The 288358-nt window shown below is 46.7% G+C and overlaps 2 protein-coding genes, 1 long non-coding RNA gene and 1 pseudogene across 4 annotated transcripts; 3 read left to right on the top strand and 1 right to left on the bottom strand.

The window, feature by feature from the left end:
* Positions 1–56752: 56752 nt before the first annotated feature.
* On the top strand, positions 56753–220628 carry LOC119440204 (three-prime repair exonuclease 1-like). The gene is made up of 5 exons (XM_049661037.1): positions 56753–56852; positions 59164–59321; positions 72266–72372; positions 85215–85354; positions 220293–220628. The coding sequence occupies exons 1-5, from the start codon at positions 56784–56786 to the stop codon at positions 220626–220628; spliced, it is 810 nt and encodes a 269-aa protein (XP_049516994.1). The 5' UTR covers positions 56753–56783.
* Positions 220629–222473: 1845 nt separating this feature from the next.
* Positions 222474–224167, top strand: LOC119440194 (uncharacterized; annotated as a pseudogene).
* Positions 224168–239370: 15203 nt separating this feature from the next.
* On the bottom strand, positions 239371–243295 carry LOC119437147 (uncharacterized). The gene is made up of 3 exons (XR_005189245.2): positions 243154–243295; positions 241875–241993; positions 239371–239483 (listed from the first exon to the last, which is right to left on the bottom strand). It is a non-coding gene; the product is annotated as an uncharacterized LOC119437147 (long non-coding RNA).
* Positions 243296–244021: 726 nt separating this feature from the next.
* Positions 244022–287925, top strand: LOC119437146 (three-prime repair exonuclease 1). 2 transcript variants are annotated; one of them, XM_037704217.2, is made up of 6 exons: positions 244022–244151; positions 248152–248330; positions 251102–251256; positions 262420–262526; positions 265903–266042; positions 284638–287925. In XM_037704217.2, the coding sequence occupies exons 1-6, from the start codon at positions 244136–244138 to the stop codon at positions 284971–284973; spliced, it is 933 nt and encodes a 310-aa protein (XP_037560145.1). In that variant the 5' UTR covers positions 244022–244135; the 3' UTR covers positions 284974–287925. The 2 variants fall into 2 exon arrangements, with proteins under 2 accessions (XP_037560145.1, XP_037560144.1); XM_037704216.2 differs by having other exon boundaries at positions 244023–244151; positions 251099–251256.
* The last annotated feature ends 433 nt before the right edge of the window (positions 287926–288358 follow it).

Below are 288358 nucleotides of genomic sequence, written 5' to 3'. Positions count from 1 at the left end.
CACTACCGACCCGGGCCGCATTGCATGTGTAGCGTGCGTTGGAAAATGTGGCCCGACTATTACTGATTGAACAAGCGTGGTGTGAGCGCGCACAAACAAACATGAATAGATCACACTGAATGACTGCAGACAGCGACTGTCAAAACGCTGGCAGCAAGCGCATACGCCGCAGCAGCGGGCGAAGGTACGTGCGGTCTATCGCTTCAACGGAAACTGAGCGGCGAATGCACGGCGCATAAAGGTCAGAGCCGTGTGGAGATAAGCGACGGTGCGAGCGAGCGACGAGCGCGGTTGTTGGCAGAGTAGAAGTGCGCCCCCCCCCGCTCCCTCCGGCGCGGGCTTCCCGCTTCCTTGCTTAATTGCGCGTGGGAAATTGAGTGCGTTCGCTCTCCGTGATAGCGCGCGTCCCCGCACGCTTCCGCTCGGGCATACGGCGCGCGGCGAAGATTTTATCTATATAGGGAACCTCACGGCGACGCCGACGGCAGAAATCCGGTTGAAGTGTCCATATAATTGCTATCGCAATAAAATGACTGTTCGCCGCCGATCCACTCTCCAGATATTCGCCGCCCAGCGAACCGCCGCCGCCGGAAGTCGTCGCGCGCGGCGGAGAGCGTGAACCAATCGGACCACAGCGCAGTTGTTGTTGTTGACGCTTGGCTATTTCCTACCTTCGTTTCAAACGCTTGTATTCCAGCGCTGTTTCACCTCTTTGTTGGTTGTTCTGCCTCAATGTTCTAGTGAATAATATGTGGTCACGGCTTGTTTTTTGTATTATTGCGATAGCAATTATATGGACACTTCAACCGGATTTCTGTCGTCGCCGTCGCCGTGAGGTTCCGTATAGATAAAATCTTCGCCGCGCGCCGTATGCCCCAGCGGAAGCGTGCGGGGACGCGCGCTATCACGGAGAGCGAACGCACTCAATCTCCCACGCGCAAGCAAGGAAGCGGAAAGCCAGCGCCGGAGGGAGCAGGGGGGGGGGGGGAGGCACTTCTCTGCCAACAACCGCGCTCGTCGCTCGTCCGCACAGTCTCTTATCTCTCCCACGCGCAAGCAGGGAAGCGGGAAGCCAGCGCCGGAGGGAGCGGGGGGGGGGGGGGCGCACTTCTACTCTGCCAACAACCGCGCTCGTCGCTCGACCGCACCGTCTCTTATATCCACACGGCTCTGACCTTTATGCACTGTGCATTGGCCGCTCAGTTTCTGTTGAAGCGATAGACCGCACGTACCTTCGCCCGCTGCAGCGTATGCAGGGGCGGATCCAGGTTTTTTCTGAGGGGGGGGGGGGTCAGCTTCTGTCAATGATGATGATGATGATGATAGTAGCCTTTCTTATTTACCGAAATTTACCGTTTTTGCTCAAGATAAACCCGCGTTTTATACGGCTAGAGCAACACCTGTAGCCATCCGTGGTGGCTCAGTCAGCTCTGGCGTTGAGCACGCGATCGCGGGATCAAATCCCGGCCGCGGCGGCCGCATTTCGATGGAGGCGAAATGCAAAAACGCCCGTGTTCTTGCGTTGTAGTGCAGGTTAAAGAACTGCAGGTGGTCAAAATTAATCCGGAGCCTTCCACTACGGCGTGCCTCATAATCAGAATTGGTTTGGGCACGTAAAACTCCAGAAAGAGGAAGAAGACCTGTAGCGAAGTCAGGTATCGGTTTCTCCGAGCTTATAGGAAAAGGACGTTACCCAATACCACCATGTGCTTGGCGGCTGCGCCTTATAATACAAGGTGTTCAAAACTAAGCTTTATGGTTTTCTTAAAATTAGGCACTGGGAGGCACGCGAAGACCACTGTGCAAATAAGTTATGTGGCTAAGGGGGCACAAAGTGAGATGATAATTATCGCTGTGAGCAGCCCAATTAACTAAAATTGAACAATTATTTTTGGTTGACTGCAGTAAGTGGGTATGTTTGTATTGAAAACTTAGAGACAGTCGTGTTTCTAAACAGTATCAGTCGGAAGAATTATTCTAGTGTGTCCGTGCTCCGAGATATCCGACTCCAAATTTCAATTGTACTGCGCAGAATAATCGAGTCGACGCGAGAGCGGTTTATGCTTTTCGTTGCTGTGGAAGGGAGGAATTTTGGACATTTTTAGGGCATTGACATCTTGATGGGTGAAATGTTGTCATGAGATTTGTGCATGACAACACCAAGCTTAAAGCGGCAGTATGAAATATTCGTTAGCATAGCTAAAAAGGTTTCTGCTGTTGATGGTGCAGTTGTTGCTCTTGATTTCAATAGAACTTACAATACTTGGAAATCAGCAGTCACTTTATTTGCGTAGCACAGACAAGGACCATGCCCGGTCGTCTAGTCACCATTACACGCACGCGTACTGCCCTCCGGCTTCTCCGCTCGCGCCATTTTCTCGGCATGGCAGCTGCCGCCATCTTTACAAGCTGCGCGGTCGCGTGTTACGACAGCGGTTACGGTTTCTTAGATTTTTTTTTTTTTTTCATTTCGGCAGCCGTGAGGGGAAGGTGAACAGTTATCATCTTTGCCAATGCCTTCGCCCCGTTGTCAGACTAAACGCCGCACCTCTTGCATGCGTAATCCTCACTCTCTTGCATGCGTAATCATGCGAACGACAATTAAAATTTGGAGTTGGATATCTCGGAGTACAGACACGCTAGAAGAATTCTTCCAAGTGAAACTGTGTAGAAACACGACTGCCTCTAACTTTTGAATACAAACAGACACACTTACTGCAGTCAATAAAAAAGTTAATTATTGAATTTTGGTTAATTGAGCTGCTGACAGCGATAATGATCATCTCACTTTGTGTCCGCCTGGCTACATAACTGATTTGCGCAGGTGGTCTGCATGTGCCTCCCAGTGCATAATTTTAAGAAAGCCATAAAGCTTAATTTTGAACACCCGGTATATCTAGCCTGCATTGTTTCTTAAAATAAATTTTGGAATGATATTTTGCAGGTTCGTTATAAATGCGTAAGCACGGGTCCGTCTTTGGAGTTCTGTTGGGACACCCTGATTTCCTTAAGGAGATTCTTTGTGTTCGGCTGAGACACCTTCGTTTGCTTTGGAGGACTAACTCCCGTATTCTCAAACAGCCCTGGACTCGAAGCTCTTACTCCACTCTACCTTGTTGAGCACAGCACCGCTTCTCGACTGATAAAGACGCGACAATTCTCAAGAATTCCCGTGAATGATCATGAAGCTCAGTGACCACTTCTGTGGAGGGATGGCGGTGCCATCTTCTCTCTTGAGTCGTGGTGGTGTGTTGACTAGAGGAACGTTCTTGAATACGGGCGTAACGCACCGCTCCAACGCAGCAACCTATACTCTGGTTGTTTACGATATGCGAATCACCGCGTATGAAGACTCACGACGCCACCTACAAGAATAACGATGTGGCGTAGTAGCCGAGAGCGCGAGCCAGCGTCTTCATGTTTTGTTTCCCACACGACGTCATCCTTTTACACAAGGCGCGCATCTGCTCCCGTTTCTCTAACCACGCGACGCCATCCTAGGCCCGCGCACTGGCGTTGGCCGCTGACGTCACGCTCCCCCACTTCGCAGCCGCGGCTCGAGGCTTCGCCCCGCTCCGCGAGAACGCCCACTCAGATAAACGGATCCGGCGGGCTTGAGCCTCCTATGCTTAATGTAGGACAACATAACTGCGAAGTTACAATGAAAAACTTGTAGCGTACGAACGGCACTGTGCTCGTACTGGATATTGTTAACGTGTAACTGTGATCACAATGAGTGCTACAGTTAAAGAAAAGTTGCCTATGCGTAGTTCTTAGATTAGCTGTTAGTTGTTATTATTTATATATGAACACTTCAGCGAGAGATCTCTTTCATTAAGCGGGTTGGTCGCGGAACCGATGAGAGCCAATGAGGCAACCGTTGACACCCCAAGGGGAAACTAATTTAATCAGGCGCGAAGGCGCTCGAGCGGACCTTGGCGTGCTTGGCAAAAGGGACGTCCCCTTGTTCATTCGACGCCACCGACGGGACGAGTAAGGCACGGCAGGCGCCAGGAGGTCCAAGGTGTTCATGGGAAAAAATAACTACGGCAACTTCGCGACACCACACTCCTACGGAATACAACTAAGCCTGTGAGCGAGCTAGCTTTACTTCTACATGGCTGATACCACTGGTACTCGCGAAAAATACTTTTGAAGAACGCTGGTGGCCATATTTTTTTTGCGACAGGGCCATATCCCTGTCAGCGAGGGGGCGATGCAGAAATCTGAGGGGGGGTCAGGACATCCGGACATCCCCCCTGGATCCGCGCCTGAGCGTATGGGCTTGCTGCCAGCGTTTTGACAGTCGTTGTCTGCAGTCATTCAGTGTGATATCTATTCATGTTTCTTTGTGCGTGCTCACACCACGCTTGTTCATTCAGTTAGTAATAGTCGGGCCACATTTTCCAACGCACGCTACACATGTAATGCTGCCCGGATCGGCAGTGCAGCGCTACAGGTGTGTCCCTTCGCACGCGCTGCCCACGGGAAGCGCTTCTCATCAACACCACCGTTTCACACGCGCCTTCTCGTGGTCATCGAGTCTCTCTTCATGTCGGTCTACTTACGCCGCAGCACACCTGCTTACTTAATCAGCTCATGTTTACTACAATTTATATTGCTACCAAAGCCGCTCACCTTACATCGTATGACATTGCTGTGTTGCTATCGCATTCATTGCTTCGCCCTTAGGGAGAAACTGTGACATTTTTCTATGTAGTTAGAGGCTTCGCTTCTCGATGATGCTCTGCCCATGCATACCCGCAAAATGATGCCTTGCGTACCGCCGTGTTTTGGAAAGACGTTTGATTGAAGTTTGCAGGTGTACTTCAGTGGTATATCCGAGAAAAACGCGAGCTGAAGCATCGCGTAGGTGCGGCATATAATCGGCTTGCTACTTTAAGAGACAAAAGAGCCTTCTCGCAAGCCACGTACGTAAAACATGGCGGCGGTCCCCGCTGCCCGCTTCGAATGGAATTTGGCGTGGCTTTTGTAGAATGCGCTTCGTTCGTAGCAAATGACTGCGTAAACGGCTTTCGCTTAGTCTCTGGCCGCTTCGACGACAGTGTATTATGGATACCGTGGAGTTTTCGAGATCCCTTCTCGTTTCAAATGACACGAAGCCTAACGATGGAAACCGATGGATGGATGGATGGATGGATGGATGGATGGATGGATGGATGGATGGATGGATGGATGGATGGATGGATGGATGAGGCTGAACCCTTTAAACCGGGCGGTGGCATACGCCACCTAGCCATGACTATTAACCTATTTTGTACTTTGTGGTGGGTGAAATTTCACCCCTGCCTTGATTTTATCCACCAATCAGATAACCTCTGTTTGGTTATTTCTACCCGCTTAAAGTCTATTTTGCCTTCACTGTCCCTAAACCCCAATGCTTTGAAAAAATCAGCCCCGTTGCCTTGCATTGTAGGGTTAAGCCCTTTACAGAAAAGTATGAGGTGTTCAGCCGTTTCCTCTTCTTCTCCACACGCACAGCACAACGTGTCTATACCTTGGTACTTGACTCGGTACATCTTAGTCCGCAATACTCCCGTCCTGGCTTCAAACAACAAAGAGCTTCCCCTAGAATTATCGTAGATATTTTCTTTGGCAATTTCTTGCTTGAAAGTTCTGTGTGTTCCCAGTGCTGATTTCGTCTGCATCCCCGTTTTCCACAGACGCCTCTCTGTTTCCTTAACCTTTTTCTTAACCGCTGTTTCCTGGTTTGCACCCCTCCTGCAGTCCAAATATTTGATTGACAGTTTTCTGGTCAGCTTCCTCCATTTTGTATCAACATTCCTCATGTACAAATAACTGAAAACTCTCCTTGCCCACCGCTTTTCTGCCATTTCTCTCAATCGCTCCTCAAATTCTATCTTGCTGCTGGCTTCCCTGCCCTCGAATGACGTCCATCCCATGTCACCCTGTACCCCCTGATTTGGTGTATTTCCGTGTGCTCCCAGAGTCAGTCTACCTACCCCTCGCTGCTTAACTTCCAACCTTGCTCGAACCTCCAGTCTCACGCAGAGGACCGCATTGCCGAAAGTCAAACTAGGGACCATCACCCCTTTCCAAATCCCTCTCACCACTTCGTACCTATTGTAATTCCCCAGTGCCCTATTTTTCATCACAGCTGCATTTCTGCTACCTTTAGCCGTCACATATTTTTCATGTTCCGTTAGGTACTCAGCCCCATTGTTTATTCACACTCCAAGATATTTGTACTTATCCACCACCTCCAGCGTAACCTCCTGTATCCTATGCTCGCTGCCCTGATTACCATTAAAGGTCATGACTGCCAATTTTTCTTTACTAAACTTCAAACCTAAGCTATCTCCCTCTTTACCACAGATGTCCATTAATCTCTGCAAGTCTTCCTTGCTGTCAGCCATAAGTACAATGTCATCCGCATACATCAGTCCTGGTAATGACTGTTTAATCCATTCTCCTTGCTTGAAATAGGAAAGGTTGAAGCCAAGTCCGCTCCTCTCTAATTTTTTCTCTAATCCTTGTAAATACAGCATGAACAACAGAGGTGACAGAGGGCACCCCTGCCTAAGCCCCTGCTGTATCTCTATAGGCCCAGATACCTTGTTTTCCCATTTTATAAGCACCTTGTTACTTTTATAGATATCTTTTAAAAGATTTCTTACTCCATCTTCCACATCTAGAGTACCCAGTATGTCCCACAAATCCTTTTGGAGTACACTGTCATAGGCTCCCTTGATATCCAGAAATGCAAGCCATAGGGGCCTGTGTTCCTTTTCTGCTATTTCAATACACTGCGTCAATGAGAACAGATTATCTTCTAACCTTCTTTGTGTTCGGAACCCATTTTGTAGTTCCCCCAGCACCTCCTCGCTCTCCACCCATGCCTGCAGTCTGTCCTTTATAATCTGCATCACCACCCTGTAAACCACTGACGTCACTGTTATGGGACGGTAGTTGTTTATGTCGGCTTTGTCCCCCTTTCCCGTATATATCATGCTCATCCTGCTCAGTCTCCACCCGTCGGGGGCTTTACCATCCATTATCATTTTGCTCACTGCATCTCTTAATGCTTTCTTAGATTTTGGGCCCAATGTCTTTATCAACATAATTGGGATGCCATCAGGATTGTCGACGTGCTACTAGGAACCCTCTTCTCTGCCCTTTCCCACTCGCTTTGTGCCAGTGGAGCCACTGCACTGACTAGTCCATCCTCACCTGATTGAGCGCATGCTATGTTTCGTTCTTTAAATTTTTCTGTCATCATTGTTCTTATATGTTCCATTGCCTCATCTCCTTCTAGTCGAACACCTTGAGCTGTAACTATAAACCTCTGCTCTAGGCTAGTCTTATTACTCAAGGAGTTGAGATGTTCCCAAAATTTCTTCGCTGCTTTTCCATCCTTTTTGTTTACTTAATCTGACAACCATTGGCTCCCCTTTCTTCTGATCTTCTCACTGATCAAATGGGATGCTTCCCTTCTACAGTTTAAAAAGTTATTCCATTTTCTGCCTGCATAAGCTTCTGGTTCACCCCACTGCTTTGAATACCTGTGTTCCCTGGATGCTTCCTGACGTTTCTCTATGGCCTTCTTAACCTCCTCATCCCACCAGCTCTTGGGTTTACGTCTTCTGTTCCCTTTTGTCCTGACTCGTACCTTAGTAAGCTCTAGCTCAAATAGTCCTGTTAAATTTACATATGTCCATTCTGTTTTTGTATCCTCTGAAATTACTTCCTCTATTTGCTGGGTTGCTATTTCAAGCTGCTTTTCCGAGTAAAATATCCCACCTGGTTGTTCATCTTGCCTCCTACCTACTTTCATTTCCCTTCTAAAACTCACCTTAATACGTTTGTGATCACTACCTAGACTTCTGGAGCCATATTCATCTATGCTCATTACATTTAGCCTATCGTGCATCCTATGTGACATTAGTGCATAATCTATCGTCGACTGCAGGCTCCCTACCTCCCATAAAGGTATGTTAGCGCCACCTATCGATGAAGTCGAGAGATAGGCGTGACGATGGCATATGGCCTCTGAGATCGAAATATCTCGCAGGCCAACTAAAACTGTAATAAACGTGCGCTGTCTAGCGTATGCTTTACTATAGCGTATAGCGTACGCTATTAGTCGCGTACGCTATACTAAAACTGTCTAATAGCTTTCCGTGTTTCCTCGATGGCAGGGCAGGCTCGAAGGCGGAAGCTGACGGGAGAAAAACTGAGCTGCGCGCGAGCGGATAGAACCGTAAACAAACACCGGGTGATAGACGAGGGATAAGTATCGGCGAAATACCGACGTGCCGCGTATTCACACACACACAAAAAAAGTTGCAGTCTAAATAGATTTCGGCTAACAACGAAAGCTTATTGCACGCACTTTTTCAGGTCAGGTGCCTTATTTTACAGGTAAAAGCATTGATTTAGGCGGTATTTTGCCTTCTGCTTTCATTCGCCCAACGTCGCTTTCGTAGCCTGTCTCGTCTGGCCACAGTGACTCCTCGCGGGCTGCGTTAGCTGCGTCGACCGCATGGTCGGCGGCGTTTGCCGGCTCTTGGTTGCATGGAGTGTGGTGCGACGAATTCGCGACGGCACTTCGCGCTGGATTTTTCGTCACGTGAAATTCGTCGCGAAAGTTCGCTGCATGGAGGTTGGCCTTTATACGATGCTACGACGCCATCGGTAAGCCGTAAGAATCGAGTAAATACGGTAAGCGTTTCTTTTTCGAATTTTCGTGCTGAACCTGCATATAATGAAATCCTCTTTATAACGAAGTTTTTCGGGAATTTGTTAATTACGCTATATCCAGGTTTAACTGTATATCAAAAAGAACGAGCGCGTTTGCATAAGCGACCCTTCCATTCTTATCACAGAGAAAGAGTGGCGGTTTTTATCGGGGTAGTTTGAATTTTTTAATGTGGTTCATTGGCTTCCTTCTTCTGCACGTGCACTTGCGCAGGAAAAGCGGTGTATAAAAGTACGTGGATGCTTCAAATAAATCAGTTGTAAGTCCGGCGACTGTGTGTGTCTTTGCCTCCTTCTAGTCCTGTGTCTTGGTTTTCGCAGTTTTTTTTTTTTCGCTTTATATAACATGAATCAACTATCCCAGCAATCCACGCTTGTAATAAGAAAAACAAAACTCATTTTTCACTCTGCAAGACTAACCGGTACTCAAGAACGTTGCACGGCTTATGAGGCTGTGGCTACCGAATACAAAAAAAGCTCTTAAGCACGCCAAGGATTCATTTTTCAATACTACATTATCATCTCTTTTAATTAGTAACCATAGGCAATTTTGGAGCGTAGTCAACAAAAGAGATAATTCAGCTATCACCCTTAAAGACTCAAGCGATCAACTAATCCTACCTGATCAGTGTGCAAATGTTCTGAATTCTGTATTTGTTTCTGCTTTTTCCAAAAATGTGTGTTCTGTAACCCCTACCTATCCCGGTACTGATTTTTTACCAATGTACCCTATCGTCTTTGATATTGCTGGCATAGAAAAACTAATAGATAAACTAAACGTTTCTTCATCATGTGGAGTTGATAATATAAATTCCAAGTTTTTAATCACGACCAAAGTATACAGTGCTATAATACTTTCTAATCTATTCCAGCAATCTCTTCAGACATCCTGCATTCCGGAAGACTGGAAGGTCGGGAGGGTAATTACTTTGCACAAGTCTGGGGATAGCCATTCGCCACTTAATTATCGACCCAATTCGCTTACGTGCATTCTGTGTAAAATTATGGAACATGACATTTAATCTCACCTTGCATCATTCCTACAGTCAAACGCCTTTTTTTACAGATCACCAGCATGCAATTCGCAAGAAATTTTCCCGTAAAACGCAACTTATATCTTTTACACATGACCTAAATTCTATCCTTGACAGGGGTTTCATTGTTGAGTGTATATTCCTAGACTCTTCAAAAGCGTTTGACAAGGTTTCTCATCCAGTGCTTTTTTTTTTTTTGAAATTAAGTAAACTTAACCTTGATCCTAACGTTTTTCAATGGCTGCGCTCTTTCCTCACCGATCGTTCACAATTTGTCACAGCTAATAACACTTCCTCCTTCACTTCTGCAGTTGAATCGGGCGTGCCACAAGGCTCTGTGCTGGGACCATTGGTTTTTCTCATCTATATCAACGAATTGCCTGATAGATTAAGTTCATCAATTAACATTTTTACTGACGACTGCGCCATATACCGCGAAATTAACAGTGACTCTGATGTAGGTCTTCTTCAGTCCGATATCAACCATGCTCTTGACTGGGCTAACATGTGGAACATGGAACTGAACACTAACAAATGCAAGTACATGCATGTTTCCCGTCGTAATACCACATTGCCCTTATATCTTCTCAATACTAGTAAGCTTGAATCTGTGTCCTGTTCCAAATATCTAGGCGTATTTATTTCTTCTAATCTTTCTTGGAAGATGCATGTAGACCATATAACCAACAACGCTAATCGTATGCTGGGCTACATACTGACGCTGCTCTAGGCAGACCACAATGATGATGGCGGGCATGAACGGACTCCGGCAAGTGGGATTTTTCCGACGTCGAAGAAGACGTGTCTCTGATCTGTTTTGCTTGATTATGTTTAGGTCTGCCTAAATTCGTTGCTAATAACGTGTTATACCAGGAAGCGCGATTGCCTTCTCTTCACACGATATTCCGCATGCTTATGGCTCAATCCTACTTAAGGACTTATGAATCTCCTCTTAGACGTACAGACTATTAGTGAACCAAATTCATTTTTGAGATCACGTGGCCTCGGTTACATACCCCACAGCTTGTATTTGTGCAGGCACAATTAGCACCTTCAAATGTTCGCATTAGGGAAATCATTCCGTTTGATAGGTCCACATTGTCCTTTAAAATAGAATTTGCTGACATTTTCCCCAATAACGCAAAACTGCTACCACCAGCATATTTGAATGCCCTTTTGCAAGATTATTTGGACCATTTCCCAATAAATGTAATAGCGACTGATGCTTCCTCGTGTGAAGAGAAGGCAGGCGTGGGAATTTACTCACCATCTTTCGATTGGTCTTTTTCACTTTGCCTGCCAGATTACACATCAGTTTCTCAGGCCGAACTTCTGGCAATAGTTCTTGCATTGCGAAAGTTACTGCTAAATGTCACAAAAGTTGTTATCGTCACAGATTCCCTTTCTGTATGCAGCGCGCTTAACGCGTCTACAAATTCGGCAGCTTTGAACACGTTTTACACATTAGCTCCACCCCATTTAAAGTTAGTTCATTTAGTATGGGTACCAGGCCACCGAGACATCCAACTTAATGAAATAGCTGATTCTTTAGCGCGAGCTTCTTTAAAGGGTCCGGCGATATCTGTGCTTCCGGCAACTGCGCATATCACTGCAACCAGATATAGGAAGTTTTCTTTTACTGAAGACAAGAAAAGCCTCGCATTAGCAAAATCTGCAGATTTTATACATCTCAATTATTCTTGGAACCGGCAATGGTGTCCAAACCGGCAATTCGAAGTAACATTTACAAGGCTGCATTGCCGTATCCCACAACTAAATTTTTACTTGCACAGATGTGGTCTGGCGGCATCCCTATTATGCTACCTCTGCAATGAACCAGAATCCATCGATCACTTTTTATTATCGTGTCGGCGGTTTTCTAATCATCGACAATGATGTTTGGAAATCCCACTTCACAATCTAGGAGTGTCATTATAGGCAGTTCAATTATACTCTCACTGGGAGCCACGGTGTTAGGATATAGCCACGGGAATGTTTGCCGAGCCATTTATAATTTTCTTTGGGACACAAAAAGATTGCCTTATTAATATTTTCCCATTTTCCATGATTGATTTATTTATCCTTGAATAAATTATAGATGTAGCAAATTCAAAAAGTAATGTCACAAAGCACAATTATATTGTGACGGAAGTGAGATGGAGGCGAAGGATATATTTAGAAAATATATACAGAGGAGGCTAGGGCAAGAGATGTCCGATCCGGCCCAATTGCCAGCGTCTTCATCGTCGTCTTTGTCGCTCTGCCAAGCATCGCGTTGATCCATGTATGGATCGCTCCGTAACATCACTCTCCGGCGGCTGAAGCGCCGTCCTGGCGCTTGCAATGAAGGCGAGGAGCTAGAAGAGCATCAGCCGGGAAACGTGAACAACTTCAGTTGGCCGCAATGCGGTCGAAGAAGCAGGATCCAGGAGTATAATTTCGTAATTTACGTCACTGAGTTGACTAAGAACCTTGTAGGGCCCGGTGTAACGTGAGAGGAGCTTCTCTGATAGGCCAATGCGGCGGCATGGCGACCATAGGAGGACCAGAGAGCCAGGCGTGAAGTGCACGCTTCTGTGTCGGCTGTCGTTACGGGACTTCTGGGCTGCTTGCGAAGCAGAGAGTCGATCGTGGGCAAGTTCACGAGCTGCACGGGCTCGAGCTGCGACGTCACTGGCGTATTCAGTAGGCGAGTGAGGAGCCGAAGGAAGGAGAGTCTCGAAGGGCAATGCAGGATGTCGGCCGAAGAGCAGATAAAACGGTGAATATCCAGCGGTGTCATGCCGCGAGGAATTGTACGCAAAGGTAACAAATGGTAACGTGCAGTACCAGTCACGGTGATCTGGTGAAACATACATGGCCAGCATCTCGGTTAGTGTTCGGCTCAGTCGCTTGGTCAATCCATTTGTCTGCGGATGATAAGCGGTGGTGAGCTTATGTTCAGTGGAGCAGGCACGAAGGATGTCATCTACCACTCTTGATAGGAAGTACCTCCCGTGATCGGTGAGGAGCTGCCGAGGGGCGCCATGATGTAGAATTACGTACGTCGTGTAGGAGAAAGTCAGCGACGTCTGTAGAACAGCTTGTCGGCAAAGCCCTGGTGATTGCGAAGCGCGTGGCGTAGTCTGTCGCGACCGCAACCCATTTGTTTCCCGAGATGGACCTAGGGAAAGGGCCTAGAAGGTCAAGGCCAACGCGGAAGAATGGCTCTGCAGGGATATCAATAGGTTGTAGCTGGCCTGCAGGCAGCGCTGAAGGGCGCTTGCGGCGTTGGCAGCGTTCACAAGCAGCGACGTAGCGGAGCACAGAACGGTACATGCCATCCCAGAAAAACCGGCGTCGGATGCGAGCGTAAGTACGCGAGACACCTAGGTGACCGGCAGTTGGTACGTCGTGAAGCTGGTGAAGAACACTGGAGCGAAGATGGCGAGGTAGGACAAAAAAGTAGAAGCTCTGGGCCATCTGAGCTGAGATTACGACGATACAGAACGTTGTCGTGTAGGTCAAACAGGTGAACAGAATGGTCTGGTGATGGAGAGGTAAGACGGTCGATGATGAGCTGTAAGGACGCGTCTCGTCGCTGTTCGGTGGGGATATCATCCAAAGCAAGGATGGACAGTACGCAGGCGTCGGAGTCAAGGTCAATGAGGTCGGGAGCATCGACAGGGTGACGTGAGAAGCAATCAGCGTCCTGGTGCAATCGTCCAGTCTTGTAGTGCACAGCAAACGAGTATTCTTGAAGCCGTAATGCCCAGCGGCCGAGACGTCCAGACGGATCCTTCAGCGACGAAAGCCAGCATAGAGCATGATGGTCTGTAATTACAGAAAAAGTTCGGCCAAACAAGTAAGGTCTGAATTTGGTGACAGCCCACACTATCTGATGAGGGTGGTGCAGGCTGGCTGCCGTGCCCCGCCGAACTTGTTGGATACGCGGCTACGCGCTTTATAGTGTGCAAGAGCCTGGGCCGTTGCTTTTTGAGCTCAGTCGTCCAAAATTGTCCCGTATTGCAACTGTCGATGGGAATCCCAAGAATTTTAACGTGACCGTGGGTGGCCCTGAGTTCATGCTGACCCAATGTCAATACTATTGCCTGTTGTGGCAGGAGGACGCTTCGTCTGTCATTGACACATAGAAGTTGCGTTTTCTCAGGTGCTAAAGTGAGTCCCAGTTTAGGAAGGGTGTCTTCGAGTGCAATAAGGGCAGCTTGAAGTTCGGTGGTCATGTGCTTAATGTTCCCGCCATAGTCTTGTGCTTCTGTCCAAATGGTTATGTCATCCGCATATATGGTATAGCGGGCGCTAGTGCTTGTCTCTAGTTCGCGGGCCACAGTAAGCATGGCCACATTAAAAAGCAGTGGTCCCAAAATCGAACCCTGAGGGACTCCTCGATCAAGATAGTAAGTGGCTGGAACGGCATTGACGCTGCTGCGAAGTCGAATGGGTCTGGCTTCAAGAAATCTTGCGATCCAGTCTATTGTTCGTTGGCTGGGATATATTCTTGCTAGATTTGAGAGAACTTGATCTTGCTTGACATTGTCAAATGCTTTCCGAATGTCGATAGCTAGGATGTAGTCCGGCGGCCCACTCTGTGAATTTCTATTTAGGACCCTCCGAAGCAGCCAGAGGTTATTGTGGGTTCCCATGTTGGGTCTAAATCCGGCTTGGGACGGATGTAAGCCTGGTTTGCGATATTCGATGTAGTGGGTTATCCTGGCATGTATCATCCGCTCAGTGAGCTTACATATGGTTGGTGTAAGCGATATTGGGCGGAGATTGGCGATTTTTGTAGAGTCTTTCCCCGGTTTTGGTATCGGATTGATTATTGACAGGCGCATGTGATCCGTAACAATTCCTTGGGACCACTGCTTGTTTATGACTTCTAGGAGAGCCATTTCCGTTTCTTCTGACAAGTTTCGCAACATTTTCCAGGTAATACCATCGTGACCTGGTGAAGAATCGCTTCTACCCTGTTTAATGGCGGCATGAAGTTCTCCCCGCGTAAACGGGGTATCTAGGTCAGGGTTCGTAGAGTCTAGCTTTGGCGTTACGAGGGGCGTGGGCGGCGTAGTGCTTGCGTGAGAGAAGAATGTTTTTATGATTTCCTCTTCGTGCTTGTCGGTGCCGTGTCGAAGTGTAAGGGTTTCTAGTGGGGATTGTCCTCTGCCTTTGCCAACCATTTTGCGAAGGATCCCCCAGAGCTGTTTCATGCCGTTGGTCTTGCCTAGTCGCTCGCAGGTAGAGACCCATTGCGCTCGACTGAGGTCTTCGCCATGCTGCCTGATAAGCTCAAAGATGCCTCTGATGCGACGGAGAGTCTGATACCTTCTACCATTGGTCTTGTACTTCTGTGTGAGCTTGTTAGTTTTCTTCCAGAGAGCAATCATCCTGGAGTCGATTACTCCCTCGTCTTCTTCCCCAAGTGTTTCTTCGGTGGCAGAACTGAGGTTGTAGCGCATAAGCTGAGCGAATTCTTCCATGGATTCGAATTTATCTCCGACGCCCTCTCGGAAGTGGGACCAGTTGATAGTGCGAATAAGTTCGCGTTGTTTGCGAATCTTCTTATTGATGGTGAAAATAATGGGGTAGTGATCACTGCCCCATGTGGTAGGATGAGTTTCCCAGCGTTTTACTACTTTCGGGGTGGCAATGGTTAAATTGGGCGTGGTATCGGCTTGCTGCGCATGAAGCCCTGCTCGGGTATGCACCCCTATGGTGTTGCAAATATGAAGCGGTAATGACTCTAATTCATCAGCCAGGATGCGTCCTCTTGAATCGGCGGTGGCATATCCCCAGATACCATGTTTGGCATTGAAATCGCCTCCTATGATGGTCTGAGTGCCGTTGGCCTCGTGCAACAGCTTCAGAATCCATGTGTATTCGTTCGGCGATGTGGTGCCACTACGTGGTCGGTAGTAGACCGAGGCCACCACCAACGAGTGCTGTTTGCCTTTGCCGGGTAAAGCAAGCTTGACTGCCACGATCTCCCTGTAATGATTGCTAGCCTGCGTTGTATCCATGAGTATTGCAGTACATGACTTGTGAACTAATACTGCTGCCTGCCCTTTCTGCAACGGCACAAGGTCTGTGCCCCTTCCGGAAACGTGAGTGATTGTTGGGTGCGTGAAGGTCTGATAATTATGTATTGAAACTGGGCCCCTAGTTTCCTGAAGCAGAATGATGAGGGGTTTGTATTGATCAACTTGATACCTTAACGCTTGGACATCCTGAGAGATGCTCCTGCAGTTCCACTGGATACATATATTGTTGGGAGTTTTCATGATTAATCCGGCCCTGCTGCGGTTGCGGGCTCGCCGCCAGTTCCTGTTGTATTCGTCTAAAGTAGCCTTATGCTGGGCAAGCTCCCGCTCGTTGACCTCTTTGTGCTGCATGATAACCTGTTCTTGTTGTTCGATGGCTCGCTCAATTGCCTCCATACGGGAGTTCAATTTCTCGAGAAGTTGCATGATGGTGTCCATTGCCCGGTCCGCTGTAACGGGAGATTTCCTTTCGAGAGAAGCAGGGGAGTTTTGGGACGCACACTGCGTTTCGGTGTTTGGCAGCGACGTAGCTTTAGATTGCAAGGTGTGCTCTGGTGGAATTAGAGACGGTTTCTTAGGGGGTGCTGGAGCAAGTGGCTTTGTAGCTTTTCCGAGTTGTGGTGGGTTGATTGCTGCTTGTGCGTGTTGTCCTTGGGAGGCTTGTATCCAAGATGTGATCTGCTTTTGCATAGCATCTAATTTCTGCTGTATTAAGCTTTCCATTTGTTGTTGGAACTTGCTCCAGGCGCCTGCCGAGACTGCTTGGACTTGCTCGAAGCATTCGGTCTTATGCTCACCCTTGCCGTTACTTTTCACTCTGTTCGAAGTCATTACCTGCGACCATGTCTTGAGAGGAGTGCCTGTACTATTAACTAGCGGTGCTTCCTGCTCTCCACGTTCTGTTTCAGAAGCAGGAGATTTCTTGGGAGGTGGCGAGCTTGCGGCTTTACACGCTCTAGTGGGGCAGTTGGGGGCCAAGAAATATGCCCCGCTGCCTGGCAGGCAACGCAGAATGGTGTCTCTTCACATTGGCTATAGAGAGACGGTTTCAGTGTTTACAAACAAACCTCGCTTGCCGCTGATTGGTTGCCCCATCGGAACTTCCGGCAGGAGAGCTAGAAGCACTTCCGGCTATGTTGTTTGAAGGCATGCGTGACGGGAGGCCGGCGTGTCGATGTTTGCACTGCTTGGTGGAATCTGTGATGAGCTGATTCTACATCGTGAATATTGTTGAGATGACGAGCGACTACTTTAAGGCGCTTAGCACCGAACCAAAAGATCGGCATCGCCAATTAGCTGACGTTTAGAGGCGGAGAGCTGCCCGATCCGCTGGACGATGATGTCGTGCGATTTTTGTTTCCGTGGGGCTCCAAACACCTTCCCTCAGTTACAAACCCGGAGCAACAAGCGGAGCATATTAGTGAGGACATGCAATGAACGCAGACTGTTGTCTTCAAGGCAGGTAATGGGACTGCCGAAAACTAGAAAAGAATGGCACTTTTAAATGCGAAGCATTTCTTGCCGGCGGCTCTGTCTGTTGTCCCGCGTCCCACAATCCCACAGCGCATGCGCGTCCCCTCCCCCTCTCTCTCCTCTCCTACGCTCCCCCCTTTATCTCCTCTAGGAATCCTGTACGGAGCGGCGCCCGCTTCCCACACCCCCACAGCGCATGCGCGTCCCCTCCCCCTCTCTCTTCTCTCCTACGCTCCCCCTCCTTTCTCTCCTCTAAGAATCCCGAGCGGCGCGCTCGACAGGTGGTGCGACAGCTGCATACTCCGCTGTGGGCGCCACGGTAGTTCCGCGGTATGAAAATGACGGAGCGCGCGCGCCTCATTCTCTCTCCTGTGCAGCGCCGCGATGAGCTTCGGGCCGCTGCCGCGAAACCATCTCCCGCTCAAGCTAACCATCTCCCCGCTGCTTCGCATCCACACATGGTTCCCTTTAGCAGGAGCTGGAGTAATTTTTTTTCTTCTGATTTTTTTTCTTCTTTCTGGAGTTTTACGTGCCAAAACCAGTTCTGATTAGAGAGGCTCGCCGTAGTGGAGGATTCCGGATTAATTTTGGCCACCTGGTGTTCTTTAACGTGCCCTACAACACAAGCACACGGGCGTTTTTGCATTTCGTAATGACACTTTTATTGCTGCAAGATGGAGGATGAAGTGGTAAGCTGTGCATGTGTACATGCACATGTTTCCTGCGTCATATGCCTTGTTTCTGCTTTTCAATATGCATTCACAAATAACTGTACATTCTCAAAAGCCATTTAGTGCAAGAAGCCTAGGTCGACTGAAATGGGACTAACTTAAATGCTCACGAATTTACCACACTTCTAACAAAATGAAACCTGTAGTGTTGGGCACGAGATTGCAATCCATAATTGGCCTCCGTTAATTCGTAAATGCTTTTAGAATGTGGCCGAAACTTCCTTCATGCATGCACGGAAATCGCAAACTTTTCTGCGATTCTCCTCTGCGATATCGATACGAATGCTCACATGCCGCCGCGATGGTTCGGTGGTTACGGTGCCCGGTTGCTGACCCGAAAGACGCCGTTTGGGCCGTGGCCATCGCCTTTCGATCGAGGCGAAATGCTAGAGGTCCGCGTACTGTGCGATGTCAGTGCACGTTAAAAAACCACAGGTGGGCGAAATTATCCGGAGCCCTGCACTGCGGCGTCCGTCATAGCCTGAGTCGCTTTGGGACGTTAAACATGATAAACCAATGCGTACATGTACCTAGGTAGTAAAGCTGCAGAAGTGCACTTGTGCCCCAGATACAAAAAAACAAACAAAAAAAAATTAAAATAAAATGGCGGCAGCATGGCACCCGCTAAACAATAATTTAAACTCATTTACGTAGCATGGCGATCCACGCCGAGGCAAGAAACTGGACGAGCGGGCAAGCTCGGGGCGAGAGTTGAACTGCTCTCGCGTGAGTTACACGACATACGGCCAGAACAATCGCGTAGTAGCACTTTTATTATTCAGCATTACAGCAGTCCGGCTACTCCACGCAGTAACGTACCTTGGATGGAGGGAGCAGAGCAAATCTGGGAGCTCTTGGTAGCAGGACGTAGCCACAAGTTTTTTTCGAGGGGGGGGGGGGGGGGCGTCACCGGCCCGACCGGGGGGGGGGGGGGGGCAAGCGTCTGCTTTCCTCTACGTGACGTGATCGATAATAGATATGGGTAGTTTAAGCAGACTCTATACATGTATATCAAAGACATGGGAACCCCCCCCCCCCCCCCCCCCCTCGCGTGTGCGTGCATGTGCTTGTGAAGAAATTAAGTCATAAGTAAAGTAAGCTCAGTAAAATACAGTAAGTACGACAGGTACAGTGGGCGTTTGGAGCAACGGTCTCTCAACGCGCCACTGAATGAACCAGTCTTCGAAAACGCATGATTGAGACGACCCGTGCGATCGGAGAAGACATCATTAATTGTTCATTTCCGTTAAGCGTAGATGGCCTCGTCCTCGTCGGGGCGAAGTGCGTTTCACAAGTCAAGGACGGCTATACGCGTGAAAATGCACGTGTGACCAGGCTATACCTACTCCCATAGCAATAGCTTGTTCGCTGCGTCTTTGCACTAGAAAACTGAAATGTATACGGGCAAAAACGCGCAATGCTTTTTTTTTTTTTTCGAAGCTTTCGTCGCCCTGCTCTCTCATACGAGAGGGTTGCATTTCCTGCGGCAAGTGCATGAGCCGCTGTGTCTTCCACTGTGTGCGAGAGTGCAGCCGTCATTTGCCTTTGCGTCAACAGATTCAGAATTGTACGGAATATTTCACCGCACAGCATAGATATGGCATGTGTACGCATTTTAAGTGGTGCGTGCAACTAATTTCTGCTTCACTTACGCCGGTGCAAACAGGAAGCGGCCTTGTACCTCACAGAATTTCGACTGATTGGTGTGCTAGTGATGCAGGAATGAACTCTGGTCTTGTTCAGTGCATAATGCACTTAATCAATTTCTCAGGACGCGTGAACTCCGACGAGAACTGTCAGCACCTGCAACAAGAGTTTACTTACGCTGTACTGCGCACAGCAGTAATCCATGCTTGACGGCTGTTTGTTTCATGCATTCTGCTGCGAGTCGGTGGAATTTCACTGCTGGCATCAACCCCTTCGTGTGTACATTGCTGGTTTGGGATTCCACAACACAACAGCAACTACCAGCCTTCCGTAATTGCTGGTTTGGGATTCAACAACACAACAGTATACCAGCCTTCCGTAGGGGCGCAATCGCAAACAAGAGACGTTTCGCGAGCGCGGCCTAACCGGCACCTGAAGGGAAGCGGCGGAAATGTATACCGGAAATTTCGACCACCTGGGGTCTTTAACGTGCACCCAAATCTAAGTAAGCGGGCCTCGAGCATTTTCGCCTTCATCTAAAATGCGGATGCCGCATTTGTTGCTTCATTTGTTGCGCATTTGTTGCTTCAGAATGCGGCCGCCACATTCTCGCCCAAAACCTCAGAGTGTCAAGGTCTTGACAAACACCGTGACAGTTTTTTCCATATGCAGACATGATTCGCTGTAAATTACGAACCCAAACGGAAGCGCCCAGGAATGAAATTGTGATAGTAGCACCGGTTTCTTGAATTATGTCAGCGCGAAGCGACGAGAACAAAGGATGGGTAAGTGGGGGGCTTGCGCAAAAAATTTCAGGGGGGGGGGGGAGTTTGAACCCCCCCCCCCCCCCTGGCTACGCCCCTGCTTGGTAGGCTCCCAGATTTGACAAACACTGTTGAGGAGTAAACGTAATGAAAACAGTCGATGCTCCAAGAGCTACTCGCCATCACGCAACACACTGAATGCCACAAGTCGCACTTATACATAATTTGCTCGCGCGTCACTTCCGCACCGATCTGCGAGCCTGTCCGCCATCTTTAGGCACCTGCGCGCCTGCGGAAGCGTGCTGGAGCAGGCTGCGTGCGCTGACGCGTTGTTGATCCGAAGTTCCTTCTCGCGTCGTGATCATGCCAATCTGCGCGTTTTTCGGTTGCCGCACAAGAAGTACCACTGCCGCGAAGCCTGCTACGTAGACCCGGGCGTAGGTCTGCACCAAAAGTAATAACATGGCAGTGCGAACGCATAAGAATGCTGTCGGAGAAACGTCGGTGCCTGTGGCTTTCCCGGATAAATCGGAAGGACCTGAACAACGTGCGTGTCGTCACTTTGTTTCGGGCGAGTATATGACACGCCAAAACACTGCACATCACGCATGATCGTAAAAGGACGGCACCGAAAAGCCGCCATACTGGTTGTATAACCGCCTGCTCGCACATGGATGGTCGCTTTTACCGCGCTGAAAAACGCCCGTGTACTTGTGTTGTAGTGCACGTTAAAGAACTCCGGGCGGTCAAAATTATCCCGAAACCCTCCACTGCCGCGTGTTTCATAATTAGATCGTAATTTTAGCACGGAAAACCCCAATTTTTTTTTTTAACGGCCTGCAAACTGCTTCGCATCGTCACTTCTTGGTATGTGTGCTTCGATTAGCGATATGCTAAGCAGTATTTGAATGTCTGCATGCTTTCAATATAATGGGCTACTTATATTTAACGCAACAAAATTCACATGCACGGACATGCACCGAACTGTAAACCAAAACTCGCAGAAAGAAGCGAACACACGTTTTCAAGCTTGGGGGAAAAAGTGCATATAGGTGAAACTTTGTGGCAAGAAAGCTGTCCCTGAATACTGAGATATTTTTCTCTGCCGCAGGCCAAGGAACATAAGCTTTCATTGTTTCACCTCGCCGAGGACGATGGTAAGACCGACGACAGGCGCTTCGCTGCAACCTTCCTCACCCAACCGCTCGTGAAGTAATTGTGCGCCTTCAGCCATTTGTAAGCCTTTATTTCGTTCAGCGTGACGTAGCTCGTGGGCGAGACAAGATAATGAATAATATCCGCGTACGTCGTGGCCGGGAGCACCTCGGGGTCTGAACTGGTATCCACGCCAACGTGCAGTTAGTATCAACGCCGTCGCACATTCCGACCTTTTCTTTGTAGCGAGCCCGCGTCGGCCCTAAAAGCTCGTCCATGTAGGAAGGGCAAAATTCAGGGCTCCTGACTATTGCCATCGCAAAGCTTTCACGACAGCAAACATGCGGCGCTGACACGTAGAAGCGAACGCCGAACACAAACGCAGCGGGCCAGCAGCTAGTAGCGAGGTGCCTAGCGATGGCGGACGGTCAGGGCAGGCGGCGGATATGACGTCACGTGCAAACTATGTATATCGATATACCCGAAAAATAACACAGAATATGCGCAGGACGAGCGCGCGAGCGAACAAATAACAGCAAAAACAAGCAAAAGGAACGGCTACCGGATGTTTTCTAAGGGCGCCGGATGCCGGCGCACAGCTTTGCCAGAGCGCGGTAGGCGCTGGATGAAACCGTCTATAAAGCTGCGGAGTGCCTTAAGAGTAGTGGGCATCGGAAACTCTGCGACCACGCGAAGCTTGGCTGGGTCAGGAAGTACACCATCTTTCGAAACAACGTGTCCCAATATTGTTAACTTCCGGGCAGCAAAACGGCACTTTTTGATGTTGAGTTGGAGGCCGGCAGAGGTGAGGCACGTCAGGCTCTCACGCAAGCGAACGAGGTGCGTCGGGAAATCGGGCGAAAACACGACAATGTCATCAAGGTAGCACAGACATGTTTTCCACTTTTAGTTACGAAGGATGGTGTCCATCATACGCTCGAAAGTAGCGGGCGCGTTGCAGAGCCCGAACGGCATTACGGTAAATTCATACAAGCCGTCGGGTGTGACGAAAGCGGTCTTCTCACAGTCGTCTTCAGCCATCGGCACTTGCCAATAGCCGGAGCGAAGATCCAAAGATGGGAAGTACTCCGCGCCTTGTAGGAAGTCGAAGGCGTCATCTATCCCGGGCAGCGGATAGACATCTTTACGAGTTATCTTATTGAGCCGACGGTAATCCACACAGAAGCGTATTCAGCCGTCCTTCTTGCGTACTAATATTACAGGAGACGCCCAAGGACTGTGGGAAGGCCGAATAACGCCACGATGCAGCATATCGTCGACTTGCTCGGTAATTATCTGTCGCTCGGCTGCCGACACGCGGTATGGTCGCTGGCGTAATGGTGGATGGGAACCAGTGTGGATGCTGTGAGTAACGGTCGCCGTACCTCCCAGGGATGGTTGGTCGCTATCAAATGACGAGCGAAAATTCTGAAGAAGCGCGATGACTTGCTGGCGGTACGGAGGTGGCAGATCGGCGTCTAAGGCAGATTCAAGAACGTCTGACGACGACGACGGCGACACTGATGATGATGCGCACAGCAATGGAGAAGCGAGATGTCGAGCTCATAACAGGCCGTGTCGTCATAAGTATTGAGAATGTGAAGCGGGTCAAGGGGCTGAACACGACTAAGTGATTCTCCATGCAGTAAGGTCACAGGGGATTGAAACGGGTTACACACAAGCATAGTGGATAATCCAGATACAGTGTTGAGGACAGCAAACGGGAGAGGTAGAGCCTTGCGACGTAGAAAAATAGGCGACGGTGTGAAAATGTCGCAGTTTCGCCCGAAAGGTGAAGCATCGATTGCGATAGCAAATTAGTAGAGAGCTATTCGGAGTAGGGATAGTAGTTTTATCGGCTGCATAAACTTGGACACATTGTCTTACTAAATGAATTAACAATCGTGGTGTCAGCGCGCACAAGCAAACATGAATAGATCACACTGAATGACCGCAGCCAACGACTGTCAAAACGCTGGCAGCAAGCGCAGGTTCGCGCGGTCTATCGCTTCAACGGAAACTGAGCGGCAAATGCACAGCGCATACAAAGGTCAGAGCCGTGTGGAGATAAGAGACGGTGCGGACGACCGGCACCGCCGGGCAAAGTGCAGAGAAGAAGTTGTTGGCAGAGGAGAAGCTGCCCCACCCCTCCCCCCTCTTCCCGTTTCTTGCTTTCGCGTGGGAGATTGAGTGGCAAGATACGCCTTTGGTGCCGGAGCACAGCACCGCCCATACCCCCACCATCTTTCGCGCGACGGTCGCGTTTGCTTTCCGCCGTGCGTTCGCTCTCCGTGATAGCGCGCGTCCCCCGCGCGCTTTCGCTCGCCCATACAGCGCGCGGCGGCGATTTTATCACCCTTGGAATCTATACGGAACCTCACGGCAACGACGACGACGGCGACGACGACGGCAGAAATCAGGTTGAAGTGTCCATATAATTGCTATCGCAATAAAAGCACTGCATCGCCTGGCGCGGCGGAGCAAGATACGGGCACAAGAACCGACATTTCGGGTGGTATGTTCGTATCGGAGACAACAGTGAGCTTGGCGGCTTTACTTGTAGAAGGGTCAGGCAGCGGGGTTTCGGAAAGCGCGAAAAGCGCTACTTCGGCCCGAGCACAGTCGATGATGGCACGATGATGAGACAAGAAGTCTCAACCGAGAATGATGTCATGTGAACATGAAGGAAGCACGAAAAATTCAACAACATAAACAACGCCGGCAATGAGCACTCTTGCGGTACATTGAGCAAGCGGTGCTATATGCTGAGCACTCGCGGTACGTAGTAGCAAACCAGACAACGGCGTGGTGACCTTGCGGAGCTTACGACAAAGCTTTTCGTCCATAACAAACTGCAGCCCCAGTATCAATAAGCGCAATTGTGGCGGTTCCTTCGACCAAAACGTCCAGTAAATTGCGTGACGACTGTGCAGGCCTTGTAGAAGTCGCGAATCTGGCAGTTCGTGCCTGCAGAACTGCAGGAACTAGTTTCCCTCGCTAGGTGACTGGCGACGACGTAAGGGGGAAAGCGAGCGACGACGCGGTGACGGAGAACGATGGTTGGCGAAAGGGCGTCGAGGAGACGGCGGATACTCTGGGTCGGGATGCATGGAATGGCCGGTAGCATCGTGGGAATATCCATAACCAGACGTTGCGACAGCAGGGTTGGCAGGTTGCATGCAACGATGGCAGAAGCGCGCGACATGGCCAGCGAAACCGCAAGCGAAACATATGGGTCGGTTGTCGTGTGTGCGCCAAGGGTTCTGAACTTGGCTTCGAGGCGGAATAGGAGGCGACGCGGTAGTTGGCACTGCTTGAGGTCGCACTGTCGCAGGAAACGCGAATGTCGGCGGCGCAGGTCGCGCTGCGACTGCGGCATAGGTCAGAGGTGCCGCCACGGGAGGACAGGGTTGAGCCAAAGGTAGCGAGTCGGTAAGTTCCTCGCGAATGGCTCTCCTAATAGGAGCAACCAGAGATGTGTCAGGCTGTAGGGGTCGATCGCTGAGAGGCAGCATGGACAGTTGGCGCGCTACCTCCTCACGAATAAAATCCTTAATCTGAACGGAGAGTGAGGATTCTGGCGAGGAGTTGGAGGGAAGCGTGAGGCCCGAGAGAGAGTGGCCGGGTGCAACAGCGCTGCGCGCAAGGACCCTTTGTCGACGCAGCTCATCGAAGCTCTGGCAAAGAGGGACGACAGCTGCGACACATGCATAGGCGTATCTACCGGGGGGGGGGGGGGGGGCAAGGGGGCACTTGCCCCCCCCCCACTCTCAAAAGTGGGGGGGGGGGCAAAGTATGCCATTTGCCCCCCCCCCCCACTTTTGAAAGCGGGCACTTTTGGCTGCACGCTGGAGAGTCCAAGAAAACCACAGCAGAAGCAAAATTTCCTTTCTAAATAGAGTGGCCATGCATGTAATGCTTTTATTTACTGCGTATCCCCTGCTTGATGACTGTCTTTTGTGCCTCCTCAGGGCACGCTGTAGCGGACGACGCGCGGGATTCGCCATATACGCTCGCGTTGCGGAGGCCTGGCGCTGGGCAGTTCCCGCCCTAAGAAATGTCAGCTTGCGCTACTTGCATCATGCCTAGCTTTTGGGGCTGATAAATTCGTATTTGAAAACACAATAAGCTTGCCATATTTACCATGCTGGCGAGGGGTAGATCCGTATAAACTGTTTTAATAAGCCGCGCCCAACGACTGATGTGCCCTGCACGAAATCGTTGAGTTATCAAATGCTTGAACTATTTATTCTCTGTCCAGAAATAGCCTGCCCATCGTTGGAGTCTCAGTATCTTATCACCATCAAAAATATAATCAAACCTCTTACAGGTATAACTGTTGAATTTCACTGTGTGATCACGACTTATGTAGACATGTTCGTGAAAATGACTTTGGTCGAAGGTCATTTCAATACCAATAGAACACTGACTTTAATTTTTTCTAAAGGCTTGTGTCACTTCTCACCTTGTCGATTTCATTTTCAGCCTGTTTCCAAATAAGAGCTGCACTATTACTTGTTTTCCGACAGCAGCAAAACAACAGATGTTTCATATTGTGAAAAAATCAGGGCCACTTTTTGGTGGCGTGTATCGAAATTTTGCACTGTGTAGGTTGCTTATGTGCTCCCGAAAACAGTTACTGGATAGTCTGTCCCAATTTTTATGCGTTATACATGGCATTTAGTTGTTTCCCCCGGTATTCTAGGTAAACTTTACGGAGTACTATGCGGAGTTATTTATTCGAAGTACAGAGAAATGTTCTGAGTGACGAGCGATAAATGTTTATTCTGTGTAGGTTCATTAAAGCCTTTGTAGAAAGTTACTTATTGAAGCGTTCCAGGGTGTAATGCCGTTGCCAATTGAAATGTTTCCCAGACTCCTAAAGCAAGAGCACAAGAAACGGTCGAAATTCCGTCAAAATAGAGAAAATTTTAAGTGCAGTGCGTTGCGCAACTTTCACTTTCCTGCTTTAAAGCAAGTTATGCAGATAATTACTAAACCCTCGTTTTTCCACGTGTTTTCGTGCATTATACGAGATTCGTAGTTTGTTTATCCGGTGTCCTCTCTGAGCTAAACAAGGCATTTTGTTTACATCTGGGGATTATTAGGGTCATGGTATGGGTAATATGTAGGCAATGTTCCAAACGTGTGGGTTAAATGTGGATTTTCCAGTAGAAAGCGTAGGCAAGTGGTCAATTGCGTTATTAGTCTGTTTTACAAGTGGTATAAAACTTAGACGGCTGTGCTGGCATAATGACAACTACAACTGATGTCAAATTTTGCGAATATAAATGGAACAAAACACCAAGTTTATGTGCGATGGTAAATGCTTGTTGATCAAATACAGGTTTAAAAAAATTGTAACCAAGTGTTCGAAAGTATCGTGCTGCTGCTAGGTTTCCCAATATCCCAAAAGAACTCTGCGTTTCACATATTTTATACATTGAATAGACAGGTTTTAAGTGGAATGCGTTGTGTATTTTAATGTTTCTGGCTTATTTAGAAATCTTACCTTGTATCCTCATATTTTATTTCTTTTTACATTGTCTGGCTTGATATACTAGGTTCACCTGGTGTCCTCACCGAACTGAAGGCGGCAGCTTCATTATGTTTGGTGACTGTAAGGACAAGTTAATAGGTGATGTTTAGGTGCAGTTCAGAGTAGATGGGTAATTGGGGCTTTCACAATAAATTACGTATGCAAGCACTCTAGAGTGTTATGAGCGTGTCTAACGAGCGGGGAAGAATTGAGCCGGCTGCCCTTGCAGAACTATAAAAGCCATCAAGACCAAATTTAGTGAAGATTGGTGGTATGCTATGGAAACTCTCTGTTCGAAGTTAAATACGGTTGGATCAAACACAGCCTTTGTAAAACATTTCTTATTCAACTGTTAGAGCGTGTGATATGACAGCTATCAGCTATGCTTCCCACTGTCCCGACATAGCTGTAGGTTACAACAAGTACGTCTATATTTTCTGGAAAGGGGAGGGGGCATGGCAACTGCAAGGTGCGACAAAATTTTTACATTCCTGGTCCAGTTAGAAGCGTTGGAAATAATTATTGAGCCGTCTTTTTTCTGTCCCTATTTTCAGGCGTAATAATGCGTTCAGACTTGGTTTCAGCGATGTCCTCGGTGAACTAAAAACAAGACATTTTGTTTATACTTAGCGAAAATAAAGGACGCGTACGTTATTGACAAACGTAGGTAAACAACAAAGACAGGGTTCTAAGTATGACATTTGCAGTAAATTAAGCATGCAAGCGATCCGGAGCTTTATGAAGGTGTTCTGGCCAACAAAGAATTTATCCCGTTGCTCTGGAAGAACTGTGAACTGAACCGATATCAAATCTAACGGAAATTGAGCAAGGAGGACGGGGGGAGGGAGGACACCATGGTAAATGTTATGGCGAGGTAACATGTGTGTTGATGAATTACTGGCTTTTTAAAAAAAATTCCCAACAAGAAGTGCTCCAAAGCATTACACGGGGACGAAAGGTTTCAAACGGAACAGTCATATACGGGCAACTTTTTAATGTATGTCATGTAATTACAAGAAATTGAAAGTTTTATCGCAACTGTTTGAAAGAAACAGCTTCACTGGAAACCGGGTTATAATTCTCGAAGGTCGCACACATCTGCTGTCTTTTTTTTTTTCTAGTGAATATTGCAAGTAGTATATGTTGATTGTACTTCATTGCGTAGACCCTCGACAATACTATTACCTAAACTATAAATACACTTATGATTTAGATTTCAAAACCAAGTACAATTATTTGATTAATTAGTAAAATTGTCTGCAACAGATGTGCATTTTTTATGTGCGCTGTACTGCTGCTATATATACATGGCGGAATCCGAGACCGCTGTGAGACACTCATTGCCTTTTGTCCCTGCATCATCTTGAAATTTTATATAGGTGCAAGAAATAAATGCAAATGCAAATAATTTGTCAGGCAGCCATGGTTCACAATGTGTGATCGATGAATTGGTCGATGGCTGTTAAATATAAAAATAGCTGATAGACGCATTTCCAGGCGTCTATCAGCTATTCCCCCCCCCCCCCCCACCCCACACACACACACACACACACTCGAAATATGGTTGGTACGCCACTGGACACATGAAGGGTTTCGCGCGAGAAGCATTTGAAATGCGTCGTCCTCGATGCCCTTGAGGATGTGCTTCACCTTGTCCTCTTCACTCATGGTAGAATCGACGCGGGCGCAAATATCCACGACATCCTCTATGTAGCTGGTGTACGTCTCGCCGGGCTGTTGAGCTCGCTGGAGTAGGCGCTGTTCAGCACGGAGCTTTCGTAAGGCTGGGCGGCCGAAGACTTCCGTGAATGCAGTCTTGAAAGCGGACCAGGTTTGGAGTTCCCGCTCATGATTGTGGAACCAGAGGTTCGCAACGTCAGCAAGATAGAAGATGACGGAACGTAACTTCGTCGGGTCATCCCACTTGTTGTGATCACTGACGCGCTCATAGGTGGAGAGCCGATCTTCCACGTCAGTCTCACCGGCTCCGCTAAAGACAGGGGGGTCCCGCTGCCGCTGGACGGCGTCGCAAATGATGGGAGCGTAAAACCCCTATATAAGAAAAGTACCGCCATCCTTTGATAAACGCCGCTTCTCTCTCTCCTGTATCTCCGATTGGACGATGATAGCGCGCGCTTTTCACTTCTTTATATTTTCTTTTTTTCCGCCTCAGAGCCATGTTGAAAGTCCTCTGCGCAGCCGCAGTCGCCGGCGGCGGCGGCGGCGCGCGCCCGGCCTGAAAGCTTCAACGTGGACTTTCTAGGTGCGCCACCGTCGACTTGGCTTTCGCAAGCAAAAACTAAAGAAAAAAGCCAGCGCTTTAGGAGAGGAGGCGGCGGAGGAAAGAGTAGATGGCGGTACTTTTCTTATATAGGGATTTTATGGAAGCGGCGGAAGCTGCAGGCGGATTGTCGGTAGGCTCGAGCATGGTAGCGGCTGAAGCAGTCGGCAACGTTCGGCTGCCAAGTTCCAGGGTGAGGTCGGGGATTGCAGCACCTTCCACCAAATGTGATATGACGATTTATTAGACAATGACGTCTCACGCAATCGAGGCAGTCCACGAACGCTGATGGCGCGCACAGCGACATACGCGAGAGCACTTCTTCCTCTTCTTCACTACATAACTTATTTCGGTTCTGTTGAGGCACACTGGCCACACAGCGCGCTGTGACGCAGTTAGTGAGAACCAACTCAGCCGTGGTGCGTAGTCTAGGGCATCTTGCTAGGAGAAGTTCATGCCGCTTTCTCTGACGCCAGACATTACTGAAAAGTAATTTCGTTACTTTTTGGGGTACTAGCTTTTGAGGCACGCTGGCCGCGCACAGCGCGCTGTGGCGCAGTTAGCGATAAGCAGCTCGGCCGTGGTGACAAAGTTAGTTTGGCGTGCAATGAATCTTAGTGGGACAAGTTTGCGACGTTTTTTGTGGCCCCGCAACAACATATACCTTCTTTCGGTACTCACGCCTGTCGAAAACGCGATGGGCGATTGCCAAGAGTGATAACATATGAGTGTTGCTGGCGCCGGCAGAACGCGCGAAAGATAACGCCGAGAAACATATCGGAAATTCCGTCTTCTAAAAGACTGAAAACAGGCTTTGCACCCACGCATTTTCTTGAGTGCGAGTAGAAGGCATTCTGCGAGCGTCTAGCTCGGTCCGGCTGGGAGCCTCTCTTGCGTCCGTCTCTGTGTATGTAGCGTACAGTCGCGTCGCCCGAGGCCGAGTTTTAGAAACGCGAAGTCGCCCGTGTATTTGTGCTGCTAAAGTGCAGGAAATAATGCCCGAAAATGGGTGGGTGGGTGGGGTAAACTTTATTGATTCACGAGAGAATCATGTGAGGGGGGGGGGGGGGGGGGGGAGAAAAGAGAGCAGGACGACGGTGGGCTCTCGGGCCGCTCTAGATGGCCGGGCACATTTGTGCTTCGGCGACCCCTCTGGCCCAGCCCACTGTCCGAAGCTGTAACTCCGGTTGCGAGCTGCGCAGAGCAGCCTCCCATCGCTCCTGGTGTTCTGACCCTCGCCACGGGGGCTTGGGCTTGTTCGGGCAATTTATAAAGATGTGGTCAAAGTCGGCTCTGGTGCTAGGACACAAGTGGCAGTGAAGAGAGGTTTCCCCGTGTGTAATAATGGATAGAAGGAAAGGGGTCGTAACTGTGGCCGTTTGAAGTCTGCGCCACAAAGCCTGGCCACTTCTGGAAAGAGATTTATGCGGCGGGGGTAGATTAGGCGGGAATTTCTGTAAAACAGGGTGAGGTCATGGTAGCTGAGGAGTCGATCTCTTGCACTGCGAGACGAAGGCGGGTCGCTCTCAGCCCGGTTGACGAGTGCTCGGGCCTGGGTGTGAGCGGCCATGTTGCCTGGGTGTTCACTGTGTGCAGGAACCCAAAAGAGGGTGATAAGGCGATTATTACTTTTATTATTTCTGGAGTTTTACGTGCCAAAAGCAGTTTTGATTATGAGGCACGCCGTAGTGGAGGGCTCCGGATTAATTTTGACCACCTGGGGTTCTTTAACGTGCACTTCAACGCAAGCACAGATAAGGCGATTGGGAGGGCGATTTGATTCAAGTATATTAGCCCTAGAAGCGGAAGAGGCAGCAATTGCCTTAGCAATTGCTCACTCCTACGCTAAGTATATTTTCTCAGATTCAAAAACCGCAATCAGTAATTATGCCAATCGCAAAATCCACTCCCCGGCTGATAAGACGATTAGGAGGGGGATTTGATTCGAGTATTTTAGCAGCCGGGGAGTGGATTTTGCGATTGGCATAATTACTGATTGCGGTTTTTGAATCTGAGAAAATATACTTAGCGGAGGAGTGAGCAATTGCTAAGGCAATTGCTGCCTCTTCGCTTCTAGGGATTTTGTCAAATTTGGAATCGACGCACAGACAATGGGGTTTTGGAATCCGTCTACAACGGCTAATGCGAAAGCTGGCCGGTCTGAATATTCAGCCGCGTCTACATAGACTGCCTGTGAATGAGGAGGGTAGCTCTTCTGCAGAGCCTTGGCTCTAGCTTCCCGTCTTGCTCGATTATGTTCCGGGTGGGTGTTTTTGGGAAGTGGCATAATGCAGAGGTTATTGCTAACAGCAGTGGGAGGAGAGCGCGTGGCCGTGGTATGGCCAGGTAGGTTGATTCCGAGTCGGTGCAGAAGTATTTCACCAGTTTGTGTATGTGATAACCTTTGATATTGCTACACGCGTGTGGTATTTGGTTGTTTGAACGAGGCGCGCGGGCATCATCACTCGAGAAAAGAAGAGGAAGAAGGAGCTGGGCTCGCGCTGTAAATCTAACCGGTCAGCGCTGCAACCACTGTTGTAAATACAACCTGTAAATAGTTGGTAGTCTTACTGACTCGTCCTTCGCGTAACATTCTGGTGGAGATGGAACGTTCCCCGTCCTCGCCACGGAGCTCCGAAGCGGCCTCACCGTCGTCTTCTCAGCCATGGCTTCCGATGGAAACACCTCGTCGCCACCTACACCTGCGGCGCCAACCACAACGTACGTTACGGTTCCTAGTCTCCGTGATCCTGGGACATTCTCCGCCCAAAATGGCGTTGACGTCGACGACTGGCTCAGCATGTATGAGCTTGTTAGCCGAAGCCACCACTGGGACCCTACCATCATGCTTGCCAATGTGATCTTTTATCTGGACGGGACACCGCTTGTCTGGTTTCGCACCCATGAGGTTGAGATATCCAGCTGGGACACTTTCAAAGAGAGGCTTCGCGACCTATTTGGCAACCCGTCAGGTCGCCAACAGGCTGCGCGAAAAGAGCTTGCTTCCAGTGTCCAGTCGTCGACAGAGTCGTATGTCTCCTACATACAAGAAGTGCTCGCGCTTTGCCGGAAAGTCGACGAGCACATGACCGAGGTTGACAAGGTGGGCCATATCCTAAAAGGCATCGCGGACGACGCCTTCAATTTGCTCGTCTATAACGACGTTTCTACTGTCGAAGCCATCGTCAAAGAATGCCGCCGCTTCGAGGTAGCCAAAAGCCGCCGCGTCGTTCCACAGTTCTCCCGGCTCCCAAGCACCCCTGCTACGTCCTCTTGCTCCGCTCTTCCTGCCACACGACCATTTCAAGAGAACGTCACGCGTATCGTTCGCCGTGAGATTGAAGCGGCGAGTCCGGCCCCCCTTCATCATCGACCCCTCGACGGTACCTTTGACCCAGCGGCCCCTACTATTTCCGTTATACAAGCGGTTGTGTGGCATGAAATGGCAAACCTTGGCATCCCTACCGCCTGCTCTGTCTCCCGACCTGATTCGGCACCCATTCCTATGTCCACAACCTTTAATGACCAGTATTTCGCTCCCAGACCACGCAATCCTGCTGAATGGCGAACACCTGACGACAAACCGATCTGCTTCCGCTGCCACCGAGTTGGTCACGTATCCCGCCACTGCCGCACCACCTGGATGCCGCTGTACTGGAGCTCATTCCCTGCTCCTCGCCCATACGCCGACGCTCGCCGTACTCCCCTCGCCGTCCGTACACTACTTCTGATGCCCCTGACAGCCGCTCCTCCGGGCGATCGCCGTCGCCTCAACGCCGTCGCTCCCCGTCGCCCCAACCTCGCCGCTTTTCCTCGCCAAACCGCCGGACGGAAAACTAGGCCATGCAGCTCTTGGAGGTAGTGCTGCATCACGTTCGTCCTGTCCAAATCTTCCGGTGACGCTCCTCACGACCACGAAACTAATTGAAGTAGACGTAGATGGTGTCCCGTTGACGGCACTGATTGATACTGGAGCCCAAGTGTACATAATGAGCGCTAACCTATGTCGTCGTCTCAAAAAAGTTCTTACGCCTGCCGTCACTCGAGCCGTACGCGTCGCCAATGGCGCCACTGTTGCCGTCTGTGGTATGTGCACTGCTCGCGTAGGAATTGCTGGCCGCCAAGTTCCAGTCCTGTTCTACGTGCTGACCAGTTGCCCTCATGACCTAATCTTCGGGTTCGACTTTCTGACAACGCATTCTGCCCTCATCGATTGTTCCACCGGTACGCTGTGTCTCGAGCTTCCTCTTCTTTCCGACGTTCGCCCCGAACAACCGAACACCCTATGCACTACAGCGTTTGTTCGTTTACCTCCAAAAGCCCTAACCTTCGTCGAATTGGCCTCAACGGCAACCGTGCATGATGGCGACTATGTCGTCGCCCCTATTCGTGATGTCCTCCTGGCGCGCGATATCTCTGTGCCACACTCCGTCGTTACCCTTGCCGCTAATCGGATGTGTCTCCCCGTTGCCAATTTTGGCTTGACGAAGCAAGTGTTACCTGAAGGCATAGCGGTGGCCACGCTCCGGTCAGTGACAGACGACCACGTCACTGCTTTTGCAGCCGACGCGTCTACGGATCCTCCTGATTACCCGCACGATGCCTTGAACCTCGACGGCCCATTACGACCCATGGTCGCTCCGGACCTCGCCCCTGGCCAAGCAGCCGCCCTATATCGCCTTTTGCTTTCCTACCGCGACATATTTGACACTGACAATCGCCCACTTGGTCAGACGTCCCTTGTTAAGCATCGGATAAACACTGGTGATGCTGCTCCCATTCATCGCCGACCGTATCGCGTGTCCACGGCAGAGCGGCAAGTTATTCAGCAGGAAGTCAACAAGATGCTCGTCAAAGGCATTGTTGAGCCCTCGTCGAGCCCTTGGGCGTCGCCGGTCGTGCTCGTCAAAAAGAAAGATGGCACGTGGCGTTTCTGCGTTGATTACCGCCACCTAAACCGAATCACCAAAAAAAGACGTTTACCCGTTACCACGAATTGACGACGCTCTTGATTGTCTTCACGGTGCCAAATACTTTTCGTCCATTGACCTTCGATCTGGTTATTGGCAGATTTCCGTCGATGAGCAAGACCAAGACCGCTTTCGTCACTCCAGATGGCCTCTACCAATTTAAGGTTATGCCGTTTGGTTTATGCAATGCCCTCGCCACGTTCGAACGGATGATGGACTCTCTGCTTCAAGGTTTCAAATGGTCAACTTGCCTTTGTTACCTCGACGACGTCCTTGTGTTTTCTCCTACGTTTGAAACGCACCTTGAGCGCGTCGCAGCTATCCTTGACGTCTTCCGCAAGGCTGGGCTCCAATTAAACTCATCGAAGTGCCACTTCGGGCGCCGACAGATTACAGTGCTCGGCCATCTCGTCGATGCTTCCGGAGTACAACCCGACCCGGAGAACGTTCGAGCAGTAACAGCTTTTCCTGTACCGCAGTCTGTCAAAGACGTCCGGAGTTTTGTGGGGCTCTGCTCTTATTTCAGACGGTTTGTGAAAGATTTCGCAGCAATCGCTCGACCACTCACTGAACTTCTGAAGAAAGACGTGCCTTTTACGTGGGGTTCCCCTCAGGCTGCCGCATTTTCACGCCTTATCACGATTCTGACCAATCCACCGATCTTGGCCAACTTGGACCCGTCCGCACCTACAGAGGTCCGAACCGATGCCAGTGGTTATGGGATCGGCGCAGTCTTAGCGCAACGGCAGCACGGACACGACCGCGTTATAGCCTACGCTAGCCGGCTCCTGACAACTGTAGAGCGCAACTATTCGATTACCGAGCGCGAATGTCTTGCTCTCGTCTGGGCTGTTTCAAAGTTCCGCCCATATTTATATGGCAAGCCCTTCTCAGTAATCACAGACCATGCGCTGTGTTGGCTTTCGTCGCTCAAGGATCCTACTGGCAGGCTCGGTCGTTGGGCTCTCCGACTACAAGAATATCCCTACACAGTGACGTACAAGTCGGGACGCCAACACCAGGACGCAGATTGCCTCTCTCGCTACCCAGTCCAAGACCCGACCTCTACGTCTGAACCTGACACCGACGCCTGCGTTCTCTCTGTTTTTCCACTGGTCCATGTCGCCGACGAGCAGCGCCGTGACCCGTCCTTGCGCATCATCATTGACCGCCTGTAATCGTCACTTGCCGACAGCTCCCTTCGCTTATTCACACTTCAAGATGGCGTACTCCACCGCCACAACGTTCACCCCGGCGGCCCAGCATTACTCCTTGTGATCCCTAAACACCTTCGCTCGGCTGTTCTCCACGAACTTCACGACCTCCCCACTGCCGGTCACCTCGGTGTGTCACGTACCTACGACTGGATCCGCCGACGCTTCTTTTGGCCAGGGCTTGCTCGCTCCGTTCGAAGATACGTAGCTGGGTGTGAGAAATGCCAGCGACGCAAGACACCGTCGACGCTCCCTGCTGGGTACCTTCAACCAATTGACATTCCCGCGGAACCATTCTTTCTGGTTGGTTTAGATTTACTTGGTCCTTTTCCTCTTTTTGCCTCCGGGAACAGGTGGATCGCTGTGGCCACAGATTACGCCACGCGCTACGCCATCACCCGAGCGCTCCCTACAAGCTGCGCCACAGATGTTGCCGATTTTCTTCTACGCGACGTGATTTTATTACATGGAGCTCCGCGACAACTTCTCACAGACAGTGGCCGGACATTCCTGTCAAAAGTTATCGCGGACATCCTGCAGTCCTGTGCCACGAGGCACAAGCTATCCACGTCATACCATCCGCAAACAAATGGCCTCACGGAGCGTCTTAATCGCAGCACTCTCACAGACATGCTCGCAAAGTATGTGTCTTCCGACCACACTGACTGGGACCTCGCTCTACCGTTTGTCACCTTTGCGTATAATTCCTCGCGCCACGACACAGCCGGTTATTCGCCATTTTTCTTTGTGTTCGGCCGAGAACCAGCACTGCCCCTCGACACAACCCTCCCTGTTCACGCAGCACCCACCAGTGAATATGCACTTGATGCCGTCGCCCGCGCTACCCACGCAAGGTATATTGCCCGTGACCGCCTTCTGAACTCCCAAGAGAGTCAAAGGCGTTTGTACGACCAGCGACACCGCGACGTGCACTTCCCGCCTGGTTCTTTGGTGCTTCTATGGTCTCCGTCGCGTCAGGTCTGCCTGTCCGAAAAACTGCTGTCTCGTTACACAGGCCCCTACCGAGTGCTTCGTGCCGTGACTCCCGTCACCTACGAGATCGCCCCTGACGCCCCATCTACTTCCCAGTCCAGTGATATCGTGCACGTTACACGACTGAAGCAGTATCACCCTCCCAGTGATGACATTTAGACGCTCCGGGACGTCGCTTCTGCCGCCGGGGGATTATGCTACACGCGTGTGGTATTTGGTTGTATGAACGAGGCGCGCGGGCGCCATCACTCGGGAAGAGGAAGAAGGAGCTGGGCTCGCGCTGTGAATCTAACCGGTCAGCGCTGCAACCACTGTTGTAAATACAACCTGTAAATAGTTGGTAGTCTTACTGACTCGTCCTTCGCGTAACAATATTGACCTAAGACGTGCGCTTCTACGAGCTCTCCCAGGGTGTTGTGCACCCCCAATTGAAGGGAATTTCTCTGTGGGCGTTGATTTAGGGAGATGAGCAGTTTTATAGGCAGTGCGGATGAGTCTGTTGAGTTGCTCGGTCTCCGTGGGTGTGAGGTAGAGGTAAGGGATGGAGTAGGTGATTCTGCAAAGGCAAAAGGCCTGAACGAGGCGACGTGTGTCTGCTTCTCGCATGCCGCGATGACGATTGGAGATGCGCTTAATTTGTGAAGCTGTATTGAGAATCGCAGTGCGGATTAATTTTATGGTTTCAGCGTTGGAGCCATTGTCTGAAATATTGAGACCCAATATTTTGATTTTATTAACCCTGCGGATGGGAGTGTCATCTAGTGTGACTTGAATGTTAGAGATATTCTGTTTTTTTAGGTCAATCACTAGGAGTTCTGATTTAGCCGCCGAGCAGCTTAGACCGATGCAATTGGCGTGCTTAACAACAGTGTCAACGGCCAACTGTAGTTTTGATTCGATTTCGCCATGGTTGCCAGAATTGACCCAGATGGTGATGTCATCCGCGTACAAGGAGTGATTGACAGAAGGAATTTTGGCAAGTTCTCGCGCTAACGGGATAATAGTAATGTTGAAAAGAAACGGGGACAGAACTGCTCCCTGGGGCGTTCCTTTGCTTCCTAGCGTGAAAGAGTTGGTTTTGAATGTGCCTAATTGTAGGCAGACGGACCTGTTGCTCAGAAAGGCAGCAACATACCGGTGCGTGCGAGAGCCCACGTTAAGGTCACTCAGAGATTGTAAAATGGCGAAGTGAGCAACATTATCAAACGCTTTGGTCAGGTCCAATGCAAGGATGGCTCTGGTAATGTGTGGGAAAACAGGATTGAGCACGTCCTCCTTAAGCTGTAACATGACATCTTGAGTTGAGAGTCCCGCTCGGAAGCCAAGCATGGTGGCGGGAAAGAGTTGTTCTTTCTCCATGTAGCGGTTAAGGCGACTTAGGATCACATGCTCCATCAGTTTTCCGGTGCATGAGGTAAGAGAGATTGGTCGCATATTCTTAAGGTCTAAAGACTTGTTATTTTTGGTGATGAAAGTCACCTTAGCTGATTTCCATTCCTGGGGTAGCGTGCCCTGCTCCCATTGCTGATTCATGTAAGTGGTGAGAGCGGCCAATGATTTGTTGTCTAAATTTTGGAGTGCTTTATGTTAGTGATTCCATCTAGTCCTGGTGCGGATGTGGTGCGAAGTTTGCTTAGTGCGGCCCATACCTCCGCCTCTGTGATGGCGGTGTCCAAGTCTGAATTGTGGGCTCCTGTATAGGTCGGTGTTGATTCCTGCTTTAGATCGGGGAAGTATGTGGCTTTAAGAGCAGCTTCAAGGTCTAGCCCTTGTTTCGCTACCTCAAATAGGAGTTCGGTGATTTGCTTATTATTTTCCGAGCGCGAGGAGCACGGGTCTAACATATGGCGAAGGAGGGACCACGAGTTCTTCCTACATAGAGTGCCGTCAATTCGGTTGCATATCTGAGTCCATTGCTGCAATTCGAAAGCTCGGCCGCGTGTTCGGTGACGAGCTGTAGCGTTTGCGCCATTTTCCGTTTTAATTTGCGATTATGCTTTTGCCTGAGCCATCGTTTCTCCATATTCTGATAGGCCTCCCATAGATGGAGTAGCCTACTGTCTACTGGATCGCGGATATGTTCTGCCGGGGCCACTTTTTCGCTAAGAGCTACGTCCCGTTGGAGCTTAGAAGCCCATTCTTTGTAAGTCTGTATTTCTTCTGCCGGTTTTTGGAGTCGAATTTCGCGGAACTAGTCCCAGTCGACAATAGGTTTGAGGTGGAACTTTGGGCGTTAACTGGCACACGGTAACGTAATAGTTAGAATATAATGATCGCTGCCGAGGTTGACTCCTGCATGCGTCCAGTTAGCTTGTCGAACGTTTTTAGTAAAAGTAAGGTCTGGGGTGGTATTTCTGCTCACTGTTGCCAATGCGTGTGACTAACGTGCAATCAGTGACTAGGGTGCACCTATTTCGCTGAATGTATTGATAGAGGCTGGTACGTGCCCTTGCGAGTGTTTCTCCTGTATCCCCAGTCTACGTGCGGTGCATTAAAATCACCCGTTACCACTATAGGAGCGGAACTCGCTATTTGGATGGCCCTATCAATTGCTTCGAATACGGCAGTGAGGTCATCTCTAGGATGAGAATAGATATTTAAAATAAAATATGTGGCTTGTCCTGTACGACGCGGGAGGAGCTCGAGAAGAATGCAATCGGAGTAAAGGTCAGAGAGGTCGTGAGCTATAAAAGAGATATTCCTCTGGATATATGTGGTGGCCCACGGGGAACTAGGATGGGAGTGCACAGCCTGATAGCCGAGAAGTTTGCATGGTTTTAAAGGCTCCTGTACGGAGATGACATCAGGGGTGGGTGTAGACTGCTGCATGTAAAGTGAGAGATTGTCTCTCTTCTTTTTTAATCCGCGGCAGTTCCATTGCCATATGCAGAGTGAAGAGGGGGAGGATGCGGCAAGGGTGCAGGAGGGGGTTATGGTTGCGAAGGCGCTTGAGAGGGGGGGGGGGGGGATTGTGGCAGAGCTTCCAAGGGGGGGGGAGCCGAACAACTAGCATATCGAGAATGTTCTCAATCTTATTAAAGCGTTCTGCTATTTGAGTGAAGCCTAGGTCAACCTTTTGTTTCAGTTCCCTGTGTTCTTTACGGATTTTTTACTCGTGCATTTGGGGTCCTCATCCGAGGATTCGGGCCGTTGCGTTCTTTTCTTTTTTGCGGGTTGGGGAGTGGAATCTGTGGGATCTGTCTCTGATTGGGCTGCCATATCAGACTCCGAGGTGGAGGTGGAGATAGGTAGGGACGGAGAGGGCGTTGTGGGGGGAGCTGTGAGTGTACTTAAACGTTCCAGCACCAGAGCCAACTGTTGCTTTAACTCCTGATTCTCTCTAGTTAGACGTTCGATAGTCTCCTGAGTTTTAGAATTTTCTCTAGATTCGGAGTGTGCTCTATTGGAGCGGAAGGCTTGCTCTGCCCAGCTCACCTTTCCGGATTGGCTTCCGGGGTCCCGGCTCCGGGATTAACTTTGTCCAGGACTTTTGCTTCCGCTGCTACGGGTTCTGTCTTCGATTCTTGGGAAGGACTCCTTCTCGAGCTGAAACTCGTGCTGCTGCTGCTGCTGCTGCTGCTGCTGCTGCTGCTGCTGTGTCTGTCGTGGACGAGAGGGACGACTGTTACCACGTTGGAAGTGTTTCTTACATGCCCTGTCGCCTGTAATGTGGGCGTCCCCACAGACGACGCACTCCGGAGTACTGTGCAGGGGTGGTCCGCCGGGTGCTTCTGACCACATCCTGGGCAGGTGAGGCGATTCGGCAGAGGACATATATCGCGTCTGTGGCCGACTTGTCTGCAGTTTACGCAGGCCTCCACTTTCGGGCGGAAGTTGAAGACGACGTAAAGGATGCCAAACATTTTCACCGAGGGTGGAAGCTCCTCGGCCATGAAGTGAATGAGCACGGAGCAGGAGGTACGCCCCATGTCCCTGGCCTGCACAATTGGTAGCAGGGGATTCGCCCTACGTAATTCTCGGAGCAAGTCCTGCAGCGACTCGGCGCTCCAGGCACGGTAGATGATTCCTGGTCGTGCCCCGTCCGGCAGAGCTATGTATGCATGGAATGCCAGTTTGTTGCCGCGTAGCGTGAGGTCTCTGATTTTGGCGTAGTTGGCAACTCGGTCTGCGCAGGAAGTAGATACCGTGAAGATATTCTTGGGCAGGTTTGTGCACATGAAGTCCTCCTCGGCAACCGCAGAGTGCAGTCCGCTATTGGCGAGTACAGCCACCCGTAACTCTCCGTCGTTGTATTGGGCCAGGTTGACGCCCGCAGTTGGACGAAAGACGATCTTGAAGTCATCGACTGGCAACCGTGGCAGTGGTCTTATGCGAAGACGCGCCGCAGCAGTCCTATCGACTTCTGAGGGAACGCTTGGAGCTGACGCCGTTTTAGTTGCTTGCGTTCCGTCAGCGGACGCCGCTTTGCTTGACTGCGTTCGTTCGGTTTCCTTGGATTGCTGCCTAGGTGAACGTGTTCGGGCGTAGAGGACTTCACTCCATTCCTCCGGGTTGAATTCGGCGGCGGGCAGATCCATGCCGCTCACCTGATATGCCATGTCGTTGCCGAAGAGACTCGTACGTGCGCGAGCCTAAAGACCCTCCATAAGGCTGTTTCAAATGGCGCGATTGGGGCGAAAAAAATCGTTCTGTCGCGCACGTCGCAGAGCGATTTTCGCTGGCAGCTTTCACATGCGTCTTTGACCGCGCGATTTCCGTCGCAGCGACGCCCAAGGTTGCTCCCTGCTCACAAAGTATCCATGCCTGCATCGTTAAATAAAAACAACAGGGAAACTAATCAAATATTACAATTTCATATTATTTTTTGGAAAATAGAATAGTACACAATTTTTCAGCCCTTAAACGCGTTGAGACTTTGCGATCGCTTAGTCCGCAGCTGCGGCGAGTGAAAATGCTGCACAAACCCCATAAGCGTGCGGCGTGGTGGGGTGGTCTTGTTTTGTACACTCTAGTTGTGTTGTTGCGGTACGATGGAAGCCACAACTCTTCTCTTGGAGGAGTATTTGCTTCTCCAAAAGAAGCTACTATTAAGTGTGCAAGTGCCTGGCACAATTTGTAGCAATGAAGACGTTGACAACGGCGACGATCATGAGGGTACGTGCCGTATGTTGAAGGCGGCGTCAGCTCCCGACTAGATAGCATGCAGCTTCTCCTTTTAAATGATTTGTGCGAGCTGGAGAAAACAAAAATTGTTGACGAAGCACCTGAGCCACAGGCGCTGGTGGGTACGTACGCTCTGTTAAAACATTGAAACTGATGCGCGACATTGCTCCGCTGAGATTCCAACACGCGGTAAAACAGGAAAGTGCCTATTTCGACGGCGCTTGCTGTTACGTCACGTTGCTCCGCCCACATCGCGCCGATCGCTGCGACTCAGCGACGGAAATTCCAACACGTTGGCATCCCGTCGCGGAGAGCCCGCGACGTCGCAGCGGTCGCTGAGCGACGGAATTCGCTGTGTCGCTGTGTGAAAATCACGCCATGTGAAACGGCCTATACGCGTTTTCGCCGGCCAGGTTAAGTACTGCCAACCTACCCTCCTCCTCCACGCTCCTCCCTCGCTCATCCCCTCAGTTTTCGGCGTCAAGCGGAACTTACGTAGTCCCAGCTTCCGTTTTTAACGAAAGCGACGTCACTGCTGCGTAGGGGTGCGAGCGTGAAACAAGCAAAAATTCAGGAACCGAAAATCCCTGAAGTAGAAAAACCGGGAACGGAAACCCCGGAAGCGGAAACTGCGGAAGCGGAACTGGTTTGAGCGACGAATCAGGGTACAGCGGCACTAGAGTGTACTAGAATACGGTCGAGTGGGACGAGCGGCTGGGGCGGCGCATGCTTTGCAGTGAGGCGCCCGACGTGGAAAAATACTGTGGCGGCGCTGCGATCGAACTGGATTGGGCCGCATCAAGGTCGCGCCGTTGGAAACTGCTGGCGATACAGCTCGGCAGGGTCATTCTCACTACTTCACGCGCTGGTATTTGCGTTCAGATCGCTCAAATGGTGTTCATAATTGCATATGACATGCATTTATGCCTTAAGAATAAATTCCTTTCTTTCTATTTTTTATTTTATATTATTTTCAATGCCGCTCGGTAATTGCGCTTGCATTGCGGCCGCAGTGTCGGCTTTCATTCTACTATGTTATTGTACGGTTCCGTTTGGAGAACAAATGTTTTTCGCGTTCTTCAAGCAGCTTGTATCTCTCGTGCGTACTGTTGCGCAAATAGTTTTCCATCAGTAGGTCTTGCGAAAAGCAGATGAAGAAACATATGTAACCTTCTTGATTGCCGCTTCAAACAAGTAAAGCATATCTGCCCCGTCCGGCGCCTGTACTCAGATTTACGGGAAGCATTGTTATAGATTTTAAAAAGAAGAAAGAGTAAACTGCAGCGCAACATCCCATTCAAGTTTCCGCGGTCATTTATTGCAGTCGGACCGCGATCGAGGGCCGAAAATGGTTTTAGTTAGTCATGCTAATATTTCGCCGTAAGCCGTACGTGGAATTTTTTTGCCAGTCAATACTTCAAAAAAGAGAAAAGAAAAGAAGAGAAAGAAAACCTGCGCGGTAGCCTAATTAGTGGCTATATAGTGGATACGGCGTTGCGCTGCTAAACTGGAGCTCGCGGGTTCAATACAGGTCGCGGAATTCGATGGGAACGAAATGGAAAAAGACTCGTGCACTTTTATTTAGGTGCACGTTAAAGAACCCAGGTGGTGAAAACTAAACCGGGTGCCTCATAATGATATCGCAGTTTTGTCACGTAAAACCAAAGAATTTGTTTAAATAAAAAAAAGACAGAAAGGTAGGTGGCTGCGTTCTTCGGCTTTTTTCTAGGGGTAAAATAAATCATTCTCCAGTCTGATTTCCGAGAAAAAGAAGTTACGCGCTTATCGTATATTTCATACATAAATGTAATGCCGTTCCCAAATGTATGACCGCTCAACTCAGCAGCTTGTACATTATAAACGGCTGCTTTCAGTTATTCGGTGCACTATCATAACGATCATAATTAAACAATTAAAGGAAACGCGTACCTCACATACACGTAGAGATGTGCAGATCTGTTGCGTTCGTTGAAGAAGATAAGTGTGGTACCACATGGGGAACCCAGTTTTAATGGGTTGCAAACATGATGAGACTCAAAAAAAAAGTTTTCCTTGCCTGAATCAAGTTAGCAGATTTACAGGCTGCCCCAAAACGGGGCGTTTATATTGAATGACAGCTAGGAACTTGTTAAGCAGGACTTATTAACACCCATGCGTTAATTCTCTCAGGAACTGCGCCTCTATGCAACATATATATATATATATATATATATATATATATATATATATATATATATATATATATATATACATATTCTGATGAAGGCCGGACCTCGGCCGAAACGTCAATAAACCGCTTCATACGCGCGTCTACTTCACTGTGAATATTTACCCGGACCCAGAATCGCTTTTTTCTGGTATATATATATATATATATATATATATATATAAAAGATGTTTTGCCTGCTATCAATATTATTTCTGCGAGTGAGAGTTTTATGTGCAGTATTCCCTAATAAGTGTGTTACTGCATACACGTGCGCTTATTCCGTAATGTGCGCTTATTCCGTACATTATTCCGTAATGTACTGCACAGACGTTCTCCGAGAAAAACTGGGCGTCCGCCAGCGTCCGCGTAGCGAACGCGCGCTCGCTAGCAGACGACGCGCTTGACAACGACAGCAAAATTGAAGACATCGCGTTGTATAATCCATGTCTCAAATATATATGTTTGGCAAAATCGTGTGAAGATAAATTTGCAGTTGAAATACAGCACTATTTTAAGAGCTACTATGCGCAATTGGCCTCGGCGCCCGCAACGAAAGTACGTTGAATATGCCGCAGAGCACGTCTCCGCCCCAATCCAGCTCGCTCGCAGCGCCCTCGCACTATTTTTCCACACGCGGCGCCTCAGCCGGAGAGCGCCGTTCGGCCCACTCACTCTAAGCGGCACACATGAAAGGTTGGCGCACGGTGGAAGAAGATAGGTGATCCGACGGCGGCGCGAAGCGCGGCCACTTAGTGTGACTACAGTGTACTAGAAGGGGGCAGTGGGCTTACTCTCCGGCGGAGGCTACGCGATGCGGCGGCTCCACGAATGTCGCAAACATGAGCTTCCCCGATAGCCCGAGCGGCGGCGCTGGCGTCGGTTTCAATGGAACGTGGGTGTGACGGCGCAGCTGCCCAGTGCCCGCCCAGTGACCGATCATATTAGTTGGAGTTGCTGAGCTGCGTTGTTTTTTCTGTGGACGTCGTCGCCTGGGTTTTTTCTTTTTTTCTTTTTTTCTTTTTCCTTCAGTGTTTTTTTTTCCCGCATATAGCCTGCAAGAGATTAGTATGCCTCGCAGTAACTGAGCCATGCCGCGGCATCGACAAAACCACTGTTACGCGCCTGGGTGCCAAACAGGCTATGTTTATGTGAAGGATGGGCCGAAGTTGTCCTTGTTTGGCGTCCCGAAGGATAAAAAAGTTGTCGCAGTTTCACCTGAAAGGTGAAGCATCAATTGCGATAGCAAATTTGTAGAGAGATATACGGAGTAATGATATTAGCTTTATCAGCTGTATAAACTTGGACATGCAGCAGCACCGGCAACGCGCCGAACTGTTGTCGACGCCGTCGGCATTTTGCCCGCGTTCGCTCAAAATGCGTGCGGCGTTGGTGACTGTTGCCGGAGCCTCTGATATAAATAGGCACTTGGTGCCGCAGCTAAACGTCGCCTCCCTTCCCTCCCCCTTCCCCCCCTCCCCCACGGCCTCTCGCGCATCGGAAGAAGGCGCGTTTGCTCTACATATATGGTGATTGTAAAGGAGGAAAGAGACGCCTACTTCTGCAGCCCTTAAGGAAGCACGGCGCAGAACGCGCGTTTGTTCTCCGCCGTGCGTTCACTCCCCGTGAAAGAGCGCGTCCCTCGCGCCCTTTCACTCGCACATACAGCGTTCGGCGGCGCGCGGCCACGATTTCATCTCCATTGACGTCATACGGAACCTCACGGCGACGGCGACGGCGACGGCGACGGCAGAAATCTGCTTTTGAGTGTCCATATAATTGCTATCGCAATAAAATAGGCGGAAAGAGTGGGAAAAGAACCTCCATAGAACCTCCCCTGGACGACACGAGCGCAGTATGCGAGCTCCATTTCGAGCCACGTTTTGTGCTCAACTCGAACGCAGTTCCTGATCACTGTAAATTGTTTTTTCTTTTTATGGTCTAGTTAGGTCAGTTAGCGAAGGAAACTGCGAGGAAGGTACACTCGCCTCCTTACTGGAAGTTGACTCTCTCGAAGCATCAGGTGACAGAAATGAGTGCAGTCAAACTGCTGCTAGCGCTACTGCCACAGAAGCCACACAAACGTGGTACCCCAGCATTGCACGGGCCTGCGGGTTTGAAACGACCATAGCCAGCACGTGGCCAGAAGCGACTCGAGGCTCACTTACCACATTGCGGGCTATGTTGCGCGGGTGTGTATCGTCAATTCCAGCACAAAATGCCAAGAATGCATAAAGCTGCTCACTATGACGCCACCAGGCGAAAGTTTTCAACTTGCCCTGCTAACAAACTTCTGTGACCGAGGAGGCCTCCTTTATCCCTCCAGTCAGCTGTACGGCTTTGTGAAAATTCTAGAGGATCTTTTCACAAAATGCTTCTCTCAGAGTGAGCTACACTCTGGCAGCGTTATGGATACGCTGGAAGTTGTTAAGAGTAAGCTTTAATTCCCTCGAAGTTGGCTGCAATGTGCACGCTCTTAGCCTCACAGCTAAAATAATTAGCTTCTACATTGTCACACGTCTGCATTTTTATGTAAAAGGAATTAACTGTGACAAGACAGGAAAGCGGCAGAGGGCCAATCAGCTGAAATTGAGCCGTTGTACTTGTACAATGGCTCGCTGTACTTCTTGCAAATAAAAGCTTTGTGTCAGCAACAGCCCTGTTAACTTCATTTTGCTTACCCTTATATAACTGTACATAAGCATAGGCCGGAGCCTTTGTCAAGTGAACTAGTTTTTACTTTTTGTTCAGGCCTCCCTCCATTTCTTTATGGAAAAAACAAACCTGATTTGATTTAACAAATGTGTGCCGGCGTAATGATGGTTAATAACAAACGCAGAAGGCTACTGTGAAGCATGGAACAACAAAAGTGGAACAATGAAATATTTAAGTCATATATACATATTCATTTTGGCTAAGCAAAGACATGCACAAACCTGGTCAGCATGCCTGATTTTTTTTTCTTTTTTTTTTGAGCCCAGCTGGGAAGTATGCACGCGCTGTTTTCTGTCTGACAAAATTTTACATTAGGTCGACACGGCATGAAACCGTTTTCAATTTTTTTTTACGATTGCCCGATAATGCGGAAAATTTGAAGGCCCCTTCCGCATAAGCAACATCCGTCAGCGACGACCTCTTTGCACAAAAGGTCTGGAGTTAGGATAGGCAGCAAATTTACCAAGAGTTGCCGTCTTGCTTTTCTACAAAGTACTATTATGGCAAATATCATGTGGCCTAAACAAATATAGTGCTTGCTAAAGATATGTAAAGACTGTCAAGTATGCCAAAATTAAAAACAAATAAGAGTGTGAACTGCTTCGAACTGAAACCGACAGAAACGCAAGGAAAAGCAAAGCTTCTGCAAGCAAAGCTTCCATTGAAGTTGCCAGTGGCGCCACCTCTTGGATGCGACGCTGACTGCGTCAGAGGAGCGGCTGAGTAAGCCCACTGCCCCCTTCTAGTACACTGTAGTGTGACGCTACGCACGCCGCTGCCGCAAGGGGCAGCACCTGTTCTGGGGGCCACTTTTTCGCTCGCTTTGCTGGCGCTTTTATGGGCACGCGCGGCACAGGTGCTTTATTTCGATGCATATATGTCGTTCGCCTGCTTAAAACGACTCTATTTGGTCGGAGGAACGTCCCTTTACATATCTGCCGACATTCCGATTGACTCCAATGTGGCGAGCAGCGGTAAGCGCAGCGCGCCGTCTGCTCGAGCAGACGACGCGTTTCTCTCGTGTTGGAAATGACGGTATTTTGACAGTAAGTGGCATGAAACCTTCTACCTGCTCAGGATTTGGCGTCTGAATAACAAAAATTTGCACATGTTTAGGTATGGGTGTTTAAATGCTGACGGAGGTCGTAAATTATCTACTCTTGTGCCGCTGCTGCAAGGCCTCCTGAACACGTGCTGCCTCTAGCGGCGGCGCTCACTTCCGGTCACACGAAGTGGCCGCTCTCTCGCCCCAGCGCGGGCGCGCCGTCGGAGCACCTATATTCTTCCACCGTGGGTTGGCGCTACTTAGCAGAAGCGGCGGTGGCGCGTGGATGGAGGGGCTTTACGCGAGCCCTACGCCGGTGCCGGTGGCGTTAGGGCTAGCGAAGCGGCGTTCCGCCGCTCACCCGGAGTCGAAGTTTATACAGTTCCACAAGAAAGATGAGGTTTGAGGCACTCACCGGCAGCTTCGGCGAGATGTTAGCTTTCAATAGAGACCACTTTTGGCACCAGAAAAGCAGTCTTGATTCTGGAAAAGCTTTGTCGAATGCGGAGCCCATGCGAGGCACGTCAGCCCTGCTCGGCCCCCTAGCGGTCTTCTCCGGAAATGGGTGAATGCTTGGAAACCAGATGTTTTCATATTTTATGGTATTGTTTGGGATGAGTCGGGTACAGTGGCCTACCAACTATTTCTCGAGTGGGGGGGCAAACCGCAAGAAAATCTGACCTCTTTCTCTCTCTCTCTCTCTCTCTATATATATATATATATATATATATATATATATATATTGCGAATTACATTTACACTAGGTGAAGGAGCCTGAAAATGCGTCTGTCAGATATCTTTATATGTAACAGACATAGACCTACTTCTCAATCACACATAGGGCACCATCGCGGCCTGAAAAATTGTTTGAATTTGCATTTACTAATTGCAACTATATAAAATTTCAAGATGCAGGAACAAAATGCAATGCGTGTCTCACAGAGGTCTCGGATCTCGCCCAGTGGCAGCAATAGACCGCACATAAAAAATGTACATTTGCTACAAACAATATTAATAATAAAACGTACTTGGTATTTATGGTTACAACCTAAATGTATCACTAGTTTAGTAATAGTATTGTCGAAGTTCTACGCAACAAAATACAATAAACGTAAATTACTTGCAATATTCACTAGAAAAAAAAATGACAGCAGATGTGTGCGACAACCCGATTTCCAGCAAAGCTGTTTCTTTCGAACAATTGCAATAAAACTTTCAATTTAGTGTAATTATATTGCATATATTAAAAAGCTGCTCGCATATGACTATACAAATTGAAGCCTTGCCCGCACGTAATCCCTTGGAGCACTTCTTGTCGGGAATTTTTAAAAAAGCCAGTAATTCATCAACACACATGTTTCTTCGCTATAACACTTACCATGGTGCCCTCTCTCTCTCCCTCCCTGCATCTCCCCTCACCCCCCCCCTACTCAATTTCCGCTAGATTTGATAGTGGTTGAGTTCGCAGTTTTTCCAAAGGTACGAGATAAATTCTTTGTTTGCAAAGCACATTCATAAAGCTCCGGATCACTCGCATGCATAATTTGCTGCAAATGTCTTAATTAGTCCCCTGTCTTTTAAAGTTTACCTACATATTGTCCATAACGCACTATTTACTTTGGCCAAATATAAACAAAATGTCTTTCACCGAGGACATCGCTGAAACCAAGTCTGAACGTGTTATGTCGCCTGAAAATAGGGACAAAAAAAAGATGGTTCAATAATTATTCACAACGCCTCTCGCTGGATCAGGAACGTAAAAATTCTGTCCCACATTGGCAGTTACCATGTCCCCCCTCCCCTTTCCACAAAATATAGACCTGTTGTAACCTGTAGCTATGTCGAGATACTGAGAAGCATAGCATATGACACGCTTTAGCACTTGAATAAGAAATTTCGTACAAAGGCTGTGTATGATCCGCATTTAACTTCGCACAGATAGTTTCTATAGCATACCATCAATTTTGGCTAAATTTGGTCTTGGTGGCTGTTATAGTTCTGTCAGGGCAGCGGGCTCAATTCTTCCCCGCTCGTTAGACACGCTTATAACATTCTAGAGTGCTTGAATGCGTAATTTATTGCGAAAGCCCCAATTACTCATCTACTCTGAACTTCACCTACACATCACCAATTAACTTGTCCTTGCAGTCACCAAATAAAACGAAGCTGCCTCCTTTAGTTCAGTGAGGACGCCCAGCGAACCGTTCTATTATATTATGCATGAAAAAGTAAAAATAAATAAAACATGAGGATTCAATAATTATTGGTAACCCTTCTAGATAAGCCAGAAACGTTAAAACTACGCGAGAAATTGCACTTAAAATCCGCCTATTTCTTCAAAATAGAGAATATCTGAAACTCAGAGTTCTTTCGAGACATTGGGAAACCTAGCAGCAGCGTGATATTTCCGAACAATTTGTGACATTTTTTTAAAAACAACTTGTTTTATCAACACGCATTTACCATAGCACATAAACTTGCCGTATTGTTCCCCTTATATTCGCAAAATTTGACCTCAGTTGCAGTTGTAATTATGCCAGCGCATCCATCCAAGGTTTACACCGCTCGCAAAAAAACTAATAATGCAATGGACTACTTGCATTAGTCTTCCACTGGGGAATGCACATTTAACCCACCCATTTCGAACATTGCCTACAGCTTGCCCATACCATGCCTCGTTTAGCTCACATTGGACACCGGAGAAGCAAACTACGAATCTCGCATGATGCATGAAAACACATCGAAAAACGAGGGTTTAGTAATTATCGGCAACACTTGCATTAAAAGCAGGAAAGTGAATGTTTCGCAACGCATTGCGCCTAAAATTATCTCTATTTTCACGGAATTTCAACCGTCTCTCGTGTTGTTGCTTTAGGAGTCTGGGAAACATTTCGATTAGCAGCAGTATGACTCCCTGGAATGCTCCAAATAAATAACTTTCTAAAAAGACTGTAATAAACCTACAAAGAATAAAAATTTATCGCTCGTCACTCGGAACATTTCTTCGTACTTCGAATAAATAAAAACACCATGCCCCGCAGAGTTTGCCGTGGTACTGGGGGAAAACAACTAAATGTCGTGTATAACGCATAAAAATTTGGAAAAAGAGACTATTCAGTAACTGTTTTCGGAGCACATAAGCAACCTACACAGTGCAAATTTTCGATACGCGCCACCAAAAAGTGGCCCTAATTTATTCTAAATATAATACATCTGCTGTTTTTGCTCCAGCCCGGACACAAGTAATAGTGTAACTCTTATTTAGAAACAGCCTGAAAATGAAATCGACAAGGTCAAAAGTGACACAAGCCATTAGAAAAAATTCAAGTCCGTGTTCTATTGGTATTTAAATGGCTCTGCACATTCGACCAAGATCACTTTCACGAACATATCTACAATAAGTCGCGATTACACAGTGAAACTCTGCAGCTATACCTGTAAAAGGTTTGATTAGACTTTTTGATGGTGATTAAATACTCAGACTGCAACGCTATGTCGGCCGTCTCTGGACAGAGATTAAATAGTTTCAGCATTTGAAAATCCAACGACTCTATGCCGTAAACCACACCAGTCGTTCGGCGCGGCTGATTGTAATACGTTATCCTGACCTCCCCCTCACCCCCAGGTTAAATAAGCTGATTGTGTTTTCAAATATGGATATAGTGGTCTCAAAACACTGGGCATGATGCAACTAGCGCAAGCGGACATTTGTTAGGGCGGGAACTGCCCAGCGCCAGGCCTTCTCCGCAGAGTGAGGATGTATGGAGAATCTCGCATGTCGTCCGCTACAGCGCGTCCCGAGGAGGCAAGAAAGACAATTCTCACTCTCCAATCAGGGGATGCGTAGTAAAGAAAAGCATTACTCGCATGGCCACTCTATTAAGAAGGAAAATTTAGCTTCAGCTGTTGTTTTGTTGGACTTTCCACCATGCAGCCGTCAGGAACGTGCCCGCTTTCAAAAGTGGGGGGGGGGGGGGGGGCAAGTGCCCCCCTTGCCCCCCCCCCCCCCCGGTAAATACGCCTATGGCAGTAGTTCCCGTATGAAACTCCACCGGACGGCATCAGCTGAAAAAAAAAGCAAATTACAAGCATGAAACAGCATGTTACAATCATGTGTCATTTGGTATTTAGATATAGGAATATTGCGTGTAGAGGCGAAACGTGCGAAAGCGGTGAATGGGCGGCATTACAAACAAAAGCAATTCGCTTTTACATACATGGCGTAGAAAATACCCGAGTCTACTGCTTACCTGGGGTCACAACGTTGGATGAACGCAGAAAAAGCGCGGAACGAGCTTTTATATAGAGCAGAATAATTATTTCCTCATTTCACAAGGAGTCTTGCGTCTACGTTGTGAAACACGTGGCACAGATTCGATGGAACTTGAAAAAGATCGTTCGCAATCATTTTACATTTTTACCAAATAATAAACCGACTCAACACACCGACCGTGCGCGGTCGGGCAAAAAAAAAAAAGCGCAGTAGCGCTCAAAATGCGCGCGCCCAAACCCGAAAACGGAAGTGATTGATGCCGACCGCTTGGCGCGCTGCCGTCAATTCGGCCGCTGACTGAAGTGCAAATTTCACCACCACCACAAAGTACAAAATATGTTAATAGTCATGGCTAGGTGGCGTATGCTACCGCCCGATTTAAAGGGTTCAGCTTATCCATCCATCCATCCATCCATCCGCTGGGCTCTATGGGAGTGTCCGCTGTTGTTGAATTCCTTTCTCTATGGTGAAGTGGTCTGGCAACTACGTTGCGCGCCACTTTTTCGCGGAAACGCCGTGTCTTTGGCGGGGGTCAGTGGTAGCCAAGTAACGGTGGTGGTAGTGGTGGTAGCCACCATAGCCGCGCTGCACTTGACGTGCTCAAAGCTTCTGTGTTCAGGGGTGCTAGGGTGACGCCCGATACGTCGAGATGGAACTCGACATGGGTATGTATTCTCGCCAGCCAAGTTTCCTGTGATATCTCACAATCGCAGCAACCTTGGCCATAACACAGTGATTCTATTCCAGTTCCTTTCTTTTCACTCTTCGTCAGTGGTCGGAGTTGGGCGTCTCTGTTATCACCATCGGCGGATCGTAAGTGGTAGATAATAAAAAAGGCGAAGCATCAATTACGATAGCAAATTAGTAGAGAGCTATACAGAGTAAGGATAGTAGTTTTATCAGCTGTATAAACTTCGACATGCAGCAGCACCAGCAACGCGCAGAACTGTTGTCGACACTGTCGGCGGTTTGCCCGCGTTCGCACCCAACGTGCGCGGTGTTGGCGACTGTTGCCGGTGCCTCTGGAGGCGGCCGGCTCGGAGGTTTTCGACGAGATCAGAATGGGACACTCGTCGAGCAGCGTCGGAAATCTTACCGACCTTCACGCCTCGCAACGTTTTTATATAAATACGCATTTGGTGCTGCAGTAAACGTCGCCTTCCCTCCCGTCCCCCTACGGCCTTTCGCACGACGGAAATCGCGTTTGCTCTCAATATATGGTGATTGTAAAGGAGGACAGAGACGCTTAATTCTGCAGCCCTTCAGGGAGCACGACGCTGAACGCGCGTTTGCTTTCCGCCGTGCGTTCGCTCCCCGTGAAAGCGCGGGTCCCTCGCGGGCTTTCTCTCGCACATACAGCATACGGCAGTTCAAGCCCGTTTCACATGGTGCGAATTTGCAGTGCGTTTTTCGCAGCTGCGATTTCTGCAGATGCGAAATTCGCAATCCCGTTTCACATGGATCTACGGCAGTTGCGTTTTTCGCATACTCGTTAAGCATTCTGACTGGCGATGACATGTGAGCGAGCTGTCTCCTATTGGTCGTCTGTTTCCACCGCAACAGTGGCTACCACCGCATCTGCGTTTTTCGCAGAGAAGTTCAGCACGCCGAACATCGAAAAAACGCACGCACGAAGGGTCCAGCGGCCTATTTTCCGCAGCTGCGAATTCGCAGACAAAATCGCACCATGTGAAACGGGCTTCACAGCAGCCAGCAGTTCTCCGTGTACAAGTTAGTTTCACAGACTCTGGCCAGCAAGTTGGCGTTGTTGATTCCCTGCTGAGGCGGGTCCATTGCTTGCCCATTGGTGATCAACGGGAGAAAACTTATTTGCCATGTTACACTTTTCAATGCACAACGAAATATTAGCATAAACAGCTGTTGCAAGATGCTGGGAATTAGGGTTCTTGTTTACTCAGAACCAGTCTCACTTCAGTAGTAACTTCTATAGTTTTCTGCCCAAGATGCACAAACAGTTGGCAGCTAATAGTCCTTATTACATACAAATTATAGCTATAATAGCAAAACTAGAAGCATAACGTATGTTTGCATATCAGCTGTCTTGCACTTCCTTGAAACACCACATTCACTGGGCCTCTTTGATTTGTCGTCCCGGACTGTCTAGGACTGCCCGAGACACTGCATACGTAACGCTTGTTTGCTGAAAGCATGGCCTTGGGCAGTCTGGGGCAGTCAGGGACCGATAATCAAAGAGGCCTACCTTGTTGATGTTGCAGCAGCAAAAGCTAACTGGCAGTTTTGAAACCGCATAGGAGGTGAGCTGTATATAGGTCTCGCTAGTTGCTACCACAGCAGGCGGGTTGTCAGTACAACGTTGCAGTCTTCATTACTTGAAAAGCTGCTTACGCATGCCACTAGACAATGCCAAACTACAGCGCAACACATTCCCTATGTGGAACGATAAGGTAGAAAATATATGCAAGTTCATTTCTCGATGGAACGGTCGTCAGCATATATTATCCGACCTTGTGGCGCAGGTGGCGACTTGGCCATCTAAGCACACCAAGGTTGCCTTTTCATTCTGCTGCAGCTCGAAGCTTGTCCTACTGTTCGTAGTATGACCGCCAAATCGGGATGGCCTGTCCGTGTTAATTTATGCTTAGAGCATCTGACATGCTACCCGGGAGTAGTAGGCGGCAAAGTGCTTCCAGCTAGATAGAAGAGCATTGGCAAAGCATTCTTCGGGATAAAGTCAGTTTAAGGCACATTATGCCGCCACAGACTGCTGGCAAAATGAACATGAAGGAAGAATTTGGAACACTTCCCAGGCAAGTTATGACACCACTATTCATGCAACCAGTCAGGCGATTCGGCTAAGGAACACAAACAGTGGAACTTTATGAACTGTTAGTAAGTTGACTCGACTGGCTGCCAGCAAGGTAACTTCTTAGGCAGATTATGCCAGCATTAATTACGTGACTGTGGCCAGCCATTGAAGATGAAACACAAGCAAAGTTTAAGGCAATTCTGCCAGTTGCAGCGGAATACCTACTTTCTTTTTGTTGATATGTCATCGGGTTACCAAAGCAACGTTGCAGTGGCGTCGTTTCTCTGCAGCATTTCTAGGTCCTGCAAGTCTCATCAGTCTTAACTTTATGCTTAGTGATCCGATAACCTCAGGTAATTTTGCATGCTACATATTAATCAAATGTTACTGCTGATTGCAATTGTAGATTAATTCCTTTTCTATAGCCAGCTTAACCTGTGCATTCAGAGAAAACTTAATGCATGTAGATGGCTGCCATCTTGCACATATTGTTGATTGACGTCAAGTGGAGTACTTACACTTTTTGACTGCAGTGCAAAGGCCATGCTATTTTGACTAGCCATTGTAGAACTGTCAGGAGTGGTTGCTTTCATTACGTTTGACCTGTGCTGCTTATGATAATTTCAAGCAATACGGTATAAACTGCATGCACGCGACAAGCGACGCAACAGACATAGCTGTCGCACCGCACGCGAGCGACAACTTTGAGCGACATCTCCCCGGTGTTGCTGGTATGAGGGCTGCAAATAGGTGCCAAACCTGGCGTGATGCGTGCTTTATTATTTTAAGTTGATGTGTTTTACTGTAAAGAACAGCATAAATATTTCTTAAGGTCTTGCACTAGGTTCTTATCCTTGCACGTATCAAAAGTTAGTTGTTCGCTCGTTCCGTGCGACACTCAGTAGTTCTTGACTGATCTACATCCTGTTCCGGCTTCACGCTATTGGCTAATAGCTCATAGCACTTTTGGGCGACCGAGCGACAAATTCTAGATTTCCAGAAACGAGCGATTGAGCGAAAAGCTCGAACGAGTGATCAGTTCGCGCGACGGCTTGTTTCGTCGCTCATTGCCGTCGCGCACAAAATTGCTCTCTTGTGGTTTTGGCTTATGTTCTGTGTGTGATGACTGGTATTCACAACCCAGAGTAAGGAGGTCTGTCCACAACCTGAACGGCAGGTGAGAAGCTTTTTATCCTTCCTAGTAGATGTCGTGGTGAAGAAAAGGCCATGGTCCACACGGTGTACTGAGCTCCAACTTTGCTGCAGTGAACACTAGCATTATTCTTGTGTTGTACTTTAGATATTCTGCACTTTGGCCCAGAGATACATGGGCATGCATGTTTGTGTACTTTTTGTTGTCTTCCTGCATGCTGCTGATGAAATAATGACCTTTTCATCTTGTTCTTTTGCAACCAGCTGAAGTGCAGGACCTGGTCAACCGCTTCACTCAACAGACTGTCCAGGTAAATAAACCAGACAAGCCCATGCAGTCACCTCAAGTGCAGGCCACAACAGTGGTGCCATCCAATGAAGGAACCATGCCTGTGTGGATGTCCAGCATCAATCCACTGGCATACTTTCAGATACAGTCACCAGACAAGCCCATGCAGTTACCTCAAGTGCAGGCCACAACAGTGGTGTCATCCAATGAAGGAACCATGCCTGTGAGGATGCCCAGCATAAATCCACTGGCACACTTTCAGATACGGTCACCAGACAAGCCCATGCAGTCACCTCAAGTGCAGGCCACAACAGTGGTGTCATCCAACGAAGGAGCCATGCCTGTGGATTTGTCCAGCATGAATCGACTGGCACACTTTCAGAGACAGTCACCAGACACGCCCATGCAGTCACCGACACGCCCCTTGGAAACGCATGCCCTGGGCAACCACTTCACTCAACAGACTGTCCAGGTAAATAAACGAGACAAGCCCATGCAGTCACCTCAAGTGAAGGCCACAACAGTGGAGTCATCCAATGAAGGAACCATGCCTGTGGATTTGTCCAGAATCAGTCAACTGGCACACTTTCAGATACAGTCACCAGACAAGCCCATGCAGTCACCAACACGGCCCTTGCAAACGCATGCCCTGGTCAACCACTTCACTCAACAGACTGTCCAGGTAAATAAACAGGACTGCCTTGGTCAAACTTAAATGTCGAGAAAGACCATTACAGTGGCTCTGCATGTAGCAAAATGAGCTTGCATAGTGAATTCAACTGTTTCTGGTAATCTATAGAGATTGTTCAACTCAAGTGTTCAGCAACATCTGGCTGAAGAAAGCCCTGGAGGCCCCGCAGGGGCGTCTGTGTAAGTAGGCGTTTGGTGTGTTGCGACACCACGTACCCGAGCACATGAGGGTTGGACCCTCCCGCGTCTAACCGTGCGCCGCTTAACGATATCCGGGGAAAACGGGATCCTTGGGGTTGACCCGATGCCGGGTGTTTGGACCTTTATGGCCCCCCGGTAGAGGCAACGCACCTCTTTGGCCTCTGCTTCACGTAGACGGCACCCCCAGGCTGACCTACCCGGGGAAAATCGGTTGTTGCCTTTTCCTGTCTCTCTCTCCAATCTTCGACTTTCCCTCTCACTTTCCATCTTTTCTGTCATCTCTTCACTTCTTTTTACTTTAGGTATTCTTGGCAGCGAGTGTTAACCTTGTGTGGTACAACCAACCTTTGCTGTACATTTTTTGGTTATAGCAGAAACGTACAGGAGGCGTCCGCTGGGCTTGTTCTTTATAAGACCTGCGGCGTCCCCTTGTTGGGCTCCACAGTGGGCAGCGGGCGTTGCTACATAAAACTGATGATTTTCTACGAAGAATTCCTTTCCAAAACTCCCTGATCACCCTCATAAGTGAGGACTCACTGAAGTATTTCAGTTTTATGGCCTCCAACGTGAAAACTTTCCAAGGTATCATGTGATACATTCTTAAAAACCAGAAAAGAGCAAGAGAGTCGTCTCACCTTTCCTTGTAGCAAAATGTCTGTCTGATTCTATAGGCCCCGGTTACAAAGCTACGAAGCTAGCTAGTGGTGACCTCCTTTTGGAAGTTAATGATAAGCCACATGAAAAGCTACAGAACGTTGTCTCTTTTGGGAAAATTTAGTGACCTTGACCACACACTGAACTATGAACACCATTCGCGGCATTATTTCCGATGGAAATATGATGGAGTTAACGGAGGCTGAACTTTTAGAAGGATGGAAAGAGCAAAATGTGATCAATTTGAAACGGATTAAGATGAGGCGCGACGGGAAAGAAATTCAAACGAAGCACCCTATTTTCACCTTCGGCTAAGTGTGCTCCCCAAGACAATCGATGCAGAATATGTCAAGATCCGGGTCAGACCGTGCGTAATGAACCCTCTGCAACTGCCAGCGATTCGGCCATAGTTCACAGAACTGCTGAGGCCACCAAACGTGTGCGAAATGCAGTGCTAATGAACACCTCACTGAATCATGTGATAACACCCTCCACTGTTTGAACTGTTATGGGGAGCACGCCGCGCACTCGCGGTCATGCCCATCATAGAAAAAAAAAAGAAATCGTAACTATCAAAGTGAAAAAGAATATTTAATTTAAATACGCACGCAGGCGGGTATCCTACCTACCAAAGAACAGCTTTGCCGAAGTGGCGCATCGGGGGGCAGCGCCACTTAAGCTTAAAAAAAGCTTAAAAGCTACAATATGAAAACAAAATTTTTATTCTGTGCGGCAAATCCCCCTGAATAAAAAAAAAAAGATTGAATGTTATGCTTGCCATGTTTCTATACTCGGGTAGCAATGAATTGAATATTCACATTGCTTAAAAAAACACAGCAATATCCGACTTTCTGAGTATTTGTGGAATATTTAATGAAAATTTAATGCTATGTATTGCTGGGGACTTGGCTTTCCAGCATCTGCACAACATATCCATGGTTGTTTTAGGCAGCAAACAAAACCTCTGAACAGCTCCCTATAAAACATCAACTTTGCACAATGGAGCCTTGGCCCAACAAAGTCTAGCATTGCTTTATACGGGAAATATTTAGACTACCTGCAAACATAGAAAATGAGGCTGTTAAAATATGCCCAGCCTAATGTTAAAATGTCAGCACACCCTGCTCTTATTGAAGTTTCTGTATTTCATCCTCTTAAAATGACTGGTGAGTGAGCGATGAAATGTCTTTATTAAAAACTAAATGAATAAAATAATTTACAAAAGTTAAGCATTAGAAAATAAATTCACGTATGGCTTCAGGGCATAGGCATTAAATTAATTCATTATGCTGGTTGCTTCTTATAAAATCAAAGAGGCTCATATAGATGGGCTGGGTGTGTTACGTTGACTATTATATAAAGACCTGATTGTGTGCACCACGTCGACACTCATCTTGAGATCGGTTCTGCTGGAATTTTTCTCAAATGCCTTGCTCATTTTTTTGCAGCAGCAGACGCCTGCTGCGTCAGTGGCCCGGCCACGCTTGTCACCTGTGCTTCCAGAGCCAGTCAAGACGCTGGTCTTCTTTGACCTCGAAACAACAGGCCTGCCCTCCAAGGACCTGCCAGTAAACATAACCGAAATTGCCATGGTGGCTGTGGACAGGTGAAGGTCACTAAGTGCAGCGGATGTCTAAGCACAATGATTTTTGAAACTGAGGGAATTAGTGTGAGGGGGGGGGGGCAGAAGTGCTCATGCACTTAGATTTAGGTGCGCATTACACCCACTGGAGCACCTCTGTTAGCCCCAGTGAAGTTTTGAGACAAAACACCGTCAGTTATGACCATATATGCTTATTTGAGAATCACAGTGCCAAGTTGAGGGAAGTACTTAAGAAAGAGCTTTTTTGAAGTTGTCCAAAAAGCAGTCACTTATGTCATAGACTCCGCACTAATGATGGGAAGTAAACAGATTAGTTCATTGAAGTATTTACAAGGGAATTGAATGTAAAACTTATTCGGTATTGTCCAAAGCAAAGTCTAACAAATATCTTTTGATAACGTTGGGACTACAACAGAATTGAATTGGGGAGTTTTACGTACCCAAAATCACGATTTGATTATGAGGCACGCCATAGTGGTGGACTCCGGTTTAATTTGGACCACCAGGGGATCTTTAACATGCCCCCAATGCATGGGACACTGTCGTTTTTGCATTTCGCGCCCCCATCGAAATGCGACCGCTGCGGCCGGGATTTGGTCCTGCGACCTGGTGCTTAGCAGTGCGACACCATAGTTGCTAAGCCACCGCGGTGGTTGGGGCTACAATAGGCATTATTGGTGTAACGAATATTTGTTTCCTTGAGTTGTTTAGTTCTTCTCTGTGATGCTGTTGTCATTTTCTTTGTGCATTCCACAGTGTGGGACTTATTTTACATTATTTTGAAAGTGTATGCATGCTTTTCATGTTTCACTAATTGTGAAGCTTCTGCTGCGTGTTTTAAACCAAAATTATGCATTGTATTGCTGATAGGAAGTCCCCCATGCAGTTTCAAGCTTTGGCTGCTCCTCCTGTATGTAAATGTCACAGGTTAGAAAGCGGCACCAAGCTGCGCGAAAACTAAAATTCCCTGAAATAGTGCATGGCCAGTATTTTGTAGCAATTCTTTTTCCAATGCAAATGCCTTTTGACAGGGCGGAGCGTCAAACGCAGCCACTTATGAATGCACAAGTGTCGCTTGACCACTCACGAACGTGGAAAGCGCTGAAAGGCATTAACATTGGGAAAGGGCATTGCTAAAAAATCGCGGCCCAGCTGTCCCAAAATGCGGAACATGGCGACAGCAGGTATGTATTTAAGCAAGGTTTAGTGGAAAATGACAGCAATGTAATATGTAAACTAACATGGGTTTTGTTACATTGTATATTCAGGATGTGAGGAGGCTTCAGTGTTCCCTACTCTTGCTTGTGTAATGTCCAGCTTAGCTTAGTCTCGGCAGCGTGGTTTCATTTTCACATACTAAATTGTTTCTGGACTACGTGCAAGAAAAATTAGTGAAGAAATGGACATCCCACTACATGAAAATACTCTGATGGCCCCAGCAAGGCCAGTGCCACCGTGGCAGTGGCAACTCATAGAGTGTGATACTTCGTTTGTAGAGGTCACAAAAGATGCTCCAGAAGCACATATCCAGATGCATTTTCTAGAAATCCAGTTCAAGTACTCGTCCTGCTCTCAGTTTTATACTGATGCTTCCAAGTCACATGCAGGGGTATCTTATGCAGTAGTCGGCCCATCGTTCTCCGAGCCCGATGTACTGCACCCGGAAACAAGTATTTTTACGGCTGAGGTCTATGCACTTTTATCGGCTGTGAAGAGTATAGGCAAATCAAACCTCAAAAGATCAATAATATTTACAGACTCCCTAAGCGTCGTAAAAGCCGTCATGACTCTACATAGACACAAAAACCCTGTACTTATTGAACTGTATTCTGCTCTGTGCAAGGCATACCTGTCTAACCAGCATATTATTATATGCTGGGTGCCTGGCCATAGAGGCATCGAGGGCAATGTTCTAGCTGATGAAATGGCCACATCAACTACATCGCGAGCGCTTAACCCTATCGCTTCAATCCCTGCCAGAGATCTCAAGCCCTGCTTGAGAAAGAAACTTCGAAGTCACTGGCAGCGCTTGTGGGATGCCGAAACGAACAATAAGTTCCACTTAGTTAAGCCACAGATAGGTCCCTGGCATCTTGTTACGAAAGTACGAAGAACTAATGTCCTATTCTCTCGTCTGAGAATAGGACATACATACGGCACCCACAATTTTCTCTTAACGGGAAATGACCCGCCAACCTGTGGTAGATGTGGAGAGAGGCTTACCGTGCTCCACGTCCTCGTGGAGTGCAGGGAAGCCGAAAGAGAGAAAAAGGCACTTTCCTCTAGCATACCGGTACCGTCTCCCTCTCCATCCAGCTACGTTTCTTGGCGACGAACCTCTCTGACAATAAGGCTGTCCTGGATTTTCTGAGCGATGTAGTATTGCATGTTATTTGCCCAATAATTTCGTTGCACATCCTCTCTCCAGAGGATGTCGCCGCGATAGTAATTTTGCATAGCACGCGCCTCCAGGCCCTTGCGTTTCAAAGGGTCTGTCAAGGCAGCAGTGCTTTTTGAAAAGTTTTATTTGCGATATATTTTCGTTTATCTTCATTACCTTGCAATTTCTTCTTTCATGTTCATAGTGCACCTCATTAGCCATTGCCATAATTTTATTACATATATATTTTACGCATTTTACAGCAATTGTTTTTAGGCCCTTTTACAGCCACGATACGTCTACCTTTTGCACTTCATTGCTCCATTGTCAACTCATGAACACTGGCCTGGCGCTCTTTGGCCATACCTGGCCCTTGCGCCATTAAACACCATACATCATCATTAAATTGTTTCTGGGCCTGACCCTCACTGGCAGCTCCTCCGTGTTAGCATCAAGCCCCTAGATTGGCCACCGAACTTCATGATGTAGCTACAATCCTAGCTGATCCTATCTATAGCTCTATTTTGGCGTGTGTTTGGCTTTATCATGTGCGAAAATTCACGAGCCTTTGCTGTACTGTGGTCCTGATCCTGTACATCAACCTGTGATTATGTGATTATCTTTTGTCAAGGACCTATTAATTGCATCTTTTTGTACTTATCCTTTTAGGTGCCTACACGCATGTACGCAAGTTCTTGTACTATAACAGAGGGCCAGTTAGTGGGGCTAGCAGACCAAATGAGCTTTGTTGGCTTAAGCGCCTTGAGTTGAGAAATGGCTTGGTTCCTTTAAAGGGTCACTAAGGAAAGAAAAAAGTTAAAGGGACCCTGAAACAATTTTGACGATTGTGTACAAATGTACTGAGTTGTTAGAGTAGGTCCTTCTGATCATTAATTGACGCATCTAAGTGCTCCATGTAAAGCTGTAATTTATTTTAAGCTTTTAAAAATGTACATCGCTACCGATTGCAGCACGCCAAGCGGCTGATTTTTTTGCCCAGATGACGTGTTTTGCCCAGAATACGTCACTAGGCCAGCTATCCGATTGGCTGCCCAGGGCGCATCATCGATAATTTTTCCAACATTATGGTGAACAAATGTTATTCGTAATAGTTTAGATGTTAGTTAATTTGTTTCTATAAAAAGAAAGTAACAGAAAGAGAATGCACAAGGACATGTATCACTTCACAAAAAGCACTTGCGGCCCACAACAAATGTCGTGTGCTTGTGTTACAACGTGCTCCGTGTTGACGAGAGCTGCACGGTCAGTGTTGGTCTTGTTCTTTCTTTTCGCAAGCACCATGGTTCGCCCTTGCGTTGTGGGCTGCAAACGTAGCGATCGGCGACATGTTAAGCTGCGACATCTTGCCCCACTGCAAGGCAGCAGACGAGCGCAGTGGCTGCAGCACATCGGACTGACGGTATCCAAACGGCGCCAGCATCTACGCGTTTGCGGCCGTCACATCACGTCGAAGGATTGCCACAATAGAATTTAGCTTGTCCGGTATTCAGGTGAACGCAAGCGTAAGTGTACTGGCTGTTTTACCATGTTTTATGTGATGAACGGAGGGGCAAACGTGAACTGCTTGCACGGTGCAGCCACCTGGTGGCACAAAGCTCAACCAAACACACAGCTAATATAGCAGTAACCAAGTTTTTTCTACTTTGCTGCTGGCTCAAATTTTTGGCAGGAGCGTAATCTTGAACACGTTGTCTTTTTATGTTTCAAATGTTTTACACTTGGTTACAGGAATATTAGATCTGTATTTGGCTGTTGGAGCTCTGCGCTACCAGATGGCTGGACCGTGCATGCCGATCAGGCTGCTCACGTACGTCTACGAAGCTCCTTCATCACAGCGGTATGGAGGGGCTTTAGTTTACGCATCTGGATATCCGTAAAAACACCCAGCCCGCCTGTGGTTACCGGAATACCGGACACGCTCAGTGCTGCGACAGAACGCTCGCCACGCATGCTGCTTGATCGCTCTCGCTGGCGATCGACGGCCGGGCGGCTATCAAAGAGGTTGGCGAGCCTTCGCGCGCTGGCTCCAAGACAACCGGAAATAGACGACAACGTACGTAACAACATGACGTAGAGCCAGCACAGGCGGAGCTTATCCCCGATCACTCGGCGAGCGAGCTCAGGAGGAAATGCATTGCTAGGGAGGAGGCTAACATGCAATTGTCCATAGCTCTCTTAATACGAGACGCTTCACTTAAATTGTGACCCGAATGTTTTACTGTAGCTGCACCCTACGCGTCTACAAAATTTGTCCGAACCGCTTCAGGGACCCTTTAAACTGCAGGTAAATTATGCTACTAGAATAATAATAAAAAAAAAATAACGAAGCTTGGTAAGGCCCGAAAAGGTGCAAAAATGAAAGATGGGTGGGGATGCCTCTAAGTTACCATACTAGCCTGCTGTGTCTTGAATTTTGACGTCTATTTGAGCCTAGTTTGTTTTTTATTGGTAAAAACGGACGTCATTGTATTCTATAGATGCAAAGGCCGAACCTAACAAGTTTTGAGAATTTCTACTGCACTACAACGGCTCAGATACGAGAATAGCAGGGCAGCTGTAAATGTTAATTTATGTTATTCAGCATGCTGAATTAATTCTTGCTTGACTGTTTTTCTCATGGCGTCGAAATGTGTGGCACAGCTTAAGTCTTTTTCGAGCATGTCACTAAACAGAGACAAAGAAGTCGCTAAACTTTCGCTAAATTCTGCTGTTATGTCCCTAAAATTGTCGCGGAAACTGTCGAGTGACTTTAAATGATGTAATTGATTTGGAACACTATAAAATTAGCTAATATGTTTTGGCATAACACATCTACCAAAACATACATTCGTCTAGTCAGTGCAGGTGAGGAATTGACAGTAAATTTACCGGCAGGGTGCGGAAGGCTTTAAATTTATTACTATGCTTAGAAAACAACAGATGAAAGGTGAAATTTTGTGCTTATCTTCAGACTGCAATGTTACAGATCCAGCACAGTTCAAAATAACACGGGTAACTTGATTTTTTAATGGGAAAATGCACTTGATCCAGCGTACGCCCTGACATTTGTTATCACAGCGATGACAATTATGTGACCTTTATACAGGCAAATGCCATGTCTTTCTCAACTGGGAAGCTCAGTATAGTATTGATTTCTCTGATAGTCGTGAAAAACGGAAGCTGTGCATTCCGATTCACATAAACAAGCGCAGCCGTCGTCCAGTCGAACAAATTTAGTGAAACTGCAGGTTCGAGACCTGTGTGAATGGGTGTTCTTAAAAACAAAAACAAAAAGCATTTTGTGAGCACAATGGGAAGCCTGTTTCTTTAAGTGCAATTACATAGCGTATGGCCTCCATGATTGCAGAGTGCGAATGCTTCGGCATGACACAGTTTCCACGTGCTGTACAGCCAGTCTCGGCAGTCTATACTTGCAGCTCTTGAGTAATGAAGTATAATCTAGAAAGCCGTTTCTGAAGCAACTTTCTTAACTTGAAGGCTGCTAAAATGTCGCCAAATTGTTCAGGCTCTTGTTAATAAAGTCACTGGTTGCAAAACAGAAAAATTTGTCGCTATACAAAGAGTTCCTAAGTCTAGTGAAAAATTAGTTAAAATGGCAACAAGGGCTGCAGGATTCTCGTACACATTTTCGGTGAGCATATGCAAGCTTCAAGTGGGCTGTGTTGCTTTCAACAAATGTGGCATTACATCAACTATTATTTGAGTCTGATAACCTGCTGTTCGAAGTCATCTGAAATGCCTTTGTTGTAAGAATGTTAGTACATTTGTTGAATGATACTCGCATTCTCTTTGCCTGAACCTAGCATTGAGGTTGTTTTGTGCTACATATATCTGGTAAGCACTTTCTAAAAAGGAGAAAGCGAACAGTTTGCAAACCAGTTTGTAGGAAACCAGCAAACCGGCTTCCTCTCCGGGAAAGAACCGCCACTCACTTACCGAACCACGAATCACTCGCTCTTTTTTGAGCGGCTCAAAAGATTCGGCTCGCTCTTGAGCGGAACTAGAGATGGGTCGCTCATGAGCGAGCCGGATCTTTTGAGCCACTCAAAAAAGAGCAAGTGATCTGTGGTTCGGTAAGTGGGCGACGGTTCTTTCGGAGAGAGGAAGCCAGTTCTCTCTCATTCAGTGAGCCGTGCCAAACGTTCCGTCTGAGCCGGGTCTTCTGCTGGGTTTAGAAGTTTCGTATTCTGACAGACGAGTGGTGGCTGCTGGCGTGGGCAGACTCTCGCTACTCTTACTCGCTCGTAGTGTGTGGTGTGCGCAGCAGTCCCTTTGGTTTTTTGTGCGTCCCAATGCCACCGAAGGGAGAAGTAAAGAAGCCTTAATTGACAAAGGATGGTAGCGTTCGTTGCCTGCTGCTGTTTGAACGATGTCTCACGACTCTCACCGATCGCACATCGTGCGCTGGTGCAACAACACTTCGAAGATGGTCTTCCGTGTCTTTAAAGGGCCCCTAAAACACCTCAGATATTTTTTGAACATTGCAAGTAAACAGGCGCATTGAGTTCAGAATGCCGTCACGATCAACGATGCCAAACGCTGCAGCGCTACGCGCCGCGCCACAAAACCAAAAAATCAATGCCGTCCTCCTCCCCTCACCGGTAACCTCAGCGGTCGTCATGATGTCAGCAGGGGGAATCTGGTGATGTCAACGGCGGAAACGATGTCCATTGGTCAAACAAGAACCTATGACTTCCGGTTTGTCTGCTAGCAGGTACGCGCACTGCCTGCTCGTCCTCGCGGTGTTGCTCGCTTGTGCGCGCTTGCGCATAGGTAATTACAGCCCGCAGCGCAAGTGCCAAATAGCTCGTGTTCCAACACAGTCATGCTTAGCGGCATCATCAGCTGCGCGAACAGAGTGCGACAGTGTTGGCCTTTCCAGACGTGCGTGCAACACAGGGTCTATAGCGGCACGCTTCGCATAGCACGTGCCGGCACCGCAGCAACAGCGGGTAGCCGAGAAGTGCCGAGTTCACGTTACCGGCACGCTAACTCGCCGCACGCCGTTTGGCATTCGCGGGCCGCTGTTCGACAGCAGTTTTGCTCGCGAGCGATGAGATTTCCTTGCCGTACGTAGAGAGGATGAGACCGGGACTCATTTGTGCGGCAGCCTCACCGCCGCTGATCGCTCGACGGTGCCATTATCGTCGCTAGGCCTTTTCCGGTTCCCTTCAAAGCTAAAGCGGACGGCGCTTTGAAATGAATTACCGACGCTCACAAGCTGCAATATTTTATTATCGTTGTTATTGCGCTTCGCAAAGAAGAAAAATACGCTGATATTAGCGGCACCGTTGGCTACGATGCGAGCACAACCGAGCCGGTCGTCTCCCGTCGGTAGCCGTGCACTCAGCTGCAGCCGATGTTTTCATTGCCGGTGGCAGAGGCGCGCAGCTTCGCAGTCGTCGATTGGCCCGTTAATCGTGCAGCGGGCGGGGCGCCGGCCGAACTGTTTACTTTGGACACCTCTCGCGCGGCAGACTGGAGGCTGTATTGTCGTGCACATATGTGCCGCTAGCATGGCTTGCGTGGACGTGGCTTAACCGGAAGTAGGCAGTGTTTTGAGAAGCGCGTTGGTGATGACATATGTCACGTGACATTTGGAACAGCAATCGGCGAGGAGGAGAGACCAGCCGTTGCAAAGGAAAGATCGAAACGAGCGAGGGCCGTTTTTTTTATTATCAAACGCGTGTAACTCCGCTATTACGGCACCATTTCGAAAAATTCTCGCGGCTACGTGTTCGTTGTCGACTCATGCACAACTGCAACACCACAACTAAATTTCGACCTCTGGGTGGTTTAGGGGCCCTTTAAAGACAGGTGAACGTGCAGTTTATGTTCTGGTCTTCATTTGTGCTAATTAGTGTAGTCATGAAAATGTCGCCCATGGCATCCACTTTGCATTTTCTGAGCGTGTATCTTAGTGCGTCAATAAAACGAGGCCAATGATCTGTTGTGTTGTAATAGAACTTGATTTCGTTTTTTCTTCTTTTTTTGTCTTGGCGCATGATGGCATGATCGCCAGTATCGCGCGTGCACTCAAGAGAAAAAAAAAATGAAAGGTACGTGCGGCAGTTTTGTGGATCTTTAGTATTTTTTTTTGTACTTCAAGAAATTATTTTGACATTCATTTTGCATGGCTGTACTGCGCACTCATATTATAGTGAGCGTGCGTATGTGAATAATTGAATAAAGTTGAAAGGTAATGTACTATAATTTTGTGTTTTTATTTTGACCAAAGTTGATTTTAAAGTACCACAAAAACAGAAAAGCTCCTGTAATCACGAAGATACATTTTTTTTTCTGAAAAAAGTACGCCGCATTCAGCCTGTTACAGTATTGAAAGCATTTTATCCTCAATATCAGAAAAGAAAGTTTCACTACAACTAAAAAATCACGCTTTTAAAATACGTAAAAATATTTTCTAAACACAGCGAAAATACCAATAACACGGTTATTCAAATATGCATATATCGTTCTTTTTACAAAGCCAAATAACTATAGAATATGCGTAAGACAGGTGACACATTTAAGTGAACCGATAAGCCGTTCAAATGAACCGGTTCATTTCAGTGAGCTGAGCCGTTCCGAGCCGCTCACTGAAGTGAGCCGTTTTGCCCATCTCTACTTTACTGGGCCCTAAATCTAGGTGTTTGTATCATATTTGTTTGCAGGAATTTTACATATCAGCGGCGAGCTTTTTGCAATGCCTTGCGGCGCATTACCACACTGGCCACTGGCGAATTTTTGTCCCTGCCACACTGCCTGGGCCAGTAGTCCGAATCTCGCAGATATATTCGCAGCAGCCATGCGATAGCACTTGGAAAGCGGACAAGCTGCCTTGCCAATGAAAATGAGTGTACAGGATAGCAGCAAAGTGGGTCACGCCCCCCATCTTTGAAACACCGTATCACAGCCTTTCGTTCCCGACGCTGTTCATCTCTTTTTGTATCTTCAAACAACCTCTCACAAGACTAGCTTTGGATTTACACGGCGGGTGCAGAAGTGTCCTGTGACTAATGAGCGTACCTTCCAGCTGCATGCATTTGTACAGACGGCGCATCGATGTTAAGAGGGGGGTGGGAGGGTGGTATGCATCGTGTGAACTTGCAATGATCATCGCGATTTCAGAATCTGTGAAAGGTGGCAAATTATTTGGAAGCCTACAGTGAAGAGACGTCTGCTCTTGACTGTCAGCGCCGACTATGGTCGATCTGCGCAGCACCAGTGATGGCTGCACGCGAAGCGATGGTGCTTGGTGTGTGTTTTCGTTTGTTGCACAGATTCGCCTAACCCACCTGCTGTCAAGATGAGAAAACCCTCCTTCATTTTAGAGGACCACTGGAAAGCTTTCTGTGCAATAAAAGATTGGCATATAACACATTGGTATCCATTACATGTACCTCATTGGTATCCAGTGCACTACTACTTCAGCTTCAAAGGAAAAAAAAGCACTTGATTCTATTGAACTGACATTCTATTTATACAAAAAAAATATTTTCCAAATCATCATACTATACTAGAACTGAGCTGTAATCTGTGCTCGCGTACTGATTTGGTGTTTTCTTTGGAAGGGGGAAGGAAGTCCGTTGCTTCATCCCCGCTACACCTTTAATAGGCGCAGACCATAATGTATATCTTGGAATTCTAGGTACTGAAGCGGGTTGCTTCATCGAAGGGTTCTTCTGTAGCCCCTCGGGAGCAGGTGAAGGTGATGCACAGAACAAAATAATGTGTAACAATTGAAGTGAACTAACGAACAGAGTAAAACATGGGAAGTGCTGCTCAAACATATGAACGAAATGCCATACCGTTGGGGCACGCTCAAGCTAACCCTGGCCCTTGCAGGGCACATGCCGGACACGCGCGCTCTTCCAACAGTGCTCCACAGCAGTTACCCCTGAACTGTTCCACGGGTTGCCTATGAATATCAAGCACCGCACTATTGTTGTAGCGTCCATGACGTCGCATGAGTGTTCGTTCGAGGAGCCTGCCACTGGTGAATGGCACATGCTAGCAGGCATATCGCCAAGCGGTGATGTTGGCGATCCTGACAGTATCTACGTTACAGATAGCTTCTCACATTCTTGTTATGCAATGCTAGGAGACTACCGAGCATGTGCAGCACTGTTTTTTTGCACAAAATTTGTTAGCATTAAATATTGTGATACATTTTGTGATATTTGATACACGATTCAATACTCGGCTTTTTTTCATTTAGTTTTGTATTTGATTCGAAGCCGGTATTCGGTATTTAAACACCCCTACATGAAACCCATGAAGGAGCTGCCGCCAATGAATTTGATTGTTTTCTTGCGTTCAGACGCATTGGGGATTTAAAGAAGGTGAATTGTGTTCTATAGTGGTAGCTGAACTTTAATTCAAACTGTTTCTTCTTGAACAATGCAAGAAATCTAAGATCTCGTTTGGGCTGTGCATATTTTAGATTACTGCATTGTTCATAGTGGTAACAACTATATGGGGCATAATCAGATGCCCATAACTAGGCACAACTGTATGTGTCTAACCTGTTGAGTGAGTATTTGAAATTGATGGTGCTGCAGTGATGTACATTTATTGCACTATGTGCTTTAATGGGAGTAAACTTCACAGAGCATTGAAGCTGATTATCTGGCTGGCTTGTTCAAGTTAGTGGTGCCTTGAATGAACTGCTTTGCTTCCTGAATTCAAGCTTGCGCTGTTCAACCACGCTGTGAGGTTCTTGCTTTAGGTGTACTCCCTTTGTTGTTGGCAACATCCTGCTTTGTTTCCTGAGCTTTCATTTCCCCTTTTCAGAAGCCTGAACAGAGCACCCAAATGACTCGTATTAGAGTAGTTAGCATTCTAGAAAATTGAAGTGAGAAAATTGTTCAGCTCGTGTGCACAATCCCGTTGCTTTGACATCAGCCCCAAGTGTTGTGACATGAAAGGCTGATATAGTTTGTGAAAGCTCATTTTAGTAAACAAACATTGAACAGACACCACGCACAAGTTCTATCCTCCCTGTGTGTTATCTTTTACACTGTTTCTTGGCTCAAGCGGTAATGCTACCGCTACACCATTTGCACCTAACTGCGACGAGAGGCAAATCTGCTACATCCTGCTACATTTCAGCAAAATATGAGAAATCTGTGTCCACTCTGCGCTGAAAGGCTTGCTCGGGCTTTTAAAAATGGAGCCAAGTCCTCAAGCAACATTTTACCGTACCATAAAAAGTGCAGTGGGGTAGACCAGCAGCCGCATTAGCTCCGCAGTGGACCGAGTCAAGCCTCTCCAATTAAGCCTAGATCGTACTGCTGTTTCTTCCGTGGGCTATTGTCTATATTCAATATGGTACCTTCCACTTCGATGTGGGCGGGTTGCTTAGACAACGGGACAGCCTCGCTTTTCAGGCTATCGTGCAGCTGCCGAACCAGACTCTGCGCTCCTCTCCTGTGTGATCAATGTAAAACGGTGACCCTTCAAAGTTTTGGATGCTTTATGGTGTCTCAATCGATCTTTCGAAAATAACGCGCACAATAGCTCAGACATAGCGGCTGTGAACAATTTTTCCGCTATTCAGTTTGTTGCCTATCCCCCACTTTTGTTGCTGTGGCGATTTCAAGGCGCCAGAATGGTGTATGTAATTAAGATTTTGGTCGACTCTGCACCAAACAGCGACTTGGGCCGCTGGATAATGCTGATGCGCCGCTGGTTAGGTCTTGCTGTATCATATGGCCGTGGCAGCAGGTTGTCGTGGCAAGGTGGCCCTCCAATACATTCAGACGAGTGAACCGCTTCGGCGATTGGGTGCGAGATCACGGGAAAGAATGGTGGCCGAAAGCCGAGATTGGGTCCGGGGGTGACATGCCAGTAACTACCCAGAAGGCTTTGCGAATTTTTTTTTCTGCTTGCTGGACGGAATGGGGAGGGGGTCACTTTTAGTGTTTGTACCTTGGATTGAGTTTATGAACCAGTAACAACTTACTGCTTTCACATGGCCTGCCCACTGTAAAAGCCCCATGTAATATTGTTTGCAACCGATTTCATAAACCTGCTCTGAAAGTCCATTTTACTGCTTCAAAATGCCTTTTTGGCTAGTCCAAAAGCTGCTCCCAAATGACAAGGGCCAGTAGCATAACTGCTAAAGCTGCCCTAAGCAGTATACGAATTTTATTCAACTTCATAACACTTCTGAAAAAAAAGGGGGGGGGTGGGGGGGGGGGGAAAGCAGTGAACTTTTTTTTTTGGTTGTGTTATCATTGTCTAGCTAGGCATAATATATGCCAATTTTTTCGTTCTGCCGACACGAGGGGATACATAGTCTGTGCATCACACACATTGTTTTCCCTCTGTATGCAGAATGCACTTGGCACATGGGATGTAAGCCCTGTTGCAATGAAATAAAAACCAGCCAAATAGGCTTTTACTTCATTGTGTGCATGACAGGGAATACAAATAAATCTCGCCTGACTATCACTTTGCATAAGGCTTTCTTGGGAATTATTATGCAAGGAGCCTTTTATTCATTACAGTTGTAGCTTACATCATTTCTTGCTCCCCAATATAGGGCCCACTTTGAGACGCGAGATAAGGCTGAATTTCGGGTGACCAACAAGCTGACACTGTGCCTAAAGCCTAAGACTGCCATGCACCCGATTGCTGCCACGAAATCTGGTGAGTCGCCTCCTCCCTCAAATAATACCTTAATAAAGGTCATTGAAGGCATGCATTTAGTCCTGCTGGAGTTCAAAGGCTAGACTCTTGGAAGGCTCTTAAATCTAATCTTTCTCCATTGTCAAGGGGGGACATAGCTGCAAAGATTTGATGATCTAAGCAACTCCTAGTGGCCTAAATCAAATGCTGCGACAGCAGAATTTGTTGACATGTAATAGCAACAAGCACAAGTGGGATGTGGGTCTAAGTGTCTGTCAATAGAATGCATGTGTTGAGCAGTCCAGAAGAGACTGAGCTAGATGAGATGCATTCCAGCACGTGGCAGAGGTGTGAATCGAAGTGCGCCTTGATGAACATCCTTGGCTGCTGCAGCCAAGGATGGTTGTGCCACAGCCAAGGACACACTCGCAAGCAGTTAAGCAGATGCTTGCAACGAATCATGTTGTACTGCACTCGATTTGTCTAACTGTGTCTCAGAGTTGGGGAGATGGAGCAATCACCCCGATGTCGCAAGACTTGGCAATGCAGCACATGTGCCGCTAACCTTCATAGTTGATGTGGATCCACTACGGGAGTATTGTTGTGGCCTGGCTGTGTTACGTATGTCATAATTTCAGGCCTGTTTCTTAGCTTATTACTGCTGTCGGAGCAACGACTCAAATTGTTTTCTTATTGGAAAGCCTTGTTTTGTGCAGATCTACTTTTTCACTGTATCAGTTGGTAGGATTGTTTACACATGCAATATGTTCAAATTCTAAAGGCACCCGGCGGCTTTTGTAAGGTGCCAGCAGCACGAATGGCAGCAGTAATAGCACTGGCATTTGATGGATACGCCGAGGTGAAGGCGCACACTGCACGTCCAGTTATTTACCACTGTGGTTTTTAAGGCCTGATGAACCGGAAAACAGATTTTTGTGCGTTTGCTCTTGAGAAAGGTTGCCACTTGTATGAGGCAGGTCACATTCATTATTGCATCAGATAGTATATAAAACGGGAAACAAGTGCAGATTGCAATGCAGATGCACCCCACAAACAGAGGTCACCGCGGCAAGCTACGGCGTGAAACTCCAGCAGTTATTTTCTAGATGGTATTGTGCTGTGCATGTACATTGTTGCGTATTTAATCATGTAGATTCATGAAGCATGACAAAAATTACAAAGCCCCGCAGGGGCGTTTGCGTCAGCAGACGTTTGGTGGTTTGCGACACCACGGACCTGAGCACATCAGGCTTGGACGCTCCCGTTTGTAGCCGTGCACGGCTTAGCCATGTCTGGGGAAAGGGGGATCCTGGGGGTTGAGCCGATGCGGGGTGTTCGGACCTTTAAGGCCCCCTGGCGGAGGCAACACACCTCTTTGGCCTCTGCTTCACATAGACGGCACCTCTAGACTGACCCACCTGGAGGAAATCGGGAGTCACCTTTTCCTGTCCTAATATCCCTGCTCTTTTTCTTTATACCTCTCTTTCATTACTGTCCTGTCTTCTCTTATCTTCTATTTACTTCCTATCTTTTTCGGTGGCAAGGGTTAACCTTGTGTGCCTAACCTGTCGTGGTTATGTCGTATTTGATTATAGCTGCGGTGTACAGCTGGCGTCGGCAGGACTTACCTTACAGGAGTTCCTGTCACGTCCCCTTGTTGGGCTCGGTGGTGGGCGGCTGGCATCGCGGCCGAAATTAAGTAAGAATTTATGGCATTAGCTGCATTCCCCAAACTACCTGATCGTCCTCTTTTGAAAAGAGGATGCACCGAGGAAACAATGAAATTTTTTGTCCAAAGTAAAGAAATCTTTCCCTGCTACCATGTAATACATAGCGAAAACCTCGAAAAGACTGTCCGAACCGTTTCCCCATTTGTCGTTGCTAAGTGTCTCACTGACTCACTGGGCCCCGGCTACAAAGTCACAAAAATGGCTAGCGGTGACCTCTTGCTTGAGATTCGCAACAAGCTGCAGTACAGAAATACCTCAAAGCTCGTGACATCTGGTGACATCCCAGTCACAGTGACAGCACATCGATCAATGAATACAGTGTAGACCGCTTATAACGTATGTCGCTGGAGTCGCGAATATCCACACTATAAGCAGTACTGCACTATAACCAAAGCAACAATTTTCAAGGCCTACACATATACAAAACATGTGCACCGAGCTGCCACGTGCATGCGACAGTCGAGGAATGCGGCTGGAATGTTTGCATTCAATTTACAGTCGAATCTCGTTAATTCGAACGAAATCATGCGGCGGCGCCTCCGACCGGCATTGCTCCGGCACTGCCATAGAGTAAAAGCTTAGGAGAGACCCCTCAATGTCGCGTGCGAACAAAACAAAAAGGAAGAAAAAAAAATGCGGCGGAAATTTCACCCTCTCTCAAATGGCAAGGTCGCCGATTCTGCGTTGCGCCGGAACATGCGTGTACGCGCCGATGTCTCAGCCACGCTACTGTAGCCACGCGTAGAAAATAGCAGTGAACCTTCCTTTCTCCTTTATGTTTCCTCTACTTTCTAGTCACTTCTTGACCTTGCACGCTGCGGCTACGGCGCAGAGGGAAGCAGCGGCGCTGTCCCAGGCCGGCCAACGAAGCTGCCCACGCCGGCAAACGCCCGCTTCCCGATAACGGCAGAAAACGAAACTTTGAGGAGCTGGCGCCGGGCCAGCTGGAGTGGCGGCACGCTCATGGCGGCGGGCGCGCACGGTGACAGTCGAAAGGGAGGGAGCCACCGAAGCGGCGGAGTTGCCGATGCGAAGTCCGCTTCCCTGCCGCCCTCCTCCCTCACATTCCACGGTCTCCGCGTGCGCCCTTCGCCGTGCCGTGCCAGTGTCGCCCGCTCCCTGAAGTTTCGTTGGCTGGCGTTGGCAGTTTCGTGGCCCTCGCTCGCTATGCGCGCCGTGAAATTTCACAACTCCCACTCAAGATTCTCGTTTCAGCCTCACTGGCTGTTCGTTCGCACCACGTGCCCTTCTCCTCCACTTCGTCTCTCTTTCTTCCTCGAGCACTCCTTGGGGTGCCCATTTGAGGGGAGCATTCGCCGTCTCCGCTGACTTCCGTACTCCCAGGAAGCTGCACTGTAACCGGTATTTCGTTTCCCGCAACTGCACTATAAGCGATACGTGTATACATGGAGTGCTATGGGAAAATTAACGGGAGTCTGACTCCCGTTAATTATTAACTATATCCGGTCCTGCACTGTAAGTGGTCTATTCTCTACATCCAGAGGAGTCGTTTCAGACGAAGATCTCTTAAGCTTGAGTGAAGAACAGCTTCTAGATGGCTGGAAGGACCAGAATGTAATCAAAGTGCAGCGAATAGTCATCAAGCGTGAAAACAAAGAAATCCCAACAAAGCACTTGATACTCACCTGTGCAACAAGTGTACTGCCAGATTGTCTTGAAACTGGCTACACTAAGACACGAGTAAGGGCATACATAGTCAACCCACGTAGATGCGTCAAGTGCCAACGATTCGGCCACGGCTCACAAAACTGCCGAGGCCTACTGACCTGTGCGAAATGTGGACACAATGAACATAACTCGGACAACTGTACTGGTACACTCCACTGTCCTAACTGCGATGGTGAACATGCAGCATACTCACGAGCATGTCCCACGTGGAAAAAGGAAAAGGAAATAATAACTATCAAGATAAAGAAGAACATTTCTTTCCAGGAAGCATGGAAGCGTGTTTCATTCCTTCATACCTCAGGGTATGCTGATGCGGCGCGTAAGGGGGCAACGCCGCAGCAGACTTCGGCATTTGCCCGGCCCACAAAGAGTGTGGCCACGGTCGTGCCACCAGCCTCCTTGGTGACAGCAGCCAGCGCTGCTTCGCCTTCCTTTAAGCAGGGCCCGTCGACCTCTGGGTTGGCAGGCTCCAAGGCCCCGTCTCATGAGGCGAGGCCTTCACGATGTACACACCGCTCACAAGAGCAGATGTCCAGCGCCTCGCAAGAGGTAATGGACGTTAGCCCTCGCCAGCCGGCGCAGCTAGCGCCGAAGGACCGCCGCGAGTCTCAGGACCGCGGCAAGAAAGACAAACCCCGCATTACGGGGCCTGGAAAGGGCCCTGTAAGCTAATGTACATTAATCTTCTTGTCTTAGCCACACATCACATATTCCTTTTAACATGAATACTGCAATTATACACTGGAACGTCAGAGGTCTTTTTCGGAACCTTGATGACATTGAAGGTCTTTTACACAAGTTTAATCCAAAGGTGCTGTGTGTGCAAGAGACACACCTTAAATCTACACACACAAACTTTCTCTGTCAATACGCCGTTTTCCCAAGAGACCAAGATGACGCGATGGCATCGTCCGGTGGTGTAGCTATTATAGTTGACAGAGGGGTGGCCTGTCGGCAACTACTCTTCCGAACGCCCCTTGAGGCAGTTGCTATCCAAACAGGGCTGTTTGATAAAGTGGTGACCATTACCTCTGTATACATCCCCCCGAATTACCAGCTCTCTAGGGCAACATTTCAGAGCTTTATAGATGAGCTTCCCCATCCTTACGTAGTCGTCGAAGACCTAAACGCGCATAGTACACTGTGGGGTGACTCTCGTTGTGATGCGAGAGGACGGTTAATAGCAAATTTCCTATTCTCCTCAAGTGCCTGCTTGTCAAACAAGAAGGAACCAACATACTACAGCACTACACACAAAACATTTTCCTCCATAGATCTTAGTATAGCGTCCGGCACACTTGTGCTGTATCTGGAGTGGGAAGTCATTAATAACCCGTATGGAAGTGACCACTTTCCTATCACTTTAAACCTTACAAAGCAGGCTGAATGCCGTACATACGTCCCTCGATGGAAAGTCTATTCAGCTGACTGGACGCAGTTTAGTCAAATAACACATTTGCCCTGGGACGATATCCATGCACTTGGCATTGACGATGCAATAACATACTTTACAGCATTTGTAATTGATGCTGCATCAATATACATTCCCCAAACAAACGGGTAACCTTCGAAATGACGTATACCATGGTTTAATGAGGAGTGTAATGAAGCGCGGAAGAAGCAGAAAAAGGCTTGGAATCTCCTACATAACTCCCCCCCACCACAGAAAACCTAATTAATTTCAAGCGGATTAACTCACAAGGAAGAAGAACATGCCGCCGTGCAAAATGGGAAAGTTGGCAAAAATACATTGGTAACATCAATTCTTATACAGACGAAAGAAAAGCATGGAACAGAGTAAACAAATTAAAAGGCTGACAAACTCATCCTCTGCTGCTAGTAAATATCTAGGGAGGTAAATATCCACAAATCAAGCTGATTTTCTAGGTGCACACTTCGAACATGTTTCCAGTTCATCCCACTATTCCGACACATTCTTAAGATATCAACTAAAAGCAGAGCGACTGCCCTTAGATCGCAAAAGCACGCGAAACGAACCTTACAATCCCCATTTAGCATGGCTGAATTTCAGGCTGCACTGAAATGTTGCAACAAGTAAGCACCAGAAATCGATGGAATAGTATATGACATATAGAAACACTTAAACCCTGAAACTCAAAAAACACTACTGTCGCTTTTCAATGCCATGTGGTCTAGACGTCACAATCCGTCCGCTTGGAAAGAAGCTATCGTAATCCCAATTCTCAAAGGGAACAAGGACCCTTCTTTAGCCGTCAGCTACAGACCCATAGCGTTGACAAGCTGTTTGTGCAAACTCTTTGAGAAAATGGTAAACCGATGCTTGATTCATTATCTAGAAAATAACAAAATACTCGATCCTCTGCAATGTGGATTCAGAGAAGGTAGATCTACTATAGACCACCTTGTCCGTATGGAGGTGAACATTCGGGATAAGCCTCATACACAAGCAATTCTTCCTATCAGTATTTCTTGACATGGAGAAGGCCTACGATACTATGTGGTGCTTTGGAATTCTCCGAGATTTGTCTGGAATGGGTATCCGCGGTAACTTGCTGAGCTTTATCGAAAATTATCTTTATAATAGAACATTTTGTGTGAGAGTTGGCAACGTCCTATCACGGGGTCATTCACTCAGGAGACAGGTGTACCTCAAGGTGGGGTACTCAGCTGTACTCTCTTCATCGTCAAAATGAATTCTTTGCATACCGTTATACCGCCCACAATGTTTTATTCGGTATATGTGGACGATGTGCAGATTGGATTCAAATCATGTAATCTGGCAATCTGCGAGCGACAAGTACAGATTTGCCTAAACAAACTGTGTAAGTGGGCGGATGAGAATGTGTTTAGTCTAAACCCACAGAAAAGTACCTGCATGCTTTTCTCAAACAAGAGAGGAATATTACCAGATCCCGATATTTCTCTGAATGGAGAACGTCTATCTGTAAGCTCTCAGCATAAATTTTTAGGTATAATCTTTGATTCTAAACTCACTTTTATACCTCACCTGAAACATATTAAAGAGAAATGTCTCAAAACAATGAATCTACTGAAGCTTCTGTCACGCACATCCTGGGGAAGGGACAGGCGATGCCTCTTGAGCTTGTATAAGAGTCTGATACGATCGCGCCTTGACTACGGTGCAGTAGTTTATCACTATGCTGTGCCTAGTGCTTTAAAGATTCTCGATCCTGTTCACCATCTGGGTATCCGCCTGGCTACAGGTGCCTTCAGGACTAGTCCTGTAAAAAGCCTGTATGTTGAGTCCAATGAATGGTCCCTAGATATCTAAAGGACATATTTAGCTTTCTCGTACTTCAAACCTGAAGGTAGAATCAAATGTTGAACACCCATGTCACACACTTGCGACGAATCCACTGCCAGGCTTTCTCGTAACCGCCCAGCTTTGAGGACTCCTCTGTTCCTGCGTTTGGAAGCAATGGCAGAGGAAACGGGTGTCCCATTTAGAGAAAGCTTCTAATGGCTCCCACTTGCTTTCCACCACCCTGGGAATGGCAGACCATCCAGTGTGACATCTCTTTTGTACAAGTATCAAAACATGCACCTGAAGCGCATCTACGTTCTCACTTCCTTGAACTTCAAGCCAAGTACTGCTGCGAAAAATTTTACACAGATGCTTTAAAGTCTCCATCTGGTTTGGTTTATGCAGCTCTGGGAGCATAGTTTTTAAAATCGGGTGCATTAAATCCACACACCAGTATATTCACTGCAGAAGCATTTGCCATACTCACGGCCGTAAAACATATAAAGGAGACACATACCACTAAAGCTATTGTGTTCACAGATTCATTGAGCATCGTTAGAGGTTTAATGAGCTTACAAAAACATCAGAACCCTGTTTTTAATAAACTGTACTTATTGCTATGTACAGCGTATATGTGCAACCAAGTCATTGTTCTTTGCTGGGTACCGGGCCACAGAGGCATAGTAGACAATGCACCTGCCGACGAAAATGCTATGTCAATAGCCTATAGTGATACTGATATAAATATGCCCATAGGAGTCACAGACCTCAAACCCTTCATACGACATCACTTGAGGAAGTATTGGCAAATCCAGTGGGATACCGAAGTATTAAATAAGCTGCACATCATAAACCCAGAAAAAGTACTTTGGTTTCGCATATCGTCACCACTTACCTTTACACCCAGCATTTTTTCTGAGCAATGAGCCGCTTTTTGATTTTAAAACAATATTAAAATTTTTAGCCGAAACCGACATCTTAAAAGTCATTTGGCCCGGATACTTGTAGCACGACCTCCTCTTGGAGGCTGCAGCTGCAATACAGGCATATTTGTAAGCACGTGCCTACCAGCCCTTGCCCCCAAGGGCTCTTTGAGGTACTAGTGCTGCTGTCACCTCCACGTCATGCTAAGTATTCTTCATCGCACGTATTTTATTATCATAGCGCACATCACAAATCATTACGGTTATTTTAGTATATTTATATCCTCTGTATTTTACAGCGATTAATTTTAGGCCCCTTTACAGCCACATTTATCCACCATTCTTAACTCATTTCATCATTTATTAACAGACCATTCATTACTCATCACTACATGCATGGTGCTCTTTGGCCATATCTGGCCCTTGTGCCAATAAAAACTACACATCAATCAATCATCAAAAATTACAAAAGGAGACATCTCCCTTTTTTGTATTTTGATCAGCTTTGCTGCCAAAAACATACAGACACATGTGCGAACGTACAGACACATGTATGATCAGCTTTGCTGATCGCACATGTGTCTGTACGTTCCTGTTCTTTGTCCGTTGTCTTTCTTTTTTTGTTTGCAATGCTTTGCAGATCTTAATGCCGTAGAAACTAGCCCAATCCCAAGTCTTGGTTTATTTCACACATCTGGGGTGCGACGAGAGCAGTCGGTGGTGGCTGGTGCTCGTGTAAGGCCAGCGGCGAGTATGAAGACGCCGCTGCTTCTACGTTCGCCATCGATGCACAGCAAACAGTCATGTACCAGACGCAGCCAGAGCTGGGAAGCGTGAAGAAGGAAGAATTATGGTAGAAAAATATACTCAGCCACTGGGAGGACGGCAAAATGGCGACTACAAATCTGCATGTTCGCCTTCGGTGCCAAAGCTGCGAAGCCGTCACACCTGCAAAGGCGAAAACACAATTTACATGGAGCATGAAGCTCTTGCATATGAACAGCTCCTTTATTAATATTAAAACAACTAGACAAAAGCAAAGGAGTGTCGGAAGTGTACGTATCATAGCCTACAGACCCTGCATATCTAGGGTTTCTTCCGTTCCATCTTGTGAGGCTGCAATGAAAACCGATGGAACTGCCTCACCAGCTTCAGTAATGTTTAAGTAACTGTTCGTGCACCCAAAAATGCAACATGTTTGTTTGGATTTGGTTCCACATGGTATTTTGGCCACAAAAAACAAGAAAGGCAAGACATAATCAGCCAACGTAGCTGGCAGCTGCGCCTGCGGCACCTGGCTGGCCTGGCCTTCATATATGCCATAACATTTGCAGTGCCACTGCATTAAGGTGCCAGTGGTCCAAGCTCATCTCGCACCCGGTGTCTATAAATGAAGGTTTGCACTGTTTTCATTCCTTGTTGGTTTGTGTTGTGAGGTCCACGACATAGAAAGGCATTTCTTGGTGCTGGGTTCTTTTCTAGTTTTTTGTGTCGGTAGGGAGTTCCTTGCTGCTTGTAGTGAACAAAACATGCTGCAAAAAGTGCAAAGTGTGCCTTGAAGTAAGGAACATGTCTTGCCGCTTGGCAGGGGTTAGACAGGTTGGTAATGAGTTAGCTTGCAGATTAAGTTGGAATGTTCTCATTCATATCTTAAATGATGAGCACAATATACCAGGTTGTACTCTGAAAAGTATTTGTAAGTTGCACTCTAAATACTACTGAGTCACCAAGTATTTTAATGATACCAAGTTACTTTGGAACGTGTAATACAGTAACTTAAGGAACGTATAACACAGTAACTTAAGGTATTTAAAGGGCCCCTTATTAGGTTTGGTTATTGAAAATGCACTACCAAGGTGTTTATTACATTTCCAAGTGTACACAGCTGTGCACTTTGCAGGCCAGCTCGCTGTATGGAATCTTGAACGATTCCTCTCTGAGTGTCACGGCTTGTCACGCGATCGCCATCGGCGCTAAGCCGTCGACGGGGTATACAAGCCGGTTGTTCATTCCGTACTCCAGCGAACACAGTGAAAGGGTCATAGTAGGGAATAAACAAAAAAAAAGATATTTATTGACTGACAATAATAAAATAAGAAAAAACACAAGAAAACACACCTGAATTTGATATAGCTCAATGATGGCGACAAAGAAAAGTGACGAGCAATTAACAGTGGATATAAAAATGAAACTGGGTGTGGATCAAATATACAAGAATACACTTAACAGCAGTTCACTAAAACAAAGTTCAAAAGAAAAACGATGTCATACATGTGGCCGGGCAGTCGCAGCGAGTCCTTAAACTGTGAGGTCAGTGTGCAGAGATTTCCCGAAGAATGCTGGCAAGCCAATCTTGTTGAGGTGGATGTGATTGCTGGGCTGGGTTTCCTGGGAGTCTAGATCTGACGACTTCTCTCAAGCAGATCTCAATCTGCTTGAGCTAACTTGAGGCAACTACTGTGAGCTTCGTTGCAGACGTTGGTTTATCGTCTCGTATGTCAAATACAGTTAAACCTGCTTATAACGAACCTCCATATAACGAATTCCTGGATATAACGAAGTTTTTCTATTCCCCGCCGTTACTCCATAGAAGCACATGTATTTTAGACCTCTACGTAACGAAGTGGCAGCGGGAGACCCCCTCGATATAATGAATTTTCTCCTCCGACAACCTAAATATTTCGCCCCAAATTTCGTCATTTTTGTGTGAGCAGCAACCGGACGCACCTCCGCCACGACTGAATGCGAAGTGAGCGCACGTGTGCAAGGCAGGCCTGCATCCCTCGACCTGGTGATCTTGCCGCCACGGGCGTGACCTTTCCCCCTCCCTTCATTCAAACCTGATCCTGCCGCTTCCTGCAGCTGGCCTAGCCCGCCAAGCCGGCACTCTCTCCTTTTCCAGTTGATGTTGCCGACACGCTGGTACACGCTGTCACACATCACACTCAATGAGCGTGGACACGCACTGTCAAACGCTGGCGGCGTGTGGAAACGCTGCTGGAGAAGCGAGCGAAGTGACCTTCGTGCTGGTGTCCATCGCTTCAACGCAAACTGAGCGCCAAGAACACACAGCACGCACAAAGCTACGAGCCGCCGACGCACCTACACTGCTAGACTCTGCCCCAGCGCAGATCGCCTTCAAGATACGGCCCCCGCGACCGCGCGCCGCCGCGCAGTATGCAGTTGATGCCAGAGTGCAGTACAACGCCGATCCGCTACCCTCCCCCCTCGCTCCCTCGCCGGTGCCTCGAGCACAACGGAAGAAGGCCGCTTCCTCCCTGCTTTTCTTGAGCGCGCGAGATTTAGACGTGGTCGTCGGCTCCCCTCGCACGTTCTCACTCGCACATACAGCATACGGCGCGCGGCGACTGCGTTGTCGCCCTTGGACTTTATACGGAATATTTATGAGCCAAAACCAATTTTAGGGCTACAACGCGTCATAGACACCATCTTTAAATAGCAAATACAGATCTCAAGGGCCATACTTTTGCTGGCGGAAACCGAAAATACATCATAGTTGTTGCCCCCGGCACTTTGGGCGGCCAATGCCATCGTCAAGCCACCAAGCCAAGCGACATGAAAAGTCAAAATGGCCGCTTGGGCCGGCACGGGGTGGCAGTTCGCAACGTATGATGCGGGAACGGTCCCACAGTTGTGACGCAACAGCAGGGTTACCAATGCATTGGGTTCTATGGGAGCTATGCTGGGACCGGCTGAAAACGATGTAACAGCCGGGAAAATGCAGCCCCCGGGAACGTAACAGCGGGGTTCTACTGTAACTATATACGACGCTACGACGCCATCGTGACGCATGCTCTTCGTTTCCGATGCCTCGCGCATGTGCGAAATGACACACGTCCACGCATCCACGCATCCGCTACCTGGTGTGACATTCCAAGGATGAGTGCTTCGACGAAAACGGAAAACGGGTGTGCGTTACAATTGAGGGCGCGTTAGAATCGAGTAAATACGGTAAGCGGTTTCTGTTTCGAATTTTCGTGCCGAACCTGCATATAACAAAATCTTCTTTATAACGAAGTTTTTCGGGAATTTGTCAATTTCGTTATATCCAGGTTTAACTGTAGTTCATTGGAGCTCCGACGTTGCTAGGCGGCCCATGTGATACTGGATGGCACTAGCTGCTTGACTTCTGCTCTGCAGATTGCAGGCTCAGCTTCTAGACTGATTAGCGGAAACTAAAACCTGCGCTTAAATAGCATCTCCTTTCCCCAGGTTGGGGAACGGCAGGTATGGTTGACAGTTCACCTAATTATTTCATTGCTCCTCCGAAAGGTCTTGGCCGCGCCTTTTAATCAGGGGCGAGAGAACGGGTGATTCTCCCCCACTGTCAGAGGTTGCGCTCCTGCACTGCACCACACAGACATACACGCACACCCTTAGGTTCGTTCACAAGCACAGAAGCAACCGCGGCAGCCGGCCACACGGTGCCATATTCTCGGACAATACATAGGCTGCTAGCAATTTGTGGACACGGTACAGCGACATCACATATTTCAGGGTTTCTGGAAAGCACTAGACCCCTCCAGTCTTCAGCAGCCCAATCAAGGCACGCACAGGCCAGAGAAGACGCAGGTGTTCTTACAAAGGACTCTCGGGGCATGCATCAAGGTCGTGCCAACAAAAAAAAACAAATCTCCCTTTTTTCGGCTGCTTGCCCGAGTGACTGGCAATACCCGTCTTGCTTGGCCGTTCCTACACCCACAACATTTTGGTGCCCGTTAATCTACACGTCGATGACTCGAAACTATGCCGCACCATGAGCCCACGACGTTTTGGTGCCCGTTAATCGGCGCGTCGCTGACTCGAAACTATGCTACACTATGACACTGAGAATGCACTGGTAGGTAAAGGGCTGTCTCTGACTTGCCAACTGGGGGGTATTGGCGGCCACAGTGTCTGCTGCGTCAAGACAGATGTTTAACCACACATGTAAAGTGGGAAGAAGCAAGTGGTAGTGCAGGCTTCCAATTGTGCCACTCGCTGGGGACTGAAGAGAGTTGACCAAGGTATGCGGGTTTCTGCGTTCGACTTCCTGTGCTTCACCTCTGTGAGAAACTGTTGTCTTGATCATTCTCCAAACTGCTGGTACAGCTGGCTTGCCTGGTCTAGGGCATCACCAAGTTTGGCGAATGGCCACCTTATGGCACTAGGGTTCTTGTATTTGCAAATACCTCTGCCCGATTTCGGCCCAGCGATTGTGCAAGAAGTGAGTGCATTGACAGGTGCCTTTAGCCTGTGCCTTGTATGTTGCAGGTCTGGACGCCATTCTCCTGAAGGACCAGGGCCTGTTTCGTAAGGCTCAGCCTGCGATTCGTGCCTTTCTTTCTGTCCTGGCTCCACCAATCTGCCTTCTGGCCCACAATGGCGACCCTGCTGACTTTCCCATATTCATAGTAGGTACAAACTTCTTTATATAGATTGGCAATAGCCTTTCTTTGCCTCTCACTGCAACATTGTAACATTGCAACAAGTACTAGTAGTGAGCAGCAGCTTTATTTTACAGCGATTGTTTTCCTTTTTCGACGCTTATCATTTTGGTTGTGTTGAGTTGCTGACCCCTTTGATAGTGTTTGTGCAGCAGCATGCAACACAGTAGGTAGCGGCAGATGAAATGAATTAAGGAACCTGAGCCCAGCACAATTTATCTTGTGCACAAGTCAAGGGTGAGATTCCCTTGGAGATAACAAAACTAAATGGCAGAGAACTATGCCTCAAGGTGTGGCAAAACAGCAGTGCGCACCGCGTTGCCATGAAGCCACACCTCCAAGTAAAATTTGCATATAACCCACACCCCAACTTCATTGTAAACTTCTTAAAATTTTTGGTCCGAGTTATACGCGTGAAAATACGTTAAAATTTGCATCCCCGCAGAGGCGTCTGCGTAAGCAGGCGTTTGGTGTGTTGCGACACCACAGGCCCCAGCACATGAGGGTTGGACCCTCCCGCGTGTAGCCGTGCTAGCCGTGTCTGGGGAAAGGGGGATCCTGGGGGTTGAACCAATGCTGGGTGTTCGGACCTTTAAGGCACACCTCTTCGGCCTCTACTTCACATAGACAGCACCCCCGGACTGACCCACCCGAGGGGAAATCAGCAGTCGCCTTTTCCTGCCTCTCTTTCCAATCTTCGTCTTTTTCTCCTGCTTTTTCTTCTTTCCTGTCTTCTTTTGTCTTCTTCTTACTTCCGAATTTCCGGCCGGCAAGGGTTATCTGTGTGTAATGTATCCACTCTTGGGTATGTACATTAGGTTATAGTGGCGGTGCATAGCTGGCACCTGCAGGTTTCTCGTAACGTGTAGCGTCCCCTTGTTGGGCTTGGCAGTGGGTGGCTACCAACGCAGCCGAATTTTGAAACCATATTATGGCAGAAGCGTTCCCCCGACTTTCAGATCGGCCTCTGAAAAGAGGTCGCACCGATCCAATCTTCCAATTTACCCTCCGAACTGACCTAGACACCTTCCCAAAATATCATGTCCTTCATAGTGAAGGCAACACAAGCGTAAGAAAACTCTCACCCTTCCTTGTATCGAAATCCCTCGTAAACATGATTGGACCTGACTACAAAGCCACAAATATGGCTAGCGGAGACCTTCTCCTTGAACTGAAAAAAAAAAGACCAAGTTGAAAAGCTCGCCCAACTCACCAGTATCGGTGACATTAATGTAACAATCTCTCCACATTGCTCCCTAAATACAAGCAGAGGAGTAATATCAGAAGATTTCCTGAATCTCAGCGATGAGGAGCTGCTTGAAGGTTTCCAAGAGCAAAATGTAATTAAAGTACAATGAATTACACTTCGGCGAAATGACCAACAGATCCACACGAAACACGTAATACTAACATTTGGAACCAGTACTGTGCCCACTTCACTGGATGCACGATACTTGAAAATCAACGTCCGACCATACATACCGAACCCGAGGCGGTGCTTCAAGTGCCAGAGGTTCGTTCGGTCATGCATCATAATCATGCAGAGGCAAAGAAGCATGTGCAAACTGTAGTGCCAACGACCATCCTTCTGACAATTGCAATGCTCCAGCACTTTGTGTCAATTGCAAGGGAGACCATCCAGCTTGCCCACGGAGCTGCCCTTGCTGGAAAAAAGAAAAAGAAATCATCGCAATCACCGTAAAAGAAAAAATCTGATTTTACAAAGTGAGGAAAAGGCTAGGGGCACTTACCTCAAGTTAGCTATGCCAGTGCGGCGCGGCAGGGGGCAGCACCACACTGGTTTCAGGAGTCTACAGGGTCCATGCACAGTGTACCCGTAGAAACTCCATCTGCCCCCTTGATGGCTGCAGCCAGTGCTGCGCCATCATCATCGAAGACGGGCCGACAGACCACAGTGTCGCAGGGCCCAAAGTTGAACCGAACTTCACGGCGCGAGGAACGCGTTTCGGTGCCTGGCTCTCGATCGTCCAGCACCTTGGAGAAGGCAATGGAGGTCGACCCGAAAACCTCGGCGTCATTGATGCCAAAAGATCCGCGCTCTCTGGAGCGTGCCAAGAAGGAAAAACTGCTTGTAACTGCTCCGAGAAAGGGACCGGTAACCTGAATGGTTACCGTTCTCGTAAATAGCACATCCCTTTTAACACGTCACCTACAACTTTTGAATCCATATACGTCAGTTAATATTCTCAATACCATCACTATGACGTTTATTATACATTGAAATTGTGGAGGCCTGATCAACAATTTAGGTGACATTAAAGACTTGCTAAACAACCTCTCACCTGTAGCATTCTGCTTACAGGAAACAAATCTAGGCCCTAAATATACACATTTCCTTAAAGGTTTTACTGTCATACGAAAGGACCGCAAACACTTTAGCCGTCTATCTGGGGGAGTCGCTATTGTTGTGCAAAGCGGCATCCCTACACGAAACGTTTTATTAAATACCTCGTACGAGGCTGTAGCTGTCACCGTTTTATCTTATAAAACTGTCACCATCTGTTCTCTGTACATTCCACCACATTCCCATTTCACAACTCGAGACCTGGAAAATTTAACAGAGCAGTTGCCGGAGCCTTTTGTTTTAGTAGGCGATTTTAATGCACACTGTACCCTTTGGGGCAGCGATAAAACTGACCAAAGAGGGCAAGTTATTGACGATTTCATTTTATCGACTAACGTTGTCTTTTAAACTCAGGTGCACCAACGTATTTCTCGCCTACCTCACGGAACTTTAGTTGTCTCGATTTAGCCTTCTGCTCACCATGTGTTTTTAGTGATTTTAAGTGGGAAGTCCTGGACACTTCATATGGAAGTGATCCTTTGCCGGCAGTCATCAAACTATCACCCACATTACCCATCATAAACTCTAAGCCACGTCGCTGGAAGTTACAGCATGCGGACTGGCCTTTATTTATGGAGAATGCAAAACTAGAAGAAGTCCTTTCACCAGAACTTAACATAGATGAAATTAATGAAAAACTCGCAGCACTCCTAATAGCAGCGGCAGAAAAAGCAATACCCTATTCATCAAACATTGTGCGAAAGAAGCTAAACCCCTGGTGACACCAGAGTGCACACAAGCAAAGAAATAGCAAAATAAGGCTTGGGGTATCCTGAGAAGGTACCCCACTTATAGTAACCTTGTAAACTTCAGACAGGCTAAGGCGAAAGTGCAATATGTCCGGAGGTAAGTGGAAAAGTCATCAGGGCAATTATATGTCACTGCAATTAACAGTTCAATCACATACAAAAAGTTGTGGGATCAGCTCAGGAAATTCAGGGGAGACTATTTGTCATATACAGTACCTTTACTCACAACTCCAGGCATGCAGACAGCACTACACGAACAAGCTGACATACTAGGTGAACACTTTTATAATGTTTCGAGCTCAGCGAACTACTCCGATACATTTCTAAAATACAAACAGTCTGCAGAGAAACAGAGATTGCCTATTACATGAACATCAAATGAACCCTACAATGATCCCCTAACACTTCAAGAATTAAATAGGGTACTTTCTGCTGGCAAAAAAATGGCAGTTGGCCATGACCGCATTCATTACTCAATGCTTTCCCACCTTTCACTTGCATCCTAAAAGCTCTACTAGTATTTTTCAACAAAATATGGGATACAGGCATAATACCAAAATCCTGGAAAAACGCAATCACAGTACCTTTTTTGAAAGCCAGAAAATCACCTATATCTCCCAGCAGCTACCGACCCATTGCTCTCACAAGCTGCTTAGCAAAATCCTATGAAAGCATCGTAAATGCAAGGCTGACATTCATTCTTGAAACACAAAATATACTAGACATTCACCAGTGCGGTTATAAAAAGAACTGCTCAACAACCGATCACCTTGTCCGACTAGAACAAGAAATACGGAATGCTTTTCTGCATAAACAGCATTGCCTTACAGTTTTCTTTGACCTGGAATAGGCTTACTACACCACTTGGAGATTTGGCATACTAAGAGATCTAGCGGATCTAGTGATCCGTGGGAAATGCTCCAGTGTCTAGCCGACTTTCTGTCTGACTGAACATTTCAAGTCCGTCTAGGAACAGCATTGTTACGCATATTCGTCCAGGAAAATGGTGTGCCACAGGGATGTATACTAAGCACAACTCTGTTCGTGGTGAAAATGAACTCCATAAATAGAATAATTCCATCTTCTCTCATGCATTCATTATACGTCGATGATCTTCAAATTGCGTGACGAGGATCAAACATGGTAACTTGCGAACGACAAGTTCAAATCACATTAAATAAACTAACACAATAAGCAACCGAGAACAGGCTTCCATTTCTTCACAGAAAAAACTGTCACTGTGGTCTTTTCCCAAAAAAGGGGCTTATATCCAGACCCTGTCCTGAAGATGCACCAATCTGTTCTACCAGTTGAAAAAGAACACAAGTTTCTAGGCGTTATGTTTGATAAGAAGCTAAACTTTATAGCACACATAAACAGTTTGAAAATTAAAGCGAATAATGCACTGAACGTACTTAAAGTCTTATCACGGAAACACTGGGGCTCTGACTGGAAATGTCTTCTGCATATATACCGATCTTTGGTACGCAGCAAAGTAGACTACGGTTGTGTAGTCTGTGGGTCAGCCAGACCGTCTTACCTTAGGGGACTAGATCCAATACATGATCTAGGCATAGCCTCCTATATACTTTCTGTGCCCGCGCAATCACTCCAGGAGCGCCGTTCAACCTCCTTGCCTGACCTCCTCGCAGGTCATCCGCTAGGGGCGTTGCTACCCCAGAATAGTTTGCTAGCCGCCGTGCATGGTTAAAGGAGGGAAAAATTGCGTGTGCACGTCTCCATTAGTGTCATATCGAGACAATATTAATTTGCCTCGCCTGCCGACGGTTTGCTGGTTTGCTGAGAGATCACCTTTCAAACGTGGGAATGATTATCGATTATTCAAACATTCCCACAGCACCACCACTGTCTCTTCTGAACCAATGTGTAGAAGCAGTCAAAAGTTTGGATGCCAGTAGGGGCCTTGCTTAATTATTTAGATATGATCTGGGTGCGCAGTGCTGAAAATATGATGGGGGAAACAAGGTTGGTCCCTTTCAGGTTTTTGTCCGTACTCTCATTTTCAAAGGCGAGGCAGTTTCTCAACATTTTTGAGAGCCGTACGGCTGCTGTGTATAGATCTGTGTCAGCTTGGCACCAAACTGTAACTCAATCGTTGACAACCTCCGAAGGAGTGTTAGGTCTAGCTGCGAAGGCAACATAGTTGTGGTGAAAATTCACTGCTAGCCGTTCTGGTAGCAGGCGGTAAACTGTCATAAGAAGTTTGCCGCTACGCTAGTGCATTCTTGTCGGTGATTGGGCTTGAGACACGGATGAGACTGAGGGCCGTAGAAGTGGCATTTGGGCCCGTGGGTAACCATTTGACAACTGCAGCAATGGTTCCTACCAAATGTCTATGCACTTACTGGACAGAATGGTTTAAGCTTGCATGTTGGCAGAAAGGACCAAGATAAATTTGTGTGATGCAGCCTAAACTGCTGGTGTCACGCAGTCAGTCTCATGTTACATGTATGCCTTTCAGTATTGTGATGCCCATCACGCTGCGCAATGGGCTGATACGAAATTGGACCTCAAATGTCTTGAAATTTGAAGTACCGTATTTTCCAGTGTATGAGACATGTTTTTTTTTTTCTAAATTTTTCGTCGGAGCATCGTATGGAACGGTGCGACTTATGTGCATTTTTTTCCCGGATTCAGTGAATTCAAATCAAAAATTCAAACCGCCCCCCCCCCCCCTCCCTCCCGTGCTGCCTTCCCGCGAAACCCTTGTGTGCGATTCGATTCACCGTCGCATGCTTTCACTTGCATATACAGCATACGGCAAGCGGGGACGATGTTATCTCCCTTGGACTTTATACGGAACATCGTGGCAACCACCATGGCAGAAATGCGCCTGGAGTGTCCGTGTCATTGCTATCGCAATTATATAGAAAATATATGGCACCCATACACTTGCGCGTGACTCGCGTTCAGTGAGTGAAACGTCACTGTAATTTTTTTTAATCACTTACTGAAGAAACAAGTGCATGTTATACACCGGTGCAACTTATATATACATTTTTTTTCAGACTTATAGACCGGAAAATACGGTACACTAAAGCACACCGCCATGCAAAAGTCTGTAAACAAAATTTCTCTGCTGCTGGCATTGTAAAAGCGAACAAAATTTACTTCTTACTGCACATTAATTTCCTATAGAATATTTTTGTGGCCCCACCATGTCCGAAAAATCAGGTCAGCGATTAGACAGCCATCACGGGATGGCTGGACACAGAATACCACAGAGAATGCTAAAAACAAGGAAACCAGACACGGAACAGTTGGTGCCACTAAGATAGACTACAAATAGGCATGGTTTTTTGACGCGCTAATAGAATCCAAAAAGACAAAAGAAAGCTAGCATGTGATCTTGTACAGCTGCAATAAATTCGACTGTTAGTTGCCCGTAAAAAATTTCAGTCATGATAAAACACTTGTGATGAACAATGCGATGTCCTCGAGTTGTCATTGATCATGATTGCGATCGAGCACATTGTGGGAACATCACATTCAACATTTGAGGTTGGGTGAACAAGCCAAAATACAAGGTCTGTCCCAAAAGGTTATGCAGTGAGTCAGCAAAAATGTGGGTGATGGTGCAGCAGTGCTGCTCTTTCTCCATTCAAAAGGATTTGTCTGCCTGGAGTACAAGCCGGAGTGCTGTATGGCACGGCAGAATTTGTGTGCACTTTTTGTGCAACCCACTTCTTAGTCTGTCGAAATGACGATCGAAGAATGGACGGAACGAAGGGCAAAAATGGTGCGGAAAGTCATCAAATGTTGTAAAAGGCCTATGGAAAGGTTGCTCTGAAGGACAGAACTGTGTTGAAGAGTGTCCAGAGAAGGCCGTGAAGACTCCAAGGATGATGCAAGATCAGGACACCCCACTGCCTCGTGCGAAGTAGAAAATATTGATGTTGTGCGTTCTCTTGATCTCAGTGAGCACCTAATAGCTGTTGGAATGATATTACAGTCTAACTTCGTTAATACGTACCCGCTTAATGTGTAATTGAGGTTTAAGCGTAGTCACGAAGATTCTCCCACCCAGCCCCCATTGAACCCCATGTATTGGCTGACCGCCGTAGTCGCCCATTTGCCACCAAATGGTTAGTGCGTCCTATTTTCTGTCTAGTTCTACCCACACAGGCACAAAACCGGCAAAATCTCATGTGCATGGACGTTAGATTCTCGAGCTGCGGCACCCGGACGACAGTCGCCAGCGATAGTGACCTTAAAACATGGCCACCATGACGTATTTCCTGCTCATACAGCTGTTGCCGAATGCAGCGCACAATAGCATGGCCTTTGAGATTGGCTCCAGTAACATGAAGATGCTGCCGGTAGGGGGTGAAAATTCGCGAATCCAATTCAAGTAGTAACCGCACAGAAGCACATTTTATTACGATAGCAATCTTATGGACACTCCAAGTGCATTTCTGCCGTCACTGTGGTCATTGCTTTGAGGTTCCATATAAAGCCAAAACACATTAACATCGTCGCTGCGCGTCGTACGCTGTATGTGCAAGCGAAAGCTTGCGAGGGTCAGCTAAATCTCACGCGCACGAGGCTGCGAGGTACAGTGGGGGAGGTAAAGTGTTCTAAAAAATGGGTAGTGGGCTGACAGAGGGCCGCGCACTGACGCAGTTTGTGTCTCACTCGTGAGATGGCGCCACCATCATCTTCCATGTAAGCGACCGGGCTGCCGCCCTCCGCGCGAACGTTAATTAGCCACCACTTCAAGCACAAACTGATGAGCAATTCATCGGCATTTTCTTTCCATTTTTGCATGAGTGAATTCTTGCTTTGGCCATTGTTCTGGCATCTGTGATCAGCGGGAGCAGAGTGCAAGGCATGCTGTAAACCGCCAGTTTTGTGTTGCGGTAGTGAGCTGTCACTTCGAATAAAATACAGATCTCGCGGTTGTACTGCCTTTAGAGCAAACAGATTGGGTATCTCCATGTTCACTGATTTAATAATAAGCAATAGGGTCGCATGATAACGGCGCATGTTTCTCCATGAATATGCTAGCATTTATATCCAATAGCAGCTTATGCGAGGTCATGCTCTTATTAAATAAAACAGTATTATAACAAACTTGAGTACTCATCTTACGTCCTCTCGACTGTGATATTGTCCTAAATACTGCAAATTTCAGACTCGGACAGCACACCTTACGGAGAGAAAAAGATGAATAGGGGTACATTGCAGGAAAGGCTGTCATATGGTGTCAAAAGCTTGCCCAAGAAATTTGAGAACGAAGATATTATAGTGAGACTAGGCGCTTCATATGCAATCCGATTTTACCACAGTAAACTTGACACCTTACATGCTGTGAATTATATTTATGACGGAAATTGCGCGCAAAACACCGCTATCTGCTGCACGCAAAATTCAGTTAGCTATTATGCTGACACTAATATATCCTAAATGTTAATTTGCATTCCTTTCTACAGAACTATTTGTGTGCACTCGCTTTTATTTGGGAAAAGGAATGTGCAGTGAAGATGTGGAAAGAGGAAAACATCGAGCGTTCATGAAAAATATTGAAAACTTTATTTGGTGAAGCACTGCAATGCTCTTAATTCCAGAAAAGGCATGCTCCCCATTAATCAATCACTTTCATTTCCATCTCAAAGCGAAAAGAGGAGACGGCAAAAAGCTGACAGAGTTTGAAAAGGGTCTTGCCCCCTTTTACAGTGAACAGCACGTGTGGTGTATGGTATCTTTCCTAAAACAGGCTAATTAAACCTTGTAGAACACTTTCGCCTAATAGACATTTCAAAAATATTCACAAATAATAAAAAAATTTTAAAAAAGGCGCAAAAAGTATCAATAGCACATTGGCATAGCATAATTCAAGAATGGGTTTATAAAAACACATATGAATGCTGAACACATTATTCATACAATAAATAAAGACACTGAATAAGTAGAAATACTAACAAAAGTTATCGATAAGCGGCACATACATTGGGTTTGCATATTAGACACACATTGACATTCAGACAAAACATGCATTTTTATTCAGATACACTGATGCTCTGGCAGGTCATCTTAATTGCAGTGTTTGTGCTACATAAAGGCTTAAAGTCATCTTTGATGAGTACATTAAGCAGAGAGGGCACTTATAGTCAACAATTTCTTGCTTTAGTATGTACAGGGAGTGGGAAAATGCCATTTTGTTTTTTCTTGTTTCCCAAATACTGGGATTTTCTTGTATTTGGGCCAGTCAACTAGCAACAGAATGTTTACAGTTCAGAAAGGATATATAGCTAAATTTTAACCTATACTTGTGCAATGCAAACACAGGAACAACATTAAATTTTAAAAAGAGATGCTTTGTTGGCCAGAAAAAAAATTAAGAGCAGCGGCTTATCTTCAAGTGCTTTGTCTTTTGACGTTCGCCTGCTTTGTCTACATTTAGCCCCTTAATGTAAAAATGAAGTTGTGTAATAACATAGAAGTGTATTATTTTTTTAGAGAGAGTCGAGGCATGGCTTGAGCAACCAACCTCTTGCCAAAGCCTGGCTTTCACAACTGTCAGCACATCTAAAATGCTGTCTGCGTGGAGCTCTTCACAGGAGAAGCAGCCCGTGAACAAGTCTTCAAGCTTCTTTATAAAGCCATACAAGCGACTACTTGGGTAGAGGAGCCCCCCATTGTCACGGAACAATGTCAACCTTGCAAGCTGAAAACTTTCATTGGGGGCAGGCATAGTAAGGAGCGTCAAACAATCTTTACAATCCGTTTTCAAAATGCACTTGCGTGCGACGGAGCCAGCAATGTAAAATATAATCCTCGAGTCACTCCTAGCGACATGCTGGCTGTGGTCCTGGGAAGGTAAAACTGACATATGTGCATTCACTGAAGAACTCTGTGTCAAATGCATTCCTGTTGCACTTTGTGCAGTGTCTTGTATGCAATCAACTTCCAAAACGGAACTTAGTGTGCTCTGATCACAGTTTCCTTCACTGACACTTTTCACTAAACCATAGAATGACAAGCAATTCACAGTAATCAAAAATTGAGTCGGTATCGGATGATCATTACTGCCAGAAGACTGTCTGATAATACCGAAAAGGTTTTCAAGAGGATCCTGGCTAGTTTTTGAAGTCGTGAGGTATTTGAACCCAACTTTTTGAGTCAGGTAGTCGAGCAAACCTAGCGTGCTTGAAATGGTCACATGTAGACCAACTGCAGTGGAATCACTCAGGAAGCCTCCTCCGTCTTTTGCATGGTTTTCCCATGCGTCGAGATAGGACAGAAAGTCCTGCAGCACAGCTGTTCCTGATGAACATGGTCGGAGAGCTTCAGCAGGGAACCGCGATGTCATCACAGAAATCAGCCGGTGGATTTTGCTGAAATACATAAAACAGCGGTTCTTCGCAATTTTGTTGCTTATGTTGCATGATGTATTCTAGCTAAGATATAACTTTCATTTACAAGCTGAGTATATCAGATCAATTTACCTAATTTTAACCATCATATGGCTAAACAGACCCCTCACCTGAAGTCTTGCGTTGCACCCATCCTTCCAAGGTTTGTTTCTGACTTGTCCTTATATAGGTGGAAAGCTTGGAGGACTTTTGTTCCAAAAAGCTGGAAAGCCCCGTAACTGACCTTCATTTTTTCAAACCCATTAGGCTCAAGGTGACACTTATTCCTGGCATCACTTTAAGGGTCACGTTGCAGGAGTCAATTTTGTAGGCTTCTTTACATGTTGCATATCAACCTACAAAAAAGTTAGGTGGACCATGTTAAAATGCACCTTGTTAAATTTGGAGAAAAATTAAGCCTATAATGAAATGTTATGTGCGATATATGAAAAAAAAAACTTACATGTCCTGCGGGGGTGTTGAACCCAGACTTCAGCAGCGAGTTGCGTAAACATTTGATGAGATGTGGAAAGTCAGATATACCAATTATTTTCCACATTCTTCTATTCCAACTTGCACCATCGGCTGTAATAAAATCCACAAAGAGTCCACTCTTTTCGGCTAATATGGTTGCTTCAATGACAACCTTTGCGAGTGTATCACCTTCCATGTTTCCATGAATAGCAAAATAACCAATACTTGGCTCCATTTACCTTGAAATGGTACGAAAAGAATAACCATACCATGGTCGCATGGTACACCTTTGTCCTTGGAAGTTGTAAACGGGCCTAAATCCACAAAACCCTCAATCACACAAGACTTTTTCAGTGAAAAATGCTCTGACAGCTTCAGCTCATCGATGACCAATCCACCGTGTTTCTTCCAAACATCAAGCTGTGCTGATTTTTCCTTCAACTGCTTTAGTACTTTTTCACTAAAGCCAAACACAGTGCGGTATGCATGTACATAGCGCTTGAGGGTTGATTTGCATGGAAGGCATAGGATGTTATTGTGGCGAAGATGCTCGTACAGGCGAGGGCTCTTCATCTTCATTATTAGACAGTCTAAAACCCAGCTTTTTGTATAACGCAAGCCATTGGGTTTTACTTTTGAAGCTGCAAAGCACTGTTGAACAGCTTCCTGCTGTCTGGGTGGAAGCTTTGTGATCTGCGCTTCCAAAAATTCTGCTTTTATGGCAGCATTTCTGCTTCGCATCTTGGCAAGCTGCTCTTTTGCATCTCCCAAGCAAGCAAACAACCTCGTGTTTCTTCTGGCCACAGCTCGCAACTTCAGCGCTACATGTCAGCAGCTCCTTGTGACTGTTCGCTTCATTCGGGCTCGTCGGACCTGCAGTGCTCGTTTCAAATAGCGGCAAGACACACACTGTGTACCTGAAAGAAAGGTGCAGTGAATTAGATTTCCACAGCTGGTAAGACATCTTTTTTAGCGACAATAATTGTAGCTGTCAGACTAGCAAAAATGAACATTATAAATACCTTTTTTGTCAACCACGCCGAGGCATTTGATGCTGAAGTACATTTCGTCGTGTGTAACCACGTGGTCTTTTAGCTTCTTCATAAAAAATCGTTCTTTGTAATCTTTATGCGCCATTGCCTCAACACAAATACACATATAATCAGTTGTTTTCAGCACTTCTTCAGCCTCCGCCTTTGTTTTCCCGGTGCCTTCTTTCAACAGGATACCTCTGGCAAACACTTTGCAGTGGCTCCCAACGGGCGACTCGAAAAATATGACCACTTTTTCTGAGCGCACTTCATTTCTTGATGTCAACACGGATGTGCAGTACACAATACCATTGTGACCTGGAAAGCTGTGCTTGGTCCAGTGCAGTGATGGTACCTCAAGGCAGCTAAATAGTGATGTGGATTTGCGGTCATACTCCCGATATTCCGGTGCAGGGACCTCTATATCGGTGCCAAGCTGTGTGTCTTCTTGCCTCGATACTGCAGCGCCTGGCTCCGGAGTATTTCTTACAGCGCTTGTGTGCAGCACCGTCGAGTTACCACTAAGGCACGGTCTGCGCGTCACTGGCGACGCATGACTCAGACTTCCTTTTTCGAGGCGGCCTTTCTTTCACTGCCTTATTTGTCAGATACGTCGGCAAATTTGGGAGGATGGTAGGAACTGTGTCACTGCTCAGCATAGGCTTCTCGCATGGTATTCGCACTTCTTTGCCATCAATGGTGTGTACATAATCGCGAATTATGTACCGAGGCTCGAAATGCAGTTCGCACACCGTGCTTGTGTCTTCAAGCGGCTTGTCCGCACGGTGTAAATTCTTTTCCCACAGTCTTCTGAGTGTTTCATCCTTGGGCACGCCGAACAGTGATGGTTTTGGGGCACCTTTCACATGAACATAGCCCGTCTGGCATCCGGGCGCATAGCAGTGGTTCCGACGGTGTAATGTCATTTCAAGCAAAGTACCGATGACCACGAGGCACTTACGACAAATCTGCGAAATCATTTACAACCATGAGAACTGAGAAATGAAACGTATCGATGAAACAACGCTCAGCCGAAAGCCTGCAGTGACGATGAAACGGCAGCAGCACAGTGAGGGCTTCCATTGATAATGACGGCAGCGCCGCCATGCGGGCCCTTGGGGAAACGGAAGCTCATTGACATTTCTGGTGACGCGGTAACGTATGCCCTCTCCAGGAGAGTGAGCCCACTACCCCTTTCTAGAACACTTTAGGGGAGGCAAGAAAGTGGGGGGGGGGGGGTTTACATCGCGAGGGCCGCACAGGTGCCTTATCTTAAAAGTGATCTGCGACGTGGAAAAAGTGTGCGTCTGCACGGGCGTTGTCTTCAAAGCGATCTGCGATGTGAACAAAGTGCAACTAGTGCTGGTAGCTTCGTGTGCGCTGTGCTTTCGACGGTTCGTTTGCGTTGAAGCTAGAGACGACACGAAGGTCAAGTTGCTCACTGCTCTTGCCGCGCCTGCCTCATCACTCCAGCATTTTCAGATTGAGTTTCTGTGGTCATTGAGCGAGATGTGTTCATGTTTACCTGTGTGCAACATGACACCGTGCTTGTTAATTTACTTAGTAAGCGAATGTTTACAAGTTTACACGTCATACAAGTTCGTTTCTGGCCAGTAAGTAGCCGCTAAACTGGCATTGGCAGTTAATTCCTACATCATGTAGTGCGTACCTAAACATTGTTCCCGGCCGACTACGTATTAACGAGGTTTGACTGTAAAACACTTTGCTTGGAAAGCTGTCCGTTCACAGGATTTCAACAGAATATTTGTTCACAGAATTTCAACAGAATAGGAAAAGGGTTTGCACCTGTTGGTGCTAAAACTGCTGACTCCTGAGCAAAAGCTGTGATAAAAAGAATGTTGCATTGATTGGAATACTTGCACTCTTGCAAAGCGTCATCACATATTCTATTCAAGATGCACTCTTGTAAAGAGTTGGCACTGGCGCCGCAACCTTGATTTAATGAATACGGCGTCAAGCTGATGTCGTAGAGCAAGAAATGGAAAAGGAAAGATGAGCCAAGGCCAAAAGAAAGTGTGAAAGTACAAAGCCAAAATCAGTCATGTTGATCATGCTTTTTGATTGCCAGAAAATTACGCACCATGTATTTGTACCTGAAGGTCAAATTCAGCTTTCTACGTGGAGGTCCTGAAGCATCTTAGAGGTCATGTGCGTCGCATGCAACCAAATTTGTCGAAAGAGGGGCACTGGATTCTGCGCCCTGATAAGGGTGCAGCCTCAAAAAAGCTGTCAGAACCGTCCAGTGGCACGACTGGTAGTGGTGCCGTATGAGCACGTGTCCCACTGGCTAAAGAAACTGGTGGGAACATGCGGTGTCCTGGTTTTATTCTCAGCTCCAGACAAACTGGCACACATGTGCCTGCTCGTCAATGGTGCGGCCACATAAGTTTCCTGTACTAAGAAGCACGCTGCACGTTTTGTTCCATGTAAGACTGAAGTGGTTTACAAGATTTCACTCTCGTGTGGCAAATGCTGTATTGATCAGATTGGAAAGTACCTAAACGATAGGTTGAGAGAACACCGGGCCAGTGGCGTAGCCAGAAATTTTGTTCGGGGGGGGGGGGGGGGCTCAGGTTGCAGCACGGCCTCCTCCTTATAGAATTTCTCGAGGGATCAAATGCATGAATAATAACTGCATTGCCAATTTCATTGTATATTAGATGCTGCAAACGAATTATTGAACGCTATGCACTGTCCATTAAAATATGTATGTTTTCATAACAGAATATATTCGTATGCCCCAAAAATTGTGGCAGAAATAACTGATATCAATGCTTCCATGTTTTTTTTGTCTAATTAATAAGTAAAGAAAACATCTCAATTGACCCTTTTCGCGGAGCAGTTTGTTTTAGAGAAACGAGATGGCGCTCACGGCGGCGCGTCATACCTCTCCTCAGCGACCGCGCACGAATACGAAACCATTACCGATTCTACCTTGCTTCTGTGCGATCAGCTGTAGGAAATGCAACTGAGTTTTCGCTAACACACTGTGCTCCAATTATGCTAGATTGAATAATGTGGATTGAAGACGCGTGCAGTAGTTGGCTGCAAAAATAGTGACTGTTATGTTAAGGAATAGAATGAATCTGTGTGGCGAAGTTCACGGACCGCTGCTGCAACTGTCCGAACGTGTTACCGACACTTCGTGATGTACGGCTTTCCTCGAGGATACAGAAATTTGCTCATCCACCAGCCTTGTATCACTAACCTTTAAAGAAAGGGCTTCATCCCCAGAACGTCGGCAACAGTGAGTACCACTCGTTAAACAATGACAAAGGGAGTAGCGCCGCTTCCTGTCATAGTAAGTTTCGCGCACGTTATCTATACACATCTGTCCAAATGGCAGGAAAACTTACGCCCACTCTATCACCGACGTATCAAGAATACCGTATTTATTCGAATATAAGGCGGTCACGATTATAAGGCGAGGGGGGAGTTGAAGGACCGCAAAAAAGGAAAAAAGTTTGCACACTAATATAAGGCGAGAGATCCCGCCAGAAACTTGATTTAAATTTCCACCTTTGAAGTTCGCGAAATTCAGCCGTGATACCACATAATCACGAGCTGTCATCATCTGAAGCATCACTGCTTTCCTTGTTGCTGGTGCACTCCCAAACTTCGCTGTCGTCAGTGCCGTCCAGCGAGTTGGAAATACAGCACTTCTTGAAAGAAGCTGCCACCATAGCGTCGGGTATAGCTGCCCAAGCGTCGGCTATCCAGCGAGCCACTACCGACGGAGATGCCCGCTTCAAACGGCCCGACGGTGTCAAGGCCGTTTCGTCGGAAGCCATCCATTCGTCGTAGAGGCGTCTTACATGGTCCTTAAAAGGCTTGTTAAGACACACGTCCAGTGGCTGCAGCTGGCTCGTCATGCCACCGGGTATGACAACTAGATCGGTGGCTTCTTCCTGTAGCTTTTTCTTGACCCCCTCGCTCAGATGTCCCCGAAAAGCGTCAAGGACGAGCATCGATTGGCGAGCCAACAGTGCCCCGGGGCGCCGGCACCACACAGTTTTAATCCAGTCCATGACGAGTGCCTCAGTCATCCAGCCTTTTTCTTGGCAGTGGATGTGCACACCCTTAGGAAAATTTTCATTTTTAGGCATCGTTTTCCTCTTCAGCACCACGTAAGGCGGCAGCTTGTGCCCGTCGGCGGTGCACGCTAGCATAACGGTGATCCGCGCTTTTTCGCACCCTGCGGTACGTATGTGCACTTGGCGATCACCTTTCGTGTGTACCGTTTGCGCCGACGGCATGTCAAAAAAAATCGGGGTCTCGTCCGCGTTCCTGATCTGGCTGAGGAGGAAGTTGCGCTCTCTTCGCAGTCCTATGACATAACGTTGAAACGACAGCAGCTTTTCTTCGTAGTCACGGGGAAGCTTTTGCGTAATGGAAGTCCGTCTTCTAAGTGAGAACCCGGCTCTCTTCATGTATTTCTGCACCCAGCCTCGGCTGGTCTTGAACTGCGACCCGGAGATGCCGCGATCTTTTGCGAACTCTCGGGCCTTCAGCTGTAGCATTTCCGTTGTCACAGTCAAGGCGCGGCTCCTGGTTTGTCTGACGAATTCAGTCAGACTTGCCTCCACTTCGGGAAACACACCCTTGCGCGGTCCCCGGAAAGCTTTCCGCGTCGCAGCACAGGCAAAGAGGGCCTCCTTCTCTTTTCTCCAACGACGCACATTGTTTTCTGGGACGCCGTGCTTTCGACCTGCAGCGCAGTTGCCCAAAGCTTCGGCATCGGTTATCACGTTTCTCTTGAATGCCGCATCGTAATGACAACGACGACTTGCCATGATCACTAGTCGCAACGGAAAGGTTCCCGTAGGTAATCCAGTCAAATGCCACGCCGAACGAAGGTAGCGTACACTCTTAACAAAGGTCACGGGAGGCTGCCGCTCCACCAGCGAGGGAACACAAAAGACAAGCACGTGCAAACGCACATGGAAAAGTGGCCGAATAGCTGGCTGCGGTTTTGAACTCGGCTTGTGGATTAAAACATACTGGATTTTCGCTGGCTGTTTTTGACTTTTTATGACTTCCCGCGACGCGCCGTTGCTGATCTCGGAGCCCGCGACATTCTCGGCCGTTGCCTTTGCGAAGGCAACTGCCGTCAGATCCTTTTCTTTTTTTCCCCCGTTCTCACTGACGATGACCCATTTGATTGCAGCACAAACATGTAAAAGCGTTATAATGTTAAATATTCAGAATTATTTACATTTTCATGCAAAGAAAATATTAGTGTGCCTTTCCCGACTGTGAAGCAATGATTGATGTTTACCTCGAATATAAGGCGGGGGTAGACTTTGAGGCCGCGGTTTTCGGAAAAAAACCTCGCCTTATATTCGAATAAATACGGTAAGTGAATGGACGCACACTTGAATATATGCGCACTGTATACACACAATAAATGACGGACTACACCTATGGCGCACCAATGGTCGAAGCTGAATGTTTCGTGACGGTCCACAAGAGTAAGCAAGTTACTAGCTGTAATATATATTTTCTACAAGGTATTACAATGTACAAAATAGCTCCGTTTCAAGCCTTGTGCGCAGCAAGAACAAATCTATCGGATTCGGAACTGAGCACACCCGCGAGCGATTAGGCAGAAAATAATCAGATAGTGTCCGCACCGAGGAACTTCACTGAGTCAGAAACTGACAAGCCACTGCTTCAAAATATTTGCCGAATAAAGAACAAAGAGCAAAACACACTAACCCTGACTGAATTCATAATCGCAAAGCTTGGAATGCATATTTAGCCCCGCTTTTAGAAGAAGCACCATATAAACTGCCTGCGCCGTTTGGACATAGCTCAATCAGCTCCGAAAGAGCTTTTCCATGTTCTCTCAAGCTGTGATCAAAGCTTTGTGTCGTTCACCTAGTCACCGTCTACGATATATCCGAAAACAGGTTTTCTAAGCCGCGCCGGCGTCATACACTTCCATTGTAAACAAGGAGGCAACGGAGGCAGTTGAGGCAAGCAATGGACGCGTCACCACGTGATAAAATATGGCAGCGCCCACGGGATCGCCGCGAAAAGGGTCAATATCAGTTCGAAACCAGCCAAGCAGTGCATGCAGCTTATATGAAAAACGTAAAGGCCATGAAATGAATAAGTTGAGGACAAATATTTTGATGAATCTTTGTCATTCAAGAACCTTGTTTACATTTTTCTACATATGCAACGGCCAGGAAGAAACCTCAATGACGCTATCCCTCGTTGCAATCGATTGCGCAGGAGCAGCTGTAATTCGTCATGTATTGTAATTACACCGAGATAATACTCGCAGCAGTGAGTACAAATAAAAAGTGGGAGTTCTGCAAAGTATATATTAGAAATGCGAAGATAGAATGCAATATACAAATGCAAAGATACAACTCGCTAAAGGGCAAAAAAAGAGTCGCTGGAAACAAAGTTCACTGCTTGTATACACAAAACCTCGCAGAAAGATATTTAAAAATACATACGAGTCTCCAATAAATCTACGTATTTAAGCAAACGTCAGTGTATATAATGCGTCAAATACGACAAATAAACATGTTGCACAGTCACAGATGGTAAACCTTGAGCACAAAAAGACAGATGATCCTGGCAAAAACATAACTATGACCGCAGAAATCGTGATATGTACTTGGGCCATGCAGCGGTCGGGACAGTGCCATGTGGGTAGAATAATAGAGGAATAATGCATAAATCAGTACGAAAATGTGTAATTTAACTGCGTGCACAACGCCAGCAATTATTCTGCACCCAAAATTAAAGGAGGGTATTCCTTCGTTTCAAAAAAGAAATAAAAGCAGGTAGCTGAAAAGGAAAGAAAAGGACAAACGAAGGCCACAGATGATGCGGTAAGTTGAACTACCCAATATCCAAGTGTTTTTGGCGAACGTCGCGTGGGCCGGGCTTTCAATGAGCAAGGTCGGTCAAAATTGGTTATTGGTATCCTCGTAATTTTTGTGTTCGCGTGATAATTGTGATCATGATGCTAACTGCTAGAATAAACGACGAAAATTGCTGCGGTTTTAAAAGTTAAGAACTTATTGACCTGAAGGAACAGTGCTTTTTACTTGCATTGATTTTTGCTGCTTCGCTATCTAAAGGACAAACTTCTCTCGGCGGGGAAGTTGAGCGAAGCGGTCAATGACTTTGGACACGTTGATGCCGACGTCTCTGTGGGTGTATAGAAGCGCCAGCCTAACCATGCGTTCCACAGACATTGTAGAGCTTAAGTAGTTTTTTAGTAAACTCTTGTTAAAAAAATATTCTCTCTGCGCTGGCAGTGGTCACTGGAAGGGTGACTAGAAGCTGCAGCAGTATTTACACTTTTACATAGAACCTGCTGTCGCAGTGAGAGATGGGCATCTATTCCGGTGCTAAAACCTAAAACACTCCCTTGATGTCGTTGGCATACTTGTTTAGGTACCTTGCAGGAACAGTAGGCTGTTCGATTCCAGCGATGTCCGTCGTTTCGTCAGGAAGTATGGAGAAGCAGCCTGCTTTTGAATCTAAGCTTTCTTTGATAATGTCACCACAAATTTCTATAATTTGGTTTTGTGCGTCTGGGCTTAAATACGAGGCAATACTGGGGCAACTTTCCAAATGGTTCTTCAGATATGTATCTCCACAATCAGCTCGCATGCGAAGAAGCACTCTGAAAATGCCTGTATTTTCAGCAGGGGCATTGCTTAAATCCATAGGGCCCCTGTCCCTGTGGCCCCGGAGAGCCAGACCTTGTCGCTCGCAAAAAAAAAATCCTCAATAATAGGCTGTTCACTTTCTTCTGTTTTCTCATATTTTACTTTGTCTGCCCTGGTCCAGCTGATCAATCACATTGGGCATGCTTCCTGAAAATGTTTGGAGAAAATTATCAGCTGCTAGCTGACAGTCACGGTGATATTTAGTATTTTCGTTTGTGTGGGAGATTGCGAGCGCGCGCTTCCATTTATGGAATGGCTTGGACACGAGCGTTCCAGTGCGCGCATGTTGGCCCAAGTTTATAAGAACATTAACCCCATAAAGTTCTAGAATTGAAAATCTTTTAAAGCATGCCTTTGGAAATGTCAGCGCACCTTTCGCGTCAAAAGTTTATGAGAACTTTATACCCATAAAGTTTCGTAATTGAAATCCATGCGCTCAGTATATTCCGCGGCCGCTGCGAGATGCCGCAACGCGCCCGCTCGCTATCGAAAAGCCGTTGAAAGTTTGTGCTCAGATGGGGCTCCTTGCGTTACGTGACTCCAGGTGCAAGGGCGTTGTCACGAAATCCAGCCCGAGTTCGCAATGTTCGTGCCGAAATGTCTTTTCGAGCGTGAAAAGGACATTGTAGACAAAATCCAGAATGATTGCCGGCGTCGGTGGTAGTTTTGGTCGGCGGTGCATGCCAGCACGAAAAAATTTCGGGGGGGCTGAAGCCCCATCAGCCCCCCCCTGGCTACGTGCCTGCATCGGGCATATGTAAGAAGTAACAGCAGGGCCAGGAGATAACTGCCGAAGATGTCGGCATAATCCGCTTTTTGATTGCACATATGTCTTACGTAGGTTTAAAACGAGTGATTCAACTCCTGCGCCAACTGCGCCAAAGTGTGCCATCCTGATACAATCAAGGAAAATTGCGCCTAACTGCGCCAAACAGTCTCGGATTTGACGCCGTCTATCGCCGACAATTGCACCACCGGGGAATTAAAACGTGCAATGTCGAGCCTTAGTTGCAACCATAGTTGCAAACAGGATACGAAGCAGCACTAGCATGTGCGTTTCGATTAAGCCACAGCGCCGACGCGGCGTCTGCCTTGCAAGGCAGCTCGACGGCATAGTGCGGCTCGTGGCTTCAAGGTCAATTAGGATTCATCGGCGGACGTTATGTACTCTGGAAAAGTAGCTAGTGCAGTAGAACCCCGCAGATGCGTTTTTCATGGGACCGTAAAAAACAAAAACAAAAATGCAAGAGCCGAGAAACAGAGAAGAGTTGAGAAATGAGATTAGTGTTGAACTGCACACAATATTATTTTAATTCTTATGTGTGAAAAAACAAGTCGTAGTTTTGCCTGAAAGCCGAAACATCGATTGCGATTGCAAATTAGTAGACAGCTATACAAATTAAGGATAGCAGTTTAATCGTCCATATAAACATGTAAACATTCTTTTATTAACTATATTAACAAGCATGGTGTCAGCCTGCAGAGGCAAACATGAACACACCACGCTCGATGAGCGCGGATACGTGCTGTCAAACGCTGGCGTGAGGAAGCGCCGCAGCAGCAGCGAGTGAAGTGACCTTCATGCTGCTGTCTATCGCTTCAGCACAAACTGAGCACTGAGAACACACAGTACGCACAAAGCTACGAGCCACCGACGCACCTACACTGCCTAGACTCTGCCCCCAACGCAGATCGCTTTTAAAATACGGCCTGCGCGACTGCGCGCCGCCGCGCAGTACTCAGTTGATGCCCGAGTACAACACCGCCCGCTATCCCTCCCTCGCCGGTGCCTCGAGCGTGACGGAAGGCGCGCTTCCTCTTTCTATAAACTCCCTCCACTTCCTCCCCGCATTTCTCTGTAGCGCGCGCGAGATTTTGCCACGGTTGTCGGCTCCCCTCGCATGCTTTCACTCGCACATACAGCATACGGCGTGCAGCGATGGCGTTATCGCCCTTGGACTGTATACGGAACATCCATGTGCCATATCCAATCTTAGGGCCCCAACACCACATTGACACCATCTTTAGATAGCAAATATGGACCTCAAAGGCCATGCTTTTGCTCGCGTAAACCGAAAATAGGTCATAGGTGTCGCCCGTGGCACTTTGGGCGGCAAATCCCATCGTCAAGCGACATGAAAAGTCAAAATGGCCACTCGGGCAGGTGCGGGGTGGCAGTTCACAACGCATGATGTGGGAATGGTCCCACAGTTACGACGCAACAGCGGGGTTACCAATGCATTGGGTCCTATGGGAGCTTTGCCGGGACCGGCCAAAAATGACTCAACAGCCGGGAAAATGCAGCACCCGGGAACGTAACAGCGCGGTTCTACTGTAGCTTGTTTGAAGTGCAGCATGACATGTGATTATAATTATGACAAAGCTACTCGTGAATTGCTGGAGCAGCTGGTGGAAGGTCAGAATACATTAAGTTCTGAAATAAAAGCACTTAGGGAGCAACAGACGAGTGTCGAAAGGACAATAAAGGATTTGTGCTCTAGATTTTCGGAATTGGAAAAACAAATTACGCGAATAGACACCCTTGAGCAGACAGTTAGTTCCTTTCAGAATAAGATTACTGACTTAGAAGATAGAAGTAGGCGATCAAATCTGCTTGTGTTCGGAATAGAAGAGGAACCTGATGAAAATGAGGATATTCTTTAAAAAAAGTTCTTGACGATATTTTCTCCAAAAAACTTGGTGTTCCCTGCTCCTCTGTAGGACAAATTCACAGGCTTGGCAAACCAGGAAGAACAAGACCAGTCATTATCTTTTTCCAGGATTATAATGAAAAACAGAAAGTCTTGAAGAATGCTTATATAAACTTAAAGGCAAAGACATATCCCTTCAAAGTGACTACTCGCCCAACACACTTAGAAAACGCAAGCTATTGTGGGAAAGTGCTACGAAAGAAAAAAAGGAAGGCAAGAAAGTAATTTTATTGAACAATAAACTGCTTGTGAATGGAACACTATATGCATGGGATGATGTCAAGAATAGACGAGTGAAGCTACCAAGCCGCCAGAGTGGTTCTCAAGCACCTTGACTTGCGACTCCGAATGACCAAACCCTTAAGTTATTAAACATCAATGCACGTAGTGTCCTAAACAAAACTGAAAAACTAGAGGCTATATTGCTTGAATATGATCCTCACATAGTTGTAATTACAGAGACTTGGCTACGTGAAGAGGTTGATGACGCAGATGTCTTTCCTCCCAACTATCAGGTATTTTGCTGTGACCAATGTTCTCGAGGGGGAGGGGTTGCGGTCCTTGTAAAACATGGCTGTGATGCTACCGGCATGCAAGCAATCGCCGGACAAGAAGCTATTTCTTTAAAAGCATCATGTTTTAGTTATTCCTTCCTAATTTTCGCAGCTTACAGGCCTCCAGATTCACCAATAATATTCCTAAATGATCTTGCTGATCATATGTCTACATTTAGGAGTGAAAAAATTATTCTGGCGGGCGACTTCAACTTGCCAGGAATTGACTGGGAACGCCCATCTCCAGTTTCCGGCCTTGGCTTGCATGCTGATAAATTATGCGATATAATGCTCTGTCACGACCTTCAACAAGTTGTCTGTAAACCAACACGTGTGCAAGGTGATTCTTATTCAGTGCTTGACCTTGTGTTCTTGAGTCGTTCCATTGAAAATTTATCAGTATCAGTTGAACGTGGTTTGTCAGATCACAGCATGGTCTACGTTTTGTTTCCTATGCATGAAATGAACAAAGAGCCCACCACTAAAACAGTTTCATTCAAAGACTTTTCACATGCAAATGGTGAAAGTGTATTAGATTACTTGCAGTACTGCCTTGACAGTTTTGATGGTTCTGACGTTGTTGAACTATGGGAAAAATTCAAGAACATTTGCTTCCATTGCATAGAAAACTTCGTCCCGACAAAAATAAAGAGAACATGTAAAAAAATCCTTGGATTAATCGAGAAATCATACATCTCACTAGAAAAATTAAACGGATGAAACGTCGTAGAACCGATCGATGCATAATTCAAACCCACAAATTGAATCTTACTGAAACAATAAAAACTGCGAAAAGGTATTACTTTGAGCACACACTGCCAGAGTTTATTGAAAACTCCCCCCCAAAATTTTGGAATTATTTAGCGGAAGAGAAAAAGCCTATTAACCGAGTTATGCACGAAGGCGCATTACTTGTGGACAAGACTACCATTGCTGAACAGTTTAATATACATTTTCATAGTGTTTTTACGGTTCCGAATCCATGCAGATTTCGCATTGATGCATTTCGTTTTCCTGACCCAGGGATTGTGTCCCTGCCCGGATTAACTTCAATGTTGTTAAATCTTAAAACGAAATCGTCTCCTGGTCCAGATGGAATTCCAAACATCTTTTTGCGCCGTTATGCAGAAATAATATCAAAATTTCGCTTTATAATTTTTTGCACCTCATTTGCCACAGGAAAAGCTGCCTTCTGATTGGAGGACAGCTTGCGTTGTGCCTGTGCCTAAAAAGGGTAATGACGTTTGTTTCTAATTATCGTCCCATCTCACTCACTAGCTCTTGTAAGTTGGCAGAGCATATTTTAGCCTCCTATATAACTAAATTTCTTAATGACAAAGGTCTACTCTCACCTGTTCACCCGCCGCGGTGGCTTAGTCAGCTAAGGCGTTGCGCTGCTGAGCACGAGATCGTGGGATCGAATCCCGGCCGCGGCGGTCGCATTTCGATGGAGGCGAAATCCAAAAACGCCCGTGTGCTTGCGTTGTAGTGCACGTTAAAGAACCCCAGGTGGTCAAAATTAATCCGGAGCCCTCCACTACGGCGTGCCTCATAATCAGAACTGGTTTTGGCACGTAAAACCCCACAATCAATCAACTCTCACCTGTTCAACACTGTGACCCAACTTCTGTTATACACAACTTTGCATCAGTGCTTAACCACTCAGGGCAGGTCGATGCCATTTTCTTAGACTTCCGAAAAGCGTTCGATGTTGTATCCCATGCAAAACTAATATACAAACTTGAACTAATTGGACTTCCTAAATTTGTAGTCACGTGGGTTTCGTCATATCTCACCAGCCACACTCAGTTCGTTAAGATTGATGGTCATCATTCAAATGATTTACCAGTTTCTTCAGGTGTCCCTCAAGGAAGTGTACTGGGCCCATTGTTATTCCTGATATATATAAATCATATTGTCAGTATTATAACCGAACCGGTTCAGATGAAACTGTTTGCTAATGATTGCATACTGTTCAACGAAATTAACTGTCCTCATGACCAAGTTCTGCTTAACTCTAGCCTCCAGAAAATTGACACGTGGTGCAGTAATTGGGATATGCAACTTAGCGTTGTAAAAACTGTTTTTATGAAAATTACTAATAAAAAAACTTGTGCATTCCTTTGCGTACACCCTTCCATCACATCCCCTAATAGAGGTTAATGAATATAAATACCTTGGTGTTACCATAACAAATAGCTTAAGCTGGAACAATCATATTGCGAATGTCTGCTCGTCCTCCTACCGAAAACTTGGGCTTCTCCGCCAAAACTAAGAAACACTCTTTCCAGGGTAAAACATTTAGCATACTATAGTCTCATCAGACCAAAACTAGAGTATGCTTGTTCAGTTTGGGACCCCTACACTAAACAGAATATTGAGGCACTGGAATCAATCCAACGGAAAGCCGTACGCTTCATTTTTTCCAAATACCGTACTACCGACTCTCCCTCCGCTTTAATGAAAGAACATGCCATTCCACCACTTCAAGCACGAAGGAAAATCCAAAGACTAAAATTTCTATTTTGACTAAAGAACAATAAACTTTCTATGAGTCCTTATCCGTATCTTATGCCCCTCACTACCCGTCATACAAGGTATCATCATGATCAGTCCCTAACTCCATACCACGCCAGAATAAACGCCTTTAAGTATTCTTTCTATCCACACACAATTGAAGAATGGAACAGGCTGCCTTCTGATGCGATTATGTCCATCGACTCTATTGACAAATTGATTGTTTCTTATCCATAGTCATGTTTTGCATTTGTATAAGTTTTCTCCTGTTACTGCTCTAACATGCCCCACTGTAAATAAGTGCTCATGTTTTTTGTTTTTGTTTTTTGCTGTCATTGCGATGCAATTCTCATTGTGCAGTATTGTATTCTTATGCCCCTCCTGCTTGGGCCCACTAAAGGGCCTGCAGTATTTGGTAAATAAAGTAAATAAATAAATAATAACTGCATGCTGCCAATGTGTCATCATTTCTGTTTCTGTATATACCGAATGACATCTAGACATTTTAGTTTTTAGCAATATATATGAAACGATATCAATTTGTGTGTGTGTGTGTGTCGCATGCACAGAAGAGCATTCTTTTCTCCACGAGATCTGCAATGGATGGAAATGTTTACCAAGCTACTCGTAAGAATGTATGATTTATTCAGGTCTTTGAATGTTGAATGTAAATTGCAACTCGTGTTTTCGAAATACTTCAGGATGTGAAAAATCAGCTGCTTCCAAAAGCCAAATTGCCTGCTCCAAAGTGCTCCAAAATGAAATTTCTGATGCTCCAAAAAATGCTCCAAATCAGAAATTCGCAGTAGCATCACTGTAAATCAGAACCTAACAAATTGGTCTTTGAGGCTTTTGCATAAAAAATAAATGTGATAACTGCATTAGCACCGCTTCCGTTGGTATCACACAGAATGAAATGAAGTATCTCAGTCAAAAGTTGAGTGGCATGCATGCACGGTAAAAATCCTGTACATTATTCTATGGTTCTTTCTTGTGTAGCCTTGTAGTCAGTAAGTTTCACTTGTATAGTAAAAGCTTGTTAATTCACACCTCATTAATTTGACATTTTGAATAATTCAAACTAACTGGCACAGTCCGGCCGAGCTCCATGGTATTCCATATATTAAATAGCTTGTTAATTCACACATAAATTGAGTCCGCTGCGGATAACTTGAACTGTGCGCTGCCATGGCCAGTTCCTGGCTCATGCTGGTGGTCACTTTCCCAGCTAAACGACAGGTAGTGCGACGTGCGTATCACCATTGATCCACGCCCCAGCGACGGATCTCAAAAGGCTATGCTTTTGCGGACTGTATGCACCGGAAAAGATTAAAGGAGCCGGAATCTCGTTGTGGCTGCCATGTTATTGCATTTATTTTTGCAAGTGCTTAGTTGCTTCAACATCAACAGTGGAACTTGCAGCCAACGTAGCCCGTTGAGCAATTCGCCTGTTACAAAGATCGAGCAAGCAAGATAAGCTGCACCTTTTTTATCATGTTTGTTGTCAGTGCCCCGTTATGTTTGTTGTATGACGTTTCTGTCGTGGTGATCAGACTGCGTGTGCCACTATGTCTTTGTCGCGTGGCAGATGCCAGAGGCTAGTGCACCTGAGGATAATGATCGCCTCTCTGCTCAAGGACAGACCTCAGATCTGATAAGAACAATGCGCGAGTGCGTGGCTGGAGGTACCTTCGATGCTTTCACTGGCAAACTCACGTTGTCAGCGAGATTGCGCAAAGCACGCTTATTCAAATGCACTCTGAGCAGTGGTGCATAGCCTGTAATCTCACTGGTAACACCTGTGTGCCAGTGGATGGCGTGGTTGGTATCTCCAGCCACACGCTTGCACATTGTTGTTGGCAAATCTGAAGTATGTACATGAAGTGTTAGGCAACATGGACTTCGCAAACTACATATGTGTTGATAGCTGTGCCATGGTCTGCACTGCCGTCACAGACAATGACATCATCGTCCAAGTAGTCAACAATGACCACGCAGTGGAAGATGATGATGCGGATGAGAAAGAGGAAGTACTGGTGTGGCCTTTGTTATTGTAGGTAATTGAAAGACTGACTCGCACACGGTTCTTAAATTGTGAATAGGATGAGGATGGTGCTTTCAGACAGGTTTGAGCTCTTGAAGATTAGCTTACAGCAATTGCTTTCAGTGAAAAAGAAAAAAAAAGCATAAAACAATCACGAATTTTTTTCGTAAATAAAAGGTGATGATTCCAGAGGCGCCTTCCACTCCTTTTATCATTAAATATAGCCTTCTGTTTGTCACTTCCATTAGGTTGAATTTCGTTTAATTTGAATTCATGTGTGTCCCCATGAAATTTGAATTAATGTATTACTGTAGTCCGGTGTTTGGGGTGTCTGCATCTCCTCTTCATGTCCGGTTTCTTCGCGCTGGTAACATAAATTAAGAATCTCGCCATCAAATAGGCCATTTAACAGCACTAATTATAGCAGTACCAAGATGCTTTTTGCTTGACTTGTCTTTTAAAGTAATCTACCCCTGCATTAAAAAAACTTGCCGTGGTTGAACGCAGTTAAACGAAGTTTGTTGAGTGATAGCACGGTTTTGTTTCCTTTGGGAAAGGACACAGACACTGCTCAGCACAGCAGCAGCAGCGAGCGAATTGACCTTCATGCTGCATTTCACTTCAACGCGAACTAAGCGTCGAAAGAAGAGCGCATAGTAAGCTTCCAGCACTCGGCACACTTTGTACACATCACAGATTGCTTTGACGATGAGGACCACACACTTTGTCCACATCGCAGATCGCTTCCAAGACATGGGTGACCACGCGGCGTACGCAGCAGCCGCTGGTATAGTGGTAGGCTAAGTCCAGGGGTGGGACTCCTGCGCCAATTTCGCCATTTTGATACACACACAGATTACTGCGCCAAAGACAAAAAATTGACCGAAATTGCGCTATGCTGTGCCAGAACGGCTTCGGCATGTGTGCTCCGGCAGTGGCCGCAGACAGCGAGTGGATTCGTGCGGAGTGGCAGGCTAAGTCCCAGTTTGACCTTAGCTGAGCTTAAAGGTCAGATTTATGGAACTAGGCATTTTCTGGGTTTGTACCTGGAGTAGTAGAGCTATCGCTCTAAACACCCTCTTCCTCGACTGTGCCATACACAGCGCTACCTATAGATTATAGTGGCTGCTTCCGTGTGGCTCTGTGGCAATTCCTATGGCGAACAGTCCCTTGGGAAACATGCAGACGTAGCTTAATAAGTGCACTAATCAAAGTTGGTCTTATTTTGTGTAGATTTTTGTGCACGGGCAATAAAATACCAGTAAACATTTGACTTGCATTAACTCGACCCTGATGGTACCAACAAAATTGGACGAATTATCTGACGGGTTGAATTGAACAAGAGGCAGGAAAAAAAATGCCGCAGCACACTGGTGATTCATTTTTCAGTACAGTCAGCGTCTGATTTTTGGACTCACTTGGGACAGCCAAAACGTCTGAAAAATCGAGCAGTACAAAAAAATGAATGCATGCTTTTTACTGGCGTCATGGGCTGAAATTGCCACAGCCATGTCTGAAATAGCTCTGAAGGCCTGCCAGTATAATACTCATCAGACGTCTTGGTGATCGTACTGTGACAGGAGATGGCGGATGCGCACGTGTTCAGTTAAACAACATATGCTGTGTTTTCTGACAGTGGCCCCAATCCACATTCCACTATTGGTATGCTTCATTGCAATACATTGCGTATGCTTGACCGCATAACACCGCTTTATTGCGGCAAAGCTGTCTTTTGGGAACCGGCATTATGCAATGCTTCTTAGACCCTTGCCATGGTTTCTGCACTTTGATGCCATCGAGGAGCTCACTAAGGTGGAGTTAGTGCCATTTCTGACAGCGGCGAATCCTTTTAATAAAACGCATGGCACTGAACAGCAGGAAGCTTGGTATCAAATGTCAAAGCATCTAGGCATAACATTGCAGAGCGCACGACAGTACCCCACAGCAAGAAGCTTGGTAGCGAATGTTGAAGCAGCTAGGCCTAGCGTTGCAGAACGCACGGCAACACAAAATGACCACATTACCACGCACCAAACACCATGTGGTGTAACACAAATGGCTGCAGTGGCTTCGACTGCCAGCGGATTGTTGTGCAAGAGTGCTGGTTCAAGGCTGCGAGATAATCAAAATGGTGGCCGTGGTGGCTTTCATTAATGCCGTTTCCAACTGGCGGTCATGGCAAAAAGTCCGAAAAATCGGATGGTGAAGGGTTTCAGCTTGGTAAATTTCAGATGTCCTTATACATTGGCTCTATGGGGTACGTGGCGGTGCCATGAAGACATCTGAATTATCAGACATGTCTGAAAAATCGGTCATTTTCTTTTGCACACACCCTCGAAACGAATGCCTACTTGTTCAAAGTAGAAAACTAACGTAGAAAAGACATTAGAGCTCCTAAACAAAATAGAAATCAAATGCACACACAATTTTTTAGCAAGGAAAACGTAGCATGCCTCCAATTCTGGCAATAAGAAAAAATACTAAGCCGGTGAACTTTACTGCCACAGCATGGAAATTCATTTAGTTAATGCCCATTGTCATCACTTGATGACAGCATGTTATCGCTGTCAAAGAATTACATGCCCTTTGTACAGTCCATAGCACATTTGATATTCTGCATTTATGAAATAACTTCACAACAATTGCAAGCGGAAGGGTGGCAAACGCCTAGACTAACCACATTGCTAGTTCGCCCTGCGACGCATATGCAACTCTCCGTAATGCGAAGAGCATGTGATGCGCCTAGTTTCCTCTATCCTAACATGTAAAATAACTTATCGTTGAATGTGCTTTCGTAATTAAACGCGCATCGCCATCGCCATGCTTTGCAAGAACTAGTTCTGTCGTCATCTTGTACTGTGCCGATGTCACTGGCTAAGCTTGTTCTGAGGGTAGGCGGTTGCTAACGTGGTTTTGGTTTCGTATAGGCTCGCGATAGGCTTGCTATAGAATCAGATAAATACTGTAATAATTCTTTGTAATAACCTTTTTGCTTTAATGTCTTCCTGAGGCAGGCCTAAAATGGGTGTTTTTGACGGGAGGCGACGTGTTTGAAGTATTCACTGTCCCTTTAGCGTCGCCAAGACGGACGCTGCCGTTATTGGAGTCACCACCTCCCGTCAGAGAAAGATAATTTCAGGATCGGAATAACGAAACTTTGGTCCCATAGAAATGTATGAGCGGCAGCTGGGGCCTTCGTTAGGGATCGAAATAAATGAAAACTCGAATTAAGTGGAGTCAAATTGAAGTAATTTAATGAAATATTTGAGTGCCTGTGCCAATATTCTGCAACTGTCAATCGCTAATTTGAATTTTTCTTTTAAATGCAGTTAATTTTATTGCAATTGGGTTTCAGTTGCCTGATGAGAATGTCAATCAATCAATCAATCTTTATTTCGCATTCATTTACAAAAAATGAACGCTCGGACAAGAACTGGTGTTTCTGTATTGAACTTGTATGTATACTTGAGTGGGGAAATAAGGGTTGGCCCTGTGCTCAAGCTTCATCAAGATAATGTGGTTTGTAGAATGACTTCATCCCCAGGATTGTGTGACATATACTCCTAAAAATGAAGATACCTTAACAGCAGTAGCATGTAAAAAGCCAGTACAAAAGAAAACCTGAATATTTCATTTCCATCCTCTTCAAGGCTATGAAAGCAGAAGACTGATCAATGTACTTTTCATATGATTCTAAAATTCAGGCGTGTTATCTGGGAATAAAGTGTCTTCAAGAATATACTTGCTTGCCCCTTTTTAGGATGAGCTGGTGTTTGCCACAGGCAGTGATGATGTGGACAACATTCTGGGTGTACCAGGACTGGCATGCTGCGACACACTCAAAGCTGTGCGCCACCTCTGGTCTATGCTGCCTCCAGCACCCAAGAAGGGACGTCGATCATTGGCTCCCAGCAGCAAGCACAACCCCTATGCACTTGACTATCTCTACAGGCGCTTCTGTGGACACCGTTCCAATAAGGCATATCACGCTGAGCAGGACTGCATTGACCTCATGAAGGTGTGCCACGTAGAGAAAGCAGCTTTCGTTGCCTATGTTGATGCGAACGCGGCACGTCTAGCTGATGCCCGTCGTACCTGGTGATTGCAACAGCAGCCCTCATGTGTCTTGCACAATGTCCTTGTCTGCATCTCTTCAATATTCTTGTAAATTTGGTTGAGCAAAGTGTGCCATCCCCCTGGAGCTTCTTCTGCAAGCCTCTTATGGACTTGTGATTTTCACATGGGTGATCATCATCACTGGTGCAAGGTTAAATGAGCCTTGTTTTCTAATCTAAGGTTTTGGTGCCTACCTACCACGTAGGTACCTGGATGTCATTGCAGGGAATCTGTGGGGAAATACTTTCATTTGTTTTTGCACCTAGCTTTGTGTAGCTTGGTACTGCTGCAAACACTTAGTCCACCTGCCTCTATGTCTCATTTGACCTTCTCTTCTAAGAGTGCTTTCTTTTTTTTCCCACCTTTTGGTGACCCTTAGTGACTTCATGAAGTGCAACGGCCATTTCTCTTCTTTTTTTAAGGTCAGCTGCCAATTTGCTGCCGCTCTGTGTGAGGCAGTGCTAGTCTTGAATTGTTGGAACTCTACTTTCAATTTTGTTGCACCAAGTTTTGTGTAGCTTGGTACTGATGCAAACATTTTGGGATTGTTGAGGTGTATTGCCACTGTGTGCTGCACAAGTATACATGGGTAAGCCATGTTTGGTTAGTCCCCCAACTAAGCAGAGGCAGTAATTCATAATTGAGTTTGTTCCTGGTTGAGCAAGTGCAAGGAGGCTTAACAGGCACTTAATTCCACCAAATGTGGCACTCCAATCTGATGTCAAACGAATGCTTGTTTTGCATTGGTCATGGCTAGAGAAATCCTTGTCTTGATTTGTTACTCGTGTCTCGCAGTGTTCAATTAGGAAATACTGTCATTCTGGGTATTAACATGTTAGCGTGTATTGTCTTTGCATCATGTATGTCTGCTAAACTGAGTTGGTTTTAGGGAGCCTGTGATACCGTTTTATTTATTAGTGACCATAGAAATCAATTGTTTGCAAAGCAAGCAGTCATGTTGCATGTCCTCATAAGCATTGAACTTCTCTGAATAGTACAAAACTTTTTTTTTTGCTGCATCTGGAATGCCCCCCCTTGGTATCGCACTAGGCAATGAGCAGTTTCATAATCTGAAGTTGTTAATTTACAATGTGTGTCACTTTTTATTCATTACATCCATGTCTTCAAGGTAATTTTAAGCATTACGCTAAAGACTTGTAATCAATACTTTGGCCATGTAGCCTAATCAATTTCTCAATTTCCTCATCATTTACTCCTATGTCAGTACATGGCTCATCAAACATCGAAAACGTGTTTGTGGCATGGCTACTGTCAGTTCTCGTCTGTTGCTCTTTTTCTCTGGTGGCACCCTCTCAGTCCTCTCCTCCCAATTCTCTTCATTGCACGCCAATAGACCATTTTTGGAGGTGCTTCTCCCTTTATCGGTCTGAGCTGCAGGTGTTCGTGTTGCATTTAGTGGGTGGAATAATTAGACTGTATAGAGAGCCAGGGTTTGGCATGGTGGGACAATTTTCTGTCCTTGAAATGAGATGGTGCCCCTCTGCAAGGTTTTGTCTGCCAAAGAGAGTACAACTTGCAAACAGCGGAAGGCTGTTGTTTAGTGTGAGTGGGGGGCTCAAATGTCTCTTACTGAATGCCATGCCATAACTAAACAGGCACGTTATGCTGCCACCACAATGGCTGAAGGTCGAGCTTATTGTCCGCTGCTGTCCACGAGCAGTGCCCAGCAGCAGTAGCAAGTGCGTTGGGAAAGCCTGGGTGGGCCAAGTTTCCACGTCAAGTGAACAATGCGATCAGCAGCGGAAAGGGAACATAGATGAGCCATTTAGTACTGTTGAAATCGCTGTCTTCACATGCGATTGCACATGCAGTCGGTGTATGTGCACTAATGTTTTTTTTTTAATCCTACTCCCTCCCATTGCGGTAGAGATTTTTTAACATTTTATGGTGACTCCTTACTGGCACTCGTTAAATTGTATTGAACACAGTGTAAAATGTGTCTTTGTCTGCTGCCTTCTTATCCCCCTCACATTTGCTGTGAATGGTTGACGAAAGGTTATTACTTAGCAGGTCTGAAGATAAGTGCAAACAATTATTTGAACAAAATGTGCTCTCCTATCATAGACTTAGCTGCATAATAACTAGCAAAGTCTAGCTAACGGCATTTTCAGTGGTCACTAGTGTGCTCAGACTGCATGCTCGCTTTGCACGGCACTGTCCTATTACGATCTGTACTTTTGCTAGTGTTAGATTTATAAATGCCAGCATTAGGGGGACAACAAATGCCACATATTTAATGTATTTTCGTTGTGTTAGCCCAGCGGCTATGGTGTTGCGCTGCAAAGTTGAAGTCACCGATTCGACCCTAGCAGCATTTCAATGGCGGTGAAATGCACGTTAAAAAAACCAGGCGGTCAAAATTATTCTGCAGTCCACTACAGCACAGCGTGTAATCATATCATGGTTTGGGCACATAAAATCCGAGAATAAAATTTTTTTTAATGTAAAGAAATTTCCTTTCATATAACCACAGCCCTCGCGGGGAAGAAATGTCATAAAACTCGCGACTCAGTCAAAAAACATCGCACCAAGCGAATAAATGAGTCTATGCACATTTGGAAATGAAGCACGATCACAGGGCTCATTCTTAAATTTTCACGTAGACTAAGCGGCATTGTAGTTGAATACAAATGTTAGATTTTCCACATAATTCTAGTCACTAGGTGTTGCATATACCAAACATTTTCTGACAAGAAAAATATAATTTTACTGACAAGCGATTCATGTCAAACATTCGTTGCCCCGCAGTCTATCATGTTTCGCTATCGTCAAGCATGCTTTACACTATTTTCTTGCAAATAAATCTCATTACAACTTTATATTGCAAAAAGTTTTTAGGTTAGCATAAGCCCATTTCTGTGACCTGGAACCTGAAAGCCTGTGAACATTTAACCTTTGTGTGTATGTTTAATGTGTGTTATGTAGTGTGCGTTTAGCGCTCCAGCTAGTTGTTTTGGTAAAGTACGAGCAAACCTAAGCTTCTCAATTTTCTTATTTTACTTCTAAATACATGTGAAGCATTTACAGAACAAAACAGTTTGAAAACGGTGTCTAAGCAAAGGTTTCAGCTTTTTTTTTATGCGATAGCACTACTCGTCGATGGACGAACCTTGCCTATGCAATGTGCTTGCAACGCATGGCAGGAGCAAAGGGTTACCCGAGCTACCTAACATGCAGGGGCGAGCTGTGTCACGGTGAAAGTAATCAAGTTTAAATAAAATTTTCTTGTGAAAGTCAGCACTGCAGCACAAGAGTACATAACTTTGTTTTGCCCACTAATTTTGTCTGCCTTGTATCAGACGTTCCAGAAGGCAAACAATAGCACATGACTTTCAGTTACGTTGAGAACTATATGTCTAGTTGGAAACTAATCGCATATTTAAAATGATAGAAAAAAAATGTGCCACATCCACTTCATTGTACTATTGTGGCATGGGCGACTTTTCAAATGAAAGATACACGGGATGTTGGCTGCAACTTTGCATTTTGTGTGTGGTATAATGCCAAAGTTGCAGCACGCATCATTTATTGTGCTATCGCTAACCCTTCTCAGCAGCAAGCTCTTCAAAATAACCGTATTCAAGCATGGTGTGACTAGTGGCTCACGACACTTTAGCCCACTAAATGGAAATCAGTATCTTTTTCACGTCGTCGTAACCCCTTGTCGTTTTCTTATGCTGTCGGTAACGTTAATGTTGAGAGTGTCGCAACGTATAAGTATTTAGGAGTAACATTGTCATATCATCTAACGTGGTGCGCTCATATCACTAACATAGTATCGTCTGCTAATAAAACACTCGGCTTTCAGAAATGTCATTTACGTCACGCTGCTGCACATTTAAAGTTGCTGACTTACAAATCCATCGTCAGACCAAAACTTGAGTATGTTGCTACCATCTGGAGCCCGCATCAGGTGTACCTTATAAATACACCTGAAGCAGTGCAGAATCAAGCAGCACAATTTATCCATTCATCCTATTCGTATCACACCAGTGTATCATCCTTAAAAGCAGAATCATCTCTGTTGCGTCTTGCGGTCCGCCACCGCATCGCATCTCTAGCTCTGTTCCATGTTTTATTACAGCACCTGTGACCGTCCAAGCTTTATCATCCCCCCAGCCCGCATATCTCATCGTACTGCCTATGCCCTTCAAGTCGCCCGGCCACGCAGCCACACTGCTGCATTCTCCGCCTCGTTTTTTCCACGTGCAGCATCCGATAGGATTGACCTTTCCCACAGCATTGCCGCTATCACCTGCCCGACACTGTAACATGTAACAGACTACCTGTCGCGGAATTAACATGTGGTTACCTTTGTCAACAAGTTTTTTCCTTTGTATATCCACCCCTTATGTAACACCCCCAGAGGGGTCCTTAAGGTAATAAAATGAAATGAAATGTGCATTGAAGTGGATCATTGTCTCGTGCGCTCGTTTCTTGAGCTGGGCATTATCAGGCACAAATTTCTAGGCTTGCTGTATGGTATGCCACCGAAAATTACAATGCGGCGCCCGTTCCTGCGTCGGCGTCGTACCTCGCAACCGAGGGAACGAGCACAGCGAAAAATGAGAGGGAACGCGGAGAGCAGTGGATGATGAAAGACGGCGAGAACGAGGAGGAAAGCGGAGGAGGAGGGTATCGCGAATGCGTGAGAAGAAAAGTGTAGTGCCGCGCAAGACGGGCTTTGGCGATGATGGCTACGAGATGGCGCCAGAGTAGCGCGCGTCGTTAGGGTGCGTTGATGCGCTCGCTCGCCTTCGCTCTGTGCGCGGTGACGCGCGCATCGATGCACTCTAAGGCACTCTACGCCAACATTGAACTTGCTTCGGCGCGAACGCGCTCGTGCCACTGTTGAGCGTCGTCGTCTTCCATAGCTGGCTCGTTGAGTGCGTCGTGTATAATCCTATATAATTTTAGACTCCCGCCGGCAGGCGCACTCGCACAGAGCCGCGCCTCTACAAGGTGTTTTTTTCCCTCTGTACATCTGTCGCATTGATTTACTAACACATTTTCGGAGTCATACACATCGCAACATTTCAAGGCGTTTCGTGGCCGGGCCACTTCAGTTGTGTTAACTGACGGATCCAGGGAAGCTAAGAGCCGGGTGTATCATAACCGGAGGAATTATTACAGACGAAACATTTCAATACTGGTGTCTTTATTTGTGAAGTTAGCGACGTGGCACCAGGGGCGGATCCAGGTTTTTTCTGAGGGGGGGGGGTCAGCTTCTGTCAATGATGATGATGATGATGGTAGTAGTCTTTATCATTTACCGAAATTCACCGTTTCTGCTCACGATGAACCCTCGTTTTATACGGCTAGAGCAACAGCTGTAGCCCACCGTGGTGGCTCAGTCAGTTCAGGCATATTGCGCTGCTGAGCACGAGATCGCGCGATCGCATCCCGGCCGCGGCGGCCGCATTTCGATGTAGGCGAAATGCAAAAACGCCCGTGTGTTTGCGTTGTAGTGCACGTTAAAGAACCCCAGGTGGTCAAAGTTAATCCGAAGCCTTCCACTACGGCGTGTCTCATAATCAGAACTGGTTTTGGCACGTAAAACCCCAGAAAGAGGAAGAAGCCCTATAGCGAAGCCAGTTATCGGTTTCTCCGAGCTTATAGGAAAAGGACGTTACCCAATACAGCCATGTGCTTGGCGGCTGTGCCTGATAATGCAGGTTGTTCAAAACTAAGCTTTATGGTTTTCTTAAAATTAGGCACTGGGATGCACGCGAAGACCACCTGTGCAAATAAGTTATGTGGCCAGGGGGCACAAAGTGAGATGATAATTATCGCTGTGAGCAGCCCAATTAACTAAAATTGAACAATTATTTTTGTCGACTGAAGTAAGTGGGTATGTTTGTATTGAAAACTTAGAGGCAGTCGTGTTTCTACACAGTATCAGTCGGAAGAATTATTCTAGCGTGTTCGTGCTCCGAGATATCCGACTCCATATTTCAATTGCACTGCGCAGAGTTATCGACTCGACGCGAGAGTGGTTTATGCTTTGCGTTGCTGTGGAAGGGAGGCATTTTGAACATTGTTAGGGCATTGACGTCTTGATGGGTGAAGTGTTGTCATGAGATTTGTGCATGACAACACCAAAGTTAAAGCGGCAGTATGAAATATTCGTTAGCATAGCTAAAAAGGTTTCTGCTGTTGATGGTGCAGTTGTTGCTTTGATTTCAATAAGACTTACAATACTTGGAAATCAGCAGTCACTTTATTTGCGTAGCCCAAACAAGGACCACGCCCGGTCGTCTAGTCACCATTACGCACGCGCACTGCCCTCCGGCTTCTCCGCTCGCGCCATTATCTCGGCATGGCAGCTGCCGCCATCTTTACAGGCTGCGCGGTCGCATGTTACGACAGCGGTTACGGGTTCTTCGATTTTTTTTTATTTCGCCAGCCGTGAGGGGAATGGGGGTCGTTATTATCTTTGCCAATGCCTCCGCCGCGTTGTCAGACTAAACGCTGCACCCAACAGCCGCGTCACATCAGGGAGGAGCTTTGCGCTGATCCTCACTCTCTTGCATGCGTAATCATGCGAACGACAATTAAATTTTGTAGTTGGATATATCGGAGCATAGCCATGCTAGAAGAATTCTTCCAAGTGAAACTGTGCAGAAACACGACTGCCTCTAACTTTTGAATGCAAACGTACACACATACTGCAGTCAATAAAAAGTTAATTATTCAATTTTAGTTAATTCGGTTGCTGACAGCGATAATTATCTCACTTTGTGTCCCCCTGGCCACAAAACTTATTTGCGCAGGTGGTCTTCACGTGCCTCCCAGTGCCTAATTTTAAGAAACCATAAAGCTTAATTTTGAACACCCGGTATATCAGCCTGTATTGTTTCTTGAAATAATATTTGGGATGGTCTGTCGCAGGTTCGTTATAAATGCGTAAGCACGGGTCCGTCTTTGGAGTTCTGTTGGGACACCTTGATTTCCTTAAGAAGATTCTTTGTGTTCGGCTGAGACACCTTCGTTTCAACGCGGCAACCACTACTCTGGTTGTTTACGATATGCGAATCACCACGTATGAAGACTCACGACGCCACCTACAAGAAGAACGATGTGGCGTAGTAGCCGAGAGCGCGAACCAGCGTCTTCATGTTTTGTTTCCCACGCGAAGTCATCCTTTTACACAAGGCGCGCATCTGCTCCCGTTTCTCTAACCACGCGACGCCATCCTAGGCCCGCGCGCTGGCGTTGGCCGCTGACGTCACGCTCCCCCATTTCGCAGCCCCTGCTCGTGGCTTCGCCCCGCTCCGCGAGGACGCCCACTCAGATAAACGGATCCGGTGGGCCTGGGCCTCCTATGCTTAATGTACGACAATAAAACTGCGAAGTTACAATGAAAAACTTGTAGCGTACGAACGGTACTGTGCTCGTACTGGATATTGTCAACGTGTAACTGTGATCACAATGAGTGCTACAGTTAAAAAAAAGTTGCCTATGCGTAGTTCTTAGTTTAGCTGTTAGTTGTTATTATTTATATACGGTGCTGGGTAATACGAACCCAACGACGGAAGCTCTACTCCCTGGTCTTCGCCGCAGCCGCCGCCTTGCCGGACTTCCGCCTTCGCCGATCGAGATGATGTCCCAACTCCCGACCTCTGATGCATCGGGGGCAACTCCTACAGCTCCTACGGGTCCCTGGCCGTACTACCGAGTGCCGCCAAACTTTGGCGGGACCTCAGGGGAGGACGTTGACGAGTGGCTCAAGAACTATAAGCGGGTGAGCAGAAGCAACGGCTGGGACTCGGCAGCGCAGCTTAGCTATGTTGTATTTTCACTGACAAACACTGCTCTCATGTGGTATGAAAACCACGAGGACATGTTCATCACTTGGGATCGTTTTGTTGAGGAAGTACAGAAGTGCTTCGGCGATTCTAACGCGAACAAGAAGCGAGCGGAGCAGACATTGGCTCAGAGGGCACAGCCTCCAGGGGAGAGATGTACCACATATATCGAAGAAATTTTGAAGCTGTGCAAGATAGTGAACCCTAGGATGACTGAAGAGGACAAGGTTGGACACGTTCTGAAGGGGATAGCCGAAGACGTATATAATTTCTTGATTGGCAAAGAAAACCTGAACTCCGTGTCTGACGTGATGCAGCACTGTCGCACATTTGAAACGCTGAAGATGCGACGGATAGCTCCGAAATTTGGCCGTCTGTCAAACGTGCCAACAGTGGCTAGTGTCGACAGTATGTCACCTAATGACCTCTCGTCGACAATACGTCAGATTGTACGAGAAGAATTGCTTCGATGTCAGCAAGTCTCTCATTGCCCCAGCGGCTTTTGCCCCAGCGGCGTTCAGGACGGCTATGCAAGAGAGACCGCACGCGCGCGAACGCCAGCCGCTCCGGCCCCATGGCAGCCATCAGTGAATGTAGCAGACGTCGATGAATGTCAAGGTACACTGCGGTCACTTGAGTACTCCGATCGGACACCCTCCAATTACGAACGGCGTTTTCTCCTCCCTCGCTTCCCTCACTTTTCACTGGCAGTGACACGGCGTAACAATATGAACACTTCAGCGAGAGATCCCTTTCATTAAGCAGGTTGATCACGGAACCGATGACAGCAAATGAGGCAACCGATGACACCCCAATGGGGAACTAAGTTGATCAGGCGCGAAGGCGCTCGCGCGGACATCGGCGTACTTGGCAAAAGGGACGTCCCCTCGTTCATTCGACGCCACCGACGGGACGAGTAAGGCACGGCCGGCGCCAGGAGGTAAAAGGTGTTCATGAGAAAAATTAACTACGGCAACTTCGCGACACCACACCCCTACGGAGTACAACTAAGCTTGTGAGCGAGCTACCTTTACTTATACATGGCTGATACCACTGGTACTCACGAAAAATAATTTTGAAGAATGCTGGTGGCCATATTTTTTTGACAGGGCCATCCCCCTATCAGCGAGGGGGCGATACAGAAATCCGAGGGGGGGGTCAGGACATCCGGACATCCCCCCTGGATCCGCGCCTGCGTGGCACGCAACTCTTCCGCACGCACCTGGTGCACCGTGTACCCACCGATCGTGTCTCCCGCCTTATATTGCAGGGCTTGTTAGACCGCTGCTGTGTGACTCCATCGGTGAACATTTGTTCTGAAACAGTTATTTAAAACTAGAGCTGTGAGCACGCGATTTTAACCTGGGCAAGGATGTCCCACCGAACTACCATATAAAAACACAATTCGAGGCCCCTTACCGCGCCTGTAGCATTTTAAAACTTGGACACGTACAGGCGTTTGAACATTTCTGAATCTTACGTAAATACTTGTTCCACCATTACTCGAGGAGTTGCCGCTGAGCCGATTTGCTTTAACGAGTGGCGCGTTCATCCATCAACGGAAAAACCATGTACGAATGTGCAAAGGTAGGGTGGCTAGAATACGCAGCGACAAGAAAGACACCAAAATGTGCGCGCGACGTGCTCGGCTAGATCTTTATTTGACGCGAAAGGAAAACTAAGCACTCAGCAATAATAACTATGCGGGCCAACACGATGAACACCTGTCTGGTTTATTGAACTATATTGTCTAGAAAAATCACTTCTAGCTCATTGTCTTAACCTAATGCATTCCTTTTTTTTTATTCGTATCCGTTTCTTTCATCGTGTTTAACCCGCATAGTTATTATTTTTGAGTGCTTTAATTGTTTTCCTTTCTCGTCAAATAAAGACAGCACGTTGCGCGCACATTTGAGCGTCTTTACGGTCCGCTCCGCTCCGAGTTGCCCCGTGAGCGGCGGGCGATTTTCACGTTTTAGTGAGCCGAGCGGGCTGGATGGATGGATGGATGAGGCTGAACTCTTTAAATCGGGCGGTGGCATACGCCACCTAGCCATGACTATTAACATAATTTGTACTTTGTGGTGGGTGAAATTTCACCCCTGCCTTAATTTTATCCACCAATCAGATAACCTCTGTTTGGTTATTTCTACCCGCTTAAAGTCTATTTTGCCTTCATTGTCCCTAAACCCCAATGCATTTTGTAGTTGCAGCGCCCTCTGGCCAAATTCAGCGCAGTGAAACAAAATAAAAAAAAACCGTTTTGTCACCTTTACAAAGTAAAACGAATATAGATAACTTATGTGTTCATGAATTATCTAGACGGGTGCTTGTAATGCGTAACCGGTCCATTTTATCGAGTGGAAAATGAAGCGTCGACTTGGTGAACGACACGTGATAGCCAGCGAGGTTGCGTTTCGAATCCAATCCCATCTTTTGTGACGCCAATGCGCAGGCGACGTTTTTGTTAGCTGTGCTGTTCACTTTATTTCCTTAAAGAGGCACCAGCGCCGCCCACTCCCCTGGCGGAAAGATGGAAGTGTCGAAGGTCGCCGCCGGGCCAGCGCACGCCCGTGTTCTCTACGGCGCGAGCGACCGCGTGCGTTGTTTTTGTGACGGCGAGCGTGACCTCATCAACCAGGAAAGGTGGCACGCAATACTGCTGTGTTGTTGATTGCCACAAAAGCCTCGAAAAGTCGAAAGCCGCCCGTGAAGTTCTACAGAATTCCGGAGAGGTGGTACGAGAAGGACAGACGACAAGCGTGGATAACTGCGGTGCGCCGAGTCAAGTAAGTCACGTACTTTCGCATTCGGGTGCAATATCACGGCAGCTCGATAAAAACGCAATAGTAATGTGCCTGTATTTAGCGCATGGCCGTTTGTTTAGACGTGTCGCGTAGTTGAATCGTACAGTGAAATCCGCCGTGTTAGCTTAGCGGTAAATGCATACGTGTAGCGCCGCCAAGCTCGACGACGCGAGCTCGATTCCCGGCCACGGCGGCCGCATTTCGATGGGGGCGAAATGCAAGAATACAGTTCTTGCCATGTACTTTGATTTTTGTGCACGTTAAAGAACCCCCTGTGGTCAAATTTATTCCATTACAGCGTGCCTCATAATGATATTGTGCTTTTGGCTCGTAAAACCTACGAATTTAATTGATTGTACTGTTCGTTCACTCGCGATCGGCAAAGACTGGCTCAAGATAATTAGATCCTTTTTTCCAAACGCTACAACTTAAATTCTTAGTTGTACAGGCAACAAATAGGGCCGCACGTTAATTGCATGTCTTTTGTGTGGTGGCAATCCGTGTTTAACGCAAGCTGCGGTCATCGCATGCGTCGGTATAAGCGGCAGATCGCAAAGCAGCTGCCCGAGACGCGCGCGTTATGTTTGTTGCTTGGCCATGCTTTCTGAGTTCACAATATCCAAGCATATGTTTTAAAGTAATTGCCACCTTGCACATTCTTCCTGCTTCACTCTTCCCGCCAAGAATCTTCGTTTCGTGTAGTAGCCGGCCATCGGTGTGAGCTTACTTTTGTTGCGGCGGGGCATTCGCCCGACGAGAAACTAGTTTGCTTTGGTGAGGCATGTATCGCTAATTCTTGCGCTCGTGCTGCTGGTCCCAAGGTAATCGCTGGTTACCGTGACCTGGGTTCATTTCGTGGAGCAGTTTGTACGAGTGATTTCCCATGACCAGTGAAAAGATACCTTGCTCAATAATGCAATGAGTTGTCATGACTCTCGCTTTGAATAAGGCATGATATACATTAAATATTTATACAGCACGATATAAGGCATTATGCACATATGCAGTACTTACATCGTTAATTAATTTTATTGGCTTATTGGTGCCTAATGCATGTGTTCTTTCTGTTCCGACAGTGCTGATGCCACTCCCTGGGAGGCGAATTGAGAGCAGCCGTGTGTGCGCGCCCAGCGACCAACGAAACCAACCGCAATCGTCACCGTCTCTGCACATTTCTGCAAGCATGCATGACCGCTTTGTGACTGCACCATAAAGAAATAAAAGTGACTAAATGACTGAACTCAGTGTGTACCTCTAACGCGATGTCGTATACACACATCCGACACGCACTTGGCTTTCACTGTCACATCAACGCCCACTATTTTTCAACACCACACACGTGTGGAAGCAGACGCTCCCCTTTCTTGAGGTTGCCGCCACGAAAAAAACTGTTGGCGTCGGCAACCGTCTTGAAATGGCACTGCAGTCTTTGCATCGCTGTTCAGCAAGCAGGCGAACTGCCGCCGTCGAAAACGGAGCGCCGTGAGCACGAGCAGCGAAGTAAAGCGCGGGCGAAACAATGTAAACAAAGCGGAGACTGCACCGCGGAGCGACCACGCTGCTTGAAATTTCCACATTGGGGGCGCTGTCAGGAGGCGCAGCAGCGCCTTCAGGCGATCGTTTCTCGTCTATTACACAAGTTATTCGCGCTCGCACGACTGGTGCCTCGATGCAAGGTGCTTCGATGCACGTGCGAGAGATGGCGCTTGCATCGCCCACCCTCGCTAGCGAAAGACGGCAGCAACGCTCCCCACTCCGCTTAGGCAGCTTGTAAGCGGACCGTGATTCTCGCTCCGCTAGCCCGCTTGCGGCTAAGCGGAGAGCGCATTCGTACTTCCGCTCCGCTCAGCAGCTAAGCGGAGCGTAAAAACGCTAAACTAATAGCGTCCTCGATCACCTTGCCCCGGGGTTGCCCCGAAACCAGAATGGTGCGCTGTTGCACCGCGGTGGTGGCGCACTGCGGAGGGTCAACATCGAGGACAAAACTGCACCCCGTGCAGATGCTTGCATGAAGTGCCACTTTGCCCCTGGCGCGCAAAACGTGCGCAAAACGCGCACGCGCACGTTTTATTGTTTGCAGGAGCAGAGGATACGCGGCAAGCACTCGAACCTTGTCAAACTGCGTGCTCCGACATACCTGGTTACAAGTACACACCAATGGATTTTATAGTTAATGGCAAGAGACATAATGTGGCGATGTCGGTGGATGAAATGAACGATTTTATGGCGAGTAAGTATTCGTTTTTAGCAACGCACGCGCGGGGAGTCGAGCGTATTGTCAGTAACACCGCGCGGTGCGCTTCTGCGGCCCGCTTCCAGCAAGTTCTAGTAGCACAAAGATGGGGAGCCAAATAATCTCCCTACTCCGGTGTCGTCGAGGCGCCTGACGACCCGTTCAACGAAGCTGTCCACTTTCGGCGGCTTTTCACCACATTGTTTTTGGACGAGGTCGATCAGCATGTCGTCTTTGCTGTCAGACGAAATTGAAGAAAGCTCATCGATTCCGGCAACTACCAGCGCTTCCTTTCTCATTGCCGACATCTCGACTACTTAACTCCGTCAACTCCGTGCAACCGCAGCTATCGGGCCAGAGCGTGCGCGGTTCCGCAGTCGGCGGTGCGCGTGCGTCCCGCAGTGCTTGCTGGGATTGCACCTCGGCACACCGCCGATTTTCTCGGTGCGAGACGGGGCAACGGAAAACCGCCCCAATCGGGTGCGCTTCCGGTGATCGAGTATGGTCGGTGCGCACCGGTGCGGTTGATCGAGGATGAAAGTGCGCACCAAGGCGCCCCGGTGCGCACCGGTGCGGGTGATCGAGGACGCTATAAAACTGTCTGTCTCTTCCTTGTCGCTGCGTATTACGGTAGCACACACTGAAGAAATATACGTGCATGCACTCAGTACCCCGGCCTTCCGAAAGAACAAATAACGAAGCCTGCTGTCAAAAGAAGTTTGTAGAACCCCATTGTCGCCAATGAAGGCTCAGAGGTTGTAGTCGCACAAGGTTTAATTAAGAATATTGGCTCAATTCCTGCAGTAACGATGCAATCGGTGCACTGCCCTTGACAGTAGCACGCTTGCCGACCATGCGGCTAGCGCGCGCCGCCGTAGCAGTCGACGCGGTTCAAGATAACGCGCCTCGACGGTCTGCGCCTGCGCGAGCTGATGCCGGCACCCGATTCCAGCGCTCGCCGCATCGCGATGCAATGCGCTCCGAGATTTCCCCTAACAAACTGTACATAGGCGTTTGAACATTTCTGAATCTTACGTAAATACTTGTTCCACCATTACTCGAGGAGTTGCCGACGAGACGATTTGCTTTAACGAGCCGCGTGCTCATCCATCAACGAAGAAACCATGTACGAATGTGCAAAGGCTTGATCTGGCAGAATTATTGGATAGAGGCACGACTGCCCACCTAATCCGAACTAATCCAGATTGTGCATCTCGTAGGAAAAACGATTACGGATTGCATCACGGCAACAGCGGCGTAATGATACTCGGGGGAAGAAAGAAAAGACAAGTATATTAAAGTTGCTTGAAGCGCTTAGCTTTCCCCGAAGCGTTGCAAGTTTGCATTTACAACAATCCTGCATGGCCTCCGAGAGGGCGGCGTGCCGTTATCTCGCAACTCTCGGTATTTGTGGAGAAAATGTTGCTTTTAGGTTCGAAACGTAGTTCCGAATATAACGCGTGGTGTCTCCTCAAGGTGGTAACGCTAAAAAATTCCCTTTAAGTTGTACGAATACGGTAATGCGAGCAAAATTGTTATATTATATGCATGGTTATGCCATTCGGTTAGGGCATCACCGTTTTTTAGTGCGCAAGAACTGTCCTTATTTCCAGCGCTTGCAGCAAAAAAAAAAAAAAAAAATGAAAAACTTCACAGTGGAACAAGACGCCATCAAAGTTTCTGTTAACAGGCGTGTGTTTCATGCATTTGCATACAGGAAAACTGAACGTGCTCTGTTTTTTGCGATAATTCATTCAATTAATATTTAAAAAACAACATCGCTAACTTGACCTACGTTGTAGGTCAAATGAAGCCTACTAGAGTAGGCATAGTCAGTTGGTCTTTATTCTATGGCATAGTATTATACTTGACACCATTATTGTCTCCGCGTAACATTCGGTTAGGCAATTCGACGTAAAATTTGGCACTAAATCCTACCAGGGGGGTGAATCTTCCTACACCTCCCATTGGTTTTCCAATAGCAGACGCTCAATCGACGCTAGCGCCAAGGCGCACTTCAGTTAGGCCCTAGCGGATGGATGACGGTACTACGGTGGCGAAAAAAAGAAAGAAAAGGGCGCGAATATTTTACCCTCCACCTTTCGCTATAGCCTATAGCACTTTTTTTCTTCCTTTTCTTATGATAACGTTGTTCCGCTCGTTTCTCCTTTCCCTCTTGACTTTCCTATCCCTCTCCCAAGCCTCGCCTCACCCTTCCCTCATGCCTCGCGCAATGTTTTTTTTTTCTTTAGCTGTCCGTGGCGCGTTTTTTTTTTTTTTTTTTTGGTCGCGGGCGTTATCAGACGCGCCGCCGGACCGAAGCGCGCGCTCCGCGCTCCTGTCCTGTTCGGCCGTGCCATTCGTGCATTAATTCGTGCTACGTGCTTGTGCGCAGTGGATTCCTTTTGCATTTTCATGCACGCAGTCGCATTCATTATTACAGTCAAGCAAGCATGTGCCCAAATTGTATTAAAAATAATTCCACTTACAACACAATGTTCTTTGGAATCACTTTATTGTGTCCGTTTGCGAAACCCACAATTGGAGCAGACAGTGAATGAAACAAAACGCGGGTGGTGTTTCATGTACGCACATGTAAAAAAAAAAATTGTCCGCCAATCCACCCTGTGAAGGTGGTTGGAAAGCGAAGCTTTTTACGCCACCCTCACGGTGACTGCGGCGCACTTGATATTTCACACACTACAATGTAACTTTAACCACGGCCTTTATTATTATTTACTTCACAACAATGTTCACTACTGCTTTATGATCGGTGTGATATACACTCAAATTTTCAGTTTTCACTGTAGTTACATTCTTTGCCAAGGTTAAATCAATGCACGTTCCGCGAATGGTGGTTGGTTGTTTTGCATTGGTGAAGCACACGAGTGCTAACTCTTTCCGTGGTCTACCCATGGTGGGGTAGTCTAGAAAATGAACCGAAGCAGTTTCTAGGCTGGAAGGGTTTCGAATGACGTCAAGCCTCTTTCAAGCAGCTGCATAAGCTTTGCAACAGCTGCAATCTATAATCTTACGGACCGCGCCGAGCTTGTTTCCGTTGTTTGTCCGCAGCCCTTATCATCCATCATGTTGGCTCATCACTTTGAAGCTTGTTTTTGTGGTTTTTCTTGCAAAAACGAGTGCTTAGTTGTACGCTGAATGCCTGAATTCAAGTAAGCTATACTGCTGTACCTGCAATTGTTAGCGGTTTGTCGGGATCGTTTTTTGATTGCAACGACGGACACGACAAAACCCTTGGCTGGTAGAGGTACAAAGCTTCGCTTTAAAACATTTATTGTAATTGCTCTAATGGCCAATGCGCAGAATTGCTTCTCATGGCCTACTTCTCGCTCGGTCCATAAAATCCACCTCCGTGAAGTGCGCCGAGCATATTCTGCGGTTGTTAACCTTGTCTCTGGGCAAAACCATTAGGTCCATCCTTCCAGCGTAGGTTAAAAACGCTGGAAGCATGGACCTGGATGGAAAAAGAACAGTGAAGATCATAAATTATAACATCGCAGTTGGAACATACAAAACTGAGCTCGTTTCGCGTCCCGGCGGAGTACTAGTTGCAATATATCAACCTTAATTCTCAGAAACGCATTTTTAAACGGAGGCGACCAATTAGCTAGAAATAAGTGCAAAGCGCACACCTACACACGTGTTGCTTGCGATACGCACAAGTGTTACTATATTTATAAGGAGCTTTATGTTCGCTGCTTGTTGACATAACGATTTACTGCATCGTTGTGGTGTTTTCAAATCAGCTAGCTGCTGCCTCACCACCGGACAGCCATGTACGACTGCGCACAATTACTATCACAAATAAAAACCGGGAAGTAAGCTGCACAGTGCTCACCTGTTGACTTTAAGGGTGCGGTAGAATTTCACGTCGCATGGCTCACTTCGTCTTGATGTGTTCGCACAGCACTGAACCACACACGAACAGCGACAAACGTGCAATGGTAGGGTACCACACGGACCACACCAGGCCCCGGAAACTCCGCTGTTTTTTTGTCCACGCGAATTGCAGCGCCATCCATGAGATGGATGCGGAACCAAAATCGCTTTTCCTTTTTTTTCTTGTCAGCCCTCTCTCAACTTTGTCGTTTCTCTCTCGCCTTCAACTATCGGCGGCGCGGCCCGCGCTTGTCGTCGGCCGTGCTGATAACGGCCAAAACGGCAGAATTATTTTTCTGGCATTATACGGTCAGTTTTTTGCCTTCCGCGCTAGCAGTGTGGTCCGTGTGGTAACCTACCGTTGCACGTTTGTCGGATTTTTTCCCGCCATGTCTCGCAGCTGTCGCTGTTCGTGTGTGGTTCAGTGGTGTACGAACACATCAAGACGAAATCAGCCATGCGACGTGAAATTCTACCGCATCCCTAAAGACAACAGGTGAGCGCAGTGCTGTTTATTTCCCGGTTTTTATTTGTGATAGTAATTATGGGCAGTCGTACATGGCTGTCCGGTGGTGAGGCAGCAGTTGGCTGATTTGAAAACACCACAACGATGCAGTAAATCGTTATGCCAACGAGCAGCGAACATAAAGCTCCTGATAAATATAGTACCAACTGTGCGTATCGCAAGCAACACGTGTGTAGGTGTGCACTTTGCCCTCATTTCCAGCTAATTGGTCGCCATCGTTTAAAAATGCGTTTCTGAGAATTAAGGTTGACATATCACAACTAGTACTCTGCCGCGACGCGAAACGAGCTCAGTTTTGTATGTTCCAACTGCGATGTTATAATTTATGATTTTCACTGTTCTTCAGGATGGAAGCGTTTTTAACCTACGCTGGAAGGATGGACCTTATCGGTTTGCGCAGAGACAAGGTCAACAACCGCAGAATATGCTCGGCGCACTTCACGGAGGTGGATTTTATGGACCGAGCGAGAAGCAGGCCATGAGAAGCTTTTCTGTGCATTGGCCACTAGATCAATTACAACATATGTTTTTTACATGTGCGTACAGTCAACCACAAAAGTTTGCGGACCACGCGAGCGCGTGGCCAAGAGCCTCTTCGCGACACTTCCGCTACGTCACCAGCGATCGACAGCAGCGCTACGTTGAAGACGCATCCCTCCTTAAATCTATGGCCTGTCTATTTTCGCACTGTGCGCAAATATTTTCTACCTATCTCTTTCAACGTGACGCGCTCTTTGTTAGCCAGGGCTACTTGCTTATATTTTGAGAGCAGAATATCAGTACAAGTAATCAGACAGCGTATTCTTCGGCTGTTATCAGTTCTATTTTCGCGTAGCCACGCTGTTTTTTTTTTCGTGAGTGCGTGAGTGAGCGGTGAGGCAGCCATGGGACACAGATGCTTAGTCAGTAGGCAGAATTTTTCCGTTCCTCCCCCATCGCTAAGTGACAGTAGCGGCCGGGATTTGATCACCTGCGCCCAGGTTTTGCTGCGCAAAGGCCGAACCACCGCGCTGCTATAGTGGTTACATTTAGAAAAATAAGAAATAATCGGGTGCGATGACTCTTTTTATAACCGTTTGCGACACGGCGTCCTCGTTTGGGGACTCGAACTTCGGAGGCGCGTCCCACGCCACGTGTTTCTTCAAATGACCTAAAACTCAGTGTGCACATTCGTGTCCGCTTCCTGATGGGACAACTAGCGGTCAGTTAACTTCATTGTCCTGCGTATTGCTGCAGATGATCACTTTGCTGGAGACACTACCATGTTAGACAATCGTTCGACGTGCCGCGTTCCAAGACCAACGTCAAGAGTATTTTTTTTCTCCGGTCGACACGAATACAACCGAAAAAGCAAGTGTGCATGCGTTTCGGGCCTAATAGTTGATTCTTTTTATGCAAGCATTGAAGCTGACGGATTTCAGAATAATTAGATGATGAGTTATACGCTAATTAATTTTTTTTACTGAAACTCGCACAAAACAGCGCATTGCTTCGTCTTCTTTCTTGGAATGTAATAGTGAGCGTCTTGAAATGATGCCATGCGCATTTGACGCATTTGCAGACAGTGCATCATAATTCGTGTCTGAAGGGGATGAATTTATTCACAAGACATTTACAGAAGTGTCATGAAACATAGGTCTCTCAATGATCTAGTAGGAAGTGAAATGTCCGCCGTTTTCTAGCACCTTATTGATGCGTGTGGGCATCGACTCGTACAAAGATTCAGTAATCTCCGGTCAACCGCGCAGGCTTTCCCATTCTTGTGCGATCGCTTGCCACAGGGTATCGGCCGTGCGGCCGCGGTTGGCTCGTGTGGACAGCCGTTTCTTCAACATGCCCCAGACATTTTCTATGGGATTCAAGTCGGCGCCACATGGAGGCCACTCTAGCTGGCAAACAGCACGTTCTTCTAGCAATGACTGGACGATACGTGCTTTATGGATCGGGCTGCGGTCGTGTTGAAAAAAATAGCAGCCGTCGCTGAAGGGACCGTCCAGCGCATACGGAACGAGGTGTCTAGTGATGACGTCGCAGTACCGTGACGCAGTGAAGGGCCCTTCCAGACGCACAAGGGGACCAAGGCCATCTTTGCTGATTGCTCCCCACACGCTCACGGAACACCGTCCACTGGATAGAACACTCTGTGTGTAATTAGGCAGATATCTGCAAGAAATAGCATACAATTGGGTTCCAGCGGCGCGTCTAAAAATGTTGTGATTCCTCTTGCGTATGAACTTTATAATGATGTTATAGAGTTGCAATAGAAAACGTGCAAACATCATTAGATAGTACTGAAAGACCCACTGGCAGCTTTTAATTAGCTTCAGAGTAAGTAGTACTATGAAACAATCGTTAATGTTTTCAACATAACACCACTACAGAAAAATCTCGTAATGTCCAAAAGCTCATTTTACGTGAAACATGTTGTGATGCAGAATTAGCTTCGTGAATTAACTGTCAATACACTGTAAACACACCTGCAGTTTAGTGGACGCCAAACCCGCTTCCGTTGGTCCCAGCGCGTGGAAAAAGTTGACTCGTCGCTAAAGATGACATCGCCCCATTTCTCTGTTGTCCAATCTTTCATTGCTGTAGCGAACATGAGTCGTTCTTGTAGCTGGCTGTCTGAGAGGGAGGGCTTCTGTGCTGCTACGAAAGACTGCAGGCCAAGCTCACTCAGCCTTCTTCTTACAGTCTCAGACGATACCGTGAGCGAGAGCGCTTCTCAGATATCCTCTGCACTTTGAAAAGGATCAGCCACGATGGCGGCCGTAATCAGGCGGTCCTCTTCCTCAGTCGTGGCCCTTGGACGCCCACTGCGCTCCATATCTGTGAATCTGCCATCGTCGCGGAAAGCTTGAATAATCCTATTCACGGCAGTCCGGCTCCTGTTGGTTCGGCGGCAGATTTCGCGCTGAGGTATTCCCTCTATAAATAAACGCACAATGTGCCTTCTTTCGTCAAGTGGAACACGCAGCGGCATCTTTCCAAATAGGCAATCACCACGTGGCCTGAAGCAAGTCTACTACGTTTTCAGCGACTGATGCGAAGATGCGCCTATGTGTGAAAGAAAATTTTCTATGCATCCGCTTTTTCTTTATTTTTGATGACAGTGAAACACCTCCCTACCCTTTCTCTCAAGACGCAGAAGCAGCAACACTCATTGGACCAAGATGCTGCCAACCAAAGTGCGCCAGTAAACGTCGCGTAAAAAAATCGTCGCAGCGCTTCGTGAAACTTATCTACCCACTGGCACACCAGTCGACAAATGTTGCAGTGATTGCTCCGATACTGCTATCAAGCCAGATATGTGGCGGTCTTATCGCAGACAGCGCTCTGCGTCAACACAACGAACTAACAATGTCATGCACGGGAATAAAAAATTAACAGGCAGGCGAGTACCAAGAGGGCTCATATCCGGGAGAGCGCCCCTGTGGCCGCTAGGTGGCGTACCGCTAGGTGGCGCGGATAGGCAGTCTGGCACGCGCTCGCGTGGTCCGCAAACTTTTGTGGTTGACTGTACGTACATGAAACACCATCCGCGTTTTGTTCCATTCCAATTCTGGTTTTCGCAAACGAACACAATAAAGTGAGTCCAAATAACTGTTGTGTTGTAAGTGGAATTATTTTTAAATATATTTTGTGCACTTGCTTGCTTGATTGTAATAATGAACGGGACTGCGTGCATGAAAACGCAAAAAGAATCCACTGCGCACAAGCACGAATGCACGAATGGCACGGCCGTACAGGAGAGGAGCGCGCGCTCGGTTCGGCGGTGCGTCTGACAACGCCCGCGAAAAAAATAAAAAGCGCGCCGCGGACAGCTAAAGAAATAAAAAAAGAGCATTGCGCGTGGCATGAGGGGAGGGTGAGGCGAGGCTTGCGAGGAGAAATAGGAAAGTCAAGAGGGAAAAGAGAAAAGAGCGGAACAACGTTATCATAAAAAAAGAAAGAAAAAAAGTGCTATAGCGAAAGGAGGAGGGTAAAAAACATTGCGCCGCTTTTCTTTCTTTTTTTTCACCACCGTAGTACCATCATCCATCCGCTAGGGCCTAACTGAAGTGCGCCTTGGCGCTAGCGTCGACTGAGCGTCTGCTATAAAAGAACCAATGGGAGGTATAGGAAAATTCACCCCCCTGACCACACTGCTAGCGCGGAAGGCGAAAACCGCAAGACTGACCGCATAATGCTAGAAAAAAAAATTGCTGCCGTTTTGGCCGTTATCAGCACGGCCGACGACGAGCGCGGGCCGCACCAACCGCGCCGTCGATACTTGACGGCGAGAGAGAAACGTAAAAGTTGAAAGAGGGTTGACAAGAAAAAAATGAAAAGCGATTTTGGTTTCGCATCCATATCATGGATGGCGCTGCAATTCGCGTGGGCAAAAAACCAGCGAGGCCTGATCCTACTGGAACATTGAAAAGGAGGGTTCATCCAGGGGGGGGGGGGGGGTGAATCTTCCTATACCTCCCATTGGTTCTGTGTAGCAGACGCTCAGTCGACGCTAGCGCCAAGGCGCACTTCAGTTAGCCCTAGCGGACGGATGACGGATCTACGGCGGTGAAAAAAAAGAAAAGCGTTACGATTTTTTTACTCCTTTCGCTATAGCACTTTTTTTTCTTCCTTTTTGTGATAACGTTGCTCGGTTCGCTTCTCCTTTCCCTCATGACTTTCCTATCCCTCCTCGCATGTCTCGCTTCCCCTCCCCTCATTTTGCGCGCAGTGCTTGTTTTTTTATTTCTTTAGCTTGCCGCGGCGCGATCTTTTTTTTTTTTTTTGTCGCAGGCGTTATCAGACGCACCGCCGGACTGAAGCGCACGCTCCTCTCCTGTCTGGCCGTGCCAGGCGTTACACCGTGCATTGGTGCTTGTGCGCAGTGGGTTCGTTTTGTGTTTTCATGCACGCAATCCCAATAATTACTATGATCAAGCAAGCATGTGCCCAAATTATATCTAAAAATAATTCCACTTACAACAGAACAGTTCTTTGGACACACTTTATTGTGTTCGTTTGCGAAAACCAGAATTGGAGGAGACAGTGCAAAACACTATACATAGAATGCAACAAAACGCGGATGGTGTTTCATGTACGCACATGTAAAAAACATTTATTGTAATTGCTCTAATGGCCAATGCGCAGAATAGCGTCTCCCGGCCTGCTTGTCGCTCGGTCCATGAAATCCACCTCCGTGAAGTGCGCCGAGCATATCCTGCGGTTGTTGACCTTATCTCCGGGTAAACCCATTAGGTCCGCCCTTCCAGCGTAGTTTAAGAACGCTTCCATCCTGAAGAACAGTGAAGATCATAAATTATAACATCGCAGTTGGAACATACAAAACTGAGCTCGTTTCGCGTCGCGGCAGAGTACTAGTTGCAATATATCAACCTTAATTCTCATAAACGCATTTTTAAACGATGGCGACCAATTAGCTAGAAATAAGTGCAAAGCGCACACCTACACACGTGTTTCTTGCGATACGCACAAGTGTTACTATATTTATAAGGAGCTTTATGTTCGCTGCTTGTGGCGTAACGATTTACTGCATCGTTGTGGTGTTTTCAAATCAGCTAGCTGCTGCCTCACCACCGGACAGCAATGTACAGATAGAATCACACTTGTCTAGAGCAGTCGAGCGGCCGGCTGCGGACTGCAGAAGCGCCGCTTACCGGCTGTCGCTGGGTTCGAGATATGTTGGATGCAAGCGCCAAGAACCTGCATGCGGCATGGCCTCTCGCGGCCATTTATGTTATCGGCCTGTAGATTTTTTCACGAACGTGGGTGGGCGGGATCTGCGCTTATTCGCTGCCTGCTTCGTCGCGTGCAGCCGGCGCCGCAGCTGATAACATAGCAAAAAATGCGTTTTACTTCGCGTCAGTCGTCGTTTGCGTCTATCACTTCATGTGCCAATTGGCGTTGACGTCACCATTCACCGAGACGCCAATGAATCATTGCCATTTTTTATCTTGAATCATGTGTAGTTCTCAGAGCCAGTGCATGCAGTCCGTTGCACATACACGCTTATCACGGACAGCGGTCTTTCCACAAGCGACAGCAAGCAAAAAACAAAACATGAGAAGAAAAAGAAAGTAAGATAACTGACTATCTCTTATGATCAAATTTACAGGCTGACATCGCAGATAGGCCGCAAGTGCACATGCCGCGTGCATGCTTTTGGCGCTTGCATCCAACATATCTCGAACCAGCGACTGCCGGTACGCGGCGCTGTTGCAGCCCGCAGCCGGCCGCTCGACTGCTCTAGACAAGTGTGATTCTATCTGTACTACTGCGCACAATTACTATCACAAATAAAAACCGGGAAGTAAACTGCACAGTGCTCACATGTTGTCTTTAGGGATGCGGTAGAATTTCACGTCGCATGGCTCACTTCGTCTTGATGTGTTCGCACACCACTGAACCACACACGAACAGCGACAGCTGCGAGACATTGCGGAAAAAAAGCCCACAAACATGCAACGGTAGGGTACCACATGAACCGCACTGCTAGCGAGGAAGGCGAAAACCGCAAAACTGACCGCATAATACCAGAAAAAAATTGCTGCTGTTTTGGCCGTTATCAGCACGGCCGACGGCGAGCGCGGGCCTACGCGGGCTGCGCCAGCCGCGCGGCCGATAGTTGAACGCGAGAGAGAAACGACAAAGTTGAGAGAGGGTTGACAAGAAAAAAAAAAGGAAAAGCGATTTTGGTTTCGCATCCATTTCATGGATGGCGCTGCAATTCGCGTGGACAGAAAACCAGCGGAGTTTCCGAGGCCTGGTTCAGCTGGTTTCGCAATTGTTTTTCTCCGTGGCTTGAATTTAAAACTACTACGCTATGAACGGGGCAATGCAGGTCACACTTTAAGCATTGATTTAGATAATGGCATCTGATTAATTAACGTTTATGCCCCTTGTAAGCGCGGTCAAAGAGAATTTTTTCAATCATTAGAGCATTATCTTGTAGGACCAGCTAAGGTCATTCTCTTGAGCGATTTTAACTGTCTTAGAAATGAACGATAGGTGCTCTAAACGCGGTACGCCCAGGCGTATGGGGCGTGATTACAACGGTGCGCAAGCACTGCGCTCTTTGGTAGACGAAATAGGACTTAATTGTAGACACGTGGCAATCCTTACAGCCCAGGCAATCTGGAATGACGTGGACAAGTCGTGGCCTCCAAAGCCGCATCGATTGTTTATATATTTCAAACGCCCTGGTACCTTCGCTTGAGTCCGCGTGGGTATTTTACACTGCGTTAAGCGATCACTCCTTTTATTGCGATAGCAATTATATGGACACTTCAACCGGATTTCTGCCGTCGGCGTCGTTGTCGCCGTGAGGTTCCGTATAGATTCCAAGGGCGATAAAATCGTCGCCGCGCGCCGTATGCGCGAGCGAAAGCGCGCGGGGGACGCGCGCTATCACGGAGGGCGAACTCACCCGCGCGCTATCACGGAGAGCGAACGCACGGCGGAAAGCAAACGCGACCGTCGCGCGAAAGGCGGCGGGGCGGCGCTGTGCTCCGGCACCGAAGGCGTATCTTGCCACTCAATCTCCCACGAGAAAGCATGAAAGCGAGAAGGCAGCGCGGGAGGGAGGGGGGGGGCAGCTTCTCCTCTGCCAACAACTTCTCCTCTGCACTTTGCCCGGCGGTGCCGGTCGCCTGCACCGTCTCTCATCTCCACACGGCTCTGACCTTTGTATGCGCTGTGCATTCGCCGCTCAGTTTCCGTTGAAGCGATAGACCGCGCGATCCTGCGCTTGCTGCCAGCGTTTTGACAGTCGTCTGCGGTCATTCAGTGTGATCTATCATGTTTGCTTGTGCGCGCTGACACCACGATTGTTAATTCGTAAGTAAGCGAATGTGTCCAAGTTTATGCAGCCGATAAAACCACTATCCCTACTCCGAATACCTCTCTACTAATTTGCTATCGCAATCGATGCTTCGCCTTTCGGGCGAAACTGCGACATTTTTAGTCTTCCGCTTCACTGACTGCGATCTGGCGCCACGAGCAAAGGAATGCTGGCGCCTTAACATACAGTTACTTAAGGACCCGCGCGTAGTCGACAAGATTAGTAACGTGATAAAAACCTTTCTCAAGTCTGTGCCGACTGCTACAGCATGGAAGTCATTCAAAGCAGCCGTCAAGGTATGCTTCCAAACATGGGGCACAAAGCTAGCCAGACAGGAACGCGAGGCGATAAGGAAAGTCTCAGACGCCATTTTAATACTCAGCGCACCGCTATCGCAAGGCCCAAGCATAGCAGGTGCTCTGTGCGAGCTAAGAAAAGAGCTCCACAGCCGGTTGAACAGAAGATGGGACCGACTGCGTGCTACAGCGCGCGCAGAAAGATGGGAGAGAGAAACGTGGTGCTCGAGACATCTTCTACGCCGTCGGCTAGCTATATGAAAGGTTCCACCCTGTGCGCAATCACAGACGCAGCCACAGGGATAACAACAACAAAGCCCGAAGAGGTAACGGAAGCTGCTAGGCTGTTTTATGAGCAACTATAACAAAGAACCCAAGGCACTCCCCGTAGCTTCCCTCTGAAGAGCCCAGAAATTAGCCCCATAGTTGTAGACACGCCCTTTCAAACTGAAGAACTTTTTATTGCCCTTAAGGCTATGAAACAAAACAAAAGCCCTGGTACAGATGGCCACCCACCGGCTTTTTAGACAAAATTCTGGCCCCTTCTCGCCAAAGTTTTCAGGGCTCTAGTCAACACTTCCCCAGAAGTAGGGGCGCTACCAGTTTCGCAAAGAGAAGGTTCAATTACGCTGTTATGTAAGGACGAAACAAAAGCATTCAACCTCCGAGCATGGCGTCCCATTACGGTCTTAAAGAGCGATTATAAGATTATCGCGAAAAGCCTTTCGCTTCGTCTGACACCTGCACTGCCAGACATAGTTGGGACCTACCAGGCATGCTGTATTCCAGGTAGATCAGCTAAATTGCATGGTTTAGGGCAATCTATTCTGGATCTTTTTCTTGTGAGCGGCAGCATCCTTCGTTGAAATCCTACTTTGTACGTCTTTGATGGTGTATGCCACTGCGCATAATGAAAAAAGTGAAAGAAGAACGCATGGTGCCAAACTTTACACGTGCTAATGATGTTGCCATTCTTGACTTGTTAGATATATCATTTTCTGATTTCAATAGTTTGTACGAGTCACGCACTTGCTCTGTCGACGGTTTGTGTTTTTTTTTTCAGAAATGTAATGAAATGTGTTACGCATTACGTTCCCACAAAGGTTATCAGAGTACATTCTGTTCGGCCATGGATGACAAGTGTACGCGGAGAAAGCTAAAGAAAGTGCGCAAAAAGCTGCGCCAGAACTCATCACCAGCTTATTTATCGAAACTTTCGGATATGCGTCTACATGCAGTTAATTGAAACTATAAAAAAGGCTAAAGACTACTATTTTAACACATCTTTGAAAAACTTTCTGCTTTCGTCTCCCGTGAAGTTCTGGCGACACTTTCACCTAAGAAGCGGCAAGCGTATAAAATCCTAATGGAGGTAAATTAGTCACCGATAAATCACTGCTTACGTCATCATTTAACAAATTCTTTTGTTCTGTCTACACGGTCGACGATGGCAAACAGCCCGATTTTGTAATTTCTAAGGACGTCCCTCCAATTACTGACATAACGATAACTGAATAAGGCGTTCTGTCACTGCTTCTTATTAGTGACGTAAAAAAACACACACACCTGGAATTGATTGTGTACCGAACACATTTCTAGTAAGGTATTCCGAATGGTGTTCGAAGTACCTGTCTCTTATATTAAAAAATCATTATCCACTGCCGAACTCCCTACAGATTGGAAGCGCACAAAAGTTGTTCCTATACCTCAAGCTGAAAACCCTTCACTAATTACTTCATACAGACCAATATCTCTACTATGTGCCTGTTCAAAGATGTTGGGACACCTTATTTTTAAGCATCCTAAGATAAACACAGTCAAATAGGTATTATCTTTTTGGACTACGAGAATGCATTTGATCGTGTCTCGCATCAAGCGCTTTTATTTAAATTAAACCCCATACTAAAAAATAATTCCTTGATGTCATGGATAGAGGCATACTTATCGTTTAGGAGCCAATGTGTATCGATCGCAAACTCGTGTTCATGCCCGGCACCAGTGAAATCGGGCATTCCGCAAGGGTCTGTCCTTGGGCCATTATTCTTTTTATTATATATTCATCTATGACATCGTAAAAGAAATACGTGTACAAATCAAGTTGTTCGCAGATGATTGCATCCTTTACCATGAGGTAAATAATCCTAATGACCAGAAATGATTAAGTAGTGCTCTAGACAAACCACATATTTCGTGCGAAAAATGGCAAATGAGCATCAATACAGAAAAAACAGTTCGTATGGCAATATCAAGAAAGAAGGCGCCACTGACTTTTCCGTATTCGATTAACGGTCACTGTCTTACTGCTGTAAATTATTACAAATACCTAGGTATAATAATCACTTCAGACCTCCGGTGGAATGACCACGTACATCAGTTTTATAGAAAAGAAAGCCATGAAATAACTTGGATACCTAAGAAGGTCTCTACGCCAGACGACTCAAGAAATAAGATTATTGGTTTATAAACCTATATCCGTCCACTTTTGGAATATGCCTCCGTGGTTTGCGATCCGTACACTAAAAAAAATATTGATAAACTTGAGAACGTACAGAGAAAATCCGCTCGTTTTATCTTTCGCTCGTACAGTTGCCATACTTCAGTTAGTGCTCTTCTTCAAACAGTGAACTTGGAATCCTTGCAACTACGACGACATCGGGAAAGATTAAAATACATGTACTTGCTCTATCATGATAAGCTTGGCATTCCCTTGAGTGCATACATAGAAAAAGTTACGCGACGACCCACGCGCGCGTATCATTCAAAAAAAAAAAAAAATTAAAAGAATTTCCTTGCAGGACTAACACCTACAAGCATTCTTTTTTTCCGCGAACTGTACGTGAGTGGAATGGTCTCCCGAGCGATGTTGTGAATGCAGCAACAGTGCCTTCTTTTTTAACGCAGCTGAAACAATTGTAACAATTTTTTGTCAACGTTTCTGTTTTAATCATTTTGTTGTTCTGACGTTATCACATCTTTCAGTATACGTTATGCATTGCGTAATTCAGTTGTATTCTCTCAACACGTTCCCAATTGTGTGTTCACAGTGTTTTTAACACTTTTGTATTGTATGTATTTTGTTCAACCAGAGAGACATTGTCTCACTGCCCACTCCTGCTTACGGCCTTATTCTAAGGCCAGCAGAAACCTTGTAAATAAATAAAGTAAATTAAGGATCTATTAACATTGGCCGCGTCGAGAGATCTACTAGGGTACGTATGCTCGCTAGATCACGAGAAAGCCTTCGATAAAGTAAGCCATGGATATCTTTTCCAGGTTCTAGAACAGGCAGGAATTAGCAAAGATTTCTGCAAACAAATTCAGTGCTTGTACAATCGCCCAACATCTGCGGTCATTGTGCAAGGAAGAACGTCGGCAAGCTTCCAAATAGAAAGAGGCATGCGTCAAGGTTGCCCACTCAGTCCGCTACTATATATACTCGCTATTGAGCCACTATCACAGAAAATTTTATCTGAAAGTGGAATTAGAAATTTTCCCCTTCCTGTTGGTCCGCCATGCACTATATCCGCCGCAATATATTCGCATACGCGGATGATATTGCGGTAGTCGTACCAGATAGTAATTCAGTTACTAGTTTACTTAACACAGTCGATTTGTACTGCCAAGCAAGCGGAGCAAGCCTCAACCGCGCCAAAAGCGCAATAATGAGCCTGCTTCCCGAGCTAGGATCGTCAGGATGTTTGCATGGTCTGCCTCGCAAAAAAAAAAAAAAAAAAATGCCTGGCTACATATTTGACGGAGCAGGGCCATCCCAATCAAATTGGTTTAAGGCAGAAGAAAAACTTCGACAGAAAGTATGCGACTACAGTGCACTGAAATGTCCCATCACAGCTCAAGTAAATACCATTATAGAAGTTTATTGATGTCTTTTGTTATGTATAACGCGAGTGTACTTGATGTTCCGAATGGAGTAAAAACGAAGCTAGAAAAATAATATTTCGCTTCCTCTGGCAAGGAGGACCAGATAAAGTTAAGAGAGTAATAGTAAAACTGCCACGATTTAGAGGTGGACTAGGTGTTCCGGACTTGAGTGTAATGGCGCTAGCTTTACATACCAAGTGGACACAAATAGCTCTAGACTCAGACATTCAGCTAACAAAGACCCTGGCTTCGTTTTTTCTCAGTACGAGAATTGTTTCTTTCACCGGTCCCCCACTCCCACATTCCGCACCCCGCTTGGAATTTCCCCTACCCTTTTATAAAGAAGCCGCGAACGCACTCTGTAAAATGAAGGAGGCCATTCCAGACTTTGACATAAGAAGCACGGCTCTCAAAGTGCTCATTGAGCACCTGTCCCCGAAGCTCCCGAAATAATTGGAGCATTTCAACAAACCGGCTGAAAAACTGAGTTGGCATTTGATTCTGGCAATTTTTTTCGATGCAAGAAGATCATCATTTATGTGGCCTTTCGCGAGAGGGTGTCTACCCATAAGAAAAAAGAGCCTTTGTAACAGCTCAGGCCGGGCTCAACAAAAACTGCCCATTTTGTAAAGCAAAAGAAGCGCCTGAGCACATATTTTACGAGTGCTTGATCCCGGCAGCACTACTTGAGAGAATGAATGAAGCTGCCGGGAGTGCCATGCCAGACTGCCCGATTTTTCAACCCACTTCCGAAGGAAAGGGTGAACGAATTCGTTCTCCTGATGACCGAGTGCAGCTACCAGGTATGGCTTGCGAGATGCAAAGCGACGTACACGGACAAACAGCCAGGCCTCCACGAGGTACTGGATAAGATAAGGGAGGAACTTTGGTTCCACCTGGAACGGGAGCGACGTCATTTTGGTACACTCCAATTCTCCCAAACATGGTGCCGACCGATGATAATTCTCTCACAACAACAGGGAAAGATCGTTGTGGAGTTCTGAAGAACCTGTTCGCCAACCACGAAGGCGCTCACATGCAGTACCGGAGTAGGGAGACTCGCGAACTCGTTCCGAACATGACCTCTGCCTCTATCCCAAAATCTCTTTCACCCCTGCGCAGGGGCGTAGCCAGGGGGGGGGGGGTGCTGATGGGGCTTCAGCCCCCCCCCCCCCCCCCCGAGATGTTTTCGTGCCGGCATGCACCGCCGACCAAAACTACCACCGACGCCTGGAATCATTCTGGATTCTGTCTACAATGTCTTTTTCACGCTCGAAAAGACATTTCGGTACGAACATTGCGAACTCTGGCTGGGTTTCGTAGCAACGCCCTTGCACCTGGAGTCACGTAACGCAAGGAGCCCCATCCGAGCGCATACGTTCAAGGGCTTTTCGATAGCGAGCGGGCGCGTTGCGGCATGTCGCAGCGGCCGCGGAATCTACGGAGTGCATGGATTTCAATTACGAAACTTTATGGGTATAAAGTTCTCATAAACTTTTCACGCGAAAGGTGCACTGACATTTTCAAAGGCATGCTTTAAAATATTTTCAATTCTTTGGGCCAACATGCGCGCACTGGAGCCCTCGTGTCCTAGCCGTTCCAGAAATGAAAGCAGGCGCTCGCAATCTTCCACACACACGAAAATACTAAATATCACCGTGACTGTCAACTGGCAGCTGATAATTTTCTCCAAACATTTTCAAGAAGCGTGCCTAATGTGATCGATAAGCTGGACCAGGGCAGGCAAAGTAAAATATGAGAAAACAGAAGAAAGTAAATGGCCTATTGTGAGGAAATTCTTTTTGCGGGCGACAAGGTCTGGCTCTCCGTGGCCACAGGGACAGTGGCCCTATGGATTTAAGCATAGCCCCCGCTGAAAATACAAGTATTTTCAGAGCGCCTTTTCGCATACGAGCTGATTGTGGAGATGCATATCTGAAGAACCATTTGGAAAGTTGCCCCGCAGTAATGCCTCGTATATTTAGGCCCAGATGCACAAAACCAAATTATAGAAATTTGTGGTGAAATTATCAAAGGAATCCTGGTTGCAAAAGCAGGCTGCTTCTCCATACCTCCTGACGAAACGACGGGCATCGCTGGAATCGAACAGCCTACTGTTTGTGCAAGGTACTTAAACAATGATGTCATCGATATCGAGGGAGTGTTTTAGGTTTTAGCACCGGAATAGATGCCCTCTCTCATTGCGACTGCAGATTCTATGTAAACGTGTACCAACTGCTGCAGATTCTAGTCACCCTTCCAGTGACCATTACCAGCGCAGAGAGAATATTTTTGAACAAGAGTTTACTAAAAAACAACTTGTGCTCTACAATGTCTGTAGAACGCATGGTAAGGCTGGCGCTTCTATACACCCACAGAGACGTCGGCATCATCGTGTCCGAAGTCATTGACCGCTTCGCTCAACTTTCCCACCGAGAAAAGTTTGTCCTTTGATAGCGAAGCAGCAAAAATCAATGCAAGTAAAAAGCTCAGTTCCTTCAGGTCCATATGCTCGTAATTATGAAAACGTATGACTGTTCGTTAGCTTTTAAAACCGCAGAAATTTTAGCCGTTTATTCTAGCAGTTAGTATCATGATTAAAATTATCATGCGAATACGAAAATTACGAGGACATCAATACCCAATTTTGACCGACCTTGCTCATTGAAAGCCCGTCCCACGAGGCGTTTGCCAAGAACACACTCGGATATTGGGTAGTTAAACTTGCCGCATCATCTGTGGATTTCATTTGTCCTTTTCTTTCCGTTCTAGCTACCTGCTTTTATTTCTTTTTTGAAACTAAGCAATACCCACCTTTAATTTTGGGTGCAGAATAATTGTTACCGCTGTGCAGGCAGTTAAATTACACATTTTCGTACTGATTTCTGCATTATTCCTCTATTATTCCACCCACATGGCGCCGTCGCTACCGCTGCATGGCCCGAGTATATATCACGATTTCTGCGATCATAGTTTTATTCTTGCCTAGATCATCTGTCTTTCTGTGCGCACAGTTTACTATCTGTGACTGCGCAACATGTTTATTTGTCTTCTTCGACGCATTATATACAGTGACGTTTGCTTAAATACGTAGATTTATTGTTGACTTAGACGTATATTTAAATATCTTGTTGCGAGGTTTTGTGTATACAAGCAGGGAACTTTGTTTCCAGCGACTCTTTTTTGCCCTTTAGCGAGTTGTATCTTCGCATTTGTATATTCCATTCTATCTTCGCATTTCTAATGTATATTTTGCAGAACTCCTACTTTTTATTTGTACTCACTGTTGCGAGTATAAGCTCGGTGTAATTACAATACACGACCGGTAACAGCTGCTTCTGCGCAATCTATTGCAACGAGGGACAGCCTCATTGAGGTTTTTTCCTGCTCGTTGCATATGTGCAAGAATGTAAACAAGGTTCTTGAATGACAAAGATTCATCAAAATATTTGTCCTCAACTTATTCATTTCATGACCTTTACGTTTTTCATATCAGCTGCATGCACTGCTTTGCTGGCTTCGAACTGATATAGTTCTAAAGTTCGTGCGATATTTTCTTTACTTAATAACTAGCCAAAAAAAAAGCGCAGCAACATTGATATCAGTTATTTCTGCCACAATTTTTGGGACATACGAATCTATTCCTTTATGAAAAAATGCATATTTTACTTGACAGTGCGTAGCGTTCAATAATTCCTTTGCAGCATCTAATATACAATGACATTGGCAATGTAATTATTATTCATGTATTGGATCCCTCGACAAATTCTATAAGGAGGAGGCCGCGCTGCAACCTGAGCCACCCCCCCCCCCCCCCTCGCCCCCCGAACAAGATTTCTGGCTGCGCCACTGCCCCTGCGGTGTTGGGGGTCTTGCTTGAGGCGGTTGTACGGATGATGATGGTTGGCTGAGATCTGAATTCTCACTACGGGACAGCACTTATTTGAGCTGGCCTCTCTTCCATCTGACAAAGCAAGTATATCAAGTGAGGCAGATATGGCTGCACTCCAATTCTCCCGAACATGGTGCCAACCGATGATCATTTTCTCCCAACGACAGTGGAGTTCTGAAGAACCTGTTCGCCAACTACAAAGGCGCTTCTTGTGGGGCGCTCACATGCGGTGCCCTGGCGGCGCGAGACGCTCGTGCTGGAGTATGGAGGCTCGAACTCGTTCGGAACATCACCTCCGCCTCTAACCCAAAATCTCCTTCACCCCTGCGGTGTTGGTAGTAGTAGTAGTAGAAAACGTTCATTCACACAGAGAAAATAAATACGGAAGAAAATGTACATTGAGTGGAGTGTTCATTTCAAGACCCCAGTTGCCTTAGCTGCCGCTCTCGCCTGGATTACCAGTCCGCGCTGGGTCGCTAGATCGGGGCTGGACAGAGTGGCCTCCCACTGCTCCTCCGGTTGTTGTATTTGTATGTCTGTATGTCCTCCAGCTGCGTAAATAGAGTCCACCACCACTGCTGCTGCTGCGTTCGATGTATCTTGATATAGGGCGGCGTCCACGTACAGCGTCCTCGGGCTCCGTCCCACTGTGCGTTTGAGATAGTGCAATGGGGCGTTTCTTCTGCCTTCGTTGTGGGATTGAGACATGTTTTTGGGGAGCGGGGCCACGTGTACTCTGGCCCGGTACGATGTCGGAATGTTTGTGGTCGACTGGATGGCGTCAAGGTCCGCCGGGTAGCCGATGCGCTTGATGATGTGTCGGGCTGTCGCTGCGGACAGGAGGCGTTCTCTCTGGGACAGGAGGACCGCCTCCTGAATTTCCTCGAACGTGTTATGTAGTCCCAAAACTTCCAAGCTGGCGTTGGGTGTGTACGGTGGGAGACCAAGGGCGTTCTTGTAGGCTACGCGTATCATCGCATTGGCTTTTTTCAATTCTGCTCGGAGCAGGGTGAGGTAAGGGAACCCGTAGGAGAGGCGGCTGATGACCAGTGCCTGCACCAGACGGATCATGTCTTCCTCCCGCATGCCTTTTCCGTTTCTGGCCACCCGGCGGATCATCTTAGAGATCTGCTGTGTTGTAGTCTTGTGCAGTTGGAGTTTGTGGTTGGCCTTTCCGTCGCTCTGCAGCCCAGGATCCGGACGAGTGGCACCTCCCCGATTGGGACCCTGTGTAGAAAGATGTTCAGGTTGCCTGGTGATTTGTAATGGTATCCCTGTATGCTGATCACTTCGGATTAGTCGGGGAAGCAGTGGAGTCCGCATCGAGTGGCCTCGGTTTCGACGCAGATTGCTGCCTCTTGGAGTGTGTCTTGCTTCTCGGCTAGAGAGCCGGTGTTTGTTCAGATCGTAATGTCGTCCGCATGCAGGGTGTATCCGATGTCCGGGACCTGCTGCAGAGCCCTTGCAACGCCGATCATGGCGACGTTGAATAGGAGCGGGGAGATGATCGATCCCTGTGGCGTGCCCTTGTTGGGCATGTCTTGAGGGTCCGATGTCATGTCACCCATTCATAATTGTTGCCGTTCGGTTGGACAGAAAAGTGTTGACATATTGAAAGGTGCGCTCGCCGCAGTTGAGATTGCTGAGCTCGGAGAGGATTGCCTCGTGAGACAAGTTATCAAACGCGCTTTTGAGATCCAGCGCCATAATGAGGTGTTCGCCATGCCTCGGGATGTTAGAGAGTACCTCCTCCTTCAGGAGAACGAAGGCGTCTTGTGTCGACAGGCCCAACCGGAAGCCAATCATGAAGGGATGAAAAAGGTCGTTATCTTCTATGTAGTGTTGGAGGCGCGTCTGTACGACTTGCTCGTAGAGCTTGCCCAGGCACGATGTGAGAGATATAGGTCGTAGAGCTTCGACCGCCGGCTTCTTGCCCGGTTTCGGGATTACTATGATCTCCGACTGTTTACACTGGGAGGGAATTTCATTCTTCTCCCAGAGCGAGTCGTTCAAGTACTTGGTGAGGTCCCTGATCTGTGCCTTGCTCAGGTTGCGGATCATGGCGTTGTTAATTTTGTCCGATCCAGCCGTCGTGTTTCGGGTGCACGATCCATATGCAGCGTACATCTCGGCTTCGGAGATGGGAACGTCGAGTGCCTTATATTTTCCTCACCCTAATAGGTCACAGAGCATGGTGGCGCGGTGCTGGTGCCGATGTATTTGTCCCTTAGAGCCAGAAGTAGCGCTACGTTGTCTCCCGGAAAGAGGTGAACAATATGCTTCAGGGTACGTGTAGGTTCAGATTTTGATTTAGAGGGGTCGATGAGGTTCCGCAGGATTGCCCAGGTACGGGAGGTTCCCAGCGTTCCCCGCAGTGACTCACAAAACTGTTGCCAGTTTAGCTGTGCTAGGTTGGTGGCGTAGAGAAGCAGGCAAACAGCGCCAGCCCAGCGTCACACAATGTAACTAGACAGATTTACCCAAGAGTAGTGTGCAATGTCACTCATGTGTACTATGAGAAATGTTCCTCATTAAGGTTATGCCTTATATATAGTTTTACGGCACACAAAAATATTCACGGCAGCGCGCACTAGAGTACGAGCGGCTGCTTTAAAGCCCCTTGATAATTCTAAAGTACCGCCACTCTTTGTACTCTGCCGCCGGCGGGCGACCTCCTCGCCTCCTCCTCGCGAGTCCCCTCCGCGGCAGACGGTCTTGCGCCCGTTTTCCTGCACGATGATTGGTCTCCCTGCCGCCGCTGTCCGATGTCCCCCACCCGTTACTACCACACCCCCGTACCACCAGCCTCTGACAGCCGCTCCTTGGTCGCCACCGCAAGAGGAGGCTTTGAGGCGCGCACCCGTGATGCTCCGATGCAGTCATACCACCAGCCGTCATACGCCGCGCCCCGGTGGTAGGTCACGGTGGTAGAATAGGAGAGGTGGCCAAACGGCGCAGCTCCGCCAATGCGCCGCGCATGACGCGAAGGCTCACGAGTTGCCGGCGCTTTTCGTGAGGTGGCAGCAGCGGTAGTCTGGGCTCACTTCTCCGCTCCGCCGTACTTGAAAGTACGTAGCCGGCAGGCGTCACGAGACGTAAAGACATACAGACGTAAACTGTATGTTTACGTCTCCGACTTTTGAAAAAAAAAAAAAAAAACTTCGCGTCATAGTGCCGTACACCAGGGAGGTCTTCAATACCACTGAATAGTTACCGTCGCTTAAACAGACTGTTCGCGCAGATTTACGCATGCAGCGTAACTTCAGACGTGTCGTTTCTGCCTTGTTTATCTGATCGTTTCATTTCTTTATTTTGCCTGATACAGATTGGTTCTGAGAACTGTACGGTGACTAATGCGTCATTGCCAAATGAATCACGCTTGAAACGAATATCTTTCTTATATGTTCACGTTCGAGTACATTTGTTTTTTCTTCCTCGTTGCAGTATTATTAACACTACTTTATTAGCATATACGACTACGCAGAAACAGTATTTAATGTCTTTCCATAACTACTGTTGGCGTGTTAACCAGTATATATATATATATATATATATATATATATATATATATATAAACGAAAAACCTTGGGCCGAGATATCGTCAGTATCCAAGCACGTCACTAAAATATTAAATCACTGGGAGGACCGGCTGATTCAAAGCTCATCAACGCAGCCACCGTGATATTCCTCGTAGAAGCTACAGCATGTGCTATCTGTCTGCAGTGTGCATCCCAATTGGGTGAAGTCCAATGCGCCGCGTCTATAATGGTCATGGCGGCTTCACTTACTGCGTGTTTCACGCCGTTTCTGTTCGTTGTTGCTCAGATCGAGTGGCCGGCCAAGGTCGGCCGCGAACACGAAGGCGCAGCGGCGCCGCTCTGTCTAGATAGAACGGCGTCTACTCCCGTCGTTTGCAGTCTCCAGCATTTCGTAGGCATGTGCACGTTTTCACTCGCCATCTAAAGAATCCCCATACCATTGTCAAGAACGGACGCAGCGCGGCACCTCAGCAGTCTTGCCCATACTATAACTCTAAGAAAATGGCATACACCAGAGTTTACCAACCGGCGCCGTAAAACTGTAAAAGTCGATGCAATTACGACTTTTACCCGGTTTTAAACGACGTGAAGAAACCTTACTGTGCCGCCTGCGATTAGGAGTTTCTTTTACGAACTCCTATTCATTCCTAATTGGAATGGCGGACAGTGCGAACTGCAGCACATGTGGTGTTGAGGAAACAACCAGACATCTCTTATGTGACTGCCCTAGATACGAAGAAGAGAGGATTGCCCTTCGGACTGCTTTGGGGCACTTAGACGACAGGCCTTTTACGGAGGAGAAGATATTGGGCCCGTGGCCTCGTGCGTACGTCTTCTATGTACAGGGCTACAAAGGCGCTGCTGCGCTTTTTGAAGTGCACAAGCCTACATGACCGCCTGTGATGAAACTTAGCCATGAACGCTTGACTGTAAATGTGTGAGGTGTGAACTGTGAACTTCTCTCTTCCTTCTCCTCTTTCAATCCCTTCTCCCCCGGCCTTCCCCAGTGCAGGGTAGCCTACCGGGCTCAGCCTGGTTAACCTTCCTGCCTTTCCCCTATGACTTCTCTCTCTCTCTCTGTCTCACTCGCCATCTGAAGCTACCGGCGCAGGCGGAAGGGAGCTGAACAATAATTAAACAATTGCTGACCGTGCAATAATGAAATTTCGTTACAGTCAAGCGATCATGAATCAACTACGCCCATAAGCCCAATGCTACCCACAATGACCTGAAAACCAATTTTTTTACGCTGTGCACTCGCCGGTAAGAATTTTCACACTTCCAGAAAAAACAAACGCGCGTCCCTTGCTATCACAGCTCTGTGTCAGCCTTGTCGAGATTAACCGCGCCGGTTAGAAAATTTTCAGCTCCATAGAGCCTGATACCCTCATTTTTGTGGGCAAGGCCGGCAGACAGCCTCTACAAGCTATTAAAAACATAAACAATGTTTTAAAGCCACAAAATTTGCGACAATAACCAGCGTTTTAAAGCACAGCGAAAGCTTGCGAATCGCGTCTTTGAGCCCACAAAACCCCTTTCGCCCCCTGGCGATCACTGTAGAAACTCGAGATGTGCGGCAACCTGCTTTCGGCGCTCGTTTGGCCACCTCTCCTATTCTACCACCATGCTCTAGGTCACTCTAGCCCCAGTTGCCCTTGATCACCAATTGAAATAATAATAATAATAATAATAATAATAATAATAATAATAATAATAATAATAATAATAATCTTTATTTGCACTTGAAGAAAAAAAAAAGGGGAGGGGGAGGAGTAAAGAGGGGGATCGCCCTGGGTGGCGTGCTAGGCGTGGCAGATAGGTACAAACCCGTACGCGGAGCGCCTGCCAGCCATCCACCCAGGGGAGGGGGGAGGAGGAAATAGGTGAACGCCGCAACGCAGGCTCGCTAAGAAAAGAAAATGTATATATATATATATATATATATATATATATATATATATAATCATACCACTCATACTAACGTTTATAGATAAGTTGAGCTTTACTGCATGGTATGACTGCAGGCGCCGATAGTGCAAGGTAGTTTGGCCCCAACCATAGAGTTTCTCACTATAACACCTCGAGGGTAATCTGGCGCCACCGTCTATGCGAGTTTCTTAAAGGGCGATATGCCGACATGGGAATGACGGGATGTGTCTGCGAGGCTTGTGTTGGCTGCTGTTGTACAAGGCTTCGTCTAAAATGTGGCTATGGCTACACAAATAACGCGTTCTTAAAATACAATCTACATTAAAGGCTTTCATTCACCCATATTACATATCTCAATAAAGTTTACTCACCTACAATGCAGCATCAAGCGGAGAAAAGCAAGAACAGATACGACAAGTTGTTCCAAAGCGAGCGATAATCTTGTCGTCTGCCCTCCAACTTTAGCGGCCAGCTGATACTTTTTACGTTTCATATAATTGTACATCCAATAGTAAGTCCTCAAAATTAAACAAAACACATTTTTGTGTAATAATAAAGCTAAAGCATCCTTTTACGTGCTGTTTTAGCAGGAAGTGAATCATTGTGACAGACGGAACGGTGCTAGCAAGGCGCGTCTTCAAGGCTTTCTGGCTCTCCGAGAACGATGCCAATCCGAAGTCACAACATACCGGCATTCCCATGGATACCACAGCACAGCAGCGCCAGTTTTCCCTCTAGGTAATATAGCGAGAAACTCTATGGTCCCAACGTTACTAGACTAGCTTCAGTTGTAAAACTCTCCGTCAGTGCGCTTACCGCCACTGTCGCCACTCCTTGGGCAGCCGCCAGATGGCGGGGCCGTTCCATCACGCTCACCCACCACCAGGGGCGGATCCAGGTTTTTTCTGAGGGGGAGGGTCAGCTTCTGTCAACGATGATGATGATGATGATAGTAGCCTTTCTTATTTACCAAAATTTACCGTTTTTGCTCACGAAAAACCCGCGTTTTATACGGCTAGAGCAACACCTGTAGCCCTCCGTGGTGGCTCAGTCAGCTCAGGCGTTGAGCACGAGATCGCGGGATCAAATACCGGTCGCGGCGGCCGCATTTCGATGGAGGCGAAATGCAAAAACGCCCGTGTTCTTGCGTTGTAGTGCAGGTTAAAGAACCCTAGGTGGTCAAAATTAATCCAGAGCCTTCCACTACGGCGTGCCTCATAATCAGAACTGGTTTTGGCACGTAAAACCCCAGAAAGAGGAAGAAGACCTGTAGCGAAGCCAGGTATCGGTTTCTCCGAGCTTATAGGAAAAGGACGTTACCCAATACAACCATGTGCTTGGCGGCTGCGCCTGATAATACAAGGTGTTCAAAACTAAGCTTTATGGTTTTCTTAAAATTAGGTACTGAGAGGCACGCGAAGACCACCTGTGCAAATAAGTTATGTGGCCAGGGGGGCTCAAAGTGAGATGATAATTATCGCTGTGAGCAGCCCAATTAACTAAAATTGAACAATTATTTTTGGTTGACTGCAGTAAGTGGGTATGTTTGTACTGAAAACTTAGAGACAGTCGTGTTTCTAAACAGTATCAGTCGGAAGAATTATTCTAGCGTGTCCGTGCTCCGAGATATCCGACTCCAAATTTCAATTGTCGTACTGCGCAGAATAATCGAGTCGACGCGAGAGCGGTTTATGCTTTGCGTTGCTGTGAAAGGGAGGCATTTTGGACATTTTTAGGGCATTGACATCTTGATGGGTGAAATGTTGTCATGAGATTTGTGCACGACAACACCAAACTTAAAGCGGCAGCATGAAATATTCGTTAGCATAGCTAAAAAGGTTTCTGCTGTTGATGGTGCAGTTGTTGCGCTTGATTTCAATCAAACTTACAATACTTGGAAATCAGCAGTACTTTATTTGCGTAGCCCAGACAAGGACCATGCCCGGTCGTCTAGTCACCATTACGCACGCGTACCGGCTTCTCCGCTCGCGCCATTATCTCGGCATGGCAGCTGCCGCCATCTTTACAGGCTGCGCGGTCGCGTGTTACGACAGCGGTTACGGGTTCCCAGATTTTTTTTTTTTTTCATTTCGCCAGCCGTGAGAGGAAGGTGGACAGTTATTTGCCAATGCCTCCGCCCCGTTGTCAGACTAAACGCCACACGCAACAGTCGCGTCACATCAGGGAGGAGCTTTGCGCCGATCCTCACTCTCTTGCATGCGCAATCATGCGAACGAAAATTAAAATTTGGAGTTGGATATCTCGGAGCACAGACACGCTAGAAGAATTCTTCCAAGTGAAACTGTGTAGAAACACGACTGCCTCTAACTTTTGAATACAAACATACACACTTACTGCAGTCAATAAAAAGTTAATTATTCAATTTTGGTTAATTGGGCTGCTGACAGCGATAATTATCATCTCACTTTGTGTCCGCCTGGCCACATAACTGATTTGCGCAGGTGGTCCGCATGTGCCTCCCAGTGCATAATTTTAAGAAAGCCATAAAGCTTAATTTTTAACACCCGGTATATCTAGCCTGTATTGTTTCTTAAAATAAAATTTGGGATGATCTTTTGCAGGTTCGTTATAAATGCGTAAGCACGGGTCCGTCTTTGGAGTTCTGTTGGGACACCTTGATTTCCTTAAGGAGATTCCTTGTGTTCGGCTGAGACACCTTCGTTTGCTCTGGATGACTAACTCCCGTATTCTCAAACAGCCCTCGAGTCGAAGCTCTTACTCCACTCTACCTTGTTGAGCACAGCGCCGCTTCTCTACTGATAAAGACGCGACAATTCTCAAGAATTCCTGTGAATGATCATGAAGCTCAGTGACCACTTCTGTGGAGGGATGGCGGTGTCATCTTCTCTCTTGAGTCGTGGTGGTGTGTTGACTAGAGGAACGTTCTTGAATACGGGCGTAACGCTCCGCTCCCACGCAGCAACCACTACGCTGGTTGTTTACGATATGCGAATCACCGCGTATGAAGACTCACGACGCCACCTACAAGAATAACAATATGGCCTAGTAGCCGAGAGCGCGAGCCAGCGTCTTCATGTTTTGTTTCCCACGCGACGTCATCCTTTTACACAAGGCGCGCATCTGCTCCCGTTTCTCTAACCACGCGACGCCATCCTAGGCCCGCGCACTGGCGTTGCCGCTGACGTCACGCTCCCCCACTTCGCAGCCGCAAGTCGAGGCTTCGCCCCGCTCCGCGAGAACGCCCACTCAGATAAACGGATCCGGCGGGCTTGAGCCTCCTATGCTTAATGTACGACAATAAAACTGCGAAGTTACAATGAAAAACTTGTAGCGTACGAACGGCACTGTGCTCGTACTGGATATTGTCAACGTGTAACTGTGATCACAATGAGTGCTACAGTTAAATAAAAGTTGCCTATGCGTAGTTCTTAGTTTAGCTGTTAGTTGTTATTATTTATATATGAACACTTCAGCGAGAGATCTCTTTCATTAAGCGGGTTGGTCGCGGAACCGATGACAGCCAATGAGGCAACCGTTGACACCCCAAGGGGAAACTAAGTTAATCAGGCGCGAAGGCGCTCGAGCGGACCTTGGCGTGCTTGGCAAAAGGGACGTCCCCTTGTTCATTCGACGCCACCGACGGGACGAGTAAGGCACGGCAGGCGCCAGGAGGTCCAAGGTGTTCATGAGAAAAAATAACTACGGCAACTTCGCGACACCACACTCCTACGGAATACAACTAAGCTTGTGAGCGAGCTAGCTTTACTTCTACATGGCTGATACCACTGGTATTCGCGAAAAATACTTTTGAAGAATGCTGGTGGCCATATTTTTCTTTTTTTTTTGCGACAGGGCTATCCCCCTGTCAGCGAGGGGGCGATGCAGAAATTTGAAAGGGGGGGGGGGGGGTCAGGAAATCCGGACATCCCCCCTGGATCCGCGCCTGCCCACCACAAAGTACAAAATATGTTAATAGTCATGGCTAGGTGGCGTATGCCACCGCCCGGTTTAAAGGGTTCAGCCTCATCCATCCATCCATCCATCCATCCATCCATCCATCCATCCATCCATCCATCCATCCATCCACTGCAGACGCCTCGCCGCAGCCTTGAGCTCGTGTGGACGGGCAGCTTGCGCGTGTTTAACGCTCGCTGGCGTTCACCCTATAGTCCGAATTAGTGATACCATGCGAAAGCGGTATCCACCTACAGCAATAAGATATATCAGGCTAGTTGGTTCCTTCTGAAAGAAGGGTAAACTGCACGATAGGAAGAAACGCATACGACGAAGCGCAGAAGCTGCGTTTTCAAATGTCGTCTGTTTCTTCCTGCCGCCTTAACTTTTCACGCAGTTTACTTTTCCCATACAGCAGCTTGGCACGTTTTCTCGCTGCCTTTACTTGTTTAACACTTCGGTCTGGGACAGTTAAACGACACCTAGCGAGACCAAATTTGTTATCCACAAAAATAACAGCACAACTTTCTTGTAAACCAATGAATGCTTTATTAAAGAAACGAAGAAAAAAACAGCTGTATGCCCCTATATATAGCTCAGACTTAAACTGTCAGAAAGGACATAATCTAGGCAAATGATTTGGGCCTACGTGGAAACCAACTCTACCTACAGCAGCTTGGCACGTTTCCTCGCTGCCTTTATACTTCAAGACTGGATCCCCGCCGCTGCTCCAGGAACCTTGCCTAAGAATGCATTTTTATGCAAGGTTCCTGCAAGGTATGCGTATATGCATGCGTGTGCCTAAATAAAAATCAGCGTAGCTTGCACAAGTAGTGCAAGGCTAAAGAAACAGCGGAGCTGACCGGCACCTAGCTGGTCCTGGCCTTACGGGTTGTTTTCCCGGAATTTATTGATTATGATCGATTATCGATGACCTATTGATTGGCTGTCGCAAGGTATTGGCCACGTATTTGGGCTAGGCTAATCACTACCAAGTCACCCCCAACATTTTCCATAATTTCTTGAATATTGATCGATTAGCTATTGATTGGCTATCGCAAGGTATTGGCCACGTATTTGGGCTAGGCTAAGTACTACCAAGTCATCTCCAGCATTTCCCGGAATTTATTGATTATTGATCGATTAGCTATTGATTGGTTATCGCAAGGTATTGGCCACGTATTCTCAGTGGCTATGGTGTTGGGCTGCTGAGCACGAGGTCGCGGGATCGAATCCCGGCCACGGCGGCCGCATTTCGATGGGGGCGAAATGCGAAAACACCCGTGTACTTAGATTTAGGTGCACGTTAAAGAACCCCAGGTGGTCCAAATTTCCGGAGTCCCCCACTACGGCGTGCCTCATAATCAGAACTGGTTTTGGCACGTAAAACCCCATAATTTAATTTTTTTGGCCACGTATTTGGGCTAGACTAAGCACTACCAAGTCATCCCCAGCATTTCCCGGAATTTATTGTTTATTGATCGATTATCGATTAGCTATTGTTTGGCTATCGCAAGGTGATACGAGGCGCAGCTGTGCGCAGTGACGTCATCGCTAGGCAAGTTTTTGCGAACACTACGCGGAGAAGCAAAAAGCTTAAACAGCTCCGCTGTGAAAAATTTAATGATGTGTGCACTCAGTTCCTAAAAGCGCAAGGGGCACCCAACACGACTCAGCGTATTCTCTGACAGCTCTTCTAGATGGCCCAGAACAGGTCCCCAAACATTTCTCTTCGTTTGCGCTCCCCCCGGTTGGTTCGACAGATACGAGGGAAGGTTCGGGAACACTTTCGGCGCCGCACCCTCAGCAAGTGTCCACTTGTCTCGTGCCGCCGTAACCGTCTGTCCATTGACAATATGCACAAACACTTTAAGATGTCCTACTCATGAAAGTGTAAATCACACACATGGATTTCGCAGAGTTCCCGGTCGGCACGAAGAATTGCTCTGTTGAACGCCGAGCGAAATGTCGCATTGCTGGGAGCACACAAGAAGTGGCGCGCCGAACTGTCGACATCGTTCGATAGCCGCTTGTTGCAGCTAGGAACGCAGCACTTCGGCATCGTCTGCTAATATCCTTAACAAACGCGGTGAAGGCTACAGTTTCGCGGATGTCATGCTTCCTGAAATCCGCCGTCAAGAACCAACCAATCAACGCTGCACCGCGTGTTTCGTCCGGCCAGTTCGCGTAGCCGGCTAGTGGGGAAGTGAAGCTGGGTGCGACGATCACCAAAAAGAAAAAACTCAACCGGCGTGCTAGCTAGCGTTCAAAATGCGCGCGCCCAAAACCGAAAACGGAACTGAATTGATGCCGACCGCTTGGCGCGCTGCCGTCAATTCGGCCGCTGGGCTCTACGGGAGTGTCCGCTCTTGTTGAATTCCTTTCTCTATGGTGAAGTAGTCTCGCAACTACGTTGCGCGCCACTTTTTCGCGGAAAAACCAGTTCTTTGGCGGGAGTCAGTGGTTGCCAAGTAACGGTGGTGGTACAGTGGTGGTAGTGGTGGTAGCCACCATAGCCGCGCTGCACTTGACGTGCTCAAAGCTTGTGTCCAGGGGTGCTAGGGTGACGCCCGATACGTCAAGATGGAACTCGACATGGGTATGTATTCTCGCCAGCCAAGTTTCCTGTGATATCTCACAATCGCAGCAACCTTGGCCATAACACAGTGATTCTATTCCAGTTCCTTTCTTTTCACTCTTCGTCAGTGGTCGGAGTTGGGCGTCTCTGTTATCACCATCGGCGGATCGTAAGCGGTAGATGATAAAAAAGGCGAAGCATCAATTGCGATAGCAAATTAGTAGAGAGCTATATGGAGTAAGGATAGTAGTTTTATCAGCTGTATAAACTTGGACATGCAGCAGCGCCAACAACGCGCAGAACTATTGTCGACGGCGTCGGCGTTTCGCCGTGGCGTTGGTGACTGTTGCCGGTGCCTCTGGGGGCGGCTCGGAGGTTTTCGACGAGATCAGAACGGGACACTAGTCGAGCAGCGTCGGAAGTCTTTACCACCTTCTCACCTCGCAGCGTTTTTATGTAATTACGCATTTGGTGCCGCAGCTAAACGTCGCCTCCCGTACGTCCCCCCACGGCCTTTTCGCGTTTGCTCTATATATATGGTGATTGTAAAGGAGGAAAGAGGCGCTTAATTCTGCAGCCCTTCAGGGAGCACGGCGCAGAACGCGCGTTTGCTCTCCGCCGTGCGTTCGCTCCCCGTGAAAGCACGCGTCCCTCGCGCGCTTTCACTCGCACGTACAGCATACGGCACGCGGCGACGATTTCATCACCGTTGACGTCATACGGAACCTGACCGCGATGCCGATGGCAGAAACCGCTTTCAGCGGCCATATAATTATTGCCATCAAAATAAAAAAGCAAGGGGATCGAGCCAAAGTAATCTTTACACGAAGACATGCTCTTTGGAACTTGGTGTCGGCTTCCCGCGAAAATGTCCCGTTCTGCCAACATAGTGTTGGGCATTCTGCTTTCCTCGGACAGTTGTGCTATTCTATTTTGTTTGGCATGTATTGCTGCTTACTGTTTTGTTTTTATTAGTGGGGTGGATATTCTGCTGGCAGAGTCGCCTGAAAGAAATTTTGCCGTCAGTGCGACATCGATAGCTGACTTCAGTCACGTGTAAAATGCGCCACATTTTCGGAGTGGAGTAAGCCGAAAATTTGCCAGCAGTTCACCGTGTACAAGTCACAGACTGGCTAGCAAGTTGGTGTTCTTGATTCCGTGCTGAGGCATCCATTGCTTGCTCATTGCTGATCAACGCGAGAAAACTTATTCCTCATGCCATGTTACACTTTTCAGCGCACAAGAGAATATTAGCATAAACATGCAGCTAGCTGTTGCAAAATGCTGGGAATTAGGGTTCTTGTTTACTCAGAACCCGCCACATTTCAGTAGTAACTTCTATAGTTTTCTGCCCAAGATGCACGAACAGTTGGTAGCTAATAGTCCTTATTACATACAAATGATAGCTAAATGGCAAAACTAGAAGCATAATGTATGTTTGCATATCACCTGTCTTGCACTTCCTTGAAACAGTGTCCACATTCACTGGGCCTCATTGATTTGTCGTCCCGGACTGTCTAGGACTGCCCGAGACACTGCATACGTAACGCTTGTTTGATGAAAGCACGGTTTTGGGCAGCCCGGGACTGTCAGGGACCGATAATCAAAGAGGCCTACCTTGTTGATGTTGCAGCAGCGAAAGCTATCTGGCAGTTTTGAAACTGCACAGGAGGTGAGCTATATATAGGTCTCGCTAGTTGCTACCACAGCAGGCGGGTTGTCAGTACAACATTGCAGTCTTCATTACTTGAAAAGCTGCTTATGCATGCCACTAGACAATGCCAAACTACAGCGCAACACATTCTCTATGTGGAACGATAAGGTAGAAAATATATGCAAGTTCATTTCTCGATGGAACGGTCGTCAGCATATATTATCCGACCTTGTGGCGTGGGTGGCGACTTGGCCATCTAAGCACACCAAGGTTGCCTTTTCATTCTGCTGCAGCTCGAAGCTTGTCCTACTGTTCGTAGTATGACCGCCAAATTGGGATGGCCTGTCCGTGTTAATTTATGCTTGGAGCATCTGACATGCTACCCGGGAGTAGTAGGCGGCAAAGTGCTTCCAGCTAGATAGAAGAGCATCGGCAAAACATTCTTCGGGCTAAAGTCAGTTTAAGGCACATTATGCCGCCACAGACTGCTGGCAAAATGAACATGAAGGAAGAACTTGGAACACTTCCCAGGCAGGTTATGACACCACTATTCATGCAACCAGTCAGGTGATTCGGCTAAGGAACACAAACAGTGGAACTTTATGAACTGTTAGTAAGTTGACTCGACTGGCTGCCAGCAAGTTAACTTCTTAGGCAGATTATGCCAGCATTAATTACGTGACTGTGGCCAGCCATTGAAGACGAAACACAAGCAAAGTTTCAGGCAATTCTGCCAGTTGCAGCGGAATACGCACTTTCTTTTTGTTGATATGTCATCGGGTTACCAAAGCAACGTTGCAGTGGCGTCTATTCTCTGCAGCATTTCTAGGTCCTGCAAGTCTCATCAGTCTTAACTTTATGCTCCAATCTTAGTGATCCAGATAACCTCAGGTAATTTTTATACTACATATTAACCAAGTGTTACTGCCGATTGCAACTGTAGATTAATTCCTTTTCTATAGCCAGCTTAACCTGCGCATTCAGAGAAAACTTGAATGTATGTAGATGGCTGCCATCTTGCACATATTGTTGATTGACTTGAACTGGAGTACTTAACTTTTTGACTGCAGTGCAAAGGCCATGCTGTTTTGACTACACATTGTAGAACTGTCAGGAGTGGTTGCTTTCATTATGTTTGACAAGTGCTGTTTATGATAATTTCAAGCAATAGAGTATAAACCGCATACACACGATCTTGCACGCGACAAGCGACGCAACACAGATAGCTGTCGTGTTTGCTCGTCGCCTACAAGTCATACCGCACGCGAGCGACGACATTGAGCGACGTCTCCCCGGTGTTACCAGTATGAGGGCTGCAAATACGCGCCGAAACTGTCGTGACGCGTGCTTTATTAATTCAAGTTGATGCGTTTTACTGTAAAGAGCAGCATAAATATTTCTTAAGGTCTTGCACTAGGTTATTATCCTTGCACGTATCAAAATTTTGTTGTTCGCTCGTTCCGTGCGAGAATCAGTAGTACTTGACTGATGTACATCCTGTTCTGGCTTCACACTATTGGCTAGTCGCTCATAGCACTTTCGGGCGACGAGCAACGAATTCTAGATTTCCAGAAATGAGCGATCGAGCAACAAGAACGAGCGATCTGTTCGTGCGACGGGGGCTCGTTTTGTCGCTCGTTGCCGTCGCGCACAACATGGCTCTCCTGCGATTTTGGCTTATGTTCTGTGTGCGATGACTGGTATTCACAACCCAGAGTAAGGAGGTCTGTCCACAACCTGAACGGCAGGTGAGAAGCTTTTTATCCTTCCTTGTAGATGTCGTGGTGAAGAAAAGGCCATAGTCCACATGGTTTACTAAGCTCCAACTTTGCTGCAGTGAACACTAGCATTATTCTTGTGTTGTACTTTAGATATTCTGCACTTTGGCCCAGAGATACATGGGCATGTGTGTTTGTGTACTTTGTGTTGTCTTCCTGCATGCTGCTAATAAAATACTAACCTTTTCATCTTGTTCTTTTGCAACCAGCTGAAATGCAGGCCACAACAGTTGTGTCATCCTGCGAAGGAACCCAGGCAACGCCCATGCAGTCACCTCAAGTGCAGGCCACAACAGTGGTGCCATCCAACGAAGGAACCGTGCCTGTGCAGATGTCCAGCATCAATCCACCGGCACACTCTCAGATACAGTTACCAGACAAGCCCATGCAGTCACCTCAAGTGCAGGCCACAACAGTGGTGCCATCCAACGAAGGAACCGTGCTTGTGCAGATGTCCTGCATCAATCCACCGGCACACTCTCAGATACAGTCACCAGACAAGCCCATGCAGTCACCGACACGGTCCTTGCAAACGCATGCCCTGGTCAGCCACTTCACTCAACAGACTGTCCAGGTAAATAAACGAGACAAGCCCATGCAGTCGCCTCAAGTGCAGGCCACAACAGTGGTGTCATCCAACGAAGGAACCATGCCTGTGAGGATCTCCAGCATCAATCGACTGGCACACTTTCTGATACAGTCGCCAGACAAGCCCATGCAGTCACCTCAAGTGCAGGGCACAACAGTGGTGCCATCCAACGAAGGAACCATGCCTGTGAGGATGTCCAGCATCAATCCACTGGCACACTTTCAGAAACGGTCGCCAGACAAGCCCATGCAGTCACCGACACGGTCCTTGCAAACGCATGCCCTGGTCAGCCACTTCACTCAACAGACTGCCCAGGTAAATAAACGAGACAAGCCCTCGCCTCAAGTGCAGGCCACAACAGTGGCGTCATCCTACCAAGGAACCATGCCTATGGATTTGTCCAGTATCAATCGACTGGCACACTCTCTGATACAGTCACCAGACAAGCCCATGCAGTCACCGACACGGCCCTTGCAAACGCATACCCTGGTCAACCACTTCACTCAACAGACTGTCCAGGTAAATAAACAGGACTGCCTTGGTCAAACTTAAATGTCGAGAAAGACCATTACAATGGCTCTGCATGTAGCAAAATGCACTTGCATAGTGAATTCAAGTGTTTCTGGTAATCTATAGAGATTGTTCAACTCAAGGTGTTCAGCAACATCTGGCTGAAGAAGGCCCTGGAGGCCCCGCATAGGCGTCTGTGTAAGCAGGCGTTTGGTGTGTTGCAACACCACGTACCCGAGCACACGAGGGTTGGACCCTCCCGCGTCTAACCGTGCGCGGCTTTACCATGTCCGGGGAAAAGGGGATCGTGGGGGTTGAGCCGATGCCAGGTGTTTGGACCTTTATGGCCCCCCGGTAGAGGCAACGCACCTCTTCGGATTCTGCTTCACGTAGACGGCACCCCCGGGCTGACCTACCCGGGGGAAATTGGTTGTTGCCTTTTTCTGTCTCTCTCTCCAATCTTCGACTTTCCCTCTCACTTTCGATCTTTCCTGTCATCTCTTCACTTCTTTTTACTTTCGGTATTCTTGGCAGCGAGGGTTAACCTCTTGTGGTACAACCAACCTTGGCTGTACATATTTGGTTATAGCAGAAACGTACCAGAGGCGTCCGCTGGGCTTGTTCTTTATAATACCTGCGGCGTCCCCTTATTGGGCTCTACAGTGGGCGGCGGGCGTTGCTGCCTAAAACTGAAAATTTTCTATGGAGAATTCCTTTCCGAAACGCCATGATCGCCCTCATAAGCGAGGACTCACTGAAGTATTTCAATTTTATGGCGTCCAACGTGAAAACTTTCCCAGGTATCATGTGATACATTCTTAAAAACCAGAAAAGAGCGTGAGAGTCGTGTCACCTTTCCTTGTAGCAAAATGTCTGTCTGATTCTATAGGCCCCAGTTACAAAGCTACGAAGCTAGCTAGTGGTGACCTCCTTTTGGAAGTTAATGATAAGCCACATGAAAAGCTACAGAACGTTGTCTCTTTTGGGAAAATTTAGTGACCTTGACCACACACTGAACTATGAACACCATTCGCGGCGTTATTTCCGATGGAAATATGATGGAGTTAACGGAGGCTGAACTTTTAGAAGGATGGAAAGAGCAAAATGTGATCAATTTGAAACGGATTAAGATGAGGCGTAGTGGGAAAGAAATTCAAACAAAGCACCTTATTCTCCCCTTCGGCTCAAGTATGCTCCCCAAGACAATCGAGGCAGGATATGTCAAGATCCGGGTCAGACCGTACGTAATGAACCCTCTGCAACTGCCAGCGATTCGGCCACAGTTCACAAAACTGCCTAGGACATCAAACGTGTGTGAAATGCAGTGCTACTGAACACCTCGCTGAATCGTGAAAACACCCCACTGTGTGAACTGTGATGGGGAGCACGACGTGCACTCGCGGTCATGCCCATCATGGAAAAAAGAAATGCAAAAGTGCAAAAGAATATTTCATTTAAAGAAGCACGCAGGCGGGTATCCTACCTACCAACGAACAGCTTTGCTGAACTGGCGTGTTGGGGGACAGCGCCACTTAAGCTTAAAAAAAAAAGCTTAAAAGCTACAATATGAAAACAAAATTTTTATACCGTGCGGCAAATTCCCCTGAATAAATAAAAACAAAAAGATTGAATGTTGTGCTTGCCATGTTTTACTAATATTCACATTGCTTAAAAAAACAGAAAAAAAGAACAGCAATATTCGACGTTCTGAGTACTTGTGAAATATTTAATGAAATTTTAATGCTATGTATTGCTGGGAACTTGGCTTTCCAGCATCTGCACAACATATCAATGGTTTTGGGCAGCAAACAAAACCAGTGAACAGCTCCTTATAAAACATCAACTTTGTGCAATGAAGCCTTGACCCAACGAAGTCTAGCATTGCTTTACACAGGAAATATTTAGACTACCTGCAAACATAGAAAATGAGGCTGTTGAAATGTGCCCAACCTAATAGCCTATTGTTAAAATGTTAGCACACCCTGCTCTTATTGAAGTTTCCGTATTTCATCCTCTCTATATGACTGGTGAGTGAGTGATGAAATGTCTTCATTAAAGACTAAATGAATAAAATAATTAACAAAATTTAAGCATTAGAAAATAAATTTATGAACGGCTTCAAGGCTTAGGCAATAAATGAATTCATTAAGCTGGTTACACCTTATAAAATCAAATAAGCTCATATTGGGCTGGGTGTGTTACGTTCACTACTATATAAAGACCTGATCGTGGGCACCACATCGACACTTATCTTGAGATCGTTTCTGCTGGAATTTTTCTGAAATGTCTTGCTCATTTTTTTGCAGCAGCAGACGCCTGCTGCGTCAGTGGCCCGGCCACGCTTGTCACCAGTGCTTCCAGAGCCAGTCAAGACGCTGGTCTTCTTTGACCTCGAAACAACAGGCCTGGCCTCGAAGGACCTGGCAGAAAACATAACCGAAATTGCTATGGTGGCTGTTGACAGGTGAAGGTCACTGAGCACATGTCTAAGCACATTGATTTTTGAAACTGAGGGAATTAGTGTGGGTGGGTGGGTCTGATGGGGGGCAGAAGTGCTCGTGCGCTTAGATTTAGGTGTGCATTACTCCCACTGGAGCACCTCTGTTAGCCCCAGTGAAATTTGGAGACTTAAAACACCATCAGTTATGACCATATATATGCTTGTTTGAGAATCACAGTGCCAAGTTGAGGGAAGTACTTAAGAAAGAGCTTTGTTGAAGTTGTCCATAAAGCAGTCACTTATGTCATTGACTCCGCACTAATGATGGGAAGTAAACTGATTAGTTCATGGAAGTATTTACAAGGAAATTGAATTTAAAACTTATTCGGTATTGTCCAAAGCAAAGTCTAACAAATATCTTTTGATAACGTTGGGACTACAACAGAATTGAATTGGGGAGTTTTATGTACCCAAAATCACCATTTGATTATGAGGCACGCCATAGTGGTAGACTCCGGATTAATTTGGACCACCAGGGGATCTTTAACATGCCCCCAATGCATGGGACACTGTCGTTTTTGCATTTCGCGCCCCCATCGAAATGCGGCCGCTGCGGCCGGGATTTGGTCCTGCGACCTCGTGCTTAGCAGTGCGACACCATAGTCGCTAAGCCACCGCGACGGTTGGGGCTACAATAGGCATTATTGGTGTAATGAATATTTGTTTCCTTGAGTTGTTTGGTTCTTCTCTGTGATGCTGTTGTCATTTTCTTTGTGCATTCCACAGTGTGGGACTTATTTTACATTATTTTGAAAGTGTATGCATGCTTTTCATGTTTCACTAATTGTGAAGCTTCTGCTGCGTGTTTTAAACCAAAATTATGCATTGTATTGCTGATAGGAAGTCTCCCATGCAGTTTCAAGCTTTGGCTGCTCCTCCTGTATGTAAATGTCAGAGGTTGGAAAGCGGCACCAAGCTGCGCGAAAACTAAAATTCCCTGAAATAGTGCATGGCCAGTATTTTGTAGCAATTCTTTTTCTGATGCTAATGCCTTTTGACAGGGCGGAGCATCAAACGCAGCCACTTACGAATGCACAAGTGTCGCTTGACCACTCACGAACGTGGAAAGCGCTGAAAGGCATTAACATCGGGAAAGGGCATTGCTAAAAAATTGCGGCCCAGCTGTCCCAAAATGCGGAACATGGCGACAGCAGGTATGTATTTAAGCACAGTTTAGTGGAAAATGACAGCAATGTAATATGTAAACTAACATGGGTTTTGTTACATTGTATATTCAGGATGTGAGGAGGCTTCAGTGTTCCCTACTCTTGCTTGTGGAATGTCCTGCTTAGCTTAGTCTCGGCAGCGTGGTTTGATTTTCACATACTAAATTGTTTCTGGGCCTGACTCTCACTGGCAGCTCCTCCGTGCTAGCATCAAGCCGCTAGATTGGCCACCGAACTTCATGATGTAACTACAATCCTAGCTGATCCTATCTATAGCTCTATTTTGGCGTGTGTTTGGCTGTATCATGTGCGAAAATTCATGAGCCTTTGCTGTACTGTGATCCTGATCCTGTACATGAACCTGTCATCGTCTTTAGTCAAGAACCTATTAATTGCATCTTTTTGTACTTATCCTTTGAGATGCCTACACGCATGTACGCAAGTTCTCGTACTATAACAGAGGGCCTGATAGTGGGGCTGGTAGACCGAATGAGCTTTGTTGGCTTGGGCGCCCGGAGTTGAGAAATGGCTTGGTTCCTTTAAAGGGTCACTAAGGGAAGAAAAAACTTGAACTGTGCAGGTAAATTACCCTACTGGAATAATAATTTAAAAAATAACGAAGCTTGGTAAGCCTGAAAAGGTGCAAAAATGAAAGGTGGGTGGGGATGCCTCTAAGTTACCGTACTAGCCTGCTGTGACGTTAATTTTGATAGCGTCTGCTTGAGCCTAGTTTATTTTTTATTGGTAAAAATGGACTACATTGTATTCTATAGATGCAAACGCCGAACCTAGCAAGTTTTGAGAATTTCTACTGCACTACAATGGCTCAGATACGAGAATAGCGGGCAGCTGTAAATGTTAATTTATGTTATTCAGCATGCTCAATTAATTCTTGCCTGGCTGTTTTTCTCATGGCGTCGAAATGTGTGGCAGAGGCAGTATTGCTAACTCTTTTTTGAGCATGTCACTACACAAAGACCTAGAAGTCGCTAAATTTTCGTTAAATTCTGATGTTTTATCCCTAAAAGTGTTGCCAAAACTGTAGAGTGACTTTAAATTATGTAGTTGATTGGGAACACTATAAAATTAGCTGATGTACATGGCATAACACATCTACAAAAATATTATACGTTCGTCTTGTGTCCGTGCAGGTGAGGAATCGACAGTATATTTACCAGCAGGGTGCAGAAGGCTTTAAATTTATTATGCTTAGAAAAAAACAGATGAAAAGTGAAATTTTGTGTTGACCTTCCAGGGGTGGGACTTCTGTGCCAATTGCGCCATTTTGATACAAACGCAAATTCCTGCATCAAACTGAGAAAATTATCCGAAATTGCGCCACACTGCGCCAGAACGGCTTCGGCATGTGTGCTCCGGCAATGGCCGTGAACAGCAAGCGGATTCGTTTTCCGAAAAAGCGCAGTCGTTCACATTCTGCACACCGCGCCACAGCGCCTCCAGTACACTGCAGCTTATTGTAATTTTCTCACTTATAACACCGGATAATTAGGCACTTCCTGCAAGTGGCCCGCGCACGCGTGGCCGCTCCCGGTTGTTGTCGGAACGGACAGGGCGGCTGCATTTAGAGTTGACTAGAATACGATTGACTGGGCCAAGCGGCGCGGCGCTTTCTATCTGAGGCGCAAAACAGAGCCCGAACGTCGAAGCATCGGTTGCTATAGCAAATTAGTAGACAGCTATACAAAGTAAGGAGAGTAGTTTTATCGACCGTGTAAACTTGTTAACATTCGCTTACCAACGCACAAGCGAACTGAACACATCTCACTCGATGACCGCGGAAACTCGCTGTCAAAGCGCTGCAGTGTGGAATCGCGGCAGCAGCAGCGAGCGAATTGACTTTCGTGTTGCCTCTTGCTTCATCACGTATTAAGAGGCGAAAACACAGTGCACACGAAGTTATCAGCACTTGCACTCTGTCCCCTTCACAGATGTTTCAAGATAGGGCCCACGCGGCCGCGCCATACCCAGTAGCCGCCAAAATGAACCTCCCTCCCTCGGTGCCTTGCGCACGACGGAAGACGGCCCGTTTCCTACATGCTTTCCTCTCTCGTGCACGCGAGATTGAGCCGCCATCGTCCGCCCTCGCACACTCTCACTCGCACAAACAGTATGCGGCACACGGCGACGTTATCGCCCTTGGACTTTATGCGGAACATCACGGCGACGCCGATGGCGACAGTGACTGCAGGAATGTGCCTGGTGTGCCCGTATAATTGCTATCACAATAAAAACTGACTAGAATAGCTTTACGCTATACCAACCCAGGGTTGATTGTGGCTCTTTGGGTCTGCAGGACCATATGGTAACCCAGAAATTGTACTGCGTCCATTGTACCTCATAATTTCAGAGCATTTTCAACTATTATTGTGAGTGCCGGCGCGGGAATATATAGTGCGATCGTATACAGTGCCGCCGATGTTTTCGGCTGTACAGGAACCCACTCTTCCAGATTCTAGTATGCTATCTCTACAAAGCACACTTCTACTACGTGCTTCGTGTTGGTTTATTCTGTGTTTCGTTGTGTTGTCGAAGTGTGCCTGCCGTATTCTATTATTGCATGAAAATTCAGAATGGCCTGCTCCGAACTGCTCTAAAATAAAATTTTGTATGCTCCGAGCTGATCCAAAATGCAATTTTGTCGGCTTCGAAAATTGCGCCTAACTGACTTTGGGCAGTCCCACCCTGATCTTCAGACTGTAACTTTACAAATCTAGCACAGTTCGAAATAACACGCATGACTGATTTTTTTTGGCGGGAAAATGCACTTGATCCAGCTTATGCCTGCACATTTGTTATCACAGCGATGAGAATTTTGTGACCTTTATACAGGCAAATGCCGTGTCTTTTTCTTCTGGGAAGCTCAGTGTAGTATTGCTTTCTCTGAAAGTCGTGAAAAACAAGCTCTGCATTCAGATTCACGTAAACAAACCCCGCTGCTATGACATGTAGTTTCTTCTACAGCTGATTGGTTATATTATTCACCTATGATATTTTATATCTCACAATAAAATTTATTATTAATGGTAATTTACTACTATGCTTGCTACTGTCCTCCAATTGAACATATTTAGTGAAACTGCAGCTTCGAGACCTGTGTGAATGGGTGTTAAAAAAAAGCATTTTGTGAGCACAATGGGAAGCCTGTTTCTTTAAGTAGAATTACATAGCGTATGGTTGCCATGAGTGCAGAGTGCGAATGCTTCGGCATGATCACAGCTCCAACGTGCTGTACAGCCAGTTTCGGCAGTCTATACTTGCAGTTCTTGAGTAATGAGGTATAATGTAGAAAGCCGTTCCTGAAGCAACTTTCTAAACTTCGAGGCTGCTTAAATGTCGCCAAATTGTTCAGGCTGTTGCTAATGTCACTGGTTGCTAAACAGAAAAATTTGTCACTATACAAAGAGTTCCCAAGTCTAGTGAAAAATTTGTTAAAATGGCAACAAGGGCTGCAGGGTTCTCGTACACATTTTCAGTGAGCATATGCAAGCTTCAAGTGGGCTGTGTGTTGCTTTCAACAAATGTAGCATTACGCCAACTAATATTTGAGTCTGATAACCTGCTGTTCGAAGTCATCTGAAATGCCTGTGTTGTAAGAATGTTAGTACATTTGTTGAATGATACTCGCATTCTCTTTGCCTGAACCTAGCAGTGAGGTTGTTTTGTGCTACAAATATCTGGTAAGTACTTTCTAAAAAGTAGTTACAGCATCGACTTCAATCTCAATGTTTCATGTTCCTTTACTGTAGAGATGGGTTGCTAAGGAGTGATCCGGATCTTTTGAGCTGCTCTTTTTAAAGAGCGAGTGAGCCGGGGTTCAGTAAAAGTGAGCGGCGGTTCTTTTGGAGAAAGGGAGCTGATTCTCTCTCTGAAAGAACCGCTGCTCACTTGAACCACAACTCACTCGTTTTTCAAAAAGAGCGGCTCAAAAGACAGCCGAAGGCGAGGGGGTGGAGGACATTCGTGCGAGGAAGGACAGGAGGGCAGTTGCTTTCTCGCATCGCTAATAGATGGCGTGGAAGTCGCACCGAGCAGAAGAGACGGAACTACGGAACGGATCGGCTTGGCTCACTGAGCAAGAGAAAACTGGCTTCCTCTCTCCGAAAGAACCGCCGCTCTCTTACCCAACCACGGATCACTCGCTCTTTTTTAAGCGGCTCAAAAGATCCGGCTCACTCGTGAGCTGAACTAGAGATGGGTCACTCAGAAGCGAGTCGGATCTTTTGAGCCGCTCAAAAAAGAGTGAGTGATCCATGGTTCAGTAAGTGAGCGGTGGTTCTTTCGGAGAGAGGAAGCCGGTTCTCTCTCGTTCAGTGAGCTGTGCTGAACCGTTCCGTCAGAGCCGGGTCTTCTGCTGGGTTTTGAGGTTTCGTATTCTGACCGATGAGTGGTGGCCGCCGGCGTGGGCAGACTCGTGCTACTCGTACTCGCTCGCAGTGTGTGGTGTGCGCAGCAGTCCCTTTGTGTTTTTGTGCGTCCTGATGCTATGGAGAAGTAAAGAAGCCTTAATTGACAAAGGATGGTACCGTTCGTTGCCTGCTGCTGTTTGAACGATGTCTCATGACTCTCACCGATCGCACATCATGCACTGGTGCAACAACACTTCGAAGATGGTCTTCCGTGTCTTTAAAGACAGGTGAATGTGCAGTTTATGTTCTGGTCTTCACTTATGCTAATTAGTGTAGTCATGAAAATGTCGCCCATGGCATCCACTTCTTTGCATTTTCTGAGCGTGTATCATTAGCACGTCAATAAAACGAGGCCAATGATCTGTTGTGTTGTAATAGAACTTCATTTCTTTTTTTTTCTTTTTTTTTTATCCTGGCGCATGATGGCATGATCGCCAGTATCGCGCGTGTGCTCAAGAGAAAAAAAAAACAAAACGAAAGGTACGTGCGCCAGTTTTGTGGATCTTTAGTGTGATTTTTGTATTGTACTTCAAGAAATTATTTTGACATTCATTTTGCATGGCGTTACAGCTCACTCATATTATAGAGAGCGTGCGTTTGTGAATAATTGAATAAAGTTGAAAGGTAATGTACTATAATTTTGTGTTTTTATTTTGACCAAAGTTGATTTTAAAGTACCACAAAAACAGAAAAGCTCCTTTAATGACGATGAAGTTAAGTATTTTTTTTTTCTGAAAAAAGTTTGTCGCATTCAGCCTGTTACAGTATTGAAAGCATTTAATTCTCAATATCAGAAAAGAAAGTTTCATTACAACAAAAATTCACGCTTTTAGAATGTGTAAAAATATTCTCTAAACATAGCAAAAATACCAATAACACGGTTATTCAAATATGCATATATCGCTTTTTTTTACAAAGCCAAATAACTAGAATATGCATAAGACAGGTGACACAATTAAGTGAACCGGTGAGCCGTTCAAATGAACCGGTTTATTTCAGTGAGCTGAGCCGTTCCAAGCCGCTCACTGAAGTGAGCTGTTTTGCCCATCTCTACTTTACTAGGCCCTAATAAATCTAGGTGTTTGTATCAATTTTGTTTGCAAGAGTTCTACATATCAGCGGCAAGCTTTCTGCAATGGCTTGCGGCCCATTACCACATTGGCCAGTGGCGAATTTTTCGTCCCTGCCACACTGCCTAGGCCATTAGTCCGAATCTCGCAGATCTATTTGCAGCAGCTGTGTGACACTTGGAAAGCTGACAAACTGCCTTGCCAATGAAAATGAGTGAACACGATGGCAGCAAAGTGGGTCATGCCCACCATCTTTGAAACACCGAATCACAACCTTTCGTTCCCGGTGCTGTTCATAGACGCACATCGGTGTGTTTTTGTAGCTTGAAGCAACCTGTTACAAGACTAGCTTTGGATTTACACGGCGGACGCAGAAGGGTCATGTGACTCATAAGCGGACCTCCTAGCTGTGTGCATTTGTACGGATGGCGCATCAATGTTAAGAGGGGGGTGGGAAGGTGGGGTGCATCGCGTAAACTTGCAGTGATGGTCGCGATTTCAGAATCTGTGACAGGTGGCAAATTATGTGCAACCCTACAGTGAAGAGGTGCGCGCCTGCTCTTAACTGTCAGCGCTGATTATGGTCGGTCTGCACAGCATCAATGATGGCTGCACGCGAAGCGAGGATTGATTCACATGATGCTCGGTCCGTGTTTTTGTTTGTTGCACAGATTTGACTAACCCACCTGCCGTGAAGATGAGAAAACCCTCCTGCATTTTAGAGGACCACTGGAAAGATTTCTATGCAATAAAAGATTGCTATAAAACACATTGGTATCCATTACATGTACCTCATTAATATCCAGTACATGTCACTACTACTTCAGCTTCAAAGGGAATAAAGCACTTGATTCTATTGAACTGCTATTCTATTTATAAAAAAAATTATTTTCCAAATCATCATACTATACTAGTACTGAGCTGTAATCTGTCAGGGTGCGCACAGGTCCTTGAAATTCTTGAAAACCCTTGAAATTGAAAGTTCTGTTTTCAAGGCCTTGAAATTCCTGGAATTTCTTTTCCGTCCTTGAGAACCCTTGAATTTTGGGGGTTCTCACGGGGTCCGACAGTGCGACTCACACTATATGGCGGTTGAGGGTGGTCCCGACAAACTTCATTGCTTTTCGCAACGCCAGAACCGCAAAGTCAAACTTCCTGCCCGAAGAAGAAGCGAGCCATAAGTTGCTGGCCACTATGAGGCTATAGCGTCTCGACCTCCTCAGAAAAAATACAAGTTGTGCCATCATGCTTTTTTGTAACGAAAAAGCAGTAACATGAATCTTAACAGTTGAATGTGGTAGTATTTCACTTTTTTGGGGGTTCGCCTTGGGCTGAATTTATTGGCAACCCACTAAATACAGGTACAGCCTCATAGCCTGAGCGTTGTCTGTTGGCCACATTGTGCTTTGTTTATCTGCGTGCGCGCTCTGGTGCCGTCAACGCTTCGTTTGCTTTTTCCCCCGTTTCGGTTGTGGTGCGCATGGTTCAGAATAATGCCTGGGAAATGTAAATTCCAAAGCGCCCGGCTCAGCAACGACGATTACAAACTTTGGGTTACGCCGGATACATTGGACCCCACCGCGTGAAATGCACAACCTGCAGAAAGACGCTCAACATCGCTTCTATGGGCGAATCTGCTCTCAGAAGGCACGCAAAAAGTGCAAAGCACTGTGAACTCGTGCAAATGGCAGCTGGAAACTCTATACAGAACTACCTGGCACGAAGCACAAGCGAGCGGTCCACTGGGTTGGCTACATCACAGGCGACTCATCTAAACAGTGCGTGCAAGTCACACGAGGTGGTTACCGATGCAGAAATTCTGTGGACAATGAAAGTCATTACCTCCTACTACTCGTACAGATCACCCGCACAAACCGGCGACTTGTTCAAGCGGATGTTTCCCGACAGCGACGTGGCTAAATCGTTTTCCTGCGGAGAAAAATAAAGCGCGTATTTTGCGTGCCATGGGTTCACACCATTCTTTTTATCGTCCTTGCAACAAGAGGTACAGAAGTCTGACTATTACGTCGTGCTTTTTGACGAGTACCAGGAATACTCAAAGCAGACAAAAAGGCGCACAATCATGGAAGAAGTTGAAGGGTTGCAGACGAAGAAAAAGAAGCTTGAGGCAGTTGTTGCCGATTTAACGGCTTCTGCAGATGGATATGCATGCAGAAAAGGCTGAGAGAACTGGTGACATCTCGCACGTGGTGAAATCAAACACCTTGAGAAAGACCGCAAAAGCGACGGCTGAAGAACTCAGCAGCATTAAGACGCAAATAGAAAAGAAACTGAAAGACCTGCCCTGAGCTTCACAATTTCATCTAGTCGAATGAAACTGTACGTGCACTAAGTCAAATGACTTTACGTTGTTCTGTCCAATAAAATGTAACATGTGTGAACTACCGTATTAAATATTTAAATTTTTTAAAAGGTCCTTGAAAAGTCCTTGAATTTTTTTCTTGGAAACCTGTACGAACCCTGTCTGTGCTCGCGTACTGATTTGGTGTTTCCTTTGGAAGGGGGAAGAAAGTCCGTTGCTTTATCCCCACTACACCTTTAATAAGCGCAGACCATAATGTATATCTTGGAATTTTAGGTACTGAAGCGGGTTGCTATGTCGAAGGGTTCTTCTGTAGCCCCTCGGGAGCAGGTGAAGGTGATGCACAGAAGAAAATAATGTGCAGTAATTGAAGCGAACTAAAGAAGAGAGTAAAACATGGGAAGTGCTGCTCAAACACATCAACAAAATGCCATACCGTTGGTGCATGCTCAAGCTAACCCTGGCCCTGTTGGGGCACATGCCGGACACGTGCGCTCTTCCAACAGTGCTCCGCAGCAGTCTCACCCCTGAACTGTTCCACGAGTTGCTTATGAAGCATCAAGCACTCCACTATTGTAGCGTTCTTGACGTGGATGGCACATGCGACTGTCCATCACTGCGGCACCATCAGTGCCATCCACTGGTGGATGGCACATGCTAGCAGGCATATCGCCAGGCGGTGATGTTGGCGATCCTGACAGTATCTACATTACTGATAGCTTGCTACATTCTTGTTATGCAATGCTAGGAGACTACCGAGGATGTGCAGCACTGTTTTTTTGCACAAAATCTGTAAGCTATAAATTTTGTGATATATTTTCTGATATTTAATACACGATTCAATACTCGGCTTTTTTTTTTCTTCATTTGATTTTATATTTGATTCGAAGCCAGTATTCGCTATTCATACACCCGTACATGAAACCCATGAAGGAGCCGCCACCAAAGAATTCGATGGTTTTCTTGCGTTCAGACGCATTCTGAATTTAAAAAAGGTGAATTGTGTTCTATAGTGGTAGCTGAACTTTAATTCAAACTGTTTCTTCTTGAACAATGCAAGAAATCTAAGATCTCGTTTGGGCTGTGCATATTTTAGATTACTGCATTGTTCATAGTAGTAACAACTATATGGGGCATAATCAGATGCCCATAACTAGGCACATGTGCCTAGTTATGGCACATAGTTAAGCACATAGTTAAGACACATACAGTTGCAACTGTATGTGTCTAACCTGTTGAGTGAGTATTTGAAATTGATGGTGCTGCAGTGATGTACATTTATTGCACTATGTGCTTTAATGGGAGTAAACTTCACAGAGCATTGAAGCTGATTAGCTGGCTGGCTTGTGCAAGTTCGTGGTGCCTTGAATGAACTGCTTTCCTTCCTGAATTCATGCTTGCGCTGTTCAACCATGCTGTGAGGTTCTTGCTTTAGGTGTACTCTCTTTGTTGTTGGCAACATCCTGCTTTGTTTCCTGAGCTTTCATTTCCCCTTTTCAGAAGCCTGAACAGAGCACCCAAATGACTCGTATTAGAGTAGTTAGCATTCTAGAAAATTGAAGTGAAAAAATTGTTGAGCTCGTGTGCACAATCCCGTTGCTTTGACATCAGTCCCAAGTGTAGTGACATGAAAGGCTGATATAGTTTGTGAAAGCTCATTTTAGTAAACAAACATTGAACAGACACCACGCACAAGTTCTATCCTCCCTTTGTGTGTTATCGTTTACACTGTTTCTTGGCTCAAGCGGTAATGCTACCGCTGCACCATTTGCACCTAACTGCGACGAGAGGCAAATCTGCTACATCCTGCTACATTTCAGCAAAATATGAGAAATCTGTGCCCACTCGGTGCTGAAAGGCTTGCTCGGGCTTTTAAAAATGGAGCCAAGTCCTCAAGCTACATTTTACCGCGCCATAAAAAGTGCAGTGGGGTAGACCAGCAGCTGCATTAGCTCCGCGGTTGACCGAGTCAAGCCTCTCCAATTAAGCCTAGATCGTACTGCTGTTTCTTCCGTGGGCTATTGTCTATATTCAGTATGGTACCTTCCACTTCAATGTGGGCAGGATGCTTAGACAACGGGACGGCCTCGCTTTTCAGGCAGCCGCGAGCTATCGTGCAGGCGCCGAGCCAGACTCTGCGCTCCTCTCCTGTGTGATCAATGTAAAATGGTGACCCTTCGAAGTTTTGGATGCTTTATCGTGTCTCATTCAATCTTTCGAAAACAATGCGGACAATAGCTCAGATATAGCAGCTATGAACAATTTTTCCGCTATTCAGTTTGTTGCCTATCCCCCACTTTTGTTGCCGCGGCGATTTCAAGGCGCCAGAATGGTGTATGCAATTAAGATTTTGGTCGATTCTGCACTAAACAGGGAGTTTGGCCATGGATAATGACGAAGCACTGCTGGTTAGGCCTTGCAGTACCGTACGGTTATGACAAAAATTGCTGTGTCATATGGCCGTGGCAGCAGGTTGTCGCGGCAAGGTGGCCTCCAATACATTCAGACGAGTAAACCGCTTCGGTGATTTGGTGCGAGATCACGGGCGAGAATGGTGGCCGAAAGCCGAAATTGGGTCCGGGGGCGACATGCCGGCAACTACCATGGCGGCTTTTGCGAAATTTTTTTCCACTTACTGGATGGAATGGGGGTGGGGGGGAGGGTAATTTTTAGTGTTTGTACTTTGGATTGAGTTTATGAACCAGCATCTACTTACTGCTTTCACATGGCTTGCCCAGTGTAAAAGCTCCATGTAATATTGTTTACAACCGATTTCATAAACCTGCTCTGAAAGTCCATTTTACTGCTCCGAAATGCCTTTTTGGCTGGTCCAAAAGCTGCTCCCAAATGACAAGGGCCAGTAGCATCACTGCTAAAGCTGCCCTAAGCAGTATACAAATTTTAGTAGACTTCATACCACTTTTGAAAAAAAAGGGGGGGGGGGGAAAGCAGTGAAATTTTTTTTTGGTTGTGTTATCGTTGTCTAGGGATGCCCATTTTTTCGTTCTGCCGACAGGAGTGGATACATAGTCTGTGCATCACACGCACTGTTTTCCCTCTGTATGCACAATGCACATGGGATGTAAGCTCTGTTGCAATGAAATAAGAACCAGCCAAATAGGCTTTTACTTCATTGTATGCATGACAGGGAATACAAATAAATCTCGCCTGACTATCACTGTGTATAAGGCTTTCTTGTGAATTATTATGCAAGGAGGCTTTTATTTATTACAATTATAGCTTACAGCATTTCTTGCTCCCAAATATAGGGTTCACTTTGAGAAGCAAGATAATGCTGAATTTCGAGTTATCAACAAGCTGAAGCTGTGCCTAAAGCCTAAAACTGCCATGGACCCTATTGCTGCCACGAAATCAGGTGAGTCACCTCCTCCCTCAAATAATACCTTAATAAGGGACATTGAAGGCAAGCATTTAGTCCTGCTGGAGTAGTTCTTAAAAAAGGCTCTCAAAAGTAATCTAATCTTTCTCCATTGCTAAGGGGGGACATAGCTGCGAAGATTTGGTGATCTAAACAACTCCTAGTGGCCTAAATCAAATGCTGCAACAGCAAAATTTGTTGACATGTGATCGCGACAAGTACAAGTGGGATGTTGGTCTAAGTGTCTGTCAATAGAATGCATGTGTTGAGCAGGCCAGAAGAGACTGAGCTAGATGAGATGCATTCCAGCGCATTGCAGAGGTGTGAATCGAAGTGCACCTTGGTGAATGTCCTTGGCTGCTGTAGCCAAGGATGGTTGTGCCGCAGCCAAGGACACACTTATAAGCTGTTAAGCAGATGCTTGCAACGAATTATGTTGTTGTACTGCACTCAATTTGTCTAAGTGCATCTCACAGTTGGGGAGATGGAGCAATCACCCCGATGTCGCAAGACTTGGCAATGGAGCACATGTGCCGCTAACCTTCATAGTTGATGTGGATCCACTACGGGAGTATTGTTGTGGCCTGGCTATGTTACGTATGTCATATCTTCAGGCCTGTTTCTTAAGAAAGGTTGTTACTGCTTTCGGAGCAAAGGCTCAGTCAAAGACGGCACATTTTTTTCTTATTGGAAAGTCTGGTTTTGTGCAGATCTACTTTTTCACTGTATCAGTTCGTAGGATTGTTTACACGTGCAATATGTTCAAATTCTAAAGGCATCCGGCGGCTTTTGTAAGGCGCCAGCAGCACAAATCGCAGCAGTAATAGCACTGGCATTTGATGCATACGCCGAGGTGAAGGCGGACACGGTGCGTCTAGTTATTTCCCACTCTGGTTTTTAAGGCCTGACGAACTGGAAAACGCATTTTTGTGCATTTGCTCGAGAAAGGTTGCCACTTGTATGAGGCATGTCATATTCATTATTGCATCTGGTAGTATATAAAGCAGAAAACAAGTGCAGATTGCAATGCAAATGCACCCACAAACAGAGCTCACCGTGGCAAGCTACGACGTCAAACTCCAGCAGTTATTTTCTAGATGTTATTGTGCTGTGCATGTACATTGTTGCGTATTTAATCATGTAGATTGGTGAAGCATGACAAAAATTACAAAGGGAGACATCTCCCTTTTTTGTATTTTGATCAGCTTTGCTGATCGCACATGTGTCTGTACGTTCCCGTTCTTTGTCCTTTGTCTTTCTTTTTTTTTGTTTGCAATGCTTTGCAGATCGTAATGTCTTAGAAACTAGTCCAATCTTAAATCTTGGTCTAATTCACACATCTGGGACGCGACGAGAGCCGTCGGTGGCGGCTGGTGCACGTTTAAGGCCAGCGGCGAGTATGAACACACCGCTGCTTTTCTTTCGCCCTCGATGCATAGCAAGCAGTCATGTACCAGACGCAGCCAGAGCTTTGAAGCATGAGGAAGGAAGAATTATGCTAGAAAAATATACTCAGCCGCTGGGAGGACGGCAAAATGATGACTACAAATCTGCATGTTCGCCTTCAGTGCCAAAGCTGCAGAGCCGTCACACCTGCAAAGGTGAAAACACAATTTACATGGAGCATGAAGCTCTTGCATATGAACAGCTCCTTTATTAATATTAAAACAACTAGACAAAAGCAAAGGAGTGTCGGAAGTGTACATATCATCGCCTACAGACCGTCTGCCGTTCCATCTGGTGAGGCTGCAATGAAAACCGATGGAACTGCCTCACCAGCTTCAGTAATGTTTAAGTAACTGTTTGTGCACCAAAAAAATGCAACTTGTTTGTTTGGATTTGGTTCCACATTGTATTTTGGCAACAAAAAAACAGAAGTAATGGCAGAACATAATCAGCCAACATAGCTGGCAGCTGCGCCTGCTGCGCCTGGCCCGCCTGGCCTTCATATGCCATTACATTCGCGGTGCCGCTGCATGAAGGTGCCAGTGGTCGAAGCTCATCTCGCGCCCGATGCCTATAAAGAAGAAATGCATCTTAGTTGAAGGTTTCCACTGTTTTCATCCCTTGTTGGTTTGTGTGTGAAGCCCACAACATAGAAAGGCATTTCTTGGTGCTAAGTTCTTTTCTATATTTATTTTCTGTTGGTAGGGAGTTCCTTGCTACTTCTAGTGAACAAAACATGCTACAAAAAGTGCAAAGTGTGCGTTGAAGTAAGGGACATGTCTTGCCGCTTGGCAGGGGTGAGACAGGTTGGTCATGCGTTAGCTTGCAGAATAACTTCTTTTCTATATTTATTTTCTGTTGGTAGGGAGTTCCTTGCTACTTGTAGTGAACAAAACATGCTACAAGAAGTGCAAAGTGTGCGTTGAAGTAAGGGACATGTCTTGCCGCTTGGCAGGGGTGAGACAGGTTGGTCATGCGTTAGCTTGCAGAATAAGTTCTTTTCTATATTTATTTTCTGTTGGTAGGGAGTTCCTTGCTACTTGTAGTGAACAAAACATGCTACAAAAAGTGCAAAGTGTGCGTTGAAATAAGGGACATGTCTTGCCGCTTGGCAGGGGTGAGACAGGTTGGTCATGCGTTAGCTTGCAGAATAAGTTCTTTTCTATATTTATTTTCTGTTGGTAGGGAGTTCCTTGCTACTTGTAGTGAACAAAACATGCTACAAAAAGTGCAAAGTGTGCGTTGAAGTAAGGGACTAAGGGACACCCCTGCCAAGCGGCAAGACCAATAGGGTCTTGCCGCTTGGCAGGGGTGAGAGAGGTTGGTCATGCATTAGCTTGCAGAATAAGTTATAATGTTCTCATGCATATCTTAAGTGATTAGCACAATATACCGGGTTGTACTCTGAAAAGTATTTGTAAGTTGCACCATAAATACTGAGTCATCAAAGTCCTTTAATGATAGCAAGTTACTTTGGAATGTATAATGCAGTAACTTAAGTTATTTAAAGGGCCACTTATAAGGTTTGGCTATTGAAAATGCACTACCAATGTGTTTATTACATTTACAAGTGTACACAGCTATGCACTTTGCAGGCCAGCTGGCTGTATGGATACTGGAACGATTCCTCACTGAGTGTCGCGGCCTGTTACCCGTTCTCCGTCGGCGTGAAGTCGTCGACGAGGTATACAAGCCGATTGGCCATTCTGTACTCAAGCGAACATAGTGAAAGGGTCAGAGTCGGGAGTAAACCAAAAAAACAGATATTTCTCAACTGACGATACACAAATTAATAAAATAAAATAATAAAAACCACAAGAAAACACACCTGAACTTGATACAGCTGGATGATGATGACAAAGAAATGTGACGAGCAATTAACAGTGGATAAAAAAATGAAACAGGGTGCGGATCAAATATACAAGAATGCACTTAACAGCTGTTGACTAAAACGAAGTTCAAAAGAAAACAAAGTTAAAAAAAAATGTCATACACGTGGCCGGGCAGCAGCAGCCAGTCCGTAAACTGTGTTGTCAGTGCGCAGAGATTTCCCGAAGAATGCCGGCAAGCCAATCTTGTTGAGGCGGATGCGATTGCTGGACTGGGTTTCCCATGAGTCTAGATCTGATGACTTCTCTCAAGCAGATCTTAATATGCTTGAGCTAACTTGAGGCGAACTACCGTGAGCTTCGTTTCAGACGTTAGTTTATCGTCTCGTACGTCAACTAGTTCCTCGTAGCTCCGACGTGGCTAGGCAGCCTACGCGATACTGGACGGCACTAGCTCCTTGACTTCTCCTCTGCAGATTGCAGGCTCAGCTTCTAGACTGATTAGCAGGGTCTAAAACCTGCACTTCAATAGCCTCTCCTTTCCCCAGGTTGGGGAACGGCAGGTATGGGTGACAGTTCACCTAATTATTTCATTACTCCTTCCAAAGGTCTTCGCCTGCGCCCCTTTTAATCAGGGGCGAGAGAACGGGTGATTCTCCCCCGTTGTTAGAGGTTGTGCTCCCGCACTGCACCACACAGACACCCATGCACACCCTTAGGTCTGTTGACAAGCACAGAAGCAACAGCGGCAGCAGGCCACACACCACCATATTCTCGGACAATACATAGGCTGCTAGCAATTTGTGGACACGGTATAGAGACATCACATATTTCAGGGTTTCCGGAAAGCACTTGATCCCTCCAGTCTTCAGCAGCCCACTCATGTCATGGCACACGTGGGTCAGAGAAGACGCAGGGGTTCCTTTTTTCGGCCGCTTGCCCGAGTGACTGGCAATACCCGTCTTGCTAAGCCGTTCCTACACCCACGGCATTTTGGCACCCGTTAATCGGTGCGTCGCTGACTCAAAACTATGCCGCACCATGACACTGAGAATGCACTGGTAGGAAAAGGGCAGTTTCTGACTCGCCGACTAGGGGGGTATTGGCGGCACAGTGTCTGCTGCGGCAAGACAGATGTTTAACCACACGTGCAAAGTGGGAAGAAGCAAGTGGTAGTGCAGGCATCCATGTGTGCCACTTGCTGGGGACCAAAGAGAGTTGACCAAGGTTTGCGGGTTTCTACGTTCGACTTCCTGTGCTTAACCTCTGTGAGAAACTGTTGTCTTGATCAGTCTCCAAATTGCTGGTACAGCTGGCTTGCCTAGCCTGGGGCATCACCAAGTTTGGAGACTGGCCACCTTATTGTACTAGGGTTCTTGCCTTTGCAAATACCTCTGCCCGATTTCGGCCCAACGATTGTGCAAGAAATGAGTGCATTGACAGTTGCCTTTAGCCTGTGTCTTGTATGTTGCAGGTCTTAACACCATTCTCCTGAAGGACCAGGGCCTGTTTCATAAGGCTTTGCCTGCGATTAGGGCCTTTCTGTCTTTCTTGGCTCCACCCATCTGCCTTCTGGCTCACAATGGCAACCCTGCTGTCTTTTCCACATTTATCGTAAGTATAAACTTCTTTATGTAGATTGGCAATAGCCTTTCTTTGCCTCTCACTGCAACATTATAACATTGCAACAAGTACTAGTAGTGAGCAGCATCTTTATTTTACAGTGATTGTTTTCCTGTTTCGATGCTTATAATTTTGGTTGCGTAGAGTGTCTGACCCCTTTGATAGTGTTTGTGCAGCTGCATGCAACACAGTAGGTAGCAGCAGATGAAATGAATTAAGGAATTTGAGCCCAGCACAATTTATCTTGTGTTTAAGTCAAGGGTGGGATTCCCATGGAGATAACGAAACTATATGGCGGAGAACTATGCCTCAAGGTGTGGCTACACAGCAGTGCGCACCGCGCTGCCATGAAGCCACGCCTCCAAGTAAAATTTGCATATAACCCGCAACCCAACTTCCTTGTAAACTGTTTCAAATTTTCGATGTGAGTTATACGCGTGAAAATACCGTATGTGGAGGGTCATCCAGTCTTCAGGGATACGCCCGTTTAGTATTCATTCGGATATAATTTTAACGTTCGTTCTAGGTTATGAGGGGAAATACATCTGACATGATGCCTAATGTGGTTGTTTATTAAGTGCAGTTTAACCTCCATATGACCAACTTTAACATAACGAAATTCTCGAACATCGAAATATTTAACACTTATAACTTTGCCATAGATTAGTAAAGTGAAATCTTTTTTTCTCTTTAAATTTACTTTTTTTCCTATTGCCTGACTTCCCTCAAATGTAGGGTGAATGAAAAATAGGCCATTAGATTGCAAAAAGAACAATCGTTAGTTTTCTATGCTTGTCGCAAGGATTGCAACATTCACTTGTCATTGTCTTCATCAACAGGCAGGCCTCTTTGTCACTAATTTCTTCCCACAGTGCTCAGTTCTCACTTCCATCCAGCGCATTTGAGATGCTGCACTTTCGGAATGCTTGATTGGTCTGCTCAGCCGGAATTTCATCCCATGCCGCTGCAATCCAATTTGCTACTTAAGCCAAGTCCGCTTGATGCATTCAGCAGGAGTTAGGTAGCTGATGTTGCAATGTCAGCCGATCAGTATGATGCTTTTGAAGCCTACCTGTGGCATAGCTAAGCCACGCAGGCACGTGTCTTGAAGCTGATGGCACGCATCGAGGTTTGGAACAGAATGCAATTTATTGATTCTATCTCGCAGCATATATATGCGAAAAAGGAGGCGGGAAGGGGGGATAAGAAGAAACCAAAGCACGATGCGCATCTACCACGAGCAGTTACAAGGCAGCACGTTAACGGGTGCCGTTCTCTACAACACTATCCTTGAAACGGGTTCTTGATAGTGAGGTTGAGTAGTTGTAGCTGGCTCGTCTTGCCTCCGAATATTACTGCAATGCGCATTCCACTTTGTGAAATAATGGACTTTATGGCATTGGTCAAGCGCTTACCGTAGCTGTGACTCCTTCAACAGGAGTGAACTTCCAGATGGAATTATACCGTTTCTTGAACTGTGCTTGCTAGATCAGTTTGCACACCTTTGCAAGTCAATGCCGAAAATCCTGCATGGTCACCAGGGTGCAGCAACGTGCACATAAACCCAATCTGCATGTTGGGAATACATATAGTAGTTGCACTTGAGTGAGAAAATGAACCTGGCAGAATCTACAGAAACAAATACAGTCATCGACTTAATTTTCGAACCTGATCAATTATTGAAACATTCCCATGGCACCGCCACTGTCTGTTCTGAGCCAATGTGTAGAAGCAGTCAAAAGTTTGGCTCCCAGTAGCGGCCTCGTTTAACTTTTTAGATATGATCTGGGTGCACAGTGCTGAAAATATGGCGGGGGAAACAAGGTTGGTCCCTTTCAGGTTTTCGTCCGTACCGTCATTTTCAAAGGCAAGGCAGTTTCTCAACATTTTTGAGAGCTGTATGGCTGCTGTGTATAGATCTGTGTCAACTTGCCACCAAACCATAACTCAATCGTTGACAACCTCTGAAGCAGTGTTAGGTCTAGCTGCGAAGGCAACATGGTTGTGGTGAAAATTCACTGCTAGCTGTTCTGGTAGCAGGCAGTAAACCGTCATAAGAAGTTTGCCGCTACGCTAGTGCACGCTTGTCAGTGATTGGGCTTGAAACACGGATGAGACTGAGGGCCGTAGAAGTGTCATTTGGGCCCATGGGTAACCATTTGACAACTACAGCAACGGTTCCTACCAAATGTCTATGCGCTTACTGGACAGAATGGTTTAAGCTTGCATGTTGGCAGAAAGGACCAAACTAAATTTGCATGACGCAGCCTAAACTGCTGGTGTCATGCAGTCAGTCTCATGTTACATGTATGCCTTTCAGGATTGTGATGCCCATCACGCTGCGCAATGGGCGGATACGAAATTGAACCTCAAATGTCTTGAAATTTGAAGTACCGTATTTTCCCGTGTATGGGGAGCCGCGTTTTTTTCTAAATTTTTCGTCGGAGCATCTTATAGAACGATGCGACTTATGTACATTTTTTTCCGAGATTCAATGGATTCAATCCGGATTCAATGAATTCAAATCGTATTCAATGCTATGGTCACACAAAGCGCGCTAGTTGACTTCAATCATCTATAGGGTCTCTGCATACTATCGAGGCACCGGGTTTTTCTCATGAACGAGTTTCCAAGCGACGTGCAAGAAGGACGGAGCAGCAACGCAAGTGGCGGCAGGCCAACCACGAGTCCACTGGCTCCGAAGTCGTCACATCTGCAGATCGCTGCCAAGATACGGTGCGTGCCGTTGCGCAAACTACGCACTTGCTACCAGGGTACAAGCCGCCCACACCCCCCTGCTTCCCACACTGCCTTCCTGCTTTCCTCCCTTGTGCGCGTTTCGATTCACCGTCGCATGCTTTCACTCGCACATACAGCATACGGCGCGCAGGGACGATGTTATCGCCCTTGGACTTTATACAGAACATCGCGCCAACCACGACGGCAGAAATGCGCCTGAAGTGTCCGTGTCATTGCTGTCGCAATTATATAGAAAATATATGGCACCCATACGCTTGCGCGTGACCCTCATTCAGTGAGTGAAACGTCACTGTAATTTTTTAAAATCACTTACTGAAGAAACAGGTGCGTCTTATACACTGGTGCGACTTTTATACATTTTTCTTTTTAGACTTATAGACCAGAAAATACGGTACATTAAAGCACATTGCCGTGCAAAAGTCTGTAAACAAAATTTCTCTGCTGCTGGCATTGTAAAATCGAACAACATTTCTTTCTCACTGCACTATAATTTTCTATAGAGTATTTTTGTGACCCCACCATGTCTGAAAAATCAGGTCAGCGATTAGACAGCCATCACGGGATGACTGGACACAGAATATCACAGAGAATGCCTAAAAACAAGGAAACCAGACAAGGAACAGTTGGTGCCACTAAGATAGACTACAAATAGGCATGGTTTTTTGATGCGCTAATAGAATCCAAAAAGACAAAAGAAAGCTAACATGTGATCTTGTACAGCTGCAATAAATTATACTGTTAGTTGCCCGTAACAAATTTCACTCATGATACAACACTTGTGATGAATTCGAGTTGTCATTGATCATGATTGCGATCGAGCACATTGTGGGAACATCACATTCAACACTTGAGGTTGGGTGAACAAGCCAAAATACAAGGTCTGTCCCAAAAGGTTATGCAGTGTGTCAGCAAAAATGTGGGTGATGGTGCAGCAGCGCTGCTCTTTTTCCATTCGAAAGGATTTGTTTGGCTGGAGTACAAGCCGGAGTGCTGTATGGCACGGCAAAATTTTATGTGTGCACTTTTTGCACAACCCACTTCTTAGTCTGTCGAAATGAAGATCGAAGAATGGACGGAACGAAGGGCAAAAATGGTGTGGAAAGTCATCAAATGTTGTAAAAGGCCTATGGAAAGGATGCTCTGAAGGACAGAACTGTGTTGAAGAGTGTCCAGAGAAGGCCGTGAAGACTCCAAGGATGATGCAAGATCAGGACACCCGACCGCCTCGTGCGAAGTTGAAAATATTGATGGTGTGCGTTCTCTTGATCTCAGTGACCACCTAATAGCTGTTGGAATGATATTACAGTCAAACTTCATTAAAACGTACCTGCTTAATGTGTAATTGAGGTTTAAACGTAGTCACGAAGATTCTCCCACCCTGCCCCCATTCAACCCCATGTATTGGCTGACCGCTTAAGCCATAGTCACCCATTTGCCACCAAATGGTTAGTGCGTACTATTTTCTGTCTAGTTCTACCTGTACAGCTATGAAATCGGCAAAATCTTATGTGCGCAGACGTTAAGATTCTCGAGCTGCGGCGCCCGGACGACAGTCGCCAGCGATAGTGACCTTAAAACATGGCCATCATGACGTATTTCCTGCTCATACAGCTGTTGCCGAATGCAGCGCACAATAGCATGGCCTTCGAGATTGGCTCCGGTAATGCAATAAAGCTGCCGGTAGAGGGTGCGAATTCGCGAATCCAATTCAAGTAGTAACCGCGCAGAAGCACATTTTATTACTATAGCAATCTTATGGACACTCCAAGCACATTTCTGCCGTCGCCGTGGTCATTGCTTTGAGGTTCCATATAAAGTCTAAACACGGTAACATCGTCACCGCGTGTTGTACGCTGTATGTGCGAGCGAAAGCTTGGGAGGGTCAGCTCAATCTCGCGCGCAAGGTACGGCGAGGGAGGCAAGAAAGTGGGGGGGCATTTTACTTCGCGGGGGCCGCGCAGGTGCCTTATCTTGAAAGTGATCTGCGACGTGGAAAGAGTACACGTACGCGCGGGTGTTGTCTTTAAAATGATCTGCGATGTAAAGAAAGTGCAACTAATGCTGTTAGCTTCGTGTGCACAGTGCTTTCGACGGTTCGTTGAAGCTAGAAAGGCGCGAAGGTCAAGTCGCTCGCTGCTCTTGCCGCGCCTGACTCATCACTCCAGTGTTTTCACATGGAGTTTGCGCGTTCATCGAGTGAGATGTGTTTATGTTTACCTGTGTGCAACGTGACACCGTGCTTGTTAATTTAGTTAGTAAGCTAATGTTTGCAACCTTACACGTTATACAAGTTAGTGTCCGGCCGGTAAGTAGCAGCTAAAGTGGCATTGGCAGTTAATTCCTACATCATTTAGTGTGTACCTAAACGTTCCCGGCCGACTACGTATTAACGAGGTTTGACTGTAAAACACTTTGCTTGAAAAGCTGTCCGTTCACAGGATTTCAAAAGAATATTTGTTTCCAGGATTTCAACATAATAGGAAAAGGGTTTGCACCTGTTGGTGCTGAAACTGCTGACTCCTGAGCAAAAGCTGCCATAAAAAGAATGTTGCATTGATTGGAAAATTTGCACTCTTGCAAAGCGTCATCACGTACTCTAGTCAAGATGCACTCTTGTAAAGAGTTGGCACTGGCACTGAAACCTTCATTTATGAATGCGGCATAGAGCTGATTTCATAGAGCAAGAAATGGAAAAGGAAAGATGAGCCAAGGCCAAAAAAGTCTGAAAGTACAAAGCCAAAATCAGTCATGTTGATCGTGCTTTTTGACTGCCAGAAAATTACACACCATGTATTTGTACCTGAAGGTCAAATTCAGCTGTCTATGTGGAGGTCCTGAACTGTCTTAGAGGTCATGTGCGTCGCATGCAACCAAATTTGTCGAAAGAGGGGCACTGTATTCCGTGCCCCGATAAGGGTGCAGCCTCAAATAAGCTGTCAGAACCATCCAGTGGCACGGCTGGTGGTGGTGCCGTATGAGCACATGTCCCATTGGCTAAAGAAAGTGGCGGGAACATGCGGTGTCCTGGTTTTATTCTCATCTCCAGACAAACTGGCACACATGTGCCCGCTCATCAATGGCGCGACCACATAACTTTCCTGTACTATGAAGCACGCTGCACGTTTTGTTCCATGTAAGACTGAAGTGGTTTACAAGGTCTCGTGTGGCAAATGCTGTATTGATCAGATCGGAAAGTACTTAAACGATAGGTTGAGAGAACACCGGGAGTTTGTAAGAAACAGTAGGGCCAGAAGATCAATGCCGAAGATAAGACAAAGTCTTTATTTTTTCTGTAGCTTTACAAAAACGGTGACAATCCGGCGCAAGATGTCGGCGCAATCCGCTTTTTGATTGCACATATGTCTTATGTAGGTTTAAATCCGATTCTAACAAATCGGTCTTTGAGGCTTTTGCATAAAAAATAAACGTGATAACTGCATTAGCACCGCTTCCGTTGGTATCACACAGAATGAAATGAAGTATCTGTGTCGAGAATGTATGAAATGGAGAATGTATAATTTATTCAGATCTTTGAATGTAAATTGCAACTCGTGTTTTCCAAATACTTCAGGATGTGAAAAATCAGCTGCTTCCAAAAGCCAAATTGCCTGCTCCAAAGTGCTCCAAAATGAAATTTCTGATGCTCCAAAGAATGCTCCAATTCTGAAGTCCACAGTAGCATCACTGTAAATCAGAACCTAACAAATTGGTCTTTGAGGCTTTTGCATAAAAAATAAACGCGATAACTGCATTAGCACCGCTTCCGTTGGTATCACACAGAATGAAATGGACGATCTCAGTCAAAAGTTGAGTGGCATGCATGCACGGTAAAAATCCTGTACATTCTATGGTTCTTTCTTGTGTAGCCTTGTAGTCAGTAAGTTTTACTTGTATAGCAAAAGCTTGTTAATTCACACCTCATTAATTTGACATTTTGAATAATTAAATCTAACTGGCACAGTCTGGCCGAGCTCCATAGAATTCCATGTATTAAATAGCTTGTTAATTCGCACACAAATTGAGTCCGCTGCGGATAATTCGAACTGTACGCTGCCATGGTCGGTTCCTGGCTCACGCTGGTGGTCACTTTCCCAGTTAAGCGACAGGTAGTGCGATCTGCTTATCATCATTCTCATTGATCCATGCCCCAGCGACGGATCTCAAGAGGCTATGCTTTTGCGGACTGTATGCACCGGAAAAGATTAAAGGAGCCGGAATCTCATTGTTGCTGCCATGTAATTGCATTTATTTTTGCAAGTGTTTAGTTGCTTCAACATCGACAGTGGAACTTGCAACCAATATAGCCCGTTGAGCAATTCGCCAGTTGCAAAGATCGAGCAAGCGAGATAAGCTGCACCTTTTTATATCATGTTTGTTGTCAGTGCCCAATTACATTTGTTGTGGGATGTTTCTGTCGTGGTGACCAGACTGCATGTGCCACCATGTCTTTGTCGCGTGGCAGATGCCAGAGGCTAGTGCACCTGAGGATAATGATCGCCTCTCTGCTCAAGGACATACCTCAGATCAGATAACAACAATGCTTGAGTGCATGGCTAGAGGTACCTTCGATGCTTTCACTGGCAAACTCACGTTATCAGCGAGATTGCGCAAAGCACGCTTATTCAAATGCACTCTGAGCAGTGGCGCACAGCCTGTAATCTCACTGGTAACACCTGTGTGCCAGTGGATGGCGTGGTTGGTATCTCCAGCCACACGCTTGCACATTGTTGTTGGCAAATCTGAAGTATGTACATGAAGTGTTAGGCGACATGGACTTCGCAAACTACATATGTGTTGATAGCTGTGCCATGGTCTGCACTGCCATCACAGACAATGACATCATCGTCCAAGTAGTCAACAGTGACCACGCAGTGGAAGATGATGATGCGGATGAGAAAGAGGAAGTACTGGTGTGGCCTTTGTTATTGTAGGTAATGGAAAGACTGAATCGCACACGGTTCTTAAATTGTGAATAGGATGAGGATGGTGCTTTCAGACAGGTTTGAGCTCTTGAAGATTAGCTTACAGCAATTGCTTTCAGTGAAAAAGAAAAAAAAGCATAAAACAATCACGAATTTTTTTCGTAAATAAAAGGTGATGATTCCAGAGGCGCCTTCCACTCCTTTTATCATTAAATATAGCCTTCTGTTTGTCACTTCCATTAGGTTGAATTTCGTTTAATTTGAATTCATGTGTGTCCCCATGAAATTTGAATTAATGTTTTACTGTAGTCCAGTGTTGGGGATGTCTGCGTCTCCTCTTCGTGTCCGGTTTCTTCGCACTGGTAACATAAATTAAGAATCTCGCCATCAAATAGCCCATTTAACAGCACTAATTATTGCAGTACCAACATGCTTTTTACTTGACTTGTCTTAGTAGTCTACCCCTGCAATAAAAAAAAATTTGCCGTCGTTTAACGTAGTTAAACCAAGTTTGTTGACTGATAGCACGGTTTTGTTTCCTTTGGGAAAGGACACAGACACTGCTCAGCACAGCAGCAGCAGCGAGCGAATTGACCTTCACGCTGCATCTCACTTCAACGCGAGCTAAGCGTCGAAAGGAGAGCGCATAATAAGCTTCCAGCACTCGGCGGACTTTGTACACATCGCAGATTGCTTTGACGATGAGGACTGCACACTTTGTCCACATCGCAGATCGCTTCCAAGATATGGGTGCCCACGCAGCGTACCCAGCAGCCGCTGGTAGTGGCAAGCTAAGTCCCAGTTTGACCTTGTCTGAGCTTAAAGGTCAGATTTATGGAACTAGTCATTTTCTGGGTTTGTACCTGGAGTAGTAGAGCTATTGCTCTAAACACCCTCTTCCTCGACAATGCCATAGACAGCGCTACCCATAGATTGTAGTGGCTGCTTCCATGTGGCTCTGTGGCAATTCCTATGGTGAACAGTCCCTTGGGAAACATGCAGACGTAGCTTAATAATTGCACTAATCAAAGTTGGTCTTATTTCGTGTAGATTTTTGTGCACGGGCAATAAAATACCAGTAAACAGTTGACTAGGATTAATTCGACCCTGATGGTACCGACAAAATTGATCGAATTATCTGACAGGTTGAATTAAACAAGAGGCAGAAAAAAAAATGCCGCAGCACGCTGGTGATTCATTTCTCTGTACAGTCAGCGTCTGATTTTTGGACTCCCTTAGGACAGTGAAAACGTCTAAAAATTCAAGCAGTGTGAAAAAATGAATGCATGCCTTTTACTGCCATCATGGGCTGAAATTGCCACAGCCATGTCCGAAACAGCTCTGAAGGCCTGCCAATATACTTACAGATGTCTGGGTGATCGTACTGTGACAGGAGACGGCGGATGCGCACGTGTTCAGTTAAACAACATATGCTGTGTTTTCTGACAGTGGCCCCCATTCCACTATTGGTATGCTTCACTGCAATACATTGTGTATGCTTGACCGTGTAACACCGCTTTATTGCGGCAAAGCTGACTTTTGGGAACCGGTATTATGCAATGCTTCTTAGACCCTTGCCATGCTTTCTGCACTTTGATGCCATCGAGGAGGATGACTAAGGTGGAGTTAGTGCCATTTATGACAGCGGCGAATCCTTTTAATAAAACGCATGGCACTGAACAGCAGGAAGCTTGGTATCGAATGTCAAAGCATCTAGGTGTAACGTTGCGGAGCGTACGACAGCACCACACAGCAAGAAGCTTGGTAGCGAACGTTGAAGCAGCTAGGCCTAGTGTTGCAGAGTGCTTGGCAACACAAAACGACCACATTACCACGCACCAAACACCATGTAGTGTAACACAAAAGGGCTGCAGTGGCTACGACTGCCAGTGCATTGGTGTGCAACAGTGCTGGTTTGAGGCTTCGAGATAATCAAAATGGTGGCCTTGATGGTTTTCATTAATACCGTTTCCAACTTGCGGTCATGGCAAAAAGTCTGAAAAATCGGATGGTGAAGGGTTTCAGCTTGGTAAATTTCAGATGTCCTTTTACATTGGCTCTAGGGGTATGTGGCGGAGCCGCAAAGACATCTGAATTATCAGACATGTCTGAAAAATCGGTCGTTTACTGCATTTGCACACACCCTCAAAACGAATGCCTGCTTGTTCAAGGTAGAAAACTAACGTAGAAAAGACATTAGAGCTCCTAAACAAAATAGAAATGAAATGCACACACAATTTTTTAGCAAAGAAAACGTAGCATGCCTCCAATTCTGGCAATAAGAAAAAATACTAAGCCGGTGAACTTAACCGCCACAGCATGGAAATTCATTTAGTTAATGTCCATTGTCATCACTCGATGACAGCATGTTATCGCTGTCTACGAGGAATGACATGCCCTTTTTAAGGTTCATAGCACGTTTGATATTCTGCATTTATGAAATAACCTCACAACAATTGCAAGCGGGAGGGTGGCCTATGCCTAAACTAACCACGTTGCTAGTTCGCCCTGCGACACATGGAACTCTCCGCAATGCCAAGAACATGTGACGCTACCATAGGTCGGCAGTGTGGGAGAATAAAAACCATGTTGCTAGTTCGCCCTGTGATGCATGGAACTCTCCGCAATGCCAAGAACATGTGACGCGACCATAGGTTGGCAGTGTGGGAGAATACTCACTCACACTCACCATAATTTTTTCTAGGCCTCGCATTCACTCACGTTCACGCTCACCTCCACCACACTTACAGCACTCACTCGCACTCACTTTGTGGAGTTGGGTTTGCACAAAGCTTAGCCTATGAGCTACGGTCAGGAACGGGCACGACGCTTCTCCACTCCACAACGCACAAAGGCGCTACGGCAGGGTTCGTCGACTCTCCGACACGGCACAGAGAAGGCTCCGGAGTCAGATCGCCAAAAAACACGGGTTTATTCACCCAAGATACAGCACAGTGCGACAGTCACGACGCTTATGGGCAGAGGCTCACCGCAAGACTGATCCATTACGCACGCCTGCAATGCTAGGGCTAACCGGGTAGTGGTCCGCCAAGCGCGAGAAAGAGGAGTCGCGAGAACAAAGGTCTCATGTAACCACCTCGTTGCGGGCCTGTGAGCATCTGCCGCGGCGAGGAAGCGCTCAGCGGACGAGAGCTCGGGTGGAGAGGATACCCAGGGGCCGCCGCACGGGAGACCAATCAGGGCGCATCTCGGTGACGTATTCAGCAAGGCAAGTCGAATCCCGGGGGGGGAGAAGCACGGTTTGCGCGGGAAAGTAGGTCTGGCGCGCTAGCCATGTCCGCCATGTTGCCGTTACGGCGGCGGTTCCTGGGGATCAAGCTAAGCGCCGCACGCGAGCTGGGGGACGAGGCGCGGGAAGGCACCTCGATCCCCACAACTTCCACTCACACTCACTGGCGCTCACTCGCACTCACACTCACTTGCACTCACCTCCACTCACACTCACTGGCACTCACTTCCACTCACACTCACTGGCACTCACTCTCACTCACACTCACCTGCACTCACACTCACTTCCACTTCCACTCTCACTCACTGGCACTCACTTCCACTCACACTCACTCACCTGCACTCACTCACTGACACTCACTCGCACTCACCTCCACTCAGACTCACAGGCACTCATTCGCAGTCACCTCCACTCACTCGCACTTACCTCCACTCACACTCGCTCGCACTAAGGCGTTTGAAATGAGTGTGAGTGAGTGCACTCATGAAAGTGCCTATCTATACTGCTCACAATTCGTGTATATTCATAACGAAGCTTCCAATTTAGCACCTGTTGCACCAGGAGTGCGCGAAGGCAGTGTTTTGGGCCCAGTTTTATTTTTAATATACATAAATGATCTGCCTTCCCGATTACACGGTAACATCCCTCTATTCGCTGACTATTGTATTTCGTACCACGAAATTAATCGCAGTGATAATCACCATATACAACATTCTGCCTTTTCTTGATGTCGGGAGTGGCAGATGACTCTAAATGCCCAAAAATGTGTAACGCTAACAGTAAGTAGAAAGAAACAGATATCTGATTTTACTTACATTATTAATAACACACCTCTCAATTGTGCATTTCAGCGTAAATATTTAGGTGTCACTTTAACACACGCTCTCCGATGGGAAAGCCATGTTAACAAAATAACCTCAAGTGGAAATCAATGTACATGCTGAGCACTAAAGCGACTCTTCTTTTTGAGCAGACACCTTCGTCTTGCGCCCTCAGATAAAAATATACTGGCCTACAAAATGCTTGTTCGACCAGTGATGGAGCAATCCACTATTGTTTGGTTTCCGTACACAAAAGAACTCATTGCAAGAATAGAAGGTGTGCAGAGGAAGGCAATAAGGTTCTGTTTTAATAAATGCAAGTGAACGAATTCATTGACTGAATTATTAAAGAGAGCTGGTTTATTAACCCTGCAAAGTAGAACAAAACTAACTTGACTAAAGTTTTCGTTTCAATTTATTCATGGTGACCTAAATATTGATGTATCCGTACTAAGTTCTTTGAATCGTTCTAGGTCAACACGCCAGAAGCACTCTCAAACACCTAAAGAGTACAGCTTTAACTCAAATGTCTTTAAATGTTCATATTTCCTTAAAACAATTAGAGAACGGAATGAACTTAGCCGTTCCGTTACTAACGCTTTATCTTTAAGTAACTTCTTCATAACTTCGAGCGGCCGCCAACTTGGAACCGTGTTTGCTCGGAGCTTGTCCCTCTCTGATCATCGAGGGAACGGCAGGCAGACAAGGCAACGTAAAACAAACTGGTTTAATACATCGCTACGGGCGAGCAAACACGGAGAAACAGAGCAACTAGTGTATGACAGCAACTGCAATAAAGTTAGGAAGCTGAGTTCTTATCTACAGCGCAGGTCTCTTTCTTTATATCCTGCCCGGGGTTCTGTCTTCACAGCACTGAGTCTGGAACAAACAATGTCAATGCGTCTTTATGCTTTTGAGGACACATTGGTATTATATGTGTGCTAGCACGTGGCGTGCCATGCATTATTTGTATTTTTAATGAAAAAAAAAACTATTGCGTGGTGTAGCACATGCGCATAAGAAAAATGCGTCTAGCACAGGCAAAAAAAAACACGCACAATCTGTGCGCCCGACATGGGGGGGCGGAGCAGGTAGCGAGCCAGCCAAGTCGGTATAATAAATCCAGTCAACATGCCAGAAGTGTCTCGAACACCTAAAAAATACAGCTTTGTAGTGGGGAAGAGAGTCCGCAGCCATTGAGTGAGGATGACGAAGCCCAGCCGCCTGGAGAGCGCGAGACAGTGACCGACGCTCTTGGGCCAAGGCTGTTGTTACGTATAGTCCCTGCTTGTAAATAAACCCCCTTACAGTTTGGTGGAAAGGTGCTGGGTATCTCCTAGTCTCCCAACCTGGAACTACATAGCCGTACCCTGCCTCCAGCGCCAGCGATGGCTGAAGAAACTACCACCCAAGGTCCTTCTCAGACTCAACCCACCGTCTGTCCCGGCGTGCTGCCTCAGCGTCACCCGCCGATATTCAGCGGGACTGACGACCAAGACGTCGAGGACAGGTTGGCAACTTACCAGAGGGTGAGCGCAGTCAACAAATGGGACAATGCGACTAGGCTGACCAATGTCATATTTTACTTGACTGGCGTCGCCAGTCTCTGGTTCCGCAATCACGAAGCGGAGATTCATAACTGGGCCTCGTTCAAGACCACTTTTTCGGAAATCTTCGGCCGCCCCGCAGTATGCAAGCTCCACGCAGAAGAGCGACTTCGTGAACGCGCTCAACAACCTGGTGAGAACTTCACCAGTTATATTGAAGACGTCATTGACTTGTGTAAGCGTATCAACCCGTCGATGCACGAGTCGGATAAGATCAAGCAAATCCTGAAAGGAATTGCCGATGACGCTTTTCAAATGTTATTGGCCAAAGACCCCCAAACCGTCGCAGATGTTGTCAGCTTGTGCCAGAGTTTCGACGAATTGTGCAAGCAACGCGCCCAAACTCGACGCCCTCTGGAACAGAACGACTCGATCGCGGCCTTGACTCTGGGTGACCAGAATGCACTGTTGATTCAGATAAAGCAGTTCGTGCGTGAGGAGGTCGCCAGACAACTCTCTATTTTATCGAGCACGCCCGAGCCAGCACAGGCACAACATCTGGCCCCAGTCATACGCCAAGCTATCCAGGAAGAGGGCACTGACGCTTTGCCTTTCGCTCGTCCGCTACCTCCGGAGCCTGCGCCCTTGTCGTATGCGCAAGTCGTCGTTGCCGGGCCGCCTCGTCAACCGACCTATTCTTCCGCGTCGGCACCCGTTCGGCCCCCACCAGTTCCGTTCAGCCGACCAGTCCCCACAAATCCATGGCGCACTGCGGACAATCGCCCTATCTGTTATTCTTGCGGCTATGCAGGACATGTGGCGCGCTTCTGTCGCCGTCGCCCTCCTGTTCCAATAGATGTCATGCGACCGTCTGCTTACGATCCTGGGCGCTTTGACGGCACAGCGCAGCTACAACAATCCTCTTCGCCCGAGCGCATGCCCTCAGCTACCCGCCGATCTCCATCCCCCCGACGTCGCTCTCTGTCTCCTATGCGCCGTTGACCCTGTCCTTCTGACGCGGAAAACTGAATGTCGCAGTTCCCGAGGCACGAACTGCGTCGTCGTCGAAAAATTCAAGTCCTCGAATTTTTCCAGCGAACCTCATTGACGTTATTGTGGATGATTTTCGTACCCTTGCGCTTGTAGACACAGGTGCTGCCATTTCAGTGATTGATGTAAAACTTTGCCGCTTGCTTCGGAAGGTTACGACGACGTCAACGGGATTATCCCTCCGTACCGCGACCGCACACCATATTCAGCCGTTAGCCGCCTGCACAGCCCGCGTCATAATTCAAGATGTTGTTTATCCCATTGAGTTTCTTGTGCTACCAGCCTGTTCGCATGATGTCATCCTTGGTTGGGATTTTCTTTCTCGCCATCATGCTGTTATTGACTGTGCTCGTGCCAAGGTGGCGTTCTCTGCGTTGTGTTCCGCGTCGTCTGCACCTACAATGGAAAAGTTGTTTGTCGCTGAGGATATGAACATACCACCCAGTAGTACAGTCCTTGTCCCCGTGTCCTGTGCCGCTGTTCGTGAGTCTGCAGTTCTCTTTTCAGCCTCCGAGACCATTCAACACCGCAGGAATCTCACGTTGCCTTTTGCCGTTCTCGATATGACCAACGGTGCCGCATCCTTATTTGTTACGAATCCGTTGCCCGTTCCCTCAACCTTACTCCGTGGAGAGTGTATCGGCACAATTCAGGCGTTCGACGTATCCTCTATCTTCTGCCTTGACGACGTGGACAACTTCCACCTTAGTGCCTTGACGCCTTCTGCTAGTACGCCTGATCGACCGCCTTTGAGTATGTTCGGCTCCGCCATCGACGACGAACTTGCAGAGGTGCACCGCGCGAAACTTCTTGCACTCCTCAACAAGTTTCGAGGCTCATTTGATTGCCAGAAGATGTCATTAGGCCGCACGCATACTGTTCTCCATCCGATTGACACCGGCTCACAAGCGCCTCTGCGCCAGCGCCCTTACCGCGTATCCCCTGCTGAGCGTCATGTGATCGCCGAACAAGTCGACGACATGCTTCAGCGCAGCATCATTCAGCCGTCCTGCAGCCCCTGGTCGTCGCCTGTTGTTCTTGTGAAGAAAACAGATGGCTCAATCCGCTTCTGCGTCGACTACCGCCGATTGAACAAAGTTACGCGAAAAGATGTGTATCCCCTGCCACGCATCGATGATGCCCTCGACTGCTTGCAAGGAGCCGAATTCTTTTCATCACTCGACTTACGGTCCGGTTATTGGCAGGTCCCTATGGCACCATCCGATCGCCCGAAAACTGCCTTCGTAACTCCCGATGGGCTGTACGAATTCAATGTTATGCCCTTCGGCCTATGTAATGCCCCAGCTACATTCGAAAGGATGATGGACAGTGTCTTGCGTGGGTTGAAATGGAAGACGTGCCTGTGCTACCTGGATGACCTCGTCGTTTTCTCCCCTGATTTCGACAGTCACCTCCGTCGACTTCACGAGGTACTGAGCTGTTTGACGCGCGGAGGCCTTCGGCTTAACATCAAGAAGTGCCGATTCAGAGCTCGCAAACTCACCATCCTGGGCCACGTAGTCTCTAAGGACGGCGTCCTTCCCGATCCGCAGAAACTTCGTGCTGTTGCTGAATTCCCGAAGCCTACCACCGTGAAAGCGCTTCGCAGCTTCCTTGGTCTATGCTCATACTTTCGCCGCTTTGTGCAGAACTTTGCTTCTATAATAGCACCACTGACGAAGCTGCTCACCGGCGATAGCTATCTGTCTGGTTGGTCGCCGACGTGTGGTGAGGCTTTCGCAACATTACGCCGTCTCTTGACTTCACCGCCCATCCTACGTCACTTCGACCCTGCTGCTCCGACTGAGGTACACACGGATGCTAGTGGGATCGGCCTTAGCGCTGTCCTTGCCCAACGTAAGCCGGGCTTCTCTGAGTACGTTGTTGCCTATGCGAGTCGTGCCCTTACCAAGGCAGAGCGCAAGTACTCGGTTACCGAGAAGGAATGTTTGGCAATTGTTTGGGCATTGCAGAAATTTCGCCCTTACTTGTATGGCAATTCGTTTGATGTCGTCACCGATCATCATTCGCTCTATTGGCTGGCTTCACTGAAGGATCCGTCGGGTCGACTTGGACGTTGGGTGCTTCGTTTGCAAGAATTCGATATTCGCGTTCTTTACCGCTCCGGACGCAAGCATGCCGACGCCGACGCACTTTCCCGCTCGCCGGTGTTTTCTGACATTGTGCCTGTTTCCCTTTCAGCAACTTCCTTCGCCAGCATCAATATCACTGACGTGCCTTCCGAACAGCGCAAGGATCCCTGGATCGCCTCGCTGATCGACGTTCTCTCTATGCCTTCGACGACACCAGCCCCACAGCTCTCGTGCCCTTCGTCGCCAAGTACCTCATTATGCACTCCGGGACGACATGTTGTACCGCCGCAACTACCAGCCCGATGGTCGAAAGTGGCTCCTTGTTATACCTCGCCATTTGCGCTCCGATGTGTGCACGGACTTTCACGCAGACCCACAAAACGCGCATGCTGGCGTTTTGAAAACGTATGATAGACTTCGCCAGCGATTCTACTGGCGTGGAATGTACACATACGTCCGCAAGTACATTAGTTCCTGCATTGAGTGTCAACGCCGGAAAACCACTTGTCACACACCTGGCCCATTACAACCTTTGCCGTGTCCCGCTCGCCCGTTTGATAGAATCGGCATAGACCTGTACGGACCCCTTCCTTCCACCCCTGCGGGCAATCGATGGATTATTGTGGCCGTCGACCATCTTACTCGATATGCCGAAACTGCCGCTCTTGCAACAGCTTCAGCTCGCGATGTTGCCTTGTTCGTCTTGCGCCGCTTTGTTCTTCGCCATGGTGCGCCACGCGAGCTGCTTAGTGACCAAGGGCGTGTGTTTCTTTTTCAAGTCATCCAAGAGCTTCTCAGTGAGTGCAATATCATTCATCGCACCACTACAAGTTATCATCCGCAAACTAATGGCTTGACGGAGCACTTTAACTGAACACTCGGTGATATGCTATCCATGTACATAGCCTCCGACCATTCTAATTGGGACTTGATGCTTCCTTTTGTGACATATGCATACAACACAGCCACGCAAGCCACCACTGGATTTTTGCCTTTCTTTTTACTATACGGACGTGAGCCATCTTCCACACTGGACACTATACTTCCATACCGCCCGGATGCGTCCGAATACCGCCCAGTCTCAGAACTTGCTCAATGTGCCGAAGAGTGCCGCCAACTCGCACGCTCATTTACATCCGTGAGCCAGGGTCTTCAAAAAGAGCGCCTTGACCCGGCTGAACCTACCCCTACCTTCCCTGTTGGCTCGTTCATGTGGCTTTCAATCCCGTGCCCCACCCCTGGTCTCTCCCGCAAGTTTGCCGCGAAGTATCACGGTCCCTACTGGATCGTTGAATGCACATCGCCGGTAAACTACATCGTCGAGCCTGTGACACCTCCCACCAACAGACGCTGCCGTGGTCGTGAAACAGTCCACGTGGGCCGCTTAAAGCCCTACTACGACCCTCTGGTGCTTGCCTCACCTTGAGTCGCCAGGATGGCTCCTCTTCGTTGCCAGGGCCAATGTAGTGGGGAAAAGAGTCCGCAGTCATTGAGTGAGGATGACGAAGCCCAGCCGCCCGGAGAGCGCGAGACAGTGACCAATGCTCTTGGGCCAAGGCTGTTGTTACGTATAGTCCCTGCTTTTAAATAAACCCCCTTACAGCTTTAACTCAAATTTCTTTAAATATTCATATTTCCTTATGGTGGCGGTCGCACTCCGGTGGCACGAGCCCCCCGTTTTCAGTACTTTTGGAGCAACCGTGGCGGCTCTTCTACTTAAGATATAAATTTGTTGTATAAATCATAAAAAGCTTAATTCTTGTAGATTCCAACTATATATAATATTGTAACGCCGCACCAGAAGAGAAGGGAAGAAAAAGAAGTGGCGCGTGGTTTTTCGGGCATCGGCTGTTTCGGACCGTTCCATGTCTTTTCTGCCCCTTTCATTGTAAATAAATCCATTTTACATCCGTCACAAGTGGTGGACGCCCTGGACCACCTAGTCCTACCAGATCTTCGCAGAAGCAGACGCCTGGCCGGACTACCACCAGAGCGAACAAGCATGGCCGACGCCCAAGCAGGCCGGTCAATGAACACCGCCGAAGAGGGCATCGATCAAGTCAGCCTGAGACCGAGGCAACCGAGCTACTGGACGCCAGAACCACACATATTCTCCGGTAAAACAGATGAAGACGTGGATGACTGGCTCAGGCACTATGAAAGAGTAAGCCGCCATAACGGGTGGAGCACGTCCGCGCAGCTTGTGAACGTTGCATTTTTTCTCGCCGGTACCGCTCTTCTTTGGTTTGATAATCATGAACATGTGCTGACTACTTGGGAAACTTTTGTCCAGGAACTGAAAGCCTTCTTTGGCGACTCGAATTCCAAAAAGAAGAAAGCAGAACACACGCTCTCGCGCAGAGCGCAATTGCCTGGCGAAACGTGTACAACGTACATTGAAGAAATATTAAGGCTATGCGGAATTGTCAACGCGAATATGTCCGATGAAGACAAAGTGGGACATCTGTTAAAAGGCATTGCCGAAGATGTGTACAATTTTCTAATCATTAAAGAAAACCTGAACACTCCTTCCGAATTCCGGCAGCAATGTCGCGCGTTCGAAGCTCTGAGGACCCGCAGGATCTTACCGAAGTTCGGGCGCTTGGACAATGTTACCACAGTTGCAAGTATGGATGTTGCTGCCTGCGAGGACATCGCCTCGATCGTGCGTCGAGTGGTTCAAGATGAGCTAGCACGACTTCAGGGAGTAGACGCTGGTTATCAGTGCGCGTTTGACGAGTGCTTTCCCGATACACCGCCATCCTGGTCGCGAGAACATCGCATTGAGTGCCGACCGCCATCGGAAGAACCACACTTAAACAACACGAGCATCTCAGTCGCCGCCAGTCGTCACCAATCCGTCGTGATACTGCGGAGTACTACCCAACATCTCGACGTGTTCCTGCAGAATACTCGATGCCACGACATGCTCTTGCGGAATCATACCCGGCGCCACACGTACCTGCTCCACTGCTCCATTCAGTTCCAACCACGACCTCCCTGTCTGCTACGCCTGCGGTTCCTGAGGACATATTGCGCGCTATTGTCGCCGCCGCCCGCAGCGAGCGCCACGTTTTTCGGCGCACCCAGTTCGTGAGCACGAAGACGCGTCTGCGCAATTCGGAGTCCATCCTCTGCGACAACAGTGGTCATACCAATCGCGCAATGAGTCCCCTGTCTCCGAGCGCAGCCTTACACCGCCACCGATCCGACTGCACCGTTCACCATCGCCGCACGGTCGTCGGTTGCCTTCCCCGCCGCAGCTGGGAAACTAGCTGGTGCGGCCGATGGAGGTGCGGTCGCGGGATGGTCAGACTCGCCAATTCCTCCGTCTGTTGTGATGCTGAAGAACAAGGTGTGTGTATGTATCGACGGTGTACAAACTACTGCTCTTGTCGATACTGGTGCCGCTATTTCTGTTATGAGCCTCCGCTTCAAAAATCGCTTAAGACAGAAAGTTATGTTCACGTGGGATCGCAAAGAAACTTTTCGTGGAGTTGGAGGTGAAGTGTTGCGCCCTATTGGTGTTTGTTCGGTTTTGATTGCAATTGGTGGACAGAGTTTTAGAGCCGAGTTCACTGTGTTGCTCCACGCAACTCACAATGTTATTTTAGGCATAGATTTCCCACGTGGATGCAGTGCTACCCTTGACTGCGGGACTGGAGAGATTTTATTACGAAGCACGTTACCAAGCGCCATACTTGATGCTTTGCAGACTAATTAAGCCGACGTGTTTTCGCTGTCTCAAGATGTGTTCCTGCCTGGTCGCACAGCCATGTTCGTTCCCGTGTGTTCTTCACGTGTCCGGATGGGATCATGCAGCGGTCTTGTCAAGCCAGACCACAACAACGCGCTTAAGAAGAACGTGTTGGTTCCCCGATCTATTGTTCAAGCCATCGACGAGCGTGCTTTCTTGTGGACAGTCAATGCTTCTATTGAGCCTGTTGCCCTGCCTGCCGGACTTAAATTGGGAACATTTGAGGAGCACGTCACAATTGATGTACAAACAGTTGCAGCGTCTTCAGACATCCGTCGTCCATTGCCGAACTATTCGGATGACTTGCAACGTATGATAAACAAGTCGTTGCCGTCTTCCGAGCAAGATGTACTTTTACAAGTGCTTGCCTGCCACACGTCGGTCTTTGATTTTGCTCAAGGCGAGCGTTCTCGGATGTTGCCGAAATCCCGCATGCACCATCGCATAAACACTGCACAAGCGACTCCGATACGCCAGAAACCCTATCGCGTATATCCAACGGAAAGAAAAGTGATCGCCGAACAGGTCGAAGACATGCTGCAGAAAGGCGTTATTCAGGAGTCTTGCAGTCCTTGGGCAGCTCCTGTTATACTAGTGAAAAAGAAAGACAACTCCTGGAGATTTTGTGTCGATTACCGCCGCCTGAATGCCGTCACAAAGAAAGACGTGTATCCCTTACCGCGAATCGACGATGCTGTAGAGTGCCTTCACTCCGCCTCGTACTTTTCTTCGGTTGACCTCCGGTCCGGATACTGGCAGATACCGATGCACCGGTCTGACAGAGAAAAGACCGCTTTTGTGACGCCTGACGGACTCTTTGAGTTCAACGTCATGCCGTTTGGCTTAATGTAATGCCCCAGCAACCTTTGAGCGGTTTATGGACTCCATCCTCCGCGGTCTCAAATGGGAAAAAAAAAAAAATTAAATTATGGGGTTTTACGTGCCAAAACCAGTTTTGATTATGAGGCACGCCGTAGTGGAGGACTCCGGAAATTTTGACCACCTGGGGTTCTTTAACGTGCACCTAAATCTAAGTACACGGGTGTTTTCGCATTTCGCCCCCATCGAAATGCGGCCGCCGTGGCCAGGATTCGATCCCGCGACCTCGTGCTCAGCAGCCCAACACCATAGCCACTGAGCAACCACGGCGGGTAAGTCTCAAATGGGAGATCTGCATGTGTTTGTTATCTAGACGATGTGATTATTTTCGGCCGAACATTCCACGAGCACAACCATCGGCTCGGCATTGTTTTGGACTGCATCCAACAGGCTGGCCTTATTTTAAACAAAAAGAAGTGCCATTTTGATGAGCGTCAAGCCCTTGTGCTGGGATATCTCGTCGACAAGGACGGTATACGGCCAGCCCCCCAAAAGATTTCTGCTGTTCGCAACTTTATGCAGCCGAAGACAGTGAAAGACCTCAGAAGTTTCCTGGGCCTTTGTTCTTATTTTCACAGGTTTATTAAAGACTTCGCCCAGCTTGCTTGTCCCCTGACTAACCTGCTTCGCATGGACACTCCCTACGTATGGTCCACTCAGTGCGAGGCTGCCTTCGAGCAGCTGAAGTTATTGCTCATCTCTGGGCCACTTCTCCGCCATTTGGATCCGTAGGCGGTCACCGAACTGCATACTGATGCAAGTGGTGTGGGCGTTGGTGCTGTGCTCGTCCAGTTTCACGACGCTCGCCAACATGTCGTTGCCTACGTAAGTTGTACTCTGACGAAAGCAGATAGAAATTATACAGTCACGGAACTGGAATGTCTTGCTGTTGTTTTTGGCATCCACAAGTTCAGACCATATTTATACGGCCGCCATTTCAAGATTGTTACCGACCATCATTCTCTCTGCTGGCTCGTTGGACTGCGTGAGCCAGCTGGCCGGTTGGCTCGGTGGGCCTTGCGGCTCCAAGAATACAACTTTTTCGTTGCTTACAAGAGTGGTCGGTGCCACACAGATGCCAACTGCTTATCTCGTCTTCCCTCTCAGAGCAACGGCACTGATGATGACGATTTCGACGACTACCTAACTGCCATCTCATCAGACTTTCCTGACTTCGCCGTCTTCCAGAACGAAAAACAGTGCGACCCTTCACTAAAACCGATTATTGATGCGACTCACCGATCCGAATGGCCTACACCATTTGTGGTTCAGGACGGTCTGCTCTACCACAAGAATTATTCTAACAATGGTGCTCCACTGCTCCTCGTCGTCCCAGAATGCCTGCGCCTTGCGGTACTTCGGGCCATGCACGACGACCTTACATCCGGGCATCTCGGATTCGCTAGAACGCTCCATCACCTCCGACAACGTTTCTATTGGCCTCAATCGTGGAAGACAACCAAGCAGTATGTCGCCAGCTGTGATGTATGCCAACGCCACAAACAACCGACTACAGCTCCTGCAGGAACGCTGCAACCAGTTAGACCGCCGACTTCACTTTTTGAGAAAGTGGGTATAGATTTACTCGGTCCCTTCCCCCAAGTCTTCCACCGGCTGCCACTGGATCATCGTGTGCGTGGATTATTTAACACGGTATGTTGAAACAATGGCTTTTGTCGCAGCTACAGCAGCCGATGTTTCGGGGTTTCTTCTCCATTCGGTTATACTCCGCCACGGGGCCCCCCGTGTGGTGATAAGTGATCGCGGCCGGCAGTTCACTGCTGACGTCGTGGAAGAGCTACTACGCCTTTGTGGAACACAATATCGCCATTCTATGCCTTACCATCCGCAAACCAATGGTCTAACCGAGCGCACCAATCGTACACTCGTCAACATGCTTTCGATGTATGTCTCAGCGGATCATAACTGGCATGCCGTATTACCGTTCATCACGTATGCATTTAACACAGCCAAACATGAAGTCACAGGATACGCACCTTTCTTTCTCCTCTACGCTCGCCACCCTCAAAGTTTTCTCGACACCATACTTCCTCTTTCACCTAACGAAGATGCTTCGGTCGCGCAGATATTGTGCCGTGCCGAAGAAGCACGCCGACTTGCCCGGCTCAGAACTCTATTGTCGCATGCTCATGCTAAGGCTCGCTACGACGCACAACACTTGCCGGTCAGATTTGCCACCGGTGACTTCGTGTGGCTGTGGACACCGGTTCGGAAAAGGGGACTGTGTCAAAAGCTTCTTGCCAAGTATTCGGGCCCGTTCGTCATTCTGCGATGCTTGAGTGAAGTGACCTACGTCATCACTAAACTGACGGCTGATAACCGCTGTTCACGCAAGACGCAAGTCGTGCACGTTGCACGGCTGAAGCTGTACCATGAACGCGAACTCTGACTCGCTCGGTGAGCTTCGTCTAACCCGGAGGAAAATGTAACGCTGCACCAGAAGAGAAGGGAAGAAGAAGTGGAGCGTGGTTTTTCGGGCATCGGCTGTTTCGGACCGTTCCATGTCTTCTCTGCCCCTTTCATTGTAAATAAATACATTCTACATCCGTCACGATATAAAGAAATTGATTGATGTGATTTCAGAAATAAATGTTCAAGAACAAGCATGAGATACATGGTTTTTGCGAGCTGTCTCAGTTGTGACCATATTTAGAAGAAACTACCGCACTTACTGCATTGCGGCTTTCTCTGTAGCTTCAGGACATATTTTTCTAGTTCCGAGACGTAGCAAAATAATTTTGAATTTTTACTTTTTGGATAATTTGCTTTTGAAAATTGCCAAATATCGCAATCTTCTGTTGTAAACAGCCCAACAACTACATGCTCAAGGAAGCTAAATTTTGGGTAAAGTTCAAGGAATTTCCATTTAGGACGCAAAATTTCGTTCATATACCTTTATTAGTTTTCCTAATAATGCGGCCGAAACTATGCAATATTTGGAATTCTGGTTTTATTTTTGCCCATTTTTGCGGGAAGGTACTAAAGCTACAAAGCTGCGGTTTAAAACTAATAAAGGTACATGAATGAAATTTTGCGTCCTAAATGGAAATTCCTTGATTTCTACTTTATCCAAAATTTAGCTTCCTTGAACATGTGGTTGCCGGGCTGTTTACAACAGAAGATTGCGATATTTGGCGATTTTCAAAAGCAAATTACCGAAAAAGTAAAAATTCAAAATTATTTTGCTACGTCTAGGAACTAGATAAATACGTCCTAAAGCTACAGAGCAAGCTGCAATGCAGTAAGTGCAGTAGTTTATTCTAAATATGGTCACAGCTGAGACACAGTTCTAAAAAACCATGTATCTCATGCTTGTTCTTGAACATTTATTTCTAAATCACATTAATCAATTTCCTTATATTATATATAGTTGGAATCTACAAGAATTAAGCTTTTTATGGTATATACCACAACTTTATATCCTAAGTAGAAGAGCCGCCACAGTTAGTCCAAAAGTACTGAAAACGGGGGGCTCGTGCCGCCGGAGTGGGACCAACACCTTAAAACAATTAGAGAACGGAATGAATTTAGCCGTTCCGTTAATAACGCTTTATCTTTAAGTAACTTCATAAGTTCGAGCAGCCGCGAACTTGGAACCGCGTTCGCTCAGAGCTTGCCCCTCGCTGATCATCAAGGGAACGGCAGGCAGACAAGGTGATGTAAAACAAACTGACCGGATTTAGACGTGGACGTTCTGCAATAGATGGGGTCATTGATCTCGTGTCCACAATCGAACAATAAAAATGGTGACACCGACTTGTAGGAGCAGTTTTCTTGGACATAAAAGGAGCCTTTGACAATGTACTGCACGAAGCCATTCTTGATGCCCTCAGTAATTTGGGCATTGGCGGCCGTCTCTACATGTGGATTGAAAGTTACCTAGATGGTTGCACAGTCTTCATGTCCACGACTGATGGCGAAACGAGAAGACACGTTGTGGTCCCTGGAGTGCCTCAAGGAGGAGTTCTCAGTCCGCCTCTTTTCAATATTGCCCTTATTGGCCTTGCGGAAATAATTCCTGATACAGTACGCATCAGTACCTATGCAGACGACATAAGCATATGGGCGTCCGCAGTCACGCGACCGCAAATTCGTGCAAGATTGCAGCGAGCTGTTTCTTTAACGTCTCAGTACCTGCAGTGCCAAGGACTGCAACTGGCTCCAGATATGTGCGCTGCGATAGCGTTCACACGGAAGCTTATGTGTTGATATCCAATTATGATCAATGGCAATGCCATCCCATATGTGACCCACCACAGATACCTCGGCATTGTCATTGACCACGCTGTTTCATGGTCGAAGCATGTGGCAATGTTAAAGAAAAAAATTAAACTGGGCTTGCTCAAGTTTTTCGCTTTCTGGCCAGTATGAAGTGGGGTCCATCTGAGCATTTGCTACTCCGGCTGTACCAGGCTCTCTACGTCGGATACATTCGGTATAGCCTGCCAGTTTTATCAGGTATGAGCCGGTCATGTTTGCGTATGCTGGAAAGTGCCCAGACACAGATGCTGAACACATGTCTCGGTGTTCCACGTTGCACCTCAACCTACGGAACAATTGAGGAGGGTCGCGTCACCCCTTTACCTGTCTATCTACGATGTGAACCTCTTCGAGTATTCTTGCGACTGCTGGGCCGTCATGGATGCCATCCCTTATCGACACTTCCCGACATACGGCCAGACTCCACTTTTGCAAGAGCCATTAAATGCCAAGAATCTGCTATACCCTCATACTTTGCCCCTGCTGACCTTCCACGTATGCCCCCATGGGTTATGTCCAAAATATGGGTACGTCTATCTATTCCTGGAATTTCTAAAAAATCACAAATACCTACCATCGGCCTCAGACATTTAACACTTCAATATATGTCGAGACTCCTCGGTGAATGTGTATACAGACGGATCGGTCTCGTCGTATGCGTCTGGTACGGCTTTCGTCGTGCCTGCGCATCAAGTCATTCGACGGTTTCGTCTGTGTAACAAGATGACTACAACATCTACGGAACTAGTGGCAATCAGAGAGGCCGTTCAATATATTTTGCGACAGCCTCCTCAAGTATAGACAGTCTTCAGTGACGCAAAATCGGCTCTGCAACTACTTAGACTGGTGTTGAAAGAAAGCTCTTAAAGAGTATTGGCTCTTCAAACTGCCGAGCTATACACTTTAGCACAAGAAAACGGCCACCACATCACATTTCAGTGGATTTCCAGTCACTGTGGTATACACGGCAACGAACTGGCTGATGCCGAAGCGAAGAAAGCACTCGAAGAACCAGAGTCAATGCTTGCAATTCCTTTTTCAAGAGCGGACGCCAACTGCATCCTTTCCAGTGTCATCCGAAAATCGACAGAATTGCACTGGGACAATCCGGATAATTGACACAGACGACTACAGAGATTGAACCCTACCATGAAATTTAGGCTACCACCAAAAATTCAATGCAGCTGTGCCAGTCTTCTGCACAGACTAAGGCTGGGGGTAGCGTTTATGTGCAGATATGTGCACCTCATGCGACGCACCAAGTCTCCAGACTGTGAGTTGTGCCATGTAAATGAGACTATTGGTCATGTGCTTTGTGACTGCCCTAAGTACGTGGAAGAGCGTCAAAGGTTGAAGAATGACCTTACACGTCTCGACTGCCCACCGTTGTTGGAGGACGTTATTTTAGGCCCTTGGCCGGACGCTCAATCGAGTTTCAAGGTCATCCAGGCGTTACTGAACTTTTTAAAAAGTACGGGCCTGGACTGTAGGCTTTGAGCATGCCAAATTGCTTGCCATATGTTTTACATCCTCCTTCTCTCATCATCGTCACCCATCATGCGCCTCTTTCTTTCCCTCTTCCCCTTCCCCCAACGCCGAGTAGCTGGCTAGAGGAATTTACCTCAGGTCGACCTCTCTGCATTTCGCATCATTAAACTTCTCTCTCTCTTTACAGAAAAAAAGGAGAGGAGGTGCCACACGGGCTTCTGTTTCTGTTGCCATGACGACGTAAACAACCATGTGCGCCGCCATTTTTATACAGTATCGCCTGCCTGTAAGGGCCGTAACTTAAGGGTGCCTTGGCGCTAGCGTCGAAAAGAGCGGCTGCACTAACTCGACCAATGGAAGCCATGCGGAGATTCGCATGGCGGTCTGGAACATGAGACACAGTCTGGTCCAATCAGGAACACAGGCGCAAGACTGGACCATAAATGGGCTCAACCGTCTCATGCGCGCTCCTGCAAGCACCCGGCGCCAACTTGTCCTTCGGCAGATGGGGAGAAGGGGTGAGCGTTCGAAGGAAGTGTAGGCGCTGTTGGTACACACAGCTCATGTGACTTCTAACGGTCGTGTCTTGCCGACTCGTCGGCGCCTCTCTAAAGTCGACGAGCCTTATGCATCATGACCCTTTGGCGCCATCTGCAAACGTCTTCGGATGCCTCATTTTTGATGTTTGCACTTTGCACTCGCGCTAACGGTTGCCACAGAAGCACAGTGTAACATTAGCTATGGTGGAATTGAATAGACATGCTGAGCAGGGCCTGCGAACAACGTTTTTTAAAACCTGTATCGGGATTTTTGTTGAATAATCTGATCGCATGATTGCGCATCCTCTCAATTTCACAATTTTAATTTTTTTACTCATGCCAAGCTTATTGCTACTAATAATTCGATGCAATAATTCTGCTAGTGTTTTAGTGCTTTCCATGTATAAATTACTTGATTGAGCTTCTTGTGTATTTATATGTATGCCCTCCCTGCAACGATCTCGAGATCAGCAGTATTCATAAAATAAAAAAATAAACACTACGCGACTTCTACTCGCCTGCTAGAGCGCATTTCAACCGCGCTCTTTTCGCTACAGGAAAGAAAATATTTTCCCACCCTTGTCCCACCTAACAATGAGAAGGATTCTGCAAAAGAGCCATTCGCACATTAAAAGGCCGAGAACACTGCAGAACTATAAACTACAGTGATGTAGTATGCGCAAGTTTGGCAGGGCTGGAGAAAGCGACCTGGCTCCAAAACACTTCCGAGTTGCAGCAGACCGCAAGCACAATGCAAAAAAAAATAAAAAATGCGCAGATCTTCTGAAATGCACTGAACTCACTTGCTTCACGCAAGTCAACAGCGCTCTCTGATTGTTTCTGAAGTATTACACAATATAAAATATAATCACCGCCAAAATCGTAAGAGAGACCTGAAAGGTTCTTGGATACCACCAAGTGGACGTACCGTAGCCACGGTGAATACCCATGCGCAAACAGCAGAGTTATTTTAACGTCTCAACTCGTGTAACTCTATGGAAGCGGCTTCACGCTTCCCGAGTAAGCCCCGAAACTGGGAGGGCGAGTGTCAAGTGGAGAGAGGAAGTGGGCCGCGAGGAGTTTAGGATGAAGAGATATGTCTCTGTGCTTATTTTTTTTCAGCCCTGAAGAAACTAGTGAATTGGAACATTTTGCAGATTTTATTTCACTTTGCTACCAAAGCAGTTTTGGGGGGAAGTATCACAAACAAGGTGAACAGCCCAGAATACCTGTAAGCCTAGAATTTACAGCAGTAGACACATTAAATTGAGCGTAATAAAATCCGCTGGCTATTGGCTTTTGTGCTTGTGCTATCTTTTGAGATTATCCTTGACGTTTGCCAAGCGCCATTGCATATGAAAAGTAGCACTGCTAGGCTCGTGGACTCGGGATCGATCCCTGGCCGCGGCTCCCATTTCGGCCCCCATTTCGGCGGGGGCCGAATGCCAGAACCCCCGGTGTTCAAAGTTAATCCGGAGTCCGTCACTGCGGCGTGCCTCTTAATCATATTGTAGTTTTGGCAAGTAAAACCCCGGAAATGATTATTATATTTGAGAAGTTCGCTGAATCATGTGTAATTCATGCACCATAAGTGCCAAAATTTTAAAATAGTTTTAAAGGCCATTTTTTAGAATCACTCTGGTATAAAGGTATAAGGACGTGATCTCCAATTCTCCTTAAAGAGAATTCCATTATTTGATTACCTGAGCAATCTCATTTATTGAGCAGTGCAAAAACTAATTCAAATGAAAGAGGTTTTTAAAATATAACCGCACCACCAAGTAATGCTGCCCTGTGTCAGTTACGAGTTCTTTTACAGCGCAGTTGGGCATGTTCGACAAAAATTTTGAGGAAGAAGGCTGACGGGACTGTTTCCACAGGTTTACTGCCCATGAAGCTGCTCATTCGAATTATGCCTGTTCCCCACAAGAAATGGAATTTCTTGCCTTTAACTTCCGGAAAGATTCAATAACAGCTTTTGGGGCATAAGCAAATGCTATGTTGCGTCATAACAGCTAACAGCTTTGCAGTCTCGGTCGAAGATATATCAGTGTGCTTGAGTTCTTAGTGCCACGACACCGCTTTCTTACGCCCCGCGCGGCGGAGACCACCGTTTCAGTCGGTAGACGGGCGGTGAACAGACCAAGCACTGTTGTTCCGGGCTTCCAGCTAATGTTTCCTAGATGCCAGAGGTGTTTGCCTGTGATTTCGCCTCTCACATTGGAACTGCGATTCACTGTGTTCTGACAAGTTCGAAATCTCACTGCATCTGCCATCAAATCTGCTTTCGAAATGGTGCACTCCAAAACTACCAAAAGTTAATGTTGGGGGTGTGTCGCAATGCGGTCTCTGTGAAGGGTATACAATGTTCTTTATTTTAATATGCGGCTCGGCATCAGGCCCCTTTAAGAATGCAGCCAGTTTCCTCCAAGCAGCACCTCTCGTCAGATGGACTGCCAGAAGTAGAATATCCGTCACTTCTATGATGCTGTCTCGGCCCCTTGGCGATAATGTGACCTAGCCTCAGCTTCCCAGAAGCGTGTCCTCGCGATGGCAACATAGCCACGAGCAGTAGAAATGTGAGAGGCATGGTTACATGTGAACAGCTCTCGCTTCTAGTAAAAATACACAGAAAGAGCTGTGCGTGAGCTGTTCATGATTTCAACGACAGAGGATGTCGTCTCCGGAGCGCGGGACTTGGAAAAACGTCACAATAGCGCCCAGTGCTCCAGCTCACCCATATATCTTGATCAGAGTCCATGAACATGTCATGTAGCATCCTCCTATACGAGTGTGTGTGTCTGCATGTGTGTGTGAGTATATATGCATACAAAGTAGTGCAAAACTTTTGGAATGGGTCGGGAGTTTAACCCCTCCTCCCTTCCCCCCCCATCCCCCCAGCCAGCCCCCTCTCTTGCTACGCCTACGATCACCGGCAAAGTACTTGGTTTAGTTCCAGCTGCGTGCATGTCAGCCCGAGTCGTCAAGATGGCTATTTGTTTTTGTTTCTTGTGGGGCCATAGTAATGACGTAGAGAGCAATAGTGGCGCTGCTGCGGATGCGCGACTTAAGTGAAAAAAGCGATGACCCAAACCTCACTTTGCAGACGTTCAACACTGGTCATTTCACTGTTTTTAATAAATACCGTCACAGCCCCAACCTCTCTCTGCCCATCTGTCATTGACATTAGACGTGTGCATGCTTACCGCCCATGCTCGCTAAGCTCCCCTTCGGTCGGTTTTAGCCAAGGGAGCGGGAAATAGAGGGAGAGATTGACTGTCCATATACTTAGTCAGCTACTTAACCCCGAAACAAACACACACAAAAGCGAGAACAAAGCGGTATCTATCATTGCATCTTCGCTTTTTCTCCATGTATGCGAGCGTGCGTGTCTGTTACTCTGTGCGAACTTGGTTAGTCCTTATACTTAATAGCGCATGAAAAGAGACGAGGCACAGATGGACGACGCGGACACAGCTCTAGTAGCGCTGTGTCCGCGTCGTCCATCTGTGCTTCGTCCCTTTTCATGCGCTATTAAGTATAAGACATGGAATACCAACTTGCCCAATCTTACACTCTTTTGGTTAGTCCCTCTTCCACTCTGCCTGTTTATAAAGGAGCCTGTACGTGTACGTTGAGGAGGGAAGGAGGAAAAAATGAGGAGTCATTCCACCCCCTGAAAGCGGATGACCAGCAATGCTGTAGCAAATCCCACGATATTAAGAGTCTTCACTCAGTGGAAGTCATGGTAAAATTTGCCGGTCATAATTTGGATATGTCTGCCATCAGCGCTCCAGCCCATATATATTCCCAGGTGTATTAAAGAAAATGTCGCAGTTTCACCCGAAAGGTGAAGCCTCGATTGTAATAGCAAATTCGTAGAGAGCTATACGAAGCAAGAATACTAGTTTAATGGGCCATATAAACTTGTAAATATTCACCTACTAACTAAATAGACAAGCACTCCGTCACGTGCGCACAAGTAAATGTGAACAAATCTCGCTCGATGACTGTAGCAACTCGCTGTCAGAACGCTGGAGTGATGAGGCGTGGCTATAGCTATGAGCGAATTGACGCTCGTGCCGCCTCTCGCTTCAAACAAACTAAACGTCGAAAACACAGCGCATACGAAATTACCGGCTCTAGTTTAACTTGGTTAACATCGCAAATCGCTTTGGAGAGGAGGCCCGTGCGGGCGCGCACGTTTTCCACGTCGCAAATCGCTTTCACGATACGACTCCCACACGGTCGCCGCCGGTGTAAGATGACTCGACCTACCCCGCCCCGCCTGCCTGGCACGCGACAGAAGCAGCGCACTTTCACCCCGCCTTTTCCATCGCACACGCGAGATTGAGCGGCAAGTGTCGGCTGACCCTCGCAAGCTTTCACTCGCATACACACCGTACTGCCGGCACGCGGTGACGATGTTACCGTGTTTTGACTTTATACAGAACCTCACAACGACATCCACAACCACGGCAGAAGTGCGCTCGGAGTGTCCATATAATTGCTATTGCAATATAATATATCCGCTCATTTCACTATACATTGTCTTCCTCATGCCTGAACCTTGGATTATTACGACCTTAGTGAGTGGGTTCTATCTTGGTGTGCAAAATCTGCTAGCGCGATAAGTCATCACAGCGAGTAAGCTTGTACACACGTGCCTCCATTTTTGCGCAAGTAAGGCGAACCGATATCACCTCTGCTTATCGTTCAAGCACTCACCACGTTCACACTGACTTCCACTCGCAAGCACTTACTCATGTTCACACTCACCTGCACTCACACTCACTAGCACTAACTCGCACTCACCTCCACTCGCACTCACTGGCACTCACTTCACTTACACTCACTCGCACTCACACTCACCTCCACTCACCACACTCATTGGCACTCACACTCACTAGCACCAACTCGCACTCACCTCCACTCACACTCACTGGCACTCATTTACACTCACTCGCACTCACCTCCACTGGCACTCACCTCCACTCACACTCGCTGGCACTCACTAACACTCGCACTCACCTACTCACTAGCATTCACTCACACTTGCACTCACTTCCACTCACCACACTCATTGGCACTCACTTGCACTCACCTGCACTTACACTCACTAGCACTAACTCCTCACCTCCACTGGCACTCACTGGCACTGACTCGCACTCACCTCCACTCACTCGCACTCACGCCCACTCACACTCGCTGGCACTCACTCACACTCACCTACACTCACTGGCACTCACTCACACTTGCACTCACTTCCACTCACCACACTCATTGGCACACACTTGCACTCACCTGCACTCACACTCACGCTTTTGAAATGAATGTGAGTGCGCCGACCTATGGATGCGACTTGTTTCCTCCATCTTAACATGTAAAATAACTTATCGTTTGAATGTGCTTTCGTAATTAAACTGAAAGCGGTGCGTCGCCATCGTCATGCTTTGCCAGAACTCGTTTTGTCGTCATCTTGTGCTCTGGCGACTCACTGGCTAGGCTGGCTCTGAGGGTAGGCTGTTGCTAACATGGTTTTGGTTTGGTATAGGCTCGCGATAGACTTGCTATAGAATCGGATAAATATTGTAATAATTCTTTGTGAGCTACCTTTTTGCTTTAATATCTTCCTGGGACAGGCCGAAAATGGGTGTTTTTGATGGGAGGTGACGTGTTTGAAGTATTCACTGTACCTTGAGCATCACCAAGACGCTATTGGAGTCACCACCTCTCGTCAGAGAAAGATAATTTCTGGATCGGAATAACGAAACTTTGGTCCCATAGAAATGTATGAGCGGCAACTGGGGCCTTCGTTAGGGATCGAATAAAACGAAAAATCGAATTAAGTGAAGTCAAATTGAAGTGATTTAATGAAATATTTGAGTGCCTGTGCAATATTCTGCAACTGTTAATCACTAATTAGAATTTTTCTTTTAAATGCAGGTAATTTTATTGCAATTGGGTTTCAGTTGCCTGATGAGGATGTCAATCAATCAATCTTTATTTCGCATTCATTTACAAAAAATGAACGCTCGGACAAGAACTGATGTTTCTGTATTGAACTTTTATGTATACTTGCGTGGGGAAATAAGGGTTGACCCTGTGCTCAAGCTTCCTCAAGATAATGTGGTTTGTAGAATGGCTTCATCCCCAGAATTTTGTGACATATACTCCTAAAAATGATGATACTTTAACAGCAGTAGCATGTAAAAAGCCAGTGCAAAAGAAAACCTGAATATTGTGTTTCCATGCTCTTCAAGGCTATGAAAGCAGAAGACTGAACAATGTACTTTTCATATGATTCTAAAATTCAGGCATGTTATCTGGGAATAAAGTGTCTTCAAGAATATACTTGCTTGCCCCTTTTTAGGAAGAGCTGGTGTTTGCCACGGGCAGTGGCGATGTGGACAACATTTTGGGTGTACCAGGACTGGCATGCTGCGACACACTGAAAGCTGTGCGCCACCTCTGGCCTGTGCTGCCTCCGGCACCCAAGAAGGGACGTCGATCAGTGGCTCCTAGCAAGCAGAACTCCTATGCACTGGATCATCTCTACAAGCGCTTCTGTGGACGCCGTACCAATGCACATCATGCTGAGCAGGGCTGCATTGACCTCATGAAGGTGTGCCACGTAGAGAAAGCAGCTTTCATTGCCTACATTGATGCCAATGCGGTACACCTATCTGATGCCCGTTACACCTGGTGATTGCAACAGCAGCCCCCATGAATCTTGCACAATGTCATTGTCTGCATCTCTTCAATATTCTTGTAAATTTGGTTGAGCAAAGTATGTCATCTCCCTGGAGCTCATTCAGCAAGCCTCTTATGGACTCTTGTGATTTTCTCATGGGTGATCATCATCACTGGTGCAAGGTTGAATGAGCCGTGTTTTGGTGCCTACCTACCACGTAGGTACCTGGATGCCATTGCAGGGAATCTGTGGGGAAATACTTTCAATTGTATTGCACCTAGCTTTGTGTAGCTTGGTACTGCTGCAAACACTTAGTCCACCTGCCTCTATGTCTCATCTGACCCTCTATTCTAAGAGTGCTTTCTTTTTTTTCCACCTTTTGGTGACTCTTAGTGACTTCACGAAGTGCAACGGCCATTTCTCTTCTTTTTTTAAGGGCAGCTGCCAATTTCCTGCCGCTCTGTGTGAGGCAGTGCTAGTCTTGCATTGCTGGAAACGGGAGTTTCCCTGCCTCTACTTTCAATTTTGTTGCACCAAGTTTTGTGTAGCTTTGTACTGCTGCAAACACTTCGGGATTGTTGAGGTGTATTGCCACTGTGTGCTGCACCAGTATACATGGATAAGCCATGTTTGGTTAGTCCCCCAACTGAGCAGAGGCAGTAATTCATAATTGAGTTTGTTCCTGGTTGAGCAAGTGCAAGGAGGCTTAACAGGCACTTAATTCCACCAAAGGTGACACTCCAATCTGATGTCAAACGAATGCTTGTTTTGCATTGGTCATGCCTAGAGAAATCCTTGTCTTGATTTGTTACTTGTGTCTTGCAGTGTTCAATTAGGATATTGTCACCTGTAGTAGTGGGAATAGGGCAAGCGCAGAGGAGCGAGAAGAATGAAGTGCGCGTGCTAACCGCCCCGCTCGATGGTTAGCTCTCGCCGCCATTTTCTCCAGAGCCCAGCTGCTCATAAATAAACGTCGTTAGCCCCCTTTGAAGGCGCCACTTTGCCACGCGCCTTCAAAGGGGGCTAACGACGTTTATTTATGAGCAGCTGGGCTCTGGAGAAAATGGCGGCGAGAGCTAACCATCGAGCGGGGCGGTTAGCACGCGCACTTCGTTCTTCTCGCTCCTCTGCGCTTGCCCTATTCCCACTACTACAGGTGACAATATACTGTCTGTTATAGCGTGTCTGTTACACCCAGTGCGCGCATTCCTTTTGTTACGGATCATGTGATCCCTGTCTATATAAGTGCACTGTGAAATAAATGGTCATCCTTTTGCTTGTTGGAATGCTGCCTGTTTGCTCTATCGCACTGGCGACGAGGATGGGATGTGCCCGCTTCCACTAGCTCAGTACGGAAGCAGTATCATAGACAGTCGGCGGTCGACAGCCACGGAAAGGAAGGCGGCAGCAGCCCTGGCCCGGAACGGTTGAAATCGTCGGTACCACAGCAACGAGTCAACGCAGTCATCGGGAGAGCGAACCGATAAGTATACAGTCACTTCACTGGAAATAGCGCGACTGGGGAAGCTAGACGAGTACGACGAGAAGAAGCAGAATTTTGAATCCTATTCAAACGAGGATAGGATGTGCCCGCTTCCACTAGCTCAGTACGGAAGCAGTATCATAGACAGTCGGCGGTCGGGAGAGCGAACCGATAAGTATACAGTGACTTCACTGGAAATAGCGTGACTGGGGAAGCTGGACGAGTACGACGAGAAGGAGCAGAATTTTGAATCCTATTCAAACGAGGATGGGATGTGCCCGCTTCCACTAGCTCAGTATGGAAGCAGTATCATAGACAGTCGGCGGTCGACAGCCACGGAAAGGAAGGCGGCAGCAGCCCTGGCCCGGAACGGTTGAAATCGTCGGTACCACAGCAACGAGTCAACGCAGTCATCGGGAGAGCGAACCGATAAGTATACAGTCACTTCACTGGAAATAGCGCGACTGGGGAAGCTAGACGAGTACGACGAGAAGGAGCAGAATTTTGAATCCTATTTAGAACGCTTTGAGCATTTTGTCACTGCAAACTATATCAAAGAGGAAAAGAAGCTGGCCGTATTTCTGAGCGTGATAGGACCACGAACGTACGAGGTGCTCAAAAGTTTGGTAGTACCCGCCGTTCCTGGGGACAAATCCTTTGAAGAGGTGCTAGTGCTGTTGACGAAGTACTATAGCCCAAGCTGTTCTGTCATCTCCGAACGTTGCAAATTTAACAAGCGAGCACAAGAGGAACAAGAAAGCGTCGAGAATTTCATAGTGGCTTTAAAGCATTTAGTAAGGAAGTGCGATTTCGGTCTGTTCCTGCAAGACGCACTGCGTGACAGATTAGTGGCAGGCATAAGATGCGAATAAACGCAACTCGCCTTGTTTGCTGAAGACAGTTTAACCTTTGAAAAGGCGTGCAAGATAGCCTTGGACCGGGAGTAGGCTGCACGACAAACAGCGTTACTGCATGCAGAAGGCAAGGAAGTGACGCTGCATGCCATGGCGATAAGAGTTCAGGGAACTGAAAAGAAATTGAAGCTTCGGAAATTCAAGGACGTCAAGCAAGTCTGCGAAAGATGTGGCAAGGCGCATGCCGCTAGTGTTTGTTTGTATAAGAATGTCCAGTGTCACAGCTGTTCACAAATCGGCCATTTACAGAAGATGTGTCCCAGCAAGTGCAGAGAACTAAAGACTGCGAACGTGGACTGCTCTGATAGTGAATCTGAATTAGATGTGTACCATGTTATTAACACAGTTCGTTCTCGATACGAAGTGCAAGTAAACGTAGAAGGGAAAGACATCTGCATGCAGTTTGACACGGGAGCTGCTGTAACCCTAATATCTGAGAGTGTTAGGCTGAACGCATTTCCTCATGTCAAGTGCGAGCCATCACGAGTCACCCTAAGAACATACACTGGGGAACCCGTTCCAGTGAAGGGGCGATGCAACGTTATCGTTACGACCGGAAACCAGTCTTTACGACTGCCAGTTATCATTGTCAAAGATCACGGCAAACAGCTTCCACTGCTGATGGGGCGAAATTGGCTCCAGAGGCTAGGGCTTGACTGGAAAAGTGTGTTGCCCGTAAATGTAAGCGACGCTAGCAAGGTGGAAGCAGTGAAACAAAAGTTCCCAGGGGTGTTTTCTAAGCAACCCGGAGTAGTAAAGAATTACCAAGCAAGGATAGTTCTTAAACAGAACTGTACGCCAGTCTTTGGCAATGCCAAAAACGTTCCATATGCGCTACGAGATAACGTAGAAAAGGAGCTGGAAAGGGTGGCAAGGTGTTTTGTGTGCTGGATCTTTCAGCCGTGTATCAGGAGATTCCGCTCGCTACCGAGTCCCGACCACTGCTAACCATTAACACGCACATGGGACTTTTCGAGTTCCAGCGGTTACCGTTTGGTGTAGCCAGCGCGCCAGCCATTTTTCAGTCATTCATGGATGAGGTGCTCAAGGGCATACCGAACGTAAGTTGCTACATAGATGATGTCATTGTGTCCGGAAAAAACTTCACCGACTGCCAAAAGACGTTGGAACTAGTCCTGCGGCGGCTTAATGATTAGAACGTGACTCTGAAAGAAAAGTGTCGTTTTTTTCAGGACACTGTGACTTATCTAGGTCACACTGTGTGCGCTGACGGTATCTATCCCACGGAAGAAAAGATAAAAGCAGTCACAGAAGCGCCAGAGCCCACTTGTCAAACAGAGCTAAAGCTTATCTACGCATGTTAAACTTTTACGCAAAGTTTTTAAGCAACATTGCCTGCGTGGCAGAACCATTGTATCGTCTATTGCGCAAGGGCGAAAAGTGGTCGTGGACACGGGAGTGTAGCGAAGCTTTTGCTGCTACGAAGCAGTTGCTTGTGAAGAGTACTGTGCTCACCTTTTACGATGTAGCGAAACCAATTGCTCTGTCATGTGATGCTTCGTCCTATGGTTTGGGTGCTGTTCTTTTTCATGAGACTGCAGAGGGACAAGAGAGGCCAGTGGCGTTTGCGTCTAGAACACTTACATCAGCTGAGAAGAACTATGCTCAGGGTGAGCGGGAAGCATTAGCACTGATGTTTGGGCTAAAAAAATTTCACCGCTACTTGTATAGAAGAGAGTTCACTCTTTACACAGACCATCAGCCACTGCTCGGAATATTAGGCAAAGACAAATCTGTGCCTAAACTTGCGGCAGCTCGAATGCAAAGATGGGCAATGACGTTGGCAGCATATAGGTATAAACTAAAATTTCGAAAAGGAAGAAACGTTGAAGTGGCTGATGCTCTGTCCAGTCTACCACGGCCTATTGTAGCGGCCGACGAGCCTCCCGAGTGTCTCTTGCTTTTTGACAGCATGCCACTAAAATCTGATGACGTGGCTAAAGCTACCAGACGTGATCCCACCTTATCTCGCGTGACACACTTCATTCTAAATAGCTGGCCTTCGCAGTGCTCCGAAGAGTTGAGACCATTTTATTCACGTCGCGATGAGCTATCAGTAGAGCAAGAATGCATAACATGGGGATCACAGGTGATCATACCTGATAAGCTTCGGCTAATGGTTTTGCATCAATTGCATGAAGACCACCCGGGAGCTAGCCGCATGAAAGCACTCGCAAGAAGCTTTGTGTGGTGGCCGGGTCTCCACCTTTCGATTGAGAGCTACGTTCGACAGTGTCGGGTGTGTCAGGCCGTTCAGAACGCGGCTTCACCTGTTCCCTTGCAGCCATGGAATTATCCCACAAAACCCTGGCAACGCGTGCACGTCGACTATGCTGTAAAGGGCTCCCAGGTGTTGTTAGTACTCATCGACGTGTTCTCGAAATGGATCGAGGTCTGGCCTGTGTCATCCACTACTGCTAACAAAACCATTGAAAAGTTACGTTGTGTGTTTGCAGCTTACGGTCTACCAGAGGTACTGGTGAGTGATAATGGACCGCAATTCTTTTCGGAAGAGTTCTCAACGTTCTTGAGTGTGAATGGTGTAAGGCATGTTAAGACGCCGCCGTATCGTGCCGCTTCTAACGGAGCGGCCGAGCGTTTAGTGCAGACAACCAAACAAGCTCTGTTGAAGCAGGTCTTACATGACGGACTTAGCCACAAGAAGCATTCCTTCCTGGAGTGTTTGGACAGCTATCTTATGAGTTATCGGAATACTCCACACAGTACCACTGGCCAGACCCCTTCAGAATTGTTTTTGAAAAGACAGCCACGCGTGAAGCTCTATTTGATAAAACCAGATTTTACGCGTTCCATGCGGGAGCAGCAACAGCGCATGAAAGAAACCCATGATGTGTCGCGTGGGGTTCCTCGATGTTTTTCTGTGGGGGACGCTGTGTCGGTGAAAACTGTGTGAGGTGAAAGCATGTCGTGGGACGATGGTGTTGTGACGCAAGTTGTTAGTCCCGTTACCTATCTGGTGAAAGTGTCGCAGGCTGTGCGATTTACGCATGTGGACAACATCAGAGCCCGCTACGCAAGCTCGGGTTCCTCAAGCTTTCCGCCAGTACAAACTGCTCCTACAGCCTCGGAAGACACAGCTCATCCGTCTGCTCCGATGTCTAGTGGGCCAGTCGCCGTGCCACCTCTCGGGGTTCCAGGCGCGAAAGAGTCTGCAAATCAGCAGCTTCCGGTACCTGAATCGCCCACGCCCAGAACAGCTGCCCCCGGCTCTTCGAACCAGCCAGACCCTGCACCTACAGCCGAGCTGCCAATTCTTCGTCGTAGTGCCCGTGTGCGACATCCCCCGAACAGATACCAACCCAGTGACTTTCGAAATTAATCTAAGGGGGAAGAAGTGTTATAGCGTGACGTCGCATATCAGTGCGCAGCCAGTGCGCGCATTCCTTTTGTTACGGATCATGTGATCCCTGTCTATATAAGTGCACCGTGAAATAAACGGTCATCCTTTTGCTTGTTGGAATGCTGCCTGTTCGCTCTATCGCACTGTCTTTCTGGGTATTAGCATGTTAGCGTGTAATGTCTTTGCATCATGTATGTCTATAAATTGAGTTGGTTTTAGGGTGCCTGTGATACTTTTTTATTTATTAATGACATAGAAATCAACTGCTTGCAAAGCAAGTAGTCATTTCTTGTTGCATGTCCTCATAAGCATTGAACTTCTCTGAATAGTACAAAACATTTCTATTTTTTTTAATTCTTTTTTTCCTGCATCTGGAATTTTAAACAAATGGCCCGCCTTGGTATCACACTAGGCAGTGAGTCAGTTTCATAATCTGAAGTTAATTTACAATGTGTGTCACTTTTTATTCATTGCATCCATGTCTTCAAGTTATTTGCATTATGCTAAAGACTTGTAAACATTACTTTGGCCATGTAGCCTAATTAATAAATTTCTCATTTTCCTCATCATTTACTGCTATGTCAGTACATGACTCATCAAACATTGAAAACGTGTTTGTGGCATGGCTACTGTCAGTTCTCCTCTGTTGCTCTTTTTCTCTGGTGCACAGTCCTCCCAATTCTCTTCATTGCACACCAATTGGCCATTGTGGGAGGTGCTTCTCCCTATATCGGTCTGAGCTGCAGGTGTTTGTGTTGCACTTAGTGGGTGGCATAATTAGACTGTATAGAGAGCCAGGGTTTGGCATGGTGGGACAATTTGCTGTCCTTGAAATGAGATGGTGCCCCTCTGTAAGGTGCGTGTTGTCTGCCAAAGAGAGTACAACTTGCAAACAGCAGAAGGCTGTTGTTTAGTGTGAGTGGGGGGCTCAAATGTCTCTTACTGAATGCCATGCCATAACTAAACAAACATGTTATGCTGCCACCACAGTGGCTGAAGTTTATTGTCCGCTGCTGTCCACGAGGAGTGCCCAGCAGCAGTAGCAAGTGCCTTGGGAAAGCCTGGGTGGGCCAAGTTTCCACGTCAAGTGAACAATGCGATCAGCAGCAGAAAGGGAACATAGATGAGCCATTTAGTACTGTTGAAATCGCTGTCTTCACATGCGATTGCACATGCAGTCGGTGTAAGTGCACTAATGTTTTTTTTTTTTTTTAAATCCTATTCCCTCCCATTGCGGGAGAGATTTTTTAACATTTTATGTCGACACCTTACTGGCACTCGTTAAATTGTATTGAACACAGTGTAAAATGTGTTTTTGTCTGCTGCCTTCTTATCCCCCTCACATTTGCTGTGAATGGTTGACGAAAGGTTATTACTTAGCAGGTCTGAAGATAAGTGCAAACAATTATTTGAACAAAATGTGCTCTCATATCATAGACTTAGCTGCATAATAACTAGCAAAGTCTAGCTAACGGCATTTTTTGTGGTCACTAGTGCATGACAATAACATTGTTAAAGAGTGCATGTGAAGGGTTTAGGAACATTGTACAGCCTCCAGCATCTTTAGCTATATCACGCATCATTTTAGCTTCTTTAAGTGACAATAATCAGCGAGACCGGCAGAAGTATTCTCAAGTGCACTAAGCACTCTCCTGTGCAAGAGTCGTCTAATGCGATGTTCCCTTCAGGACGACGGACGGTCATATTATAGTGTTCTCGCGCGATAAAGCTAAAAATGCGGGAGGCTCTACTTGTACTGTGCAGATGTTTATATATACAGTATAGACCACTTATAATGTAACCGTTTATAGTGCAGAACTGACTGCAATGCAGCCTTTTCCGACTCCCGTTTACCCTCCCATAGAACTCCATGTATACGCGTACCGCTTACAGTGCAGGCGCGCGAGACGAAATACCGGTTATAATGCGGCTTCCACCGGAAAATCTCACCGACAAGGGCGGCAGCGAGCACGCTTCTCAACAAGGTGCGTGCTGCCAGCCGGCATATGCATTATTCAATACAATCAAACTCTCGTGAATTCGAACTTATTTCGCCGCACATCGGTTAATTCGGACTACTTTCGGAGCTCGCTGAATGAGAAGCGCCGCAAAAGAGTAAGAACGGTGCTAGCGTCCAACCAAAACGAAGCGGCGGAGTCCACATCGCCACAGCCATCAGTTGAAATCGTACGTGAATGACAGCAAAGCCTGTATTCTATACCTGAACGTCGCCCCCGAGGGCTCCGTGGTCGCTGCGCATGCGTAAGCTGAGAGAAGGTGAGAAAGGAGAACAACTCTCCTTTGCCGGATGTAACATCACAATGTTGTTTGTTTTTTTGCTTTTTGCAATAGCTACTCTGGAATGTAGATCAGTCACGAATGTCGGGTGTTGGCTGCACCACGCTGTGTGCGCGCTATTGTGCATGTCGGAAAGGCCCAAGCGTGCATGATATTCTTGCGAGCACAGTTTCGTGGGCTTGGACTCCGTGACATTTGCTTTCGCCATATGTGAATTAACGGCTTGCCGACAGGTCAACCGCCGCTGTACTTCGGTGAATACGTTGTTTTTCGTGATCCTGAAATAGCAAATGGTGCGTCACTACGTTGGCGGCTTCAATTGAGTACGGTTGCTGCGCATAGCAGGTGATTTAATTGCGCAAATACGTGCTACATTATCAGTGTAAATAGTGAAAAACTTAGGCTGTAAGCCTTACTACCGTCAACCATGCACATGTTTCGCTGTTACCCACTGCACATTTCTTCGTATCCAATAACGATCTGCTTCAAATATATCTCTGTTGAAACGATCTCTTCAAAAATCTGTTGATCGTGCAGCTTATTATATTTCTTGTTTTTTTCAGTCGGCCTTTTTTCTTTTTCGCTTACGACTCGCGATGGGCAGCAGCGTTACGTCTGTGAAAGCATTGCTTTCGAGCAAACCTTTTCAAATTAAGTTTTCGCTCATGTCCACGAGATAGCAAATTTCAGTGTTACATTAGCCGCTATATTTGCCAATTTCATGTGACTTAGATTTAAGCTACCTCAGGTTGTATTTACGCGCCGAGGCTTTTAGCAAAAATAGTTGTCAGCTGAAAATCAAAGCGGTGTGCCACTTTTTGGATGTTGTGATATTTGTGAAATTGATTATATTTTTCCCCTAGTCATGCTAAACTACTTACCAGTCACATGCTTGGACTTCTGAAGGAGTACTTAAAAGGTTTTCCTTCCAACCCAGTATTGTAACTGACGCCTGTCAGAGGTATGAGAGTGGTACTTGCCCAGCAGCACTGCCATGAGTTCAAGATCCAGATGTGTCTCATGTAATAACTGTGCTCGCCGACTGTCTCTATCCGTATGTCACTAGAAAGTACAAAGGATACATTTCTGAATTGTTCCAACATTTATTGTTCGTTCCATGTTCAAAATATTTTTTTTCTTTTCCTGGTCAATAAGGACTTGCACAGATTGCAGATTTGCATAGTTTGGAAAAAGCATTGCATAGTGGGCCTGTAGGTTTTTTTAAAATTTAATGTTACCCTTCAGACTGGCCAAATATGTTGACAGCAACAGCGAATACCTCCTTGCTGTATTTGCATTTCCTTGGAATGTCTGTTCCGTGTTCTTCATAACAGTACATGGTGCCATTTAGTTTTCTACCATGTCGAATTGTACACTGACACTTTCAAATGAGCAAGTGTAGGTTTGTATTGTTACAGTGGCTAGAGTAGTATTGTAACGGAAATAACAACATGAGTGCTTCTTCAATTGTCATCACCGCCTTGCTAGTGCCTTCTTCAATGTGCGAGAATGGCTTGTAACAATATTAAGTGTTTCATGTGAGGATATGGAATACAATAATTTTCTTCTTTTTCTGTGAACATATTCAGCAGGAAAAAAATGTTGACAGCTATGCCTTTTTCATGTTGGCCATAGCATTTTGTAGATAATGGTCTTACAGCTTGGGGAGTGTCTGAAGAGTATTGTTAGTTGGTGCATAATCATATTGTTGCTACTGGGAGGATCACAGGCACTTTTTTTCATACTATTAACGTTTCCATTTTTCTTTTTGTGGCTCAATCATAAGTAGACCTGGTCACTTTTTAAATTACTTTGTCATTTACTTTTGTTACACATCAGTATCATATACTATCAATTAAGTTGGGATATGAAGCCATTTGATGTTGCATTCATGGGGAATCCTGGCCAATCCCTTGTCATGGGTGTGCCATATTTCATAGGCAACACTCATTATATAGTCTCTCTTCTTGTGGTAAGAGTGTATCCCAAAGCCTGTTTTGGATGCTTGTAGAGCAGTTGAGATTTAGACATCAATGCCAGCTCACAAAGCACCCCATACGGCAATCAGCCAGCCACCTCCGCAGATGGGAAATTCTGCAGTTTGCAATCGTACTGTTTCGGTTGTCCTTGGCAGAGATTTCAATTGTACACAGTGGGAATATATTGTAGGACCATATAAAAATAATGCGATGACAATGGTCACGTGGTTTAAATTATAGTAGATTATGACCAGCATTATTAGCTCAAGCGCTGCTAAAGGTGTGTGGTATGTAAAAATTAATAAAGCGCTGGTTTTAAATTAAAGTGCAGCGTAGCAGGTTTCGAGAACTTTTACCCTGGCAGAATTACAAAATAAAAATTATTTGAAATCAGTGATGCTACGCTGATGAGGCTTGGGCATGAATATCCTCTAGTAATAATAAGCCTGCCAAATTCACAAGGATCTTGAATGAATTCTTCACTAGGCTCAACAGTTTTGTTGTTGCCCTATATTGTTTCTATAGGAACAGTGCACAACCAAAAATCTTGCGCCTTCCTGTTGTCTTAACACCCTATAATTGCCTTAGATCCATGGTTCTCAGCCATGGATGTGTCAGGGACCGGTTGTGGATTAGTGGAAGTGATGGGGACTACTTGCAATGACGGGAGAGGGGGGGTATAAACTAACAACATGAGGCGTGAAACAGGTGCCTTTTATTGCTACTTGGCAAAGAATGGTCAAACAAAAGTGCCATTTCAACTCAATCTGGACAGCTTGTCAATACATGATGCAGTCACGCTTAAGCAGAGTCACATATCTGCAGCCACATTCAACCTGTTTCTGTATTTGCTTTTCAAGTATGCAAGCATGAAAAAAGCATGCTCGCATGCATATATAAAACTGCAACAAAAGCTTTACAGCCATCTTATGTAGAAGGAGAAACATTTCTGCAGTCCCCAACCAGAATGCCTCAAGACTTGCAGCGGCCAAAAAAAAAACAACAAAAAACTTGGTTGCTTTTTTTGTTAGTGCGGGTTTTGCGGACCCCCATTTGAGAACCATTGCCTTCGATGCAGAGCCATTTAATGTTCATTAATTAATATTTACACAGGATTTAGATGACGCCTTTAAAGACAAGTGTCCCTCATGTTTCCACGTAAAGGAGCACCGACATAGGAGCTTTGTGCTTAATTTTTTATATTAATCTGGTCGCACATGCCAGCTTTTAAGATCACACCATGCGGTTGAAAAGCTGGGTGTGCTTTGAGCGATTCTTAACGAATGCCAAGACCTGTTTCACTAAATAAAATATTCTTTTGACCCTTCTCATACATATTAACTAAACTTAATTTAATTCTGGTGTTCTACAAGTCACAACCACGATACAATTACAAGGCATGCCGTGGCTGCGGACTCCGGCTTAATTTTGATTGCCTGAGGTATTTTATAGTGCACCCAATCCACACATGCGTTCTTGTATTCCACCCCCATCCGAATGAGAATTGTGCTGCTGAGGTCGCCACAGCCAGGATCGAACCCGCAACCTCAGCAGCACAATGCTTCTCAGACATTTATTTGCATTGAGCACAAAATGAGTCTGCTCTGCAAACTTTTCTACTGGCACTTCTCCGGGAACATGGAGCATCACCCTCACCTTCCAAGTGGCTCCTCCCATCACACATCAAATGTGCACCAAGAAAGAAAGGCCAATGTTGTGGTGCAGAGAGGCCTTGACATGCTCGGCATTCAATAGCACAATAACGGCATGGCTTACTCACAAACTGGAGCATGCATCATTTGCTTCTGATCTACCATGCCTTGATGTCGCGAAATCATGGAGCCACACTTCCTTTGGCATTTTTAAATGTACGCATTAAGGATAATATATTTCTTGTGCACAGAAGCAATATAAAGTTTCATAGTGTAATTAACTGATTGACAGCTACACACGCATAAGAAAAAGATCGTGCCAGGACTACTTAAACTCTGCAATCTTTAAATTAACTTGGCCCATTCTTGCAATGTTACACATTTCAGATGAATGCAGGTTACTCATTACAGTTATGCCAGCTTTTGTACATTTTAGACATGCAATGTTTGCCCCAGTTTTATACGGCGATTATAGATAGCCACACCACGTTGGTAGAATAATTCAGAAGTAAATTTTAGTAAAAGCACCATTTATGCCCGGGCTTAGACTATGCCAGTGTAATTTGTGATTCTCATCAGCAATACCAAATCAATAAACTTGAACGTGTTCAGAAATTGGCAGCAAGATTTATTTTCTCTTCCTACTGACGAATGCAATCTGCAACAGCCCTGCTAACAAGGGCAGGACTGCAAATGGTAAATGTCTGGAGAAAAATAGCCTACCTAAAGTTCTGTTATCAGTTGAACGGTAAATTTAACTCAACTCACCTGCTCCATACTGGAAGAATGTTTTTTACCCTATAACTCACGAGTTGATGTGTACAAATATTAATTTCTTGTTCACACTATAGCTATGTGGAATAACCTTGTTCCTTAAGTTTTCAATGGTGTTGATGGCTTGACTATTTTTGAACGGAATTTGGAGTTTTATTTTTTATAAGTTATAAGTTTATTATAGTATTTTTTTTTCTTGTGATGGTGTATTTTTATCGATGACAGATTTTACTCTATTGTATATGCACATCCCACCCTGCAACAGCCCGTATGGGCTTACAGTATTCTAAATAGTAAAGTAAAATGGGGTTGCTCCATGTTGAGGTCTACAAGCATGGCATTGTAAATGGGCGCCAGAAGCAGCAGCGTTTCAAGGTATTTTGGTGCACCATGCAAAGTCCAATTATTGTGCCCCTCTCCACTCTCACTGGTAAAACCTGCTGGTGAACAAGGGGCTTTCAAGGTATGCTGTGCTGTTCCTAAAATGCCGCCCGAGGCGGCCATCTGTTTTGCCTACAGGACGAAAAGTCCCTGGCCAGGAGTGCATCAACCATGCAGAAATAGCTGTCGATTGGGCTACTGAAGTTCTAGAGATGAACTGTAGTTTTGCTTTCAGGTAGAAAAATACAGCAATGCTGTAGCAAGCAGTGTGGTGAAAGCTGTTGCAAGGCTCTTCCAAGGCATAGCCAGCATTGCATGCACATACTTTACACACACAAGAGGCTTTAGCAATAATACTTCTAGTAAATTGCATTTGTTCAGCTTCACTCTGTTTTTAATACTGGCAGGTTTTAAAATCTGTGAGAAAAGGTAGGTCTTTTTCTTTTAATTGGCTTATGCACAAGAAAGTGTGTGTGCATGGAAGGGGTTAAGGCTCCTTTATCAAGCCAGAATGCTTCCTGGCATGATAAAGTGAAGCCTTGTGCATTTGTCTGCAGTCACTCACTGCGCTTTCAAACACACAATCAGAACAGAGAGCATAGGAAAACACACAAGCAGTAGATACAGCAATTTATTTGAAACAAATGCAGTTTTATTTTACAGAATGACCACATTCCCAAAAAGCAACCACATGCTATGCACATAATACAACCAACTTAGGTTAATTCAGCAGCTGTTAATGTGTCCTACCTTTATATGTTCAAATGTTTCAAGTCTCAAAGCGTGCCCCTGCTTTGTAACTAGTCCTTTTAACTTAAACAAATGCTAAATTTAGCACGATTACCACACTGATAGAAGAAAACTACATATTAAAATGGCAACTCCTTGTTGAACAGAAAAGTGTATACAGTAGACTTCTGTTAATCCAACTCCGGTTAATCTTTCGGTTATTTCGACTCTGACCAAAGATCTTAGCCAGCTCCCATGCAGTTCTACGGCCCTAAACATTTGTTATTTTGATCCTAAAATTGGCATTTGCCAGATAATCCGAACTTGACCAAGCTACAGGCATGCACCTGACCCCAATAACGACCCCTTTTAGTAGCAACGTCTGTCTCGGCAGAGCTTAGGGGACAGTGAATGCATTAAACAAACATCTATAAATGCCTATTTTTGACCCACCCTAGCAAGATTTTCAAGCCATAACGGTATCACAATGTCCGATTATGGTATTGACCTGGTTCTAAAGGGCACATTTTGTTTTCGAAGGAAATTGAGCCGGAAACTGCCTGCACTGTGCACTCGAGTGCGAAACTAAAACCGCATTTGCAGCATTTGTACGCTTTACCGCATAACATGGCTGTGTTGCAGCGAGGGTGACTTTAGAAAATCAGCTGACATTCTCAAAAATAAGGTATGCGTTAGGTTTCTACATGGGTTTGAAGTTTTAAGTCATTTGCACTTCAGTTTTATAGTTTGGAAAAATAGAAAGTTGGCGCACGTTTGTTTCGGAGGCGTCTTAAAGTCAATACATACTGCCATATGAATCAGCGGTGTTTTAGCATTTTTTTGCATGTTCAATTCGACCCACCGGATAATTAAATCAATTTCGTTGGTGCCGTCAGGGTAGAATTAACGGAAGTCAACTGTAGAAAGCCCATGTTGATGCACCAGGAAAGTAACCTATGCTGCCTTACTGCATGTAGTCTCGCTTAGTCGGCGAAAACTCATGGAAAATGTGGCTCACAAAATGTCCACAAACGTTCTGTTGCAGATTCAGTCATCCATCTTATCGTCTTTACAGTGTAGCCATATCACCGTTTGCTTAGCCTCCTATTTCGCAAAAAGTCATTGCCAAAAAAAAAAAAAGTGATGTGATTCACATGTTTTTTGCCATCCAAGCAGTGTTTATTGTCGTTTATTATTGCTTTCTGTAACCTAACCTGCATGTTAACACTGAGCTACATGGCAAGCTTACTGAAAGCTAAAACGAATACTGGGCATTTACTTCTCCAAGTTATTTTTTTAGACATTAAAAGTTTGGTGCTTGATGGCGAGCCGCATTTGCGGAATGCTTGCGAAAACAGTAGCTTACATTGTCTTTCACTAGAATAGAGATATTAGCATCGCTGAGACAGCCACTGCCTACTTGCCTGTGAGCAAGAAGCTGTGTTCACTGCAGATCCAGAAATAAAACAAAGAGGGCAGGCAAAAATGAACTATTCTGTATCATGTACATTTGCTCTCAATTCACATGCTTACTTTATGATGCCAGCTGCTAGAGTTTTAAAGAGAACTTCGCAGAGAAGCTTCATTGAGTATCTTCACGTGACCTGAACTTCCACGAACTCACCAGGAACCAGATAAAGAGCAGCAAGGTTGGTCACAACTCGAATTTAACAATATTACTAAAGAGCCACGCGACACAGCATATATCTCGCGTTGCATTACCACAAACATGGCTCCACACAATAGTTTTCTCTGAAAACATATGTGAATGCAGGGAACTGCAGTACGTTTACCATTGTAGTGAAGTTGATCAGCTCGATCACAGAGACGAGAAAGGAATGACAAATTGTCCTCCAGCCTACCCCCTCCCAAAATGGCAATTCTTTCTGACCAGATCAATCTTATATGTATCTTTATTTAATATAAATACTACAATTAGTATGGTTATTGCATCAGAGAGTAGATAAGAGTTGGTCAGCAATGTCAAATGCACACAACCTGTGACTTACAAAACAAATGAAACTGGTCACTATTTAGTGACAGTTTTCTTTTGTATGTAACAACTTGGCTCTTGACAAGTTTCTCATTCTATAAAGGTTTATATAGTGAAATATTTGGAGGCATTTGAGGTATCACCTGACCCAAGGGACTTCCAGTGGCAGCCTGGCTGGATCTCAAGATTCCTGACACCCACATCATACAGCACATCTGACTGCAGCTGTGGGAAAACGAGGGATACGGGTTGATTGTGAGATTCATGGCAGTTCCGAAGTTTTTAACCTAGTACCTGCTCTATACGAGGTCGAGACTACGCCACTAGACCACTGCTGTGCTGCAGTCGCCATAATATTAATTACTCATTGTACAGCTGGGCTTGTTGGTAAAGATAGACAGAATGCCAACTCAAGTGACCACCGTGTATGTCTGCTCATCCGTGTTCTCATGCTGTGGCTCAGCCTTGAATGCATGTGTAGTTTCAACACTGGCTACTATATTTTGACTACTAATATAATTTCTGTTTTTTAACTTATAGCCAACTAATTTACCTCATACTACATTCTGAACGTTGCTGCAGTGTAGTGGGATTTCTGTGTAACGCACTGGCCTCTACCACCAAACGCCTGAAAAATGAAAAAATAATTATGTAGATCCCACACACTGTGGGGATTTATGTTTAGGGTTCTGCCGAGCATTGCAGCATTGACCAACATGTTTGTGTATGGCGAGTGATTGCATGTGTCACAAGCATTGCGAGAAGAGTACAAAGGCCCTTCGCCTTCGTACTCTCCTTGCAATGATAGCAATATAAAGGTTTCTTTGCCTCTTCCTGCCTACACTGTGGTGGCTACTGTTTTGCCGAGTGGACAGCATGGCTTATGCGGTATGCACAAATGGTTATGTGCCCATTCTAGGCCCATCTGCTGATTTGGGCATGGGTCACTGTGGCACAAGGAATATAGAATCATTATATGTAGTATTAAGATAAATGTCATACTTCTCTGTGCGTACACCTCTTGTCAACATTTTTCACTCAACGAGCACATATCACCTTCACCCTCAATGCAAAGATAGTACAATGTTGCACAGTGTCCATGTTTTGCAAGCTGCTACAATGAAGGGACTGGGAAATGTGGGTGAATCGCAAAGCTGGAGCAGTCTAACAAAACACCTCGAAGTGCTGCCACAAAGGAAGAATGGGAGAAACTGACATGCTCTCACTTTGACGAGCAAGTTGTACATGCACACAAGCTCCGACACATATCGTGCACCATAATGCATGGTGCACAACAGCAGCCTAATGGCTAAAGCGTTGGGCTGTTATGTTGGGAGACAGGTTTGGACTCGCTGCCAGACCTATTTTTGTCTTCAATCGGAAAGACCAACATGAGCAGGGAAATAAAATTGCCTACTGCAAAGTGCTTGGTATGAAGAAAGAATTATTTGCATTAAAAATGCTCAAATCCAGCACATGCAATATTTAGGAAGTGCTTTTCCACACACCTAAAATGCTTCTCGGTGGAGCACAGTGCAAGTGCTCCACCGAGAAGCATTTTAGGCTTTGCCACAAGGTTGACGTGCATAACAGTAAAGAGCAATGCAATAACAGCGGCTTTTTCACATAACCAAGGTTCATTGCGGTGCAGCACAGTGCAACAACCGCAGCTTCCACACAAAGCTAAGGTGCATAATGCTACAGCAAGATGGAGCAATGTTTTTCACAGACGCAATGTAGAGGCTGTTTGCGTGTACTTCAATGTTTTTATAATCAACTAAAGTGGTTGTGAATCTTGCGACCATATGGCTAGGTGAAACGAAAAAGCATCTGTCTGTCGCCTGTGTAGAGATAACTATCATCATCAGCATTGGCTCGAGCATCGTCGTCTCTTCCGGAGCTGGCTTGTTGGCGCCCCCTCGGGTTTCGCTCATGCCACTGCTCCCTCGTTCGTTGTCTTCTTCCACAGCTGGCTCCGTTGTGGCTCATAATTCCAGCATAGAATTTCACTTGTGCCGTCGTAATGGGGAGGCCGCATGAGCCACTGCTTAAGGAGGTATGAGCCATTCGTTGTCTTACGTGACGGACAGATTTAACTTCAAAGAATCGCAAGCGGCAACGGTGGGCAAATGCTGCTAACCACACCGCCAAGCAAACATGAGACATCGAACGCAGGCGACAACGGCGGACTCACTTTCAGTGACGTCGTTCTCTCCGATGCAGCCGAACGTGTGTTTAACCTCATTAAGAAACACAGACTTAATTAACCCAGTCATAAACACTGCGGCCGCACGTTCCAGCTTTGCTGGTTAACCATCTGTATGGAGTGCTTGGGCGGTGATTTTTTCTTTTTTGTGGTTTTTTTCTTCACTTTTCAGACTGCAGAGTGCTAATATATTTCTACATTATATTAGGGTAAATAAGTAGCTTTCTATTTTCAACACCTTTTAAACAGTGCTTAGTAATAGTGACCACAGTATATTAGTGAAAATATAAAAACATTTGCATAATGCAGATCAATAAGTGTTGCCTCTAGGATCACTGAAAATCGTGTCAAGAAGCATGGATAACTGTCACTTACTGAGTGCACATAAAAAGCACTTCCAAAAGGTGGGCTCAAATAACTCAAACTTCAGTCACAGGATGCATTCTTGGCGTTCATCAAAAATATGGGCCATGACCCTGACACTGCCTACACCAGATTCAGCTGGCCTGGGAAGTTCACAAATAGATGTGAAATTATTTTAAAGTACATGCTATTGTTTGCAGTTGTGCGTGCTCATAGCATAACTGGCGCTATCTAGCACACTTGTGATAAAAACAGTTCCCCAAAAGAAAGGCGCTCCTTTTTGTAAAACTTCCGTGATTGTATATCAGGTCTGATACAGGCACAAGATCGCAAAAAGGGTCTGAGAATCCAAGACCCATTTCCTTGAGGCAAAGACCTCAAATTTAGCATAGAGCCAGTAACCAGGAACAGTCAGTCCTACTCACACATGCATATTTTATTTTCTCATTTAGTTTCAGGTTCACCTAAATTATTGCCATCATGATAGCCATAAAATAATATGGTAGCATGAATTTTTGTATTAATCATTTAAGCATTGAAATCTAAAAGCTTGCAGCAGAGTGAAAGGTCAGAAGGACAAGGGAAGAGAGGGGAGGCATCATATTCTAAAATTTCATATTTTTAGTGGGTTGCAGTGTAATGGAAATTGGCAAGCACTAATTGAGCGACAAGGCCACTGGACACAGGAAAAGCAGATTTAGCTGAAACACAGCAGCCTGTAAGAAAGAAAGGCAACAATCATTCTTTGCGATGGTTAGTCTGAATCACTGTTTTACAGGCCATCGGTGATCACGAACAAGCTGGAGGTGAAGCATATGCTGTGGCTCATTTTGCATCACCTGTGCAATTATCTTACTAAAACCATTTATGAAAAAGCATGCCAACAATAATTCAGAATTGAGCACCATGTGTGTCATGAAGCATCACATCATAGCCACAAGAACGTTCAGGTGTCGCCAGAAGTAACCTGAACAATGAAGACACATCTATAGTGGCTTAACTTTAACAAACTTATTTAATTATGGGGTTTTACGTGCCAAAACCAGTTCTGATTATGAGGCACGCCGTAGTGGGGGACTCCGGAAATTTGGACCGCCTGGGGTTCTTTAACGTGCACCTAAATCTAAGTACACGGGTGTTTTCGCATTTCGCCCCCATCGAAATGCAGCCGCCGTGGCCGGGATTCGATCCCGCGACCTCGTGCTCAGCAGCCCAACACCATAGCCACTGAGCAACCACGGCGGGTAACTTTAACAAACTGAATGCCTTGGAAAGAAGATTCACTGAGCTAACACCCCATCTATGGCAACCCAACCAGAAATCTCGAGTACCCTCTAAAGAATACACGAAAAGGCACTCAATGTGCACATTACAGGGTTAAAGTGCCCAATGTATCATTTATGCTATGCCGTGTTTGATACCTACAAATTGTGATTTAAACATAAGAAACATAGGAGCCTATAGTCATGTTTTTTTTCTATGCTCGATCGAGTTCTCAGTTATGGATAGCTTAGCAAACTAATTACTAATTAATTACTATGTAGCGACAAAGGCAGGCACCAACAAAGGATGTGAAAGAAGACGGTTGTTGTTTGTGCTCACTCTCCTTGGCCATGGACCAAGCCCCTTTTGTGAATCTTTATTCCTGACATAAATCACGCTTAGAGCTAAGTTTGCACACACATTTATTGGGCGTGCTGGTCCTATTGTCCAGCCTTGAACTTTGTGTGCGGACTCTACCTCCAGTCTTGGCTATGCCTGACCACAAGGAACAGCAAGATGCCACCTCACCCCCAGATGTCAAATGATGTGGCGTGTCAAGGCAGCAAGACGGTGTTGTATTCGGCGACACTGACAACCGACACTGACAACCATATTCCGCGACACTGACAACCATCTTGTGGAGGACCGGCTTTCCTCCTATGTACAACACGACACAACAGCAGAATAAGAACAAGGAAATGCCTCACACATATGCACGGCGCTAAACTGGATGCACTACCTACAAGAGAGAATGAGAGAGAGTGAGCTTCACGTCACTCGAGCACCTGCCTACAGATGTGTTTTTTTTGGGCACAGCATCGAAGCTGTGAATGAGGTAATGCCCAGCACCATAACATCTGTTATGGTGCTGGGCATTACTTATGCTGAGTGTCACATAACATCTGAAAGCATTAGCTGCTACGAGAGAACCAGTGCAGTTAATCTGGCGAGCTATGCATGCATCTGTAGCCTAATGGGCAAAGAATTGGGCTGCTGTACTAGGCACTCGCGTTCAATACCCACCATCAGGAGCATTACTAATTATTAATGAAGCTACCTGGGCAGGTGTACTAAGAAATTCAAAAATAGATCATGATAATGCTTTGCATTAAGAGACAACTTGCTGCCGCTTGGAGCTTAACCCACATTTTCTGCTTTGCGCTTGCGATGCTCTACCAAGTGAGCTACGTCAGCAGTTGTCCCAATGTCCATTTTCTTGGATAGTTGCACATGTGTACCAAACTTTGTCCTAGAAGTGCTAGCAGAACTAATAACAGCCATGATGGCAGATGTGAAGTATCCTTTAAGCCCCTGACATTAAATACAACATTATCTTAAAAGCAGGCAACTGGCCAATGAACACTCGTGTTCTACCTTGAGGCACTAAGGCTGCCAATGTCGAGACATTTGCATTTTATGAGCGACAAAAATCTGGGGAACCACGGAGCTCAATTTCTTGTTAGTAACAAGCACGTGATGGCAACAGACAACGAAGCAACAGTGGCTTCATAGAAAAATGGGCTAGAGCTCACGACAAGCATTGGCAACTCCACAATAGAATTCTTTCTCTACAATTTATTGTCTCAAGACACCTCGAAGCAAATTTGGTGGATTATGCTTTTAGTATGTCTTTTGCGACTGCAAATTTAAATGTGTGTAATACTTTGTAGCAACCTGGAACATTTTAATGTTTAGCATCCCCATACTTTAAATCTGTGGACAAGCTTTGCCACCTTTGTAGAACAATAATTATCTGGTCATCATACATGATGACTCAAACCACTATTAGTTAAAGCAACCTTTAAAGGAGCAGAAGCATGCCCTTAGCAAATAGATATACATACCAGGTATATACTGAGCTAACTAAGCAGTACTTGTGGCCACTTGCTTTCAACAAGGCAGAAACAGGTCAGATGTTGACAAAGGCAACAAATATAAGGTGCGGCCAGGAAATAAGCAGAAGCTGTAAAGACAGCAGCAGCACAGTGAAACAAATTAGACAAATGTGCACACTGCAAGCGTTCCTGAGGACAATACACAACGTCACTGCCGCCGTTAGAAGCAAATCCTCCAAGAAAAAAAAAAAAAAAAAAGATTGTTTTGCTGTAAACAGCAAGTGTGTGGAGTTGCTTAATTGATATTATAAAAACAGCACAGACAACAATTAAGGCAGACACAGTATTCGTGTCATCTGCCTTCCTGCTGTTTTTACAATGTCGATTATGGTTGCAAAGGTACGCACATGATCCTTTATTCTATGCATGATCTACGTACGAACAACGAAAGCAACGGACGTGTATAGAAAGGTGAGCTGAATTCATACACTCATACATGCTTAATTTTGAAGGTGCCCGTAAAAGCGACCGCAGCAGTAAAGCGGGTTTGTTTAGCAGCTTGCTCACAACGTACACATTGCACGATTTAACTCCACGGCTCTTAAAAGAGTTGCTAAGAAGCTGTAAGTGAAAGAAATACGTTTTTGTTATCTCACTGCAACAAATGAAAGCCTCTGACGCACCTACCGCGGTCAGCGCTGGGGCCGTATTCTGAAACGTTCGCCTAGGCGAAATTTCTTTTTTCGCTTTCAGGCGTGCGCCGATTGGCTGTTTTAGCAAAATTGGATGAGCTGATTGGGTGGTTGAGCCCGACGTCATTCAATTTGCTCAACCAGCCAATCAGCGCGCATGCTGATTTCGCCTAGGCGAAATTTCGCCTAGGCGAACGTTTCAGAATACGGTCCCAGTGAGCAAGGTAATTGAATGCAGCCATGTATTGCATGGGTAAATAAGAGGCGCATAGCGTAGTCATCCCATAGAGATGGAGAAACAAAGACCTACGCACGAGATATATACCAAAGGACGGCATTCACCGATAGAGCTAGTTGAGTGCATGCATGGCGCGTGAACGCTTTTGCCGTTCGTTTTACATCGGGGTAACGCGTAGGAACTGCGATAGTACTTGTTGAAGGCACGAACGAATAAATTATCCTGCGATCACTACGAGACCTGCGACAACCATATCGTGCTCCTTCGAATTTCGAGATCACATCGGCCACAGCTCAAATGTGCAGCCGGTTGTTTTTACAAGTGTCAACTAGAGAACGGGCAATCGCACGACACTCACCTTTGCTCCAAATGCGTCGCGGCAGCTGAGCAACAAATGTCATCAAGCCCAACCCCGCAATGTCGGCAATTTCAGCTTCTAAGCAAGTGCAAAAAACGAAACTTGAATGCTCACAATGCGCGCGCGAACGAGGCGCGAGCCATATTATGGGTGTCCTGTAGCCATAGTTCGAAAAAAAAGAAAAGAAAAAAAAAAAAAAAACTAACAATTTGACGTCACATCCGGGAAAGGAGAGTTGTTCTCCTTTCTCACCGGGCCTCTTCGATTATACAATCCCGGACTGTCCGCAAACCGTCCGCGGCTTCCGGTCTGACTAGCCCTGACCACGGTGTAAGAATAAGGAGTGGCCCTGACAAAAGAGCGCCTCACAGTCACGTGATCCAGCTGTCGGGGGGAACCTTCTCTCAGCTCACGCATGCGCAGCGACATCGGAGCCCTCGGGGGCGACGTTCAGGTGCCTTTTTTGCGGCCAGTTTCGGTTTGAAGGATCATGCCAAGGGGAACTAATGTTCGCGTAGCTCCCACATGAACTCCGCTATTGAAAATTTGATCGTTGGGATAGGTAGTGTCGAGGACGGTCCCCATGAAAAAACGGTCTATATATTAACTCTATGTGGCGAAGCGAACCGACGTCAGCTTTTCCTCTAGAGTTGGCCTTAATCACCAATCGAAATAGGTGAACGCCGCAACGCGGGATCGCGCAGAAAAAAAAATATAGAGAAAATCATACCAGTCATACTAACGTTTAGAGATAAGTTGAGTTTTACTGCATGTTATGACTGCAGGCGCCGATAGTGCAAGGTAGTCTGGCCCGTCTGGCAACTACGTTGCGCGCCACTTTTTCGCGGGAAAACCACTTCTTTATTCTATGCGAAAGCAGTTGGCGGGAGTCAGTGGTTGCGCCGCGCTGCTCTTGACGTGCTGAAAGCTTCTGAATTGTCAGTGTCGAGGGGTGCTAGGGTGACGCCAGTTACGTTGCAAGATGGAATTCAACATGGGTATGTATTCTCGCCAGCCAAGTGTCCTGTGACATGTCACAATCTCAGCGACCTTGGCCATAATAACGCAGCGATTCTACTCCAGTTCCTTTCTTTTCGCTCTTCGTCAGTAGTCGGAGCTGGGCGTCTCTGTTATCACCAGGATCGGCCGGTCGTAAGCGGTAGATAATAAAAAAGTAACAGGATCGAGCGAAAGTAATCTTTACATGAAGCTATGCTCTTTGGAACTTGGTGTCGGCTTTCCGCGAAACTGCCTCGTTCTGCCAACATAGTGTTGGGCATTCTGCTTTCCTCGGACAGTTATGCTATTGTATATTGTTAGGTATGATTTCTGCTACTCTTTTTTTTTTTTTTTTTCGCGGGCTGGATATCTGCTGGCAGAGTCGCCTGAAAGAAATTTTGCCGTCAGTGCGACATCGATAGCTGACTTCAGTCACGTGTCAAATGCGGCATATTTTCGGAGTGGAGTAAGCCGACAATTTGCGAGCAGTTCACTGTGTACAAGTTAGTTTCACAGACTCTGGCCAGCAATTAAGTTGGCGTCGTTTATTCCGTGCTGAGGCGTCCATTGCTTGCCCATTGCTGATCAAAGCGAGAAAACTTATTTGCCATGTTACACTTTTCAGCGCACAAGAGAATATTAGCATAAACAGCTGTTACAAAATGATGGGAATTAGGGTTCTTGTTTACTCAGAACCAGCCACATTTCAGTAGTAACTTCTATATTTTTCTGCATGCACGAACAGTTAGCAGCTAATAGTCCTTATTACGTACAAATTATAGCTAAATGGCAAAACTAGAAGCATAACGTATGTTTGCATATCACCTGTCTTGCGCTTCCTTGAAACAGTGTCCACATTCACTGGGCCTCTGATTTGTCGTCCCAGACTGTGTAGGACTCCCCGAGACGCTGCATACGTAAGGCTTGTTTGCTGAAAGCACGGCCTTGGGCAGTCCGGGACTGTCGGGGACCGATAGTCAGAGGCCTACCTTGTTGATGTTGCAGCAGCGAAAGCTATCTGGCAGTTTTGAAACCGCACAGGAGGTGAGAGAGAGAGAGAGAGAGAATAAACTTTAATAAAAAGAGCACGCGAGCGTAGGTAGCTCCCCCGCTCTGCAGTGGGTGGTCCCCTCAGTCCAGGAGTCCAGTGGCCTTAGCTGCCCTTCTCGCTCGGTTGACCAGGTTGAGCTGGTCCGTCGAGTCGGAGCTGGACAGCGCTGCCTCCCATTGCCGTGTGGTGGGGTGTGTTATGGGTGTTAACTGTGGTGTGTTTGCGCAAGCCCATACCATGTGGTAAAGTGTTGCACATTGATCACAGTGTGGACATTTATAGGAATACAGTGCAGGGTGTATGGCGTGGTAAAGACTCAAATGTGGATATGCGTTTGTTTGGAGTTTTCGCCATATTACGGCCTCCTCTCGCGTCAGAGAATTATGAGGTGGGGGTAGTGTTCTTCGTGAAAGGCGATAGTGTTGTAGGATGTGAGTGTAGGTTAATGGTATGGGCTCTGGTTGGAACTGCTCGGCACGGTCATCTCGCGGCTCCCGGTGTGCATGCGCTCGGGCGTAGGCGTGTGCCTGCTGATTGCCGCGTAAGGACTCATGCCCCGGAGTCCACACGATTTGTATGTATGGTGGCAGCTGGTGCGCTTCATTCAGAATGCGATGTGCAGCCCTGGAAATTTTGGCCCTGGAGTAATTTCTGCATGCCGTCTGAGAGTCCGTCAGAACTATGACGCAATCCCACTGCGGTCTCGTCGTGATGGCTAACGATATCGCTAGTTCCTCTGCCTCCGCAGCGCTCACTCTGGAAACCGACGATGCATTTATTTCGGTCCCGTGATTGTCGACTACGCTGGTGACGAGTGCGGTGCTTCTTGCGGTGCTGGCCGCGTCTACGTACAAGACATTGGGGTGGTTTCCATACTTTCTCGTGAGCGCCTGCACTCGGGCTTGTCTCCGTCCCATGTGGAAGTTTGGGTGCATGTTCCTGGGAATCGGTGAGACGCACATAGTTTCTTGTATTCGTGTTGGAATTTTGGTCAGTGCGCTGGTCTTCCGTACGGAATATCCAAGACGTTCCAAGACGCAGCGTCCCGCTATTGTGCGTAGTAGTCTTTCCTTCTGGCTTACCAGGTGGGCCTCTATGATTTCCCGTGCGTTGTTGTACACCCCTGTCTCCTCGAGGCGAAAAGTAGCCGTTCAGGGTAGGAGTCCGAGCGCTTGCTTATACGCCTTGCGTATCAGCCGGTCGAGTACCTCCACTTCCGCGTTCCTTAAATTTAAATATGGTGCCGAGTACGCAATGCGGCTCACAATCAGAGCCTGCACTAATCGAATAAGGTCCTGTTCCTTGAGTCCCCTCTTCCTGCTAGTAATTCGTTGAATCATGCGCAAGATCTGCGTGGTATCCAAGTAACCAAGTATCGGCTGGCCAATATATCTGCTTTGTAAGGTACACAATAGCTGATCATCTGTGCCTCCGAAGTTGTGTACACACACAGGAGGTGTAGCGCACAGGAGGTGAGCTATAGGTCTTGCTAGTTGATACCACAGCAGGCAGGTTGTCAGTGCAACATTGCAGTCTTCATTACTTGAAAAGCTGCTTATGCATGCCACTAGACAATGCCAAACTACAGCGCAACGCATTCTGTATGTGGAACGATAAAGTAGAAAATGTATGCAAGTTCATTTCTCGATGGAATGGTCGTCAGCATATATTATCCGACCTTGCCACGCGGGTGGTGACTTGGCCATCTAAACACACCAAAGTTGCCTTTTCAATCTGCTGCAGTTCGAAGCTTGTCCTACTGTTCGTAGTATGACCGCCAAATCGGGACGGCCTGTCCGTATCAATTTATGCTTAGAGCATCTAACATGCTACCCGGGAGTAGTAGGCGACAAAGTGCTTTCAGCTAGATAGAAGAGCATCGGCAAAGCGTTCTTCGGGATAAAGTCAGTTTAAGGCACATTATGCTGGCACACACTGCTGGCAAAATGAACATGAAGGAAGAACTTGGAACACTTCCCAGGCAGGTTATGACACCACTATTCATGCAACCAGTCGGGCCATTCGGCTAAGGGACACAAACTGCAGAGCTAGGGTGGAAGTCTATGAACTGTTAGTAAGTTAACTCGACCGGCTGCCAGCAGGGTAACTTCTCAGGCAAATTATGCCAGCTATAATTATGCGACTGTAGCCAGCCATTGAAGACGAAACACAAGCAAAGTTTCTTTCAGGTAATTCTGCCAGTTGCAGCGGAATATCCACTTTCTTTTTGTTGATGCCATCATGTCATTGGGTCACCAAAGCAACATTGTAGTGGCGTCTATTCTCTGCAGCATTTCTAGGTCCTGCAAGTCTTTCATCAATCTTAACTTTACGCTCCAATCTTAGTGATCCAGATAACCTCAGGTAATTTTGCATGGTACATATTAACCAAATGTTACTGCTGATTGCAATTGTAGATTAATTCCTTTTCTATAGCCAGCTTAACCTGTGCATTCAGAGAAAACTTAAATGTATGTAGATGGCTGCCATCTTGCACATATTGTTGACTTGAACTGGAGTACCGACACTTTTCTACTGCAGTGCAAAGGCCATGCTGTTTTGACTACACATTGTAGAACTGTCAGGAGTGGTTGCTTTCATTATGTTTGACATGTGCTGCTTATGATAATTTCAAGCAGTATGTTCTCTGTGCGATGAGTGGTATTCGCAATCCAGAGTAAGGAGGTGTCTCCACAACCTCAACGGCAGGTGAGAAGCTTTTTATTCTTCCTAGTAGATGTCGTGGTGAAGAAAAGACCATAGTCCACACGGTTTACTAAGCTCCAACTTTGCTGCAGTGAACACTAGCATTATTCTTGTGTTGTGCTTTAGATATTCTGCACTTTGGCCCAGCGATACATGGGAATGCAGGTTGGTGTACTTTGTGTTGTCTTCCTGCATGCTGCTGATGAAATAATGACCTTTTCATCTTGTTCTTATGCAACCAGCTGAAGTGCAGGTCACAACAGTGGTGTCATCCTACGATGGAACCATGCCTGTGGGGATGTCCAGCATCAATCCACTGGCACACTTTCAGATACAGTCACCAGACAAGCCCATGCAGTCACCGACACGGCCCTTGCAAACTCATGCCCTGGTCAACCACTTCACTCAGCAGACTGTCCAGGTAAATAAACAGGACTGCCTTGGTCAAAGTTAAATGTAGAGAAAGACCATTACAGTGGCTCTGCATAATCCAAAATTGCTCTTGCATAGTGAATTCAAGTGTTTCTGGTAATCTATAGAGATTTCTCAACTCAAGTGTTTAGCAACATTGGCTGAAGAAGGCCCTGGAGGCATTTTGTTCTTGATTAAGTGCCTGTTATCGTAATATATGGTTTGGTCTCAACTGGTTTATTGTAAGAAGATGCTGCTGCTGGGGCTAGTTGGTGTGTAACAATAAAGTAATACATTTCAGTGTGAAACAGATGACCACAAATGAAAAGACACAAATGGGACAGGTATTGTTTTATAGCAGTAAGTTGGTTCCACTGTGTTGCCTTTTTGTGACATACCTTTGGAAAAGTACAAGGAGAGAAAAAACATTGTGAACAGATCTTGGAAGTAAACTAGTTATGGGGGGGGGGGGGGGGAGCCCTTTTTTGTTATAGTACTATAGTTGTAGGAGATAAATGAAGACCACGGGAAAATGTGGCTCAAGTGTGTCAAAGTACAAATGGCGATGCATAATGTGAAATTATGTTTGGTTATTTGATCACATGGTGCTTATTCAGAAAGCAAATCATGTTTGACTTGTCACCCTTTACTAATATGTGCCACTGTCAAACTTTGAAGCAATATGCAAATGTGACATGGTTTTTAACCTGGCCAAAATATGCTAAACATGTAGAAAAAGCCTAAGAGCTACAATATGAATAAATTTTTATGCCTTGCAGCAAATCCCCCTGAATAAAAAAAATAAAAAGATTGAATGTTGTACAACACTTGCCATGTTTCTATACTCTGACAGTAATGAATTGAATATTCACATTGCTTTACAAAAAAAAAAAAAAAAAACAAGGAAAAAAACGTACAGCTATATTTGACTTTCTGAGTACTTGTGGAATATTTAATGAAAATTTAATGCTTTGTATTGCGTGGAACTTGGCTTTCCAGCATCTGCACAACATATCCATGGTTGTATTGGGCAGCAAACAAAACCAGTGAAAAGCTCCCTATAAAGCATCGTCAACTTGGCGCAATGAAGCCTTGGCCGAAAGAAGCCTAGCATTGCTTTATACAGGAAATATATAGACTAGCTGCAGACAGAAAATGAGGCTGTTGAAATGTGCCCAACCTTATAGCCTAATGTTAAAATGGCAGCACACACTGCTCTTATTGAAGTTTCCGTATTTCATCCTCTTAAAATGACTGGTGAGAGAGATCAAATGTCTTTATTAAAAACTAAATGAATAAAATAATTTTAAAAATTTAAGCATTAGAAAATAAATTTACATGTGGCGTCAGGGCATATGCATTAAATGAATTCATTAAGTTGGTTGCTCCTTTGATAAAGTCAAAGAGGCTCGTATAGACGGACTGGCTGTGTTCACTATTATATAAAGACCTGATCGTGTGTACCACATAGAGAGTCCCTGGAGGGCCTGCTGCTTCTGGGTGGCCAGTGCTTGGCACTGCCATAAAATGTGTTTCAAATGTGCGGTTTGACGGCCTCATATGGGGCAATTCGGCTGTTCTCTCACTGGTGGCAGTGTATCAGGATCAGCTGCAGGACTGCTGTGCGCTTGTTGCCATTGATAGATCATAGCCGGGGTTATTGCTGTCCCAGTTCTTGTGAGTGTGACAGTCTCTCATCGTGCGAGGCCTGGAGGTAGTGGATCTTGACAGGATGGAATATGCCATTTCTTTGTCTGCCTATGCCTTTCTTAAGCCTCCTTTAGTTCGAGCTAATAGTTCCATTCAATCGGTATTTGGTAGCATGGCTATTCCTTCATTTGTGCCACCTTCAATGTACTGCTCTTCAGTGAACCTCTTTGATGCCGACTTGGGTACATGCCCCTGCAGCCACTGGGTATCTGCTTCTCTTCAATGAACCTTTTTGATGCCGACTTGAGTCACTGCAAATGCATATTGGATGTTCGCCGCTCTTCGGTGAGGAAAAAAAAATTTACAAATTTCTCTGGCCCTGGGTGGGATTGCTCCCGTATCATAATGTCATTAAATTCAGACAGGCTTGTCTGGATTTAATGACATCACACAACGCTACAAATTGCAAAGGTCCGTTTTCCCACCACCTCGCCAGAAGCTCAGCAAAAAGCAGTCTGTCGAATGGTGGCAGTTACAGACCAGAACTTATCCGAACCCGGCGAACTCTCACCTCATTTACCCAGACATATGCAAGACAGATATATGCAAAAACTGTGTTTCTAGAGCCAATCTGGAACATATGCTATGGGAATGTTGAGGCATAACAAACAATAATGAGGATGCAGCCTCTCGCGAGCACCTCCGCGAGTGCTGGGAGACTATGTTGCTCAGCTCTGCCCTTGAAAATCAACTGTGGGCTGTCCAGCAGGCTGAGGAAGCCGCCAGGTCTGAAGAACTCCTGGTTGTCACCTAGGCGGGACCTTTTGCCTGTCCTACAAACTCGCAGGACCTTTCAATAAGGTTCTTTGACTGACTAACTGAGCTTGTCTGGATATATATTCAGACACGTGCTGTGCGTGGACTTCGCGGCGGCGCCGCTAGATAGCACAGCATGTCCAGAAAGACGCACTGCCTGGCTGCAGTACACACCTCATGCATGAGGTGTTTCGGCACCAGCAATATGGCATGTCGCTACATTGCTTCAATGCTAATCGAATTAACGTTGACACTTATCTTGAGATAGTTTCTGCTGGAGTTTTTTTCAAATGTTTTGCTCATTTTTTGCAGCAGCAGACGCCTGCTGCATCAGTGGCCCGGCCACGCTTGTCACCAGCGCTTCCACAGCCAGTCAAGACGCTGGTCTTCTTTGACCTCGAAACAACAGGCCTGCCCTCCAAGTACCAGCCAGTCAGCATAACCGAAATAGCCATGGTGGCTGTGGACAGGTGAGGGTCATTAAGTGCAGCGGATGTCTTAGCACATTTATTTTTGAAACTGAGGGAATTAGGTTGCGTGGGTGGGTCTGATGGGGGGGTGGGCAGAAAGCTGAAGTGCTTGTGCACTTAGATTTAGGTGCGCATTACTCCCACTGGAGCATCTGATAGCCTCAGTGAAATTTTGCGACTTAAAACGCCATCAGTTATGACCATATAAGCTTATTTGAGAATCAGAGTGCCGAGTTGAGGGAAGCACTTAAGAAAAAGCTTTTTTGAACTTGTCTAAAGAGCAGTTACTTATGTCATGGACTAATGATAGGAAGGAAACTGCACAGTTCACAGAAATATTTACGAGGGAATTGAATGTAAAACCTTAGTATTGTTCAAAGCAAAGTCTAACAAATATCTTTTGATAACGTTGGGACTACAACAGAGTGGAATTGAATAGGGGAGTTTTATGTGCCAAAGCCATGATTTGATTATGAGGCACGCCATAGTGGGGGACTCCGGATTAACTTGAACCACCAGGGTATCTTCAACATGCCCCAAATGCATGGGAAACGATCATTTTTACAGTTCGCCCCCATTGAAATGCGGCCGCCACGACCGGGATTTGATCCTGCGACCTTGCGCGGAGCAGCGCAACACCATAGTCGCTAAGCCACCGCTGCGGGGGGGAGGTGGCTACAACAGGCAATATTGCTGTAATGAATATTTGTTTCTTTGAGCTGCTTGATTCTTCTCTGTGGTGCTGTTGTCATTTTCTTTGTGTATTCCACAGTGTGGGCCTTACATTGCATTATTTTGACATAGTATGCATGCTTTTCGTGTTTCACTTATTGTGAAGCTTTTGGTGCCTGTTTTAAACAAAAATTATGCATTGTATTGCTCATAGGAAGTCCCCCATGCAGTTCCAAGCTTTGGCTGCTCCTCCTGTATGTAAATGTCAGAGAATACGTCTTGCTTTGGTCGACTGAAGCCCTTCTGCGTTGCTTTGCTGGCGAAAATCCTCTCCTTATTTTTGCGCCAGTGCCGCACGCAAGTTTCGGATTCTCGGAAAGCCTGTGATGCGGCCCAATTTCCGTCCCGTCTCCACACACGTGATCACTTTCCTTTTAAATGCGGCATCTTGATGAACTCGGCACTTCATGCTGATAGAGCAGATGCAGAAAATGGGAAGTCAGACGGTAGACTAATGCATTAACACACGTACTGCTACACATGGAGGAAGCTATGGCAGCTAGACTAGAGTGTAGCTACGCTCGAAGCACGTGCAAGGGAGCCATATTGAAATGCCGACGGCTATATGGTAACGCAGATTTAAGGTCGTACTCGATTCTAACGCGCATGCAATTTTTCGACCTCTTTTATCGGAAAAAAAGTGTGCATTAGATTCGAGTAAATACGGTATGTAACCTAACATGGGTTTTGTTATATTGTATATTCAGGATGTAAGGAGGTTTCAGTGTTCACTACTCTTGCTTGTGTAATGTCTTGTTTAGCTTAGTCTCAGCAGTGTGGTTTCATTTTCACATACTAAATTGTTTCTGGGCCTGACCCTCACTGGCGGCTCCTCCATGCTAGCATCAGGCCCCTAGATGGGCCACCGAACTTCATGATGTAACTACAATCCTAGCTGACCCTATCTATAGCTCTATTTTGTCGTGTGTTTGGCTGTATCATGTGCGAAAATTCGCGACCCTTTGCCATCCTGTGATCCTGATCTTGTATGTGAACCTGTGATCGTCTTTTGACAAGGACCTATTAATTGTATATTTTTGTACTTATCCTTTGAGATGCCTACACGAATGTACGCAAGTTCTCGTACTATAACAGAGGGCCTGCTAGTGGGGCTGGTAGACCGAATGAGCTTTGTTGGCTTAAGCTCCCGGAGTTGAGAAATGGCTTGGTTCCTTTAAAGGGTTGAACTTTGCAGGTAAATTACCCTACTACAATAATAATAAAAAAAATAACAAAGCTTGGTAAGCCTGAAAAGATTCAAAAATGAAAGATGGGTGGGGATGCCTCTAAGTTACGTACTAACCTGCTGTGACGTGAATTTTGACAGTGTCTGCTCGAGGCTGGTTTATTTTTTATTAGTAAAAATGGACTACATTGTATTCTATAGATGCAAAGGCCGAACCTAGCAAGTTTCGAGAAATTCTACTGCACTACAACGGCTCAGATACTAGAATAGCGGGGCAGCTGTAAATGTTAATTTGTTATTTAGCATGCTCAATTAATTCTTGCTTGACTGTTTTTCTCATGGCGTCGAAATGTGTTTCACAGGCAGTATTGCTAACTCTTTTTTGAGCATGTCACTACACAAAGACGAAGAAGTCGCTAAATTTTCGCTAAATTCTGCTGTTTTGTCCCTAAAATTGTCGCCAAAACTGTAGAGCGACTTTAAAATCATGTAGTTGATTTGGAGCACTATGCAATTAGCTAATATATATGGCATAACACATTACCAAAACATACTTTCGTCTAGTGTCTGTGCAGGTGAGGAAGCGACAGTAAATTTACCAGCAGGGTGCGGAAGGCTTTAAATTGATTAATATGCTTAGAAAACAACAGATGAAAGGTGAAATTTTGTGTTTACCTTCAGACTGTAAGGTTACAAATCCAGCAGAGTTCAAAATAACACGGGTAACTTGATTTTTTTTTGGTGGGAAAATGCACTTGATCCAGCTTATGCCTGCACATTTTCATTTCTTCAGTGCTCGTGGAAGGCGAACTCAATTCTGTGATGTGTGCTTGTTCATGTTGTTATCACAGGAATAACAAAATATGTGGCCTTTATACAGGCAAATGCCATGTCTTTTTCTACTGGGAAGCTCAGCGTAGTATTGATTTCTCTGCAAGTCGTGAAAAACGGGAAGCTGTGCATTCAGATTCATGTAAACAAGCTCAGCCGCTATGACGTGTAGTTACCCGCCGTGGTTGCTCAGTGGCCATGGTGTTGAGCTGCTGAGCACGAGGTCGCGGGATCGAATCCCGGCCATGGCGGCCGCATTTTGATGGGGGCTAAATGCGAAAACACCCGTGTACTTAGATTTAGGTGCACGTTAAAGAAACCCAGGTGGTCCAAATTTTCGGACGCCCACTATGGCGTGCCTCATAATCATATCGTGGTTTTGGCACGTAAGACCCCATAATTAAATTTTTTTATGACATGTTGTTTCTTCTACAGTTGATTGGTTGTATTATTCACCTGTGATATTTTATATCTCACCATGAAATTTATTACTAATGGAAATTTACTACTATGCTTGCTAATGTCCTCCAATCGAACATATTTAGTGAAACTGCAGGTTGAAGACCTGTGTGAATGGGTGTTGTTAAAAAAAAAAGCAATTTGTAAGCATAATGGGAAGCCTGTTTCTTTAAGCGCAATTACATAGCGTATGGCCGCCATGAGTGCAGAGTGCGAATGCTTCGGCATGATAACAGCTCCCACGTGCTGTACAGCCAGTTTCAGCCGTCTATATTACTTGCAGCTCTTCAGTAATGAAGTATAATCTAGAAAGCCATTTCCGAAGCAACTTTCTTAACTTGCAGGCTGCTAAAATGTCGCCAAATTATTTAGGCTCTTGCTAAAAAAGTCACTGGTTGCTAAACAGAAAAATTTGTCACTATACAAAGAGTTGCTAAGTCTAGTGAAAAATTCGTTAAAATGGTAACAAGGGCTGCAGGATTCTCGTACACATTTTCAGTGAGCATATGCAAGCTTCAAGTGGGCTGTGTGTTACTTTCAACAAATATAGCATTACACCAACTACCGTATTTACTCGAATCTAGGCCGACTCCGATTCTAAGCCGACCCCCCAAAAGTTCGAAGTCCGAAAAAAAAAAAAAAAAAACTTACCTCGAATGTAGGCCGAATGAAAAAGCGAGGACAGCATTCGCAAAATGAAACAGCATTTATTAAATTTGAACATGCCGAGCTCATTCTATGTCACCATCGCTGCTAGCCTCGTCGCTATCTTCCTTACTGCTGACATCTTCAAACAGTGCGCTATATTTAGTACCATCCAGCGCATTAGAGATGCAGCATTTTTGGAAGGAGCGCACGTTGCGGCGCACGCAAAAACCATCTCCCGTGGCCCCCTCCAACGACAGACCGATGCCGAAGTTCCGCCCGGTTTGAACGTTTGACGTTGCCTCTACGGCTAGCACAACTACCGTATTTACTCGATTCTCACGCTTCCTCGATTGTAACGCGCACCCGTTTTCCGTGAGGAAAAATTTGGAAAAATAGATTTCCTCCCGATGCACTGATGTTGCGATGAATAAAAAAAAAGTCGCAGTTTCGTCCGAAAGGCGATGCATCGAATGCGGTAGCAAATTAGTAGACCTCTATTAACAAGCACGGTGTCACGCGCGCTCAAGCAAACATGAACACATCTCGCTCGTTGACCGCGGAAACGAACTGTCAAAACGCTGGAGACGAAGCGCGCCTTCGTGCTCGCATGCCTCTCGCTTCAACGCGGCGAAAACACGGCGCGCGGCGGACTTTACCAGTCGCAGATTGCTTTCAAGATAGGGCCAAGCCTGATCGTATCGCCGGAGTGGATCGTCGCAGATTACGTCCTGCTTCGGTCCACTGAAACCGTTCCGCATTGCTTTGCTGGCGAAAATCCTCTCCTTCTGTTTGCGCCAGTCCCGCTCGCAAGTTTCGGATTTTCCGAACGCCCGTGATGCGGCCCGATTTCCGTCCGTCTCCGCACAGATCATCACTTTCCTTTTAAATGCGGCATCATGATGAACTCGGTACTTCATGCTGATAGATAGAGCAGACGCTGAGAACGTGAAGACAGACGGTAGACTATTGCCTAAGCACGTGTACTGCAGCACATGGAGGAAGCTTCCGCATGCTACGGTAGCTAGGCACGACGCGCGTGCGAGGCGGCCATTTTGAAATGCCGACGCAGATTTAGGGTCGTGTTGAAAGTGCGCGTTAGATTCGAGTAAATACAGTATTCGTTTAGAAAGCGGCACTATAGTGGCATCGCCCATTTGGTGCCATTATGATAACGCCACACCGCGCGCCGATGCTGCACCATACCGATACTACCGATACGACGCAGGTCAAAATGGCGACGTCGCTCGTGTACTTCACCTGGCTACTGGCGCGGCTAGTAGCGGCTGCGATACTGACTTTTCTAGATGGCGCTAACTATGCACCATATTTATCAGTTTCAGTTAAAAACTGGCGCGTTTTTTAAAATCCTCGAATCTAAGCCGACCCTAGAGTTTCGTATGTGATTATTTGAAAAATATTATCGGCCTAGATTCGAATAAATACGGTATTATTTGAGTCTGATAACCTGCTGTTTGAAGTCATCTGAAATACCTTTGTTGTAAGAATGTTACAACATTTGTTGAATGCTACTCGCATTCTCTTCGCCTGAACCTAGCACTGAGGTTGTTTTGTGCTGCAAATATCTGGTAAGCACTTTCTTAAAAGGAGAACGCAACAGTTTCTGTGCATCGACTTCAATCTCAATGTTTCATGTTCCTTTACTGGGCCCTAATAATTCTAGGTGATTGTATCAATTTGTTTGCAGGAATTTTATATATCAGCGGCAAGCTTTCTGCAATGGCTTGCTTCATGTTACCACATTGGCCAGGGGCAAATTTTTGTCCCTGCCACACTGCCTGGGCCAGTAGTCTGAATCTCCCAGGTATATTCGCAGCAGCCGTGCGATAGTACTTGGAAAGCCGACAAGCTGCCTCACCAATGAAAATGAGTGTACAGGATGGCAGCAAAGTTGGTCACGCCCACTATCTTTGAAACACCGTATCACAACCTTTCGTTCCCGACGCTGTTCATAGACACACATCGGTCTCTTTTTGTAGCTTCAAGCAACCTGTCACAAGAATAGCTTTGGATTTACATGGCGGGCGCAGAAGGGTCATGTGACTAATGAGCGTACCTTCCAGCTGCATGCATTTGTACGGACGGCGCATCGATGTTAAAAGGGGGTGGGAGGGTGGGATGCATCGAGTAAACTTGCAGTGATCTTCGTGATTTCAGAATCTGTGACAGGTGGCAAATTATGTGGAACCCTACAGTGAAGTGGCGCCTGCTCGTTACTGTCAGAGCCGACTTTGGTCGCTCTGCACAACATCAATGATGGCTGCACGCGGAGCAAGGATTGAGTCGCATGGTGCGCGGTCCGTGTTTTCGTTTGTTACGCAGATTGGTCTAACCCACCTGCCGTAAAGATGAGAAAACCCTCCTGCATTTGCGAGGCCCACTGGAAAGCTTTCTATGCAATAAATGATTGCCATAAATCACAGGCCCACTATTAAACTGAGAACCTCATTCGCATTCAGTACATGTCACTACTTATTCAGCTTAAAAGGGAAAAAAGCGCTTGATTCTATTTAACTGACATTCTATTTATACAAAAAAATACTTTCCAGATTTTCATATACTAGAACTGAGCTGTAATCAGTGCTCGCGTACTAATTTGGTGTTCCCTTTAATAAGCGCAGACCATACGGTATATCTTGAAATTTTAGGTACTGAAGCGGGTTGCTTCGTAGAAGGGTTCTTAAGTAGGTCCTCACGAGCAGGAAAAGGTGATGCACAGAACAAAATAATGTTTAATAATTGAAGCAAACTAAAAGAACACAGTAAAACATGGGAAGTGCTGCTGAAACATATCAACAAAGTGCCACACCGTTGGGGCACGCTCAAGCTAACCCTGACCCTGGCGGGGCACATGCCGGACATGCGCGCGATTCCAACAGTGCTCCGCAGCGGTCTCGCCCCTGAACTGTTCCACGGGTTGCTTATGAATATCAAGCACCGCACTATTGTTGTAGTGTCCATGACGTCACATGAGTGTTCGTTCGAGGAGTCTGCCACTGGTGGATGGCCCATGCTAGCAGGCATATCGCCAGGCGGTGATGTTGGCGATCCTGACAGTAGCTACGATACTGATAGCTTGCTACATTATTGTTATGCAATGCTTGGAGACTACCAAGGATCTGCAGCACTGTTTTCCTTCACAGAATTTGTTAGCAATAGATTTTGTGATAAATTTTATGATATTTGATACACGATTCAATACTCGGCTCTTTTTCTTCATTTGATCCTATATTTGATTTGAAGCCGGTATTCGGCATTCATACACCCCTACATGAAACCCATAAAGGAGCCGCCACCAATGAATTTGATTGTTTTCTTGCATTCAGACGCATTGGGGATTTAAAGTAGGTGAATTGTGGTGTTCTCTAGTGGTAGGTGAAGTTTTATTCAAACTGTTTCTTCTTGAACAATGCAAGAAATCTAAGATCTCGTTTGGCCTCTGCACATTTTAGATTACTGCATTGTTCATAGTGGTAACTACTAAATGGGGCATAATGTTATTAGAAAATTTTATCTGCAATGGGTCCATGTTAAGCAAAGGGAGATGCCCATAACTAGGCACAACTGTATGTGTCTAACCTGTTGAGTGAGTATTTGAAATTGATGGTGCTGCAGTGATGTACATTTATTGCACTATGTGCTTTAATGGGAGTGAACTTCACAGAGCATTGAAGCCGATTAGCTGGCTGGCTTATGCAAGTTGGTGGTGCCTTGAATGAACTGCTTTCCTTCCTGAATTCATGCTTGCGCTGTTCAACCATGCTGTGAGGTTGTCGCTTTAGGTGAACTCCCTTTGTTGTTGGCAACATCCTGCTTTGTTTCCTGAGCTTTCATTTCCCCTTTTCAGAAGCCTGAACAGAGCACACAAATGACTCATATTACAGTAGTTAGCATTCTAGAAAATTGAAGTGAAAAAATTGTTCAGCTCGTGTGCACAATCCCGTTGCTTTGACATCAGCCCCAAGTGTTGTGACATGAAAGGCTGATATAGTTTGTGAAAGCTCATTTTAGTAAACAAACATTGAACAGACACCACGCACAAGTTCTATCCTCCCTTTGTGTGTTATCGTTTACACTGTTTCTTGGCTCAAGCGGTAATGCTACCACTGCACCATTTGCACCTAGCTGCGACGAGAGGAAAATCTGCTACATCCTGCTACATTTCAGCAAAATATGAGAAATCTGCGCCCACTTTGCGCTGAAAGGGTTGCTCAGGCTTTTAAAAATAGAACCCAGTTGTCAAGCAACATTTTACCGCACCATCAAAAGTGCAGTGGGGTAGACCAGCAGCCGCATTAGCTCCGCAGTGGACCGAGTCAAGCCTCACCAATTAAGCCTGGATTGTATTGCTGTTTCTTCCATGGGCTATTGTCTATATTCAATATAGTACCTTCCACTCCGACGCGGGCGGGATGCTTAGACAATGGGACAGCCTCGCTTTTCAAGCGGCCGCGAGCGATTGTGCAGGCGCCGAGCCACACTCTGCGCTCCTTTCCTGTGTGATCAATTTAAAACGGTGACCGAAGTTTTGGACGCTATATGGTGTCTCATTCGATTGTTCGAGCATAACGCGCACAATAGCGCAGACATAGCAGCTGTGAACAATTTTTCCGATATTCAATTTGTTGCTTATCCCCCACTTTTGTTGCCATGTTGATTTCAAGGCGCAAGAATGGTGCATGCAATTAAGATTTTGGTTGACTCTGCGCCAAACAGCGACTTTGGCCGCTAGATAATGACGAAGCGCCGCTGGTTAGGCCTTGCTGTATCGTACGGCTGTGAGAAAAATTGCTGTATCATATTGCCGTGGCAGCAGGTTGTCGCGGCAAGGTGGCCTCCATTACATTCGTACCAGTAAACTGCTTCGGTGATTGGGTGTGAGATCACGGGCGAGAATGGTGGCCGAAAGCCAAGATTTGGTCCGGGGGCGACATGCTGGCAACTATACCTTGAATGCTTTTGCGAAGTGTTTTTTCCGCTTACTGGATAGAACGGGGGGGGGGGGGGGGGTGATTTTTAGTGCTTGTACTTTGGATTGAGTTTATGAACCAGTAACTGCTTACTGCGTTCACATGGTTTGCCCACTGTAAAAGCTCCATGTAATATTGTTTGCAAGCGATTTCATAAACCACGGCCTGGCTCAACCGGTGCTCGCGCTCGCTTCTTACGGCCTTCTCACCCGTCGGGGAAACAATGGGAGAGTTTCTCGGCACGTTTCGCCACCCGTTGGCAGTAGGGACGCTGCGACCCTGACCCTTCCTTCCCTGCTCTGCGTGCATGCGCTTGCCTTTGCGCTCGCACTATCGTTTTCCCGCGCATTTTATTCGGTGCTCTGTCAGTGTTGACCAGTATGCAGTAATTTGTGGGCTCCTGAAAACGGTCGTACAGCCTTTAGTACGCGCGGCCACAGCCAAGAGTTGGCGCCGTTCATTGCACATCGGTATATAACTGCTGTGTGATGGTGTATTGCTGTGTTCCGTATTGCAAGTCCCGTTCCGGGAAAACACGCGGTGTTTCTTTTCACCAGTTTCCAAGCAATGAGTTTCTAGCCTGAGTTTCTAGCTCTTTTGGACAAGATAGTGTTTTTTTTTCTTTTCGATAAAGCCTCCGAACACCTGCCACGCAGGAGGAGCAGTACAGCCCTATTTACAACGCGCTCCCATCTTGAGCTGCCCTGAAGGTGTTAACGACAGCCATGCGAGACGATCTGCAAATCTAATTGCCGAGAAGTTTCTGAGAATACTCCTTGTAAATCAGTCAAACCAACTGACTGACGAAAACGAGAAGCCTTCGGCCTATGTACACAAGCCTCCAAGGAAACACTTTAGATTGTAATTGTGAATAAGACACATTTGTGAGCTACTGTGTCAGTAAGAGCTTTCGCCTGAAAGTATGGCAACCATTGTAATACCCTTGTCACACGGCACGTGTAATGTTATTTGCAGCAAATGAGATTAAGTGTTAATGCTATTTTTGTTGCTTCTACACGGCCTAGTGAATGACATTCACAGCTAATGGCATTTGCCCATTGAATGAGTTTCCCAAACTCATTCACGCGCGACTTGTGTAAACTCGACGACAGGGGCTTGGCAAAAAATGACAAAATCGATAAGTTAAAACGAAGTGTAATATATTTTCAAATAAACATCCAATGTTTACCATTGTATTGCTAACAATATAGTGAAAATATGTAAACAAGAAGCACGATTTGTAAGGTCTCGTTATCATAGGAGCCTGCCGATAAGCATTGCCATCAATTGCGAATGCCATTTTGTTTACCCGTGTAGACTGGGAACGCAAGACTATGGTGGCTAGCACCATAGCAAGACCTCAATGACATTCGGTATGAATTTCATTTACTGCAAATGACATTACATGTGCCGTGCATAGGGGTATAAGTGCATACGAGGAATAAATATTTCATTGCTCAAAATGCATATGCGTTTGATGACGGAAAGCTGTTCTCCCGGCGCATGCATCTCCATGTTCCCCGGTGAGTGAATTTAAAGAAGCTCTATGTATTAATACGGTTACTCTGCATGCATTTATAAGAAGCCTAGAGGAACCATTTACGCGTCCTCTACAATTAGGCGACTTGTTCTTGAATGCACGGTGAGGTAAGAAGCGCACCCGACCCCATCTTCCAGCGCTGCGCGCGCTGCACAGATCGACTGGGAACATCTGAGCTGGGTGAGGTCGCAGCACTCCCCACCAAGCAGCGGTGATAGGCAAGAACTAGCCCCGATGCGAAGGCCGGAAGAAGCGAGCGCGCGCGCCAGTCGAGCTCGGCGGTGCATAAACCTGCTCTGAAAGTCAATTTTACTGCTCCAAAATGCCTTTCTGGCTGGTCCAAAAGCTGCTCCCAAATGACAAGGACCAGTACCATCACTGCTAAAGCTGCCTTAAGTCAACTTCATACCACTTCTGAAAAAAAAAGGGAGGTAGGTGGGGGAAAGCAGTGAACTTTTTTTTTTGGTTGTGTTATCATGGTCTAGGGATAGCACACGCCCATTTTTTTTTTTTGTTCTGTTAACACCAGTGGATACATAGTCTGTGCATCACACACAGTTTTCCCTCTATGCAGAATGCACTTGGCACATGGTTTGTAAGCCCTGTTGCAATGAAATAAGAACCAGCCAAATAGGCTTTTACTTCATTGTGTGCATGACGGGGAATACAAACAAATCTCGATTGATTATCACTGTGCATAAGGCTTTCTTGTGAATTATTATGCTAGGAGCCTTTTATTCATTACAATTATAGCTTAAAACATTTGCTCCCAAATATAGGACCCACTTTGAGAAGCAAGATAAGACTGAATTTCGGGTGATCAACAAGCTAACACTGTGCCTAAAGCCTCAAGCTGCCATGCACCCGATGGCTGCCAAGAAATCTGGTGAGTCGCCTCCTCCCTCAAATAACACCTTAATAAGGGACATTGAAGGCAAGCATTTAGTCCTGCTGGAGTGATTCTTAAAAAAAGGCTCTCAAATGTAATCTAATCTTTCTCCATTGCCAAGGGGGGACATAGCTGCAAAGATTTGGTGATCTAAGCAACTCCTAGTGGCCTAAATCAAATGCTGCGACAGCAGAATTTGTTGACATGTGATCACGACAAGCACAAGTGTGATGTGGGTCTAAGTGTCTGTCAATGGAATGCATGTGTTTAGCAGGCCAGAAGAGACTGAGCTAGATGAGATGCATTCCAGCGCGTTGCAGAGGTGTGAATCAAAATGCATCTTGGTGAATGTCCTTGGCTGCTGCAGCCAAGGGTGGTTGTGCCGCAGCCAAGGACACAATTGCAAGCAGTTAAGCAGATGCTTGCAACGAATCATGTTGTGGTACTGCACTCGATTTGTCTCACAGTTGGGGAGATGGAGCAATCACCCCAAATGTGCCGCTAACCTTCATAGTTGATGTGGATCCACTGCGGGAGTATTGTTGTGGCCTGGCTGTATTTTCAGACCTGTTTCTTAGCTTATTACTGCTGTCGGAGCAAAGACTCAATCAAAGAGTCTTTGCCCTCGATGCACAACAAACAGTCATGTACCAATCGCAGCCAGAGCTTTGAAGCGTGACGAAGGAAGAATTATGCTAGAAAAATATACTGAGCCACTGGGAGGACGGCAAAATGACGACTACAAATCTGCATGTTCGCCTTCGGTGCCCGAAGCTGCGGAGCCGTCACACCTGCAAAGGCAAAAACACAATTTACATGGAAAATGAAGCTCTTGCATATGAACAGCTTCTTTATTAATATTAAAACAACTAGACAAAAGCAAAGGAGCGTCGGAAGTGTACGTATCATAGCCTACAGACCGTGGATATCCAGGGTTTCTGCCATTCTATCTGGTGAGGCTGCAGTGAAAACCGATGGAACTGCCTCACCAGCTTCAGTAATGTTTAAGTAACTGTTCGTGCACCCAAAAATGCAACATGTTTGTTTGAATTTGGTTCCACATGCTATTTTGGCAACAAAAAACAGAAGAAATGGCAGAACATAATCGGCCAACGTAGCTGGCGACTGCGCCTGTTGCACCTGGCCGGCCCGGCCTTCATATGCCATTACATTTGCGGTGCCTCTGCATGAAGGTGCCAGTGGTCCAAGCTCATCCTGCACCCGGTGCCTATAAAGAAGGAATGCATCTTAGTTGAAGGTTTGCACTGTTTTCATTCCTTCTTGGTTTGTGTTGTGAGGTCCACGACATAAAAGGGCATTTCTTGCTGCTAAGTTTTTATTTTCTGTCGGTCGGGAGTTCCTGGCTGCTTCTAGTGAACAAAACATGCTACAAGAAGTGCGAAGCGTGCGTTGAAGTAAGAGTCTTGCTGCTTGCAGAATAAGTTAGAATGTTCTCATGCATATTTTAAATGATGAGCACAATATGCCCGGTTGTACTCTGAAAAGTATTTGTAAGTTGTAGTTGTATTTGGAAGTATAATACAGTCACTTAAGTTATTTAAAAGGCCCCTTATTAGGTTTGGCTTTTGAGAATACGCTACCAATGTATTTATTACATTTCCAAGTGTACACATGTGTGCACTTTGCAGGCCAGCTGGCTGTATGGAATCTTGAACGATTCCTCACTGAGTGTCGCGGCTTGTCACCCGTTCGCCGTCACTGCGAAGTCGTCGACGGGGTATACAAGCCGGTTGGTCGTTCCGTACCTAAGCGAACACAGTGAAAGGGTCCGAGTCGGGAGTAAACAACAAAAAAACAACATATTTATCGACTGACGATACACAAATTAATAAAATAAAATAACAAAAACCACAAGAAAACTAACACACTTGAACTTAATATAGCTCAATGATGACGACAAAGAAATGTGACGAGCAATTAACAGTGGATTTAAAAATGAAACGGTGCGGGTCAAATATACAAGAATACACTTAACAGTAGTTCAGCAAAACAAAGTTCAAAAGAAAACAAATGATGTCATACGCGTGGCCGGGCAGCAGCAGCAGCAAGTCTATAAACCGTGAAGTCGGCGCGCTGAGATTTCCCGAAGAATGCTGGCAAGCCGATCTTGTTGAGGTGGATGCGATTGCTGGGCTGGGTTTCCCGAGAGTCTAGATCTGACGACTTCTCTCAAGCAGATTGAGCTAACTTCAGGCGAACTACCGTGAGCTTCGTTGCAGATGTTGGTTTATCGTCTCGTACGTCAACTAGTTACTCAGAGTTCCGACGTGGTTAGACGGCCCAGGCAATACTGGACGGCACTAGCCCCTCGACTGCTCCTCAGGAGATTACAGGCTCAGCTTCTAGGATGATTAGCAGGGACTAAAACCTGCGCTTAAATAGCCTCTTATTTCCCTAGTTCCCTAGGTCGGGGAATGGCAGGTATGGGTGACAGTTCACCTAATTATTTAATTACTCCTCCCAAAGGTCTTGGCCATGGCCCTTTTAATCAGAGGCGAGAGAATGGGCAATTCCCCACCCCGCTGTTAGAGGTTGCGCTCCCGTACTGCACCACACAGACACACACGCACACCCTTGGGTCTGTTGACAAGCGCAGAAGCAACAGCGGCAGCTGGCCACACGGCGCCATATTCTCGGACAATACATACGCTGCTAGCAATTTGTGGACATGGTACAGAGACGTCACATATTTTGAGGTTTCCGAAAAGCACTTGACCCTTCCAGTCTTCAGCAACCCACTGAAGACACACGCGGGGCAGAGAAGACACAGGGGTTCTTAGAAAGGACTCTCGGGGCATGCGTCAAGGTTGCGCCAACAAAAAAACAATCTCCCTTTTTTCGGCCGCATGCCCGAGTGACTGTCAATACCCGTCTTGCTCAGCCTTTCCTACTCCCACGACATTTTGGCGCCCGTTAATCGACGCGTCGCTGACTCGAAGCTATGCCACACCGTGACGCTGAGAATGCACTGGTAGGTAAAGGGCAGTTTCTGACTTGCCGACTGGGGGGTGTTGGCGGCCACAGTGCCTACTGCGGCAAGGCACATGTTTAACCACATGTGTAAAGTGGGAAGACGCAAGTGGCAGTGGAGGCTTCCGTGTGTGCCACTCGCTGGGTATCAAAGAGAGTTGACCAAGGTTTGCAGGTTTCTGTGTTCGCCTTCCTGTGCTTAACCTCTGTGAGAAACTGTTGTCTTGATCAGTCTCCAAACTGCTGCGAGTTTGGCGAATGGCCACCTTAGGGCACTAGGGTTCTCTCATTTGCAAATACCTCTGCCTGATTTCGGCCCAGCTTTTGTGCAGGAAATGAGTGCATTGACAGGTGCCTTTAGCCTGTGCCTTGTATGTTGCAGGTCTGGACACCATTCTCCTGAAGGACCAGGGCCTGTTTCATCAGGCTCAGCCTGCGATTCGTGCCTTTCTGTCTGTCCTGGCTCCACCGGTCTGCCTTCTGGCCCACAATGGCGACTCTTTTGACTTTCCCATATTTATGGTTGGTACTAACTTCCTTATCATCATCATCAGCCTATATTTATGTCCACTGCAGGACGAAGGCCTCTCCCTGCGATCTCCAATTACCCCTGTCTTGCGCTAGCGTATTTCAACTTGCGCCTGCAAATTTCCTAAGTTCATCATCCCATCTGGTTTTCTGCCGACCTCGACTGCGCTTCCCTTCTCTTGGTATCCATTCTGTAACCCTAATGGTCCACCGGTTATCCATCCTACGCATTACATGGCCTGCCCAGCTCCATTTCTTCCGCTTAATGTCAACTAGAATATCGGCTATCCCCGTTGTTCTCTGATCCACACCGCTCTCTTCCTGTCTCTTAACGTTACTCCTAAGATTTTTCGTTCCATCGCTCTTTGTGCGGTCCTTAACTTGTTCTCGAGCTTCTTTGTTAACCTCCAAGTTTCTGCCCCATATGTTAGCACCGGTAGAATGCAATGATTATACACTTTCCTTTTCAACGACAGTGGTAAGCTCCCAGTCAGGATTTGGTAATGCCTGCCGTATGCTCTCCAACCCAATTTTATTCTGTAAATTTCTTTCTCGTGATCAGGGTCCCCTGTGAGTAATTGACCTAGATAAATGTACTCCTTTACAGACTCTAGAGGCTGAGTGGCGATCCTGAATTCTTGCTCCCTTGCCAGGCTATTGAACATTATCTTTGTCTTCTGCATATTCATCTTCAACCCAATTCTTACACTTTCTCGATTAAGGTCCTCAATCATTTGTTGTAATTCGTCTCCATTGTTGCTGAATAGGATAATGTTATCTGCAAACCGAAGGTTGCTGAGATATTCGCCGTTGATCCTCACTCCTAAGCCTTCCCAGTCTAAGAGCTTGAATACTTCTTCTAAGCATGCAGTGAATAGCATTGCAGAGATTGTCTCCTTGCCTCACCCCTTTCTTGATAGGTAACTTTCTACTTTTCTTGTGGAGAACCAAGGTAGCTGTGGAATCCTTGTAGATGTTTGCCAAGATATTCACGTATGCCTCCTGTACTCCTTGATTACGCAATGCCTCTATGACTGCTGGTATCTCTACTGAATCAAATGCCTTTTCATAATCTATGAAAGCATACCTGCCAACTCTTCCGAATTTTCCGTAAAAAGTACGAATTTGGACCCGTCTTACGATTTTACGAATGTCGGCTCAATTTTTACGGAAAAGTGGTTATATTCGCGAAATAGTTTTAAATATTTTTAATAAATTCACACCGTTGCTGGTGGGTAGGGGCGCCACTTACGTAGGGGCGCAGAGAGATGGAGGTATGCGCCGTAATATTTATTGTCTGCAGAGTAAGGAGATTTTTCAATCTGTGACGTTGCCTTCGTCATCGGATTGTTGGAGTACCTGACGACAGCTGGAAGTCACTGGTTGTCGTTACTCTCAACATAGAGGTCCACCTGTACGTAAGTGGCGCCCCTAGAGACGACGGCGATTTCGGGTCGATGCGGCAGGCAGTGATGTTCCGTGCAGGGAATTTTCCCTTTTTCAGGGAATTTTCAGCCGTCATTTTGGACAAAAGGGAAAAAGGGAATCTTCGCAATATTGCAGGGAATTTCTGGAATGGTGAAATTCCTCTATAATGTCCAAAACATAGTGACACGATGCGCTTTCGGATTCTGCAATTGTTTCCGGCGCATGCAGCAGGTAAAAGCATAGCCTTTGAGATTCGTTAGTGTTACTTATATAAAGCGATTTCTTGTTTACGTTGCGTGTTTGATTCGGAACCCAGATTTCCACAACGTATTCACAGCACATGGGCTCCGAGATTGCTACGTGACATCATAGTGGAAGACCTCATTGTTTCGTTATGATTGGGCAACAAGCCACAAGCATCCAATCCAAAGAATAATCAAAAGAGGAGCAGAGGAGCGGCAATCGGGTGTTTATTTCAACGTTTTGCTTGCGTCAGTTGTTTTGTCATAAACTATGGGCTCCGATGACAGCATGGATGACGGCTCCGGACCATCAAATCCTAAACAGGCAAAGCAAACGAGAAAAAAATTTCTGAAGTTCTTTCGCTGGGAGTGGCTCAGCCTGCTGGAATTTAAAGGATGGCTTGTAGAGCACACGACTACCTAGGCGAAGTGCAAAGCCTGCGGCGTGACGATCTAGTGCGGTAAGAGGGATCTTCTGAACCATGCTAAAATAACGAAACACCTGGCAGCAATAAGATCGATCAATTGCACACTGCATCAGCCATTTGTTTCGAGCGAATCGCTGATGTGAGGTCGCGTGACGCGCCGTCCGGCCCTGCAAATCCCTCGAAGTTTTAGAAGCCAATCGCGAAGGCCATGCTTTTGTGTTGTGCAGGAGCGCAGGCGCCTGAAATAATTGCAAAAGCCGTAAACACGTCACACACACACACACACACACACACACACACACACATATATATATATATATATATATATATATATATAATTCGTTAGTGCAGGGAAAAATCCGGGGATTTTCGTAGACATATGCAGGGAAAAATGCCCGAAATAGGGAATTTTCATGTCTCGGAAAGGGAATTATTAGGCGCAGTACGGAACATCACTGGCGGCAGGAACAGTTTCGGTATGGGAGGCTGTGGCTAGTCGTCTTGCCTGTCACCTTCGCTAGGCTTTTTTCGCGACGCTAGGCTTTTTTCGCGAGTACAGTAAAAGCTCGTTAATTCGGACACGTCCTTTGGTCCCGGCAGGCGTTTGCAGTATTTAATGCAATGAAACTCTCGTTAATTCGGACGTATTTGGCCGCACATCGGTTAATTCGGACAACTCTTGGTGCTCGGCGAGCGCGGAGCGCCGCAAATGTGCGACGTAAACGAGCTATAACTAGAGTGTACTCTACCATAACGGCATTAGCCTCCACCGAAACGAAGCGACGGAGTTCAAATCGTACGGGAATGACAGCAACGCCAGGATGCTTCGTGCCTATTTGATCCTTTAAAGCTTTCATTCTTGCGTTTGCCGGCGCGCATAGCACCGCATTGGCCGCGTGCCTTCAAAACTGCGTAGTCGCCATCCGTGATCGCGTTGATAGCGGCCGCGGTTTTCATCCGCAGCGGTTGCGGCAAAAAGTAGTTTCGTTTTCACTAGTACACTCTAGTTTTCACTCAGTGTCCGTGCCGTCAGGAAATGAAATACGAACTCCTTGAAAAGACAAAAAAAAAAAGAAAGAAAAGAAATTTGAGCCATTCCACGCCGCCGCGCGTTGTTTTCCATCCTTCTCCGCATCGCCAGCCTCGCGCGCCTCTGTCCCGTTGCCCTTCCGCCCCTCCGAACACGAATGGTCCGCGCCCATAGCTCTAAGCCACGCCACCCTCCGAAACATGAATGGACCGCGCCAAAACAACGTTAGCGTCCACCGAAACGAAGCGACGGAGTACTGGAATGACAACAACGCCGGAAGGCTTCGTGCCTATTTGTTCCTATTCGTGCCTAGCTTGCGTTTACCGCCGCACATAGCACCGCGTTGGCCGCGTGCCTTCATGACTGCGTAGTTACCAACCATGATCGTCTTGATAGCTGCCGCGATTCCGTCCGCTGCGGTTGTGGCAAACAGTAGTTTTGTTTTGACTCGGTACGCACGTCGGCCGCGTGCCTTCATAACTCGGTAGTCGCCATGCATGATCGCGTCGATATCGACAGCGGTTTCGTCCGCAGTTGCAGCAAACGATAGTTTCGGTTTGACTATGCGTGCGTCGGCCGCGCGCCTTCAGAACCGCAAGGTCGCCGTGCATGATCACGTTGACAGCGGTTGCGGTAAGCAATAGACATTGGCGAAAAAATAAACGGGATGTGCGCGCGCTAGTGAAAAGCCCGTCTCAGATGAAGACGCGCGTCGCGGCCGCAATGTGAAGGAAGTCGCGAAACCTTCGCCTCTGCGAGCTCTAATCAATCGCGAGATGACGAGAATTGCAGCTTCCGCATTGCGTTTATGCAAAATAGAAACAGAATTTGCTGATTCATACTGCAAATAAGAGCGTGTTGACGTAGTAATCATTTGTTTATTATTTTCTTGATACCCTCGATAATTCGACATTCGGTTAATTCGGACATTTGTTTCGGTCCCTGTGAAATCCGAATTAACAAACTTTTACTGTATGACCTGTTTTGTGGGCCTCGCTTTTTTTGTGCGACGTGCTGCTGCATCGGGTGCAGTGCGACTCCGGCACTCCGGTGTTTTGTAGCCGTAGAGGCTGCGAAGTGTGATGGCGTGCTCGAAGCCTCGTCAGTACTAGATACTATCAGTACTTCCAAGTGTGTTTGAAGTCGTACTCCTCGGCAGAATTCCCGTGCACGCCCCCCCCCCCCCCCCCCGGTCGCGAGTTTACGAATGTGAAAGTCGTGAGGTTGGCAGGTATGATGAAAGCCATGTAGAGAGGTTGATTGTACTCCGCAGATTTCTCGATTACCTGATTTATGACATGGATATGATCCATCGTAGAACCAGTGTGTAGAAGCAGCCAAAAGTTTGGATGTCAGTTGGGACCTTGCTTAACATTTTAGATATGATCGGGTGCACAGTGCTGAAAATATGGCGGGGGAAACAAGATTGGCCCCTTTCTGGTTTTTGTCCATACCCTCATTTTCAAAGGCGAGGCAGTTTCTCAACATTTTCGAGAGCCGTACGGCTGCTGCGTATAGATCTGTGTCAGCTTGGCACCAAACAGTAACTCAATCGTTGATACCCTCCGAAGCAGTTTTAGTTGGACCTAGCTGTGAAGGCAGCATGGTTGTGGTGAAAATTCAATGCTAACTGTTCTGGTAGCGGGCAGCAAACTGTCATAAGAAGTTTGCCGCTACGCTATTGCATGCTTGTCGGTGATTGGGCCTGAGACACGGATGAGACTGAGGGCTGTAGAAGTGTCATTCGGGCCTGTGGGTAACCATTTGACAACTACAGCAAGCGTTCCTACCAAATGTCTATGCGCTTACTGAACAGAATGGTTTAAGCTTGCATGTTGGCAGAAAGGACCGAGCTAAAGTTGCGTGTCGCAGCCTAAACTGCTGGTGTCGAGCAGTCAGTCTCGTGTTACATGTGCGCCTTTCAGGATTGTGATGCCTGTCACACTGTGCAATGGGCCGGATATGAAATTGTACCTCCACTGTCATGAAATTTGAAGTACTGTATTTTCCGGTGTATAAGATGTGTTTTTTTTTCTGAATTTTTCATCGGTGCGTTGTATAGGACTTATGTACGTTTTTTTTTCCCCAGAAAAACTGCCGTCAAAATCGGATTCAATGCTATGGCCACGCGAAGCATGCTGGTTGACTTAAATTATCTATGGGTTCTGTGTGTGCTGAGGTGCTGCGTTCTTCTCGTGAGCGAGTTCCCGAGCGCCGTGCGAGAAGGACTGAGCAGCAACGCAAGCGGCGGCAGGCCAACCGCGAGTCGACTGACCCTGAAGTCGTCGCATCTGCAGATTGATGTCAAGATACGGTGTGCGCCGCTGCGCAAACTATGCAGTTGCTACCAGAGTACAAGCCTCCCTCCCGCGCTCCTTTCCCGCTTTCCTCCCTTGTGCGCGATTCGGCTCACCGCCGCACGCTTTCACTCGCATATACAGCATATGGCGTGCGGGGACGATGATATCGCTCTTGGACTTTATACGGAACATCGCGGGAACCACGACGGCGGAAATGCGCCTGGAGTGTCCGTATCATTGCTACCGCAATTATATAGGAAATATATGGCACCCATACGCTTGCACGTGACCCATGTTCACGGAGTGAAACATCACTGTAATTTTTTTAAATCGCTTACTGAATGAATAGGTGCGTCTTATATACCGGTGTGACTTAGATACATTTTTTTTTTCGGGAAAAACTACCGTTTTTAAGGGGGTGTGTCATGCAAAGGTGCGACTTATAGACTGAAAATATGGTGTACTAAAGCACACCGCCGTGCAAAAGTCTAAACCAAATTTCTCTGCTGCTGGCATTGTAAAATAAAAAAAAATTTACTTCTCACTGCACATTAATTTTTTATAAAATATTTTTGTGACCAGGTCAGTGATTAGACAGCCATCACGGGATGACTGGAAACAGAATTCCACAGAGAATGCCTAAAAACAAGGAAACCAGACAAGGAACAGTTGGTGCCACTAAGATAGACTACGATTAAGCATGGTTTTTTGTCGCGCTAGCAGAATTCAAAAAGACAAAGGAAAGCTAGCATGTGATCTTGTACAGCTGCAATGAATTCGACTGTTAGCTGCCCGTAAAAAATTTCACTCATGATACAACACTTGTGATGAACAGTGCGATGCCCTCGAGTTGTCATTGATCATGATTGCGATCGAGCACATTGTGGGAACATTACATTCAACATTTGAGGTTGGGTCAACAAGCCAAAATACAAGGTCTGTCCCAATAGGTTATGCGCTGAGTCAGCAAAAAGTGTGGGTGAGGGTGCAGCAGCGCTGCTCGTTCTCCATTCGATAGGATTTGGTTGGCTGGAGTACAAGCCGGAGTGCTGTATGGCACGGCAGAATTTTATGCGCATACTTTTTGTATAACCCGCTTTTCTTTGTCGAAATGGAGATGGGCAAGAATGGTGCGGAAAGTCATCAAATGTTGCAAAAGGCCTATGGAAAGGATGCTCTGAAGGAAAGAACTGTGTTCAAGAGTGTCCATAGTTTTTGAGGTCGTGAAGACTCCAAGGATGGATGCAAGATCAGGACACCCCACTACCTCGTGCGAAGTGGAAAATATTTATGGTGTGCCTTCTCTTGTTCTCAGTGACCACCGCATAACTGTTGGAACAATATTAAAGCACTTTGCTTGGGAAAGTTGTCTGTTCACAGGATTTCAATGGAATACTTGAGAAGGAAAAGGGTTTGCACCTGTTTGTGCTGAAACTGCTGACTCCTGAGCAAAAGTTGCGATAAAAAGAATGTCATTGATTAGAAAATTTGCACTCTTGCAAAGAGTTGGCACTGGCGCCGAAACCTTGATTTATGAATACGACATCGAGCTGATGTCGCAGAACAAGAAGTAGAAAAGGAAAGATGAGCCAAGGCGAAAAAAAGTGTGTAAGTACAAAGCCAAAATCAGTCATGTTGATCGTGCTTTTTGATTACCAGAAAATTACGCACCATGAATTTGTATTTGCAGGTCAAATTCAGCTTTTTATGTGGAGGTCCTGAAGCGTCTTGAAGGTCATGTGCACCGCATGCAACCAAATTTGTTGAAAGAGGGGCACTGGATTCTGCGCCCTGATAAGGGTGCAGCCTCAAAAAAGCTGTCAGAACCGTCCAGTAGCACGACCGGTGGTGGTGCCGTATGAGCACATGTCCCACTGGATAAAGAAAGTGGCGGGAAAATGCGGTGTCCCGATTTTATTCTCAGCTCCAGACAAACTGGCACACATTTGCCCGCTCGTCAGTGGCACGACCAGAAGACTTTCGTGTACTAAGAAGCACGCCGCACATTTTGTTCCAAGTAAGACTGAAGTGGTTTACAAGATTCCACTCTCGTGTGGCAAATGCTGTATTGAACAGACCGGGATGTACCTAAACGATAAGCTGAGAGAACACCGGGAGTATGCAAGAAGTAACAGCAGGGCCAGGAGATCACTGCCGAAGAGGTCAGCAAAATCCGCTTTTTGATTGTACATATGTGTTACGTAGGTTTAAATCGGACTCTAACAAATCGTTCTTTGAGGCTTTTGCAAAAAATAAACGTGATAACTGCACTAGCATCGCTTCCATTGGTATCACACAGAATCAAATGGAGTATCTCAGTCAAAAGTTGAGTGGCATGCATGCACAGTAAAAATCTTATACATTATATGGTTCTTGCTTGTGTAGCCTTGTAGTCAGTAAGTTTAATTTGTACAGTAAAAGCTTGTTAATTCACATCTCATTAATTTACCATTTTGTATAATTAAAACTGGCAGAGTCCGGTTGAGCTCCATAGAATTTCATGTATAAAAAGCTTGTTAATTTGCACACAAATTGAGTCCGCTGCGGATAATTCGAACTGTGCGCTGCCATGGCCGGTTCCTTGCTCACGCTGGTGGTCACTTTTCCAGCAAAGCGACAGGTAGTGTGATGTGCTTATCTCCATTGTCATCGATCCATGCCCCAGCGACGGATCTCAAAAGGTTATGCTTTTGTGGACTGTATGCACCAGAAAAGATTAAAGGAGCCGGTATCTCATTGTGGCCGCCGTGTTATTGCATTTATTTTTGCAACTGCTTAGTTGCTTCAACATTGACAGTGGAACTTGAAGCCAACATAGCCCGTTGAGCAATTCACCAGTTGCAAAGATCGAGCAAGCGAGATAAGCTGCACCTTTTATTGCGATAGCAATTATATGGACACTTCAACCGGATTTCTGCCATCGGCGTCACTGTGAGGTTCCATATAAAGTCCAAAGGCGATAAAATCGTAGGCTCCCCGCTATCACAGAGAGCGAACGCACGGCGGAAAGCAAACGCGACCGTCGCGCGAAAGGCCGTGGGGGCATGGCATGGCATGGCATGGCATGGCATGGCATGGCATGGCATGGCATGGCATGGCATGGCATGGCATGGCATGGCATGGCATGGCATGGCATGGCATGGCAGGGAGGGAGGCGGGGCGACGCTGTGCTTCGGCACCAAAGGCGTATCTTGCAACCGGGCGCAAGGGGAACTTGCCACTCAATCTCCCACGCGAAAGCAAGAAAGCGGGAAAGCAGCGAGGGAGGGAGGGAGGGGGGCGCAGCTTCTACTCTGCCAACAACTGCGCTCGTACTTTGCCCGACTGTGGTGGTCACCTGCACCGTCTCTTATCTCCACACGGCTCTGACCTTTGTATGCGCTGTCCATTCGCCGCTCAGTTTCCGTTGAAGCGATAGACCGCACGAACCTTTTCCCGCTGCTGCGGCTGCGCTTGCTGGCAGCCTTTTGACAGTCGTTGTCTGCGACCCACGGTGTTAGAAGTAGCTGCGGCCATTCAGTATGATCTATTCATGTTTGCTTGTGCGCGCTGACACCTCGCTTGTTAATTTACTTAGTAAGCGAATGTGTCCAAGTTTATGCAGCCGATAAAACTACTATCCCTACTCCGAATAGCTCTCTACTAATTTGCTATCACAATCGATGCTTCGCCTTTCGGGTGAAACTGCGACATTTTTTTATCATGTTTGTTATCAGTGCCCCGTTATGTTTGTTGTAGGATGTTTCTGTCGTGGTGAACAGACTGCGTGTGCCACCATGTCTTTGTCACGTGGCAGATGCCAGAGGCTAGTGCACCTGAGGATAATGATCGCCTCTCTGCTCAAGGACAGACCTCAGATCTGTAAACAACAATGCGCGAGCGTGTGGCTGGAGGTACCATCCATGCCTTTCGCTGGCACACTCACGTTATCAGTGAGATTACGTGCAGCATGCCTAATCAAACGCACCCTGAGCAGTGGCGCACAGCCTGTAATCTCAGTGGTAACGCCTGTGTGCCAGTGGAAGGCGCGGTTGGTATCTCCGGCGACGCGCTTGCGCATTGTTGTTAGCAAATCTGAAGTATGTACATGAAGTGTTGGGCGACATGGACTTCGCAAACTACATGTGTGTTGATAGCTGCGCCGTGGTCTGCGCTGCTGTTACAGACAATGACATCATCGTCCAAGTAGTCAACAATGACCACGCAGTGGAAGATGATTATGAGGATGAGAACGAGGAAGCATTGGTGTGGCCTTTGTTATCGTAGGTAATGGAACGACTGAATCGCACACGGCTGTTCTTAAGTTGTGAATAGGATGAGGAAGATGCTTTCAGACACGTTCAAGCTCTTGATTATTAGCTTACAGCAATCGCTTTCAGAGAAAAAAAGCAGAAAACAATCACGGATTTCTTTCGTAAATAAAAGGTGATGATTCCAGAGGCGCTTTCACTCCTTTTATCAAATACAGTAAAAGCTCGATGATACGATCACGGCTAATACGAATTTCAGGATGATACGAATTTTTCTGAGGTCCTGGCCGAGCCCCATTACTTTGCAACGTGCTAGAGAACGGTTGTTACGAATAGATTTTCAGCCTGCGTCGGTTGATACGAATAAACGCCGCCTCGCCGACGGCCGCGAAAGAGAACAGCGCGCAGTCACGCGCTTTCTCTCCATCTCTTTTGGTGCGGAGGCGCGGCGCCAGACAGCGCGAACTCTGCGACTGGGCGCGAAGAGCTTCTTGAAGCGGTGGCGCTTTTGGTGCTTTTGTACTTTTCCTCCTTTTCTGCGAGCCGTCAGATGGAGTGGCTGCTGCGCTTCAGGCCGCGTTCTTCGTGTTTGTGCCATTTTGCCTAGTCGCAGCGAGCTATGTCTCGCAAGCGGAAAGCACTCTCCTTTAAAAAGAAATTAGACATTCTTCGAAAGGTCGATGAGGATCCCAAGAGGAAGCGGACGGAGTTGGCTAAGGAGCTAGGCCTCGCAACGTCAACACTGAGCACAATTGTTGCACAGCGAGACTATCATGAAAAACATGCTTTCGTTCAACGTCAACGCGAAGCAAGCGAATTCGAACACGCTTATTTCGAACATACCGCGCACCAACACTGCTCTTAGCAGCGCGCCAAATCACGCGGCGGCGCCTCCGACCGGCATTGCTCCGACACCGCCACAGAGCAAAAGCTCAGGAGATACCCCTCAATGCCGCGCGCGAAGGAACGGGGGGGGAAAAAAAAAAGAACCCGCGGCGGAAATTTCCTTCTCTCTCAAATTGCAAGGTCGCCGTTTCTGCATCGCGCTGGAACAAGAGTGTACGTGCCAACTAGAGTGTTCTAGACAACCGTATTCTAGCACACACTAGTGCCGACGTCTCAGCCACGCGGATAAAATGGCAGTGAACCCTTCTCTATTTTCTAGTCGCATGTTGACCTTGCACGCTGCGGCAGCAGCGCAGAGGGACGCAGCAGCGGAGGCACAGTCGGGCCAACGAAACTGCCACGTCCGCAAACGCTCGCTTCCCGATAACGGCAGAAAACGAAACTTCAGGGGGCGGCTAAAATAAGCTGGCACCAGCACGGCGGCGGGCGCGCACGGAGATGTGCGCACGGAGTCGAAGGTGAGAGCTACAAGGGAGTTGAGAGGGAGGGCGAAGGGAGCCACCGAAGCGGCGGAGTTGACGCAGCCAAATCCGCTTCCCGGCCGCCCTCCTCCCTCACCTTCGACGGTCTCCGCGCGCACCCGTGTGCCGGCGCCGCCCGCTCGCTCCCTGAAGCTTCGTTTGCTGTCGTTATCGGGAAGCGACCGTTAGCCGGCGTGGGCAGTTTGTGGCCCGCGCTTGCTATGCGCTTGCGCGCTGCGATATTTCACGACTCGCACCGTTCGTGCGTCGTACTATGGTGCACGAATACCTCAAAAATACGTCCTTTTAATTCGAACAAATTTTCGGGCCCCTTCGAGTTCGAATTATCGAGATTCGACAGTAGTTTTAATTGTGTTTCGATGATACGAATTTCGGCTAATACGAATATTTTTCGTGACCCCGTGAGATTCGTATCATCGAGCTTTTACTGTATAGCCTTCTGTTTGTCACTTTCGTTAGTTCAAATTTCGTTTAATTTGAATTCATGTGTGTCCCCGTGAAATTCCAGTGTTTGGGGTGTCTGCTTCTCTCTTCGTGTTCGGTTTCTTTGCACTGGTAACATAAATTAAGAATCTCGTCATCAAATAGCCCATTTAATAGCACTAAATATAGCAGTACCAACATGCTCTTTACTTGACTTGTCTTTTAAAGTAATCAATCCCTGCATTAAAGAAGTTTGCCGTGGTTGAACACAGTTAAACCAAATTTGTCGAGCGATAGCACGGTTTTGCTTGGTTTGGGAAAGGACATAGATGCTGCTTGGTGCTTTCAGCAACTTCTGTATCTAGCACAAGAGAATACAGAGATGCTGCTTGGCACAGCAGCAGCAGCGAGCGAATTGACCTTCATGCTGCATCTCACTTCAACGCGAACTAAGTGTTGAAAGCTTAGCGCATAATAAGCTACCAGCACTCGGCGCACTTTGTACACATCGCAGATCGCTTTGAAGATGACGACCGCACACTTTGTCCACATCGCAGATCGCTTTCAAGATATGGGTGCCCATGTGGCGTACGCAGCAGCCACTGGTAGTGGCAGGCTAAGTCCTCGGGTGGGACTGATGCGCCAATTGCGCCATTTTGATACAAACGCAGATTACTGCGCCAAACACAGAAAATTGACTGAAATTGCGCCACGCTGCGTGAGAACGGCTTCGGCATGTGTGCTCCGGCAGTGGCCACGGACAGCGAGCCCTTCATGGTGCTCTCTGAAGTGGTCCAAGGCGGCTGGGATTGATCAAATGCCACCGCGGCAGAGACAGAGTCGCCCACTAGACGCAATCGACCACACCACCACGCCGACGAGATGCGTTTTTGTACGCCTTTGTTTTGAGTATAGTTCGGTTTTCCTGGCTTGGGGTTTGGATTGCATTGGGAAAAGTATCTCTGAATCCAAAACCGAAACTTCCGAAAACGCCTTCTCCCTGCCGCATGTGGCTATTCGTTTGAGCCGAATACCTCGAAATTTCTGAATACCAAAATTCAAATCAAAGCGAATATCGAATAGTGCTATATTCGTTCAACTATTCGAAAATATCAAATATTCGCACAAGCCTAGTTTCATTATATGCAGGTTCGGCACGAAAATTTGAAAAAGAAACGCTTACCGTATTTGCTCGATTCTAACGCGCCCTCGATTGTAACGCACACCCGTTTTCCGTGACCAAACTAGAGGGAAAAAGTTTTTTACAGTACTGCACACCTCATGCTTTCATACAGAAATACAACTATCGCTACATTTGGCAGCTACAGCCTTTTTTTTTTTTTTTGGCCTCCAGCAACGCCGTCCAGGATAGCCATTTTGTCCTCAAGAGTCAATATCTTGCGTTTCTTCGTCGAAGTACTCGCCCTTGAAATGTCACATCAGGTACTGGATGCGTGAATGCGTCGTTTCGCAGAAGCGCGAGGCGTCAGAAACGAAGAGCGAGCAACACGATGGCGTCGTATAGTGTCACTAGTGTCAGGTTAGTGAATTGAAGCGCAGACTTGCGCAGTAACCAAAGAGGCGCTGCCAGCGCGTTGAAAATAGGGTGCCTCGATGCCCATTGCCGCTTTCAGGGTGGGGACACCCACACTTTTCGGCGCCATCATGGTTCTTTCTAATATGGAGGCGCTGGGCGTGTGGCCGCTGTAGATTAGCCATTGGGCAGAAAGAAAGGGCGGCGGGCGTCCTAAGGGTGATACTGACGCGATTTAAATGCAGATTTTCTGCTTTACCATCTTATAAACAGTTTGCTTGCATAGAGTGCTCGTTTCAAAAGAAGTCCGACACTTTTCGCGTGTATCGCAACCTGAAGGTAGCACGATTTGTTTGCGAGGTTACCCCCTTTTTTATTTACTCATTTCACTGGTAAACGACCCACAAATATTACTGGAATTGTACACTTGATGGAATGTTAAGTTTGAAGCTCTTTTAATAGTTCTTGCTTCTTAGGGTTTTCCTGTCATATTTATAAAACCTGGAGAAAAATTTGGAGAGTAGGCCTGCAGCAGTTCAGGTGCCTGCTGACGAAAAATGCATTGAGAACAGTTTTCAACACTTAAACACAATTTATTTACAGAAGTAAGCACTAATTAATCCACTTTATAAACTCTCAGCGAGGTTATCTGGTTAAAATGTGGTTGCCCTACTGCATGCTCGTACCTGCTACAGTCTTGCTTGTCAGCTGCCTTTTCAGGAGTGTTAAGCCATCGGAGATAGATGCGGAGATATGTGGACACAAATTGCTCAAGAAGTTTTTCAACCACATCTTTGTGCTAATAACATGGGTTTTCTGGCAAGGTTACATTCTTTCCAATAATTTTCTTCAGAGCTTTCAATGGTGTTTCTCAGACAGCTCAGATCTTGAGCTTCAGCAAAGGACTTGAGAACACCCTCACATTAAAAAACAAAGTTCAGAATTTGTCTGCTTGCATAAATTAAAATTTGCCGCCTTGGACATATTCATTTAGTTGAGCAAGGTGGTGTTCCTGTCCAGGTTTTCAGCCACTAGCATGCACACAGAGCACTGTTCCACAATGTGGATAACCTGCTTTAACAAAAAGCGTGCCAAGTGGGCGAGCACATCTTCCCCAAGGGAAGAAACTTCCTCTAAGTCGAGAATGAAGTTGCTTCTCTCATCACTCTCTTCCGACTGAGTGATGCTTTGTGCTTGTTTAATTTCTGCTTTAAAAAAATCGACCAGGTATAGGTACTGTCATCGATCGCGTATCCAGGAAACGAGTTTACAAGTGCCCCAATACTTCTAGCTACAAAAAGAAAAGGCTAATTCACAAACGTATAGAATAAACCTACGCCGTTGCAACAAGTCAAACACGGCAATCACACCATACTGCAGCCTTATAATCGCTAGAAAAGGCACGCCAACATATACAAGCAACTTCTTTGTGAAAATGAAAAGTATTGCAAAGGGACATTATCCTTAACAAAATCATGATCCTCTCTCGCATATCTTCGTTCTGTCTGTCGGTACCCAGCTGTCACATTTTACTTGCGTTGCCCTTTTCTTCCTTCGTTCAACATCGCGGGGGTAACAAAATACCCACAGCTCTTTTGCGGTCCATCCTGTGCACAGAGCGACAAAGCAGCCAGTCATGTTTCGTTAACAAGCACGAACATCACAAGAGACTACGCAAAACACGAGCTCTCGCACCACAACGCCACAAAGAAAGCAAATGGAGCGCGCGCCCGTTCAGCTCGACAGCCGGCGCGAAAGAACCAACATGGCGCCAAAAAGCCAGAGCGGCGGCGCAGGGCGGTTCATAGCTGTCCCCACCCTGTAAAGCGGCGCTGGCATCGAGGCGCCCTAGTTGAAAAAAAAAAGTTTTTTTTTTCTTTCGGCAACATCAACTCGAAAAGGAGAGTGCCGGCTTGGCGGGCTAGGCCAGCTGCAGCAAGCGGTGGGATCAGATTTGAATGAAGGGAGGGGGAAAGGTCACACCCGCAGCGGCAAGATCGGCAGGTCGAGGGATGCAGGCCCGTCTCGCGCACTGCACGCACACGTGCGCTCACAGTCACTGTGAATTCGAGCGCGCCAAGCTCTACGTCGCGGCGGAGAAGGTGCTTCCGGTTGCTGCTCGCGCAAAGATTACAAAATTTCAGGCGAAATCTCTAGGTTGTCAGCGGGGAAAATTCGTTATTTCGAGGGGGGTCTCCCGCTGCCACTTCATTACGTAGAAGTCTCAAATACATGTGCTTCTATGGTGTAACGACGGGGAATAGAAAAACTTCGTTATATCCAGGAATTCGTTATATAGAGGTTCGTTATAAGCAGGCTTAACTGTAGTTCGATTGTAGTTACAACTCATGTTTCCTGCTTTACATGAAAACATGCGCCGTGCCGCTGCTCGACCCACTCTTCCATATCCTATTATGCTATAGCTACAAAGCGTGCTTCTGGTATGCGCTTTGTGTTGGTTTATTCTGTTTCACTGTGGTTTCGAAGTGCACTGCCATATTACATTATTCTGCCAAAATTCAGATTGGCCTGCTCCAAAATGAAATTTACTCTGCTCTAAGCTGCTCCAAAATGCAATTTTGTCTGCGCCAAATTGCTCCAAAATGACTTTGGGCAGTCACACCCCTGTAAGTCCCAGTTTGACCTTGGCTGAGCTTAAAGGTCAGATTTATGGAACTAGGCATTTTCTGGGTTTGTACCTGGAGTAGTAGAGTTATTGCTCTAAACACCCTCTCCCACGACTGCCATTGACAGCGCTACCCATAGATTGCAGTGGCTGCTTCCATGTGGCTCTGTGGCAATTCCTATGGCGAACAGTCCCTTGGGAAACATGCAGATGTAGCTTAATAAGTGCACTAATAAAGTTGGTCTTACTTCATGTCGATTTTTGTGCACAGGCAATAAAATACCAGTAAACAGTTGACTTGCATTAATTCGACCCTGATGGTACCGACAAAATTAGTCGAATTATCTGGTGGGTTGAATTAAATAAGAGGCAGCAAAAATGCCGCAGCACACTGGCGATTCATTTCTCAGTACAGTCAGCGTCTGATTTTTGGACTCCCTTGGGACAGCGAAAACGTCTGAAAAATCGAGCAGTGCGAACAAATGAATGCATGCTTTTTACTGCCATTTGCTGTCTTAAAATGAGATGGTGCCCCTCTGCAAGGTTTTTCTACCAAAGAGAGTACAATTCGTAAACAGCGGAAGGCTGTTGTTTAGTGTGAGTGTGTGAGTGGGGGGCTCAAATGTCTCTTACTGAATGCCATACCATCAAGGGCTGAAATTGCCACAGCCATGTCTGAAATAGCTCTGAAGGCCTGCCAGTATAATACTTATCAGACATCTTGGTGATCGTACTGTGACAGGAGACAGCGGATGCGCACGTGGTCAATTAAAGATCATATACTGTGTCCTGACAGTGGCTCCATTCCACTATTGGTATACTTCACCTCAATACATTGTGTATGCTTAACCGCATAACACCGCTTTATTGCGGCAAAGCTGATTTTTGGGAACCGGCATTATGCAATGCTTCTTAGACCCTTGCCATGCTTTCTGCACTTCGATGCTATCGACGAGGATGACTAAGGTGGAGTTAGTGCCATTTCTTACAGCGGCGAATTCCTTTAATAAAGAACATGGCACTGAACAGCAGGAAGCTTGGTATCAAATGTCAAAGTACCTAGGCCTAGCGTTGCAGAGTACGACAACACAAAACAACCTCATGACCACGCACCAAACACCATGTGGTTAACACAAATGGCTGCGGTGGCTACGACTGCCAGCGGATTGGTGTGCAAGAGTGCTGGTTCAAACCTGTGAGATAATCAAAATGGTGGCGATGGTGGCTTTCATTAATGCCGTTTTCAACTTGCGGTCACTGCAAAAAGTCTGAAAAATCGGATGGTGAAGGGTTTCAGCTGCTTAAATTTCAGATGTCCTTATACATTGGCTCTAGGGGTATGTGGCGGAGCCGCGAAGGCATGTGAATTATCAGACATGTCTGAAAAATCAGTTGTTTATTGCATTTGCACACAGCCTCGAAACAAATGCCTACCTGTTCAAAGTAGAAAACTAACGTAGAAAAGACATTAGAGCTCCTAAACAAAATAGAAATCAAATGCACACACAATTTTTTAGCAAGGAAAACATAGCGTCCCTCCAATTTTGGCAATAAGAAAAAATACTAAGCCCGTGAACTTTACTGCCACAGCATGGAAACTTGTTTAGTTAATGTCCATTGTCATCACTCGATGACAGCATGTTATCGCTGTCTATAAGAAATGACATGCCCTTTGTACGGTCTATAGCACATTTGATATTCTGCATTTATGAAATAACTTCGCAACAATTGCAAGCAGTAGGGTGGCCCACGCCTAGACTAACCACATTGCTAGTTCGCCCTGCGACGCATGTGACGCGACTTGTTTCCTCTATCTTAACATGTAAAATCACTTGTAGTTTGAATGTGCTTTCGTAATTAAACTGAAAGCGGTGCATCGCCATCATCATGCTTTGCGAGAACTCGTTCTGACGTCATCTTGTGACGGCTTTAGCAATGTCACTGGCTAGGCTGGCTCTGAGGATAGGCTGTTGCTAACATGGTTTTGGTTTCTTATAGGCTGGCGATAGGCTTGCTATAGAATCGAATAAATACTGTAATAATTCTTTGTGAGCTACCTTTTTGCTTTAATGTCTTCCTGGGGCAGGCTGAAAATGGGCGTTTTTGGCGGGAGGTGAAGTGTTTGAAGCATTCACTGTACCTTGAGCGTCGCCAAGACAGAAGCTGCCGCTATTCGAGTCAGCACTCCCGTCAACATTGGGGTCAGGGCGCGTGCGTGATGACCAGCCAAGTTCGAATTATCCAGCAAAAGATAATTTCAGGATTGGAATAATGAAAGTTCGGTCCCGTAGAAATGTATGAAGCAGCAGCTGGGGCCTTCTTTACGGATCGAAATAAACAAAAAATCGAATTAAGTGGAGTCAGATTGAAGTACACTGTATAATGGCGTGTGTTATAAGTCGCGTTTGTCTGCTTTATGGATCATTTGCATACAATTAACATAATTGTGATAACAGCTTCTGTTGCTATTTTCTTTGAAACTATAGTGATTTTTGTAAATTTAATGAAATATTTGAGTGCCTGTGCCAATATTCTGCAACTGTCAATCGCTAACTTGAATTTTTCTTTTCAATGCAGTTAATTTTATTGCAGTTGGGTTTCAGTTGCCTGATCAGGATGTTTCTGTATTGAACTTGTACGTATACTTGAGTGGGGAAATAAGAGTTAGCCCTGTGCTCAAGCTTCCTCAAGATAATGTGGTTTGTAGTATGACTTCATCCCCAGGATTGTGCGACATATACTCCTAAAAATGAAGATATTTTAACAGCAGTAGCACGCAAAAAGCCAGTATAAAAGAAAGCCTGAATATTGTGTTTCCATGCTCTTCAAGGCTATGAAGGCAGAAAACTCAACAATCTACTTTTCAAATGATTCTAAAATTCAGGCATGTTATCTGGGAATACAGTGTCTTCAAGAATATATTTCCTTGCCCCTTTTTAGGATGAACTGGTGTTTTCCACGGGCAGTGGTGATGTGGACAACATTCTGGGTGTACCAGGACTGGCATGCTGCGACACACTCAAAGCTGTGCGCCACCTCTGGCCTGTGCTGCCTCCGGCACCCAAGAAGGGACGTGGATCAGTGGCTGCCAGCAAGCAGAACTCCTATGCACTTGACCAGCTCTACAAGCGCTTCTGTGGACGCCGTTCCAATGCACATCACGCCGAGCAGGACTGCGTTGACCTCATGAAGGTGTGCCACACAGAGAAAGCAGCTTTCGTTGCCTACGTTGATGCCAACGCGGCACACCTAGCTGATGCCCGTCGTACCTGGTGATTGCAACAGCAGCCCCCATGGGTTTTGCACAATGTCCTTGTCTGCATCGCTTAAATATCCTGGCAAATTTGGTTGAGCGAGGTGTGCCATCCCCCTGGAGCTTATTCTGCAAGCCCCTTATGGACTGTTGTGATTTTCGCATGGGTGATCATCATCACTGGTGCACGGTCGAATGAGCCTTGTTTTCTAATCTAAGGTTTTGGTGCCTACCTACCACGTAGCAGTGGTGGTCCAACTGCGCCATTTGCTACAATTCTACTTGTCTGCGCCTTGCTGCACCCACTGAAGTGCAACTTGCGCCAAGTGCGCCTACACGCCACCTTTGCCTTGGGCGCTACGCGGACATCGCAGTAGCGTGGCCGATCCCTCCGTTTGTGGAAAGACCCGCGGCTAAGCATTCCGAGCATCGGCGACGCAGACTTCGTGACCAAGCTTAGCGCACGCAATCCTCTATCGGACACACATTTAAGCCTTTCAGCACTCGATGTTTCGGAATGTGCGACTAAGCACATCGAGCATCGGCTCCTCGGGCCCGCGGCTAGGCATTTCGCGCATCGGCACTTGGGACTGCGCGACTAAGCACATCGAGCGTCGGCGCCTCGAGCCCGCGGCTAGGCATTTCGCGCATCGGCTCTTGGGACTGTGCGACTAAGCCCATCAAGCGTCGACTCCTCGGGCCCGCGGCTAGGCATTTTTGTTGCACAAAATTGTTTTTCTGCATTTCTGGTCGCTTTTCTATTATTCTCAGTAGTCTACAAACTATTCTCAGTAGTCTACAAGTGCTATTTACATAGGTAAATAAAGTGTGTTCGCAATGTTTTCTGATGGGGCATGCGAAGTAAATGGCTGCGTCAGTCTGTCTTGCTCTGTGTCCATTTGCTCTAAAGAAGTATTTAACAATTGTGTAGTAGCAATAAGCTGCACCAAATGTCATGCACTTTTGTTCTGATACAAAACGCAAAATTTTGTGCTACAGAACTGCTACAAAGTGCTAATGTGGCTGCTCCTAAATTGCTATAAAACAGTTTTTTTCCTGCTCCAAAAATTGCTCCAATTCTTAAACTGGCTGGACCACCACTGCACCAAGGTTGTCATTGCAGGGAATCTGTGGGGAAATACTTTCAATTTTATTGCACCTAGCCTTGTGTAGCTCGGTACTGCTGCAAACACTTAGTCCACCTGCCGCTATGTCTCATTTCACCCTTTTTTTAAAGAGTGCTTTCTTTTTTTCCCCCTTTTGGTGACTCTTAGCGACTTCACGAAGTGCAACGACCATTTCTCTTCTTTTTTTAAGGTCAGCTGCCAATTTGCTGCCGCTCTGTGTGAGGCAGTGCTAGTCTTGAATTGCTGGAAACGGGAGTTTTCCTGCCTTTACTTTCAATTTTATTGCACCAAGTTTTGTGTAGCTTGGTACTGCTGCAAACACTTCGGGATTGTTGAGGTGTATTGCCACTGTGTGCTGCACCAGTATACATGGATAAGCCATGTTTGGTTAGTCCCCCAACTGAGCAGAGGCAGTAATTCATAATTGAGTTTGTTCCTGGTTGAGCAAGTGCAAGGAGGCTTAACAGGCACTTAATTCCACCAAATGTGACACTCCAATCTGATATCAAACAAATGCTTGTTTTGCATTGGTCATGCCTAGAGAAATCCTGGTCTTGATTTGTTACTCGTGTCTTGCAGTGTTCAATTAGGAAATACTGTCTTTCTGAGTATTAGCATGTGATGTCTTTGCGTCATGTATGTCTACTAAATTGAGTTGGTTTTAGGGAGCTTGTGATACCTTTTTTATTTATTAGTGATCATAGAAATCAACTGCTTGCAAAGCAAGTAGTCATTTCTTGTTGTCTGTCCTCATAAGCATTGAACTTCTCTGAATAGTACAAAACATTTCTCTTATTTTTTTATTATTTTTTTTGCTGCATCTAGAATTTTAAACAAACTGCCTGCCTTGGTATCGCACTAGGCAGTGAGTCAGTTTATTAATCTGAAGTTGTTAATTTACACTGTGTGTCACTTTTTCTTCATTACATCCATGTCTTCAAGTTAATTGCATTACGCTAAAGACTTGTAATCATTACTTTGGCCATGTAGCCTAATCAATTTCTCATTTTCCTCATCATTTACTCATGTCAGTACATGGCTCATCAAACATTGAAAACGTGTTTGTGGCATGGCTACTGTCAGTTCTCGTCTGTTGCTCTTTTTCTCTGGTGACACCTCTCAGTCCTCTCCTCCCGATTCTCTTCATTGCACGCCAATAGACCATTTTGGGAGGTGCTTCTCCCTATATCGGTCTGAGCTGCAGGTGTTTGTGTTGCACTTAGTGGGTGGCATAATTAGACTGTATAGAGAGCCAGGGTTTGGCATGGTGGGACAATTTGCTGTCCTTGAAATGAGATGGTGCCCCTCTGCAAGGTTTTGTCTGCCAAAGAGAGTACAACTTGCAAACAGCGGAAGGCTGTTGTTAAGTGTGAATGGGGACTCAAATGTCTCTTACTGAATGCCATACCATAACTAAACAGGCACGTTATGTTGCCACCACAATGGCTGAAGGTCGAGCTTATTGTGCCACTGCTGTCCACGAGCAGTGCCCAGCAGCAGTAGCAAGTGCCTTGGGAAAGCCTGGGTGGGCCAAGTTTCCACGTCAAGTGAACAATGCGATCAGCAGCGGATAGGGAACATAGATGAGTCATTTAGTGCTCTTGAAATCGCTGTCTTCACATGTGATTGCACATGCAGTCGGTGTATGTGCATTGATGTTTTTTTTTTTTTTAATCCTACTCCCTCCCACTGCGGGAGAGATTTTTTAACATTTTATGGCGACTCCTTACTGGCACTAGGGAAATTGTAATGAACACAGTGTAAAATGTGTTTTTGTCTGCTCTCTTATCCCCCTCACATTTGCTGTGAATGGTTGACGAAAGGCTATTACTTAGCAGGTCTGAAGATCAGTGCAAACAATTATTTGAACAAAATGTGCTCTCATAGCACAGACTTGGGTGTATATTAATTAGCGAAGTCTAGCTAACGGCATTTTCTGTGGTCACTAGTGCATGACAATACCATGGTTAGAGAGTGCATGGCAAGAGTTTAGGAACATTGTACAGCCTCCAGCATTTTTAGCTATATCACGCGCCATTTTAGCGACTTTAAGCGGTAGTAATCAGCAAAACCAGCAGAAGTACTCTCAAGTGTACTAGCACTCTCCTGTGCAAGAGTCGTCTAATGCGATGTTCCCTTCAGGACGACGGACGACCATTATAGTGTTCTCGCGCGATAAAGCTAAAAATGCGGGAGGCTGTACTTGTGCTGTGCAGATGTTTTTATGTATTCATATGATGTTCACTAGAAATTTTCAGACTGTTTGTTTTATGGTTAACAG

Source organism: Dermacentor silvarum, chromosome 1, assembly GCF_013339745.2.
Source record: "Dermacentor silvarum isolate Dsil-2018 chromosome 1, BIME_Dsil_1.4, whole genome shotgun sequence".
In the NCBI taxonomy this organism is placed as follows: Eukaryota; Metazoa; Arthropoda; class Arachnida; order Ixodida; family Ixodidae; genus Dermacentor; species Dermacentor silvarum.
The sequence above is the reverse complement of the archived record's forward strand: the minus strand, read 5'-3'. Positions and strand labels throughout refer to the sequence as shown.

Bases quoted from the DNA above. Each gene is read 5' to 3' on its own strand.
- LOC119440204 (XM_049661037.1), top strand. From the start codon at position 56,784: ATGCAGTCACCAACACGGCCCTTGCAAACGCATGCCCTGGTCAACCAC. The intron at 56,853-59,163 runs GTAAATAAACAG...ATTTTTTTGCAG, and splicing joins TCACTCAACAGACTGTCCAG to CAGCAGACGCCTGCTGCGTC. The intron at 85,355-220,292 runs GTAGGTACAAAC...GCCCCTTTTTAG, and splicing joins CTGACTTTCCCATATTCATA to GAAGAGCTGGTGTTTGCCAC.
- LOC119437146 (XM_037704216.2), top strand. The intron at 251,257-262,419 runs GTGAGGGTCATT...TCCCAAATATAG, and splicing joins GCCATGGTGGCTGTGGACAG to GACCCACTTTGAGAAGCAAG. The intron at 262,527-265,902 runs GTGAGTCGCCTC...TGTATGTTGCAG, and splicing joins GATGGCTGCCAAGAAATCTG to GTCTGGACACCATTCTCCTG.